The sequence below is a fragment of the Suncus etruscus genome, chromosome 10 (genome assembly GCF_024139225.1).
Source record: "Suncus etruscus isolate mSunEtr1 chromosome 10, mSunEtr1.pri.cur, whole genome shotgun sequence".
In the NCBI taxonomy this organism is placed as follows: Eukaryota; Metazoa; Chordata; class Mammalia; order Eulipotyphla; family Soricidae; genus Suncus; species Suncus etruscus.
This window is the reverse complement of record NC_064857.1, coordinates 35,841,955-36,119,454: the sequence shown is the minus strand read 5'-3', so window position 1 is coordinate 36,119,454 and position 277,500 is coordinate 35,841,955. Positions and strand designations below refer to the sequence as shown.

General features: G+C 48.5%; 11 protein-coding genes across 11 annotated transcripts in view; 7 read left to right on the top strand and 4 right to left on the bottom strand.

The window, feature by feature from the left end:
* NUP210L (nucleoporin 210 like) overlaps positions 1-14,841 on the top strand; it is a 124,672-nt gene extending 109,831 nt beyond the window's left edge. Inside the window, exons 34-40 of the mRNA XM_049781600.1 lie at positions 531-657; positions 1,564-1,710; positions 5,602-5,852; positions 8,049-8,253; positions 14,030-14,134; positions 14,513-14,587; positions 14,747-14,841. Of these exons, the coding sequence (XP_049637557.1) occupies positions 531-657; positions 1,564-1,710; positions 5,602-5,852; positions 8,049-8,253; positions 14,030-14,134; positions 14,513-14,587; positions 14,747-14,841 (1,005 nt within the window). The remainder of the gene's footprint in view (positions 1-530; positions 658-1,563; positions 1,711-5,601; positions 5,853-8,048; positions 8,254-14,029; positions 14,135-14,512; positions 14,588-14,746) is intronic.
* A 425-nt stretch (positions 14,842-15,266) lies between these two features.
* Positions 15,267-16,495, bottom strand: RPS27 (ribosomal protein S27). The gene is made up of 4 exons (XM_049781599.1): positions 16,462-16,495; positions 16,070-16,178; positions 15,679-15,789; positions 15,267-15,295 (listed from the first exon to the last, which is right to left on the bottom strand). The coding sequence occupies exons 1-4, from the start codon at positions 16,465-16,467 to the stop codon at positions 15,267-15,269; spliced, it is 255 nt and encodes an 84-aa protein (XP_049637556.1). The 5' UTR covers positions 16,468-16,495.
* Positions 16,496-26,090: 9,595 nt separating this feature from the next.
* RAB13 (RAB13, member RAS oncogene family) lies at positions 26,091-36,968 on the top strand. Its single transcript, XM_049782387.1, has 8 exons — positions 26,091-26,271; positions 27,544-27,604; positions 34,573-34,633; positions 35,454-35,531; positions 35,627-35,716; positions 36,013-36,078; positions 36,188-36,241; positions 36,567-36,968. Exons 1-8 carry the CDS (start codon positions 26,148-26,150, stop codon positions 36,639-36,641), a joined length of 609 nt encoding a protein of 202 aa, XP_049638344.1. The 5' UTR covers positions 26,091-26,147; the 3' UTR covers positions 36,642-36,968.
* Positions 36,969-44,210: 7,242 nt separating this feature from the next.
* JTB (jumping translocation breakpoint) lies at positions 44,211-47,359 on the top strand. Its single transcript, XM_049782355.1, has 6 exons — positions 44,211-44,277; positions 44,449-44,648; positions 44,776-44,813; positions 44,933-45,015; positions 46,461-46,540; positions 47,041-47,359. The coding sequence occupies exons 2-6, from the start codon at positions 44,566-44,568 to the stop codon at positions 47,195-47,197; spliced, it is 441 nt and encodes a 146-aa protein (XP_049638312.1). The 5' UTR covers positions 44,211-44,277; positions 44,449-44,565; the 3' UTR covers positions 47,198-47,359.
* Positions 47,360-47,592: 233 nt separating this feature from the next.
* On the bottom strand, positions 47,593-54,530 carry CREB3L4 (cAMP responsive element binding protein 3 like 4). The gene is made up of 10 exons (XM_049781598.1): positions 54,357-54,530; positions 53,905-54,151; positions 53,667-53,788; positions 49,678-49,770; positions 48,632-48,738; positions 48,458-48,526; positions 48,286-48,370; positions 48,065-48,161; positions 47,778-47,921; positions 47,593-47,627 (listed from the first exon to the last, which is right to left on the bottom strand). The coding sequence occupies exons 1-10, from the start codon at positions 54,528-54,530 to the stop codon at positions 47,593-47,595; spliced, it is 1,173 nt and encodes a 390-aa protein (XP_049637555.1).
* A 5,637-nt stretch (positions 54,531-60,167) lies between these two features.
* Positions 60,168-65,016, top strand: SLC39A1 (solute carrier family 39 member 1). Its single transcript, XM_049782286.1, has 4 exons — positions 60,168-60,421; positions 60,916-61,139; positions 62,383-62,513; positions 63,822-65,016. Exons 1-4 carry the CDS (start codon positions 60,237-60,239, stop codon positions 64,476-64,478), a joined length of 1,197 nt encoding a protein of 398 aa, XP_049638243.1. The 5' UTR covers positions 60,168-60,236; the 3' UTR covers positions 64,479-65,016.
* Positions 65,017-66,118: 1,102 nt separating this feature from the next.
* Positions 66,119-78,654, top strand: CRTC2 (CREB regulated transcription coactivator 2). Its single transcript, XM_049782382.1, has 14 exons — positions 66,119-66,302; positions 70,505-70,606; positions 70,680-70,796; positions 72,956-73,017; positions 73,649-73,717; positions 73,961-74,064; positions 74,164-74,193; positions 74,335-74,399; positions 74,485-74,534; positions 74,644-74,882; positions 75,259-75,668; positions 77,085-77,354; positions 77,744-77,930; positions 78,021-78,654. Exons 1-14 carry the CDS (start codon positions 66,156-66,158, stop codon positions 78,239-78,241), a joined length of 2,073 nt encoding a protein of 690 aa, XP_049638339.1. The 5' UTR covers positions 66,119-66,155; the 3' UTR covers positions 78,242-78,654.
* A 1,494-nt stretch (positions 78,655-80,148) lies between these two features.
* On the top strand, positions 80,149-93,402 carry DENND4B (DENN domain containing 4B). The gene is made up of 28 exons (XM_049782191.1): positions 80,149-80,425; positions 82,747-83,086; positions 83,720-83,972; positions 84,117-84,186; positions 84,566-84,735; positions 84,821-85,065; positions 85,354-85,420; positions 85,500-85,558; positions 85,677-85,821; positions 85,941-86,116; positions 86,215-86,315; positions 86,598-86,813; positions 87,189-87,334; positions 87,682-87,821; positions 87,913-88,039; positions 88,294-88,500; positions 88,676-88,804; positions 89,595-89,763; positions 89,968-90,135; positions 90,266-90,654; positions 90,752-90,874; positions 90,991-91,160; positions 91,249-91,390; positions 91,535-91,774; positions 91,924-92,041; positions 92,122-92,287; positions 92,370-92,434; positions 92,510-93,402. The coding sequence occupies exons 2-28, from the start codon at positions 82,770-82,772 to the stop codon at positions 92,653-92,655; spliced, it is 4,464 nt and encodes a 1,487-aa protein (XP_049638148.1). The 5' UTR covers positions 80,149-80,425; positions 82,747-82,769; the 3' UTR covers positions 92,656-93,402.
* Positions 93,403-99,377: 5,975 nt separating this feature from the next.
* Positions 99,378-202,842, top strand: GATAD2B (GATA zinc finger domain containing 2B). The gene is made up of 11 exons (XM_049782253.1): positions 99,378-99,487; positions 176,140-176,475; positions 187,622-187,751; positions 190,987-191,118; positions 191,808-191,939; positions 192,770-192,940; positions 194,511-194,826; positions 197,738-197,940; positions 199,878-199,988; positions 200,450-200,567; positions 201,159-202,842. The coding sequence occupies exons 2-11, from the start codon at positions 176,141-176,143 to the stop codon at positions 201,290-201,292; spliced, it is 1,782 nt and encodes a 593-aa protein (XP_049638210.1). The 5' UTR covers positions 99,378-99,487; position 176,140; the 3' UTR covers positions 201,293-202,842.
* A 17,706-nt stretch (positions 202,843-220,548) lies between these two features.
* On the bottom strand, positions 220,549-224,315 carry SLC27A3 (solute carrier family 27 member 3). Its single transcript, XM_049782277.1, has 10 exons — positions 223,733-224,315; positions 223,219-223,425; positions 222,830-222,988; positions 222,534-222,658; positions 222,136-222,330; positions 221,949-222,039; positions 221,666-221,864; positions 221,444-221,541; positions 221,223-221,353; positions 220,549-220,833 (listed from the first exon to the last, which is right to left on the bottom strand). Exons 1-10 carry the CDS (start codon positions 224,310-224,312, stop codon positions 220,657-220,659), a joined length of 1,962 nt encoding a protein of 653 aa, XP_049638234.1. The 5' UTR covers positions 224,313-224,315; the 3' UTR covers positions 220,549-220,656.
* Positions 224,316-225,825: 1,510 nt separating this feature from the next.
* Positions 225,826-266,417, bottom strand: INTS3 (integrator complex subunit 3). Its single transcript, XM_049782206.1, has 30 exons — positions 265,886-266,417; positions 256,848-256,931; positions 252,623-252,706; positions 247,465-247,578; positions 247,254-247,338; positions 244,973-245,039; positions 242,233-242,377; positions 241,375-241,504; positions 237,887-237,984; positions 235,886-236,077; positions 235,105-235,192; positions 234,807-234,886; positions 234,419-234,510; positions 233,892-233,998; positions 232,887-233,006; positions 232,467-232,596; positions 232,068-232,122; positions 231,823-231,926; positions 231,264-231,308; positions 230,969-231,088; positions 229,435-229,588; positions 228,754-228,822; positions 227,962-228,037; positions 227,727-227,840; positions 227,473-227,521; positions 226,752-226,919; positions 226,554-226,654; positions 226,371-226,443; positions 226,116-226,272; positions 225,826-226,040 (listed from the first exon to the last, which is right to left on the bottom strand). The coding sequence occupies exons 1-30, from the start codon at positions 266,015-266,017 to the stop codon at positions 225,963-225,965; spliced, it is 3,111 nt and encodes a 1,036-aa protein (XP_049638163.1). The 5' UTR covers positions 266,018-266,417; the 3' UTR covers positions 225,826-225,962.
* Between the last annotated feature and the right edge of the window lie 11,083 nt (positions 266,418-277,500).

Below are 277,500 nucleotides of genomic sequence, written 5' to 3'. Positions count from 1 at the left end.
GCATGGAGGTGGGGCATTTGCCTTGCATGCAGAAGGACGGTGATTCGAATCCTGGCATCTCATGTCTCCCCTGAGCCTGCAGAAGCGATTTCTGACCATTGAGCCAGGAGTATCCCTGAGGGCTGCTGGGTATGACCCAAAAACAGAAACAAACAAAAAAAAAAAAAGTGCCGGGGTCAAAGAGATAGCAAAGCTATAGGGCGTTTGCCTTGCAAGCAGCCGACCCAGGATGGACAGTGGTTTAAGTGCTGGCATCCCATGTGGTCTGCCGTGCCTGCCAGAAGCTTTTTCTGAGCAGAGCCAGGAGTAACCCTAAGCGCATCAAGGTGTGACCCAAAAACAAACAAACAAACAAATAAATAAATGTCATTTTCTTCTCCACAGTGAACAAATTTTGTGTTTCTCAACTGGGATCACTAGAAGGGCAACTTGCATTTGTGTGACATAGATGCATTTTGTTAAGTTCTGAGGTGGAAGGGGAGAAGCTTTCAAATAATATGGGTACACATTTTCTTTTGGTTTGATGACAGGTAGTGGTCAATGCAATATCAAGATTGACGTTCAGTTATGATCGCAAGACTTACCTCACCAATACCCCCAGTTCATCTGTGTTCAAGCTCTTCGTCACCACAAGCACAAATGGTGTCAATGTAAAAGGTCAGGAATCTCTAAGTCTGAGGGACCCCATGGTCCTTCAGTCACTTACCTCTTGGAATTCATAGTAATCCAAGTTCTGGTTCAAAATTTTACTACCTAATAGTTGAGAGCTATGAAACATCAGAAATTATGACTGAAGGGCCAGATCAATAACACAGCAGTAGGGTGTTTGCCTTGCATGCAGCTGACCTGAGTTCGATTCCTGGCATCCCATAGGATCCCTCTCAAGCCTGCCAGGGGCGACTTTTGAGCACAGAGCCAGGAGTAACCCCTGAGCACTGCTGGGTGTGACCCAAAACTCCTGGCTCTGTGCTCAGAAATCACTTATGGCAGACTCCAGGGACCATATCGGATGTCGGGGATCAAACCCAAGTCAGCCACATGCAAGACAAATGCCCTACCTGCTGTGCTATAGCTCTGGCCCCCCAAAATAGTCGTTTTGTGTATTTCTTTTTTTTTTTTTTTTTTTTGCATTTTGGGCCACACCCGTTTGACGCTCAGGGGTTACTCCAGGCTATGCGCTCAGAAGTCCCTCCTGGCTTGGGGGACCATATGGGACACCGGGGGATCAAACCTCGGTCCGTCCAAGGCTAGCGCAGGCAAGGCAGGCACCTTACCTCTAGCGCCACCGCCCGGCCCCGTTTTGTGTATTTTTAATAGCTAAATGATTTCTCTATCATCTGTCTTTTCTCCCTGTCGATAAAGGAAATCCTCCTATAGTTATTTACATGCGAACTGAGGCAAGGGTGATCATATTTAAATTCTTTCACCTTAATTCCAGCAGAATCAACAGAGCTGGATAAATCAGGGGAAACCTGACCCTTTTATTACTTAATACTAAACTGCTTCTGTCAGTCATTCTTTTTTTACAATTTATATAACAAAATAATTTTTTCTGCTTCTTAGGAACCTGTACCCCAAATCAAACCTCAGCCATTACAACACTACTTCCAGAGACACTCATGCTGTGCCATATACAGTTTAGTAACACTTTGCTAGATATTCCAGCAAGTAAAGTCTTTCACGTCCAGTCTGATTTCAGTATGGAGAAAGGTGGGTTCCACTGAATTAATCTGGTCTCTTTAAATTCGTATTTGTTTTTTGAGTGGTTTGTTGTTGTTGTTGGGGGGGGATTGCTTTTGAGAGCTGGGTCAACCTCAGAAATTCTCAGGGGTTACTCCTGGTTCTGCTGTCAGGAATTACTCTTGGCAGAGTCCAGGAAATCATATGGGGTGGTGGGGATCAAACCTGGGTCAATCATGTGCAAGGTGCCTTACCCACAGTTCTGTCTGACCAGAGTCCTGTATTCAGACTCCTGTACTATTGTCAGTCTCATTTGATTTTTTGTATTGAGGCCACCACCTGATGATGCTCAGGGGTTTCTCCTGCTTCTATGCTTTGGAATGATTGCCTACGGGGATTATTGCCCTGGCCTGTTACTCTCTTCTTGGGTTAAAATTATAGTGTGACTTCATTTGCTATACAGCTATGAAATCTTTCTCAATCTTTTTTCCCAATATATATATTGGTTTTTGGGTCACATCCAGCAGCGCTCAGGGTTACTTCTAGCTTTATACTCAGAAATCGCTCCTGGCAGGCTCAGGGGACCATATGGGATGCCGGTATTTGAACCACAGCCCTTTTGCATGCAAGGCAAATCTCCATGTTATCTCTCCGGGCCCTTTTTTTTTTTACTTATTTTTTATTTATTTATTTTTTGGTTTTTGGGTCACACTTGGGGTTACTCCTGGCTCTGCACTCAGAAATCACTCCTGGCAGGCTCGGGGGACCAAATGGGATGTGGGAATTCGAACTAGGATCAGTCCTGTATTGGCCCTGTGCAAAGCAAATGCCTTACCGCTGTGCTATCGCTCCAGCCCCTACTTTTCTTTTTCAATTCTTTCTTTGTGGTGATGGTAGAAGTTGAGCCACACCTGGTGGTGCTAAGGGGATTTTTCTTGCTCTGTACCCTGGCAGTGCTTGGGGTCTCTTAAGTAGTACAAGAGATTGAACCAGGTCAACAGGATGCAAGCAAGCACCTTAACCCCTCTACTATTTCTCTAGCCCTCAATACATGTTTTTTTGTTTTTTTTTGTTTTTTTTTTTTTGGTTTTTGGTTTTTGGGCCACACCCGTTTGACGCTCAGGGGTTACTCCTGGCTATGTGCTCAGAAATCGCCCCTGGCTTGGGGGGACCATATGGGACGCCGGGGGATCGAACCGCGGTCCTTCCTTGGCTAGCGCTTGCAAGGCAGACACCTTACCTCCAGCGCCACCTACCCGGCCCCCTCAATACATGTTTACTCCTGGTTCTCAGGGACCATTCCAGGTGGTACTCAGGGCACAATATGTGTATTCAAATTTTTGGTTGTGGGTTTTTGGGCCACATGTAGATAGAGAGTGCTCAATGAGCTAGCGCACAGGCTTTGCACATAGGAAGCCTGGTTAAATACCTCACACCACAGTCTCCAGAGCACTTCCAGGAGTGATCTGAAGCTCAGAGCCAGGAGTAGCCCCCAAACACCACCAGGTGTGGCTCAAAAGTACCTTCCCAGGGTCCAGAGCAATAGCATTTACCTTGCAAGCAGCGGATCTGGGACGAACCTGGGCGGGCATGGACCCCCCCCAAAAAAGTACCCTCCTAAAGTATGTGCAAGTGGACAAGAAATACAACCTTTGACAAGCACCGCAATCATAACATGTCACTCAGTGTGACCCCTGGCACGCACATATGTGAATATCACAGCTCAAGTGCAAATGTCAGCACCATGGCTGAAAAGAGTATGAGTACTACAGCCAGGAAATTTTTGACCTACAGGCATCACAGCATCAGCACCAAAGAGGAGGGAAAAAGTATAAATAATAAAAATACACAAACTATTAAAGTGGGGTTGGGTTGTTTTGTTTTGTTTTGGTTTTGGTGCCACACCCAGTGACGCTACACCCATTTGATGCTCAGGACTTACTTCTGGCTAAGCGCTCAGAAATCGCCCCTGGCTTGGAGGGACCATATGGGATGCTAGGGAATTGAACCAGTCCTTCCTTGGCTAGCGCTTGCAAGGCAGACACCTTACCTCTAGCGCCATCTTGCCAGCCCCTCACAAATTATCTTTACTGTGTCATCTATCACAGAATTTAGTTCAGCAGGGAGTTTTTTTGAATCCAGTCTCTCATATAATGAGTGGACACAATGTACAGGTGTGCAACTTCTGTTTCTTGTGAATACACAAAAACACAGCCATGTACAGTGCATCATCTGTACATATATTAACACATCAGATTATTATTCTGAGTGAAAAGAGTCAGAGAGGTGTAGACACAGAATAATCATTTGTGGCATTAAAAATAATAAATGGCAATATGGTAGTAATATCTAGAGAAAATAGGTATGAGTGACAGGAGGACTAGTCCATGATAGGAAGCTTGCCATAAAAAGTGGTGAGGCCCACAAAAAAAAAAAAAAAAAAAAAAAAAAAAAAAAACGGAAAAAAAGAGGCTGGAGAGATAGCATGGAGGTAAGGCGTTTGCCTTTCATGCAAGAGGTCATCGGTTCGAATCCCAGCGTCCCATATGGTCCCCCGTGCCTGCCAGGAGCAATTTCTGAGCATGGAGCCAGGAGTAACCCCTGAGCACTGCCGGGTGTGACCCAAAAACCACAAAAAAAAAAAAAAAAAAAAACGGAAAAAAAAAAAAAGTGGTGAGGGCCGGAGAGATAGCATGGAGATAAGGCGTTTGCCTTTCATGCAGGAGGTCATTGGTTCAAATCCCGGCGCCCCATATGGTCCCCTGTGCCTGCCAGGAGCAATTTCTGAGCCTGGAGCCAGGAATAACCCCTGAGCACTGCTGGGTGTGACCCAAAAACCAAAAAAAAAAAAAGTGGTGAGAAGGGGATTTGATAGAAGTGATAAAACCAGTTCCAAGGCTTGCCTTTCTATTGATTTCTTTCTATATTCCTTTGTCTGGCCTGTATTCTTTCTTAATAATTCCTGGTATGAGTAGCAGATAATGGTATTAAGAGCAGGCTCAGGTAGGCAGAGTGATAATACAGAGGGTAGAGCATTTGCCTTGCACATAGCTAAGCCAGGTTTGATTCTATATGGCCCCCTGAGCACCACCAAAAGTAATTCCTGAGCATTACTGGTATGGCCCCAAAACTTAAAAAACAAACTTTAGGGGCCTTTTCTTTTTGGATCACTCCAGGTTGTTTCAGGCTTCTTCTTTTTCTTTTTTTTTTTTGTTTTTTTGTTTTTGTTGTTTTTGGGCCACACCCAGCAGTGCTCAGGGGTTACTCCTGGCTGGCTGCTCAGAAATAGCTCCTGGCAGGCACAGGGGACCATGTGGGACACCGGGGATTCGAACCAACCACCTTTGGTCCTGGATGGGCTGCTTGCAAGGCAAACGCCGCTGTGCTATCTCTCCGGGCCCTTCTTTTTCTTTTTTTGCTTTTTGGGCCACACCCGGTGATGTTCAGGGGCCACTTCACTCCTGGCTATGCGCTCAGAAATCACTCCTGGCTTGGGGGACCATATGGGAAGCTGGGAGATCAAACCGCAGTCTGTCCTAGGTTAGCGCGTGCAAGGCAAACGCCCAACTGCTTGCACCATGCTCTGCCTCATCGGGCTTATTCTTGACACTAATCAGGAATGATTTACTAGTGGTGATGGGGGACCCTTATGGTACTGGGAATCAAAACCGGGTTGGCAATGTGCAAAGGCCTTTCCCACTGTCTTAGCTCTCTGATCCCTAGTTGATGGGTTCTTTTTGTTATTCTCATCTTTTTTTTGTTGTTGTTGTTATTCTCATCTTTATGGTCACTTGCAAACTAATGTTCAATACTAAAAACTAGTTCACATTTCTGAAATTTGCTTATTACCATTTTTCCTTCCTATACTAATCTTGTAGGTTGAATAGAGCTTCTGAAACTTGCTGTTTTTCTTTTCTTTAGGGGTTTATGTCTGCATAATCAAGGCTCGACCTCAGACAAAAGAGCTGCTCCAGGCCCTCAGTATTTCTGACACCTCAGTCTATGGGTGGGCGACTCTGGTCAGTGAACGTAGTAAGAATGGAATGCAAAGAATCCTCATTCCTTTCATCCCAGCCTTTTATCTCAACCAGTCAGAATTGATTCTTGGCCACAAAAAGGATATTGGGGAGCTAAAAATATTTGGAATGGACAGAGTTCTAGAAAAGCTAGAGGTATGTTGAGGAGTAAACCAAAACACAATTATCAGTTTTTAATTCCCAGACCAAGGTAACTGAAGTTACTCAAGTGACTTGCTTTAAAATTTACCATAAGAGGGCCAGAGAAATAGCATGGAGGTAAGGTGTTTGCCTTTCATGTGTAAGGATGGTAGTTTGAAACCCGGAATCCCATATGGTCCCCCAAGCCTGCCAGGAGCGATTTCTGAGCACAGAGCCAGGAGCAACCCCTGAGCGCTGCCGGGTGTGACCCAAAAACCCAAAAAAAAAAAAAAAAAATTTTTCTTTTTTGGTTTCTTGGGCCACACCCGGCAGCGCTCAGGGATTACTCCTGGCTCTGTGCTCAGAAATCACTCCTGACAGAGTTGGGGACTATATGGGATGCCGGGGATTGAACCTAGATCTGACCTGGGTCGGCCACATGCAAGGCAAACACCTTACTGCTACACTATCACTCCAGCCCAGAAAAATATTTTTTGTATCATACCTGGTGGTGCTTGGGGCAGAGAAATAAATGGGAGAGCCTCCCTCAGCTCAAAAGAAATTACTCTCAGGCAATGCTCAAAGAACTGTGTACCAAGGGTTTAATTCAAATCTTCCATATGCAATGCAGGAGTTTCAACCCTCTTAGCCCTCGATGGCGAACCGATGGCACGAGTGCCAGCGGTGGCACGCGAAGGCCTTGCAGCTGGCACGTGGGAAAGGGTCTGCAATTAAGATATGCGGCTCGGTGGGAGGCAAGTGTGCTGGTGTCTGCTTTGCAGCTCACCTGGCAACAGGGTCGGACTGGCCATTGGGAGGGCCGGGCATTGTGTGGTAGTTTGTGCACTCGGGCTCAAAAAGGTTAGCCATCATTGCCTAAGCCATCTCCTTATAGCACCAAAGAAAATCCTAAAAGAGTGAAGAAAATCTATCAGTGTTCTCAAACTCCATCAAGAACAATCCATGAGCACCTTATGGCCCAATCTCCCTCCCAAAATTATTAGACTTCATCATGTTTTGTTTGGTTGGTTTTTGGGCCAACCTAGTGGCACCCAGGGGCTACTCCTGACTCTGTGCTCAGAAGTCACTCCTGGAAGGCTCGGGGGACCAAATGGAACGCTGGGGATTGATCCTGGGTCTGTCCTGTGTTGGCAGTGTTCAAGGCAAATGCCCTACCACTGTGCTATCACTCCGGCCCCCTAGACTTCATGTTTGAATAATAGTCTGTGGTTTAAATCCTGTGACCAAACATTGTGAGGTTCTATTTTCTCAATCCAGGTCATAGTGCAAGGCCAAACACCTTCCCCACTGTACTCTCTGGCCTTTTTTTTTTTTTTTGGATTTTGGGTCACACCCGGCAGTGCTCAGGGGTTACTCCTGGCTCTATGCTCAGAAATCGCCCCTGGCAGGCACGGGGGACCATATGGGATGCCGGGATTCGAACCACTGTCCTTCTGCATGAAAGGCAAATGACTTACTTCCATGCTATCTCTCCGGCCCCAACTCTCTGGCTTTTTTAAAGCTTAGTCTCACAAGTCATTTTTATTCCTATTCTACAATACACCTTCATGTATTTATGACTTAAGGCAAATAACTGTCAGCTGACTATAGGATCAGTTGTCACTTTGAGTGCAATATGGGACAAGAGGGGCCTGAGCCTACCAGGAACAGTTTCTGAGAACAGAACCAGGAGTAAGAGTTTTTCTTTTTTTTTTTTTTTTTTTTTTTTTTTTTTGGTTTTTGGGCCACACCCTGTGACGCTCAGGGGTTACTCCTGGCTATGCGCTCAGAAGTTGCTCCTGGCTTCTTGGGGGACCATATGGGACGCCGGGGGATCGAACCGCGGTCCGTCCTAGGCTAGCGCAGGCAAGGCAGGCACCTTACCTCCAGCGCCACCGCCCGGCCCCAAGAGTTTTTCTTTTTTGGTTTGCAGGTCACACCCGGCGATGCTCAGGGGTTACTCCTGGCTCTGTGCTGAAATGCTCGTGGCAGGCTTGGGGGACCATATGGGATGCTGGGATTCGAATCACAATCCGTTCTGAATCTGCTGCATGCAAGGCAAATGCCTTACCACTGTGCTCTCTCTCTAGCCCCCAAGAGTAACTTTAGAACTGCCTGGTGTCGCCCTGCCCAAGAAAAAAAAAAAGATTGCAAGGCACTAGAACAACTGATTCTCTTTTCATAGACGTACCATTTTCTCTTTTCTCCCAGGTTTTCTCCAGTTCTCCCAACCTAGTGGTCTCTAGCCACCGGTACTTGTCTCTCATGCCTAACCTGGCTGTCTATACAGTGCGAGTGGTCAACTTCACTTCGATGCAGCAACTACTTGTTCCAGCTTTCATCAATGTTTCCTGTTTACTAACAAGCCAAAATGAGGCTGTGCAAGTGAGAGTGAAGAAAGAAAACCCTGATGCAGGTGAGCCTGGGAGTTACTTGTTTGTTTGAGGACCACACGCTGTGGTGCTCAGGGGTTACTCCTGGCTCTGAGCTCACAAATAGCTCCTGGCAGGCCAGCATGAGGGACCATATGGGATGCCAGGATTCAAACCACCGTCCGTCCTGGTTCGGCAACATGAAGGTAAATGCCCGACATCCATGTTATTGCTTCAGTCCTAGGAACTACTCTTTATTTTTTGTTTCTGAGCCACACTCAGCAGTGCTCAGGCCTTCCTTTTGATTCTACACTCAAAAATCCACTGCAATCTAATATAGTCCCTAGCAAAGTTCGAGGGACTATATTGGGAGTGCTGGGGACAGACCAAGGCAGTTGCCCAAACTACTGTACTCTCTGTCTAGCCCCTGGTAGCTGCCTTTTTACTAGAGCAAATAAGACAGTGTATTACAGGGCCAGAGAGATAGCATGGAGGTAGGGCGTTTGCCTTTCATGCAGGAGGTCATCGGTTCGAATCCCAGCGCCCCATATGGTCCCCCGTGCCTGCCAGGAGCAGTTTCTGAGCCTGGAGCCAGGAATAACCCCTGAGCACTGCCGGGTGTGACCCAAAATCCACAAAAAAAAAAAAAAAAAAAAAAGAAGACAGTGTATTACTCAGAATTCAGAATGAAAAACATTCAAATCCAAGACTGCTCGAAGTGAATACTGGTTTTCCAAACCTGCTTAACTTCAGATTCAGAGAACACAGCGGACATGATGCTGACCTTGTACGAGGCTGACCAGTTTGATCCTCAGCATCATATGGTCTCCCAAGCACTGACAGAAGTGATTCCTGAGCAGAGCCAGGAGCAAGCCCTTGGCACTGCCAAGTATGACCAAAAAATAAACATCCCCAAAAGAGGTCTGAAAACAGTTGTCCATTTAGACCACTTGCATGCAGGATTTGCAAGCAGGATGCCCAGGTTTCACCTGAACTCCACAGGATACAATTGGAGCAACCACCAATAAAAATAAAGTAAGGGGAGGGAGCAGAGTGATAACACAGCGATAGGGCTTTTGCCTTGCAAGTGGCCGATCCAGGAAGGACCTTGGTTCGATCCCCAGTGTCCCAAATGGTCCCCCAAGCCAGGAGCAATTTCTGAGTGCATAGCCAGAAGTAACCCCTGAGCATCACTGGGTGTAGCCCAAAAAAAATAAGGGTTAATACACTTAGGAAGCTGACAGACTCATACTAAATAACTGTTTTTTGGTTTGATTTTGGTCTACATTTAGCAGTGCTCTGGGCTTGCTCAGGGATCACGCCTGATAGGCATGGGGGACCATCTATAATGTGGGAGGAACCTGAGTTGTCCGTGTGCTCCATTTGATGGTAGTCCAAAGTGTCCGAAGGGGCCGGAGATAGTATAGCAAGCAGGTAAAGCATTTGCTTTGCCTGTGGCCAATCTGAGTTTAATCCCTGGTATCCTCTAAAGTCCCCTAAATACTCCCAGGTGTTAATTCCTTTTTTTTTGGGGGGGGGGTGGGTTTTTGGGTCACACGCAGTGGCACTCAAGGGTTCCTCCTAGTTCTGTGGTCAGAAATAGCTCCTATATGGGGACCATATAAGATGCCAGGATTTGAACCACCATATGTCCTGGATCAGCTCACAGTGCTATCTCTCTGGCCCCTAGGTGTGTTAATTCCTGAGTACAGAATCAGAAATAACCAGAGCACCTCATGGTGGGGGCCCCCAAAAGAAAAGCCATTCCCACCTCCTGTTATTTATATCCCCACTCCAAGGTAGTCCTGGCAGGGACAGACCTTATCAAATCCTATGAACTATCTCTCTCCAGCCTTAAGTTGTTTGTGAAGGTTAAGAAAGCCTTTAATTCAGGGGCCGGAAAGATAGCACAGCACAATGGTAGGGCATTTGCCTTGCACGCAGGACATGGTGGTTCGAATTCCAGCATCCAGTATGGTCTCCTGACCCTGCCAGGAGCGATTTGAGCATAGAGCCAAGAGAAACCCCTGAGCGCTGCCAGGTATGACCCAAAAACAACAAAAAATGTTTTTATACTTCTGTATTAAACATTGATATGCAGTCTTGTTTTTAAAAGTTTAAAGGTGCCAGAGCTATAATACAGAAATAGGGCACTTGGCCTTGCATAAACAACCCAGGTTCAATCCATAGCATCCCATAAGGTTTCCAAAGCCTGCCAGGAATGATCCCTGGGTAGACCTCAGTGTGACCCCACACAGACCACAAAAAAATTGGAAATTAGATTGTACATGGTCTATTTGAACTACAAAGAGTTCAACCCCAGCCTGTTCTGAGACAAGTTTTCAAATGAATTCATCTATCTCATCTCAAGGACCAAAGGACAAAAGTCAAAGTATCCATGCCCTAAGGGAAACTTCTTTATTTTCAGTTTCCTCTGAAACCTAGTATTTCTGAGTATAGAACACTATCAACACGATTGTCACCAACAAAATCTAGGTAGAATTTTCTATCAGACCTCAAAATTTTCACTTCAAATTTACAACTATCATCAGACCTGAGATTTTTAGTTACTAAAGCTTTGGGAGGGGAGGTTGGACTGTTTCTGGCTTAGTGCATAGGACTGACCATGGCATTGCCCAGGGGTTATGCAGGTAGAGATAGAACCAGAATCTACTCTGCAAAACACCTAGGGACCAGCAAGGTGGCACAGGGGTCTCAAACTCAATTTACCTGGGGGCCGCAGGAGGCAAAGTCGAGGTGATCCTTGAGTGCAAAGTCAGTAGTAAGCCTTGAACATTGGGGGGTGAGGACACAAAATGTTGTACCTGAGTTTGAGACCCTGTGAGGTAAGGACCGTGGTTCGATCCCCCCAAGCCAGGGGCAATTTCTGAGCGCTTAGCCAGGAGTAACTCCTGAGCATCAGACGGGTGTGGCCCGAAAAACAAAAACAAAAAACAACAGAAAAATAACACCTAACCTGCATTTTCTCCATTCTACAAGGCTTTTCACATTCTCCTGTGATTTTTTTTTTTTTTTGGTTTTTTAGGCCACACCTGGCGGTGCTCAGGGATTACTCCTGGCTATCTGCTCAGAAATAGCTCCTGGCAGGCACGGGACACCGGGATTCAAACCAACCACCTTTGGTCCTGGATCGGCTGCTTGCAAGGCAAACGCCGCTGTGCTATCTCTCCGGGCCCTCTCCTGTGATTTTTTTAATTGTCTTGTTAAATTTCACATAATTTAAGGACACTGAGTGAAAGGGAAAAGGAAAATTAACATTCTGAGATTTACTAAAGGTTCCACCCAAACTCCCATTCCATGAGACAAAAACTGAAGGCTAGAAATAGTTTGGGTGGGTTATCAAGAGATGACTGAAGGGGCCGGAGAGATAGCATGGAGGTAAACCAATAAACTTCGGGGGTGAGGCCTTCTTGTAATCGGGCCAAGGATTTTTTTTCCATTTTTCTCATAAATTTTCTGGGCCCATGCAAACATGGTGATTGCCACTGTCACACCTTTACTATTTATTTATTTATTTATTTATTTTTGGTTTTTGGGCCACACCCTGTGACGCTCAGGGGTTACTCCTGGCTATGCGCTCAGAAGTTGCTCCTGGCTTCTTGGGGGACCATATGGGACGCCGGGGGATCGAACCGCGGTCCGTCCTAGGCTAGCGCAGGCAAGGCAGGCACCTTACCTCCAGCGCCACCGCCCGGCCCTACTATTTATTTTTAACCCTTATCCTTTAAGAAAAAAATTTACTGAACTTAAAAATAACTAGTAGAATGCCTGTCTCGAATACTGGCAGGGGATGGGAAGGGGGAGGGGGGAATGTTACACTGGTAAAGGGGGGGTGTTCTGTTTGTGACTGTAACCCAAAATAAAAATATATTTAAAAAAATAAGGGGCCGGCAAGATGGCATGGAGGTAAGGCGTTTGCCTTCCATGCAGGACAGTGGTTCGAATCCCGGCATCCCATATGGTCCCCAGTGCCTGCCAGGGGCGATTTCTGAGCATAGAGCCAGGAGTAACCCCTGAGCGGTGCCCAGTGTAACCCAAAAACCAAAAGAAAAAAATTAAATTCTTGTTGGGTTTAAGAGAACTTTGTACTAGGATCCCAAGCTCTAGAGTGTAGCCTCAAAACAAAACATTACTGTTTGTAGGCCACACCCAGAAATGCTAGGGGATTCCAAGGCTTCAGTACAAGCTAGACATTAACAAATCGAATTAAGGTGCCTGCCTTGCCTGCGCTAGCCTTGGACAGACCGCGGTTCGATCCCCCGGTGTCCCATTTGGTCCCCCAAGAAGCCAGGAGCAACTTCTGAGCGAGCGCATAGCCAGGAGTAACCCCTGAGCGTCAACGGGTGTGGTCCAAAAACAAAAAAAAACAAAAACAAAAACAAAAAACAAACAAAAAAAAAATCGAATTAAAACAAAATCAATGCCAGGCCAGAGATAATACAACAGGTAGGGAACTTGTACACAGCGCCCACCTTGGCCTGATCCCCAGTATCCCATCTGATCTCCCAGCTCACCAGGAGTGATTCCTGAGCAGAGCCAAGCATAAACCTTGAGCACAGGTGGGTGTTGCCCAAAAGGCAATGCCAAAAACACTATCCATATAAAAACCAAACTTTATTGATCTTGAGAATAAGCCCTAGTTTAAGAAAAACTAGTTTAAAAAAAAAATCCCGGGCCCGGAGAGATAGCACAGCGGCGTTTGCCTTGCAAGCAGCCGATCCAGGACTAAAGGTGGTTGGTTCGAATCCCGGTGTCCCATATGGTCCCCTGTGCCTGCCAGGAGCTATTTCTGAGCAGACAGCCAGGAGTAACCCCTGAGCACCGCCAGGTGTGGCCCAAAAACCAAAAAAAAAAAAAAGTTTTAGATAATCATGCTATAAATTTGATGAAAGCAGCATGACACTTCAGGTTGAAGTGTAGAAAAAAAGTTAACACTTTATTTTAGAACAAATTTTAAATATCCTTTGGTGGGGCCAGAGAGATAGCATAGCATTGGGCATTTTCATTGCAAGCAGCCAATTCAGGATAGAATTTCGCATCCCATATGGCCCCCCCACCCTGCCAAGAGTAACCCAGAGCAAAAACCCAAAAACAAAACAAAAAAAAACACCTTTGGTAAGCTGAAACATTAACAGCTAAAGGGTCAAGAATTAGAATTGTTGGGCCCGGAAAGATAGCACAGCGGCGTTTGACTTGCAAGCAGCCGATCCAGGACCTAAGGTGGTTGGTTCAAATCCCGGGTGTCCCATATGGTCCCCTGTGCCTGCCAGGAGCTATTTCTGAGCAGACAGCCAGGAGTAACCCCTGAGCACCGCCAGGTGTGGCCCAAAAACCAAAACAAAAACAAAAAAAAAAAATTAGAATTGTTTTGATTTAAAAAAAAAAAAGGGCCCGGAGAGTTAGCGGCGTTTGCCTTGCAAGCAGCCGATCCAGGACCAAAGGTGGTTGGTTCAAATCCCGGTGTCCCATATGGTCCCCCCGTGCCTGCCAGGAGCTATTTCTGAGCAGACAGCCAGGAGTAAACCCTGAGCAACGCCGGGTGTGACCCAAAAACCAAAAAAAAAAAAAAAAAAAAAAAAAAGAATTGTTTTGATTTGGAAATAGGAACAAGTCAAAATAACTCATCCCTTACACTGATCAAGAAAAAATATCCTAAAGGGCTGGGACTTGAATGAAAAATATCCTAAAGGGCTGGGACTTGAATGATTCTTCTGTCAGTCATTTTCATAGCCAGGCCACAAGTTTATTTAAATATAACTGTTCTGGAATTAACATTCTTTCATTCTGGCCAACATATAGATCCGTGTGGAGAGTCGGGTGTCCTCCAGCACTTCATAGGCTCTTACCAGGTCCTCCTCTTTACCCTCTTTGCGGTGTTGGCATCAACAGCTTTCATCTTTCTAGGTAAGTTCTTATATTCATATTCATCACGGTAGACTTTTGACTTGGAAACTGCCTCCATTTTATTTCACAAACTAAATGAGGATGAAAATTAGCCATTTATCACATCTAATTTGTGACAATTGAGACTAACTTAGCTGTCCTAGCCATCTAGTTCAACAAACTGGCCTATACACCACCACTCGGCAACCACACACCAGTTATCTACAGCTGCATTTCTTTTAGCCAGAATTAGAAAAACCTCAAAATAGAGTTCATAGCTTTAATCATATATAACTCAAAGCATTACTACTTTCTTTTATAGTGGTACTGATATCTAATGTCAGCATTACTTTTTATCCATCTTATGCTTTGGTAACTTTTCCCTTATTCTCTCTTCAGCATATAATGCTCTCCTAAACAGGATACAAACCGCTCCAGTCGTCTACGTACCATCTCTAGGGCATCCACACAGAGGTAAAGAACCACCTCTACAGACCAGCACAGACCAGGCCAGGAATGGAACTCTTGATAATAGAGCTTGCTTTGCATGTATAAAGCCCCGGGTTCAACCTCCAACACCAAACCCAAGAACCCTTGATTTTATTTTTCCACTTATCTTACCCTTACTTCTAGGTTCTTATACCACACCTCCCCGACCTTTTGTGAACCCACAAACCCCAGGAGCTCAGAACCGATTTCCACATTGGCTATGGAGTACAAGGCACTAAGATCTCTGGGACCAGACTGGCACTTTCCAGCCTAGCAGCCTGCTATAACACCTGTAACATCAGCCTCCAAACAAGCTTTCCAAGAACTTCAAATAAAAGATGCTTAATTGTTTCTACTGAAGTGGTGTGATACTGGTTTTTAAATGGTCAGTTCTTAATTCAAAGAAAAGTGTTGAAAATGTTCCACTTATTGCAGCCCAGGTTATGAAGCACTGAAGATTATATTCACTATGTGGAGATGGATAAATGTCCCAAATGTGGAAGTACTCAATCACTTACTTGCCCCAAATGACACTAGTAGTCCAATCTTCTTGCCCCCGAATACTGGAGGCAGGAACTTCCTAGCAGTAAAATAAGACAATAAACAGCATGTATCCAAAATGTGTTTATTGGGACGGTTTCCCATTCATCTTGATTCAGGGAGTTTAGTGCTGCTTCCGTCTGAAGGAGCACCCTGAAAGAACAAATTTCAGAGATTAACTGACAGCCCCATTTATTTGCTCTATCCCAAACTCAAAGCATTATTATTTTATTTTATAGTGATAGTGCTCTTTTTCCTTTCTTCAGCATTTAATGCTCTCCTAAACAGGATACAGACAGTATCTCCCATTCCCCACAAAGTAAGCTGCAGCTTTGTATTTCTCAACCACTTTATCAATCACAGCCACCCCAGCTGTCACTAAGTACTTTGAAATCAAGTATTAGACTCCTCATAGAGGGAAACGGACTAGTAAACTAATGAACTTCCTAAGAGGGTCTAATAACATCGTTCAAGTTCCCTTTAGTTGTAAAAAAAAAAAAATCAAAACGGTAATGTTTGCTAGCTAGATCATTTACCTTCTGTAAGCCTTGCTTTTCCTCCTGTAGGCTGGCAGAGGACAGTAGAGCAGCCCACACACAAAACTACCGTCTGTGCATGGCTGAAGACGGTGGTGATCTTATAGCATCCTGCAACAAGAAAAAACAAAAACTTGCTGTTTTACAGGCCTGCCTGGGGCATCAGCAAAACACCAGCTGCTGCGTTAAACCGTCGGGGACGCTTTGGGTGGCAGCTGAGATCACTCGCTAAGGCTGAACTAGGCATGACAACGTGCACATGGCTCAGACTACCGCCTCCAGGATGGACTGACTCGGGGTGCCCATTCCTGGGTCCTGGCATTCCCTGTCCCCGAAGCACAGATGCTGGTGTCCAGGGCACGTGTCATCAGGCCTGGAACCCCTCCCTCACCTGGGCATTTGACGTCCATGAAGTAGGAGTTGGGGCTCTGCACCAGCCGCTTCTTCTTGTGCTTCCGCTTCTCCTCCTCCGGAGAGGGGTGAAGGAGATCCTTGGCGAGCTAAGGGGCAAAAAATAAGAAAGCACTCAGATCCCATGGGACATGGGACCAGGGACAAGGCCTAAAACACGGGTTACACTGCGCATGCGCGGCCGGCCGCCATCTTGTTCCCGCTCCACGCCCGGGGCGGCGTGGGGCCTTCTCCGCGGGCTGAGAGACCCCGCGAGGCAAATGGCGGGGGTCAAAGCGACCCCTCACTTCGGGGTGCCCGACGCCGTCGCGACGCGGCATCAACAGGGCCCCGGGACGGGAGTTGTTGCAGAAACGGGGACCCGACACTCACAGGCATCTTCTCAAGGGGGAGGCCGTCACCGCCGGAAAAGAGCGAAAGCGGAAATCCTGCCGCTTATATAGGGGGTTGCTGGCGGAAGTGACGTCAGAACCTCTGGTTCGCCATATTTGGAAGGTCTTTGGCGGGGCGCGTCGTCACCACGGGAACTGCCATTTGCAGAAGGTCTTGTAAATTGCTCTCACTTGCCCTGATCAGGCCTTCAGGAGGTCCTTTGATCTCTGTCAAGGTTATTTTTTAATTTATTTATTTATTTTCTCTGAAAATAATATGAATATATTATATTATGATTATATATTATATTGATTATATTACATTATAATACATATATATGATATATATATATGAATAATATAATAAGATGAAGCAAGACAGGGAAGGACCTCCCCCTCCCCATGGCACTCAGTTCTTTGGGATGTAACAAAAAGTTCTTGGGATATAATAAAACCAAGAAGCAGAACTTGAAGAAGTTATTCTTGTAACTTCCTTTTTTTTTTTTTTTTTTTTTTTTTTTTTTTTGGTTTTTGGGTCACACCCTGCAGCATTCAGAGGTTACTCCTGGCTCTATGCTCAGAAATCGCTCCTGACAGGCTCGGGGGACCATATGGGATGCCGGGATTCTAACCACCGTCCTTCTGCATGAAAGGCAAACGCCCTACTTTTATACTATCTCTCAGGCCCAATTCTTGTAACTTCTTAATTCCAAGCTTAGTGCCCTACACCTTATGAATACTGAAACTTAAGCCTTTGGAAGAGAAGCTCCAGCAGGAACAAAAGAGCAGAAAAGGAATATCAAAGAAGATCATTTACTATCCTTAATTAACCCTTCTCCCAGAGACCCAGACAATCACCTTAACAATAGAACTCTTGTCTAGGTTGAAAGTCCCTCAGTTGGCAGGTTGGGGAAACCCTATAAAAGACAATTTACAACAAAGGAGGTGCTCCTGTGTAATGCCAACCACTGCATATAGTGACTTGATACACATTTTGGGGCCACATCTGGTGGTGCTTAGGGGTTACTCCTGGCTCTGGTCTTAAAAATTATTCTTGGCAGGCTCCGGGGACCATATGGGATGCCTGGAATCAAACCCAGTTTGACTGTATGTAGAGCAAATGCCCTACCCACTGTAGTACCACTTAGGTCCCCCCACATCTCCCCTCTTTAATTGGTTTAAATTTAAATTGATCCAAATTTCGGAGTTTGGTGCTTTTTCTCTAAGGTTCTCTCTACCTTTGAAGAAGTCCACACACTCTCTAGAGAGGGTTTACTTTACTCTGTCTTTGTCTCTATCTCTGTCTCTGTCTCTCTCTCTCTCTGTCTCTCTCTCTCTCTCATTCTCTCTCTCTTTTCCCTCCCCTTTCTCTGGAATTCTAATTGAAATCCTGTTTTTGGGGCCAGAGATAGCATGGAGGTAAGGCGTTTGCCTTTCATGCAGGAGGTCATCGTTTCGAATCCCGGCGTCCCATATGGTCCCCCGTGCTTGCCAGGAGCAATTTCTGAGCCTGGAGCCAGGAATAACCCCTGAGCACTGCCGGGTGTGACCAAAAACCACAAAAATAAAATAAAATCAAATCCTGTTTTTACTTCACTGCCCCTGAAATGCTTTTCCAAGAGAAAGACAAAGGACCGGAAAGGCTTGGGTAAGGTCTGGGACTGACTCTCCTTTCCTACAAAGATCAATTTCTTGCTCCACCCTGAGTCCCATGGCTGCCCAAGATATCAGATGGTGGGCATTAACTCCTACACAAGGGATCAAATGGACAGCAGTCTAGTGTGGCTGGCAATGTGGGACCTTGAGGAGAATTCTTTCCCTGCAAAAGTTTCTGACTCTGCTTTCCCTGTGAAAGTTTCTGCTTTTTGCTAAACTGTTTATTAGCTTCTGTACTCCCTTTGTTAGTTTGTATGTCTATAGGAATGTGGCCTTCAGATAAGAGTTGGAGATGCCAGGAGAACACTGGTCGGGACCAGGTGGCCGGTACATCTCTTGTGGGTGTAGGATGGGAGAGATAGGAAAAAGGGGACATTTAAGTCAATGTCTATGACCATGGAATCAGGCTGTCTGAATTTTAACATTAAGCGGGACGCAATGAAATAGAAGATGTATTCTTTGAAATGTGGCAGGTGCCAATAGGAAAGTAACTGGATGGATCTAGATTGATGCTGTACATCTATATAACCTGAGCGGAATGGTATCTTGGGATCCTTGATGGGAAGCCTGCTGTCAGGTGGAAGTCTTGGACCCTTAGCTAGCTAAGCAAATAAACCATTTCTGCATTTTACATTCTCATATCTTTGTCTGGGCTTACCGACCACTCACTCTCTCTTTTTTTTTTGGGGGGGTGTCACACCCAGCAGCACTCAGGAGTTACTCCTGGCTCTATGCTCAGAAATTGCTCCTGGCAGGCTCGAGGGGACCATATGGGATACCGGGATTCGAACCACCGTCCTTCTGCATGCAAGGCAAATGACCTACCTCCATACTATCTCTCCTGCTCCTCTCTCTCTCTCTCTCTCTCTCTCTCTCTCTCTCTCTCTCTCTCTCTCTCTCTCTCTCTCTCTCTCTCTCTTTCTCTTGAATCCATGCCTAATAGCAAGACTTGAGATCCATGTCATGTAGGGGTTCATCATCTCATATTTTATTGGTTCTACTCCCTGGGTAGTACAAATGAAGAGAGAAAGGAATAGATTCCCTTCTCAAAGCTATGTCCTGTTTCTTTCCCACTTCCAATAAGTCACCAGGGGACACCATCCTCTCACCACTGGCATTAGGGCTACATACAGTGATGCTCCGGGGATACTTCTGACTCTGCATCCAAGAATCACTCCTGGGGAACCATATGGAATGCCAGGGATCAAACCCAGGTTAACCACATGAAAGACAAGTAAGTGTCTTGGGGCCAGAGTGGTGGTGCAAGCCGTAGGGCGTTTGCCTTGCACGCGGTAACCTAGGACGGACAAGTGTCTTACCCATTGTACAATCACTCTGACGTCTTGTTTGCTTTTTTTAATACTCTCCCTGCCCCCACTTCCTTCTGTTGTGATGCTCTAGGTCTGCGGTCCTACCCGGCTGTGGTGCTTACAGGCAGGGGTAAAGGCGGGGGAGGTATCACACCAGATTGTGGCCTTGGCAGATCCAGCCTAAAGGCTCAACAAGGTGGATGTGCAATAATCTTATTTACTGAGTGGGGAGTGTAGGGCCACATCCGGTAGTGCTGGAGAACCATGAGATCTTGTTTACAGGTGACCCTTGACCCCTTTCCTCTCCCTCCTTCCTTCATCCTGTGTTCACAGCATCTGCTCTCTAGAGGTTGCAGGTCTGGCCCTGGCACTAACACAGCTTTCTAGTTTCTAGTTGCAGAGCTGGGAGGAATGAGTGATTGCACGATTCACTTTGTGCTATTCACACACACTGGTAATAGGATAAACTGTAGAGCTGCCAGGGCAGTGCTCAGTACATAAGGAATTTCGGAGCTGAATCCAAGAGTATGCTTGCATGGACAGTGATCCAAACCTCTGGTGCTCAAGCGACAGGCCAATGCCAAAGCCGCGGGTAGGTGCAAACAGGTTGTTAAACAAGGCTGCTCTAAGACATTGTGGTAGTTCACCAGCCTTCATATTTTCATTTTTCAGTTGAAAAAAATTGGGAGTGGCAGAGTGATAGTACAATAGATAAGGGCACTTGCCTTGCATATGACCAATTCAAGTTCAATCTCGCAACATTCCATATGGCCCCCTGAGCACTGCCAGGAGTAATTCCTGAGGGTGGAGCCAGGAGTAACCCCTGAGCATTGCCAGGTATGGCCAAGGTTTGGTTCAAGTTCAGCCATCTTGGGGCTGGAGAGATAGAACAGCAATAGGGCATTTACCTTGCACGTGGCAGACCCAGAACGGACCTGGGTTCAATTCCTGGTGTCCCATATGGTCCCCTGAGCCTGCCAGTAGCGATTTCTGAGTGCAGAGCCGGAAGTAACCCCTGGGCATCACTGGGTGTGGCCCGAAAACAAAAGAAAATAAAAAGTTCAGTTATCTTTATGAGTTCTCTAAACCATAATAAAAATAGAAGGTAGTCACTAGGGTAATAATATAGCAGATAGACACTTGCCTTGCATGGCCAACCAGAGTTCAATAGCAAACACCATATATGGTCCCCTGAGCATAGCCAAGAATGATTCCTACGTGTAGAGTGAGTAGTAAACCCTGTGCCCTGCGTATAACCCCCTAAAAAGAACCTAGGACCAGGATGATGTACAGGACTGAAGACCCTCCCTCATCCCAGCTCTGTTACACAATCTGATAAACATAGGCAAGTATGGGTCTGGAGGCCTCCAGTCCCACCAGAGGACCCTTGGGATTCCTAGCATCAGAGGGCCAGAATAGCATTACATTTGCACGCCCTACCACTGGCCTGGCTGGCACAGTATCATAGGATTGGGTCCCCGAGTCCCCTGAGTGTTATTTGAGAACACTCACCCCTCTCCCAACAACAACAATAAAATTATGTTATGCTTTGTTGGGACCTAAGAGGAAGTGTTGAAAAAACAGCAGAAAGATTAAAATTACTATTTTGGGGGGCTGGAGTAACAGTGCAGGGGTAGGGCATTTGCCTTGGTTGATCCAGGATGGACCGATGGTTTGATCCCCCAGTGTCTCATATGGTTCCCCAAGCCAGAAGCAATTTCTGAGCACAGAGCCAAGAGTAACCCCTGAATGTCACTGGGTATGGCCCCAAAACAAACAAACAAACAAACAAAAACACTATTTAGGGCTGGAGAGATAACACAGAGGGTAGGACGTTTGCCATGCATGTGGCCGAGCTGGGTTTTGTGTGTGTGTGTGTGTGTGTGTGTGTGTGTGTGTGTGTGTGTGTGTGTGTGTATTTTTTTGCCATGTATGCAACTGGCCTGGTTTGATCCCCAGCATCCCATATGGTTCCCCAAGCCTTCAAGGAGCAATTTCTGAGTGAAGAGCTAGGAGTAACCCCTGGGTGCCACTAGGTATGGCCCCAAAATGAGAGAGAGCAAGAGAGGGAGCTCACTTGCCCCAGCTGTTTTTGCTCTGTCCTGCTGCTCTGCAAGTATCCTATTTCCTCTTGCACTCTAGAAGCATAGTTGGAATAGAATAATCATTAGCCTGGGGCCTGTTCTTTATCTTTTTTCAGCAGAGGGAAACATCCTTGGTTCTGAATGCCTCAGACGTATGGTGTGTGTGTGTGTGTGTGTATGTGTGTGTGTGTGTGTGTGTGTGTGTGTGTGTGTGTGTGCGTACGTTACCCTTGCTAGCTGACAGGCACATACACACACACACACACACACACACACACACACACATAATTTTGGTTTTTGGTTTTTGGGTCACACCTGGCAGCACTCAGGGGCTACTCCTGGCTCTATGCTCAGAAATCGCCCCAGGCAGGCTCAGGGGACCTTATGGGACACTGGGATTCAAACCACCATCCTTCTGCATGCAAGACAAATGCCTTACCACTGTCCTATCTCTCGGGCCCCAGGCATAGATATTATAATCCCTATAATATCTCTAGGACCTTATATAGTATTAATTATGTTTTTTTCTTCTGATTACTTGGCAACGATTTCCTTGCAATTGATACTATTTATCATCCACATTTTATGTATTAGGAAAGTGATGCTCTGAGAAAAATTAATTAGCAAAAAAACTACTAAGCTGTTTTCCAAAAAGAACTATGCTAATTTTTTGGAGGGGGGACACATTTAACTATGCTCAGGGTTAACTCCTGACTCTGTGCTTACGAATCACACCTGAAATAGCTCTACTCCCTGTGCTATCTTTTTGGCCTTCATGCTAATGTGTTTTCCTATATCTTTCTCACATTGTAATTAGTACTATCTTTCTTTTTTTTTTTTTTTTTTTTTTTTTTTTTTTTTTTTTTTGGTTTTTGGGTCACACCTGGCAGTGCTCAGGGGTTATTCCTGGCTCCAGGCTCAGAAATTGCTCCTGGCAGGCACAGGGGACCATATGGGGCGCCGGGATTCGAACCGATGACCTCCTGCATGAAAGGCAAACGCCTTACCTCCATGCTATCTCTCCGGCCCCTAGTACTATCTTTCTATGATGTATAATCTTTTCTTATTTGTTTGGGCCACATCTGATGGTACTCGGGTTTCTCCTGACTCGGCACCCAGATCGCTCCTGGCAGGCTCAGGGGACCATATGGGATGTCAGGGATCACACCTGTGTCCATCCAGGGTTGGCAGTGTGCAAGGCAAACGCCTTACTGCTGTGCTATCACCCCGGCCCCACTGTGCTCTGGTTCCATCTTCCTATGATTTATAACCTTGGCAAAGAATGAGAAGAAAGAAAAATAAAGACAACACATCATTTCCCATAGTGACCAAAGATTCAGAATGTCCATTGTGTTATAAAGGAGTCAAGAAGATGATTCAAATGACATCAGGGTCCCCATTAATTTCATCGGAAAGGATGGAGAGGTGAATGCTTGATTGTAGTGTTTGTGTGTGACCTTCACTGGTATAAATAATCCTGAGACATGACAGCTACTGTTGGCTCTGTGTTAGGTATTGTTGGGGGACCATGTGGTACATGGGATTAAATAGGGGTAACCCACATTCAAAGAAAGTGTCTTAATCCCTGTATTATCTCCATCCTCCAAGTCCCAGCATATAAATCTTTAAATACAGAGTTGATAAGATACATGTGTAATTTATTCTCATGTGTTAGTAAGAACTGGTTCCAGTTACAATGTGTATATATATATATATATATATATGTATATATTTGGTTTTTGGGTCACACCCGGCAGTGCTCAGGGGTTACGCCTGGCTCCAGGCTCAGAAATCGCTCCTGGCAGACTTGGGGGACATATGGGATGCCAGGATTCGAACCAATGACCTTCTGCATGAAAGACAAATGCCTTTCCTCGATGCTATCTTTACGGCCCCCCAGTTACAATATTTATGGACCAGAAAAACCTCTAAGGAAATGGCTGGAGGAGCCAGAGAGATAGCATGGCGGTAAGGCATTTGTCTTACATGCAGAAGGTCATTGGTTCAAATTCCAGCATCCCATATGGTTCCCTGAGCCTGCCAGAAGTGATTTCTGAGCATGGAGCCAGGAGTAACCCCTGAGTGCTGCCAGGCGTGACCCAAAAATCAAAAAACAATACAAAAACAAAAACAAAAAAAAGAAGTGGCTGAAGAGATATAATACAGAGGATTGGGCATATGCATGGCTGACTTTGGTTGATCTCTGGCCTCCCATATGGTTCCCTGAGCATTGCCAGGAATAACTCCTAAGTATTGACACGGTGTGACCCCAAAAATAAAACACAACAATAGTAATAACAACAACAAAAAAAAAACTCCCTTACAGAAAGAAGTAAGAAAGTGTGAGTCCGATGGGATAGTAGGTAAGGTGCTTGCTTTGTACATGCTACCTTGGTTTGATCCCTGGCACCCCATACAGTCCCCCAGAACTGCCAAGAGTGATCCCAAAGTACGGAGCTAGGAGTAAGTCCTGAGCACTACTACCTGTGGTCCTCAATAAAACAAAACATTGGGCCTGGAGAGATAGCACAGCAGTGTTTGCCTTGCAAGCAGCCAATCCAGGACCGAAGGTGGTTGGTTCGAATCCCTGTGTCCCATATGGTCCCCCGTGCCTGCCAGGAGCTATTTCTCAGCAGACAGCGAGGAGTATCCACTGAGCACCGCCGGGTGTGGCCCAAAAACAAACCAAAAAAAAAAAAAACCCATCAAAAAGCCCCAAAAAGTGTCATCTTTTGCTGAAATATGAAAAACTGTTAACTGGGGGGCATGGAGGCTAGGCGTTTGCCTTCCATGCAGAAGGACAGTGGTTTGAACCCCAGCATCCCATATGGTCCCCTGAGCCTGCCGGGGGCGATTTCTGAGCGTAGAGCCAGGAGTAACCCCTGAGCAAAAGCCGGGTGTGACCCCCTCAAAAAAAAAAAAAAAAAAGAAAAAAGAAAAAGAAAAACTGTTAACCAAGCAGCTTCTTGCTGGTGGGAGGAACATTCCAGGCTGAAGAAAGTTTGATAAGTTCAAAACCCAAGGCCAGGCCTAGCTTGCCATAATTGAGGAGGAAGCGTTATTGCCCAAGTTTTGAGAGTTGAGGGTACCATCAATGTGGTTCTCAGAAACAGTAGGTACACCAGTGTAAAACAGATTAGAGGTGGAAGCAAGGAATTCCGTTGAGGGGGCAAACAGCCAGGACCAAGGATGTGGTTCAAGCATAAAGCACAAGCTTTGGGCCCGGAGAGATAGCAGAGCGGCGTTTGCCTTGCAAGCAGCCGATCCAGGACCAAAGGTGGTTGGTTCGAATCCCGGTGTCCCATATGGTCCCCCGTGCCTGCCAGGAGCTATTTCTGAGCAGACAGCCAGGAGTAACCCCTGAGCACTGCCAGGTGTGGCCCAAAAACCAAAAAAAATAAAAATAAAAATAAAGCACACGCTTTGCTGGGCAAATGCCTCAGCGCTGGCAAATAAAAACAATGAAAAGGAAAAACAGGATTTTTCTTTTCTTTTCTTTTCTTTTCTTCTTTTTAATCAGCACAATCCCTGAAAATTGAAGAGCTGGTTTGGCCAGTGAAGAGAAATAAAGAAAGCTTAAGGTTTCCAATGCAAGTGGAGACGTAGGGGGAGGAGAGAATGGATATGAGAAAGTGAAGCCGCTGTTGTGTTCTAGGAAGGGACAAAAATGAAGGAACAGGGGGCCTGGAGTGATGACATAAGCGGTAGGGCATCTGCCTTGCACGCGCTAACCTAGGATGAACCTGGGTTCGATTCCCCGGCGTCCCATATGATTCCCCAAGCCAGAAGCAATTTCTGAATGCATAGCCAGGAGTCACCCCTGAGTGTCACCGGTTGTGGCCCACCCCCCAAAAAAGAAAGCAAAAAGGAAATAAAGGGACAGGAACTGTCCTAGATAGAGCAGAGCATTGCAACGCAGTCGCTTAATCCAAGGCCGACTCTGCACTCCCACGAGCAAGATAAGCTTCCACAGCGCTTCCTCCCACGCCGGAGCTCCGGGGAAGACCAAGGCCACGCGTGCAAGGGCCGCCCCAAGCCTGGAGGCTCCTGGGGACGATCCAGGCCTCCTCCGGGAGAGCGGACGAGTCCCGGGATGTGTCGCGTCATCCCGCGCTCTGACGCCAGGGGGCGCGCACGACCCACTCGGCGGCATCCAACGGCCCGCGTGGGGCTCCAAGTTGGAAAAACCACGTCCCGGGGCCAGAGCGGTGGTGCAAGCAGGAGGGCGTCTGCCTTGCATGCAGCTAAACTAGGATGGACGTGGGTTCGATCCCCGCCGGTGTCCCATTGGGTCCCCCCCTCCACAAGCCAGGAGCGATTTCTGAACTCAGAGCTAGGATAACCCCTGAGTGTGGCCCCAAAACAAAGCAAAATAAAAACAATAACCAAAAAAATCTCCTGCCCCCCCCCCGGACTTGGCAGGGCTGGCTGAGTTCCATCTCCACCCACACCCTGCAAGTCAGGTCCTTCCCTGGGCTGTCTGTCCCAGCCTGGACAGCAAGCGGTCGGCCTGGAAGCCGGGGGGCGGGCCGGGGGTGGGGCGCAGGCCGGCCGCCGCCTCTTCCCGGAGCCCGCGGAGAGGCAGGAAAAGTCCTTCCTGGCCCGCCTCCCCTCCCCCGGCTCCCCCAGACTCCGCCATGGCCAAAGCCTACGACCACCTCTTCAAGCTGCTGCTCATCGGGGACTCGGGCGTGGGCAAGACGTGTCTGATCATCCGCTTTGCAGAGGACAACTTCAACAGTACTTACATCTCCACCATAGGTGAGCCCCCCACTTTGCCCTAAGAGTCCCGGAGCCACTGGCCCCACTTTTCAGCCCACCCTAGGAGAGTGACTTCCAAAGCCCAGCGTTGAATTCCTATCCCAGACCCATTCCAGAATCCATGGGTGTCTAGGTTGGTACTCAGGTCTCCAATATGATCCCTGCAGTCCCCAAAATAACCCCATGCAGATCCCCTCCTGGCTTATCTCCTCTGATCCCCCCTCATAGGTTTCCCCATCCTCTCTACGCCTTTCCCTTGTCCTGCCTCCCTCCAAGCCTCCCAGCATCTGTCTCTAGCTTTTCTTGCCCTTCTCTTCCCAAGAAGTTCAGCCACCCCTACACCCCCACTTCTAAACCTCTCCAGCTCCGCTTTCTGACTTCTCAACAGGGAATGAGGGACGGGAGCAGAGTGGCCTGGTCTGCTGGAGCTGCCCAAGGCGCTGGCCATCGCTGCAGGCAGCCTAAGGGGAGGTGGGAGTGAGGGGGACTTTTGGGGTCTCTGAGTCAGCCTGGTGAGTCAGTAAGCTGGGGAGGTGCCCAGACTTCCACTAGAAGCATTGTCTCCCCTCCTCCCCACTCATCCCTTTTCCTCTCCTCTGATCTAGGAAGTAGGACCAGGAGCGTCTCAGACATTCCTGGTTGCAAGGACAAAGGAAAATGCCCTTTTCCTGAACGCAGGGTCGGGAGGGATCTCAGTTTTGCCTCATACATACGTGCCTGGTGCCCAGCCTGATAGCTCTACTCTCAGAGGCTTCTGTCAGTCCAATCCTGCAGTAGTCCTCAAACTTTTTAAACAGGGGGCCAGTTCACTGTCCCTCAGACCGCTGGAGGGCCTGGTTATAGTAAAAACAAAAATTGTGAACAAATTCCTATGCATACTGCATATGTCTTATTTTGAAGTAAAGAAACAAAACGGGAACTAATACAATATCTGGCCCGGTAGTTTGAGGACCACTGTATCTACAGGGCCAGAGAGTGGGTGGAGGGAGTGCAAAGAAAAAGGGTACCTGACAGCAGGAGGCAAAATTGGCATCACTCTGCCTTCCTGCCCCTCCAAGGAGAGGGGTCTAAGTGGAAACAGAGACAAGTAATCGGAGGAAAAGTAAAGTGCTTTTACACCTGGCCAACACCGCCCAGTGCCTACCCAAGGCCAACCCCAATGCCTCCCCTGAAGAGTTTCTGTCACTGCTGCTGAGCCGGTTTGTGCTTCTTCTCTGCACACTTTCACACACATACTTGCTTCAACCTCAACAAACACACTTCTCCCCCTAGGAATTGATTTCAAGATCCGCACTGTGGATATAGAGGGAAAGAAGATCAAACTGCAAGTCTGGTGAGTGAATTCGGCCCTAACCAAATTGCCTTGTGTACCTCTGCTAGTTCCTTTTTTATGGAGGGAGGACACACCTGGCAGTGCTCAGGGCTTACTCCTGACTCTGCACTCAGGAATCACTTCTGGGGAGAGGGCTCTGGGGATCATATGGGATGCTAGGGATCGAACATCAATCAGCTGTGTGGAAGGCAAGCGCTCTACCTGCTGTACTAACACTCCAGCTCTGTTAATGCCTATCATTGTGTTTTGCTTCATTTTAGCTTTTGCCTTATCCTTCCCTCACTCCCTTCCTTTTTTCTCCTTCCTTCCTTCCTTCCTTCCTTCCTTCCTTCCTTCCTTCCTTCCTTCCTTCCTTCCTTCCTTCCTTCCTTCCTTCCTTCTTCCTTCCTTCCTCCCTCCCTTCCTCCCTTCCTTCTCTCCTTTCTCTCCTTTCTCCTTCCTTCCTTCCCATTTCCCATTTTCCCCCCCTTTCTCTTTCCTTCCTCCTTCTTTCCCTCCAACCGGGGTCCCATACCTGGCAATGCTCAAAGGCTAATCCTGGCTCTGTGCTGGACCTTTCTCATTGATTCTCCAGAAAACCCGTGCTTCAGTCTAGGGCTCAAGCATGCCAGTTTATGTTCTAGGCCAGTGGTCGGCAACCTTTTTTTTTTTTCAAATTTTTTGGCCAAATCTCGCCAAAACCACGATTGAAATTTATTTTGAGAGCCACACAGGGCACGCACTGACAGAGGCTAGGAGCAGAGTCCTGACTCCTGGAGCGGCCGCCTGGCACACAGAAGAGCCAAATTAAAAGTGTGAAGAGCCAGGCCTGTAGAGATAGTAGTTCAGGGTGGAACCCGCTTCCGCCAGCACCCAACCCCCAGTAGAATCTCTCCTGCCCTTCCTCTCTGCTTATTGGTAACTCTGTTGCTTCTTTTGGTTCCAGAGTGTCCCCTAAATTTGACAAGTGTTTACAGTCTCTTAACAATTGAATAGCAAAGAATTAAGACTTATTTGGGGAGGGCAGGTGGGAGTATGTTTAAATCACACCCAGTCATGCTCAGGAATCCTCCTGACTTGGTGCTTATGGATCAGTCCTAGTAGTGATCTGTGTCCTTGTGAGTGCTAGGAATTTTTTTTTGAGGGGGTCACACCCAGCAGTGCTCAGGGGTTACTCCTGGCTTTAGGCTCAGAAATCGCTCCTGGCAGGCTCTGGAGACCATATGGGATGCCGGGATTCGAACCACCATCATTCTGTATCAAGGCAAACGCCTTACCTCCATGTTATCTCTTCGGCCCTGGTGCTAGGAATTTAACGTGGACTTTTTGCATGTAAAGCCTGTATTTTAGCCCTTGAACTATCTCTGATCCTGCAGAGTTAAAGATTTGTGCTTAGGGCCTGGAGAGATAGCACAGCGGTGTTTGCCTTGCAAGCAGCCGATCCAGGACCAAAGGTGGTTGGTTCGAATCCCGGTGTCCCATATGGTCCCCCATGCCTGCCAGGAGCTATTTCTGAGCAGACAGCCAGGAGTAACCCCTGAGCACCGCCGGGTGTGGCCCCAAAACAAAAAACAAAAAACAAAAAGATTTGTGCTTAAGGAGCCAGAGTGATAGCACAGTGGTATGGTGTTTGCCTTGCACAAGGCTGACCCAGGATGAACCTCGGTTCGATCCTCTTCGTCCCATATGGTCCACCGAGCCAGGAGCAATTTCTGAGTGCATAGCCAGGAGAATCCCTGAGCGTCATCAGGTGTGGCCCCCAAAACAAAAAGCAAACAAAAAAAATCTAGGGGCCAGAGAGATAGCACAGCAGTAGGGCATTTGCCTTGCATGCGACTGACCCAGAATGGATCTAGGTTCAATTCAAAAAGAACACCAAGAATTAACTAAATCTGGGGGCGGGAGTATGTAGTACAGAGGTAGAGTGGTAGAGTGTTGCCATACATACAGCTGACCTAAGATCTATCTACCTGGGTTCGATCCCCCAGCATCCCATATGGTCCCCTGAGCCTGTCAGGAATTCTTTTTTTTTTCTTTTTTTGGTTTTTGGGCCACACCCGGCATTGCTCAGGGCAGGCACGGAGGACCATATGGGACACCGGGATTCGAACCAACCACCTTTGGTTCTGGTTCGGCTGCTTGCAAGGCAAACGCAGCTGTGCTATCTCTCCGGGCCCAGGAATTATTTCTGAGAGCAGAGCCAGGAGTAACCCCTGAGCACTCCCAGGTGTGCCCCCACCCCCCAAAAAAAGAACAAAATCTTGGAGCCAAAGAGATAGTACAGCGTGTAAGGTATTTGCCTTGCAAGTGGCTGACCCAGGTTCAATCTCCATCATCCCATATGGTCCCCCCAAACAGGAGTGATTCCTGAGAGCAGAGCCAAGAGTAATCCCTGAGCAATCCCTGGCTTGTGGTCCACAAACCAAGGCAAAAAAAAAAAAAAATGGATTAAGGGGCTGGAAAAATAGCACAGCAGTAGGGTGTTTGCCTTGGCCAACCCAGAAGATGATGGTTCTTTTTTTTTTTTGGGGGGGGGGGCCCACAACCCGGTGGTGCTCAGGTGTTACTCCTGGCTGTCTGTTCAGAAATAGCTCCTGGCAGGCTCGAACCAACCACCTTTGGTCCTGGATTGGCTGTTTGCAAGGCAAACGCCACTGTGCTATCTCTCTGGGCCCGGAGATGATGGTTCTACTCCTGGCATCCCATATTGGTCCCCCAAGCCTGTCACCACTGGATGTGACCGAAAACAAATAAAAAAAGAATTAAGTCTAGGGACCCGAAAGATAGCACTGTGGAGTGGGGCAGAGTGATATCACAGCAGTATGGCATTTGCCTTGCACATAGTCAACTCAGTTCGATCCCCAGCATCCCATATGGTCCCCGAGCCTTCCAGGAGTAATTTTATGTTTTTGTTTTTTGGGGTCACACTCAGCGGCACTCAGGGGTTACTCCTGTCTCTGTGCTCAGAAGTCACTCCTGGCAGTTACAGGGATCACATGGGATGCGGAGAATTGAACCACTGTTAGTCCTGGATTAGCTGCATGCAAGGCAAATGCCCTACGGGTGTGCTATTTCTCTGGCCCAAGAAGTAATTTCTTTTTTGGGGGAAGGGGGTCTCACCCGGCAGCGCTCAGGGGTTCCTCCTGGCTCTATGCTCAGAAATCACTCCTGGCAGACTAAGGGAACCATATGGAATGCCGGGATTCGAACCACCGTCCTTCTGCATGCAGGGCAAACGCCCTACCTCCAGCTAACTCTTCGGCCCCCCCAAGGAATAATTTCTAAGTGAAGAGCCGGGGTGACCCTTGAGTATCTCTGGGCGTGGCCTCAAAAAAAAAAAACAAAAAACGAAAAAGATAGCATGGTGAATAGGGTTCCTGCCTTGCATGGTTATGCTACAGGTCCAAAAAGAATGAAGTCTAATGGGCTAGAGAGATACTACAGCAAGCAAGGCTCTGTTTGCACATGGCCAACCTGGGTTTGCTCCCCAGCACCCCACATGGCCCTCTAATTACCTTCAGAAGGAGTGATTCCCGGGCATGGAGCCGTGAATGGGCCCTGAGCACCACCAGGTGTAAAAATCAAGTCTCCAAGTCTATCTCTGAATTATTGAAATTCTGCAGGGCCAAGTGTAGAGGTTCGGTTTGATCATTCTGGAAAGCTGGAGCCCTAAAGGAGTGGCAGTGTGAGGAGGCTTCTCAGAGACATTTATATTGCCTGGAGAAAATGTAGACTGTGGCTAGAATTCTTGCTGTTAAGTACCTGCCATGAAGCCTTCATAGCCTCTCCAAATTTATTTTCTTGTTTCTAAAATAGAAACATTAGTGGGGCTGGAGATACAGGACCCCACGTTCAGGACTTGTCTTGCATTCAGCTGGTCTGGATTCAATCCCAGGACCCTCTGTGGTCCCCTGAGCCACACCAGGAGTGATCTCTGAACAGAATGTCAGGAGTAAGCCCAGAGCACAGCGTGGTGTAGCCCCCAAACCAAAACCAATTAAACAAACAAACACAAAATAGGAATATCAAAATAAGGGCCAGAGTGATAGCACAGGTATGGCACTTGCCTTGCACATAGCTGACCCAGATTTGATCCCCGTCATCCCAAGCCCACCAGGAGTAATTTGTGAGTACAGAATTAGGAGTAACCTATGAGCATTGCCCAGTGTAGCCATAAAACAAACAAGCAACAACAACAACAAAGAATTTTTTTTGGTTTTTGGGCCACCCGCTGTGACGCTCAGAGGTTATTCCTGGCTCTGCGCTCACAAATTGCTCCTGGCCAGGGGAACCATTTAGGACACCAGGGGATTGAACCACAGTCCATTCTAGGTTAGCGCGTGCAAGGCAGATGCCCTACCGCCTGCACCACTACTCCAGCCTCAACAAAAAGGAATATTGAAACTCATAAAATAGATCAGGTAAGGCCCGGGAAGGTGGCGCTAGAGGTAAGGTGTCTGCCTTACAAGCGCTAGCCAAGGAACGGACCGCGGTTCAATCCCCCGGCGTCCCATATGGTCCCCCCAAGCCAGGGGCGATTTCTGAGCGCATAGCCAGGAGTAACCCCTGAGCGTCAAACGGGTGTGGCCCAAAAAAAAAAATAGATCAGGTAAAATGATGGCTGTAAGATGTTGTAAGCTGAAGAAAAGATAGTGAGTGAGGTTCTTACTGTGCAAACAACTGACCCAGTTTTGATTCCCAGCCCCAGATAATCCCCCAAGGACTGCCAGGAGTGATCCTCTAAGTGTAAAGACACGAGTAAACCTTGGGCACTGCCAGGTGTGATCCAAAACCAGCCCCACAAAATATATATTTGCCGGGCTGGTGAGGTGCTAGAGGTAAGGTGTCTGCCTTGCAAGCACTAGCCAAGGAATGATGACTTATAAATGTTATAATGTTATATGTATATATGTATATATGTTATATGTATTATATTATGTATTATGTTATAATGACATATGTTATATATACTTGTGCTATATTTAAACAAAAAACAGATGGGCCAAAAAAAATAATTGGGGCCGGGAAGGTGGCGCTAGAGGTAAGGTGTCTGCCTTGCAAGCGCTAGCCACGGAAGGACCGAGGTTCGATCCCCCGGCGTCCCATATGGTCCCCCCAAGCCAAAAGCGATTTCTTTTTTTTTTTTTTTTGGTTTTTGGGCCACACCCTGTGACGCTCAGGGGTTACTCCTGGCTATGCGCTCAGAAGTTGCTCCTGGCTTCTTGGGGGACTATATGGGACGCCGGGGGATCGAACCGCGGTCCGTCCTAGGCTAGCGCAGGCAAGGCAGGCACCTTACCTCCAGCGCCACCGCCCGGCCCCCAAAAGCGATTTCTGAGCACATAGCCAGGAGTAACTCCTGAGTGTCAAACGGGTGTGGCCCAAAAAAAAAACAAAAAACAGATGTATGGCCCCCAAAAACAAACAAACAAAAGATATATGCACAATTCTTGGTGCAGAATAACCATGTAGTTAATAAAAGAGAGCTATTTCTTCCTACATTATCTCTCAATTTTTTTTTTATTTTTGGGCCACACCCAGCGGTGCTCAGGGGTTACTCCTGGCTGTCTGCTCAGAAATAGCTCCTGGCAGGCACGGGGGACCATATGGGACACCGGGATTCAAACCAACCACCTTTGGTCCTGGATCAGCTGCTTGCAAGGCAAACGCCGCTGTGCTATCTCTCCGGGCCCTCAATTTTTTTTTGTGTGTGGTTTTTGGGTCACACCCGGCAGTGCTCAGGGGTTATTCCTGGCTCCAGGCTCAGAAATTGCTCCTGGCAGGCACGGGAGGCCATATGGGACACCGGGATTCAAACCTATGACCTCTGCATGAAAGGCAAACGCCTTACCTTTATGCTATTTCTCCGGCCCCATCTCTCAATATTTTTAAATATTTTTTTGGTAGGGGCCACATCCAGTAATGTTCGGGGTTACACCTGTCTCTGCACTCAGGGATCACTCTTGGCGATCTCTGGGGACCATATGGGTGACAGAGCTCAAACCCTGGTTGGTTTTGTGCAAGGCAAACACCCTCCCTGCTGTACTATTGCTTCAACTCCCTGACGCAGTACTTTTTTTTTTCTTTTTGGTTTTTGGGCTACACCCGGCAGTGCTCAGGGGTTACTCCTGGCCGTCTGCTCAGAAATAGCTCCTGGCAGGCACGGGGGACCACATGGGACACCGGGATTCGAACCAACCACCTTTGGTCCTGGATCGGCTGCTTGCAAGGCAAATGCCGCTGTGCTATCTCTCCGGGCCCCTGACTCAGTACTAACCCCAAGGTCTTTCATCCTTTCCCCCTTTACCACTGTTGATTACATTTCTCTTAGCTCCACCCTTGCAGAGGCTGACTTCCTCCTATTTACGTGTCTGTGTGCAGGGAGAAGGGATTATTTTTGGAAAGCTCTTTCTTCAATTCACGGAGCTGTACTCAGAGCATACTCCTGACTCTGTGCTCAGGGATCATTTCTGGCTGGACTTGGGGGACCGTTTGACATGCCAGTGATCAAACCTGGCCCTGCCTTATGCAAGGCAGGCACACACTCTACCTGTTATACTATGGCTCCAGCTCCCACCCCCTAAAATGTCTATCAGGGCCAGAGCAATATCACAGCAGGTAGGTCATTGCCTTGTATGCAGCTGACCCAGGTTCAGTCTCCAACATCGCATGAGGTCCTCCAAGCCTGCAGAATTAGGAGTATCCCCTGAGCACCACCAGATGTAGCCCCAATATAAAAATGGAAAACAAGGGGCCAGAGAGATAGCACAGTGGTAGGGCGTTTGCCATGCATGCAGCCGACCTAGGATGGATGGCAGTTTGAATCCTGGCATCCCATATGGTCCCCTGTGCCTGCCGGGAGCAATCCCCTACACACAGAGCGATTTCTGAGTGCAGAGCCAGGAGTAAACCCTGAATGCCAATGGGTTTGACCTATAAACCAAAAAAAAAGGGAAAACAAAACGAAACAAAATGTTCTGTCTCTTCAGGGACACAGCTGGCCAAGAACGATTCAAGACAATAACTACTGCCTATTATCGAGGAGCCATGGTACGGAGTATGGGTTTGGACTCGGGCTAAGGAGATAAGGCAGTAGAACGTTGGTTTATGGGTACCAGGACTCGGGAAATGAGGGTTCGACTGGAGGGTTGCAGAGAGCCCCTCAGCTTAGTGATTGCCAGAAGGTAGACCTTGTAGAGTTCCTTAGAAGGTAGAGGGGAGGGGCCGGAGAGATAGCATGGAGGTAAGGCGTTTGCCTTTCATGCAGAAGGTCAAGGTCATTGGTTCGAATCCTGGCATCCCATATGGTCCCCCGTGCCTGCCAGGAGCAATTTCTGAGCCTGGAGCCAGGAATAACCCCTGAGCACTGCCGAGTGTGACCCAAAAACCACAAAAAAAAAAAAAAAAAAAAGGTAGAGGGGAGCCAGACAAAAAGAAACATGATTCAGGGCTAGAGAGATAGCATGGAGGTAGGGCGTTTGCTTTCATGCAGAAGGATAGTGGTTCGAATCCCGACATCCCATATGGTCCCCCGAGCCTGTCAGGAGCAATTCCCTGAGTGCTGCTGAGTGTGACCCAAAACCACACACACACACACACACACACACACACACACACACACACAAAGGAAACATGATTCAGGGATCGGAGCAGTGGTGCAAGCGGTAGGGCATCTGCCTTGCATGCCCTAACCTAGGACAGACTGCAGTTTGATCTGCCAGAGTCCCATATGGTCCCCCAAGCCAGGAGTGATTTCTGAGCGCATAGTCAGGAGTAACACCTGAGCATCATTGGATGTGGGTCCCCCCCCAAAAAAAAAAAAAAAGAAATATGATTCAAGACTGTGTCCCTAAATCCCACCATCCTCCAGGGCATCATCCTCGTATATGACATCACAGACGAGAAATCCTTTGAGAATATTCAGAACTGGATGAAGAGCATCAAAGAGGTGAAGACACACACACCCTGAAAAGAGGGGGGGTGGGGCAGGGCCTGGAGGATGAGCAGGACCAAGGGTCACTTCTCTTATTTTTCTGCCTCTAGAATGCATCAGCTGGAGTGGAGCGTCTCTTGTTGGGGAACAAGTGTGACATGGAAGGCAAGAGGAAGGTGCAGAAGGAGAAGGCTGATAAGGTGCGGGCAGACTGAGTAGCACCCTAGAGCTGGGCTACAGGGTTTGAGAGGGTTAGGACATAGAAAGTCCTTGAGTCAGGACGGAGTGAGAGCACAGCAGTGAGGGATTGCCCTACATGCAGCCAACCCGGAAGAAACCCAGGTTCGATCCCCGGCATCCCATATGGTCCCCCGAACCTGCCAGAAGCGATTTCTGAGCACAGAGCCAGGAATAACCCCTGAGCACCTCCAGATGTGGCCCAAAACCCAAAACAAAGCCCTTGAGCCAACTTTGCTTCCTCCACCCTCCCCTACAGTTGGCTCAGGAGTACGGAATTCGTTTTTTCGAGACAAGTGCCAAGTCCAGTATGAACGTGGATGAGGTGAGCAGTCCCTGCCCCACCACAATGGTGCCTGAAAGAGAGAGGGGCCTTCTCTGCATTCCTTCTAATCTGTATTCTAACCTGTATTTCTTCCCCTTTCCCTTACCAGGCCTTTAGATCTCTGGCCCGGGACATCCTGCTTAAATCTGTCAGCCGGCGGTCGGTGAGTGCCTTTTACGGTTCCCAGTCTGTGTGAGTGGACTGAGGGGCAGAATGCTGAGGTGTCTTGGGGCCGGAGAGATAGCATGGAGGTAAGGCGTTTGCCTTTCATGCAGAAGGTCATTGGTTCAAATCCTGGCATCCCATGTGGTCCCCCGAGCCTGCCTGAGCATGGAGCCAGGAGTAACCCCTGAGCACTGCCTGTGTGACCCAAAAACCAAAAACAAACAAAAAAAAAGAATGCTGGGGTATCTTCTGAGGATGAGTCCCCTCAGTTTATAGCCTCACACACCCATACCTCTTTCTCACCTCTGTTCTTCTTCCTCCAGGGAAATAACAAATCTTCCAACACTGAGCTGAAAACTTGTGACAGGAAGAACAGCAGCAAGTGTTCCATGGTTTGATGGCCTCTGTGCGCCTCCTGACCCCAAATCTGGAGACTTGACCTGAGGGAGGCTGGAGAACCAAGGACTGGGACAGGGGACAAGGAGTGTTGGGTGTGGTGGTGTGTAGATGGAGAAAAGGTGGGGAAATGCAGAGAAAGGAAAGATAAAAAGAAGGGAAGGAAGGAGGGGAGAGAGGAAATCAGGAGGAAAGGAAAGAGAATGTGAAAAGGGAGGTGAGAAGGTGGTTGGGAAAGAGAAGAGAGAAAGGGCAGATGGTCCCTGGCCTCATGCCTGCCCTGGGTTTCCAGGACAAATGTAAATGTAAATAAATCATTGATTTATTCTGTTACTGGGTCAGATTTTTGGGTCTCAGGGTTTGGGTCCATATTGTCATTGTCATGGTCTTTCTCAGTTGCTATCATATGCACTAGGGTCCTACTTCTAGGTGATTTTCCCTTATCTTTGGGATTCTTTGTCAACACCCCCTTTCTTGTCTTTTTTTGCTTTTTTGGGCCACACCTGGTGATGCTCAGGGGTTACTCCTGGCTAGGCGCTCAGAAATCGCTCCCAGCTTGGGGGACTATATGGGCCACCGGGGGATCGAACTACAATCTGTCCTAGGTTAGCATGTGCAAGGCAAATGCCCTACCACTTGTGCCACCGCTCCATCCCCATAACAGCCCCTTTCTTGCCTCGCAAAGTGGTTAGTGCGCCTAAATCTGGCTGGATTCCTGCAACTGTCTAATACTACGACTGTCATGCCTATCACGTGAATTGAAGAATGTCTCTCCCACAGTGAGAACGTGGGAGTCTGGGCTTCCTCTTTCCTCTGTAGGCCTTGGAGGACCCTCCCAGACAAATGAGCTACTATACAAGGACAGGCCTGGCCCCAGAGAGCTAACAGCTTGGCCCTTCCCTGATCTCTGCAGGCTGCAGGCTGCTTACAGCCTTCCAGCAATCCTTTAACAGTGCTGATGTACCTACTTTTTTTTATTTTTTTATTTTTGGGCCACACCCAGTGATGCTCAGGGGTTACTCCTGGCTATGCACTCAGAAATCTCTCCTGGCTTGGGGTACCAGATGGGACGCCGGGGGATCTACCCACCGTCTGTCCTAGGTCAGACTGTGCAAGGCAAACGCCCTACCGCTTGTGCCACCACTCCAGCCCCTGATTAACCTACTTTTTGGGGACCATACTTGGTCAGCTGTGTACAAGGCAAGTGCCTTACCTATTGTATTCTCTCTCCCACCTCAGTTACAATTTTATAAGATGAGAAAAATTATAGGTAAGGATATAGAAAAAATTCATCTGCTCATCCATATTTGAGCATTTACCCTGTACCAGCCACATGATTCCTTAATTTAATCTTCGCATGGAGGGGCTGGAGAGATGGTGCAGTGGGTAAGGCACTTGCTTGCATGTAGCCAATCATATTTGATCCCTGGAATCCCATACTGTCACCCTTGTTTCACCAGGAGAGATTCCTGAGCAGAGCAAGGAGAAAGCCTGGAGCACTGCAGAATATGGCAACAAAATAAAGCAACAGCAAATATATATATGTATATGTATATGTATATATATAATAAAATTCTCAGACGGTAGTTATAACAAGAAGACAAACATATCTGGACAAAAACAGCTCCTTTCTACCAAATAATAAGAAAAGGAGGACCAGGGCAGTGGCGCAAGCGGTAAGGCATCTGACTTGCGCACGCTAGCCTAGGATGGATCGCAGTTCCATCTCCCTAAGTCCCATATGGTCCCCCAAGCCAGGAGCGATTTTTGAGTGCATAGCCAGGAGTAACCCCTGAGCATCACCAGGTATGGCCCAAAAACCGAAAAGAAAAAAAAAAGAAGAAGAAGAAGAAGAAGAAGAAGAAGAAGAAGGAGGAGGAGGAGGAGGAGGAGGAGGAGGAAGAAAGAAGAAGAAGAAGAAGAAGAAGAAGAAGAAGAAGAAGAAGAAGAAGAAGAAGGAAGAAGAAGAGGAAGAGGTAGAGGAAGAGGAAGAAGAAGAGGAAGAAGAAGAAGAAGAAGAAGGAAGAAGAAGGGGCCGGGCGGTGGCGCTAAAGGTAAGGTGCCTGCCTTACCTGCGCTAGCCTAGGACGGACCTCGGTTCGATCCCCCGGCGTCCCATATGGTCCCCCAAGAAGCCAGGAGCAACTTCTGAGCGCATAGCCAGGAGTAACCCCTGAGCGTCACAGGGTGTGGCCCAAAAACCAAAAAAAAAAAAAAAAAAAAAAAAAAAAAAAAAAAAAAAAAGGAAAAGAAGAAGAAAGAAGAAGAAGAAGAAGAAGAAGAAGAAGAAGAAGAAGAAGAAGAAGAAGAAGAAGAAGAAGAAGAAGAAGAAGAAGAAGAAGAAGAAGAAGAAGAAGAAGAAGAAGAAGAAGAAGAAGAAAGAAGAGAAGAAGAAGAAGAAGAAGAAGAAGAAGACCGAGGACCAGAGCAATAGCATGGCAGGTAGGACATTTGCCCACCATGTGGCCGACCCCAGGTTCTATCCCCAGCATCCCACATGGTCCCCCAAGCCTGCCAGGAGTGATTTCTGAGCACAGAGCCAGCAATAACCCTTGAACACCACTGGATGTGGCCCCAAAAACTAAAAAAAAAAGAAAGAAAGAAAACCACTGTCACACAGAAGCACCACAAGAACAGACTTGCCATAAAGCCTCTAGATATATCACAGCTCACTTCACCCGAACGCAGTATGTTCTGTCCTGTTTAAGATTGCTTAAAAGTCTTTTTGGAGCAAAAACAGGAAAGCTGCAGTGATACTACAGAGGGTAGGATACAGCCAACTCAGGTTTGATTCCTGGCACTTCATATGGTCCCCTGAGTCCTGCCAACAGTGATCTCTGAGTGCCACTGGTGAGGCACAAGACAACAATAAATAAATAAATAAATAAACAAATAAATAAATAAATGTCCTGACTTACAGGATATTTGAAGTTCATCTTCCTATCTCCATTGTCTAAGGCTGTTCTCGTTGCCCGAAGCAACTATATATTTTATGATGTTGGCGTTTAGGGGCCTGAGAGCATACCTTCTGGAGCTCAGGGCCACTCCCAGTAGTGCTAGGGGCTGAGTTGCAAGTGGTATTGGGGACCTAGCACAAGACCTCACATATGCTCTACAACTAAGCGACAGTCCCCCAACATCAGCACTGATTATTTTTCCTGCACTTTGCTCATCTCTTTTTTTTTTTTTCTGGTTTTTGGGTCACACCCGGCAGCGCTTAGGGGTTACTCCTGGCTCTGCACTCAGAAATCGCTCCTGGCAGGCTCGGGGGACCATATGGGATGCCAGGATTCAAACCACCATCCTTCTGCATGAAAGGCAAACGCCCTACCTCCATGCTATCTCTCCAGCCCCGCTTATCTCACTTTCATTGCTAGGATTATAGCAATAGCCAGGAGTCACATATGCCTGACTCTGATACTGCAACCTGATGTTAAATTGATGTCAAGAACAACAGCTGGGCCCAGAGAGATAGCACAGCGGCGTTTGCCTTGCAAGCAGCTGATCCAGGACCAAAGGTGGTTGGTTCGAATCCCGGTGTCCCATATGGTCCTCCGTGCCTGCCAGGAGCTATTTCTGAGCAGACAGCCAGGAGTAACCCCTGAGCACTGCCGGGTGTGACCCAAAAACTAAAAAAAAAAAAAAAAAAGAACAACAGCTGGGGGTGGGATGACAGGTTCGATCCCCAACATCCCATATGGTCCCATATGGTCCAAGCCTGCCATGAGTGATTTCTGAGCACAGAGCCAGGAGTCACTCCTGAGTGCCACGGCATGTGCCCCTCCTCCAAAAAGTGTCAGATAATGAAAAGGTTCTTATTTTAAAGATATTGGGCAAGGGGTGGAGATGGCTCTTGCCTTGCACGCATCCAATGATCTGGTTTGATCCTCAACATACCATATGATTCCCTAAGACTGCGAAGAGTAATTCCTGAGCGCAAAGTCAGGGGTAACTCCTGATCATCGCCAGATGTAGCCCCCCCCCAAAAAAAAAGGTATTGGGTGAGAGGACTAAAGCAATAGAACAGCAAGAAGAGCTCTTGTGTGTGATTGACCCACGTTCGATCCTTGGTGTTCCATATGGTCTCCCAAACATGACCAAAAATAATTCCTGAGTGCAGAGCCAGAAGCAACCTCTGAGGATTGCTGAAAATGGCCCAAACCAAAATCAGCCAAACAAAAAACAAGAGAAAAATAAAAAATATTGCTTGGGGCCGGAAAGATAGCACAGCGGTAGGGCTTTTGCCTTGCACGCAGCCGACCCAGGACAGACAGTGGTTCGAATCCCGGCATCCCATATGGTTTCCTGAGCCTGCCAGGAGCGATTTCTGAGTGTAGAGCCAGGAGTAATCCCTGAATGCAGCTGGGTTTGACCTAAAAAGCCAAAAATAAAAAATATTGGGCAGGGGGCACAGAGTGAAGAGACAGTGCAGGGGTAAAGATACTTGACTTCAACCCAGCCCACCCTATTCAACTCCCCTCAATTTATATAATCCCCTGAACTCTGCCATGAGTGATTATGAATGAAGGGCTGGGAGTAAACCCTAAGTACTGCTGGGTGTGGCCCAAAACCAAATAAACAAATAATTATGGGACCAGGAAGATAGTACAAAGGTTAAGATGTTTTCCGGTCACATGGTCAACCCAGATTTGAATCCTCAGAGCACAGCTTGTGAGCCTCTGAGCACCATCAGGCTAAGTCCATGAGCACAGAGCTATGTGTTGCTCCTGAGAACCACCAGGTATGACCCCAAAATATAACAACAAAATTATAGAGATGGGTCAGAGAGATGGTACAAGGGCTAAAGCACTTGTCTTGTATGCAGTTGACCCTGGTTCAAATCCTTGGCACCATGTAGAGTCCCCTGAGGACTCACTTTTTTTTTTTTTTTTTTGTCTTTGGTTTTTGGGCCACACCTGGTGATGCTCAGAGGTTACTCCTGGCTATGTGCTCAGAAGTCGCTCCTGGCTTGGGGGATGATATGGGACACCCGGGGATCGAACTGCCATCTGTCCTAGGTTAGCACGTTCAAGGCAAGCACCCTATGGTTTGAGACACGGCTCTGGCCCCCAGGACTCATTCTTGAACACAGAAATAAGTCCCTAAGCACTGCCAGGTATGGCCAGTCAAAAAAAACTTTCTTGGGACTGGAGCAATAGCAAGAGGGTAGGACATTAGCCTTGCATGTGGTATATCCTGGTTTGATACCTGGCATCCCATATGATTCCCCCGAGTCCCACCAGAAATAATTTCTGAGAACAGAGTCAGAGTAACCCCTGAACATCACTGAGTGTGGCCCAAAAAACCAAAACCAAAGGTACCTTATTGGAGCCGAAGTGACAGTACAGAGGATAAGGATTTTTGCCTTGCATGCAGCCAACCAAGGTTCAATTCCCAGAATTTTATATAGTCCTCCAAGCCTGCTAGGAGTAATCTCTGAGCATTTCAAGGTGTCACATTAAAAGAAAAACTTGGGGGCCCGGAGAGTTAGCACAGCGGTGTTTGCCTTGCAAGCAGCTGATCCAGGACCAAAGGTGATTGGTTCGAATCCCGGTGTCCCATATGGTCCCCCGTGCCTGCCAGGAGCTATTTCTGAGCAGACAGCCAGGAGTAACCCCTGAGCACCGCCGGGTGTGGCCCAAAAACCAAAAAAAAAAAAAAAAGAAAAGAAAAACTTGGGGGCCTGGAGAGATAGTGCAGCAGTGTTTGCCTTGCAAGCAGCTGATCCAGGACCAAAGGTGGTTGGTTTGAATCCTGGTGTCCCATATGGTCCCCCGTGCCTGCCAGGAGCTATTTCTGAACAGACAGCCAGGAGTAACCCCTGAGCACCACCGGGTGTGACCCAAAAAAACAAAAAAAAAAAAACAAAAAAAAAAAAAAAAAAAGAAAAAGAAAAAGAAAAACTTGGGGCCGGAGCGATAGCACAGTGGTAATTTGCCTTGCATGCGGTTGGGTTGATCCAGATTGGACCTCAGTTGATCCCAGGCATCCCATATGTGTTTGCCTTGCATGCAGAGCCAGAAGTAACCCCTGTGTGTCACTGGACGTGGCCCAAAAAGCAAAAACACTAGAAAGAAAGAAAGAAAGAAAGAAAGAAAGAAAGAAAAAGAAGTAAAAAAGAAAGAAAGAAAGAAAGAAAGAAAGAAGAAAGAGAAGAAAGAAAGAAAAGAAAGAAAAAAGAAAGAAAAAGAAAGAAAAGAAAGAAAAGAAAGAAAGAAAGAAGTTAGGAAGGAAGGAAGGAAGGAAGGAGGAAAGAAAGAGAAAGAAAGAAAGAAAGATAAAGAAAGAGAAGAAAGAAAGAAAGAGAAGAAAGAAAGAAAGAAAGAAAGAAAGAAAGAAAGAAAGAAGAAAGAAAAGAAAGAAAGAAGAAAGAAGAAAGAAAGAAAGAAAAGAAGAAAGAAAGAAAAGAGAAAGAAAGAAAGAAAGAAAGAAAGAAAGAAAGAAAGAAAGAAAGAAGAAAGAAAGAAAGAAAAAGAAAGAAAGAAGAAAGGAAGAAAGAAAGAAAGAAAGAAAAAGAAAGAAAGAAGGAAAGAAAGAAAGAGAAAAAAACAAAGAAAGAAAGAAAAAGAAAGAAAGAAATGAAATGAAAAAAGAAAGAAGAAAGAAAGAAAGAAAGAAAGAAAGAAAGAAAGAAAGAAAAAGAAAGAAAGAAATAGAGAAAGAAAGAAAGAAAGAAAGAAAGAAAGAAAGAAAGAAAGAAAGAAAGAAGGAAGAAAGAAAGAAAGTGGGGCCGGGAAGGTGGCGCTAGAGATAAGGTGTCTGCCTTGTAAGCGCTAGCCAAGGAACGGACCGTGGTTCGATCCCCCGGCATCCCATATGGTTCCCCCAAGCCAGGGGCAATTTCTGAGCGCTTAGCCAGGAGTATCCCCTGAGCGTCAAACGGGTGTGGCCCAAAAACCAAAAAAAAAAAAAGAAAAAAGAAAGAAAAAAGAAAGGAAGGAAGGAAGGAAGGAAGGAAGGAAGGAAGGAAGGAAGGAAGGAAGGAAGGAAGGAAGGAAGGAAGCAAGCAAGACAGGAAGAAAGGAAGAAAGAGACACGAAGAAAGAAAAAGAACGGAAGGAAACAGACAGGAAGACAAAAGACAGAAAAAGAAAGGAAGAAAGAAAAAGAATAGAAAGAGACAGAGACAGACAGACAGACAGACAGACAGGAAGGAAGGAAGGAAGGAAGGAAGGAAGGAAGGAAGGAAGGAAGGAAGGAAGGAAGGAAGGAAGGAAGGAAGGAAGGAAGGAAGGAAGAAAGGAAGAAAGAAAAAGGAAGAAAGAAAAAGAAAGGAAGGAAAGAGAAAGGAAGAGAAAAGAAAGAAAAAGAAAGGAAGAAAGAAAAAGAATAGAAAGAGACAGAGACAGACAGACAGACAGACAGACAGACAGACAGACAGACAGACAGACAGACAGACAGACAGACAGACAGACAGACTACCAAGACCACAATGCCACGGGGCACACTAGTTTCCTTCCAAAAGACTACAAAGACCATGATGCCACGGGCCACGCCGTTCCCGAAATAGACTACCAAGACCACAATGCAACGGGGCACGCCGGTTTCCTAAGACTGCTGCGCGGACCGCTGAGGACGGGACCAGAGACCATAAGCCCCGTCCCGGAAGTCGGGCCGTTCCCAGAATCCTCCGCGGGGGTAAGATGGCGGCGCCTAGGACGGAGGCAAAAGGGAGAGGGTTGGGCCCTGCTTCCCAAGGCCCCCCAAATAAGAGTTCTCGGTACCCCCGCAGCACACATATCTGGGTGTCTTCACTTTGAGCCTTTGCACTCACCAAGTAACCCCCTGTCTTTTGCAACCGTGATGCAGAGACCCAGGAGGGCGTCGGAGTGAGCGCACGGTGCCTCTGTCCTCTGCCGGGTCCGCGCAGCCTGACAGTCTCTGTCTCCCTCCCTCCTTCCCGCTGGGGTCGACCCTGAGCGCCCCATGCCTGTGGGCTCGGGGAGGCATGGCCTCCCCCCGGGCTGCCACCTCTGCTGGCTCCTCTGCGCTGCCACCTTAACGCTCAGGTGAGGCGGGGGGACCCGGGGAGGCCGGTGGGATGTGCTGTCCTCGCCCCCCTACCCCCGGGAGCACCCGCAAGTTCCCGCCCCCTGACGTGCAACTGTGCCCTCTCCCCTTCTTTCTCTGCCACAGTCACGCAGAGGCTCCTGGGGGCGTGGAGAAGCTGTCAGGTAGGTGCTCTGCGGGGCCGCCTCCCCATCCATCTCCGTCTGCCCCTGTGCGGGATGTGGGGTGATGGTGTCCTCAGTAGAGGCTTGTTGACACGTCTGTCTTTTCCGTCCCCACGCAGTGAGCACCGCTGACCTGCCCTGCTGGCTGGTGGAAGAGTTTGTGTTGACTGAAGAATGCTCGCCGTGTTCGAGTTTCCAGGCTGTGAGTGTTTCCTCACGTTTTTTTTTTTTTGTTTGTTTGTTTGTTTTGGGGGGTGCTTCTGAGACCCTGCAAATGGAACTGGGGCCCGCAGCATGCAAGGCGACAAAGCACCACCTTTCCCCTCTCTGTCCGTTGTCCTTTCGCTTTTCTTTTCTTTTTTTTTTTTTTTTTTTTTTGGTTTTTGGGCCACACCCGTTTGACGCTCAGGGGTTACTCCTGGCTATGAGCTCAGAAATCGCCCCTGGCTTGGGGAGACCATATGGGACGCCGGGGGATCGAACCGCAGTCTGTCCTACGCTAGCGCTTGTAAGGCAGACACCTTACCTCTAGCGCCACCTTCCCGGCCCCTCGCTTTTCTCTAATTCTCACACTATTCATTTGTTGTTTTCAGTCTCTATACATATCCAAATTTGAACTTGTCTGCCCCTTGAATATGTGCCTTCACACACTCTTCCCCCTCTCACCCCCCCCCCAGTAAATGTTAGAATTTGTCTAATTAGCACATTCTACCTGTTCTAGTCACTTTCTCTTTCCTGGTGGTACTCAAGGATTACTCCTGGTAGAATTTAGGATGTAGACTATGCCCAAGGCCACTACTTTGCCTGCTGTGCTATCCTTCTCCCCCTTAATGTTCTCTTTCAATCTTGGTCCTTGGATCTCATAAATGATAATCTCTGAAATGTTCTAGCACAGATTCCTATTCCTGTGTTCACCACCTCACCAGTCACAGGATAAGTCTTTGTTGGTTCTCTGTGTGCCATGGCACACAGCCCCTGCTCCTTGGAATCTTGATTTTTCATCTCTTGCCTTTTCTTTTTTCTTTTTTTTTTTTTTGTTTTTGGACCACACCCGGTGACGCCCAGGAGTTACTCTTGGCTATGCGTTCAGAAATTGCTCCTGGGTTGAGGGGCCATATTGGATGCTGTGGCTCGAACCAAGGTCTGTCCTGGATCAGCCACATGTGAGATAAACGTCCTACCACTGTGCTATCGTTCTGGCCCTTCTCTTGCCTTTTCTTTTTTTTTTTTTTTTTTGTGGTTTTTGGGTCACACCCGGCAGTGCTCAGGGATTATTCCTGGCTCCAGGCTCAGAAATTGTTCCTGGCAGGCACGGGGGACCATATGGGACGCCGGGATTCGAACCGATGACCTCCTGCATGAAAGGCAAACGCCTTACCTCCATGCTATCTCTCCGGCCCCGCCTTTTCTTTTTTTAATTTTTTTTTTTTTTTTTTTTAGTTTTTGGGTCACACCCGGCGGTGCTCAGGGGTTACTCATGGCTGTCTGCTCAGAAATAGCTCCTGTCTGGCACGGAGGACCATATGGGACACCGGGATTCAAACCAACCACCTTTGGTCCTGGATTGGCTGCTTGCAAGGCAAACGCCGCTGTGCTATCTCTCCGGGCCCTCTCTTGCCTTTTCTAACATTGTTTTTATCCTGGCAGAAAACCACTCCTGAGTGTGGTGCCACAGGGTATGTGGAAAAAGTCACGTGCAGCTCCTCTAAGAAGAATGAGTTCAAAAGGTAAGTGCCTGTTTGTCTTATCAAAAGCACCTTGATCATTGCTGTGCTGCTAGAATTTGAGGTTAATAGTTCCACTTCTTCCTTTTGATTTGAAGGGAGAGAGGAAGGAATTTGGAACCAAGTTGCTTAAACTCCTTAGTATAATATGGCTAACTCACTTTTTCTATCAGTGAAGCTAGTTACTACCAGCTTGCTTTTCTCACCAGAAGATGAACTGAACAGTGCATTTTATTGGTACCTGGATATTTGAAGGTTGACTCTGGTTTCCTCTTTCCCTTGCTATAGATCTTGATTAGGTTCAAGTAGGAGAGTGATAGAAGAAAAGCATTTTGGTCTTCCTTGGGAATGACTAGGGCTTTTGGGATATACCAGAGGTGCTCAGTAGTCAGTCTTAGCTCTGTGCTGAGGGGAATATTGCTGGGGATTGAACTGGGGACAGCTGCATGCAAAGCCAACATCTTAATCCTTGTGCTTTCATAACTGTTTATTTCTGTCCTCAGTTGCCGTTCAGCTTTGATGGAACGACACTTATTCTGGAAATTCGAGGGGATTGTTGTGGGTGTGGCATTGGTCTTTGCTTGCCTTGTTATTGTTCGTCAACGACAACTGGATCAGAAGGCGCTGGAAAAGGTCCGGAAGCAGATCGAGTCCATATAGCTACCTTCGACCTCTTATTAGGGGTATTACAGACCCTTATACCATGAAATGGACAGGCAGGTGCCCAGGGCTCTTGGTGCCCAGGGCTCTTGGTGCCTCAGAATAATACTCCCTCTCTTACCCTCCTAGACCACTGTTAAACAGAATAAAATGAAAATAGTTTCTGTCCTCCTGTATTTTGCTTCGAGACAGGAAGTTATGGGGGCAAAAAGGGAAAAGGTGAATAGCCAGTTTAAATCCCAGTTAACCCAGTACTTATCTTCTTCCTTTCTACTATTTATAATTCTGGGATTCAATTTAGCAAAAAACAATTTTATTTCTCAGCTAAAATTTATTTCCCTCAACCCTCTCCTCAAAGAAATAAAATGCAAATAACAAGTATTTGCAGTATTGGCTCACACAAGCCGATCACGTCTCAGAGTATGGACATCTGGGGGGACCTGAGGAGACTTAGACCCCTAAGATATTAGAATCGTGAGTGTGAGTTGGGTGCCTTGATTTCGAGCTATACTGGAGGGGCCAGCTCACATCTCATCAGCATGTTGTGCTCCTCTGCCCTGTCTATGGGGCCTTGCCTGACGTCTCCCCTGGCCCACATCTGGCTCTGTCTTTGTAGAATCATATGCACCCTTGAGCCCCGGTGGCCCCACCAGTCTGGACTCCATTCCTGGGGCATCCACACTTTCTGCCACGTCCTTGTGAGTCAGGATAGTTCTGGAAATCACTGAGGCAAAGAAACAAAGGCCAGGAGTGGAGACCTTTGGGTTAGAGAGCCTAGACAAAGCAGGACCTTCTACCCCCTCCAGACTCCCTGGAGGTCAACCCTCCACTTACTCGCTTGAAAATAGAATCCTCTGCCTGGCTTACCTCCATGAGGCTGGTAATCCTTAGCACCAGCTTCTGGGAGAGCCCGAAAGGGGCTGAAACTGGGTAGGATGATGAGAGCCAGGGAAAAAAGAAGGATCTAGGAGGAAGCGAATGGGTTCTGGGTCATAAGGACAATAAAGAGAGGGAGCAGAGGACAGAGTGGAGGGAAGCACGTAGGATCCCAGGGCTGGGATGGAAGGCAGGGCTTAGGCATTTGATACCAGAACACAAGTGCTAGTCTGAGCAGCCTTGCTGGAGGTCTGAGCAATGAGCAGCTGCAGCTGGTGGAGCTGAGTCAGCAGGGAACTGGGAGAGAGGAAGGAAACCTCTGAAGAATCAGAATTGTCCCTGAACTAAAGCACCCTCCCTACAGTACCCCCTACTTTGACTCACACATTGCGTCGCTCCAGCTCCTGGACTTTTTTCTGTAGTTCCTGGTTCTGTGCAGAACAGGCAGCCACTCTAGGGACAGTGTACAAGGTGGACACAGGTTCAGTCCCTGTGCAGCTCTAGCTCCCTTGTCCCTGAGGGAAGGAACTGAGGCTTGGGACGGAAGTCCAGACAGACCTGCTCTCCAGGCCATCGATGTACTCCTTCTTCCGCCGCCGGCTGTCCTGAGCTGACTGCTTGTTACGGATTTTCCTCCTCACCTTCTTGAGGACCCTCTCTTCTGCCTGGGGACACACGTGAAGCAGTCTGGCTTTGAATTCCCATAGTTCTTGCCTTTCCAGGGATTGTGCTTTCTGGGATCGGAATGCTGTTTGGTGTTTGTTTTGGGGGGCCACACTGGCAGTGCTCAAAGTCTTATTTCTTTCTTTTTTTTTTTTTTGGGGGGGGGGGCCACACCTGGCATTGCTCGGGTTACTCCTGGCTATCTGCTCAGAAATAGCTCCTGGCAGGCACAGGGGACCATATGGGACACCGGGATTCAAACCAACCACCTTTGGTCCTGGATTGGCTGCTTGCAAGGCAAACGCCACTGTACTATCTCTCCGGGCCCCTTATTTCTTTATTTTTTCTTTTTCTTTTTCTTTTCTTTTTTTTTTTTTTAAAGAAACATTTTTATTACCAGGAGGGATATTTTTTTTTTTTTTTTGTGGTTTTTGGGTCACACCCAGCAGTGCTCAGGGGTTACTCCTGGCTCCATGCTCAGAAATTGCTCCTGGCAGGCACGGGGGACCATATGGGACGCTGGGATTTGAACTGATGACCTCTTGCATGAAAGGCAAATGCCTTACCTCCATGCTATCTCTCCAGCCCCTCTTTTTTTTTTTTGGTTTTTGGGGCCACACCTGTTTGATGGTCAGGGGTTACTCCTGGCTAAGTGCTCAGAAATTGCCCCTGGCTTGGGGGGACCATATGGGTTGCCGGGGGGTCGAACCAAGGTCTTTCCTTGGCTAGCACTTGCAAGGCAGACACCTTACCTCTAGCGCCACTTCACCGGCCCCTCAAAGTCTTATTTCTAGCTCTCTTTGGGATCACTCCATAGGCTCAGGGGAGCATATGATGTGTTTGGGGATTGAACCTGGGTCAGCCGTGTGCAAGGCAGTGTCCTACCTGCTGTACTATCACTCAGGGCCCTAGGGTAGGGATGCTTTTCGGGGTTCTGTTACCTTGGTGAGGGGCAGGTGAGAAGGCAAACAAACCCCTTCCTGTCCCAGAAGCCGCTTCTCTTCCTCGGTCAAGAACAGCGTTTGATGAGGCAACTGAAGGTACAAAGTGAAGAGGCTTGTCACAGCACTTCCTGCACCTGGGCTTCCCAGCCCCGTTCCCCAATGATCAGCTGAAGACAGAAGGGCAGGAACCTTGACTCGGGCTCTCGAGCAAGCCAACAGGATTTCTGGAGACTAAAGAATAAAGTGCCAGCGAGATAGTGCAGAGCTTAAGGCACCTGCCTTGTATGTGGCTATGGCCATGCAGTGGTTCACATCCTAGCACCATACACAGTCCTTTGAGCACCACAGGATATACCTCACATCCCCCCAAAGCAGAAAAATAGAGGGCTTTTATGTTCTTTGCCAGAACTTAGGATCTAGGGCATCCTGAGCAAGCCTGGGAGGGCCCATTCCAAGCCACATCTTTCTTAACTTGTAGGATATTTAAAGAGACTGCTGGTGATATTATGAAAATAAAGATTCATTTAATCTTAGAAAATTGTTTTGGGGCTAGAGCAATAGCACAGTAGATAGGGTGTTCGCCTTGCACATGGCTGACCAGGGACCAACCCAGGTTTGATCCTTGGCATCCAGATGGTTCCCCGAGCCTTCCAGGAGCAATTTCTGATTGCAGAGCCAGGAGTAACCCTTGAGTACCGCTGGGTTTGCCCCACCACCCCAAAACAAAACAAAACAAAGTTGTTTTTGCAGAGACCAGAATGATAGTACAGCGGGTAGAGTGCTTGCCTTACACAAACCTCAGTTTGATCCCTGGCATTTCACAAAGTCCCTCTGAGCCACATCCCCAGCCAGTGTTGCTCAACCTTATAGTTAGTAAATGATTCACTTTCTACCATTAGCTTCCATTTGACCATAGGTGTTATCCAGTACACTGGTCACCACACGAAATTCCTCGGGGCAGTGACCTCTGCTACATCAAACTCCACTTTTCATCCTGAATCTCTGTCCCCTCAGGCATAGAATTCTCACGATTTCTGGGGCCTGGAGAGATAGCACAGCCACGTTTGCCTTGCAAGCAGCCGATCCGGGACCAAAGGTGGTTGGTTCGAATCCGGTGTCCCATAGGGTCCCCTGTGCCTGCCAGGAGCTATTTCTGAGCAGGCAGCCAGGAGTAACCCCCCCATGCCTGCCAGGAGCTATTTCTGAGCAGGCAGCCAGGAGTAACCCCTGAGCACCGCCGGGTGTGACCCAAAAACAAAAAGCAAAAAAAAAAAAAAAGAATTCTCCCTATTTCTGAATGAAGATTTTCTTTTTCCTTTTTCTTTTTTGAGAGGAAACCACATCTGACTGTGCACTGGGCTTAATCCTGGCTCTGCGCGTAGGGGTCACATCTGATGGAGCTTGGAACCAGATGTGGTGCCAGGTATCAAATTTGGGTTGGCCAGGTGCAAGGCAAGCACCTGCCCACTGTACTATCTCTGTGATCCTACCCTTTTCTTTTTGGTTTTTGGGCCACATCTGGCTGCTCAGGCGTTCTGCCCGGTTCTGCCAGAAACTCCTGGCAGGCTTGGGGATATGGGATGATGCTGGGGATCAAACTGTGTTCACTTCGTCCAAAGCAAATGCCCTATCTGCTTCTGCTGTGTTATCACTCCAGTCCTCTACCTACCTTTTTTTTTTTTTTTTTTTTTTTGGTCACACAGAGCAGTGCTCAGGGGTTACTCCTGGCTCTAAGCTCAGAAATAGCTCCTGGAAGGCTCGGGGGACCATATAGTATGCTGGGATTAGAACACCATTCTTCTGCATGCAAGGCAAATGCCCTACCTCCATGCTATCTCTCCGGCCCCTACCTACCTTTTTTTTGGGGGGGGGGTTGGGCCACACCCATTTGACGCTCAGGGTTTACTCCTGGCTATGTGCTCAGAAATCGCCCCTGGCTTGGGGGGACCATATGGGATGCTGGGGGATCAAACTGCGGTCTGTCCTACGCTAGCACTTGCAAGGCAGACACCTTACCTTTAGCGCCACCTTCCCAGCCCCTACCTACCTTTTCTTTTTTTTTTTTTTTTTTTTTTTTTTTGGTTTTTGGGCCACACCCGGTGACGCTCAGGGGTTACTCCTGGCTATGCGCTCAGAAGTCGCTCCTGGCTTGGGGGACCATATGGGACGCCGGGGGATCGAACTGCGGTCCGTCTCCTAGGCTAGCGCAGGTAAGGCAGGCACCTTACCTCCAGCGCCACCGCCCGGCCCTACCTTTTCTTTTATTGGTGGGGGCACACCCGGCGTTGCTCAGGGGTTACTCTGGCTGTCTGCTCAGAAATAGCTCCTGGCAGGCACGGGGGACCATATGGGACCCGGGATTTAAACCAACCACCTTTGGTCCTGGATCAGCTGCTTGCAAGGCAAACACCGCTGTGCTATCTCTCTGGGCCCCTATCTACCTTTTCTTTTTTTTTTTTTTTTTTTTTTTTTTGGTTTTTGGGCCACACCCGGTAACGCTCAGGGGTTACTCCTGGCTATGCGCTCAGAAGTCGCTCCTGGCTTGGGGGACCATATGGGACGCCGGGGGATCGAACCGCAGTCCGTCTCCTAGGCTAGCGCAGGTAAGGCAGGCACCTTACCTCCAGCGCCACCGCCCGGCCCCTATCTACCTTTTCTTGATGTCCATTTTTCTCTAACTATTGGTGAAACTATTACAGGGGTATTCCTCTTGATCTAGCAATTAAAATCTGAGAATAAGGCCTGGGCTAGGGGTTGTTTAAAAAATAAAAGTGGTGCCAAAGAGCTGGTGAAGAGGTAAGATACTTGCCTTGAAAGCAGCTGACCTAGGTTTGAGCTCTGTACCACATGGTCCTCCCAGCCCTGCCAGAAATGATTCATGAGCATAGTAAGGTATGATCCCAAAAGAACAACCAAGACACCCCACTGATGCTTTAGCACTTTTTTGTTGTTGTTTTTGGGCTACACCTGGTGATACTCGGGTTACTCATGGCTCTGTGCTCAGAAATCACTCCTGGCTTGGACCATATAGGACACTGGGGGATTGAACCACAGTCCATCCTAAGTCAGCCGTGTGCAAGGCAAACACCTTACTGCTGTGCCACCACTCGGCCCCATGATGCTCTAGCACTTCTGTGTTTGGGTCACAACTGGTATTATTCAGGACTTTTGTTTTTGTGCTCTGGGATTACGCCTTATGGACTTGGGGGACCATATGAAATGCAGGGTATCAAACCCATGTCAGCTGTATGCAAGGCAAACACCCTACCTACTGCCATCTCTCTGGCTCTTTCCAGTTCTCCGTGCACTTTTTTGGGGGGAACACTCAGGGGTTACCCTGGCTCTGTGCTCATAAATTGCTTTTGGCAGGCTCAGGGGACCATATGGGATGCCAGGAGTCGAACCCAGGTCTGTTTCAGGTCAGCCACATGCAAGGCAAAAGCCCTACCACTGTTCTCTCACTCTGGCATCCCCATGCACTTTTGATGCACAGACAGGTTTGGAAGCACTATATTAAAAAAAATTTTTTTCCAACTTTGGACCAACTGTCATTGTTTATTGTTGAGGTGTTTAGGGGCTACTCTGAACATGAGTCCTGGGGCAGCTTAAAAGGTGCATGTGTCACCATGCAGTCAAGGATGGAACCCAGGACCACACAGGTAAAACTGAGCTATAGAAAGCCACATCCCAGGGCTTTCCCTGTAAATCTCTAGTTGAAGCCAGAACCAGAAGCCAATCTTATCTTGGAATCTTGAGCTTAAGGGCTTTGTCTGATGCAGAACCCAAGTACAGTGGGTAGGGTGCTATTGCCTTGTATGTAACCGACCCAGTTTGAATCCCGGCAACATATAGGGTATCCTGAGCCCTGCTAGGAGTTAGCCTTGAGGACCACCAGGTAGGCCTTTCCCCATAAAAAAAAAAAAAAAAAAAAAAAGCAAAATGCTGATGTTTTAGAACTGCACAGCTCCAAGTAAGGCAGGACTTACCAGGACAGCAGGCGGTACAGGGACAACGGTGCTTGCTGTGGGCAGGATGTGGGCATGAGCATCCAGAGACAACTGAAGGGCTGTGCAGGTGTCTGGGACCGGGAACACTGGGCTCCATCCATCTGAGGGCACACAGGGTGTCCCCTTGACAGCTGGGGCCTGGGGAGTAGCACAGCTTGGGGAAGGGTCAAGACTGGACCTGAAGAGCCACCAGCTCTTTCCTAAGAAGAGCACTGACCTAGTTGGATGGAGAGGAGCCCTACGGCAGGCACCACTTCCTCCTGCATCCTCTCCAGGGCCCCTGCCTCATAGACAACCTCATAGAGGGCAGGGGATCCTGGAGCCAGGGCAGCAGGGGGACTGTCTGTGTGGCCGGGGTCCTCAGAGGTGCCGCTGTCACTGCCAGGAGAAGCTTCGGAGCAGTATACCTCATTTGGGTCAATAAAAAACTTCAGAAGATCATCAGGCTCACTCTCTTGAAGGTCCTACAGGAAGAGAGTGTGTGTGTGTGTGCAGGGAAGATGGCCATTTTTCCTATCAGCCAGCAGACCCTTTGCACATCCTTTTTTGTAGAGCTGCAGGTACTCAAGGTGTACTGGGAGGCTCAGGCTTCAGGCTTCCCTGCCCAAGTGGAGGCTGCATCCTCCCAGGCAATCTCAAGCCATCCCACCAAATGATCGTTACACTCACAAAGTGAAGGTCCCCACTGGACACCCAGCCTTGCAGACCCTGTTCATGAAGCCTTGTTGCTGGGGGCTCAGGAGGTGTCCCATGGAGTCCCAGCTCTAGGAAGTTTCCTGGAGAGAAAGCATCTTCTGGAGGCTCCAGCCATACGTCCAACAGGTCAGGGGCACCCAAGTTCATCCTGAGAAACAAGTGCCATCATGGATGGTGGTGGTATTGAGGAAGAGTTGCAGAAGGAGAATGCCTGACCCACCACCAGCACTATTCAGCTGTTTCTGGGCTCCTCCAGTTTCTGCTTTCACATCCCCCATTCCTCACCTGAGGGTGCCCTCTCTCACCTGTCACCCTGATGATCGATCAGTCTATCTTCCAGTCTTATCCTTACGATCAGACCTATGATTCCTCCTGGCTCTTACCTGTTGTGTAGAATCTAGTCCTGCCTAGCCAGCCTGGCCCAAACACTACACCTTTTCTTCCCTCCAGGATCTGCATCCTGGACCTGCCCTGCCAAACCCCGCCCCGGCCTTACCCCTGGAAAATGGGTTGCACCCAGTTGAAAGCCACGTAGGGGTGCCACATGTGGGAGGACCAGGCTCTGGGTTTGTGCTTCTACAAACCAGACTCAGCTAACAAACAGTAGACCTGCCCTCTCTGTCTCAGTTTCTCTTAACACCTGCAACTCTTACTGTGGACGCTTCAGGGTGAATCCTTAAGGGAGAAGAAAGAGTTGGGACTTAAACATAGGAAACTGGAATGCCTGAACTCTGGACATCCATTTCGTTTTTCTTTTGGTGCTCCAGCCCCTGGTGCTCAAGGACTAGTTCCAGGGCTAATTCCGGGCCGTGCTTGGAGCAAAACCAAAGGATCAAAACCAAGTTCTAGCATGAAAAACAGGTACTTGTTCCAGCCCTTACAGCTACCTACCTCTTCAGCCTGGGTTTCAGTTTTTGTTTTGTTGCAAATTTATTTTGTGGTGGGGGATAAAACTGCCAACTCCAGGGTTGGATGGGGGCATCGATCTTATAAACGGGAAACCATGGCAGGGATGAGCATAGGCCGACGAAAAGAACATTGTCTAAAACAAGCAACGGGTCCCTTCCCCCGCTCCAGTCTGCGTGCGCTCTTGCAGCAGTTGAATCTAGAAGCAGAGCTGGGTGAGGAATTTGAGGGACAGGGAAAGGAGCCAATGGGATTACCTGCTCGAGGAAAGTTGCTCCATGATTGGCTAGAGTGGAATGTCAATAAATTAGGCTGACCAATGAGGCTGGGGTCTTTTATTCGTCGGGCGGTGACATCTTGGGGCTCTAACGGAAGGACACACAGGCCTGGGGAATGCAGAGGTTTAAAAATCATTTAGTGACCAGAACTCAACTATTAACATTTTTAACTCTCACGGTAGTTTCATAAAAAAAAAAATCATTAAAAGGTTGGAGTAATAGCACCGTGGGCAGGATATTTTGCCATGCACACTGACAACCCAGGTCCTAGGTTCCATCCCAGGAGTGATTTCTTAGCTCTGCTGAGTGTGGCCAAAACAAAACAAACAAAATCACTTTGGTTTAGTTGGGGAGTTTTGTCTTATTGTGTATAGTTGCAACATCACTGTTGTGTCCTACATTTGTAAAGTATACTAAGGGTTTTCACAAATGGGCTGGAGTGAGAGCACAGCAGTAGGAACTAGTTCAATTTTTGGTATCCCATATGGTCCCCTGAGCACTCCCAGGAAAGATCCCTGAGTTCAGAGCCTTGAGTAACCCTTGAGTAAGACCTTGAGTAACCCTAACGTGTAGCAAAATAAAATCTTCATAAATAGTTCTCTCACATAATTCATAATAGATCTTAAATAAATGGAAGAGAGGGTTTACTAACTTTACCGATAGGAAATAGAAACACAAGACAGGAAAGCAGAAAAAAAATACTCAGATGTTTTGCCTTGTTTTGGGGGGGGGGGCTGGGACACACCTGGTGTTGTTAAGGGCTAACTCCTAGCTCTGGTCTGGAGTCATTCATGGTGACACTTAGGGGATCATATGAGTTGGTGGGGGTTAAACCCAAGTTAGCTGTGTGCAAAGTAAATGCCCTAACTCCTGTACTATTTCTTTAGCCCCATTTTTGTTATTGTTTAATTTGGGAGCTACACCAGGCGGTGCTCAGGGGCTACTCCTGGCTTGACTTCTTGATTATGGATGTTTGGGAAACCACATGGGTCAGGGATAGAGCCCTGGACTCCTGCATGAAAGACATATGCATCCGCCCTTTTTCTATTTGTTTGTTTTTGGACCATACCCAGGTATGCTCAGGGTTTACTTCTGGCTCTGACTGAACTCAGGGATCATTGCTGGCAGGTTTCTGGGAACTATATGAGATGTCATGGATTGAACTCAAGTCAGCTCTGTGCAAGGGAAGCACCTTATCTGCTGTACTATCTTTCCAGTCCCCACATCAGCCCTTTGAACCATCTTGGCAAATCCTTTAAATGGCATTCTGCTTATGAAAACTTTTTTGTTATTTGTTTTGGCCACACCCAGCTATACTCAGGGCTTACTCCTGACTTCTTACTCAGGGAGCACTTCTGGAGTTACTTAGGGAACCATACGGAGTGCAAGGGATCAAACCTGGTTTGACTGTGTACAAAGCAAGTACCCTGTTTATGGTATCACTCTGCTAATGAAGACTTGAGTGTACAAAGGGTAAAAAACAGGAATAGGAGTTGATAGCCATGCAACTATTTTATGAGCAGATATTGGCATATTACCTATTTCTCATAACAACTCACAAGTGAGAAGTTTCTCAAGATAACTCTGTGACTAATATAAACAGGGTTTGGATACTTGGACCATATATTCTTCATATTATACTAAACTTCCTGTTGGGACTTTCTCGGACTTCCCAGATCATCTCCCTCCATTGTGTTCAGCTTGTGAAGAGACCAAGCAAGCTTCCTAGAAGGCTGCTTAATTAGAAGAAAAGTAGAGCTAATCTTGCTTAGATATTTGCTCGAGCAACAGTACTAAAGGGTTTTCTCGCAGGCAGCATGGTAGACATTGATCAAATGGAAAATTAAAAAAAAAAATCTGCTTTCCCGGAGAGATAGCACAGCGGCGTTTGCCTTGCAAGCAGCCGATTTAGGACCTAAGGTGGTTGGTTCGAATCCTGGCATCCCATATGGTCCCCCGTGCCTGCCAGGAGCTATTTCTGAGCAGATAGCCAGGAGTAACCCCTGAGCACCACCGGGTGTGACCTAAAAACCAAAAAAAAAAAAAAAAAAAATCTGCTTCCACTGCTGTTAAATCGAAAAGAAATTCTGGTACCATCTAGCTAGTTAACTTCTTTTTTCCTTTTTCCTATCTAGTGTCTGATGGGAAAATGACCTGTCTAAGATCACACATTATTTTAAGGTAGGGAGTTGTAGAAATAATGCAGTGGGTAAGGTGCTATCCTTGTACACTATCAATCCCCTGGTCAAACTCTTCTCTCTTTGAGGCTAGTAGACTGTGCCAGGATTCAAACCACTGTCCTTCTGCAGCAAGGCAAATGCCCTACCTCCATGCTATCTCTCCAGCCCCAATAAAGGATTTTCAGAAGAAGGAAACATGAAGGTCCTGAGCTGAACCCCAATGTCTTCAAAGAGTAGGGAACAACGTGCTAGCAGCCTGGAAGAAAAGGAGGAAGGGAAAGGAATCAAAAGACTGGAGGGGGGACCTGGTGCTACACTGAGCAAGGCAGGACGTTTCAGCCACCTGAGCTGCATCCTGGCACTTTTATCTGTCTATTAGGAGCAGGGAGAGACTTCAATGAAGGCAGCTAGGGCCATGACTGTCTAAAAAGAGTGTTTTTCAAGAAATGTCCTTTCTGCTCTTCATCCTTCCCAGTTCTGCCTGGTATTTCCCTTTTCTTGTCAGGGTATTTCCCTTTTTTTTTTTTTTTTTTTTTTTTTTGTGGTTTTTGGGTTACACCCAGAAGTGCTCAGGGTTTTTTCCTGGTTCCGTGCTCAGAAATTACTCTTGGCAGGCACGGGGGACCATGTGGGATACCGGGATTCGAACCGATGACCTTCTGCATGAAAGGTAAACGCCTTACCTCCATGCTATCTCTCCGGCCCCGGTATTTCCCTTTTTTTTTTTTTTTTTTGGTTTTTGGGCCACACCCGGTAATGCTCAGGGGTTACTCCTGGCTATGTGCTCAGAAGTTGCTCCTGGCTTGGGGGACCATATGGGACACCGGGGGATCGAACCGCGGTCCGTCGAAGGCTAGTGCAGGCAAGGCAGGCACCTTACCTTTAGCGCCACCGCCCGGCCCGGTATTTCCCTTTTTTATCCTTCTTGGAAAGGCAAGCAAGGCAGTGACCCTAAGGGTTGGAATGTTTACCCCACCAAGGTATATATGAAATGGGGAAGGCCCTTGCCTTGCAAATCTGGATCCACAGAAATCTATAACCTTGCCAGGAGTGATCCCTGAACACCACCAGGTGTGACACAGAAACAACCCCCATTCCTGAAAAAGAATCTTAGAGTCCACCAACAGGATAAGAAAATTTTGGCCCACGGGCTGGAAAGATAGCACAGCTGTAGGGCATTTGCTTTGCTTGCTGCCAACCTGGGAAGGACCAGGTTCGATTCCCAGCATCCTATATGGTCTCCCAGCCTGCCAGGGGCGATTTCTGAGTGCAGTGCCAGGAGAGACCCCTGAGCACCGCTGGGTGTGGCCCAAAAATCAATCAATTACTCAATCAATAAATAAATAAAGTTAAAAAAAAAAAAGAAAGAAAAATGTGGCCCAAGACAGAATAGGGAATAGGGCCCCTGTCTTGCAGTAGCTTCCCAGCGTCCCCGGATCTCATAAAGGTATCCCGAGCACCACCAGGAGCCAGTAATCATCCATGAGCATTGCATCGCTAAAAATAAAAACAAAACAAAAACCAAGAACAAGCAGTTTTAGAGAAATGGAGTGGTAAGCTTTGGGTATGCTGGGTGGGATGAGATTTCATTGCCAGTCCCACACACGTGGTTTCTAGCTTTCTTTAAAACAAAACAAAAAAACTCCAAGTAATCAAAACTTCGGCTCTACAACTGGTGCAGGCCCTGCAGAACCGCACATCAAAGCCCCTTGATCTCTCTATTTTTGGGGTAGGAGAGTATTTTTATTATTTATTTGTATTTGTATTATTTATATTTGTTCCCTCTTTTTGGTGCTGACGCTGTGATGCCAGTAGGTCAAGAATTTCCTGGCTTCAGCCATGGTGCTGACATTTCATTTTCACTTGAGCTGTGGTATTCACATATGTGCGTGCCAGGGGTCACACTGAATCATACATGTTATGATTATGGTGCTTGCCAAAAGTTGTATTTCCTGTCCACTTGCACATATTTAGGAGGGTGCTTTTTTCTCTTTTTTTTTTTTTTTTTTTTCGGTTTTTGGGTCACACCCGGCAGGACTCAGGGGTTCCTCCTGGCTCTACGCTCAGAAATCGCTCCTGGCAGGCTCGGGGGACCATATGGGATGCCGGGACTCGAACCACCGTCCTTTTGCATGCAAGGCCCAGACCTCAAGCATCCGTCCAGAGTGCCTCGCAAAAAAGGCCCTTCCCGAGCGCTGAGCGGGTCCTCTCTGTCTCCGCCCCCGGCGGGTCCGATTGCTCCTTGCTCACGTCACTCACGAGCAAGCCCCGCCTCCGAAGCTTTGTCATTGGTCGCTGGCGTGATTGACGTAACGGCGGCGGGGGGCGGGAATTCCCGCGCGGCGGCCGGAAGCGCGCGGATGCGGGGGGTTTCTGGCGCCCCGGACGGTGAGTGCGGGAGCGGGGCTCAATCCGGGGCCTCCGCCGAGGGTGCTCTGGAGGCGGAGTCCGCGTCCACGCCTCCTCTGCTGCTTCCCGGCACCCTGGCGATGCCGGGGCCCGCCTCCCGGAGCCCGAGTGCAGACTCCGCCCTGGGTCGTGGAGTCCTGCACGCCCCCACAGTGACCCCCGGCCCTTTTCAGACGCCTCCTCTCCTCTCCGGCCCTCCAACGCTATCGCTGTCCGAAGCGGCCACTCTTGCTTTTGGGGGGCTGGTACTAAGCGGGGACCACCGGTAGGAGAGGGATCCTGGTTCCTGGGGTATTCCCAAAGCGACCCACCCCTTCTCCCAGCACCCCCAGGGCCACCCCTGCCTTCTCTCTGCTTCCTGGGGTATCCCCAAAAGCCACCCACCCCTTCTCTCACCATCCCCAGGGCAACCCCTGCCTTCCCTCTGGCTCCTGGGGTATCCCCGAAGCCTCTCACCCCTTCTCCCAGCACCCCCAAGACCATCCCTGCCTTCCCTCCACTCTCCTTAGTGGTTGGCAGGCCTGTTGAAAGGGTGCTGGAACTTTGGGGGAGCCCCTTAGCAGCCCCTGGAAGGGTCTCAGCATGGGTGGAGGAGGAGGAGGAACAACCCAGGAGCTGGCGGATGAGTCACCAGGGCTGGGGCAGGGGGCAGGGGCAGGGGCAGGCCTGAGAGTGGCCTCTGCTCGCCACTCACTTCCCCACTTGCAGCTGGTCTCCCCTCCTGTGACCATCCCTTTCTCTTGCTATTCTCTCTAATAGGCCTGAGAGTCCCGGAGCTACCACCGCCACCAACGCTATGGGGCCTTGGGGAGAGCCCGAGCTCCTGGTGTGGCGCCCCGAGACCGCAGCCTCCGAGCCCCCCCTGCCAGTGGGGCTGGAGGTGAAACTGGGCGCCCTGGTGCTGCTGCTGCTGCTTACTCTAGTCTGCAGCCTGGTGCCCATCTGCGTGCTGCGCCGTGCTGGGATCCAGCCTGGAACTTCAGGTACAGCTCCAGGCTCTCCTGCTCTCCTTCTCTACCCCCACCCCCAGGGTGGGGTAAGTGCTTTCTCTCTTTTCCTGGGGCCTTGGGCTTGAGCAGTGGAAGGTGACCTGGGGCTGGACAGATAACAAAGGTTGAAAGCTCTTGCTCAGTTTTCAGTTCGAGGCACTGTTTTGAGTTCCAGTATCCCCAGATGTGGCCCCAAATCCCCCACCTTCCCCCAAAAAGGGACAACTTGCTCTTTCAAGCTCTTGTTCTGTCTTAGAACATGTATTTTCTCTTTCTCTCCCATCACATTTTTCTAAGTAAAATTTCATTCAAGAAATACTGCATGTGGTCATTCGGGTTTGATCCCTGGCACCATATCTGAAAACAATCAGGAGTTATTCTTTTTTTTTTTTTTTTTTTGGTTTTTGGGCCACACCCATTTGACGCTCAGGGGTTACTCCTGGCTATGCGCTCAGAAGTCGCTCCTGGCTTGGGGGACCATATGGGACGCCGGGGGATCGAACCGCGGTTCATCCTAGGCTAGTGCAGGCAAGGCAGGCACCTTACCTCCAGCGCCACCGCCCGGCCCCAGGAGTTATTCTTTAGTACAGTCAGGAGAAACTCCTGAGCATCACTTTTTTGGGTGGTGACCCCTTCCCCCCAAAAAACCTCAAAACAAACAAAAAAAACCTCCCCGAACTATCTTCTTTAGAAGGAACAATATGGGAGCTGGAACGATAGCACAGCGGTAGAGCGTTTGTCTTGCACTCGCTGACCTGGATCGAACTTGGACTCAAGTTCGATCCCCAGTATCTCATATCATGATAAGAGTGTGAGCACAGAGCCAGAAGTAACCCCTGAGCACTGCAGGTATGGCCCAAAACAAACAAAAATGAAGGAACAATATGTGTAATTCTTTAACAGTTGCCTTTGGTTTTTGGGGTCACATCTGACTGTTTGCTTGGGATCACTAAGTTGAGATTTTGGGTCCTTAGGAGGGGTTCCTGTTTTTTTTTTTTTTTGGGGGGGGGGCGTTTTGGTCACACCCAGCAGCGCTCAGGGGTTACTCCTAGCTCTATGCTCAGAAATCGCTCCTGGCTCGGGGACCATATGGAATGCCAGGATTCGAACCATCGTACTTCTGCATGCAAGGCAAACGCCCTATCTGCATGCTAGGCAAGTCTTCGGCCCCCAATTTTTTTGGGGGGGAGGGTTCTTGTTCTTATTCCCATTGTGCTTCCTCCCTTCCCCCTCACAGCTTCCCGACAAAGAGCCCTCAGCCTGGTCAGCTGCTTTGCTGGGGGCGTCTTTTTGGCTACCTGTCTCCTCGACTTGCTGCCTGACTACCTGGCCGCCATAGATGACGCCCTGGCGGCCCTGCACGTGACAGTGAGTGTAGCTCAGCTGTTTGTGTGACCCTGTACTTGGGAAGGGATTTCTTAGTGCAGAATTGTGGCTGTGTCATTCCAGGATTGCATGCAAGGCTCCTGGGATTGTCTCCAGTAGAGTTCTTGGTTACAGAACGTAACCTTGTGTGTTTTACTCCCAATGCTGGTCTCTTTGACCAGCACCGGGTATGTGGGTTTCTCTGTTCCAAACTCCAGGAAGCTAACAGTACCCCGAGAATCAGCTTCAGGAGCTGGAGTGATTGTACAGTGGATAGGGCATTTGCCTTGCATGTGGTCGACTCAGGTTCAGTTCTTGGCACCATGAGCATACCAGGAGTGATCCCTGAGCACCACCAGGTGTGGCCCAAAGGAGCAAAAAGAAAACAGTCATTTCAAGGGCTACTGTTCAGACTTTGCATGCAGGAGGCCAGGATTTGAGCTTCAGCATCACATAGTTTCCCCAGAACTCTATTGGCAACAACCCCTTCCTTGCCACAACAACATGTTAGGAGCAGCCACTGAGCACTGCTGAGTGTGGCGCCCAATACAAAGCAAAAAAGAATCGGGGCCAGAGCGATGGCACAGCAGTAGGGCATTCACCTTGTACGTGGCTGACCCAGGACTGTCTGCAGTTCGATCCCCCAGCTTCTATAGACTCCTGCAAATTTTGAAGGGTAAGGGACCAGTTCCCAAGACCTAGCCGGACTTACCAAAGGGTTGGATTGCCCAAAGTAGTGGGCTGTGGGCAGTCAAGGCTACGACAGGGGAATGTCTCATAGGAAAAACTGAGACTTTCCCTGGTCTCTTCTGTATTTGTGTTCTGGAGATGGAGGAAATGACTTGGAAGAAACCTTCCACATAGCTGTGGCTGACCTGTGAGCACAGCATGACCCATGAGAGCATGTGGCTCCTGGGGGTGTGTGGGGTGCGGGCATGGATATGAGCCAGTGCATCACCCTTCGTAGTACACATATGAAGCTGTGCCTGGCTCTGTCACTGACTCTCAGCAGGGCTCGGTTTGATTGCTCTCCCCAAAAAGTACCTGCTAATGTCTGGAGAAGCTTTCAGTCATCACGGTTTAGGCTGGGAGAATGTTGTATCTGTTCCTGACATCTAAGAGCTAGAGGCTGGCAGTACCGCCTCCAGCATCCACAAACAGCCAGAAGTGTCACTGAGCTACCGTGGTGTACATGAAGCACCGATGGATGATGCCGTAATGGTGTGACTCTGGGTCATTGTATGTGTTTTTATGTGACCCAGAACATCTGTGTCACTCTGACCTCACGGAACTTGACTCCTCTGCCCACAGCTCCAGTTTCCCTTGCAAGAGTTCATCCTGGCCATGGGCTTCTTCTTGGTGCTGGTGATGGAACAGATCACGCTGGCTTACAAGGAGCAGTCGGGACCCCCGCCTAGAGAGGAGACCAGGGCTCTATTGGGATCAACAAACGGTGGCCCTCAGCACTGGCACGATGGATCTGGGCTCCCGCAGGCCGATTGCGTCCCAGCTTCTCCTTCAGCACTGCGTGCCTGTGTACTGGTCTTCTCACTGGCACTGCACTCGGTATTTGAGGGGCTGGCCGTGGGGCTGCAGCGAGACCGGGCGAGGGCTCTGGAGTTGTGCTTGGCCTTGCTGCTCCATAAGGGCATCCTGGCCGTCAGCCTGTCCCTGCGGCTGCTGCAGAGCCGCTTGCGAGCTCAGGTGGTGGCTGGCTGTGGGCTCCTCTTCTCGTGTATGACACCTCTGGGCATTGGGCTGGGCACGGCTCTGGCACAGTCGGCGGGTCCACTGCACCAGCTGGCCCAGTCTGTCCTGGAGGGCATGGCGGCGGGCACTTTCCTCTACATCACTTTCCTGGAAATCCTGCCCCAGGAGTTGGCCACTCCTGAGCAAAGGATCCTCAAGGTGATTCTGCTCCTAGCAGGCTTTGCACTGCTCACAGGCCTGCTCTTCATCCAAATCTAGGGGAGCCTGAGAGGGACTGGGGAGAGGGATCTTGTGTGTTAACCCCTCCACCATCCAGTCTATGGGGGAGCAGTGCATTGTGGGAAAGGACAACACTGAGGGCCAGCGCTCTCAGGGAGGTGAGGAGAGAGCCTCTGGGATTATCTAACCAGTGAGAGGGGAAGTAACCAGACAGTAATCTGGCTCCATAGCCAAGAGACAAGGAGCCATCAAATCACTGGGCATGATCAGGCATGGTAGTATGATGAAGTCACTCATGGACTGCCAGAATCACATCATACACTACACACAGGACGGATTGACTGGGGCGGCTTGAGATTGGGTGCTCAGCAGCTGTGGGATAAAGGCCTTAATCCATTTCAGCCCTCTGTGCTGCAGTGACAGCTCCTCCCCTGTCCCTTTCCTTGGCCCTTGCTTTCATGTCTACTCCCTTTCCATCCTCCCAGAGATGTTGTCAGATAGCCCTTTGTGCCAGCTTTGCTACCTTCTCTGGGTTCTCTCTTTAAAGTGCCAAATAAGTAACCTTTCTCAAAGCACAGTGAGGGCACTGAGCCCTGCCCACCTCTCAGTAGAGGGGGACTGCTTGCTCTTCATTCTGGTCCCAGAACCTGGCCAGGGTAGAGGTGTGGGCTGGGCTGGTTAGCAGGGCTGCCAGCTTCTAGCACACTGCTGCACCCTAGGATGAGGGAAACATGGACATGTCCCATGCGAGGTGATTAAATGCTAAGCTGCCAAAAATTTTTATACTAGAACTGTTCCAGGGGGCAGCACCCAGGGTTATTTTGTGGGCGGGAGGGCTGTGCACAGGGCCATATTCTTTAGAATCTATTTTACTAACTGACTTGTTTTGGGACGTTACCCAAATAAAAGATGTTTCTATATGTCGGTGGAGTCTGATTTGTTTGTCCTTGTAAAGGGGTTCAAGCTACTTTAGTTTCCCTGTTGCACACGTTTGTTTTTGTGTTTGGTGATTCTCCGGGATCATTCCTGGCAGTGCTGAGGCACTAAATGTGCCAGGGTTTGACACTGTTGGCCGCTGTACAAGGCAAGCAAGCACCTTACTCTCTGCCCACCTCTGGGACCGGTGAGATTGTTTTTTGAATTACACCTGGCCTGCAAATGAGTCTGCAAACGGATCAATTCCTTGGAGGCGCCATGGGCCCATCCTGTGGTGCCAGAGATCAAACCGGGTAGGGCCTCGTGCAAGGCAAACGCCGTGCCTTCACGCTGTACTTGTTGCTCCAGGCCCGGTTTTGCCTTTTGCCTCTTCCTTCCCTCCTCCCCGTCGTCTCCACCCCTTCCCTTCCCTTTCCACGCCTTTTTGCTTTCTTCCTCTCTTCCTCTCCATGAATAGGCCGGGGCGTCCATCTAGAACTACATTTCCCAGGTGGCCTCGCGCGGGGCGGAGCGTCTCCGGGCGCCGCGGAGGCTGCCGGGAAGTGTAGTCCATTTCCTCTCGGCGCCGCGCGTCCGTGGGCGGGCAGGGGGCGCGTAAACAAACTACAGCTCCCGGCGTGCCCCGCGCGCCGCGGGTCAGGGCTAGGCTGGGGCCGGGGGTTCGAGGTTGCTCGCCGGAGGAGGCGACGGCTGCGGCGGCGGCGGCTGGTGCAGCGCCGGGCCGGGGCCCGCGGCGGAGGCCGTGGTTGGATCCGGCGAGGCGGGGGCCGAGGGGCGAAGATGGCGGCGTCCGGCGCGAACGGGCCCGGCTCGGCGGCCACGTCCAACCCGCGCAAGTTCAGCGAGAAGATCGCGCTGCAGAAGCAGCGGCAGGCCGAGGAGACGGCGGCCTTCGAGGAGGTGATGATGGACATCGGCTCCACCCGGGTGAGCGAGTGAGCGCGAGCGCGCGGTCGGGCCCGGGACGGCGACGGGGAGGCCGAGCGGCCCGGGCGCGGGGATGCGGGGCGCAGAAGACGGAGACGCCGAGCCCGCCCGCGGGGCGCGCCGCTGCATCCCGGGGGGCGCGCGCGGGCCAGGAAGTCCCCGCCGCTTCGCTGGCCTCGCTTTGCTGCCTCGCCTCGCCTCGCCTCGCCTCGCCTCGCCGGGTTTCCTCCCTCCCGATCGGCGGCCCGAGCCTCGCTTGCTCGCCGTTTCCTGGCAGCCCAGCGAGTGACGCCCGGCGCCCGGGCCCAGTGGCCGGCCGAACGAGAGGAAAGGGCGAGGGGGAATGGGGACAGGGCAAGGGGACGCTTCATCCCCCCCCCCCCACACACACAGCCCCGGCAGGCAGCCTGGCGGGCGACCACCCTCGCCCGGTGTCAGTGGTGGGCGCCATCCATCCGGGCAGGGCAGCAGCTCCTGGCCCCACCCAGTTCGGGGCACGTCTTCTTCCACCTGGCTGGGGAGGTGCTGCAGTGACCCCATGAGGTATTCCAGTGACCCCCCAGTGAAGTATTCCAGTGACCCCCGCGAGGTGCTACAATGACCCCTGGTGAGGTACTACAGGGACCCCAGTGAGGTATTCCAGTGACCCCCCCAGTGAGGTACTCCAGTGACCCCCCCTAGTGAAGTATTCCAGTGATCCCCCACTAAAGTATTCCAGTGACCCCCATGAGGTATTCCAGTGACCCCCCAGTGAGGTACTACAGCAATCCCTGGTGAGGTATTCTAGTGATCCTCTGAGGTACTGCAGTGGCCCCAGTGAGGTACTCCAGGGACCCTGGTAAGGTACTCCATTGAGCCCCCAGTGACGTTCTCCAGTGACCCCTGTGAGGTACAGCAGTGAGCCCCCATGAGGAGGTATTCCAGTGACTCGTGCTGAGGTATTGCAGTGATGCCCGCATGAGGTACTCTAGTGACCCACAGTGAGGTACTATGTTGACCCAGGTGAGGTCCTGAACTAACCCGTGTTCTTATTCATTCTACTGTGTCAGTATTCTACTGACATCTAGGTGAGGTACTATGGTGATACAGGTGAGATACCATATGACCCAGGTGAAGTACTGGAGTGACCCGAGTGAGGCAATTTAGCACTGTGGTGACCTTGGGTGAGGTACTGTAACGATGCCAGGTGAGACACTGTAGTGATCACAGCAAGGTACTTTAGTTTCCTCTGGTAAGGTGACCAAGTGAAATGTTTTCATGACCCCAAGAGAGGTACTTTAGTGACTTCCAGCTGAGGTATTGTTGTGACACCCACCCCCCAGTGAGATACTGGGGTGAAGTACTGTAGTGATCAGCTGAGATATTGTGTTACCCAGAGGGGGGAGTTGTAGTGACCCTAGTGAGATTATGCAGTGACCCTGTATGAGGTACTGTGGGGCCCAGGTAAGGTATTGTGGTGATCCTAAGTGAGTTACTGTAGTGACCTTGTTGAGGTGTTATAGTGACCTGAGTGCAGTATTTTAGTGACTCCCTGGCAAGTGACTGAATGACCCTGAATGAAGTAATTTTGTGACCCCCCCATTAAGATACTTTAGCGGGGGCCGGAGAGATAGCATGGAGGGTAGGGTGTTTGCCTTGCATGCAGAAGGTCGGTGGTTCAAATCCTAGCATCCCATATGGTCCCCTGAGCCTGTCAGGAGCAATTTCTGAGCGTAGAGCCAGGAATGGCCCCTGAGTGCTGCCGGGTGTGACCCAAAAACCAAAATAAATAAATAAATAAATAAATAAATATAATAAATAAATATAATAAAATAAAAATAAAAAGATCCTTTAGTGATCCCGGGTGGGATATTATAGTGACCCCCAAGTGAAGTACAATAGTGATTGACTGGTTGAAAGATTAGTCACCCAAGGTGAGATACTATTGTGACCCGAGTGTGGGACTGTAGTGACCCTCTCCAGCGTGAAGAACCAGGAGACTTGGCAGGAGGTCAGTCTCGGATTGCAAAGCTCAGTCTTGCCTGTGGATCCTTCTCTCCACTTGCCAGGTTCCAGTTGTGTTTGTGCATCTCCCTCACTTTTTCTGATCTTTGTGTGTGCATTTGTGTGGCCCCCTTAAATCTCCAGACTGGAGACCATGAGTAGATGTGTGTGCCTGGTAGCTGTTTTTCTTTTGGTTTTGCTTTTGGGCCACACAGCTTTGTGCTCAGAAATCACACCTGGCAGGCTCAGAGACCAAGTGGGGGTGCTGGGGATCAAATGTAGTGGGCCATGTACAAAGCAAACTACTGTGCTATTGCTCTGGCCCCCAGTACCTGGTAGTTTCGTATGTGTGCAACAGTTTACCATGTGTGTGCGCTCGTGTGTGTGTTTTCCATCTGAGTCTCCAGGGAGCATGCATCCTAGTACGGATTCAAAACAGGGAGAGGTGGGTACTAAGTCTTGTGTGTCACCATTTGAATAGAGGAGCATAGTACAGCTCTTGAGAGCTTGTTTAGAGGTTCTAGCAGGGGAGCACAATTACTCGTATACCCTCCACCGAAGAATGGCCCATCTCTATTTGGGGAAGGCCATCCTCTTTGACCTAACGCGCAGCTTCAGAAGGGACGCACATGGAGCAGTGAGGGAGGAAGGAGACATCCACCTAGCCAGCCAGATCAGATGAATCAACCCTGGCAATCAGTGGGGTGACAGATGTTGCAGCCAGATCGCCCTCACATCCTATAGTGCAGCTCTTGATTGACTCCTGTGCAAGCTTTGGATCCTGTTGGGATAGAATCAAGAGGGCAGATAGTAAGTCAGTGGCTGGGGAGAATATGAGGCCCTATGTGCAAACAAAGCTAAGATTCATATCTGTGAGGACTCCTTTACTGATGATGATCTATCTATTGATGATATCTACTGACACATTGGAGGCATACAGGGACAGAGTAATACCCCTGAGTCAGAGCATGGAGAGAGACCCAGGCTCTTGTTACTGGACCAGCTGGAAGGTCATTGTGGCAGTGGGGGCCGGGACCTGTCCTTCTAAGTGGCAGGATTGTCGTGTGTTTGAGTAGCTACTCTGAAGGGATTCAGAACCCTGAAGCTCCCAACCTGGAACTAACTTGGAATAGAGGTCAGTTCTGGTATTGACCATGCACAATGTGTTTTGACCCCACAAACTCTTACAATTCACCCCACTTCCACTTGGACCTTTTACATTTGGGCTGGAGGGTTAGAAGTCAGAGCTTAACTTTATGTCCAGGAGAGCTGAAATGAACCAGGATAGAAAGGACTGTGGAGCCTCCCTCAGGGCCAGAGATCGCTCCTGAAGTGGGGTGAGCCAGCCAGATGGCTCCAGTCCAGGTTGGGGGTCTGTTGCTCCAGGGCTATAGTACTACAAGGAGCTCAGGTAGAAGCGTAGCCCCAATTTGAGCATTGTCTATTCTGGCTAGGAGGCCTTGGTGCCTCGGGGTTCTTCTCCTTCAGGGGTACAGGTCCTGTATGGTTTTGCAGATGCTGGGCTGTGGCAGTGCCCAGAGAGACACACACCTTCTGCACTGGGTAGGGAAAAGGTGCTCCTGTAGTTTGTGCTCTGGCCTTCCATAAGACCTGGATGGGCTGGCAGAGCGGAGGGGCCTTCCCTGTGCTCTTCTCCGGGAGCAGCCCATGTGACTAGCCTGGGGGCTCCTGGAACCCCTCAGGGACTCTGCTTAGCCTGTTGCCAACTGGGACAGGCCCGGCTTGGAAGGTGCTGCCAGGCCCTGATGTTCCCTCTGATGGCTCCGAGTCTTGGGACCTTTCCCAGCACTGCGTTTCTCTTGGCTGTTCTTTTTTTTTTTTTTTTTTTTTTTACCTTACTGTTCTCTCTCTCTCCCTCTCCCTCTCCCTCCCTCTCTCTGACTCTCTCTGACTCTCTCTCTCTCTCTCTCTCTCTCTTTCTCTCCCTCTCTTCCTTCTCCCCTCTCTCCCCCTCCCTCCCTTCTCATTCCCCTTCCCCATCTTGCCCTGTCTTCTCTCTCTTCTCTGTTTCCTGGCATATCCCCTTTCCACCTTCTCTCTGTATTGTTCCCCTTTTTTCGCTGCATCTCTCTCTGGCACATATCTCTAAAACAGAATTAGTTGTCACCTGCCCAGGAGATAAGGATGGCAGGTACAACAACAGGCACAGGAACAGTGCTTGGGACCCTCCCTGACATTCCATCTGTCGCATGTCTCAGTTACAGGCCCAGAAGCTACGCCTGGCGTATACCCGGAACTCCCACTATGGGGGTTCCCTGCCCAATGTCAACCAGATTGGCTGTGGCCTGACTGAGCTCCAGGTGAGTGAGGGTACCACTGTGGGCACAGGAGGGTGAGGCAACTTCTCTTGCTGATGCCACTCTCTTTCTCCAGGGCCCCCTTCACTCCCCTTTGGACTCATCTCGGAGTACTCGGCACCACGGGCTGGTTGAACGTGTGCAGCGGGACCCTCGAAGAATGGTGTCCCCCCTCCGCCGCTATCCCCGCCACATATCCTTCTGGCGGCTAGAACGCCTACAAGCAGGCAGTGTGGCAGGCTCAAGGAAGAAAGGGACTTTGGGTCTTGTTTGGTTCTGCTTGTCTCTTGGAGCTGTCACTTTCCCAGGCTCTCTGCCAAGGGACTGGTGGGCCCACGTGTCATTTCTGTCTCCAGTGACAGGAGCTGCTCTTCTGAGGCTTTGTCCCTGTCTCTGTCTGCCACTGTCAGTCCTTCCTTCAACTTGCTCTGTGCTGCCAGGAGTGTTGTGCTCTGCTTTGTCCCCTCGGAGGGGAGCTTTTCCTCCTATTCACTTGACTCCTCCCCTTTTAATTCTAAGATTTCAATATCAGACACCCCCCAGTCCTGACTCCCTTGGGTCCTGCCCAGGTATCACTTACATCTCTCCAGCTCCACTAGGCTTGATTGTCTTCTTCTCTTCCATTCTCTGAGGAAAAGGCTGTTTGTTTGTTTCCCTTGTTCGTTTATTTGTTTTGTTTTGGGGCCATACCTGGCTATGTTTAAGGTTTCCTGGCTCTGTACTCAGGAATCATTCCTGGCACTGCTCAGGGAACCAACCATATGTGGGGATGCTGGGGATTGAACTCGGATTGGACTTGTGCAGGGCAAATGCCTTACCTGCTTTGCGGTTTCTAGTCCCCCGTTTGTTTCTTTTATTTTTGGTTTTGGTTTTAGACCATATTGGGTTTGCTCAGGGTTTACTCCTGACTGTATTTAGGGATCAACCCCAGTGGTGTTCAGGAGATCCTCTGGGATCGGACCTTAGTTGACCAGGTCCAAGGTAAGCATCTTCCCCACTGTCTCTTCTCAAACAGCCCTGGCTGTTTGTTTTTATTTTATTTACTTTTTGGGTTTAATCTAGCAGTGCTCAGGGGTCTTTCATTGGCTCCACTCGGGAATTACTCCTGGTGGTGCTCAGGTACCACATGGGATGCCGCAGACCGAACCTGAGTTGGCCACATGCAAGACAAGCATCCTACCTGTTGTACTGTCGCTCTGGCCTCACTGCTGTCTGTCTGTCTGTCTGTCTATCTATCTTCTTTCTATATCTATCTATCTATCTATCTATCTATCTATCTATCTATCTATCTATCTATCTATCTATCATCTATCTATCATCTATCTATCTATCTTTGGGCCACACTCGGTAGTGCTTGGGTGTCCTGGCTCTGCACTCAGAAATCACTCCTGGCAGGCTCGGGAAACCATATGGAATACATAAGGATCGAACCTGGGTCGGCTTCATGCAATGGAAACGCCCTATCTGCTGTGCTATCACTCTAACCTAACTGTTCCCTTTTTTGTTTTGTTTTTGTTTTTTTGTTTTTGGGTCACACCTGCAACTCTCAGGGATTACTCCTGGCTCTATGCTCAGAAATCACTCCTAGCAGGCTCAGGAGACCATATGGGATGCCAGAATTCAAACCACCGTCCTTCTTTATGCAAGGCAAATGCCCTACTGCTGTGCTATCTCCAGCCCCCACTGTTAGCTTTTTTTGGTTTTTGGGCCACACCAGGGGTTTCTCCTGGCTATGCGCTCAGAAGTTGCTCCTGGCTTAGGGGACCATATGGGACACAGGGGGATCGAACCGCGGTCCGTCCAAGGCTAGCGCTGGCAAGGCAGGCAGGCACCTTACCTCTAGCGCCACCACCCGGCCCCATACACTGTTAGCTTTTTTTTTTTTGGATTTTGGGCCACACCCAGCAGTGCTCAGGGGTTACTCCTGGCTGTCTGCTCAGAAATAGCTCCTGGCAGGCTCGGGGGACCATATGGGACACCGGGATTTGAACCAACCACCTTTGGTCCTAGATCGGCTGCTTGCAAGGCAAACACCGCTGTGCTATCTCTCCGGGCCCCACTGTTAGCTTTTTAAGACAATTCATCAGTTGCATTTATTTCCTCCTGGGTGGGCATGTGAGGCAGTGGCTTCGTAATGATTCTATGGATGATTCCAGGTTTGGGCACAGTGGTGCCTGGTTCTCAGGGAACTGTTAGGTGATCTATAATGAGCTCAGTGCTTAGGGACCCATGTGTATAGGGATAGAACTTGGGGCCTTGCTCTTGCCAGGCCTGCACTCCAGCACTGGGAACTGCCTCCTCTTCCTTCTGTCATCCCTCATTCCTTTTCCCTTAACTGGTGTTTTTGCTTACGTGGACAGCTCCCCCTACAGCCCTGCCTATTTATCTCCACCCCCGGACTCCAGCTGGCGGAGGTGAGTGTGGCAAGCAGGTGGCCCTTCTGCCAGTTCTTGGTTGTGGTGGTGGCTGGGGTGGAGCTGAGGAAAATCTCAGCAGTACCTGCTTCCATCACTGCAGAGCTGGAAAGGCTGAGGGCATTCGAGGAGATGGGTCAGAGTCTAGTTTTGGACATGTTGACATGGCAGCTGAGCTTCCCAGCCCAGCCAGGGCAGGACCAGTGGTCGCTGTGACTAGTGTGTGCCTGGGGTTGGGGGGGAGTGGAGGGGAGAAGGGGAGTGCTGCAAGTGCAAGTGACTGCATGGCTGCCTCCTGTGTAGAGTTTAAGCAAGATGGCACATCCGCCCTCTCAGATTCTTGCATGTTTCCTTCTGTTCGTCCCTTTCCAAGACTCACATTTTAGCTTGTCCTAGCAAAGAGCAATGGAGGATTTCCAGCTTTCTCAGATTATTGAGGGGAGGAACATGTTTATGGGTCACAAGACAATAGAACCAGAAGGGCAGAGACAGGTTTCTGGGTGCCTCACCTCCGTCACCTCTGTCCTGGCTGCCTCTCATCTGTCTGTTCACTTTCATGCTTCCTGCCTTGTTTACTTCTCCCCTTCCTCCTTGTGACTTTTTTTTTTCTTTTTTTCTTTTTTTCTCTTAGGACGATGCCATGGGGTAATTTCCCTGCAGAGAAGGGACAGTTGTTTCGCCTGCCATCTGCACTTAACAGGTGATGGTTCTACCTTCGTAGCGCCATGTGTTTCCATGGGGACTCAGGGCTCAGGACCAGAGAATTAATTTAGGGCCTCGTCACCATTTAGGACATACTACAATTTAGGGCCTACTATTTCAGTTCTCCCAGGCCCCTAGTTATATCTCTTCTGTAGTTTCTGGCATAGTCTCTGTGTGCTGAAGGAGACTAGGAGACTAGAAAGACTATCACTGGTACCAGCTTATTTCTCTCCCCTCACAGGACAAGTTCTGATTCTGCCCTTCACACGAGTGTGATGAACCCCAGCCCTCAGGACACCTATCCCAGTCCCGCTCCTTCCAGTGTCCTGCCTGGCCGCCGTGCAGGTAAGCGGCATGGGTAGCGGAGTGGGGCGGCCTTAGTGGTTTGCTCTTTGATTTTGCCAGACAACTTGTGCTGAGCTCACCTGGCTACATCCTTTGCAGGTTTTCTGGATGGGGAAATGGATTCCAAAGGTATGTGGCTCTCATTCATTCTTAGCCGCTGAGTCCTCAGGAAACTCTGCCTTGGGGTTAGGATTTTGTGGGAAGTCAGGGAAGAGACCCCTGACTCTCTGGCTGCCCCTCTGAGTCTTACCCCAGTATTTCTCTTTCAAGTCCCTCCCATTGAGCAGAACTTGCTAGATGATAAGCACTTGTTGAAGCCATGGGATGCTAAGAAGGTAAGTGTGTCTCCCTCCTTGCCCTGGGCCTGGTTCTCTGGGTCTCAGGTGCCTTATTTTAACTTCCACATTCTTGGCTCCCCAGCTCTCCTCATCTTCCTCCCGCCCTCGTTCCTGTGAAGTCCCTGGAATTAAGTAAGTACCTCAAGGAGAGTGGTTGGCAGGCAGGGACTCCCAGGAAATGTGGGACTGACCTCTCCTCGGCCCATTGGCCCCCTTTGATAGCCTTCTTTTCCTTTCCTAGCATCTTTCCATCCCCTAACCAGCCTGCCACCGTACCTGTCCTCCCACCTGCCATGAACACGGGAGGATCCCTCCCTGACCTCACCAACCTGCACTTTCCACCGCCTCTGCCTGTCCCCCTGGACCCCGAGGAGACGGCCTACCCCAGCTTGAGTGGGGGCAGCAGCACTTCGAACTTAACCCATACCATGACTCACCTGGGCATTAGCGGAAACCTGGGCCTGGGCTATGATGCACCAGGTGAGTGGCTGGCGTGGCCGGGTGTTCTGGGGACTGCTTAGCCAGTATCCCTTAAAGGGGATAAAGGGTGGGAGGCACAGGTACCGGCATCCTCTGACTGTCCATACCAGCCACCACCCGTCCCCACTCTTCCACACCCCTTCCCCCCAGACGCCATCGCTGAAGTCTCTGCTTGGGAAAATGTGTAGTGTGGCTCTTCTGAGAAGAAGCTAGAGCTGAGCCCTCCATAGGTAGCAGTGCTGTCCCTGTCAGGAACAGAGTAGGGAGTTCAATCACCATTGCCGCCACCACGGTCCCATTGCTGCTGCCTCTCTGGCCAGAGGCCCAGTTCCCCTCAGTAATGTGGGCCTCTCTGGTTTCTTGTCTGTGCCTGCAGGACCTCACTCACCTCTCAGCCACCCGTCCTTGCAGCCCTCCCTAAGCAACCCCAATTTGCAGGCATCACTGCGCAGCCCCCAGCCCCAGCTACAGGGCTCCCACAGTCATCCCTCGCTGCCTGCCTCCTCCTTGGCCCGCCACGCCTTGCCCGCTGCCTCCCTAGGTCACCCCTCACTCAGTGCCCCCGCCCTCTCCTCCTCCTCCTCCTGCTCCTCCACTTCCCCTCCCAGCTTGGGCGCCCCCCCATACTCTGCCTCCACCCCTGGGGCCTCCCCCCGCCACCACCGCCGCGTGCCCCTCAGTCCCCTGAGTTTGCCCGCGGGCCCAGCCGATGCCAGAAGGTCCCAGCAGCAGCTGCCCAAACAGTTCTCGCCAACAATGTCACCCACCTTGTCTTCCATCACTCAGGTACGCGTGCTGCCCACCTTGTGTGTCTCCCTCTCCCTTCTTCCCACCCCGGTGATTCCCCCTCACTGTTCCCTCCTGTGCTCCGTGTCCCATTGTCTTCTCCATTCCTCTCGGTGCCACGTGCCCTCCATCGAGCTTCGCTTCTCTTAGCTCAGGGGAACGAACAGGTCTGCTAAAACTCTGTGTCGCTTTTCATCACAGCAAGGGCCGAGGGGCATCTCTCTCGGCTGAGCCCACTGAAGCTCCATAGATGGCAATTTACGTGGCTCCTGTCCCTCTCACCTGTCTCTCTCCCAGGCCTCCATCCTGGCAGATGGAGATCCATCAGATCCATCAGCTCACCTCTTTCTCTCGTAGATGATAGCCAGAGACCAGACCCTTCCTTACACAGGTCACACAGCAGAATAAGAATTGTTCCTTTATTTATTTATTTATGTTTGGTTTTTGGGTCACACCCGGGAGCGCTCAGGGGTTCCTCCTGGCTCTATGCTCAGAAATCACTCCTGGCAGGCTCAGGGAACCATATGGGATGCCGGTATTTGAACCACCAACCTTCTGCATGAAAGGCAAAAACGCCTTACCTCCATGCTATCTCTCCAGCCCCAGGAATTCTTTTGACTTGAACCAGAAATGCTTCATGTAGGGCCTTCCCTTAGCTCTTCCATTTCTCTTTCTTTCACTTTTGCTCTCTGTTCGCCTTCTTTAAACCTTATTCTTCTATTCCCATTCCTTGGCCCAACTTTCCCCTCCCTCCCTCCCTCCCTCCTTCCCTCGCTCCCTCCCTCCCTCCCTCCCTCCCTCCCTCCCTCCCTCTCTCTCTCTCTCTCTCTCTCTCTCTCTCTCCTCTCTCTCTCTCTCCTCTCTCTCCTCTCTCTCCTCTCTCTCCTCTCTCCTCCCCGCCCTACTCTGACTCATCTCTCTGTTCCACCTTTGACAGGTGCCTCTGTTGTAGGAAAGAGGTCAACAAGTACTCTACTCTTGGGACACACTGAACTTAATACCCCCACTTTCTGCCTTTTTTCAACTCTTTTTCCCTATATCCCGGGGTTCTCTGAGGCTTTAGAACAACAATTTCAAGGTCACTGCAAGAGTTCTCACCACAGAGGTGGTTTACAGGCTCTACTAACTGACAGCAGTTACAGTGTGGAGGAATAGGAATAGTTCCCTTGTGGAGTGGGTCAGGAGGCTCCTTGCTTGGGGCTGGATGTAGCTCTGCCAAAGAGCATTTAACTGTGGAAGTCTAAAAGTTAAGTCTCTGGAGCATTCTAAAGCCTAACTCAGTTTCACTTTGCTGCACTATTTGAGTGAAAGCATCAACCCAAGGTTGCCTGTGGGAACATTGTCAGGTTTGTGTTGCAATGGTGGTGGGGAAACACTGAGGGGTAAAGGCCCCTCTCCTCCTTATTTTTTCCTCAGGGCGTCCCCCTGGACACCAGTAAACTGCCCACGGACCAGCGGTTGCCTCCATACTCATACAGCCCCCCCAGTCTAGTTCTGCCTACCCAGCCCCCAACTCCCAAGCCTCTCCCACAGCCTGGGCTGTCATCTCAGGCCTGCTCGGGGCAACCCTCTGGCGGACAACCCCAAGGCAGACCCTCCCACTTTGGGACCCTGTGTGCCGCCGGCTCCAGTGGGCATGGGCAGCAGCTGTACCATCGGCCCTTGAATGACTTTGGCCTGGGTCATGTAAGTATCTGCATCCTAGGTGCCGAAGAAGCTGGGGCCTGAGAGGACTGCTGCTGCGCTTACGTTGGGAAATCAGGGTGCTAGCTACCCCTCTTCCCGCCAACACCTGGAGACAGGGGTTCCTCTCCCTGCCTCTCACCTGCTCCCACCCTCTTCTCAGCTCTCCCCAACAGCTTGCTCTTGGGTGCTCGCTGCTCTCTCCAGCCCTCTCCCCACACATAGTGCTCTGTCCCCGTAAGTACTGTGCCCAGACCCGCCGGGCTGTTCTCTGCTTCTGTTGCACTGTCAGCATCTGTTCCTGGGGTGAGGCATGTGACAGTGGGTCAGGCTGGGCCGGGTAGGAACACTGCCTAGAAACACATAACTTCAGAGTTTGTCTGTGCCCGTAGCTGGAGCACTTCAACCTAGAGAGCTCGTCAGCCAGCCTGGTGCTGGACCCCTCTGGCTTTTCCGAAGGAACCGGGTTTTTAGGGGGCGAGGGGCCAATGAGTGGCCCCCAGGACCCCCAGGCCCTCAACCACCAGAACTTGACCCACTGTTCCCGCCATGGCTCAGGGCCGAACATCACTCTCACAGGTAAAGAGATGCATGGTGCAGCAGGGCATCAAGGGTTGTGGGGGTATCTCCAGGGTCTGGAGTCCTCACCCATCTCTCTCATCTGCCCAGGCAATGCCTCCCCAGGTTTCTCTAAGGAAATTGCCGCAGCTCTGGCTGGAGTTCCTGGCTTTGAGGTGTCAGCAACTGGACTGGAGCTGGGGCTGGGGCTGGAAGAGGAGCTACGCATGGAGCCTCTGGGCCTAGAGGGGCTGAACATGCTGAGTGACCCGTGCGCCCTCCTCCCCGACCCTGCTGTGGAGGACTCGTTTCGCAGTGACCGACTACAGTGAGGGGCCTTGTCATGGTTCTTGGCCTATCCCGATCACTGTTCTCTCTCCCTTCCCTCGGCCAGTAGACTCAGCTCTGCCTTGGTCCTCTTTTTTTGACATGATCGAAGGATCCCAAAAGCAAGGAAGGGCTACTTTATTCAAGTCACCCCAGGATTCAGCACGAGGGTTGGGCCTGGGGGGACTAAAGGAAGGGCCCAAAGCACTTGTAACTTTGAAATGTCTGTCTGAGGTCAGAGCCTGTTGGGAATGCATGGGCCGAGGGGAGCCCTGAGCTGGGCTTGTTCAGATGCCAGGGGTGGCAGTGCCAGCCCCTCTTCTCCGCTCGTTCCCCTTACAGTGGTGAAGTGAGCCAGAGTGGATGTTATTTTTTATTAAATATATTATATGTTAATAAAAAAATAATCAAATCTTGGTGTAGTTGTCTGCTATTTGGGACCTGATGGAGCAATTGTTTTTTTCTGTTTTGTTTTGGGCTATACCTGGTGGTGCTCAGGGGTCATACCAGTGGTACTCAGGGTTACTTGGGATTCCAGAAACTGAACTCGGATTGGCTGCGTGCAAGGAACATGTCCTACCCACTGCACTATCACTCTGGGCCCCTGATGGGGGAATTTTTAAGGTAATGACTCATCTGCTGAGCTGCTTTTTTGGGTGGGGTTCAAACTAGGAGCCTCATATACATAAAGCTAACAACCCAGCTTAATTGTACCACTGTATTTTGTTTTGGGGCCACACCTAATGGTGCTCACAGCTCACTTGGGGTGTGTGCTCGGAGCACTTCTGGTGGGACTAAGGACCATGTGTTGTAGTGCTGGGAATCGAACACAGGTTGGCCATGTGCAAGGCAAGCACTCTCTCCACTATACTCTCTCCCGGCTCACCATATTTATGGAGTGGCTCCAGCCGCAGTTGTTCTGGGTTTGTGCTCAGCACCACGCCTGGTTGTAGACCGGAGAGCAGCAGCAGGCCTCACCTCATGTGCCCTCCCCGATCAGTGCCAGCTGCAGCATCAGAGCCCTGGCCAGACTGGCTGCTCTTCATCGCCCTGAGACCTGGCAGTGAGTGTATGCATGTGAGGAGGCAGCTGTTGGCTGAATCTATTGGCAGCTGTTTCCAGAAGAAAGGCCCTGCTCCCGTACCTTGCCTCGGTGCTAAGGCTCTCACGAGGATTGGGCCACTCTGAAGCCACGTAGGACGCTGATTGATTCAGTCTCACTGGTCCTAGAAGTCAGGCAAGGAGTCTGTGTACAGCCAGCCTCATGCTCCAGAGGTCTTTGATGGGGAAGCACGGTGGTCTCATCTCTGTCATCCTGCCAGGAAGCTTGACCTGTTTGTCTACTCTCCTGGACCTCACTCGTGCCACCGAAGATGACGTGTGTGTGTGTGTGTGTGTGTGTGTGTCTGTGTGTCTGTGTGTGTGTGCCAACCTTACTTTTCTCGCGCAGATGCCAACCTTTGTTAACTCTTCGGTACCCACAAGTCAGAACTGAGTTGTGGGCCCTTCTCTCTCCCACACCCTGCAGTCTTCTCTCTTCCTCTTTTTTTCCAAAAACAAAACAAAACAAAAAAAAACCCCTCAAGTTTCTGGAAAGAGAACTGAAAACTTTAAAATTGCCGTAGAGACACCCCCCACCCCAGCACCCACGCGAGGCCAGGGTCACCGGAGCCTGGCAGGAGGGGAGGGAGGGCAGCCAGCAAGCCCACCTGGTAGAACCGTAGAACCGGAACCGAGCATCCTTTAGCCAACGAGGGCCTCTTCCCTCTTCCCTGCGGGGCAGACACCGAGGCCCACGCGTGTTCGCGTCCAGCCACGCCACGCGTGGGTGGGTGGGTGGGTGGCCTGAGGGTGCAGGGGGCCCTCCCAGCCGCCAGAGGTCGCGCTGCAGGCGGCCCAGATGCGGGGAACCAGCGCCTCCAGGGTCACGGCCGCCGACCGAGCGACCAAGCGAGCGAGCAAGCGGGGAGCACGGCCAGCGCGGGGTGCAGAGTGCAGAGCCCCCCGGGCCGATCGCACCGCACCGCACGCACGACCCGAGCGAGTGGCGCAGCAGCACCGGCCCCGCGTGGCGTGGCGCAGCTGGGCCCATCGCCAGCATCTCCAGCGCCTGCCCGAGTCGGGAGCGCCATGGCCGGGCCCGGGTAGCCCCTGAGCCCCCCAAAAAGCTCAGCCCAGCCGGCCGGCAGGTAGGGGCTGCGGAGGCCGGGCGGGCATCCCCGGGTTGGAAGCCGCTGCACTTCTTTCTGCTCCCTGTCCCTCTCTTCCCCCCACCCCACCCCACTCCCGGGAAGTGAAAGTGAACCCCAAAACTTGCCTTGGCCAGTGGGAGAGCTGTGCCCACCCACCCTCTGCGTGCGAGCACCCCCTGGGGATGGAGGGCAACGTGGTGGTGCCCACCCGCGCGAGCAGAGAGGGGCCAATCGGGTCGGGTTGGGTTAGGCGCAGGTGTCAAGGGTGAGAGTGGGGGGGGTCTCCCGCAGCACCCCAACTCTACCCACTCCTGGGCTCTGTCTTCAAGCCTCACCCCAGGGCCACAGGACTGTGTTCCCCGAGCTAAATCCGGAGGCTGACACCGCTGACTCCCTCCTGGCTTCACCTCCAGACCTGGAGGCTAAATTTAGCAGGAGTTTGTGTGTTGCGTGTGTGTGAACACAGCTCTGACTTATTTATTTATTTTTCATTTGTTTATTTTTGGTTTTTGGGCCACACCTGGCGGCGGCGCTCAGGGGGGGTTTACTTCTGGCTCTGTGCTCAGAAATTGCTCCTGGCAGGCTGGGGGGGGGGGGACTGTATGGGATGCCAGGAATCAAACCCAGGTGTGTCCTGCATCGGCTGCATGCAAGACAAACACCCTATCGCTGTACTATCTCTCCGACCCCTGACTTTATTATTTTTTGGGATAGGAGTGAGCACACCCCTCTGGACTCAGGGCTTACTCGTGGCTCTGTGCTCAGGGACGGCCCCTGACATGGCTCAGGAGATATTATGGGGTGCTAGGAATGCACCCAGTTCAGCCATTTCAGCAACGTGCAAAGGCAAAGACCTTAACCCACCTGATCGGACTTCTTCAAGTCTCCTCTTCTCTGGGGAACCGTTAAAGAGGAGTGAGCGAGCATCTTCTAGCCATTAGGGCCTCTTCCCCTCTTGGCTTTGATAGAGCTTGGATCCTACTTCGTTAGCACCATCAGCTATGTCCTCCAGCTGTCCCCACATCCACCAGTGGGCCCCCCCCCACAGCTGGCCACCCTCGACCCACACACCCCTGGGCTGACTTCCGCCAGCGGCAGCTTCCCCTCCTGTTCCAGGAAGTCCTCTCCCTTCCCTTCTGAGGCACCCTAGCCTCCAGCCTCTCGCTGTGCTGTGCTTCGTCCCCACCAAGCTCTTCCCCCAGCTCTGACTGGGGTCTCTTCGCAGGGGTTGGGCCATGGAGGAAGGTGAGAATTTAGTTGCTCCAAGTCTGTCAAACTTTCCAACTCGGAATCGAGGAGGGGACATGGGGACACCCGGCTGTCTCCCCATTTTGCTGGGACATCTTAGGAGCCCGGAGGTTGTAGGAGGAGGCAACTAGTTTTTGGTTTGTTTTCATTAGGCAATAGTGGGGGATCTAATCCATGAGATGCAAGACAGGTGGTCGCTGAGCCACTGCCCGGGCCTTTTTTTTTGTTTTTTGTTAAACTGGATTTGTGAGGTTGTGTGAGAGAAAAGGGTTTTTTGGTTTTGTTTTTTCGGTTTTTTTTTTTGGTTTCGTTTTTTTTTTTTTTTTTGGGCCACACCCAATGGTGCTTCAGGAAATTCCCAAAGCATGTATGTTTGCAGGTCCCCCAGCCTGGGGAAAGAATTTCTGAGTTTGGTGAAAAAACAAAAGTAGGTTTTTTGTTTTTTTTTAAACCTATGAGCACCCCAGGAGAGCCTCTTTAACATAAACCGTCTCACATGTTTTCTGGGATGTCTTGGCTGAAGATAAGGGCAGGAGACCCACTAACCGACACTGGGGTTAATGAACTATTGTGGCTGGGGTGTAGTTGTGGCTTTCTTGGGGCAGGTGGGGTGGGGTGGGTGATCTTGTCCTCACTCTATAGGTCACAAGTGAGGACACAGGGACACTGGGAGGCATGTCCAACCATATGGTGTGTATATGAGGGGGTGGTTGTCTCTGAACTCTAAGGCAGTAGTAGGCCTGGTGAGGTCACACACCAGTGGGTTCAGGGTTTCTGGGGTCCTCAGTGGGCTTTGCCTGGGAAGGACCAGTAAAGTGAGGGATACAGGGGGCCAGAGAAATAGCATGGAGTTAGGGCGTTTGCCTTGCATGCAGAAGTTCAGTGGTTTGACCCCTGGCATCCCATATGGTCCCCTGAGCCTGCCAGGAACGATTTCTGAGCATAGAACCAGGAGTAACCCCTGAGTGCTGCTGGGTGTGACCCCCCAAAAAAAAGAAAAGTGAGGGGTACAGGAGCAAGTCCAGCCTATGTGTCCCTTTGGCTTCCTTGTTTCCTTTTGCCCCTTCCAGATGCAGTGAGCGAGGGGGGGGCCATGGCGGAGGAGCGGCCCCCCCGGCTGGTGGATTACTTTGTGATCGCTGGGCTTGCAAGTGATGGTGCACCTATCCCCGAGGAGACCTGGCTGCCTGAGCCCGGGGGGCCGCTGCGCCCACCACGGCCTGCTGAGCCTATTACGGATGTGGCAGTCGTGGCCAGGGCATTGGGCGAGGAGGTGCCCCAGGGCTACACATGCATCCAGACGTCGGCCGGGGGCCACCCCTTGGAGCTCAGTGCAGGGCTCCTGGGGGGGACTCAGCCTGTCATCTGCTACCGCAGGGGCCGGGACAAGCCCCCCCTTGTGGAGCTGGGGTGTGTGCCCCTCTCCCATGCTGGTCTAGGGAAGGGGGGATAAGGCAGAAAGAGGCTGGAGAATGGGATCAGGGTGGTTGGAGCCTGAGGAAAGGGCCACAGGGAACCCTTACAGATGGGGGTACATTTATTTACCTGAGTTGCTGCCGCCAGCTGTGTGACCTGGGGTGGTTTGTGGAGTCCCACTAGGGAGGTGAAAATTTAGCAAGTTGATGCCCAAGACAATTAGTCAATTAGTGCAATGTCAGGAGGGGAGCCCCGGCAGTCTTGAGAGGTGTCCTTAATAAAGAAGTAGTGATGGGCCCGGAGAGATAGTACAGAGGGTGTTTGCCTTGCAAGCAGCCAATCCAGGACCAAAGGTGGTTGGTTCGAATCCTGGTGTCCCATATGGTCCCCCGTGCCTGCCAGGAGCTATTTCTGAGCAGACAGCCAGGAGTAACCCCTGAGCACCGCCGGGTGTGACCCAAAAACCAAAAAAAAAATAAAATAAAATAAAGAAGTAGTGCTATGAGTGCATGAGACAGCCTCTGACCCTGGAAGGCAGTGTCCAGTAGGAATGGACAGGGAGTGTGGGCAGGCCAGTGGTCTTTGGCCCGTCAGGCTATGACACCTGGCTCTGCTCCCTGTGCCCAGGGTGTTGTATGATGGAAAGGAGCGTCCCAAGCCTGGCTTCCAAGTGCTGGACACGACACCCTACAGTCACTCGGCCAACCTAGCCCCACCAGGGCCTGGGCATCCCCGCACCTACCTCACCTACCGGCGGGCAGCAGAAGGGGCAGGTTTGCATGCCCTGGGCATCACTGACCTCTGCCTTGTGCTGCCCAGCAAGGGTGAGGGTACCCCTCACACCTACTGCCGCCTGCCTCGAAATCTCAACCCTGGCATGGTGAGTGAGGTCCGGGGTACTGAAGCATCCTGGGACTCTGGCCTCTGACAGGGGGTGGTGGGCCCAAAAGGTGACTGCCCTGCGGAGACCCCAGGAAGCTTTGCAAGCTACACACCTGCTTGTCTCTTGCCATTCTTGGGACAGTGGGGCCCTGCCGTGTACCTGTGCTACAAGGTGGGCCTAGCCAAGGCCAACACTCTGGTGTACGAGGCAGGTGAGTAATCCCTCAGCGTCTTGCTTTGGGCCTTCCTTACCCCTCTGCTCTGGTCTTTCTCTTAGATTGGGGGAAACCACACTCATTGGTGCTCAGGGCTTACTCCTGGTTCTGCACTAAGGAATCACTCCTGGTGGGCTTGGGGGACCCTTTGAGATGCCAGAGATCAAGCCTGGGTTAGGTTCATGCAAGGCCAAGGCCCTCCCTACCTGCTGGGCTAGTGCTACGACCTTTTTACTCAGGTGTCTCTTGGCTGGCACCACGCCCAATCCCCAAAATTAAATCCACTCTTACCACCTGGCCCTATTGGGCTTCCCTGGTTCCTTGGCATCTGATGGATCCTTCACCCATGGGGCATCCCCTCTCTGCTGGGGTGCAGAGCTACTGGGCCGCTACCCGGAAGAGGACAATGAGACATTCCCGCTGCCTGAGTCGGTGCCAGTCTTCTGCCTGCCCATGGGTGCCACCATTGAGTGCTGGCCTGCCCACACCAAGTACCCTGTTCCCGTCTTTTCCACCTTTGTGCTTACGGGTGCCGCTGGTGATAAGGTGTGTGTGGTGGTGTTGGTGGTGTTGTTGGGGTGTGGGAGGCAGGCCTGCTGGGCCTCCGTCTGACTAACTGCTGTTCCTGCAGGTATATGGAGCCGCCCTGCAGTTCTATGAGGCTTTCTCCCGGTCCCGGCTGTCAGAGCGGCAGGCGCGGGCCCTGGGCCTGCTGAGCGCAGTAGAGCGGGCACGACCCCTGGAGGGTCGGGCGGTTCGCTGTCGCCGTGCCATCGCGGTACTGTCCCGCTGGCCTGCCTTCCCTGCCTTCCGGGCCTTCCTCACCTTCCTCTACCGCTACTCGGTGTCGGGCCCCCACCGCCTGCCCTTGGAAGCGTGAGCACTGCTGGGGAGGTGTGGGTGGGAGAGCTCAGGGTGTTGGGGGGGTGGGTGGTGCCACCTGCTGGGGTGGGGTGAGGATGGGACAGGTGTCAGGAACACATAGTGGGGCCTGTCTGAGCGGGTAGGGCCCAGTTCTTTTCCCCTTCGTTTTGAGTGCTGGTGTGGCCTGTACTGGCCCCAGGAGTGTGCAGAGAGGGATTAGGCCTTGCTGAAAGGGTGCAGCTAAGCACTAGATGGGTGAGCAGGGCGGCCTCTGATGGGCCCTTCTCCCTGCCTCTTCAGGCACATCTCCCATTTCATCCACAACGTGCCCTTCCCCTCCCCACAGAGACCTCGCATCTTGGTGCAGGTGAGTAGGAGCAGCAGTGGGTGAGGGTGCCACAGCAGGGTCAGTCTTCCTTGTCCCTATCATGCTCTTTGCCTCCTAGATGTCTCCCTACGACAACCTGCTCCTTTGCCAGCCCGTGTCCTCACCCTTGCCCCTCAGGTACGTAGGTACCAAGGTTGGGTGGGTGGTGGGATCATAAGCAAGTGCATGAGAAACCTGGCAGGGGCTGTGTGTGGGAGGGGTCAGGGCCTGATCCTTACCCTGGTGTTGCCTCCAGCGGCGCCAGCTTCTTGCAACTGCTGCAGAGCCTAGGCCCGGAGCTGGCCATCACGCTGTTGCTGGCTGTGCTCACGGAGCACAAACTCCTGGTGCATTCTCTGCGGCCTGATCTTCTCACCAGCGTGTGCGAGGCTCTGGTGTCTGTGAGTGCCCCGCAGGGCTTCCCAGCTGTGTTCCCAGTGTCCCTGCCTCTATCAGGGCAGAGCCCCCAGCACTCCCACCCTTGCCCCCCTGCCCACCAACCTTTCCTCCTGTGCTGCAGATGATCTTCCCACTGCACTGGCAATGCCCTTACATCCCGCTGTGCCCACTGGTGCTGGCTGATGTGCTGAACGCCCCAGTGCCCTTCATTGTAGGCATCCACTCCAGTTACTTCGATCTACACGACCCGCCGGCTGACGTCATCTGTGTCGACCTCGACACCAACACAATCTTCCAGTAAGAGGATCAGGCCTCTGGGAACTGTCTTGGTATGGTGATGAGGGAACAAAAGTCCCATTGACCTTTCTCCCTCCCTCACCCCATTGGCCTGACAGGACTGAGGAGAAGAAGCTCCTCTCGCCGCGGACCCTGCCTCGCCGGCCCTATAAGGTGCTGCTGGCCACGCTGAGCAACCTGTACCAGCAGCTGGATCAGAGTGAGCCCTTGGTGGGGGTGACTGGGAGGCCGCAAAGGGCCCCTGAACTTAAGCATTGGATGGAAAAGTAGGTGGGACTGGAGGTTAGAGGCAGCGAGGGAAATGCTGGTGGTTGCAACGTAGGCCCCGGGGCAGGCAACCCTCAGTACCGTTCAGTTCACGGAGCTGAGTTTGCTTGGAGGAGGCCTGGAGCTGTTTCTCCAGCTAGTTCCTATTCAGCATCTGTGGGAGCTGGACTGAGGCGGGGCCAGACCTGACAGTGAGTCCTGCCCTGGCCCTCAGCCTACACCGGACCTGAGGAGGAAGCCTCCCTGGAGTTCTTGCTCACTGACTATGAGGCTGTGTGCGGTCGTCGGGCCCGGCTGGAGCGTGAGGTTCAGGGAGCCTTCCTGCGCTTCATGGCCTGTCTGCTCAAAGGCTACCGGGCCTTCCTGCGTCCGCTCACCCAGGCACCCTCCGAGGGGTCTCGTGACGTCGACAACCTCTTTATCCTGCAGGGTAAGGGGCAGGTGGTCGAGGGAGACTGGGAATTGTTTATCCCTCCCCTCAACTGACCCCATAGAATGAAGTTTCTCCTGGAAGAAGGGAAGGGGGGACCTGGTCCATGGGTCCTGGCCTACTAGGCCTACTAGGGTCCTGGTCTTGGGCAGGCATAGTGACACACAATGGGCAAGGCTCCCTCTAGCTGAAGGAGGATCCCCCCACCCCCGTCTGGATAGTGGTGCCATGGGCTACGTTGCTGTGGAGCCCAGCTGGTCATTGGCTTCAGAGGTAGATGTGCCATTAGGGTGGTGAGCCAGGAAAGGGGGTCAGGAGGCTTTGGTGGTAAGGGAAGTCCCTGGAACCTGCCCCTACCCCTCTCACCCCATTCAGACTTCCTCAAGTCCCGGGAGCGCTCCAGCCACAAGCTGTACTCGCAGCTGCTACGCACACAGATGTTCTCACAGTTCATTGAGGAGTGCTCCTTTGGCTCTACGCGCCATGCTGCCCTTGAGTTCTTCGACTCCTGTGTGGACAAGGTGGGGTTTATGGCCTTCTCTGCATGCCTCTCACCCCTGCACAGGACCACTAGAGCTACGACTCACTGGCCCCTCTGCACAGGGTTGGTATCCCTGGATATCTGTGGCACCCTGTCCTGGTAGCCTTGCATACTGCTCCTGTCACACCTGGGTCTCACCCACATCACATCCCTGTCATACTAGTCTCCCATCACACTGGCCTCCTGTTATACCCATCATATTGTTCTCTTGTCACCGTCTGGCCTTCCCTTCCCCCTGAGCCCCCACTCCTTGGTTGTGGCTATAAGTCTAGAATGAGCCACCCTGGGCCGGGTTGGCTCCCATCTGCCATTCTGGTTCTCACCCAGGTGCACCCAGAGCAGGAGAAGCCGGAAGCTGCTCCTCTGGTGGAGTTGGAGGAACTGTCGGGAAATGAACTAACCGTCTTTATCACGCCCCCTGAGGAACCCACAGTGCCTGAGGGCAGCGATGCTGCCCCCCAGTACTGGTAAGTGCTTCACAGCCTCTCACATTCCATGCTCCTCGGGCAAGGGGGTCCCCAATGCGTGCCTATATGCATGCGGATGTCTCACCTCTAGCTATGACGGCTTCCCTGAGCTGAAGGCTGAGCTGTTCGAGTCTCCCCAGGAGCAGACAGGGGCCCTGCCTGTGCCTGGCCCATCCCGAAGTGCCCCCAGCAGCCCGGCCCCCCGCCGCACCAAGCAGGTAACCTGGACAGGAAAGGGGCTCCAAGACTCACCTGGCCCGTGGTGCAGTGGGCGAGGGGTACTGTTCTATTCCTCCATCTTGACACATCAAGTCTGGGTACTTGATGTCCGAGTTGTCTGGCACAGACAAACACACTCATGCACGTCAGTGCCCACCATCTCTTAGGAGACCCTGCGGCCCTTCCTCACTCTCCCCACTACCCAATCGGGCCCTTTGCTTCTCACTCATGCAGTGTCTCTTGCCTTGCCCAGGAGATGAAGGTGGCACAGCGAATGGCGCAGAAGTCGGCAGCGAAGCCAGAGATGTGGGCCCACTGTCTGCTGGGCCACTGCTACGGTCTGTGGTTCCTGTGTCTGCCGGCCTTTGTGCGGGCGTCACCCTCCCGCGTGAGGGCCCTGCACACGGCCTACCATGTGCTCCGCGCGGTGGAGAGCCGTAAGGTGGTGCTGCCGGATGAGGTGGGTGCCCTGCTCAGTTTTGGGGGGCTGGAGAGGGTGCCTGGGCAGGGAGTGAGGGTGGGTGGTCTCAGCTGGGAAGCTGGAATATCATGCTCGAACCCTGTGGCCAGCAGGGAGGCCACAGGGTACCAGGAGCCCAGGGCAGACTGCCCCTCACCTGGTGCCTCCCACCCAGGTGTGTTACCGAGTGCTGATGCAGCTGTGTTCACACTACGGGCAGCCGGTGCTGTCAGTGCGGGTCATGCTAGAGATGCGGCAGGCGGGCATTGTGCCCAACACCATCACCTATGGCTACTACAACAAGGTACTGAATGGGTGGCAGAGGCCAGTACCTGATATCTGTAACAGGGTTGGGTCCTGTGACTGTCCCTCTCACCATGGCCTTCGAGAGAATCCTCAGACTTAGCAGCCTCAATGATTATTGAGAGCCTCCACTGGGCACTGGATTAAACACTAGTTTCTGTTTGTGGGCCACACCTGGGTTTGCTCAAGAATTACTCCTGGCTCTGCACTCAGGGGCCACTCCTGGTGGGACTTGGGACCATAGATAGTCTTGTTGCCTGACCTGAATGCTGAATGCTTGCTGCATGCAAGGCCAGCTCCCTACCCACTGTACTATCTCTCCAGCCCCCAGGGACAGAATCTTTCCATGTATGGTTATTTGTTGAAGTTTGGCAGTAGCAACTGGTAGTTCTTGGGTAGCCATGCGGTGTTGCCTGCCTGTGAAGCTCTCCTCTGGTCATCAAATATATTACACACTGCTGCCTTGCCCCTTAGGGGACTGAATCTTGGCATTTGAGCACAGGCACAGGGATGCCTCTGTGTGCAGGCCCTGAGCTAGGATATGGAGCTGCCTCCGCAGTTCTACACGAGGACATAGAGGACTCCAGATAGTGAGATGATTTATTTTAGGCCATGGGGTATATAGGTAGTGGAGCCCGGGTACAAATTGCTGGATCCTGGCACAGACAGCCAGTGTCCACTCCCCTTTTGGGCCCTTGGTCTGCTGAGCCCTAACAGGACCATGTGGAGAGCAGAGGATCAGGGCCAGGATGGATGGAGGTGGGTGCATTGACAGGGACTGTGCTTGGCAGGCTGTATTGGAAAGTAAGTGGCCGTCCGGGACCCCAGGTAGCCGCCTACACTGGGCCAAGCTCCGGAACGTGGTCCTGGGGGCTGCCCAGTTCCGACAGCCCTTGAGGGAGAGGCGGCAGCGACAGCAGCAACAGGCAAAGGCAAAAGCAGCTGCAGGTTCCCAGAAAGGTGAGAAGGGAGAGGTGAGATTGGGGGTGCAGGATGTTTAGTGGTGGGCCTTGGGCATGTCGGGTGGGTGGGGAACAGCACTGGCTCGCAGGGAGAGAACTGTACGCCCACCCCAGGAGAGCCCCCCAAACCAGGTCCATGCAAGGACCTGCTTTGGGGGAAGACACCTCCCCAGCCAACTGCCTTCCTGCCCCCACCCCTTAGGGCCCCGTCAGGAGCGTCCCTCCCCTTCCCGCCCCCTCCAGCGCCAGACCACATGGGCCGGGCGAAGCTTCAAGGACCCAGCCTCACCCACTGGACGCCTGGTGAAGAGCGGCAGTCTGGGCAGTGCCCGGGGGGTGCAGCCCACTGTGGAGGCTGGCATGGCCCAGAGTGAGTATCCCCATCGGGCTTCTCACCATGCCTGTGGGAGATTGTGCCTGCAAGGTGGGCATCACAGGGCAGAGCCCTCCCACACAGCCAGGTCGCACTGTTGACGTCCCAACTGTCTTATGCCCCACAGTGATCGAGGCCTTAGGGGTCCTGGAACCCCGAGAGTCACCAGTACCCTGGCGTGACAGCAGTCTCTCGGACCTTAGCCTGGCGGGGGAAGAGCCCATCCCCAGAGGCAGTCCTAGTGGTTCCGGCTCGGTCCTTAGTGCCCAGTCAACTGAGGCGCTAGAGGGGCCGAGTGGCCGAATATCCAAGGCTGCAGGGCGTCAGGATGAAGCCAGCACCCCCAGAAGAAGCCTGGGGGCCCGCATCCAGCAGCTGCTCACTCCATCCCGCCGCTCCCCTGCCTCTCGGGTCACCCCTGTTGAGCTGACCCCTGACCTGCCACCCCCAACCTGGCGTAGTCCCATGGACAGCCTCTTGCGGCCCCGGGAGCGCCCCGGTTCCACTGCGTCCGAGGTAGCTGCAGGGTGCAGGAGGGGCAGGTGCCTGGGAGAGCAGGCGGGGAGCCCGGGGAGAGGGTGATCTGCTGACTCTGCTGTCCCTGTGTTGGCAGAGCTCTGCCTCTCTGGGCAGTGAGTGGGACCTCTCAGAGTCTTCCCTCAGCAGCCTAAGCCTCCGCCGTTCCTCAGAGCGCCTCAGCGACACCCCTGGGTCCTTGCAGCCCCCCTCCCTGGAAGTGAGGAGCCTTCCCAACCCCTGCTGTGCTGGCCTGTGGGCTCGACTCCCTGGGCTGGGTGGGGACAGTGGCAGAGCCGAAGGCCAAGCAGGGTCCTGGGGGGTCTCCTGGCCCAGATATTGCTGTCCAGCTGCTCCCTGTGTTGTGCCTGCGACTCGCTGGTGTATGACGAGGAGATCATGGCCGGCTGGGCACCCGATGACTCCAACCTCAACACCACCTGCCCCTTCTGCTCCCGCCCTTTTGTGCCCCTACTCAGCGTGCAGACCCTCGACTCCCGACCCAGGTGCAGGGCAGGGTGAAGTGGGGCAGTGAGGGTGGCACTAAAGGCGCTGCAGGGTGGTCGGCCTGATCTTACTTACTTTTCTCCACAGTGCCCCCCACCCCCAGCCCGCCTCCATGGGTACCAGCAGCAGCAAAGATGCGCCTGTTCCCGGTGGCCCAGGCCCTGTGCTCAGTGACCGGAGGCTTTGCCTCGCCCTGGACGAGCCCCAACTCTGTAATGGGCATATGGGGGTAAGACCCAGTGGCCTGAGAAGGGGCAAAGGGTCAAGCTTGGGTGAGGGTTGGTTTTGGTACAGCAGCAGCAAGATGGGTGCTGGGGCAAGAATACCCAGAAATGGGTGGACATGATGGCTCAGGTCCCCCTCTTTCTGACAGGGGACCCCGCCCAGACGGGTCGAGGGTGGGTCCTGGGCATACCTGAGCCCCCTGGTGCTGCGGAAGGAGCTGGAGTCCTTGGTGGAGAATGAGGGCAGTGAGGTTCTGGCAATGCCAGAACTGCCTATTACCCACCCCATCATCTTCTGGAACCTTCTGTGGTACTTCCAGCGGCTGCGTCTGCCCAACATCCTGCCCTGCCTTGTGCTGGCATCCTGTGATGGGTTCCCAGCCCCCCAGGTTAGCCCCTTCTGGCCCTCCCAGCTTTGCCTGGTCCCACACCTGTGTCCCGACATCCCTCTATCACTAGAGTCATTGCCTGTCCCTACTGGTCTCTTGAGCCAACTTTCTGTCTCATGAGCCAAGTATCTCCTCTGGGCTCCCTGCAGGCCTCAGTTCCCTGGTTGACCCCAGATCCTGCCTCTGTGCGGGTACGGCTGCTGTGGGATGTCCTGAGCCCAGATCCCAATAGCTGCCCGCCTCTCTACGTGCTCTGGAGGACACACAGTAAGTGGGGATAGCGGCTGGGGGTGTGTGTGCCCCATGCACTGAGGTTGTCAACCCAATCTGCCTCTCCTCTTGTGTAGGTCAGATCCCACAGCGGGTGGTGTGGCCGGGCCCCGTGCCTGAGTCTCTCAACCTGGCTCTGCTCGAGTCTGTGCTGCGCCACGTGGGGCTCAACGAGGTACACAAGGCAGTGGGGCTCCTACTGGAAACCCTGGGGACCCCACCCACTGGCCTACACCTACAGAGGTATGACTTCCTTGGTGGTGTCCAGCTAGTCCTCAGTCTGACCCTCAGCCCTATTCTTATATGCCTCTTGCCTTCACACTAGGGGCATCTACCGTGAAATTCTGTTCCTGACGATGGCAGCTCTGGGCAAGGACCATGTAGACATAGGTGAGGGGACTACTAGAGGGTTGGGGCAACTCTGGTCGTTGGAATCTCACAGACTGACCCTCACCCTCTGCCCAGGGGCCTTCGACAAGAAGTATAAGTCCGCCTTCAACAAGCTGGCCAGCAGCATGGGCAAAGAGGAGCTTCGGCAGCGCCGAGCACAGATGCCCACTCCTAAGGCCATCGATTGCCGGAAATGCTTTGGAGCCCTTCTAGAATGCTAAGGACCCCTAGGCCACCTCCTCCTGCTTGGGGCAGGAAGATGATGAAGAGAGAAGGGGATCATGAGAACAAGCCTCCCAGTTCCTGTGGGGGCACAGGGACTTGCTGGGAAGCATGCTCGGCCAGGAAGTAGGCGCTAAGGGGGACTCGGTCCTAATGTCACCGCAAGTCACGTCAGGATTCCTTGAGCCCCACCCTTCTCTGTTTGCTTGTGCTGATGCTGGACCAGGGGGAGCTGGCATAGCTTTGTGCCTCCCCCACCCATTGCCGAGATCCCCGCTCCAGGGTTCCTGCAGATCTGCACTGCCCTGATCATTTTCTAAGTTTTTGTTTTAAAAAACAACTGGAAAGATACAGAGCTACTGAGCCTTTGCCCTGAATGGAGGGGGTGGAGGGAGGACATTATTTGCCACCAAAGACGAGCCCCTCTTCCCTGGCAGCGCTGAAGGAGCACCGGGCCCTCCATGCCTTCCTTAGTGTATGTATTATATATTTTAAGTTATTTATTCTGGAGCCACACCCTTTGCTTACAGATGGTGAGAAAAGCAGGGATTTGTGGGGCACCAGGTGGCTTTATAGCACCTTGAAAGGCAGGAGGGGAAATAGAGCCCTGAGCTCCCCTGAGGCTGAGTTGGTGCCCCAGAGTCCTGAACCAACGACCAGGTGCCACCAACCTGGGCTCTTACTTGTGCAATAAGGGTTTGCAAAATTTTGTTGTATGTAAATAGAGTAAATGCTGCTTCTGTCTTTTTCCTGATGTCTCCTGTTCCCTGGGTCTGGGCAAGAAGGGGGGGTATCCACGTGCCATCCCTTCAGACACACCCTACTTCTCCAGACCAGTTGGCTATGAGTCCCCGGGAGCTCAGAGGGCAGGAGAGGGGTGAATCCGGTGCTGGCCACAGTGGTGCCAGTCTGTGTGGCACTTCCGGCCCTCCCACACAATCACCCCCTTGTCCCTCAACTGTACCCCACACAAAGGCTCCATTCTCCGGGGGCCCTGAGCTCATCATGGCTCTTCTTTCTCCTGTCTCCCCCCACACCCTCAGCTTTTCCAGCACCTCATGGCTGCTGAGCCTCCCCGGGAGGGGGTGTGGGTGGCCCCAGCAATCATATTGGAGCCTCCCTAACCGGGTTATGGCAGGCAGCTCTGCCCTCCCGGGGATGCGAATCGGGGTCTCAGCTTGCTGAGTGTGCGCATTCGGGAGAGGAGGGCACAGTTTTCAGATCTCCTTAGCACACTCGGGGTTCTCCCTTTCTGCCCTGTGTAATGAGATCAACACAGGAAGCAACTCCTAATAGAGCTGTAAAACCAATTACCAGAGGGAATCAGCCACCAAAACAGAAATGCCTAGGGGAAAGAGGGCAGGAGTGCCAGGAGGAAGGGACTGAGACAATCTTCGGGGAAGTTTGGTGTTGGAGGCCAGTGCTGGAGAGAGAGGTTCTGGTCAGTTCTGGGCCTTGTGACGTAGAGAACCCTTCCTGTTGAGTTCTCTGCACAGCAGAACCTATTCCCAGGGGTTTGTTTTCAGTTTTTGTGCAGGAGGGAAGCAGAGAGCTCAGGACATCAGGTTTGGCAAGAGACTAGGAGCTGCCTTCTCCAGAGGGGACCTCTTCTGGCACAAAGGCTACAGTGGACCCTCACCATTCCCATATGCCAAAATGCTAGGAATAGAACCTGGGTCAGCCAGATATGAGCAAGGCAAGTGCCTTTCCCTATACTATAACTTGAGAGACCTCCTTTTTGAAAGCATACATTTCCTTTTTTATTTTATTTTTTTATATTTTGGTTTTTGGGCCACACCCGACGTTGCTCAGGGGTGACTCCTGGCTGTCTGCTCAGAAATAGCTTCTGACAGGCACGGGGGACCATATGGGACACCGGTATTCGAACCAACCACCTTTGGTCCTGGATCGGCTGCTTGCAAGGCAAACGCCTCTGTGCTATCTCTCCGGGCCCACATACATTTCTTTTGAGGACTGTATGTCCTGCCACTCACTGAACTATTAGAATTGAAATTTTAGGGTTCAATTTCTGCCTCCATACAACAATCTTCTTGGGTGCCTCCCCATTTCCAACTTCAAGCACTAACACTAAATGGGTGAAATCACGTGGGCTGTAGCAATAGTACAGTGGGAAGGGCTCATGCCTTGCTTGTGGTCAACCTGAGTTTGATCCCCGACATCCCATATAGTACTCTGATGATTCCAGGAGTGATTCCTGAGTGCAAAGCTAGGTGTAAGCCCTGAGTACTGTGCATTCCAAAAACAAAACACACACACAAAATTAAAAAAATTTGGGGCTGTAGAGATAGTACAGCGGTAGGGCATTTGCCTTGCACGCAGGACAAACGGTGGTTTGAATCCTGGCATCCCATATGGTCCCCTGAGCCTGCCAGGAGTGATTTCTGACCATAGAGCCAGGAGTAACCCCTTAGCACGGCGAGTATGACCCAAAAACAAACAACAAAACAAAACAAAACAAAAAAAGAAATCACTCCTGGCAGGCTCTGGGGACCATATGGGATGCCAGGATTTGAACCACCATCCTTCTGCATGCAAGGCAAACACCCTACCTCCGTGCTATCTCTCCAGCCTCAAGAGTAGAACAAATTTTTATTTTATTTTTTTTTTATTTTTTGTGGTTTTTGGGTCACACCCGGCAGTGCTCAGAGGTTATTCCTGGCTCCAGGCTCAGAAATTGCTCCTGGCAGGCACGGGGGACCATATGGGACGCCGGGATTCGAACCGATGACCTCCTGCATGAAAGGCAAACGCCTTACCTCCTTGCTCTCTCTCCAGCCCCAAGAGTAGAAGAAATTTTATATTTACTTAGTGGGGTTATTTTGGGGGGAAATGAGAGGGGATCACAGTGATGCTCAAAACTTCTAGTTCTGTGCTCAGGGATCACGCCTGGCATGATATGTAGTGATGGGGATGAAACCTGAGTTTCATAAGGGATGAAACCCTTACCTACTGTATTATCTTTATAGCCCCTGGGGTATAATAATCTTAGTTTATTTTTTTACGGGGGCACACCTGGCGGTGCTCAGGGGTTACTCCTGGCTCTGCACTCCTTATGGCTGGAGCGATAGCACAGCAATAGATGTTTGCTTTGCACACGGCCAACACAGGACAGACCCCCGTTAGAATCCCAGCATCCTGTATGCCCCACCCTCCTGCCAGAAGCAACTTCTTTAATTTTGGGGGTGGGGTGGGTTTGGATCACACTCAGCAGCGCTCAGGGGTTCCTCCTGGCTCTATGCTCAGAAATTGCTCCTGGCAGGCTCGGGGGACCATATGGGATGCCTGGATTTGAACCACCATCCTTCTGCATGCAAGGCAAACGCCCTATCTCCATGCTCTCTCTCCGGCCCCCTCCAGGAACAATTTCTGAGTGACCCAAAAACCAAAAAAAAAAAAAAAAAAAAGGAAGATTGAGGTAAATAATAAGTACCCAAATCATATATGTAAATGCTTTATGTATATGTAATATATATGCTCAGTCAGAGCCAAGATCTGAGCCATCTATTCTGACATCATAGACTATCTCCTTTACTTTTGGGGGCAGGGTGGGGCACACATCTGGCGGTGCTCAGGGCTTACCCCAGGCTTGGATTCAAGAGAGCAGTCTTGGTGAGTGCTCTATATGGAGACCAGTAAGAGTTCTGGGGATGGGGCCGGGCGGTGGCGCTGGAGGTAAGGTGCCTGCCTTGCCTGCGCTAGCCTAGGACGGACCGCGGTTCGATCCCCCGGTGCCCCATATGGTCCCCCAAGAAGCCAGGAGCAACTTCTGAGCGCATAGCCAGGAGTAACCCCTGAGCGTCACAGGGTGTGGCCCAAAAACAAAAAAAAAAAAAAAAAAAAGAGTTCTGGGGATCAAGCTAGGTGGGCCTTTTGCAAGGCAAGAACTTTATCCTCTGTACTGTTACTTTGGTCCTTTCAGAGATCATTTCACCTGGATACAGCTAGAACTGAATAGAAGCAATTTTCTTCTTTTTTTGGGGGGAGGGGTTTGGGCCACACATGGTGGTGCTCAGAAGTTACTCCACAGGCTTGGGGGCTACATGGGATGCTGGGGATCGAACCCGGGTCAGCCGTGTGCACTGCAAACGCCCTACCCACTGTGCTATCGCTTTGCCCCCTAGCAATTTTCTTCTTTGCTTTTTCACCTGGAGGTGCTCAGGGGTCACTCCTGTCGGGGCTCTGAACATGTGATGTTAGAAAGGGGATAGGATAAGGGTTGGCCTGCAAGGCCAGGGCCTCACCCACCGCTTATCTCTCCTGTTGTTGTTTTTATCCACATAAATAACTGGGACATGCCTCGTGTGTGTGTGTGTGTGTGTGTGTGTGTGTGTGTGTGTGTGCGTACACACACACACACACACACACACACGTCACCTATCTTTATATGGTCATGTTTCATTTCTTCTTCTCCTCCCCCTGTCCCCAACTGTACCCAGCACTGTTCAGCATATTTCTAGCTTTGTGCTCAGGGATTACTCCCAGTGATACCCAGTTCTTTCTGGTCCTCCCGATTGTTTTTTTGTTGGGTATTTTTTTTTTTTTTTTTTGGTTTTTCGGCCACACCCGTTTGATGTTCAGGGGTTACTCCTGGCTAAGCGCTCAGAAATTGCCCCTGGCTTGGGGGGGCCATATGGGACACCGGGGGATCAAACCGTGGTCCTTCCTTGGCTAGTGCTTGCAAGGCAGACAGCTTACCTCTAGAGCTACCTTGCCGGCCCCGGGTATTTATTTATTTTGGTTTTGGGGTCACACCTAGCAGCCCTCAGGGGTTACTCCTGGCTCTATGCTCAGATATTGCTCCTGCAGGCTTGGGGGACCATATGGGATGTCGGGATTCAAACCACTGTCCTCTGAATGCAAGGCAAATGCCCTACCTCTGCTATCTCTCTGGCCCCTGTTGGTTTGTTTTTGTTTTTGGGCCCCACCCCGAGGCGATCAGGGATTACTCCTGGCTCCTGGCAGGCTGGGGGGGGGCACCCTATAGGATGCCAGGGTTCGAACCTGGGTCCATTCCAGTTGGGCCGTGTGCAAGGCAAACGCCCTACCCCAGTGTGTGATCACTCCAGCCCCCCTGAATCGCTTCTAAACGATCAAGAATACATCTCTTGTTCACAGTTATTTCCTGGCACAAAACTATCCCTTGTCAGTCAATCGATGAACTGTAGGGTTCTGGACAAGAAGTCCCCTTAGAAACCTCTGCAAGGGGCCGGGCGGTGGCGCTAGAGGTAAGGTGCCTGCCTTGCCTGCGCTAGCCTTGGACGGACCGCGGTTCGATCCCCCGGTGTCCCATATGGTCCCCCAAGCCAGGAGCAACTTCTGAGCGCGTAGCCAGGAGTAACCCCTGAGCGTTACTGGGTGTGGCCCAAAAACCAAAAAAAAAAAAAAAAAAAAAAAAGAAACCTCTGCAAGAGTAACGTGTCCATCTCCCCCCCTCGCCTTTATCATTTGCTTGGACTCTCCTTCCCTCAAACCTCCATCTCTCTAAAAAGGGGGGGGGGGTCTGGAGAGATAGCATGGAGGCAAGGCATTTGCCTTGCATGCACAAGGTCGGTGGTTTGAATCCCGGAATCCCATATGATCCCCTGAGCCTGCCAGGAGCGATTTCTGAGTGCAGTCAGGAGTAACCCCTGAGAGGTGCTGGGTGTGACCCCCAAGCCAAAAAATAAAAAAAAATAATAAAACAGGACCAAGGGGGCCTGGAGCGGTGGTGCAAGCGGTAGGGTGTCTGCCTTGCACATGGTTAACTTAGGGTGGACCTGGGTTCGATCCCCTGCGTCCTATATGGGCCCCCCCAAGGCAGTCAGGAGCAATATCTGAGTACAGAGCCAGGAGCACCTCCGAAATGGAGACAGCACCCTAAGTCGAACTATATACAAAAGTCTCTTCCCCAGGTCTCTGGCCTGGAGGAGACAGACCACACCCCAAAGACATGGGCTGGGCCTAAGGTGCTCGAATGGAGTTGTATCACGAAATTCCTGCTTTCGGTCGCGAGGTCCCTAGAGAGAGGGCTAAAGATGGGGGACTTTGAGGGGTCCTGGAGGTAGGCTGCCTTGGGGGGAAAGCCCAAACCCAAATGTCTCTGTGTGAGGCAAAAGTGGGAAGGAAGAGCCTGAAGCCAAAAAAAAAAAGAAAAGAAAAAAAAATTTTTGACCCCCGACACTTAATGCGCCGCCGAGGACCCGGATGTGTCTGTCTGTGGGGGACTGGCGGAGGTACCCAGGAACGCGCCCCCGCTCCAAAGACCATCCCCCTTCTCCGCTCCGGATTGGCCCTTCCACACGTCCATCATCCCGCCTCGCAGCCAATCAGCCGTCAAGGGTGGGGTAGAGCTCTCGGCACGGCGCCTCTGATTGGCCGGGACACAAACGAGTGGGCGGAGACGCCGGCTCGGGCCGACCAATGGGCGTCGTGGCGTGGGGAGGGGGCGGGGCCCGGGCGCTTGGCAGCTGCCCAATCAGCGTCCTTGTTTGTGTGGTGCCGCCGCTGCCGCCGCCGCCGGTGCAGCCGCCGCCGTCGCCGCCGCCGCCGCCGCCGCCGCCGCTCGGCCCCCCCGGTCGCCGCTACCGCAGTGTGTCCGCTCGGCTCGCCCGCCCGCTTCCGGCCCGCCGTCAGTGTGGAGGGGGGCGCGCAGAGCCCAACGGGGGCCCCGGCGCGCGCTCGCTCGCCGCTTCTGGTTTCGAACGCCTCCGCCGCCAACCGCCCGCCCGCCCGCCTCAGCCTGAGGAGGCCGGGCTGAAGCTCGTCGGGGAAGGGAACGGCGCGCGCGTCCGCCACAGCCGGCTGAGGCGACGAGGGGAGCTCGAGGCCTAGGTAGGTCGCGCGCGTCGCCTGAGGCGCGACTGAGGGCGCGAGGCCGAGCGCGGTGGGGGAGGGGCAAGGTGGAGCGCGAGGGGTGGGGGAGGGGCAGCGCCGCCGAGCCGACGCCCGCCTCCCCCGCCCGCGCGCCCCCGCCGCCGCCTGCGTCCCCCTCCCCCACCCGGCCTCGCGCGCCCCCGCCCCGCACCTCTTCCCCCCGCCCGCGCGCGCACGCGCACTGCGCCCCGCGCCCCTGGGCTGAAATTCACATCGGCCTCGCGGGCCCAGGCGCGGGGAGACCGAGGAAGGGTCTGTCCGTCCGTCCTTCCTCTCCCTTCGCCTGCTCTCCTCGCCTCCTGCGCTGCTGCTCTCACTCTTGGCGCCCGCCCGCCCGCCCGCCATGCTCCCCCCCCACCCCCCGGCGGTGCCCTCTCGGGGTACGGTGGGTGGGTGGGTGGCTGGGTGGGACTCGTTCCGAGCCAACGAGTACAACAAGCTCCTGCCTTCCCTTCCCAGTAGAAATGGGATCTGGTTCTGGAGCACCCAAGCGCCTCTTTATTTTATTTTATTTTATTATATTATTTCATTTTATTTTTTTAGGCCGGCCTGTTCGCAGTTCTCAGTCGCCACGAAAGCATCCTCTCAATCGCCTGCCTGGAGCAGGCCTGCTGTCTGGCTCTGCTCTGCAGGCACCCCCCCCCCCTCCGGGGTGCATGCACCTCGGGCAAGGGGGGACTCGAAGGTTTCTTGGGGAGCGGGAATTTGCTCGCTTCTCCGCCTGCCTTCCCACATCAGATCCGACCCGGTACTTTAGTTTTTTTCTCCACCCGGCCTATATATATATATACGTGCGGTACCCGGGCTTGAGATTGTCCACCCCACCCCATCCCACCCCCGGCTGCAAGTTGGGTTGTGTCTGGCTTTGGGCGTGGGCACCTCAGCTTGAACTTCCCTTCCCTAAGCTCTCTAGAGCTTGCTTGGCTCAGGGCTCACACTCCGCCCGAGGGGTCGCACCGAAGTGGCTCCATGGCTTCTTGGCTCCTCGTCGAGCCTTTCTTTTCTTTTTCTTTTCTTCACTGTCTTGGGCAGAAGCAAGTTGGCTTCCTTTTGCTTGTTCAAAGTGCTCCTGAATTGAGGATTTTGTGTTCCGGTGAAGGACCTGGGTGTTGGTGAAACATCATGCTTCTGAGTTAAAAGTATGAGAGTAAGTGCTCATACTCAGGCCCTGCCTGTAGAGAGATTGGGACTTTTTAATTTTTGGTAGCATCTGTAGTGAAAACATGCACCTAGAAAAATTGGACTTCTTTCTAAAAGCTTGTATTTTGAATAGTTCATACCAGCATGTGATATAAAAATAGGAAGAAATCTATTCCACCCCCTCCTCGGTTTCTCGAACCATGAGTGTCCCTTCCAGTGCAGAGGACTTTGTTGTGTGTGGGAGGGGTGCTGGGTGCCACAGCCTTACACACGCACTTGAGGGCCACATGTCCGGTGCAGAGAAATCTTGGTAGCAGTGCTTTATGTTGTGGGAGATGGATCTGTTTAGCCTAAACTCTTCTTTGTAGTCTGATAACCACTTTCTTTTTATATTTTTATTGCTGGAGCAATCTTGATCAAGTATTGGCCTAGAATAGCTTTCTTATTGGAAGAAGGTATTTCTGGAGGATCTAACTATTGAGGCTTTCTTTGGCTGTACTCAGAATGCACTGAGGAGGGAAGGCCTGTATTTGTTGGAAATAAAGCTTTTGTTGGTTGGTTTCCTGGCAGTATTCAGTTTGTTTGGAAATGGATTGGATTAATAGTAGTTTTTTTCCTTAGACTTTTAATTTTTAAACAGATATGTTACAGAAATAACTTTTTTGAGGGGGCCAACCCCCACCCCCCCCCCTCCCCCGCAACCTCCATCCCCGGTGCTCAGCTCAATGCTCGCTTCTAATGATCACTCTGGAGGGCTCAGGATTATAATGTGTGTTGGGATCGAACTCAGGTTGGCTGTGTGGGCAAAGCAAACGCCCTATTTGCTGTACTCTTATCTTTGGCCCATAAATAATTCATAGTTGCACTGATCTGGCTGGTATGTAGGGCTGTCTCTTCTGTTTTTAGAGGAATAGACTTAAAGAAATGAAGTAGAGAGGTGTTAATCAGCAGTAATCAGGAGGCTGCACCTGTAGGCCAAATGACCCAGTTTGAGAAGGGAGGGAGAATATTGGACTTCTTGGTTTGGTTTTGGACCATACTATACCTCTGGATCAGTATTGGGAGAATCATACGTTAGGAGTCAAACCTGGGGATCCTGGATGCAAAATTTGCTCTCCTTTGTCTTATCTCTCCAGCCCAAAGGCTTATGAACTTTTCCTCTTGCCTATTCTTGATAGAATTTTTTTTTTTTAATGAGGTGAGAGTGATTTGTAGTTGATAGCTGCATCTTTTTGTTTTTCCTTAGGCCTCTTAAACACAAGAGCTTAAAAAAATTAAGCAAAAACTATGCGGCTGCTCTTGACACAAATTTTTAGCAAAATATTTCAATTTTCATGCAAATTGCATTAAGATTTATGCAATCTGAAAAAAAATGGTTCAGCAGTATCTTTTTTTCCAGGGTTTTGGGGGAGGTTGGTCACACCTGGCTGTGCTCAGCGCTCGATTACTTCTGGCAGTGTTTAGGGGACTGGTATGCAGTACTAGAAATGGAACCCTGGTCTGCAGATGCAAGACAAGCGCTTGCCTGCTGTCCTATCTCTCCAGCCCCAGCATCCATCTTTATGACGTTGTGGTTTGTCTGCTGTGTGTGATGTCTGATAATTTGCGTTGAGAGTCAGTCCAGGATTGGGTCTAAAAAGAAACTGCGTTCGAGGAACAGTGTTGCCCTGGTTCCCTGATCAGCCCTTCAAATCTAAGTTCTAGCAATTAACTTTTACTGCTATGTTAAGAGTAAGGCCACAAGGTACTACTTGGGGAGGGAGATAAGAGGAATTTATTCTAAATCTCATAGTCTTAACTATGTCTTAACGTAGTCTGAACATTCAAAAGCCTGTTTACATACCTAAACATGCTCCCATTCCCCCTTACAATTTTCTTGCTGACTGCATCAGGCCAGCCCTCCAGGTTAGAGAGCAGCAGCAAGGGATCACTCCTGATGATGCTCAGGGGACCACCTAGGGTCCTGGGATCTAAACCAGGTAGGTCTCATGCAAAGCAAATGCTCTATCTGCTGTCTTAGCACTCCTGCCTTCTGGATTCATTTTAGCTTTAAGTATTATCTTGTATGTAAGCCAGACTTACTGTTTGAGTTTACTGATTCTTTTCCTTACTTCCTCTTCCAAGCTGGGTACATGTGTGGGGAATCAGCAGCATATACTATGCTAATTTCTAGACCCTGGGATATATTCCATGCTAGTCATACCATTGGGAGTCATGTTGACAAGTAACCCCTCTGCAGTTAATTCAGTCGTTTGTGTTGTTTGGCTCATTGAGAAAAGCCAAATCAGCTCTGGCTGATTAAAACAAGTGTTGGAGGGGCCGGAGAGATAGCATGGAGGTAAGGCGTTTGCCTTTCATGCAGAAGGACAGAGGTTGGAATCCCGGCATCCCATATGGTCCCCCGAGCCTGCCAGGAGCGATTTCTGATCGTGGAGCTAGGAGTAATCCCAGAGCGATGCCGGGTGTGACCCCAAAACCAAAACCAAACAAAAAAACAACTGTTGGAGAAATCCTAAGATTTCTATAACCGGGGGTGGGCTGCCTGGAGAGATAGCACAGCGGTAGAGCATTTGCCTTGCACGCAGCTGACCCAGGACAGGTGGTGATTCGAATCCCGGCACCTCATATGGTTCCCCCCCCCCATCCTGTCAGCGGGGGTTCCTCCTGGCTTTATGCTTAGAAATCACCCCTGGCAACAGGCACGGAGACCGTATATGGGATGCCGGATTCGAACCACTGTCCTGCTTGGAAGGCCGAAGCCTTATTCCAGGCTATCTCTCCAGCCCCCAGGAATGATTTCTGAGCACAGAGCCAGGAATAACCCCTGAGTGTTGTTGGGTGTGACCCAAAAACAAAACAAAACAAAATTTTCTATAACTGGCATTGAGGGACTTCCTTTTCCAGACCTTTTCCAGTACTTAAAATCTGCATCTTACATCTCAGGCACTTTCTGAGGCAGTTTGGAAGGGGGGTGTGGAGTGGGGTAGGCACACCCACGTTGACTATAAATCTAGTTCTGGTATAAAACTGTTCACCTCTTATTGGGAAAAAGTCCAATTTATTCAGATAGTGCTATGCAGAGTTGCTATGTTGCCGAATTCTACAACAGAAATTCAGTTTCTGTTTTTTCAATATGGTGGTGCCTTTTTTGGGGAGGTGGGGTTACACCCGGCTGTGCTCAGGGGGTATGGTGGTGCTTCTGTAAGCCATGTTGTTTGTTTATTCTTAGTAATTCCTTTGAAATGGTTTCTAAATGTAGTAGGCTTGGATTTTGTAAGTTCCAGACTTATGAACTGAGAGCCTCCCATCTTTGCCTCTGAAGAGCAGTCTTATTCCATCTTTGACTTTTCTCTCAAAGATATATGAAATAGGGGGCCGGAGAGTTACCACAGCGGTAGGGGGTTTGCCTTGTACATGGCCAATCAGGACTGACAGTGGTTTGGTCTTCGGCATCCCATATGGTCCCCGAGCCTGCCAGGAGCAATTTCTGAGCACAGAGCCAAGTATAACCCCTAAGTGCTGCCCTGTGTGACCCAGAATCAGACAAAACAAAACGAAAACATGAAATAGAGGCCAGAATGGTGGCGCAGCGGTAGGGCGTTTGCCTTGCACGTGTCAACCGCGGTTCGATCCCCTTGGCATCCCATCTGGTCCCCCAAGCCAGGAGTAACCCCTGAGCATCACTGGGTTGGACCAAAAAGTAAAACCCAAAAAAACAAACCATGAAATATTCCTGAAGCTGGAACGATAGTACAGTGAGAAGGCATTGCCTTGTATGAGCTACCTGGGTTTGACCCCTGGTATCCCCATCCTGTCAGGAGTAATTACTGAGCACAGAGCCAGAAGAGACTCATAAGCACTTCTGGGTGTGTCCACTCCTCAAAAAAAAGATATATATGGGGCCGGAGAGATAGCACGGAGGTAAGGCATTTGCCGTTCATGCAGAGGGTCATTGGTTTGAATCCCGGCATCCCATATGGTCCCCCGTGCCTGCCAGGAGCAATTTCTGAGCATGGAGCCAGGAGTAACTCCTGAGCACTGCCGGGTGTGACCCAAAAACCACACACACACACACACACACACACACACACACACACACACACACACTATATATATATATATGTGTGTGTGAAATACTTTTTATTTTTTGCCACACCCAGCGGTGCTCAGGGGTTACTCCTGGCTCTGTGCTTTCGCTCCTGGCAGGCTCAGGGAACCATATGGGTTGCTAGGGATTGAACCCGGCTCTGTCCTGGGTTGCTGTGTGCAAGGCAAATGCCCTACCATTGTGCTATCTCTCAGGCCCCTGAAATATATATAAAACATTAGTTCATCAACCAGGAAAGAAGTGATCCATGGTCATTATAGGTTTATCCTTCATGCTGTATTTCTTTTTTTTTTTTTTTTGGTTTTTGGGCCACACCCAGCAGTGCTCAGGGGTTACTCCTGGCTGTCTGCTCAGAAATAGCTCCTGGCAGGCACGGGGGACCATATGGGACACTGGGATTCGAACCAACCACTGTAGGTCCTGGATCGGCTGCTTGCAAGGCAAACACCGCTGTGCTATCTCTCCGGGCCCTATGCTGTTATTTCTTAGATCATTCTTTATCCACAGTGATCCTGAGCAGTGCTACTTTTTTTGTGGGGGAGCATAGGAATTGAACCTGGGCCCACTGCATACAATGCAAATGCCCTACCTACTTTGCTATTACTCCGTCTCCAGTAATGTGACTTTTTTTCATCCTGAGAATTGGATGGTAAATTTGGTTTTGTTTTTGTCATAGGTGGTGCTTAGGAATTACTCCTGGTTCTGTGCTCAGGGTTCACAGCTGGCAGGGCTGGGGGAATTTTATGAGATGCCAGAGTTTGAACCCAGATCAGCTGAATTCAAGGCAGGCACCGCACCTGACCCCAGGGGCGGGTGACGGGTGGGTGGTCAGTTTGGGAAATGGTAATTGGAAATGTTTGGTGTCTCCCTCAGAATTATTTTATCTTTAGGGATGGGAGAGATAGTACAGTGGTAGGACACTTGCCTCGGTAAGCCCTGAGCATCGCAGAGTATGGCTCCTGCTCCCCTCAAAAATGCTTGAATCTTTAGTCATTACTTAAAATTGCCATTCACTGTCAAGAAATTATCTAGAGTTCTGAGTTATAGTATTAAAAGCAACAGAACAAAAAGAACACAGTTTTATTGCTTCTCAGGTAACTTGAAATGATCAAATCCCCAGGCCTCAAAGCATCATAGTAATTTCAGAAACCATTTTGATAATACATGAATTTAATGTTAAAATTGGAACTGGTAGTCTCTTCAGGAATATAGTAGTGCTTCTATTGTCTTGAACTATTCTTTTTGTTTTCACATGTAAGCCTTTTAAAAAATAATTCAGGGGCCCGGAGAGATAGCACAGCGGCGTTTGCCTTGCAAGCAGCCGATCCAGGACCAAAGGTGGTTGGTTCAAATCCCGGTGTCCCATATGGTCCCCCGTGCCTGCCAGGAGCTATTTCTGAGCAGACAGCCAGGAGTAACCCCTGAGCAACGCCGGGTGTGGCCCAAAAAACAAAAAAAAAACAAAATAAAAAATAATTCAGGTGGGCTGGAGAGATGGTATAGTGGTTAGGGGGTATACAAGGCAAGTGGCACAAGTGGGTTCAGTGTCTAGCATGCCATCTGGTCCCCTGAGCCCCATCAGGGGTCAATGAGCCAGGAGTAAGCCCTGAAAACTGATGGGTGTGGCCCAAAGCAAAACAACCAAAAGAATTTAGGTTACTTTTGCTTGAACCTGGAAAACCATGCTGTTTATGGGGCTGGAGTGATAGCACAGTGGTAAGTGTTTGCCATACATGCATGCGGCCAACCTGGGATGGACCCAGGTTCGATCCCGGGCATCCTATATGGTTCCCTGAGCCTGCCAGCGATTTCTGAGCACAAAACTAGGAATAACCCCTGAGCACTTCGTGGTGTGGCTCAAAAACCAAAAAAAAAACAAAAAACAAAAAAACCTTGTTTATGGACCAGAGAGTTAATACAGCAGGTGGTTTCTTACCTTATACAACCCGGGTTCTGTAGCCTGGCAATCTGTATAGTCGGTCCCCTGAGTACTACCAGGAGTGACTCTTTTTTTTTTTTTTTTTTTTTTGGTATTTCAGGCCACACCTGTTAGATGCTCAGGGGTTACTTCTGGCTGCTCGCTCAGAAATTGCCCCTGGCTTGGGGGGACCATATGGGACGCCGGGGGATCGAACCGTGGTCCTTTCCTTGGCTAGCGCTTGCAAGGCAGAACACCTTGCCTCTAGCACCACCTCACCGGCCCCAGGAGTGACTCTTGAGCACAGACACAGGAGTAAATCCTAAGCAGTACCAGGAGTAGCTCAAACACAAAACCACCACCAAAACCTCTTCCTGATTAAAGCTTTCTGGATCTTTATCTCATTTGTGCCTGGAGGTAAGGAATGGAAGGTATAATGTCACAAAATATAGGCTGATAGGTTGGGATTTAGATTAAATGTCAGGATTAATAAATTCCCATTATGTTTTTCTTTCCCATTATATTCTTTTTGGTGAGAGAATTGAACCTAGATCTTCACACATACAAGATAAGTATTCTGAGTCAGAGAGATTGCACAGCGGTAGGGCATTTGCCTTGCACGCAGCTGCACACAGCTGATCTAGGACAGACGGTGGTTGGAATCCCTGCATCCCATCTGGTCACCAGAGCCTGCCAGGAGCGACTTCTGAGCGCAGAGCCAGGAGTAACCCCTCAGCACTGCCATGTGTGACCCCAAAACAAGTATTCTACCACTGATTACATCTACTGATGGTTTTGAGGGTTCTAGAAATATTAACTGGGGACCAGAGAAATAGTATAGCGTATAAAGTACTTATTTTCAGCAGAGTCGGGAATAGCCCTCAAGCACCACTATGGTGTGACCCAAATTCCCTTCTCTTCCCCAAAATGTTTTTTGTTTGATTGTTTTTTGTTTTTTTGGGTCACATCTGGCAGTGGTCAGGGGTTACTCCTGACTCTGCTCAGAAATCGCTCCTGGCAGGCTTGGGGGACCATACGGGATGTTGGGGATCGAATCTGGGTCTGTCTGGTGTTGGCCTGGTGCAAGGCAAACACCCTACGGCTATTGTGCTATTGCTCTGTCCCCTCCTAAAAGTTATCTTAGGGGGAAAAATGTAATTTAACTGGAAATTTTGTGACTTTTAACCTAGAATATATTTATAAAGTTAACTTTTTTTTTTTTTTTTTTTTTTTTGGCCACACCTAGCAGTGCTCAAGGGGTTACTTCTGGCTCTGTGTTCAGAGGTCATTTCTGGCTTGGGAATCCATAGGGGTTGTTGGGGATTGAACCCAGGTCAGCCACGTGCAAGACAAATGCCTTATCCTCTGTGCTATCTGTCATTCTGGCCCCAAAAGTTAACTTTTTTTTGGGGGGTTTGGGTCACACCCAGAAGCGCTCTGGGGTTATTCCTGTTTCTGTGCTCAGAAGTCGCTCCTGGCAGGCTTGGGGGCCATATGGGATGTCAGGATTCGAATCGTGGTCTGTCCTGTGTTGGCCTCGAGCAAGGCAAACACCTTACTGCTATGCTATTGCTTTGGCCCCCAAAAGTTAACTTTTTGAGGGTACTTAAATTCAGACTTAAAAAAATTAACTTCCTGGGAGGGAGGAAGAAGACGAAGAAATAGACTGTAAGTGGACAGACTGGAAATAATAGAACACGGGTATAGAGTTTGGAATTCCTGGATCAAATTCCAGTTCTGTTATTTATGAGCTATATGACTTTGTATAAGGCTCCTCAATTTTTGTGTGTACGTGTGTGTGACCACACTCACCATTCTCATGGATTTTTTGGATCTGCTCAGGAATTATTCCTGCCAGGCTTGGGGAATCATGGGATGCCAGGAATCGTACCTTGATCAGCCTCCTGCAAGGCAGACATCCTCCAGTTTTACTAAAGCTCCAGCCCCAGGGCTCCTAGTTTATTTATTTATTTATTTATTTATTTTGCTCCTAGTTTTTTAATCTCCTCTACCTTTAATAACATCCAGTTTTAAAGTAATAACCTATTAGGTCTTCCATGATCTCTCTTCCTTTTCTTTTGATCCTCTACTCTATTTCAATCACTGTTGACTTGTTTCTTAAATGTCACTCCCTTTGTAGTTTATAGTTTAGTTTTGTTTCTGTGGTTTTCTATTTGTTTTAGTGCCACATCTAGCAATGCTCAGTGATTACTCCTGGTTCTACACTTAGTTGTCATTGTCCACAGTGTTCAGTGGTCCTTTTGGAAGGCCTGAGATCAAACCTAGGTTGACCACATGCAAGGCAAGCACATTACTCAATATACTATATCTCGGTTTCCTCCCTGTGCCCCCTTGCTCCCGTTTCTTTTTTGCTCCTTACACTTAGCCTTGCTCCCCTTATTCCTGGCTCTGTACTCAAGGATCACTCCTGGAGGGCTCTGGGGATCATATGGGGATAGAATCCTGGTTAACTGCAAGGTGAGATCCATACCCCTTATTCTATCTTTCTGGCCTTTTTTTTTTTTTGGTTTTTGGGTCACACCCAGCGGTGCTCAGGGGTTACTCCTGGCTGTCTGCTCAGAAATAGCTCCTGGAGGGGCTGGAGAGATAGCATGGAGGTAAGGCGTTTGCCTTTCATGCAGGAGGTCATCGGTTCGAATCCCGGCGCCCCATATGGTCCCCTGTGCCTGCCAGGAGCAATTTCTGAGCCTGGAGCCAGAAATAACCCCTGAGCACTGCCGGGTGTGACCCAAAAATCACAAAAAAAAAAAAAAAAAAAAAAAAAAAGAAATAGCTCCTGGCAGGCACAGGGGACCGTAAGGGACACCGGGATTCGAACCAACCACCTTTGGTCCTGGATCGGCTGCTTGCAAGGCAAATGCCGCTGTGCTATCTCTCCGGGCCCTGTGGCCTTTTTTGCTCCAGGATTACTCTGGCTGTGCTCAGGTCACCTGTGGTGCTATGGTGCTGGGGCTCAAACCCAAGTCAGCTGCAAGACAAATGCCCTAACACTTGTGCTATCTCTCTGGCCCCATGTCACACTCTTGTAACTGAGACTTTACACTTTTCTTCAAAGGGAAATATAGCTACTATTTTCCCAGAGATAATGCAGACAATTGATTTCTGTACCTTCCCATTTGCTTAAATGTTGTCTGTTTTTGGGATAAGGTAAAAATAGTCTTTTCTTTTTTTTTATTTTTTTGGAGGGTGGGGTGGCCCAGGTTTGGGTGGAGAGTGGTATGAAGTTTGCAAAGTAGTTGCTATAATTTTCTTTTTTTTTTTTTTCTTTTTTTTTCTTTTGGTTTTTGGGCCACACCCATCGGTGCTCAGGGGTTACTCCTGGCTATCTGCTCAGAAATAGCTCCTGGCAGGCACGGGGGACCATATGGGACACCAGGATTTGAACCAACCACCTTAGGTCCTGGATCAGCTGCTTGCAAGGCAAATGCCGCTGTGCTCTCTGGCCCCACTATAATTTTCTATACTGTTCAGCTTCCTTTATTCCTCCCTTCCCTACCTTTGTCCAGCATCCCAGACTACTCAGACCGCTGGGCAACTCCTGATGATACTTGGCTCAGCAGGTCCAATAGAGTACTACTTAGGTCCACTAGTGATAGGGATGACCAGGACCACCTTAGAGGTGCTCAGGAAAAATCAAAGGTCATCAAAGACCTGGTAGTATCAGGTCTATTTCTAGGGCTGCTACTAGTGGTAATTGGGAGACTGTGATGTGCCAGGAGTGAACCTGGGGCTTGTGCATGCCAGGCATGTGCTTTAGACTATTGGACTATTTTCCCTGCCCCTCCTACTTTTTATTTATTTATTCATTTATTTTGCTTTTTGGGCCACATTCAATGGTGCTCAGAGCTTTGTAGGCCTCTGCAATTTAGGTGAGCTGTATACAGTTGACTATATAGAAAATTGTGTGAGGTTTTCTTTGTTCATTTTGCATATTTGGGTCACATCCAGAGGTGCTCAGGGGTTACTCCTGACTCTGCCTTCAGAAGTCACTCCTTGGAGGCCGGTGCAGTGGCACTAGAGGTAAGGTGTCTGCCTTGCCAGCGCTAGCCCAGGAACGTACTGCGGTGTTCCATATGGTCCCCCAAGCCAGGAGCGACGCCTTCTGAGCTCATAACCAGGAGTAACCCCTGAGTGTGGCCCAAAATCCGAAAAAAAAAAAAAAAAAAAAAAAAAAGTACTTCTTGCAAGGTCGGGGGGCGGGAGACACCATATGGGATGCTGGGATATCCATCCTAGGTTGACCATGTGCAAGACACCCTACCCACTGTTCTATCACGATGGCCCCTACATGGTGGTTTGTTTTGTTTTGTTTTGATTTTTGGGCCACAGCTGGCAGCACTCAGGAGTTACTACAGGCTCTGTGCTTAGATATCCCTCCTGGCAGTCTCCAGAACATATGGGATGCCTGGAATCTAACCTGGGTCAGCTGCATGCAAGACAAACTCCCTAAAGAAAAAGACAAACTCCCTACCCAGTGTTATTGCTCAGGCCCCAGGGATCGCTTCTGAGCACAGGGCCTCTGTGCCTCACTTGGGTATGGCCACCCTTTCTTCTACTTGCAAAAAAAAATATTTTGTGAACTTTCAAGCGTTATACAAATAAAGATGATAAAATTACTGTTTTCCATTAAATTATGAATATTGAAGAAAATTCTACATATGTATTCACATTTAAAAACCTTAAAAGAAATGGAATCACCATAAATTACAGAGTTAACAAAGTTATTCATGATTGAGTTTTAAGCATTTGATGCTCCCACATCAATCTCTTTAAAAAAAAATCTAAAAAAAAACCTTCAGGGCCAGAGAGATAGCATGGAGGTAAGGTGTTTGCCTTGAATACAGAAGGTCAGTGGTTCAAATCCCGGCATCCTATATGGTCCCCTGAGCCTGCCAGGAATGATTTCTGAGCGTAGAGCCAGGAGTAGTCCCTGAGCACTGCCAGGTGTGACCTAAAAAGCAAAAGCCAAAAAAACAAAAAACAAAAAAAACAAAAACTATTTTTTTTTTTTTTTTTTTTTGTGGTTTTTGGGTCACACCCGGCAGTGCTCAGGGGTTATTCCTGGCTCCATGCTCAGAAATTGCTCCTGGCTGGCACGGGGGACCATATGGGACGCTGGGATTCGAACCGATGACCTCCTGCATGAAAGGCAAATGCCTTACCTCCATGCTATCTCTCCAGCCCCCCAAAAGCTATTTTTTAATTGATTGATGGATTGATATTAAGTTAGTTGCGTGCAAGGCAAACGCCCTATCGCTGTGCCACCACTCCGGCCCCACAGTTGGCCAGCTATTGCTGGGAGTACCTGACATGGTATTGCAGAGGAGATTAATAAAAACAAAAGTATGAATAGTTATGAAAAAAATTATGGTAGATCTTAAACAGGCCCCATTTGTTATATTCTGGAGACAATATAGAGATGGGTCTGTTTTTGCCATTTATCATCTCTGTGACCTTGGTTGAGTCACTTGAAGTCTCTAAGCACTAATTTCCTCAATTTAGAGCAGGGGTCTCAAACTCAATTTACCTGGGGGCCGCAGGAGGCAAAGTCAGGGTGATCCTTGAGTGCAAAGTCAGTAGTAAGCCTTGAACATTGGGGGGTATGACCCAAACAACTAAAACAAAACAAAACAAAAAAAGATTCCTCTAGGGCAGGGCCACAAAATGTACGGAGGGCCGTTTGTGGCCCGTTTGAGACCCCTGATTTAGAGGGAATAACTTTTATCTGTTCCATTAAATTTCTGTTTCATTCAGTAGATTATACATGCTTTGTAAACAGAAACACTGTATATTTGTTACTTTCTGTTCTTTGGTTTTGTTTTTTGGGGTCATCTGGCTTGTGTGTGGTGTGTACTTGTATAACTCAGAGGGGTTGCTCCCAGCAGTGTTTGGGGAGACCATGCTGTGCCAGGGGGATCAAACCTGGTGGTGCTTAGGGGTTACTCCTGGCAGGCTCGTGAGACCTTATGGGATGCTGGAGACTGAGCCTGGTTGGCTGCCTGGAAGGTAAACATCCTTCCTGCTGTGTAATGCTCCAGCCTTACTGTTTTAGTTTTTAGAGTAATACTGAGGGAGCTATTGCAGTGTTGTATTTTTTGTTTTATTGGTTACACTCGATTGCTCAGAACTTACTTCTGGTTCTGCACTGAGGAATTACTCCTGACAGGCTCAAGAGATTATATGAGGTGTTGGGGATTGAACCCTGGTTGGCTGTATGCAAGGCACATGTTCTACCTGGTATACTATTGCTTTGATGATAAGATTGCTGTTTTTCTATAGACGAGGAAACTAATTCCTAGGAAGGTTGTCATTTTGCCAGTCTCTCACAGATGAGAAATGTTGAATCCAGTTTTATTTTCCTCAAAGTTCTTACCATCTTCTCTCTCTTTGTTTTGTTTTGTTTTCTTTTGGGGGGCCACATACTGCAGCACATGGGTTACTCCTGGCTCTGTTCAGAAATCACTCCTAGCAGGTTTGGAGGACCATATTAGATGCTGGGGATTGAATCTGGGTCAGCCACGGATCTAACCTGGGTTAGTTGTGTGCACCAGACCATGGTGCTTGGTCCAAGTTCTTACATTCTTTACTGTTCTGTAAGTTTACTCAAAACAGGGTTTTGGGGGGCCAGAGCAGTAGTGCAGTGTAAGAGTGTTTTCCTTGCATGTGGACTGCGGTTTGATCCCCCAGCATTCCATATGGTCCCCCAAGCCAGGAGCGATTTCTGAGCGCATAGCCAGGAGTGGCCCCTGAGTGTCACTGGATGTGGCTCCCTCCCCCCCCCCCCAAAAAACAACAGAAAAAGAGGGTTTTTGGTTTATTACCTTGATACTGGGGGGTTGAGTCTGGATCGCTTGTGTGCAAATGGACTTTAGTCCATTAAGATTTTTTTTTTATTGGTTTTTGGGTCATACCTGGCAGCGCGCTCAGGGGTTACTCCTGGCTCCATGCTCAGAAATCGTTCCTGGCAGGCTTGGGGGGACCATATGGGACTATATGGGATGCTGGGACTTGAATCACCGTCCTTCTGCATGCAAGGCAAATGCCCTACCTCCACGCTCTCTCTCTGGCTCCTCCATTAAGATTTTTTTGGAGCGGCGTTTGCCTTGCAAGCAGCCGATCCAGGACCAAAGGTGGTTGGTTCGAATCCCGGTGTCCCATATGGTCCCCCGTGCCTGCCAGGAGCTATTTCTGAGCAGACAGCCAGGAGTCACCCCTGAGCATCGCCAGGTGTGGCCCAAAAACCAAAAAAAAAAAAAAAAAGAAACCATATGGGGAGGGGCCGGCGTGGTGGTGCTAGAGGTAAGGTGTCTGCCTTGTCAGTGCTAGCCTAGGATGGACCTCGGTTCGATCTCCTGGTGTCCCATGTGGTCCCCCAAGCCAGGAGCGACTCTGAGCGCATAGCCAGGAGTAACCCCTGTGGCCCAAAACCAAAAAAAAAGACCATATGGGGGGCCTGGAGAGATAGCACAGCGGTGTTTGCTTTGCAAGTAGCCATCCAGGACCTAAAGTGGTTGGTTCTAATCCTGGTGTCCTATATGGTCCCCCGTGCCTGCCAGGAGCTATTTCTGAGCAGACAGCCAGGAGTCACCCCTGAGCATCGCCGGGTGTGGCCCAAAAACCAAAAAGAAAAAAAAGAAAAAAAAAAAAAAGAAACCATATGGGGCGCTCAGGATTCAACCCTGCTTAGGCACATTCATGTGAACACCTTATCCACTATACTCTCCCCAACTGGGCCCATTTAGAAACCTGGTCCAGAAAGGAATTTTCTTTTGGTATGATAGAGATAAAAAGGCAGGTTTTCACTTCCTTCCTTTATTACTTTTTGCTTGCATGTAGAAAGAATTGGGATCAGATCCTGGACCTCACACAGGCAAGGCAAGTGCTCTAACTATTCCCTCCAGAGTGCTTTGTAAACCTTTGAGGCTGCTTCTGTGTCCTTTCTTGCAGGGGATCTCAAATAGCAGAGCTATCAGCATTTCCTCACTTCTTGTGGGTGGCAGCATTAGAAATTGATCTTGTGCTTGTTGGGTAAGCTGTCGAAGCTGTGCTCTGTCTTCTAGGCACTGTTCACCTGAATTCATAAACGGGGGCTGTCAAGGCTTTCTTGCCACATATAGTGGCTTTTGACCTTCAACTAATGTTTGCAAGGCAGGTCCTGAGCTTTTATTCCAGGCTCCCTATATCATTTTATTTACTTTTGGATTTTTGGGCCACAACTGGCAGTGCTCAAGGCTCTTACTCGGTTTTGAGCTCAGGGATCACTCTTGGCGGGCTTGGGAAACAATATAGGATGCCAGAGATTGAACATTACTTAAACATTACATTAAATAAAGAGTATTTATCCCTGAATCTCAACCCCCCACCCCCATGGTACAGGTTATGTTTTGGTGCTCATCTCCTACCTCACACATATGAAGCAGATACTTTGATGATAAACTACTTTCTAGCTGTAAATGTCTTTGTTTTTCCTCTCTTTTTGTTTTCACCCATTTGGTGGTGCTGGGGATGACAGCAGGGCTGCCACCATTAAACAGCAGAATTGCAAGGCTCATGTGCATCTTAATGGGAGCCAGGGATTTTTACACATTATTATACATTTCCAAGCTTGCATGGCAGGAGCCACTACTACTACTACTCTATTTCTCCTGAGGCTGAAATGTAAACCTACTCCTGGTGCTGTGCTTGGGGTTTGTTCCAGGTGGTACTGAGGACCAAGTTTAGTGTCATTGATTGAACCCAAGTTGACAGGATGCAAGGCAAGCATCCTACCTGCAGTACCATCTAGTTGGGCCATTAAAGGTAAGTATAAAGTGGGATCAGAGCAATAATACAACAGATAGAGCACTTGTTTTACATGTGGCTGACCCAGGTTCGATTCCTGGCATCCCATATGGATCCTTGAGCATAGCCAAGAGTAATTCCTGAGTGTAGAGACCTGAACATTACCCAGTGTGACAAAAAAAAAAAAAAAAAGGTATCATAACGGTTGTATTTTTATTTATTTTTATTTTTTTAATATAATTTTTATTTTGATCATAGTGGCTTACATATTGTTGACAATATTATTTTAGGTACATATTTACATAAAATCAGGGGGGATTCCCATCACCAAATTGTCCTTTCTACACATCCATTTTTGTCCTCCCTCCCATTTCCTCTTCCCTCACCCCCAGGGTGGCTAGAATATGTGGCCCCCTCTGTATCTGACCTACTACTTAGTAGTCTTGCACCTGTTTGGTCTTGATGTCTCCCTTATTTCCCCCTCTAACTGGAGGCAGGACTAGCTAGTTCAAGATGCATGGTTTTGTTTGTGTATTTTTATTTTATTTTTAAACTTTATTTACTGATTGATTAGTTGGTTTTGGGGCCACACCCAGAGGCGTTCAGGAGTCACTCTTGGTTTCTGCACTCAGAAATTGCCTCTGGCAGGCTGGAGGACCATATGAGATGCCGGGAATCAAACCGGGTCCCTTCTGGGTTGGCTGCATGCAAGGCAAACACCCTACCGCTGTGCTGTCTCTCCAGCCCCAAAGGCTGTATTTTAACCTGTTTTCTTTCTCATTTCCCTCTCCTGGTTCTTGTATTTTGGTTGAGGGCATACTTGGTGGTGTTCAGGACTTTCTCCTGGCTCTACACTCAGGGATCACACCTAGTGTTGCTCAAGACCATATGGGTATAAGATCAAATCTGGGTTGGCTGCATGCAAGGCTGTTACTCTTTTCAATATACTGTCAATCTGGATCACTCTTTTCTTTTCTTTTCTTTTCTTTTTTTTTTTTTTGGTTTTTGGGTCACACCCGGCAACGCTCAGCGGTCACTCCTGGCTCTTTGCTCAGAAATTGCCCCTGGCAGGCACTGGGGACCATATGGGATGCCGGGATTCGAACCACTGTCCTGCATGCAAGGCAAATGCCTTACCTCCATGCTATCTCGCCGGTCCCACTGTTTTCATTTTTATTCTGCAGTAATTGGGGGATTGTACTTGCCAGAAGTTATACATTTGTGATGTGGTTATCATAAAATCATACATTTTGATTTTAGTGACCAGGTTTTCATATAGAAGTGCTTCCTCTGGAGCTGGAGAGATGGCACAACTGTAGGGTGTTTGTCTTGCATGCAGAAGGACGGTGGTTCGAATCCCAGCATCCCATATGGTCCCCTGAGCCTGCCAGGGGCGATTTCTGTTTTTTGTTTCTTTGCTTTGATTTGTTTTGGATCACATCCAGCAGTGCTCAGAGATTACTCCTGTCTCTACACTCAGAAATAGCTCCCAGCAGGCTCCAGGGACCTTATGGGATGCCGGATTTGGATTCCTACAATCACTGTCCTTCTGCATGAAAGGCAAACGCCTAACCTCCATGCTATCTCTCTGGCCCAGGGGGCGATTTCTGAGCATGAGTGCTGCCAGGTAAGAAAAAAAAAGTGCTTCCTTTGTCACAGTCAGTTTGTGAGGTTGTGCTAGGTATTGGCTCTAGTAATCTCATTTCCTGCAAGGCAGGAGGTATTCTGCCATTGGATTTTGACAGACCCCTCATTTTAACACTTTGGAGGGTTAGACCAGCATTGCTCAGGAACTGTCCTTGTTCTGTTCTCAGGATTGGTCCTGGCCACAGGGAGTGTATGAAGTGCTGGTGATTTGAACCAGATACAGGGTGGTGATCAAGACAAGCTCTTAATCTTTGTACTATATATATATATATATATTTATATATATATATATATTACAAATATATATATATTACAAATATATATATATATATATATTTTTTTTTTTAACATTTATTTTTGGGCCAAGGGGTTACTCCTGGTTCTGTGCTCAGAAATCGCTCCTGGCAAGCTTAGGGGATCATGTGGGATGCTGCGAATTGAACCTGGGTCCATCCTGGGTCGGCCTTGTGCAAAGCAAACACCCTACGGCTATGCTGTCACTCTGGCCCCTTTAATATTTTAAAGTATTCAATTCAGTGGCATTAATTACATTCACATGGTTGTGCAGGCATCATTACTATTCATCTCCAACGTATTTTTCCTTCCCAGAATTTATTACTTGTGGTGATGAGGGTGGTGGGGGTTTGGACCACTCTCAGCCATGCTCTCTGGCTAGATACTATGGCTTTGTGCTTGCTTGGTCTCTCCCATTGTTGCTCAGGGGACATGCAGTGCCAGTGATTTGTAGTTAGGGGTTTGCAAAGCAGACTCCTAAACCTTGATACTTTATCTCTGGTCTATCTTTACAAACTAAATTGTGTCCTTTTTTTTTTTTTTTTTTTTTTTCGCTTTTTGGGCTACACCCGGTCCTGGTGACACTTGGGTTACTTCTGGCTCTGAGTTCAGAAATTGCTTCTGGCTTGGAAGACCATATAGGATGTGGGGGATTGAACTGCAGTCCGTCCTAGGTTAGCATGTACAAGTCAGTCCTTCTCCCTAACCTGCTATCCCTTCTTTTTGTTTCATGGTTTTTGGCCACTCACCACAGTGTTTAGGACTTACTCCTGGTTCTGCACTCGGAAATACTCCTGGGGCTGTGGGGGAACCATATAGGATGCCTGGGTTTGAACCCAGGTTTGCCGCGTGCAAGGCAAGCACCCTACCTCTGCTACCTGCTCTGGTGTATAACATGTCATCCTTGCTCAAGGATTATGTCATCACTGTATTCAAATTTTGTATGTGATGCTGAAATGACAGTTTTCTCTCACGTGTGTGTGTGTGTGTATGAGAGAGAGAGTGAGGAGGGAGAGAGAGGGGGAGGGAAAGAGAAGGGGGAGGGAAGGAAGAGAGAGAAGAGAGAGGAGAGAAGAGAGAAAAAAATCAAGAGAAATTGTTGGGCCAGAGTGATAGCACAGAGAGTGTTTGTCTTGCAGGTGGCCAACCTCTGGCAAACCCCGGTTCAATTCCTGGCATCCCATATGATCCTTCATGCCTGCCAGGAGTGATTTCTGTGTACAGAGCCAGAAGTAACCCCTGAGCACTGCCGGGTGTGACCCAAAAACCCAAAAAGGAAAACATAAAGAAATTGTTGCCAAATAAAATGTCATGCAGCTCTCCCTGTATGTTTTTTTCTAAGAATTTAATAATTCTAGAGCATACTTTTACTTTTTTATTCTTCCTTTTCTTTTCTTTTTTTTTTTTTTTTTTTTTTTTGTTTTTGTTTTTGGTTTTTGGGCCACACCCGACAGTGCTCAGGGGTGACTCCTGGCTGTCTGCTCAGAAATAGCTCCTGGCAGGCACGGGGGACCATATGGGACACTGGGATTCGAACCAACCACCTTTGGTCCTGGATCGGCTGCTTGCAAGGCAAACGCCACTGTGCTATCTCTCCGGGCCCTATTCTTCCTTTTCTTAATTTTTTAGCTACACCCAGTGATGGTCAGGGATTACTCCTGGCTTTGCAGTCAGTAATTACTCCTGGAGGTGCTGGGACACCATATGGGATGCCAGGGATAGAACCTGGGTCAACCAAGTGAAGATAAAGCACCTTACTCACTGTACTATCACTCTAGCCTCTTGTTTTTATTTAATTTTGGGCCATACCATCTGTGCTTAGAAATTATTCCAGGCTTTGAGCTCAGGGATCATTCCTATCATGTTCGGGACCAGATAGGGTGCCAGGGCTTGAACCCAGGTCTGCTGTGTCCAGTAAGGCAAGCACCCTACCTGCTGTAATATTGGTCTGGCCTCCTACCACCTTTTGTTAAAGTACAGTCAAACTATTGTGCCAATCTCCTGAAACACTTTTGATTAATTACTGTAGCTTTGTAGTAAGTTTTGAAATCAAGACGTGTGTGTGTGTGTGTGTGTGTGTGTGTGTGTGTGTGTGTGTCTTCTGACTAGTATTTGCTTTCGAATTGTTTTTATTCTTGGATGAGAGAATTTAGTATAGGGGTAAGGGCTTGCTTTATATGTGACCTTACCTGGATCAATTCTAGGCACTGCATTTGGTTCCTTTGAATACTGCCAGAGGTTACTCCTGGTTCTCTGAGTAGGAGTAACCCTGAGCTTTTGTTTTGTTTTTGTTTTTGGGTCACACCCAGCAGTGCTTAGGAGTTACTCTTAGTTCTGTGCTCAGAAGTCACTTCTGAGAGGATCGGGACCATATGGGATGCCAGGATTAGAACCGGGTTCCGTCCTGTGTTGGCCCTGTGCAAAGCAAATGTCTTACTGCTGTGCTGTCATTGCTCTAGCCCCAACCCTGAGCTTTTGTAGGTGTGGTTCCCCATTCCTAAGAATAAAGGCTATTTTGGGTCCAAATCCAGAAGTGCTTAGGGCATACTCTACACTAAGGGGTCACTTCTGACAGTGCCTAGGGGAATCATGTGGTTCAGGGAATCAAACCTGTGTAGACATTGTGTAGGGTAAGCATACTACCAGCAGTACTATTGCTCCAGCCCCAAACTCTGTTTTGTTTTGCTTTTGTTTGTGGGTCACATCTGGCAGTGCTCTAGGTTTACTCCTGGTTGTGCATTCAGAGATAACTCCTGGCTGGGACTTATGGTGTGCCAGGGATCAAACCTGTGTTAGCCACTTGAAAGATAAATGCCCTTCCCACTTATACTATTGCTCTGGCCTCTTTTTTTTTTTTTTTCTTTTTTTTTCAGTATAGTTTTGAGCCTGGGTTGGTCAGCTCAGAGGCTGGAGCACATTAAACTTGGTATGCATAGGTTCCTAAATATGATAAATTTGATCCCTGGCACTGCATGTTCTCTCTGACTGAGCACTACTTAATATAACTCTGGTGACATAAAGAACTACTGGGAAGGCCCCGTTCCACAAAAATAAAGATCATTTTTATTGTGGCCGAAGAGATGATACCACAGGTCTGTGCTTGCCTTGACTTTGGTTTACTTGGTTTTATATCTCTGGTCCCCTTAGCCTGCCAGCAGTATGCCTTGAGTACTGCTATATGTGGTCCCACCCAAAAATATTATTTTTACCAAAATGGATCCCTAGAGAGACCATATAAATGTTATGCCTTGCACAGCTTTTTTTAAAATTTTGTTTTTGGGCCACATCCAATGCTGCTCAGTGGTTACTCTTGGATCGCTCCTGGCAGGCTTGGGGGACCATATCGGATGCTCAGAATTTAACTTGGTCTGTCCTGGGTCAGCCACGTGCAAGGCAAACGCCCTACCGCTATGCTATCTCTCCAGGCCCACAGTATCAGGGTTGTGCATAAAATAATCCAAATCAGGGGCCGGCGAGGTGGCGCTAGAGGTAAGGTACCTGCCTTGCAAGCGCTAGCCAAGGAAAGATCGCGACTGCGGTTCGATCCCCCTCAAGCCAGGGGCAATTTCTGAGCGCTTAGCCAGGAGTAACCCCTGAGCATCAAACGGGTGTGGCCCGAAAACAAACAAACAAAAAAAAATCCAAATCAGGTTGAGAGTGAAACACCTATAGTCTGGTAGTCTTCTGCCTCATCTCTCAACCAAACTGCCAGCCAGAACTGCCATTTTTATTGAGTAGAGAGATCACCCCTGGGTGGGGCAGTAAAGATAGTGTAAGGACAGATAGCTCTGGCTAACCTGAGCCAGTCCCACCCAGGTTTATAAGTAAGTCTCTGTTTTGGGGTAAATCCAAGTTGTAAGCAAACATACAAAAGAACCAGGGATGATCTTTGTTTTAGGTAAAATAAGGTGTAACCCTATGCACCAAGCTAGGAGTAGCTCCCAGCACTACTAGGTATAGCTCAGAAACTTGTTATTCTCAAAAAACTAGAAATTGAGCTCCAATATGATCTAGCAATACTACTCCTAGGGATATATACCAGGAACCCAAAATTACTATGCAGAACAGCCCTCTGCATTCATGTGTTCATTGCCACACTACAATAGCCAGAATCTGGAAACAACCCAATGTTGAAGAACAAACGGGTGGCTAAAGAAACTGGTACATCTATACAACGGAATACTATTCAGCTGTTAGGAAAAATAAAGTCAAGAAATTTGCTTATACATGAATGGATATGGAGATTATTATGCTGAGTGAAATGAGTCAGAGGGAAAGAGATAGATATAGAATAATTCCACTCTTTTGTAGGATATAAGAAAAATAAAACAGGCCCGGAGAGATAGCACAGCGGCGTTTGCCTTGCAAGCAGCCGATCCAGGACCTAAGGTGGTTGGTTCGAATCATATGGTTCGACCATATGGTGTCTCATATGGTCCCCCGTGCCTGCCAGGAGCTATTTCTGAGCAGACAGCCAGGAGTAACCCCTGAGCATCGCTGGGTGTGGCCCAAAAAGCAAAAAACAAACAAACAAAAAAAAAACAACAAAAAAAACATGGATGGATATGGAGATTATTATGCTGATTGAAATGAGTCAGAGGGAAAGAGATAGATGTAGAATAATTCCACTCTTTTGTAGGATATAAGAAAAATAAAAGATAGTATGGTAATATCCAGAGAGAATAGAGTGAGGACCAGGAGAACCAGTTCATAGTACGAACTTGCCACAAAGAGTAGTAAATGCAGTTAGGTCCATTATGGCAATCAGTGATAGTTGGAACTGATCACTTGGGGGAAAATCGGGGTTTAAAAGGGGATAAAGTAATATATATGGGAGGGAGGGAAGGAGGAGGGGGGGAAGGGGAGGAAGAAAGGAAGGAAGGGAGGGAGGGAAAGAAAGAGAAGGAAGGAAGGAGGGAGGGAGGGAGAAAAGGAAGGAAGGAAGAAGGAAGGAAGGAAAAGAAATGCTTGTCCCAGAGGTAGGCGGGGACAGTGGATGGGAGGGAAACTCCTGAGTGGTGGGAAATGTGCAGTGGTGAAGGGTCAGTCTCCTACATTCTATGACTGAAACTCAACCAGGAGCAATTTTGTAACAAAACTTTAAAAAGCACATTAAAATCAGGAGAGTTGAAGTCATGAAATTTTCCTATACGTGGATGTTGATGGAATCTATTATCCTGAGTGAAATAAGTCAGAAGGAGAGAGGTAGACATGGAATAGTCTCACTTATTTCTGGGGTTTAAGAAAAATTAAGGACATTATTGTAATAATGCCAGAGACAATAGAGATGAGGGCTGGAAGGACTGGCTCACGATATGAAGCTCACCACAAAGAGTAGTGGTGCAGTTAGGGAAATAACTACACCAACAACTAGCATGACAGTCTTAATGAGTGAGAGAAGTAGAATGCCTCTCTCAAATACAGGTAAGGGTTAGGAAGGAGGGGGGGCATTGGTGGTGGGAATGTTGCACTGGTGAAGGGAGGGTGTTCTGTTTATGACTGAAATCCAACTACAGCCATGCTTGTAATCATGGTGCTTAAAGATTATACAACAATAAGCAAAAAAAAAAAAGGCACAATAAAAATTTTGTTACTATTTGTGTTTATATTTGGGCCACACTGGAAATGCTTAAGGGGTCCTTCTGGTTCTGTGTTCAGAAATTACTCCCGGCAGGCTCGGGGGACCATATGGGACGATGCTGGGGAATCGAACCTGGATCTTGGATATGCCACATGCAAGGCAAATGTCCTACCTGCTGTACTGTCTGTGGCTCTGGACCCACTTCTGTTATTCTTGTGGTATTCTGTGGTGTGTCCCATTTGTTGTAGTGTGCCAGGGTTGCACTTTTGGTTGTGATGTACCAAGATTTTCCTCCATTGGGGCCGGAGAGATAGCATGGAGGTAAGGCATTTGCCTTTCATGCAGGAGGTCATCGGTTCGAATCCCGGCGTCCCATATGGTCCCCTGTGCCTGCCAGGAGCAATTTCTGAGCCTGGAGCCAGGAATAACCCCTGAGCATTGCCGGGTGTGACCCAAAAACCACCACCAAAAAAAAAAAAAGATTTTCCTCCATTAAGATCCTCTATTGAGGATCACACTCAGTGGTGTGAACTTTGGGTTTCCCCTTGTAAGGCAGGTGGTATGCCATGAGTCACATTTCTGTGACCTAGTTCAAAAGTGGTGGTGGTGTTTTTTCTTAGCAGTCATACCCGTAGTCATATCCATAGCTCAGGGGCTACTTCCACTTCTAAGCCTAGAGGTTGCTCTTAAAGATTCTTGAAAGAGGCCAGAGGGTGTTTGCCTTGCATGCAGTTGACCAGGGTTTGATCCCTGGCATCTCATATCATTCCCGAGCACAGAAATCACTGCAATAATCCTTGAGCGCCACTGGAAGTGATGCCCCCTATAAAAAGTTCTTGGGGGACTGGAGCGGTAAGGCGTCTGCCTTGCCGGCGCTAGCCTAGGATGGACCGTGGTTCGATCCCCCGGCATCCCATATGGTCCCCCAAGCTAGGAGCGATTTCTGAGCATCTAGCCAGGAGTAGCCCCTGAGCGTCACCAGGTGTGGCTCCAAAAAACAAAAAAGAACAAAAAAAAGTTTTTGGGACTATGAAATGCCTATGAAATTCGGATTAAACCCAAATTTCTCATATGCAAACCTCATTGGTTTCAGGTGCTGATCTTGGTTGTACTCAGGGTATACCTTCAGTAGTGCTGGGGGAATCAAACCTAGGGCCTCACACTTGCAAGACAAGTACTTTGATATTGAGCTGCATCTCTGGCCTGTGGTTCAAGTTTTTTTTTTTTTTTTTGGGGGGGGGCCACACCCAGTGGTGCTCAGGGGTTACTCCTGGCTGTCTGCTCAGAAATAGCTCCTGGCAGGCACGGGGGACCATATGGGACACCGGAATTCGAACCAACCACCTTAGGTCCTTGATCGGCTGCTTGCAAGGCAAGCGCCGCTGTGCTAGCTGTGCTGTCTCTCCGGGCCCAGGTTTTTTTTTTTTAAACTTTATTGATTGATTGGTCTTTGGGCCACACCCAGTGGTGCTCAGGGGCCACTCCTGACTGCACTCAGAAATCACCCCTGGCAGGCTGGGGTCCCATATAGGATGTCAGGAATCCAACCGTGTCCCTTCTGGATTGGCTGCATGTGAGGCAAATGCCCTACTGCTGTGCTATCTCTCTGGCTCCTGGTTCAAGTTTTTAAAACATTGACAGTGGAGAGCTGGAGAGATAGCACAGCCATAGGGTGTTTGCCTTGCAAACAGCCCATCCAGGAGGGACAGTGGTTTGAATCCTGGCGTCCCATGTGGTCCCCATGTGCCTGCCAGGAGTAACCCCTGAGTGCCTCCAGGTGTGACACCAACCCCCCTCCCCCAAATATTTAAACAGTGGAAGTTTAATTTTGAAACTCATTGCTATTATGGAGGTAAGGCGTTTGCCTTTCATGCAGGAGGTCATCGGTTCGAATCCCGGCGTCCCATATGGTCCCCCGTGCCTGCCAGGAGCGATTTCTGAGCCTGGAGCCAGGAGTAACCCCTGAGCACTGCCGGGTGTGACCCAAAAACCACAAAAAAAAAAAACAAAAAAAAACAAAAACTCATTGCTATTATTCCTTTATTTATTGTCACTTAAAAAGTGTTTGGGGGAGGGCCACACCCGGTGGCGCTCAGGGGTTACTCCTGGCTCTGCTCAGAAATTGCTCCTGGCAGGCACGGGGGGACCATTTGGATCCTGGAATTTGAACTACTGTTGGTTCTGGGTCGCTGCTTGCAAGGCAAATGCCCTATCGCTGTGCTATCTCTCCAGCCCCTCTCTCCTGTTTTTTTTTTTTTTTTTTTTTAGCTTCATTTTGTTGAAGTTGTTGTTACCAAGGTTTGCAAACATCCTTACTGTGGTACTTGCCAAGGATTGCAAACCCTGAAAGGGTATAGTGCTTACTTGACTGGTCAGTGAGTTTGCATCCCCTTTATTTAAATTTTTTGGGGCCGCACCTGGCTGTGTTGAGGACTCACTCCTGGCAAGCTCTGGGGACCACTTGGGGTGCTAGGGATTGATTCTGAGTCGGCCACTTGCAAGACAAATGCTCCTACTTATGTACACCAGGATTTATACCTTTTATTGTACAGCTATGGAGTGATCAGAAAGTGCTTGCTTTTGTGTTTGGGCCACATCCAGTAATACTCAGGGATTATTACTGGCTCTACACTCAGGAATGTTATTACTCTTGGTGATTCTGGGAAACCATATGGGATGCAGGGGTTTAAACGCTGAGTGGTTGCATGTAAGGTGAATGCTCTTCCTGATGTACTATCTTTCTGGCACCTGATTGGAAGTTTCTTTTTTTCGGGGGGGGGGGGAACACCCGGAGATGCTCAGGGGCTATGTGTTCAGAAAGCACTCCTGGCTTGGGGGACCATATGGGATGCCAGGGATCGAACCTAGGTCCGTCCTGGGCAAGGCAAACACCATACCGCTGCGCCATCCCTCTAGCCCCTGGAAGTTCGTTAATATGGCATCCTTGTTAAATTCACTGTAGACTGACTAAAACTTTTTCTACATCAGCAGTGCCATACTGTTCGTAGGAATTGAAGATAAATATGACCAAATGTCTCAGATAGCTTAGATTTTCTTTCAGATTAGTTTTCTTGCTTAGTGAATCACTTACTTGTCTTTCTTCTCATTCGGTTTATCTGATTTTAGGATTAAGGTGATACAACAGCTTTGTTTTATTCAGAAAATTTAAATTTTGTTTAATTATCTCAGTAGATCTTTAATTGGTCCAGAGCAGCGTTATAAGCAGTGGTAGGTTACCCCACATACTTTCTTTTATGCCATTCTTAGGAGTAATATGAAGCAAACTTGAACTTGTTTCATAAATTAGTTAATGAATGACAGGAACTTCGGCTAATTTAAGGGTTTGTTATGTTTGTTTTACCATTTTCTGCTTTTGAGATGAGAAGAACATTAGGGAAACTCTTACTCATTGTTGGTGATGGTGTCTTGCTAAATTTCTATTTAGGAAATCTGTCATTTTACCTCTTAGGAGTAAAGTTTGTCATTTGAACCTGTTACCGTAATTTCTTTTTGGTTTTTGGGCCACTCTGTGGCTTTCAGGGGTTACTCCTGTTTCTGCACTCAGAAATCACTCCTGGCAGGCTCGGGTGACCATATGGGATGCCTGCTATCGAATCTGGGTTGTCCTGGGTTGGCTGTGTGCAAGGCAGATATAGTTTCAAAGTTCAGAATTACTAAGGTTTTCCTTTTTTTTTTTTTTTTTTTTTTTTTTTTTTTTGGTTTTTGGGCCACACCCAGTAACGCTCAGGGGTTACTCCTGGCTATGTGCTCAGAAGTTGCTCCTGGCTTGGGGGACCATATGGGACACCGGGGGATCGAACCGCGGTCCGTCCAAGGCTAGCGCAGGCAAGGCAGGCACCTTACCTTTAGCGCCACCGCCCGGCCCCCTAAGGTTTTCCTTTTGTTGATTTACAGATTTAGATCCACTGTTGATCTTTAGCTTGCTTATTACCTGACAACTGGTTTTTGAAATTGTAGGGAAAGAAACTAAAAGCCGACTGGAGGGGTAATATAGCTGGTAGGTCATTTGCCTTGCAAGTTGACAAGCTGGGTTTAATCTGTAGCATCCCATATGGTTCTCTGAATTCATTAGAAGTACTCCACCGGGTGTGACCCAAACCCTCCCAAAATAAATAAATAAATTAAATAAATAAATAAATAAATAAATAAATAAATAAGGCCAGAGTGATAGTACAGGAGTAGGACTCTTGCATGTGACCAAAGTTCAGTCTCCAGCACCCCATGTGTCAGGAGTGATTCCTGACTAGAGACTACTAGTAGTCTGAAACAGTGTCAAAAACCAAGTAATTCTTTTTTTTTTTTTTTTTTTGTTTTTGTTTTTGGGCCACACCCGGCGTTGCTCAGGGGTTACTCCTGGCTGTCTGCTCAGAAATAGCTCCTGGCAGGCACGGGGGGGGGGACCATATGGGACACCGGGATTCGAACCAACCACCTTTGGTTCTGGATTGGCTACTTGCAAGGCAAACGCCGCTGTGCTGTCTCTCCGGGCCCAAAAAAAAAACCAAGTAATTCTATTTGAGGTAACTGTCTTTTGTTCATTTTCTCCCCTAGGTAACGTAAACTCATTATGATCGTATCATATTACAAGAAATGACAAAATCAGATGATATGGCTGCTCATTTTTTCCTTTAAAAAGTTTTTTTTTAACAGATAGTATCTTAGTTTTCAAAGCCATAGCCACAGTATTTTATACTTAATAAGGTGATTTGCTCAACATTTTTTTTTAATGTTTGGATCACATCCAGTGCTAATAAGGTGGGGGATTACTTACATCTGGAACCCATCTTGGTAGTTTGTAGTGCTGGGAATTGAACCTGAAGTTCCTTCATGCAAAGCATTTGCTCCAGCCCTGCGCTTGGAATGCCTGGGATCAAACTCTCAAACTCAAATTAGTCTTGTGCAAAGTAAACTCTCTACCCATTGTAGGATCACTCTGGCCCTGGAGGCCGATTTTCTTTTTCTTCTTTTTTTTTTATCTCTTAGGACTTAATTCTGACTCTGTGCTCAGGAATCACTCTTATTGGTGCTTGGTGGACTTATGGAATGTTAGAAATAGCGACTGCTTGTACTAACGACCATCTCTTCATCATTATTTTATTTATTTTTTTTATTTTTATTTTTTTTTGGTTTTTGGGCCACACCCGGTGACGCTCAGGGTTTACTCCTGGCTATGCGCTCAGAAGTCGCTCCTGGCTTGGGGGACCATATGGGACACCGGGGGATCGAACCGCGGTCCTTCCAAGGCTAGCACAGGCAAGGCAGGCACCTTACCTCTAGCGCCACTGCCTGGCCCCATCATCATTATTTTATTTTAAATATCCTTTTTCCATCTTGTACACTCTACAGTACTGTGGTTTTGGGTGCTTTAATGTACCTACTTTACTAACTTTATGTTCTGTAATACATTGCAGTACTGTGTGTAAAGTACACAATCTATGCAAATTAAAACAAGTGAAAGTTTTTAGTTTGATCTTTCTCGTTATTTTACTTATTCAGAATACTGTATTGTCAAGTACTATGCGTATACTGTACTACTGTATACAGTACATGCAGTTCCTCACTTAAGGACCAATTCACTTAACCAAATGTAACTTGATCGTTAAGCGAGAAGTATCTGTAATTTGTAATTTTTAATTGTTTTTTGAGCCACACTAGATGTGCTCAGACTTTCTTTTAACTCTGTACTTGTGAATCTCCGACAGGGCCTGGGGAACCAGATGGGGTGCCAGGCATTAAACTCTGGTTGGTCACATGTGAAGAAATATCTCTACCTGTTGTACTGGCTCTGGCACCTTTTATTTATTTTAGTTTTGTTTTGTTTTGTTTTTGGGTCACACCTGGCAACGCTTGGGTTACTTTTGGGTCTGAGTTCAGAAGTCACTCCTGGCAGGCACGGGGGACCATATAGGATGCCAGAATTTGAACCACCGTCCATCCTGGATCAGCTGCGTGCAAAGCAAATGCCCTACCGCTGTGCTATTACAGCCCCCCCCCCCCTCTTTTTAATTTGGGCCACATTTGGTGGTGCTCAGGGGATACTACTAGCTCTGCACTCAGGAATCACTGCTAGTGGGCTCAGGGAGCCATATGGAATGCTGCAGATCGAACTTGACTTGTCAATATATAAGGCAAATACTAGCAGCTGAGCCCCCTCAGGTGTGGCCCAAATATTTGATGTATTTTTTACTGAAGTTCTTTGATGGTGATTATCTCAATATATGTATATGTTACTAGTCCCCACGTCCTTTTATTTTTAAAGTTTAATATTTTTTGGGGGGCCCACACCTGGCGTCGCTCAGGGGTTACTCCTGACTATCTGCTCAGAAATAGTTCCTGGCAGGCACCAGGGACCATATGGGACGCCGGGATTCGAACCAACAGCTCAGGTCCTGGGTCAGCTGCTTGTAAGGCAAACGCCACTGTGCTATCTCTCCAGCACCTAAAGTTTAATTTTTGACTAGTTACAGATACATAGATTGTGACAATCGCCATCAAAGAATTTCAGTTAAAAATATACCAAAACAAAACAAAACATCATGCTTTTGGGCCATACCAGGGGTGCTCAGGAGTTACTCCTGTTCTGCACTCAGTAATTACTCCTGGCTCTGCACTTGGAATGCCTGGGATCAAACTCTCAAACTTGAATTAGTCTTGTGCAAAGCAAACACTCTACCCATTGTACTATCACTCTAGCCCTGGAGGCAGATTTTCTTTTTCTTATCTGTGTGTTTGGCAGTCGGGGGTGGTGATGGTGGCTTATTTTGGGCCACACCTGGAATTGCTTAGGAAACCTGCTGGCAATTTGAACCAGGGCATGGCTTTTACAGGTGCTTTCAAATGAAGTGCCTGTCTCTTGTATTGTCTCTGATGTTTTATTTATATATATATATATTTTTTTTTGTTTGTTTGTTTTTGGGTCACATCCGGCAGCACTCAGGGGTTACTCCTGGCTTTATGCTCAGAAATCGCCCCTGGCAGGCACAGGGGACCATATGGGATGCCGGGATTTGAATCAACGTCCTTCTGCATGCAAGGCAAACGCCTTATCTCCATGCTCCGGCCCCCTGATGTTATTTTTTTTTTTACTTATTTATTTTTTTGTGGCTTTTGGGTCACACCCGGCAGTGCTCAGGGGTTTTTCCTGGCTCCGTGCTCAGAAATCGCTCCTGGGGGCCATATGGGACTCCGGGATTCGAACTGATGACCTTCTGCATGAATGGTAAACGCCTTACCTCCATGCTATCTCTCCGGCCCCGATGTTCTATTTCTTAATGTCTTTCTACAAATACAGTAGACATTTGTAAACTAAAAGTAATTTTTCTTTTTATTCTGGATAATTTGAAATAACCTTTTTTTTGGGGGGGGGACCACATCTGGCAGAACTTAGGCTTCTGGCACTGCACTCAGAAATGATTTCTGGCAGGGACCATCTTGAATGCTGGAGATCAAACTCAGGTAGGTTGTGTACAGTTTAAATGCTATACCTACTGTACCCACCTAAGTCACTTAAATTTTTTTGTTTTTTGTTTTTTGGCCACACCTGTTTGATGCTCAGGGGTTACTCCTGGCTAAGCGCTCAGAAATTGCCCCCGGCTTGGAGGGACTATATGGGATGCTGGGGTATCAAACCACGGTCCTTCCTTGGCTAGCGCTTGCAAGGCAGACACCTTACCTCTAGCGCCACCTCACTGGCCCTAAATTTTATTATCTTTTTGGAGTGATCAACTTTCATGTATCCTACACCATATTTAAAAATGTTAATATGTTTCTGTTCTTTGGTTTTTAGTTTTGGGGCCACACTTAGTCCACCTAGCTGGACTAAGGGCTTACTCCTGGCTCTCTGCTCAAGGATCACTCCTGTGGTGCTGGGGATTGAACTGGGTTAGCCATATGCAAGGCAGGTGCCCAACATGCAGTATTAACTCTTCTCCTTGTTGCTGTTCTTTATATTTAATTTTTGTTTTTAATATTTTTGTTGCTCAGAGCTTACTTTTGGCTCTGCCTTCAAGGATCACTCCTAAATGGGCTTAGGGTAATCATATATTGTGCCAAGGAGCAATCCTGGGTGGATTGCTTGCAAGGCAAGCACTTTACCTGCTATACACACCCAAAAGAGAAAAATTTATAAGGGGAGTGAGGAAATCAGTCGCACGCGTGCGTGTGTGTGTGTGTGCGTGTGTGTGTGTGTGTGTGTTGGGTCACACCCGGCAGCGCTCAGGGGTTCTCCTGGTTCTATGCTCAGAAATCGCTTGGGGCGACCATATGGGATGCTGGGATTGGAATCACCATCCTGTATGGAAGGCAAATGCCCTACCTCCATGCTATCTCTCTGGCCCCAGGAAATCAATCTTAATATTGACTTGGGAACTGTAGATTTGTGATTTTTAATTGGTAACTGTCTAACCATTAGTCAAGAAAATAGAGCTTTTATTAAAAGTACTGAAAAAATTAACTGCTGGTGTATAAAGCAGAATATGGACTAGGTTTTACATAGATGTGAGGCACATTTTATAAGGCCAATGAAAACAAGCCTGTCATGAAACAGCATTTAAATTAGGGAGCCACTGACAGCATCAGTACTATAAACCAAAAGTGTGCCCTGTTGTAGAGCAGACTGGAGGTGAAGGAACGTGAACACTGGTGAACGGATCAGTGTTGAAACATTATATGCCTGAAACTCAATCATGAATAATTTTGGTGGGGGCCACACCCAGCCATGCTCAGGTGTTACTCCGGCTCAGCACTCAGGAATTAATTCTGGTGTACTAAGGGAGCTACATGGGATGCTGGGATCAAACCTGGATCTGGGGGCCAGAGATATAGCATGGAGGTAAGGCATTTGCCTTGCATGCAGAAGGTCAGTGGTTCGAATCCTGGCATCCCATATGGTCCCCTGAGCCTGCCAGGAGTAATTTCTGAGCGTAGAGCCAGGAGTAACCCCTAAGTGCTGTCAGGTGTGACCCAAAAACCAAAAACAAACAAACAAACAAAAAAAAAAACAAACCTGGATCTGCCATGAGCAAGGTAAACTCCCTACCCAGTGTACTGTTACTCTAGCTTCTCATAAATAACTCAATTTCACAATGACTAAATTTTTTTTTTTTTGGGTTTTGGGCCACACCCAGCAATGCTCAGGGGTTACTCCTGGCTATCTGCTCAGAAATAGCTTCTGGCAGGCACGGGGGACCATATGGGACACCGGGATTCGAACCAACCACCTTTGGTCCTGGATCGGCTGCTTGTAAGGCAAACGCCGCTGTGCTATCTCTTCGGGCCCCACACAATGACGAAATTTAAGAAAAAAATAAGACAGTGGGGCCAGAGTGGTGGTCTGCCTTGCAAGCGCTAGCCTAGGATGGACCGCGGTTTGATCCCCTGACATCCCATATGGTCCCCAAGCCAGGAGTGATTTCTGAGTGTATAGCCAGGAATAACCACTGAGCGTCACCTGGTATGGCCCAAAACAAACAAACAAACAAAAAAATGACACTCATAGTAGTGGTGGTAAAAGTGAATAAACAAATTTGGGGGGCAGAAAGAAAGCAGATGTTGGCCACAACACTGGTTCAAGTCCTCAGTGCTATAAGTGACCCCATGAGCAGCACTGAGGTCACTTTTGAGCACAAAACCATGAATAACCCTTGAGCACTGTCAGGTGTGGCCCCAAAACAAATACATGAGGAAGAACTTTTTTTTTCTCCTACATCTTATATGTTTATTTCTGAGTTTACAGAAAATAAAGTTGTAGAGGCCATAACAACTTCTGCTGATTTCAGTATTGAATAAAAAAATTCCTTCACATGATATTCTCAAATGATTTAATCACTTTAAAGGGAATAAATTACGCCAATTATTTAACTGTTCATGTGGCAAAAAAGTCTCTGGAATCATCTTTTTGATGAGAGGGTAGTTTACTTTCCCAAAGGCCCTGGGGAATTCCATACCTAATTAGTTTGGTATTTAGTATCTTCTACAGGATTCTAATTCTTCTCTTTGAGACAAAATAAAAGTTAGTACAATCCTTCCCTGGCATGCAGCTGACCTGAGTTTGATCCCCTGCATTCATATGGTTCTCCAAGCTCTTGAGCACAGCCAGGACACTATTGGATATACTTTCCTTCTATTTTGCGAGGGAGCCACACCCAGCAGTGCTTGGGATATGCCTGGCTTTGCACTCAGGAATCATTCCTGGCGGTGCTCTGGGGACCATATGGGATGGTTGGGATCGGATTGGGTCAGCTGCATTCAAGGCAAGTTTTTTTTTTTATACTATTGCTTTGGCCCCCCCCCCCCCCCCAATTATTTTTTTTAACTCACACTTATTTCATTGTGCTAGCACTTGTGATCTTATTCTGGCTTTATGTTCAGGAGTCACTTAGGAGACCATATGGGATGCAAGGGATTGAACCCAGGTCAGCATGGTGCTATGCATGTTCTATCACTATATTGTGTCTTTATCTCTGACCTCTATTTAGAATTTTTTTGTGGGGGACACACAGGGTGGCGCTCAGGGGTTACTCCTGGCTCTTTTTTCAGAAATCGCTCCTGGCAGGCTTGGGGGACCATATAGGATGCCGGGATTCGAACCACCATTCGTCCTGAATCAGCTTTGTGCAAGGCAAACACCAGACCACTGTGCTATCTCTTCGGCACCCCCTGGTTAGAAAAATTTTTTAGAGCTTTCCCCTTAGAGCTTGAGGGAGCTAGCCATTGCATCCTTGCTGGTGATTTAATTCAGGGTCTTTTATTTATATATATATATATATATATATATATATATATATATATATATACACACACACACACACATATGCTTGGCATGTACTTTCCTACTAGAACTATCTACCTTTCTAGTCGACAAGTTATGTGACATTAAAAGCACAAAAACTACAATTTTAGCAGATATTTATAATATTAATTAAAATATATTATTTTCTTTGCCCGGGGGGGGGGGGTCACATCGGAAATGCTCAGGGGTTACTCCTGTCTCTGTGCTCAGAAATCACTCCTGGTAGGCACGGTGGACAATATGGAATGCCTGGATGCAAACCCACCATCTGTTCTGGGTTGGCTGTGTGCAAGGCAAATGCCCTACTGTTAGGCTATCTCACCGGCCCCCAAAATAAATAATTATCTAACGTTTTTTCTTTTTGATGATGTTTTGAAATCAAATGGTGCCAGGAATTAAACTGATGCCAGTGAGCCAGAGAGCACAGTGGTAGATCGAGCATTTGCCTTGCACACAGTCAATCTGGGACAGACCTAGATTCGGTTGCCGGCATCCCCTATGGTCCCCTGAGCCTGCCAGGAACGATTTCTTAGTGCAGAGCTAGGAGTAACCCCTGAGAACCGCTGGTTGTGTTCCCAAAACAACAAAACTTCGGATCACTTGAGAGGCAGATATTGGTAAACATACAGTACTGTGTTAACTGCTTTAATGTTGGATAATTAATGACTAATGATAACAGCAATAATTTAATAGTGTGTAGTATGTATGCGCCCGCTGGGGACCAAATGCCGGGCCTTTATGTGTGAAGTTTTTTTTTTTCCTTTGTTTTTGGTGTTGGTGGAAATAAAAACCTGGTTTATATTCTTTTAATTTTTTTTGTTTGTTTTTGGTTTTTGGGCCACACCCGTTTGACACTCAGAGGTTACTCCTGGCTATGCGCTCAGAAATCGCCCCTGGCTTGGGGGACCATATGGGACGCCGGGGATCGAACTGCGGTCCGTCCTATGCTAGTGCTTGCAAGGCAGACACCTTACCTCTAGTGCCACCTTCCTGGCCCATCTTTTAATTTTCTTTCTTTCTTTTTTTTTTTTTTTTTTTTTTTTTTTTTTGTGGTTTTTGGGTCACACCCGGCAGTGCTCAGGGGTTATTCCTGGCTCCGTGCTCAGAAATTGCTCCTGGCAGACATGGGGGACCATATGGGACACCGGGATTCGAAACGATGACCTCCTGCATGAAAGGCAAACGCCTTACCTCCATGCTATCTCTCTGGCCCCATCTTTTAATTTTTTTAAAACCTTTATTTTATCTATTTGTTTATTAAACTATAAATAGTTTATTTATTTTTGGTTTTGGGGTCACATCTGGCAGGCTCAGAGGACCATATGGGATGCCGGGGTCTGAACCACTGTCCTTCTGCATGCAAGGTAAATGCCCTACCTCCGTGCTATCTCTCTGGCCTTTAATTTGTGTGTGTGTGGGGGGGGCGGGGGTTCTGGTTGGTTTTTATGATATCTCGTGGTTCTCATGGTTTACTCCTGGCACTTTACTCATGGTCTAACCCAGGTTGGGTGCTTGCAAAATAAGCATATTACCTGTTGTGCTATCTCTTCTGCCCCTCTATGCCTTTTTTTTTTTTTTTTTTTTTTGGTTTTTGGGCCACACCCGTTTGACGCTCAGGGGTTACTCCTGGCTATGTGCTCAGAAATCGCCCCTGGCTTGGGTGGACCATATGGGACGCCGGGGGGATCGAACCGAGGTCCTTCCTTGGCTAGCGCTTGCAAGGCAGACACCTTACCTCCAGCGCCACCTACCCGGCCCCCCCTCTATGCCTTTTTAATTTTTAGATCTTATAGTTTAGGAAGTTAAGAGAAAGCTTAAGATTTTGGTATTTTATAAACAACTTAAGACCTTCTACCACTATATTCTATTATCTCTAGTCTTCTTTCCTCCTGTCTCCAAGTCTCCAAGTTTTGTATTCCAATATCAGGGATTTGTTACTCATTGTTCAATATTGTGTTTTTATTTTGTCTTTTTTTTTTTTTTTTTTTTTGGTGTTTGGTTTTTGGGTCATACCTGGCAGCGCTCAGGAGTAACTCCTGGCTCAACGCTCAGAAATCGTTCCTGGCAGGCTCGGGGGACTATATGGGATGCCGGGATTTGGGTAACTCCTAGCTCAATGGCTCAGAAATCGCTTGCTCCTAGCAAGCTCGGGGGACTATATGGGATGCCAGGATTCGAACCACCGTCCTTCTGCATGCAAGGCAAGTGCCCTACCTCCATGCTATCTCTCCGACCCCGTTCAATATTGTCTTATGTTCTTTTTTTTTTTTTTTTTTTTTTTTTTTTTTGGTTTTTGGGTCACGCCTGACAGCGATCAGGGGTCACTTCTGGCTCCACGCTCAGAAATCGCTCCTGGCAGGCTTGGGGGAACATATGGGATGCCAGGATTCGAACCACTGTCCTTCTGCATGCAAGCAGAAGCAAGCAAGCCTTACCTCCATGCTATCCTCTCATTGTCTTATGTTCTTACTTGCTCTTTTAATTTTTTAGCCTTCCATGTAGTGCTCATGCTTCTTGGGGGTTACTTTCTGTTAGTATTCAGCAGCTTGCTTAATGCTTAGGTTCATAGTGGTGGATGCCACCAGGACAATGCTAGTGCTGCTTACAGGCTATCCAAATTAAACTTACACATGCAAGGCACGCACCCTTGATCACTGGGCTATCTCCCTAGCCTCCCGTGTATGTATGCCATTCTTTTTACCTGCAGTGCTCAGGGCTTCTCATTCTAAGCTCAGAGATCACATCTAATGGGGTTTGGGGTGCTAGGAATTTAATCTCTGTTGGCTGTGTACAAGGCAAATACCCTATGATCTCTTCAACCCCTGTGTGAAAACTTTTTTGGTTTTTGGGCCACACCCGGCAGTGCTCACGGGTTGCTCCTGACTGTGTGCTCAGAAATAGCTCCTGGCAGGCACGGGGGACCATATGGGACACCGGGATTCGAACCAACCACCTTTGGTCATGGATTGGCTGCTTGCAAGGCAAACGCTGCTGTGCTATCTCTCCGGCCCCGTGAAATTATTTTTATTGAGTTATAGACCCAGCTTGCACTTTACTTAGACACTGATTTACATACAATATTGTTAATGTTTCAGGATCAAAAATTGCTACAACCTAACTGCCACCAGACTACCAGGATTTCTCTACCGCTGTCCCTATGTAACCAATTCCCCTCCCCCCCTATTTTGTGAAGTCAATCCTATAGGCAGATTCTGAAGGTCTGTTATCTGGCTTCTGTTTATTCTCTAATTGTGTTTCATTATGCTGCATGTAAAAGTGGTGTTGTTCAATATTTGTTGCTCTTTTGACTCGTTTCTTTCTTTTTTTGGGGGGGGGGTTGGTCCTCACCCGTTTGACACTCAGGGGTTACTCCTGGCTATGCGCTCAGAAATCGCCCCTGGCTTGGGGGGACCATATGGTGGGACGCCGGGGGATCAAAACGCGGTCCATCCTACGCTAGTGCTTGCAAGGCAGACACCTTACCTCTAGCACCACCTTACTGGCCCCTTGACTTGTTTCTTATTATGATGCGTTCCAATTCCATCCAAGTTGCCACGAATTGCAATATTTCATCTTTTATGAGGGATGGAGTACGCCCATTTTTGCTCAAGGGCAGCTACTCCTGGCTCTTTACTCAGATAAAACCTAGGCTTCCTATGTGCAACGCTTTAGCCTGTTGAACAATTTCTTATCTCTGGTCCCAATTAATATTTTCTTATAGCTGAGTGGTATTCAATTAAGAAATTATGACAGCTTCTTTATCCACCTATTATTGGGCACTTGGGTTGTTTCCAGTCTCATCTATTGTGAATAACCTGCAGTGAATATTGAATGCAACTATCTTTTCAAATGAATGCTCTTGATGGGGCCGGGCGGTGGCGCTAAAGGTAAGGTGCCTGCCTTGCCTGCGCTAACCTTGGACGGACCGCGGTTCGATCCCCCGGTGTCCCATATGGTCCCCCAAGCCAGGAGCAACTTCTGAGCACATAGCCAGGAGTAACCCCTGAGTGTTACTGGGTGTGGCCCAAAAACCAAAAAAAAAAAAAAAAAAAATGAATGCTCTTGGTAAATGCCAAGAAATGCAATTGCTGGGTCAGATGAAGCTCTTATTTAAAATTTTTTGCGAAGTCTCCATACTGTTTTCTATAGAATCTGGTAGCTGTTCCACCAATAGGGGCTTGGGTCTCTCTTTCTCTCTTTCTCTTTCTCTCTCTCTTTCTCTCTCTCTCTCTCTCTCTCTCTCTCTCTCTCTCTCTCTCTCTCTCTCTCTCTCTCTCTCTGTCTCTCTCTCTCTGTCTGTCTGTCTGTCTGTCTCTCTGTCTGTCTGTCTGTCTGTCTGTCTCTCTCTCTCTCCCCCCCTCTCTTCCTCTCTCCCTCTCCCTCTCCTCCCTCCCTCTCCCTCCCCCCCTCCCCCTCCCTCCCTCTCCCTCTCTCTCCCCCTCTCCCTTTTTAATGAGACTGGCTCTTTTTTTTTTTTTTTTTTTTGGGCCACACCGGCATTGCTGGGGGTTACTCCTAGCTGTCTGCTCAGAAACGGCTCCTGGCAGGCACGGGGGACCATATGGGACACGGGGATTCGAACCAACCACCTTTGGTCCTGGATGGGCGTTGCAAACACCGCTGTGCTATCTCTCCAGGCCCCATTTTTTCTGATGACCATTTTCACATGTTGTGAGGTGGTAACTCGTTGATACCTCATTGTCAGTTTGATTTGCAGTTTCTGAATGATAAGTAATGAACATTTCATACATCTGTTGGCCATCTGTATGTCATCTTGAAGTATCTGCTCACTTCCACTCCCTATTTTTTGATGGTATCTTGGACTTTTTTTTTTTTTTTGGTTTTTGGTTTTGGGGCCACACCCAGCGGTGCTCAGGGGTTACTTCTGGCTATCTGCTCAGAATAGCTCCTGGCAGGCACGGGGGACCTTATGGGACGCCGGAATTCGAACCAACCACCTTAGGTCCTGGGTCAGCTGCTTGCAAGGCAAACACCGATGTGTTAAAAACTGGTAAAAGTGCACCCATGGAACTAAAGACAGAATAAGAGGTTTTGGTGCTTGCCTTACATATGACTGGCCCCAGTTTTATCCCCAGAACTGCATATGATCCCATGCTCAGAGTCAGGAAGGAATAATCCCTGAGCACTACAGTGTGTGGCCCAGAGGCACCCCCTCCCTGTCACCTTCCTCCCAGCAAAGTATTTTATTTATTTATTTTAGGGAGAGGGGACATATGCTCCAGTGATGCTCAGAAGTTGCTCAAGGCTCTGTATTCAGGTCCCTGTGCTGTTTCGAAGCTATTCTTGATTGTGCTCAAGTGTGACACCTGGTGGTGCTCAGAGAGACTTGACTATTTATGGTGATTGGAGTAGAACCCAGGTCACAGCTGTCACAGCTGCATTCAAGGCAAGTGCTTTATCTCCTATACAGTCTCCTTAGTCCCAATCTTCCCTATCTTGATTGAATGTTGGACTAGCCAGTTTTAAATTTGTAGTTGAGAACCGAAGCTACAATAGAGTGTTAGCCTTGCATATAGTTCACTCAGATTTGATTTCTAGCATTGCATATTATTCCCCAAGCACTACCAGGTGTTATCTCTGAGTACGGAGCAAGCACAAAGCTCTGAGAATCACTGGCTATAGCCTAGAAATAAAATAAAAAAAGAAACAAATTCATAATTGAACTTGTATAAATGATTTAAGATAAAATTACTCTCTTGCCCTATTTTCATAGACATCAAATTTTGGTTTTTGTTTTTCTTTTGGGCCTCCCTGCTGTTGCTCAGGTTCATCAGGGCTATGCATGCTGCACTTATTAGGAGGCCATATGACGCTGGGAATTGAATTCATTCCCTATACGAAGCATGTGCCCCAGCCCTTTGAACTCTCACTTTTGCCCCTCAGATATTAAGTTTTATCTTGTAAAATTAATTTTTTTTTTTTTTGGTTTTTGGGTTAACACCCAGCGGTGCTCAGGGGTTACTCCTGGCTGTCTGCTCAGAAATAGCTCCTGGCAGGCACGGGGGACCATATGGGACACCGGGATTCAAACCAACCACCTTTGGTCCTGGATCGTCTGCTTGCAAGGCAAACACCGCTGTGCTATCTCTCCGGGCCCAAATTAATTTAAGAATTCACAAGTGACATAATGTGGTAAACAGTATAACATCATTTAATTTATTTAGCAGATAATAGAGTTTTCTTTGTCACTTGTAAATTCTTGAATGCCTTATGCTAGTGCTCAAAACTGTCTGTATCCATTTTTTAGGTCACTGTTTACTGAAAAAAATTTTTTTGTTTTGTTTTGGGGTCACACCCAGCAGTGCTCAGGGGTTACTCCTGGCTTTGTGCTCAGAAATCACTCCTGGCAAGGTACTGGGGACCATATGGGATGCCGGGAATCCAACCACCCACCATTTGTCCTCAGTCGGCAGTGTGCAAGGCAAATACCCTGCTACTGTGCTATTGCTCTGGCCCTAAGGGATCATTTGTAAAGGGACATGGGGACCTTGTGGGGTGCCAGGGATTGAACCCCATTGGTCATGTGCAAGGCAAAATATTTAAATTGTAAAGATATATAACATGGGCTTAAGCTACTTGTAAAGTATGGTTATAGCGTTATAACTTTGTTGTAAACTTTTCCTTTGTTTTGTATTAGTTGTGGGGTCAAATGCTCTGAGTATGTGACTTGATAGAGCTATTAGCTTCAAGAAAAAAATCTTGGGGCAGGGGCCGGAGAGATAGCATGGAGGTAGGGCAATTTGCCTTGCATGCAGAAGGACAGTGGTTTGAATTCTGGTATCACATATGGTCTCCTGAGCCTGCCAGGAGTGATTTCTTTTTTTTTTTGTTTGTTTTTTTGGGCCACACCCTGTGACGCTCAGGGGTTACTCCTGGCTATGCGCTCAGAAGTTGCTCCTGGCTTCTTGGGGGACCATATGGGATGCCGGGGGATCGAACCGCGGTCCGTCCTAGGCTAGCGCAGGCAAGGCAGGCACCTTACCTCCAGCGCCACCGCCCGGCCCCGCCAGGAGTGATTCCTGAGTGTAGAGCCAGGAGTGCCCCTGAGTACTGTCAGGTGTGACCCAAAAAACAAGAAATAAAAAAAAAAAAAAAAGAAAAAAATCTTGGGACCAGAGAGATAACACAGCCGTAGGTTATTTGTTTTTTTGGTTTTTTTTGTTTGTTTGTTTTTTTGTTTTTTTTCTTTGTTTTTTTTGTTTTTTTTTGTTTGTTTTTTTGTTTTTTTGTTTTTTGTTTTTTTGTTTTTTGGTTTTTGGGCCACACCCGGCGGTGCTCAGGGGTTACTCCTGGCTGTCTGCTCAGAAATAGCTCCTGGCAGGCACAGGAGACCATATGGGACACCGGGATTCGAACCAACCACCTTTGGTCCTGGATCGTCTGCTTGCAAGGCAAACGCCGATTTGCTATCATCTCCGGGCCCAGCGGTAGGCTATTTGCCTTGCAAGCAGCTGACCCAGGACGAAAGGTGGTTTGAATCCTGGCGATCTGAGCACTGAGCCAGGAGTAACCCTTGAGAGCTGCTGGGCGGGGCCCAAAAACCAAAAAGAAAAAAAAAACCTTAGGGTCAAGAGATAGTGCAGTGGTAGGATGCTTGCTTTGCATATAGCCAACTGGATTTGATACTCAGTACCACTTACAATAACCCAAGCCTACAAGGAGTGAAACCTGAACACAGAGCCAGGAGTAATCCCTGAGCATTGCTGAGTGTGACCCAAAAACCAAAAAAGAAAATTAAAAAAAAACTTTCTTAGCAGTATATCTTTAGTCTTGTAATTTGTGATGTGTTTAGGTTTTACTATTCATTATTTCCTTTCTTGGATATGCTCTTTGGAAACGAAACAGTTAAAGTCTCATGATTTGAGACTAGCTTTCATGAATGAAAGCAAAGTTTGGCACTAGGCCATAAAAATTGGGGTGGGGTAATTTGGATGGGCAGACTAACTGACTTTTGTACTAGAAATGACTTTTTAAAAATTAAAGATAATTCTATGTCCTGAGGTTATAAACCGGCTGCAACTGGTTTTTCTTCCCCCACACTCTTGCCCCCGCTAGGCATCATGGGTAAAAGTAAGCATCCCCTGTTTCTTTTGTTTAATATAACAGTACGCCATGTGATTGGCAGGGCAGTGCCCGCTTGGAGTCTGGGTTCGTGCAGATCTTTTAAGGGGGTGGCATGTATGAGGCTGGGGCTGCTCCTGTGCTTTGGTCTTGTGATAGAAAAGAAAAGGGGGACCTTACCCTATCCACGTCCCCTACCACCCCCAAAAAACCCCTAAACCTGTCTTTATTCCTTCTTTTCTTCCTTTTTCTGTTTCTCTCCCTCCCTTATCTCCAGCTTTCCTGGCAGCTAGAGGAGGGAGCAGAAAAATGTATACCTGTAAGTACATTTAACTGTCTTATTTCCCCTTCCATCTTTTTTTAAAAGCAGAAACTCAGAAAAATTCTGAGTTCTTTCTGAGTATGTTTATAAAAGCTGAGTTAAACGCTGCGGTTTCTGATGATATTAAAGTAATAAATACCATTGTTTTTAAAAAAAATGTGTTGCACAATATAATAGTTTCATACTAATTCCTTTTCATTTGGATTCTCAACCTTTCTGCTTCATTCATTTACTGTAACGATCACTAGCTTCTGGTTTTCTTCTAACCGAAGTGCTATAAAAGGAGCATTATACCAAGATTTTCTTTTTTAAATTTCTTTTGTCTATAGCAGTGATGGTTCTAGCTCTCTCTTCCCCTCACCACCCCTCCTTTTTCCATGTCAGCTCCAATCCTGCTCTGTGAATGGAGTCAACCAGCTGACTGAGTGCTGGCATCCTGCCAGGGGCTGCAAAGCAATGAGAATGTGCGCGCGCTCGTGTGTGTAAGTGTATACAGAACACAAAGGGAAAGGCCTGCAGTCTAGGAAATCACAGACTATTATATAAGGAAGTCTGCATCATCTCTGCTTAGATGGGCTGATGGACAGGGAAAAGGGAAAGACTGAAGGAGGAAAAATATCCTTTGATACATGTATAAACATTTTTTCCTTGCTATCTTTAAAAAAAGCAGATATTTGTGATAATATGAGAGAGTGCTTCACTAGCCAAGTGAAGTGTGTACAAGAGGAAGAGGAGAATGAGTAAATAGAATGCTACTGAGATTTAATGGATATCACTTACGTTTTTTCTTTCTTTGAAAGGTTTCTAATTCAAGATTGCCAAGGGGACAGGAATGGGGTGTCAAGAGGATGGCAGATAATAGAACAATAATATTTACTAGGTACTTTTTTTAGGTAAAATTTTTTCTTCTTCTTCTTCTTCTTTTTTTTTTTTTTTTTTTTTTTTTTTTGGTTTATTTAGTAGATTTTAAAATGTGGTCTTCTTCCCTGCCATCTGCTGTAGAGTTTAGAGTTGTACAAAAGGAAGGTCAAATAGCACATGGAAGGAAGGAAAAATTAGAGATCTAGAATTCCAGACATTGCAAGTGTTAGGATTTTGAGTTTCTTTTGGCATGTTTCCATCTTCATTGGTTTTTATTTAAATTCACCAGTTTATTTTCTTTATCTTTTTTTTTTTTTTTTTTTTTTTTGGTTTTTGGTTTTTGGGTCACACCCGGCAATGCTCAGGGATTACTCCTGGCTGTGTGCTCAGAAATAGCTCCTGGCAGGCACGGGGGACCATATGGGACACCGGGATTCGAACCAACCGCCTTTGGTCCTGGATCGGCTGCTTGCAAGGCAAACACCGCTGTGCTATCTCTCCGGGCCCCTATTTTCTTTATCTTATTTTTTAAATTTCTCTAAAAGTGAGAAAATTTATAAAAGAGGTTGTACTGGAGGGTCGGGGAGTTTAAAAAAATAGAAGATTGTACTATACGTGTGCTATGTGTATTTTTGCTTCTATCCAACCATTCAGATTAATGGTGAATATATATATATATATATATATATATATATGTATATATACACACATATAATGGATAGGAAAGTTTAGAATAGCAGGGAACTTTTGAGTTGGCTTAGCCAATATTTATTGCATTTCAGTCAAGGATTACTAATTTGGTCATTTGTACATACTATTAGAGTTTGAATTGTGTTCTTAACACATTGTCAAAAACAACAATTTCTGAACACACATATCTATCCACCACTATTTTGGGTTGAGGGTGGAGGTATTGGGCCACAATCATCGATGCTCAAGGATTATCCTCCACTCTGCACTCAGGAATTATTCCTGGTGGTTCTCTGAGGATTATCTAAGACGGCAGAATGTCAGGATCAAACCCAGGTCATCACTGGCAAATCCCCTACTCACTATACTATCTCTCCAACTTCATTACCACCTTGGTATGTGAATTAAATGTGTGAGAAGATGTATATGTACAGGATACCAGAAGAAATTGACTGGAGTGATGGAGTGTTGCTCCAGCCCCTTAACATCTATTCTAAAAATCTATTTGTTGCCTTCTTAAAAACTGATGAGTCTAGGGGCCAGAGAGATAGCACAATGGTAGGGCATTTGCCTTACAAGCGGGGGCAACCCAGGACCAAAGGTGGTTCGAATCCTGCATCCCATATGGTCCCCCCATGCCTGCCAGGAGCGATTTCTGAGCAGAGAACCAGGAGCAACCCCTGAGTGTTGCCGGGTGTGACCCAAAAACCAAAACAAAACAAAATGATGAGTCTCATATATCTTTTGCAGCCTTTTACTTTCAATATTGGGAGTAGATTAAAGGTAATAATCTAATGCTTAGGTAGCTATCAACAGGCATACTAGCACATTTTATTAATTTTTCTTTTAATTTTCTCAATTCTTTTTTGGGGGGTGTTAGGACCATACCTGGCGGCGCTTATGGGTTATTCCTAGCTTTGCCTTCAGAAGTCACTCCTGATAGGGGAACCATAATGGATGCTGGGAATAAAACCCAGGTTGGTTGTGGGTTGGTTGCTTGCAAGGCAAACGCCCTACTGCTGTGCTATTGTTCCAGCCCCAAATTTTTCTCAATTCTTTTTTTTTTTATTTTATTTATTTATTTTTTCTCAATTCTTATATAGGCCCTTCTTACTGTTTAGTAGTTGCTGACATAGTTTTGAAGGAAGTGTGAAATGTGCCTTTTGACTACCTCATCACTTTTATTCTGATGAAATGATTTTCAATATATATTTTAAACATTTTATTGGAACATTGTGATTTACAAAGTTCTTCATAGTTGGGTTTCAGACATACAATATATCAGGGCCAATCCCACCTCCAATGTTGACTCTGTCCATCAATGTTCCCAGAGTGCATCCCATGTCACCAACCCTGCTCCTAGCCTGCCATCTGTAACAGGTCTGTTTTGAGTCTCATGTTTTCATTGTTATTGACTTTAGCTTAGATATTTATTTCGGGGGACCCCCTCTATTTTTTCTGATTTTGGGCCACACCCAGCATTTCTCTGTTTACTCCTGGCTCAGTGCTCAGAAATAGCTTCTTGGCAGGCTTGGGGAACCACATGGGATGCCAGGAACCTAACCCAGGTCCTTCCTGGGTTGGCCACATGCAGGGCAAGCGCTCTGCTACTATGCTATCATTCTGGTCCCTAGTTCTGTCCTTTTTTTAACACTACCATGCACCTGAGACCACTTGGCGCCTAGCTGCCATTATTTCCTGTTTGTGTTTCTTCTCCACTCCAATCTCTTTTCTTTTTTTTGGGGGGGGGGCACACCCACCGGTGCTCAGAATTCGCTCCTGGCAGGCACGGTGGGTGGGTGGTGGAACTCATATGGGATGCTGGGATTTGAACCACCATTGGTCCTGGGTTGGCCGCTTGTAAGCCCTACTGCTGTGCTATCTCTCTGGCCCTATCACTCAATTTCTCTCCTTATGCTTGCTATACTCTGGGACCTGATGAAATGCCTTTTTTTTTGCTTTTGGTTTTTGGTTTTAGGGTCATACCTGACGGCACTTGGGTTACTCCTGGCTCTGCCCTCAGAAATCACTTCTGGTATGCACGGGGACCATATGAAATGCTTGGATTGGCTGCGTGTAAAGCAAATGTCCTACAGCTTCGACCCATGAAATGATTTTTTTTAATGGTTTTTAAAATGATGTTTGAAAAAAAGTGATGTTTGTATCAGAGAGGAACTCAAAGGGATGGAGTATATGTCTAGCATGTGGGCCCCTTAAGAGGCTCCTAGTTTTTTAAAACAGTGGTGATGGTTTGATACAGAATATCTTGCTTCACAAACAAAAAGAAATTACTGAGCCTGTCAGGAGTAATTTCTGAGCGCAGAGCCAGGAGTAATGCTTCAGTGTCCCAGGGTGTGCCCTCTCAAAAAAACAAACACAAAGATGTAAAGTAAAGTGGGGCCAGATAATATAACTGGGAGGGTGTTTGCCTTGCACACAGCCGACCCAGGCTTGACCCTGGGCATTCCATTTGGTCCATAGAGTATTGCCAGGAGTAATTCCTGAGTGTAGAGCCAAGAGTGCACCCCTGAACACCACCAGGTGTGGCCCCCCCTAAAATATTGTCAAGTGAAAACTTGTATGGTAAACTTTGATATAGAAGAAGCTGTAAGTGTAGGAAAAAAAGTGGTGTTTACTTTTTTTTTTTTTTTGGCTTTTGGGTCACACCCTGCAGCACTCAGGGGTGTGACTTCTGGCTCTACGCTCAGAAATCACTCCTGGCAGGCTCGGGGGACCATATGGGACCACCAACCTTCTGCATGCGAGGCAAACACCTTACCTCTATGCTATCTCTCCAGCCCCGTGTTTCCATTTTTATTAGAACTTTTATCTGAAGCAGCTTATATTAAGACCAAAAAAATGAGAGCTAGAACGATAGCACAGCTGTAGGGCTGTGCTTGCAGCCCTTGCATGCAGCCAACCCGGATGGACTCATGTTCAATCCCCGGCATCCCATATGGTCCCCCGAGCCTGCCAAGAGCAGTTACTTAGGGCCTGGAGAGATAGCACAGCGGCGTTTGCCTTGCAAGCAGCTGATCCAGGACCTAAGGTGGTTGGTTCAAATCCCGGTGTCCCATATGGTCCCCCGTGCCTGCCAGGAGCTATTTCTGAGCACACAGCCAGGAGTAACCCCTGAACACCGCCGGGTGTGGCCCCCCCAAAAATAAAAAGCAATTTCTGAGTGCAGAGCACAAGTAATCCCTGAGCACTGCTGGGTGTGGCCCAAAAAAAAAAACCAAAAAGAAGCAAAAAGACAAGCTAGTACAATATGATATAAGATTAACCTTCCAATAAATTCTCGAATCAGGCTTAGTCATTACAGACTGAGATCTTAGAAACATCACTTTTGTTTTCTCTTCATGAAAGGAGAACTATTTAAATTAAAGGTGTCCTTTAAAGGATTTTGATAATATTTAAGTACTTTAGTGTAGAGCGAAGCAAATATGTTTTTAGCAGCTAGTCAGTCTGTGACTACCATTTTTTTTTGTTTTGTTTTGTTTTTGGGTCACACCCTTCAGCGCTCAGAGATTACTCCTGGCAGGCTCGGGGTACAATATGGGATGCCGGGATTTGTCCTTCTGCATGCAAGGCAAATACCCTACCTCCATGCTATCTCTCTGGCTTTTTTTTAAATTTATATTGTGGTTAAAGGGAATCACAATTATTTCACAGAAATATTTAAGGCACTTAGTGACAATGAATGAGGGGCATTCCCACCCCTAGTGTTGTCTTCCCTCCACCCCTTTTCCCAGCATGCATCCCATATCTCTTCCTTTACCCACTATAATGCTAGTGTAACTGTTCCCCACTTGTACAGCTTGTTGTAAATTGGGTATCAATTCTGTTGTCATTGACTGTGGGTTTAGTGTTCAAGTGGGATCATTTTTTATTTCCAACAAATGCTCATTCGACTTTCTGGTTTTGGTACTATCCATTTTTCCCCATCAAATTGTGAGGCTGAATAAAATGATTCCAGTAATGTGGTTCTGTTGTGTCAATACCTTTTTATACTTTTGGCAGATCTCTTTGAGTTTGACTGGATTGTTTGACCTATATATCAGAATGATCTGGGTCAGGAGTTAGCAAATTAGATCTGCCATCTATGTTTATAAAGAAAAACTTTTTTTTTTGTTTGTTTTTTTGGGTCACACCCAGCAGCGCTCAGTGATTACTCCTGGCTCTACGCTCAGAAATCGCTCCTGGCTGGCAGGCTTGGGGGACCATATGAGGATGACGGGATTCGAGCCATCATCCTTCTGCATGCAAGGCAAATGCCTTACCTCCATGCTATCTCTCGGGCCCCTATAAAGAAATTTTGTTGGAAAATAGCCACACACCCCTTTTAGTTCCCCTTCAGTTTTTGGGTCACATTCAGCAGCGCTCAGGGATTAATGCAACACCCTACCTCCATGCTATCTCTTCGGCCTGCTACACTCCTTTCTGGTAGAGCGCACAAAGTCTAAAATACTATTTGTGCTGCTGGAAATAGCTCAAAGGGGTAGAACCCATGTCTGTCCTTAAGTTTCATTTCTGAAACCATATGTGCGCTCCCCTCCCCCACTACAACACCAAATGTTACTGCTGTGGTGGCTCCTAGTGCCTCTGGACCTGAACAGACCAGAGTACCAAACTGAAACTGCTAGATTCACACTGCCAGTGTGAATATTTCTGGGAATGGTTCCCAAACCTCCTCCCCCCAACTTGTGTGGTACTGCTAAAAAATTGTATATTTTCTATCTGGGTTTTTTGTTTGATTTTTTTTTGGGGGGAGGGGACCACACCCAGTGACTTTCAGGGATTACTCCTGACTATGCGCTCGGAAATCGCTCCTGGCTTGGGGGAAGCCGGGGATCGAACCTAGGTCCATTCTGGGTCAGTCGCATGCTAGGCAAACACCTTACTGCTTGCTGTGCTATCGCTTAGTATCTATCTGGGTTTTATAAAAAAAATTTTAAGACCCCCTAGCTTCTTCACCCCTGAGAAGGGGTCATGGAAGCACATTCTAGAAATCAAAAGGGAAATATTTTTTTTTGTTTGTTTGTTTTTTGGGCCACACCCGATGGTGCTCAGGGGTAACTCCTGGCTGTCTGCTCAGAAATAGCTTAGTTCCTGGCAGGCATGGGGGACCATATGGGACATCGGGATTCAAACCAACCACCTTTGGTCCTGGATCGGCTGCTTGCAAGGCAAACGCGGCTGTGCTATCTCTCGGGGCCCAAGGGGAAATAATTTTTTTTAAAAAAAGGGAAATAATTAAGCTAGATTTAAATGGACTAGGAGTAATACATCATTTTAGATTTTTTTTTGGAACAGGATTTTGTAGTCTGAAGAATACTATGAAGAGCATTATATTTGATAATACTATGATAAAGCTGATATGAATCAGTGCAGAAAAGTGCCATTCTTAGTACTGATTACTACTAGAAGGCATTAATTAGTATTAGAAGGTATTCTCAGGGCTGGAGATAAAACGCAGCTGTAGGGCGTTTGCCTTGCAAGCAAGCGGCCGATCCAGGACCAAAGTTGTTTCGAATCCCGGCATCCCTTTTTTTTTTTTTTTTTTTTTGTCACACCCAAGCAGTTACTCCTGGCTCTACACTCAGAAATTGCTACTGGCAGGCTCGGGGGACCATATGGGATGCTAGGATTCGAACCACCATCAGTCCTGGGTTGGCTGCTTGCAAGGCAAATGGCCTACTGCTGTGCTCTCTCTCCAGCCCCTGTTTTGTTTTCTTTTATTTTGGAACCGCTGCCAGCAGTGCTCAGAGGTTATTCCTGGCTCTACACTGTACTAACTCTCAAGCCCCAGATCAGTGGGTTTTATTGGTAAGGTTTCATACATTACATTTTAGCTAGTTAGTTTGAAACTATTATTGTTGTTGGTTTGGGAGCCATACCCTGTGGTGCTTAGGGCTAACTCCTGGTTTAAGAATCATTCCTAGTGATGACCAGGAAACATTGTGGTACTGGGAATCTAACATGTGTCTTGCCATATGTGAGGCAAGAACCTAAAGCCCTGTACTATCTCTGTCCTTGTATTTATTAATTGAAATCAAATATGAATTACACAGAATTAATAATTTGGGGTCTGGAGCAATAGTACAAAGGGTAGGATGTTTGCCCTGCATGTGGTTAATCTGGATTCAATCCCTGCTACCTCATATACTTCCCCAGAAGGAATTCCAACGTAGGAGTAAACCTTGAGCACACCAAATGTGATCCAATCCCCATTAAAAAAAAATAACCATTATTAACTATGTAATAAAATTACATAGTTTGTAAGCTTTATCAGTACATTCATAATGTGCTACCACCACTTAAATTCCAGAACTTTTCATCACCCTAAAAACAGTCATTGTTCTTTCTTCAGCTGACAGCTGCTACTCTGCTTTTTATCATAATGGATTTATTTATTCAGTGTTTTCTATATATGGAATAATAAAATGTGACATTTTGTGTTTAATTTTACTTAACAATGCTTTTGGGGGTTCAGTCGTAACATGTATCAGTATTTTATTCTTTTTTCAGCCCAAATAATATTTTAGGGCCCGGAGAGATAGCACAGCGGCGTTTGCCTTGCAAGCAGCCGATCCAAGACCAAAGGTGGTTAGTTCGAATCCCCGGTGTACCATATGGTCCCCCATGCCTGCCAGGAGCTATTTCTGAGCAGACAGCCAGGAGTAACCCCTGAGCAACGCCAGGTGTGGCCCCCCAAAAAAAACCAAAAAAAAATTTTTTTTAACATAACCATATTTTGCTTATCCATGTATTTGTTGATAAACATTTTAGTTTCCACCTTTTTGGCTATTCTGATTCTTGCTTCTTTTTTTTTTTTTTTTTTCATTTTGGGTTTTGGGTTACACCTGTTGGCACTCAGTGGCACACTCCTGGCTCTGTGCTCAGAAATTGCTTCTGGCAGGCCCAGAGGACCTTATGGGATGCCAGCTATTGAACCCTGTTCATCCTGGGTTGGCCACATGCAACGCAAATGTCCTCCCACTGTGCTATTGCTCCGATTCTTATTCTTGCTTTTGTGAACATCTGTGTACAGATTTTTGTATGCATAACTTTTCAAGTTTATACAGATTCTTACATACGGACAGAATTAGTGTATAATACAACACTTCCATTTTGCTTAATTCTCCTTCTCAGGGGAACTCTAAACCATTTTCCAGAGTTCTGTATCATTTAATATTTTGATTTTAACAGACCACTCTACTCTTTCTCAGCTTACTTACATTTTATCCCCAATAAATTTTTATTCTATCCATATTAGTGAGTTTTGTGAATTAGTGTCTTGCTATGGTTTTGATTTTTTTGATTGTTTGCTTTTGGGTCACACCCAGTGATGTTTGGGTTACTCCTGGCTATGTGCTCAGAAATTTCTCCTGGCTTGGGGACCATATGGGACGCCGGGGGATTGAACCGCAGTCTGTCCTGGGACAGCCACATTGCAAGGCAAACGCTCTACTGCTGCACCACAGCTCCAGCACCTGTGGTTCTGATTTGATTGTGTGTTGGGAGGAGTGTGGGAGCAGGTCTAGGAACCAAACATAGGGCCTCACATATGACAGACATACACTCCACTGCTGAACCACACCCCAGGTCTTGACATGGTTGCTTTAATGACTAAAGATGTTAAACATCTCATGTGTTCATATGGTATTTCATCTTTGGACAAGTAGCTATTCAAAAGCCTTAATTTATTGTTGGGCCATAGCAATAGTAGGACACTTGCCTTGCACAGGTCTGACCCAAGTTCGATCCTTGGCATCCCATATAGTCCCCTGAGTCTGCCAGGAGTAGCTTCTCAGTGCAGAGCCAGAAATTAACCACTGAGTACTGCCGGGTGTGGGTCAAAAACAAACGAAAAAGTATTATTCACAACAGACTGAATGTAGAGTCCAGCTATTAAAGAGATTTGTGGGAGTATAAAGTAATGCCAACAAATGAATCTTTTGGGGGAGAAAATATATATAAAGAATTGCCGCTAATATGGAATGTGGGCTTTATTTGTAATGAATTAATGTTTAAATTTTTGTTTTAGGTTTTTTTGTTTGTTTGTTTTTGGGTCACACCCAGCAATGTGTGACCTGACTCTGAACTCAGAAATCGCTCCTGGCAGGCCTGGTGGACCATATGGGATGATGGGATTTCAAATCAACTGCTTGCGAGGCAAATGTCCTACCATTGTGCTATCTCTTTGACCCCTGTTTTAGTTTCTTTTTTTATTGTTTTTGGGTCATGGTCAGCAGTGCTCAGGACTTACTCCTTGCTCAGGAATCACTTCTGGCAAGGCATAAAGGACCATATGCAGTCCTGGAGATCTAACCTGGTTGGTAATATAAGGCAAGTACCCTACCCTACTGTATTATCCCTTCATCCTTATTTTAATTTTCTAATATAATGACTACTATAGTAATAGCTTTTTTTTTTTGGATTTTGGGCCACACCCGGTGGTGCTCAGGGGTTACTCCTGGCTGTCTGCTCAGAAATAGCTCCTGGCAGGCACGGGGGTCCATATGGGACACCGGGATTCAAACCAACCACCTTTGGTCCTGGATCGGCTGCTTGTAAGGCAAACGCTGATTTGCTATCTCTCCGGGCCCCAGTAATAGCTTTTAAGTAATATATCCTGGGAGTCTGTAAATTTAGTCTTGAGACCAAAAAGCTTTGAGGATCATAAAGAATACACACACATACACACACACACACACACACACACACACACGATCATAAAGAATACACACACATATATACCCCAAAATGCAGTACCTCAGAAAGAACATATTTCTTTAACTGCCCAAGTTGATTTGTTATGTATGATAACACAGAAAATCATTCTTTTGTTTTATTTTGGGGCCACACTTCGTGGCACTCAGAGGCAACTCCTGGCTCTGCACTCAGAAATCACTTGGGGGACTATATGGGATATCGAGGATAGATCCCGGGTCGATGCATACAAGGCAAATGTCCTACCTGCTGTCCTATTGCTCCGGCCCCACCAAAACTCTTTTTTTCTTTTCTTTTTTGATTTTTGGGTCACACCCGGCAGCGCTCAGGGGTTACTCCTGGCTCTACCCTCAGAAATCGTCCCTGTCAGGCAGGGAGGACCAAATGGGATGCCAGGATTCTAACCACCGTCCTTCTGCATGGAAGGCAGACAGACGCCTTACCTCCAGGCTATCTCTCTGGCCCCAGAAACTCATTCTTATACACTAAAATTTTTCCTGATCCCTAGGAAAATAGTTTCATGCCTTATTGTGCATTATAATCACTTTTAAACATTTCCTAGTCTCTGTCCTGAGACTTTCTGATTCATAAACTTAGAATTTGGGTCTCGAGTTTGAATACACAGTGGTGACCCTGAGATAGTTCACTGATAGAGCACTTGCCTTGAAAACTTGAGGTCAAACATCTGGCACCAACTACTTACATGTGAAATGGAAGCCAGGTGGCCTTTTGTGATTCTGAGTGTTGAAATGTCCAGTGCATTATAGCCAAAATGTATGACCATTGCAGCCAAGTATTTGATATCTCCAGTCATCATAAAAAACAGTTTGTATAGCAACAAATTTTCAAGAGATTCTGAGGGATCAACTTGTATAGAGTATTGTCCTTCTCTGTAGGTTGAAATGGAGGAAGACCAGGGAAGGTTTTGACTATCTTTCAGAAACTCTTAGAAATAGGGCTGGAATGATAGCATAACGGTAGGGCATTTGCCTTGCACCTGGCCAACCCAGGATGGACTCGGATTCGATTCACGGAATCCTATATGGTCCTCTGAGTCTGCCAGGAGCAACTTCTGAGTGCAGAACCAAGAGTAACCCCCTGATACCTGCCAAGTGTGACCCCAAAACAAAATAATACTTAGGAAATAGTACTCATTACATCTTTTGTTGTATTGGTGAAGATTTAGCCTAAAAATTGGGATGTCTGCCTTGCAAGCGCTAGCGTAGGACGGACTGTGGTTCGATCCCCTGGCGTCCCATATGGTCCCCCCAAGCCAGGAGCGATTTCTGAACGCATAGCCAGGAGTAACCCCTGAGCGTCAAATGGGTGTGGCCCAAAAACAACAACAACAAAAAAATTGGCAAGGAAAGCTAGTGTAGTTGAATAACTATGTTACCAAACATTTTTGTTCAAAAGGAAAAGTTGATATTTTCTTATTTTCTTATTTCCTGACTTCCTTTTCTTGGGAAAGGAATAGCTGAGGGTCACACATAGCTGGCTTTGGTGCTTGTAAAGGGTGGGTTGTTCGTTTTTTTTTTTTTTTTTTTTTTTTTTTTGTTGTTTTTGTCTTGGGGTCACACCTGTCGGTGCTCAGGGGTTATTCCTGGCTCTGCACTCAAATCACTGCTGACAGGCACGGGGAACCATACAGGATGCCAGGAATTGAACCTGTGTTAGTCCAGTGTTGGCATCGTGCAAGGCAAGTGTCCTACCACTGTGCTATAGCTCCAGCCAGCCTGGTGCTTATAAACTTTTAGCTGTGGTGCTTGCCAGGGTACACATATCAGATACAGTGTTCACACATTGAACCACACTGCTCACTAGTGTTTGTACTCCTTTAGTTACGGTGCTTGTTTGTGCTTGCCAGGAATACATCTTTTTGGCTGTGGCACTTGTGTATCTTTTTCGTTAGTATCCTAATGAGTCACATCTCTGTATTGTGTACACAATCCTACTCTGATGCTAGAGATCTCAGCAGAGCTACGAGAATTTTACTAGGTGTAACACTAGAAACTTAAACTCATAGTAGACTATTGTACTATTCTATTCCCCTGGACCTAAGAATTGATACTTTTTTTGGGGGGGTTACAACTGATGTTGCTACGGGTTTTACACCAGCTTTGCACTCAGGGATCACTCCTGGCAAGTATTTGAGGGATAATATATAGTACTGAAGATTGAACCTGAGTTGGTTATGTGAAAGGTGAGCACCCTATACTACATCTCTGATCCCCTGAGAATTAATTCTGATAGCAGTGAGCAGCAGCATGAAGAAATAGATGGGGCCGGAGCAGTAGTACTGGGTAGCGTATGTGACTTGCACTCATCCAATCCGGGTTCCATTCCCAAGCCCTCCAGGTGTGATCCCTGAGTACAGAGCCAGGAGTAAACCCTCAGTACTACTGGATATGCGCTTCCTATCTCACCCCACCCTCAAAAAAGAAAAGAATCACCTTGAGTTGGAAAAATAGTACAAAGGTTAACTAAGGCACTTACTTCACATTTTGCTAATCCCAGTTTAGTCCCTGACAGAAGTTCCCCTGAACACCACTGGGTGTATTCCAAAACCCCTTTCCACAAAAAAGAAATATTGAAGTATGATTAATTAGGGAATATTTTGCACAGACAAAGAAGGAATTTAGAAGGCCAGAGCAGTGGCACAGGCAGTAGGGCATGTTTGCCTTGCACATGCTAACTTTGGACAGACGATGGTTGGATCTCCGTCATCCCATATGGTCCCCCAAGCCAGGAGCAATTTCTGAGTGCTTAGCCAGGAGTAAGCCCTGAACATCACCGGGTGTGGCCCAAAATAAAAACAAACAAACAAAAAAGACTGAAAAATGGTACTTTAGAAAACGGTAGAGTTTTCTTTTTTGGGGGGAAGTATAGTGTTAACTGCTTGGCATGATTGCATTAGGAAATCTTTAGTAGATTTTCATCAAGTTAGATTGCATCAGGTTAGGTTGGAGGCATGTGGAACAGGGCCATTGCTTTACAGAATTTGGAAATTCTGTTTGATTCCAGTTATGTGGGAGATAAATGTAATTTTATTCAACTCTGTTTTGCAAGTAGAGTGCAAAAGTGCAAAATACCGGAAACCATTGTTGTAAGACTTTTTTGTGTGATTGCGTTTATTCCTTTAAAATTAACTGGAGGGGCCTGAGCTATAGCACAGCGGTAGGGCATTTGCCTTGCACGCAGCTGACTCAGGACAGACCTCAACGTCCCATATGGTCCCCTGAGCCAGGAGCAGTTTCTGAGCGCAGAGGCAGGAGTAACCCCTGAGCGTCACCAGGTGTGGCCCCCAAAACAAACAAAAACAACAACAATAAAACCCTCACATAAAATTAACGGAGCCTGAGCTTATAATTAGGTGGGTAGGGTGCTTGCCTTACATGCAGTCAATCCAAGTTTAATCCCCAATATCCCATATGGTCCCTCTTGTCCCACTAAGAGTACTTTCTGAGCTCAGAACCAGGAGTAACCCCTGAGCACCTCAGGGTGTGGCCCCAAAATAAAAATAAGCATGGTGGTTTAAATCCTGGCATCTTATATGGTCAGGCCATAGCACTGATAAGTGTGGTCCAAAAACAACAGCAAAATACATTATAGTAAAAGATTAAGATGCTTGCCTTGGGGCCGGAGAGGTAGCATGGAGGTAGGTGTTAGCCTTGCACGCAGAAGGACGTGGTTCGAATCCCAGCATTCCATGTGGTCCCCTGAGCACTGCCGGGTGTGACCTAAAAAACAAAACCAAAATAAAAAAAAAAACAAACCACAAAGATGCTTGCTTGCATGCAACTGTTTATATATCCCTGCTGAACCCCCCCAGAACAACTGAAGTATGGCAAAAAAGCAAACAAAAATTACAGGGCTGGAGAGATAGTAGGGCATTTGCCTTGCATGCAGCTGACCCGAGATGGATCTAGGATTAACCCCCAGCATTCCATATGGTCCCCTGAGCGCCGCCGAGTGTGACCTCAAAACAAAACAAAATATGATTTAAAATTAAATGCAGGGTCTGGAGAGATAGCATGGAGGTAAGGCATTTGTCTTGCATACAGAAGGTCAGTAGTTCAAATCCCAGCATCCCATATGGGCCCTTGAGTGCTGCCGGCTGTGACCCAAAAACCAAAAAAAAAAAAAAAAATTTAAATGCAGTGGGTAGGGCGCTTCGCTTGACTTATGGCTGACCTGGGTTCATTTCAAACCAGGGGCATCTCATAGTCCCCTGAGCCTACCAGGAGTAATCCCTGAGCACTAACAGGTGTGGCCTCCAAAAACATTAGGGGTCCAGAGCAATAGTACAGCGGGTAGGGCATTTGCCTTGGCTGCGGTCGACCTAGGACTGACCCTGGTTTGATCCCCAGCATCCCATATCGTCCACCAACCCTTGCCACAAGCAGTGTCTGAGTATAGAGCCAGAAACTGGGTGTGGCCCAAAAACAAAAAAGAAAAAGAAAAAAAATACATGAACTCTATCATTGGAGATACTGGGCTTGTAAATCATGTGCTCCAGCCCTTTTAGCTGTTTTATTTCCCTGTTATCAAATAGGTGAGTCTTAAAGGCTATTACAAAAATGTGGTTTTATCTTCTCCACTGTGTTTATTGTTGAATAATTTCCACTGTGTTGATGTGACTGGAGGTAGCACATTCAGCTGTGTTGCTCTCTGAGTTATGTACTCTAGAGCTGTAGTGTTTGCACTTGTGCTCACCAAGAACCATACTGCTGAGGCATACAAATCAACCATTAGTTGGATTCAACACATGAACTTTAGTGGCTGAACTTACTCCCCAGAAATTGTACCCCTTTTGGAATGCTTAGATACACCTGACTGGAAGATCCACACAACTGGAGGATTGAAAACAGCAGAAGTGCCAGCATTGAATTTGGTGTTTGTAGGACACTGGGGATTTGAATTCTCAATTGGATGAATGTTTGCAAGACATTCTGAGTTACTGCTATTCTTCTCGATCCAGTTCCTATATTTTGAGATGGGGAAACTGCACCGGGCAGTGCTCCAGGGTTACTCCTGGCGCTGTGCTCAGGGATCACTCCTTGCCACGTTCAAGGGTCCATATGTGGTGGTGCTAAGGATTGAATCCGGGTCTACCACGTACAAGGTAGGGCCCAACAAGCTGTAAGATCTCTCCTGTGCACCATTGTTTATTTGTGCAATTCAGAAACTTTTTAGTTGGATGCAGTCCCATTTGGTTTTGCTTCTGTTTTCTTAGCCAATAGTATTGAATCATTGAACTATCCTATCCTTCTCAAGTTATTGTTATGAAGAACTCTACCTGTTTTCTTCTACCTATCTTACGATTTCAGGTCTAATATCAGGGTCTTGTATCTATTTCAAATTAGTGTGGTGTGAAATCACTATCAAGATGCAGGGCTGAAGAGGTAGCAAGCAGTAGGGTCTTTGCCCTGCACGCAGCCAACCCAGGACAGACTGTGTTTCGATTTCCAAAACCCCTGAGTCTGCCAGGAGTGATTTCTGAGTGCTGCTGGGTGTGACTCCCCCCCCCAAAAAAAAAATCCAGAAAACACAATAATTAGCAAGATGCATTGTTTTATATGATTAACCAGTTTTCTCAGCACTGTTTGTTCAAAAGACTTTTCTTGTGCCACTGTATTTTACTGGATATCTTTGTTATAGACAGATTGTCCATATATCTGAAAGCAAGTCATTTTTACTGTCAGGCTACTTTGGGGGGGGGGGGGGAGTTTGGATCACACCTGGCAGCGCTCAGGGGTTACTCCTGGCTTTGCTCAGAAATCACCCATGGCGCAGGCACAGGGGACCATGTGGGATGCCAGGTTTTGAACTGCTGTCTGTCCTGTGTTGGTTGCATGCCAGGCAAATGCCTTCACACTGTACTGTGCTATCGCTCCAGCCCGTCAGACTACTTCTTGAGGGCAAATGTTATCTCCAGATTTTTCAATCACTGTATTTGAAATTACTTTTATTTCTTTTTTATGTTTTTTTTTTTTTTTTTTTTTTTTTTTTTTTTTTTTTTTTTGGTTTTTGGGCCACACAGCGATGCTCAGGGGTTACTCCTGACTGTCTGCTCAGAAATAGCTCCTGGCAGGCACGGGGGACCATATGGGACACCGGGATTCGAACCAACCACCTTTGGTCCTGGATCGGCTGCTTGCAAGGCAAACACTGTGCTATCTCTCGGGCCCTACTTTTATTTCTTGTATTTGTATTACTTGAGTTACTTGTATCTTTCTTTCTTTCTTTCTTTCTTTCTTTCTTTCTTTCTTTCTTTCTTTCTTTCTTTCTTTCTTTCTTTCTTTCCTTCCTTCCTTCCTTTCTTCCTTCCTTCCTTCCTTCCTTCCTTCCTTCCTTCCTTCCTTCCTTCTTCCTTCCTTCCTTCCTTCCTTCCTTCCCTTCCTTCCTCCCTTCCTCCCTCCCTCCCTCCCTCCCTCCCTCCCTCCCCTCCCTCCCTCCCTCCCTCCCTCCCCCTCTCCCTCTCCCTCTCCCTCTCCCTCTCCCTCTCCCTCTCCCTCTCCCTCTCCCTCTCCCTCTCCCTCTCTCTCTCTCTCTCTCTCCCTCCCTCTCCCTCTCTCTCTCTCTCCCTCTCCCTCTTCCTCTCCCTCCCTTCCTTCCTTCTTTTTTTTGGGCCACAAGTGTGATGCTCAGGGGTTACTCCTGGCTAAGTGCTCAGAAGTTGCCCCTGGCTTGAGGGGACCATATGGGATGCCAGGGGATTGAACCTCTGTCCTTCCTTGGCTAGCGCTTGCAAGGCAGACACCTTACCTCTAGCGCCACCTCTTCGACCCCTACTTTTTTTTATTTATTTATTTTGGTTTTTGGGCCACACCCGGTGGTGCTCAAGGGTTACTCCTGGCTGTCTGCTTAGAAATAGCTCCTGGCAGTCATGGGGGACCATATGGGACACCGGGATTTGAACCAACCACCTTTGGTCCTGGATCGGCTGCTTGCAAGGCAAACACCGCTGTGCTATCTCTCTGGGCCCTATTTCTTTTTATATATATATGAATAGGACAATAAGGAGTCCAGATTGGTTATTTGGTGGGGTTTTTGTTTGTTTGTTTTTTATTTTTAGGGGCCACCCGGTGATGCTCAGGATTTATTCTGGGCTCTGCGTTCTCTGCGTTCAGAAATCGCTCCTGGCCCATATGATCCTGGGGATCATATGGGGTGCCAGAGATCAAACCTGCATTCGTCCTACTACTGTGCTATCACTTTGGTCCCTTATTTGTTTTCTTTTTGTTTGTTTGTTTGTTTTTTGTTCAGAAGCAATTATTAGGACTGTGGTAGCTATATAGATTGTCTCTTCAGATGAGGCCCTGTCATCTGTCTGTAAAAGAGTAATTTTTTTGTTTTGTTTTGTTCGGGGGCCACAACTTGTGATGTTCATGGGTTACTGCTGGTTCTTTACTCAGAAATTACTCCTGGTGGGAGCCGGAGGACCATATGAGATGTTGGGGATCAAATTTGGGTCAGCTGTACAGGGCTACTATACTATTGTTTTGAATGAACCCTGTAAAGAGTAATTTAATTCTCTATACTCCTAGTAAATAATACCAGGGTTTTTTTTTTGTGTGTGTTTTTTTTTTTGTGTGTGTGTGTGTTTTTTTTTTTTTTGCTAGTAAATAATACACTCCATAGTATTGGGAAGAAGATATTATAAGCACTAGAACTAATATTGCTCTTCAGTTGAATGTCACATACTAGCCATGTTCTTCTTGCATTACTTTTTTTTGTTTCTTCCTTTGGAGGGAAATCTATTCTGTTTTTTAAAAATATTTTTTGGGTCACACCTAGTGGTACTCAGGTTGTTCTTGGCTCTGTACTCAAGAAACAATTCTGACTGCTTGGGGGGGGTAAGTGGGGTGCTAGGGATGGAACCTGGTTCTGCTGCATGAGAGGCAAATGCCCTACCTGCTGTATGTCACTCCTATAATCTGTTCTGTATTTAATTGTTTTGTTTTGCTTTTGGGCCACACCTGTTGGCGCTCAGGGTTTACTCCTGGCTCTTTGCTCAGAAGTCGGTCCTGGGTGCCGGAGCGGTGGCACTAGAGGTAAGGCGTCTGCCTTGCAAGTGCTAGCTTAGGACAGACCTTGGTTCCATCCCCCAGTATAGTCCCCCAAGCCAGGAGCGACTTCTGGGCGCAGAGCCAGGAGTAACCCTTGAGCGTCAATGGGTGTGGCCACAAAACAAAACAAAACATGTCGCTCCTGGCAGGCTTGGGGGACCATATGGGATGCTGGACATTGAAACCAGGTCTGTCCTGGATCAACTGCATTCAAGACAAATGCCCTGCTGCTGTGCTTTCTCTGCAGCCCCTATATTTAATTTTTTAATTAAAAATGGAAGATGTTTAAATATATAGAAAAATATAAAAATAACTCATAATTCTCTTTTGTGGGGGGGGGCCACACCTGGCGGTGCTCAGGGGTTACCCCTGGCTGTCTGCTCAGAAATAGTTCCTGGCAGGCACGGGGCACCATATGGGACACTGGGATTCGAACCAACCACCTTTGGTCCTGGATCAGCTGCTTGCAAGGCAAACACCGCTGTGCTATCTCTCCGGGCCCAACCCATAATTCTTGAGTCAACAATGAACATTTTATTATATTTCCTTTATTAATAGTAGCACTTTTTTTTCTGAACAATAAAAATTGTACTTTAGGATCTGGAAAGAGTATAGCTGGTAAGGCTGCCTTACGTGGCAGCTATTTCAGGTTCGATCCCAGCACCCCATATTTTTCCCTGAGCCTGCCATTAGTAATCCTTGGGCAACATTGGATGTGGCCATAAAAGCAAAATCAAAAATACCTGTATTTTACCTCTTATGTCCTTATGATTACTATGTTAGGTACAATAATGCCCCTTTACCCAGGATGCCCACATTATAATGCCCACAACTTGTGAATGTGGAATATATTTAGTTTCTTGACAAAAGGGAATTAAAGATAATATAATTAATTGTGTTTAATTTAATCTGTTGACCTTACAATTGCATGCCATTTTAGATTACCCAATATAACCCAGAGTTTGCAAAATGTTAAAAGGCAGAAGTGTGTCAGAAATATGGCAGTAACATGAAATCAGAAAAAATGACCATGTCTGGGGCCGGGCGGTGGCGCTAAAGGTAAGGTGCCTGCCTTGCCTGCGCTATCCTTGGACGGACCGCGGTTCGATCCCCCGGTGTCCCATGTGGTCCCCCAAGCCAGGAGCAACTTCTGAGCACATAGCTAGGAGTAACCCCTGAGCGTTACTGGGTGTGGCCCAAAAACAAAAAAAAGAAAACAAAACAAAAAAAAATGACCATGAGCCGAGAGAAACAAATAACCTCTAGCTGGAAAAGGCAAGAATATAAATTCTTATCTAGAAAACGCCAGAAGTCTATAAGCCCTGCTGTTGCTTGGAATTTAGTCCAATGAGACCCATTTCTAGGTTATTGTTTAAGCTATTAGTTTATGGTGATCTGTTATAGTAGCCACAGAAAACTAATAATAATAATAATATTTATTTATTTATGAAGGATGAGTCACACCCATCTGTACTCAGGATTATTCCTAGCTCTGTACTCAGAGATTACTCCTGATTGGGCTGAGAGACTATATGGGATGCCAGGGGCTATATGCAAGATAAGCTCCCTACCCACTGTGTTCTCACTCCAGCTCCAGAACATGAATATGTTTTTAAAAAATAAGGGAAAAATGCAGGAGAGATAGCATGGAGGTAGGGCATTTGCCTTGCATGCAGAAGGATGGTGGTTCGAATTCCGGCGTCCCAAATGACCCCCGAGCCTGCCAGGAGTAACCCCTAAGCGCTGCCAGGTGTGACACCCCCCCCAAAAAATAAGGAAAGTTTTCTATTCAACCATAATGCCCATTTAAAAAAATACCATAGTAGCCCTCAGGGTAGTTTTGTTGGCTGGGGATTGAATTTATATATGTCAGGCATTTTTACTGACCACTTAAACTATTCCCCCACCTCTATAAATATTTCCTAATCTGGGGCTCAGAGAGAGAGTACAGTGTCTTATACGCTGTTGACCCAAATTCAGTCATCAGGGGCCAGCAAGGTGGCGCTAGAGGTAAGGTGTCTGCCTTGCAAGTGCTAGCCAAGGAAGGACCGTGGTTTCATCCCCCGGAGTCCCACATGGTCCCCCCAAGCCAGGGGCGATTTCTGAGCGCTAAGCTAGGAGTATCCAACCCCTGAGCATCAAACGGTGTGGCCCCCCAAAGAAAACAAAACAAAAATCAAACAAAAAAACAAACTCAGTCATCAGCATCTCATGTTCCCCACAGAAGTGGTCCCAGAGCACAGAGCCAGAGTAAGCCCTGACTGGTGTGACCCCGATTCCAAAAAATTAATAAAATAGGGCCAGGAGCGATGGTACGGTGGCCAGGCATTTCCTTGTATATGAGTTTAAGCCTCGGCATCCTCGAGCCTGCCAGGAGTGATTTCTGAGTGCAGAGCCAGGAATAATTGTTTTGGGATGGTGTGGCCCTAAAACAAAACAAATACAAATAAAATAGATGAATATCTCTTAATCTGAATCATTCTTTTTTTTTTTTCCCATCTTCCTAAATCACAAACTGGAGGGGGGGGTAGAGAACTGCTTCATATTATGTGTTGCTCCTAGCAGGACCACAAGGGGCCAGTGCTTAGTCTCTTGCCTGCAAAGAATATGCTTATTAACCCTTTGAGCTCTCTCTCAAACCTAACATACTTTATATATCAACTCTTGAAAAGAGACCAAATTGATGAATTTACCGCATGTTCTGCACTTTAGATAGCCTTGTCTTATTGTTTCTATGCTGTATTATTTAGCTTGTTTTTTTTTTTGAGTTCCTTTATTTCCTAGACATCATTGTATAAATTGTGTTTCTGATTAAAATTCTTTATAGTAGATTCTATGTGCTTCACACTGTTTCATATCAAGAGCCACATATCTTATTATCTCACTATTATCAGTGCCAAGTTTGATCCCTGGATTAAGGTGACAGCAAGATCACTCTAGTATTAGTTTTCTTTTTTTGCAGTTACTGTTTTTATTTGTGGGCCGTACACAGCTGTGCTTGGTTCTGTTTCCCACTTGGTGTTCATTGGGCTCACTCACATTAGAGCTTAAGATAACCATATGCTGCAGATTGAACTCAACCTCATGTATTCAGAGCATTCACTCAGCCTGTTGAACTCTCTTTGACCACCATTATTTTATTTAGTTTTGGGGCCATACCTAGTGATGCTCAGGGGTTACTTCTGCCTCTGCACTCAGAAATTTCTCCTGGCAGACTTGGGGGACCACATGGATGCCCTGGATCAAACCTGTGTCAACACCTACAAGGCAAACTTCCTACCTACTGTGCTATCACTCTGGCCATAGACAACCATTTTTGATTCTGAGTATGGCATATTAGATAATATTAAATTCACGGAGCCGGAGAGATAGCATGGAGGTAGGGCATTTGCCTTGCATGCAGAAGGACAGTGGTTCGAATCCTGGCATCCCATATGGTCCCCCAAGCCTGCCAGGAGCGAATTCTGAGCGTAGATCAAGGAGTAAACGCTTGAGTGATGCTGGGTGTGACCCAAAACCCAAAAAACAAAGATAACAAATTCTTTGCAGTTCCATTTTAAAATACCTGTTATTGTTGCATAAAATATAATATGATAAAAATTTGTTTAAACAAATTTATTTTCAGGATTGGAGAGATAGTTCAACAGATAGGATGCTTGTTCTGCTTGTGTCTGACTGATTTAGCTTCAAGCTTTGTGGCAACTCATAATCTCTGGAACCCTGCTTAAGAGTGATCCCTGAGTACAATGGGAGTACAGTAGAGCCAGGAGTAACCCCTGAGTACTGCCAGGTGTGACTCAAAAAAACAAAAGGCTTAGGGAACATGTAAAGAATGTCATCCTCTAAGTCAGGGAAATAAGAAATCTCTTGTCTCTGCTTGGGCTGACTAGGAATAGGTTGAAATAACTCCCGGAATGTTTAAGTATGGGCCTATTGATGGATTTACATTACTTTTATTTATTTATTGTTTTTTTTGGGCCACACCCGGTGATGCTCATTGGTTACTCCTGGCTATGCACTCAGAAATCATTCCTAGCTTGAGGAGCCAGATGGGACGCCAGGGATCAAACTGAGGTTCATCCTGGGTCAGCCGTGTATAAGGCAAACGCCCTACCACCGTGCTATTGCTCTGGCCCTGGATTTACATTAAATATTGATAGATTTGCAATGTTTAAATCATTGAATTTAGGTCTGGGGAGAGAACTGCTGAGTAGGGATTTTGCCTTGGCTAAGCCAGATTTGATTCTGACATCCTATATGGCCCCCAGACCCTGCCAGGAGTAAGGGACACAAGTAAGGAGCTTAAATTATGTATTATTTTTGGGGTTACCCAGTCCTACTCAGGGCTTATTCCTGCTTCTGAACTCAGAGGTCACTCCTGGCAGGACTAAGGATCATATGTGTGCTGGGACTGACCCCAGTTTGCTGTGTGCAAAGCAAATACCCTACTTGCCTCTGGCTCATATATTGTTAATTAGAATACTAATGTGGCTGATAAGGCTATATCTTAGGAATAAACTTTAGTCTCTTGTAGTGATGTCATTGTGTTAAGGAATGAAGTAGTTAAGTATTAACCAGCAGTAATTAGAGGACTGGACCTGTAGGATTTAAGAGGGACTTGGTTTGTTTTTGGTTCACACCCTGTACTGCTTTAAGGACTGCTTCTGGAGCGCTATCAGAGGATCATGTGGTGCTGGGAATCAAACCTGGTGGTCCTCCTGATTGCAACGCTTCATCTCCATCCCTTTGATTTATCTTCTACCTTGTGTTTACTCCATAGTATTTTTGTTTGTCTGTTTATTTTTGTGGTGCTCAGGGGTTACTCCTGACTCTGTTTGGAAATTACTCCTGGGGACCGGCGATGTGGCGCTAGAGGTAAGGTGTCTGCCTTGCAAGCGCTAGCCAAGGAAAGGACCATGGTTCAATCCCCCGGCGTAGCCAGGAATAACCCCTGAGCATCAAACGGGTGTGGCCCCCCCCCCCCAAAAAAAAAAGAAACTAAGAAATTACTCCTGGCAGCCTCAAGTGAAACATATGGGATGACAGGGATCCAATTCAGGTTGACTGCATGCTAGGCAAACATGTACTGGGCTACTACTTAGCCCCTTGATAACATTTTTTGATGAAGTGAGAGCGATTTGTAGTTAATAACAGCATTGTGGTGGTGGTGGTGGTGGTGGTGGTGGAGTTTTTATGGGGTGTGTTTATGGCTCTGTTCAGTGCTTAGTCCTGGCTCTGTGCTCAGGGCTAATGGAATTGAGTAGTACTGAAGATTGAATCTGGGTTGGTAGCATACAAGACAGGCACTTCCCTGCTGTACCATCTTTCTGGCCCTTGATTTAAATATTATTGTATACTGCCTATTAAATTATTCCCCAGCCTGAGAAATAAATAGGAGAAATTATTCAGGGGCCTGAGGTTAACCTAGTGGTAGAGCACTTGAGCGCTGCAAACTTGACAATGAAAGTTTGATCCCACTCACTGCAGTTGAAATCTCTGGTGCCTCATCAAATGTTCGGTCTCCAGCACATCACAGCCAAGTGTATGCTTGTACTATGATTAAGTGCACAACCCCAGTCATCTCAAAGATAGCAATGAAAGGAGGGGTTAGAAAAAAAATGTTATGGGTCTGGAGCAGTAGAGTGGATAAAGTTCTTGCCTTGCACACAACCCACATGGGTTTAAAATCCTGGCACCTCATATGGTTCCCTGAACACTGCCAGGAATAATTCCTGAGAGCAAATCCTGGAGTAGCCCCTCAGCACTACTATGTGGCTGCTAAAAAAAAAAAAAAAAAAACAAAATGATATTTTATATGTATTTATTCAACCCCTTTATGCTCCTGAAGCAATTGACAGAACAATAGAAAAAACACTTTGAAGGAACAGATCCATAATGCAAGCCATAGAGAGAATCTTAAGTGATTCCTACAGATGAAAGTTGCAGTAAAAAAAAATTTACCAAAATGACAGAAAAAGCCCAAGAAAAACAAGCCCTTTGCCATTGACAGTAGTACTAAATATGACTAGTAGCAGGAACCAAGTCTCAGATTAAAGTCCATAAAAATAAGTGTATTTAAAAATATCAAGTATAGGGCCAGAGAGATCATCTCAACTAGCTAAGTATTTACGTGCAGGAGGCCCAAGTTTGATCCTTAGGTACTGCATTTCCCCCCAAGCTCTGGCAGAAGTGGTCTCCAAGCTCCACCTGGTATGACTGCAAAACAGAAAATAAATTAGAAAAAAAGCTATTAGAGATGTTTCCTATATACCGTAATTTAACTTAAAAAAAAAAACAAAACAACAATAACTGTATGATGGTATAGGGGCTGGAGTGATAGCACAGTGGTAGGGCATTTGCCTTACACAAGGCTGACCCAGGACAGACCTGGGTTCAATCCTGGCGTCCCATTTGGTCCCCTGAGCCAGAAGTGATTTCTTTTTGTTGTTGTTTTTGTTTTTGTTTGTTTGTTTTTGTGTCACACCTGGCAGTGCTCAGGGATTACTCCTGGCTCTACCTCAGAAATTGCTGCTGGCAGGCTCGGGGGACCATATGGGATGCCGGGATTCGAACCACTGTCCTTCTGCAGGCAAGGCAAATGCCCTACTTCCATGCTGTCTCTCCGGCCCCAGGAGCAATTTCTGAGTGCATAGCCAGGAGTAACCTCTGAGCATCGCCGGGTATGGCCCCAAAACAAAAAACAAACAAACAAACAAACAAACAAACAAAATGTATGATGGTATAACATTCACATACCATGCTGTGATTCTTCAAATGTTTGGCAGAGACATTGATTTTCCATTTCACCAGTATTATCAACCTGGGAGTTATTTTTGCTTTTTGTTTTTGTTTGTTTGTTTTGGGGCCACACCCGGCAGCACTTGGGTTACCCCTTGCTCTGGGCTCAGAAATTACTCCTGGCAGGCTCAGGGATTCATATTGGATACTGGGGATCAAACCCAGGTTCGCTGCGAGCAGGGCAAATGCCCTTCCTACTGTGCTATTGCTCCTAAACGTAAATGTGTGCTATCGCTATCGCCCCTATTTTCAACTTTATGATGGACTTAATCAGGATCGAAGCTATTGTACAGAAATTTGAAGAAAGGCCAAAGAGGATCTAAATTTAATATCTAGAAATGTGGAATGTGGTCTTCCATTTGACACGTAATAGTGCATACTATAAGCCAGACACTGAAGTAAATAGAAATATCACCTGTTTCCCTCCTTGGAACAAGTACTAAGCTTCCTCTCGTCACTGGTACTGCTGGAAGACCCAGCATCCATGCTGACATGTGAACTCATTGGCCCAATACTATAAATCCTGGAATTCCTGGTGTGTTTGGCCACATGGGCTACTTACACCTCCAAATTTCTCAATACTTTTATTTCAGTAGAAGCACACCAAATTAGATGGGAAAGTAGAAACCAACTAAACTCAATAAACAAAACAACCCAGAATGTTCAGTTAGCAGCAAATAGCTTAGTAAAACTCAGACCTAATGACCCCTTTGTGAGATAAAACAATTTTCTTTTCTCTCCTCCTTTCCCCTCCGCTTGTTTTTTGGGCCACATACTGCAGCCTCAGAAATTGCTCCTGGCAGACTTGGGACCATATGGGATGTGGAGAATCGAACTTGGGTCCGGAGTAGAGTCGCATGCAAGGCAAATGTCCTGTGCCATCATTCCAGCCCAGAGATAAAACAATTTTCAAAAAAATTTTACTGAAGTATTTAATTTTTGGTTTTTGGGTCACACCCGGCAGCGCTCGGGGGATCATGGGATGCCGGGATTCGAACCACCATCCTTCTGCATGCAAGAAGAAGCAAGCAGGGGCCGGGAAGGTGGCGCTAGAGGTAAGGTGTCTGCCTTGCAAGCGCTAGTGTAGGACGGACCATGGTTCGATCCCCCGGCGTCCCATATGGTCCCCCCAAGCCAGGGGCGATTTCTGAGCTCATAGCCAGGAGTAACCCCTGAGCGTCAAATGGGTGTGGCCCAAAAACAAAAACAAAAACAAAAACAAAAACAAAAAAAAAAAAAGAAGCAAGCAAGCCTTACCTCCATGCTATCTCTCCAGCCCCTACTGAAAAACAAAACAAAACAAAAAAAGAAAATGAGCATTGTAAATGCTCTTTAAATCCATAGAGATATATATGAGATTATGAGTTTGGGAGTAAGGAAGTACAAGTAAAAGGTTCAAGAAAAGATAGACAGGCATCCCTACAGTTAAAAATTAGGAAGATGATAGTTCAGAGTTACATTGTATTGGATAAGTCACTTGTTTTACATGTGACCTGACCAGTTCGATCTCCAGTATCCCATATATAGTCCCTTGAGCCCACCAGGAGTGATCCCTGGTATGGCACACACAACCCTCTCCCCATTGAAGAAGATAAAGGCTGGAGCAAACAATAGTGGGCAGAATACTTCCCTTGCATATTACTTATCTGGGTTCAATTCCCAGCACCCCATGTAGTCTTTCCCCTAAGACTTTCAGAGTGATCCCTGAACACAACCATGTCCCAAAAAGCAAACAACAAAATATGAAAAAAAGTTGGGAAGATAAAGGCCAGAAATAGTACGGGATGAAAGTAACTATCATACAATGACTGTAGGTTTGTTTTTTTTTTTTTTTTTTTTGGTTTTTGGGCCACACCCGGCATTGCTCAGGGGTTACTCCTGGCTGTCTGCTCAGAAATAGCTCCTGGCAGGCATGGGGGACCATATGGGACACCGGGATTCGAACCAACCACCTTTGGTCCTGGATCGGCTGCTTGCAAGGCAAACAACGATGTGCTTTCTCTCTGGGCCCGACTGTAGTTTAATCCCTGGTGTTGCATATGGTCATCAGAACACTGTCAAGAGTAGCCCCTGAGTACTGCTGGGTGTGACACCCTCTCAGGGAGATAAATGTCAGGAAGATAACTGAATGGACCAGAATGCATGCTTTTCAGGGAAAAAGTCCAGGTTCAGTAACTGGTGAGAAACTGAACAGGTAGCACATGGTGATTTTGCAGTAGAGGATACTATGCAAGAAAATCAGTGGGCAAAATAGAATAAATGGGCTGGAGACTTCCACACAATCAACTGGGATTGATCAGAGTGAGTGTGTGTGTGTGTGTGTTGAAAGAGTATAAATAAAAAAAAAAGGAAGTGTGTGTGTCTGGCTTGATCCAGGTGTGTGTGTGTGTGTGTGTGTGTGTGTGTGTGTGTGTGTGTGTGTGTGTGTGTGTGTGTGTGTGTGTGTGTGTGTGTGTGTGTGTGTTGAAAGAGTATAAATCGGGGCCGGAGAGATAGCATGGAGGTAAGGCGTTTGCCTCTCATGCAAAAGGTCATCGGTTCGAATCTCGGCGTCCCATATGGTCCCCCGTGCTCGCCAGGAGCGACTTCTGAGCATGGAGCCAGGAGTAACTCCTGAGCACTGCCGGGTGAGACCTAAAAAACCAAAAAAAAAAAAAAAAAAAAAAAAAAAAGAAAGAGTATAAATCAAAGTGTGTGTGTATGCTCCTATGTGTGTTGAAAGAGCATAAACTAAAAAGGGGGGGTAATGTGAAGATTGTCCTAATGTTGAAAATATTACACTAACTTGGTATAAAAGAGGGGTGATTATCAATATCATCAGTGGCTGAATAAAATCAACTGGGATTTATTAAGGATGAGTAACTTGGGCTTGAGCGATAGTATGCAGCTGACCTGGCATCCCATATGGTCCCCCTAACATTGCCAAGAATGACCCCTGAGCGCAAGAACCAGGAGTAATTCCTGAGCACCACCAGGGGTGACCCAAAAAACAAAAACCAATAAAAGGAAAAAAGGATTAGTAACTTGAGTTCTATGGCACTCAAAAGAATCTTCAGAAGTGAGGTTATGGTTACCAATATATTGCTCAGGGCTTGCTGTACTGCAAACTGCTCCCAGGGATTCTTGTTCCTCAGGGGACCACATGTAGTTGTGCCAATCAGACCAGGGTTGACTGGATCCAGCTACTTGCAGGACATGGTGTATTGCCTTACAGGAGTATTATCTGTGGCTTGAGTATATATATAAGTAAGTGTGTGTGTGTGTGTGTGTGTGTGTATATATATATATATATATATATCTAGCAGTAGAATTGCTAATTGATATGATAACTATGTTTGAGAGGAACTGTCAGACTGTTAATAGTGATCATATATAATTTTACAACCAGTGTATGGAGATTCTGGGTTTTACATGCTCCTCAATGCTCTATTTTTTTTTTGTTTATTTTGTTTTTGTTTTGTTTTTCGGGCCACACCTGTTTGATGCTCAGGGGTTACTCCTGGCTAAGCATTCAGAAATTGCCCCTGGCTTGGGGGGACCATATGGGACGCTGGGGTCATTGGTTAGTGCTTGCAAGGCAGATACCTTACCTCTAGCGCCACCTCACCGGCCCCGCTCTATTTTTTTTTTTTAATTATGGCTGTCTTTCTGTAGTACTCAATTTTTTTTAAATATTATTTAAGTAACATGATCATAGTTGGGTTACAGTCACAAACAGAACACCCCCTTCGCCAGTGTAACATTCCCCTTTTCCCCCATCCCATCCCCTGCCTGTATTCAAGACAGGCATTCTACTACAGTTATTTGTTTTTAAGTTCAGTAAATTGTATTTTTTTTCCTTAAAGGATAAGAGTAAAAAAACATAGTAAAGGTGTGATAGTGGCAATCACCGTTGTTTGCATAGGTCCAGAAAAATACGGGGAAAACGGAAAAAAATCCTTGGCCTGATTACAAAAAGGCCTCACCCCAGAAGTTTAGTGGCATAAGACTGACTCTGGGTTCCAGGCATACCAGTCTGTCCAACCCAAGTCATTCTCCATGGTCCCGGTGAAACTTTTTCACACTTTAGCTATTGTTGGTATCAGATTCTTATATTTAAAGACTCTGGATTCTGTGCATTTCTTTCATCAATGTCAGGCTGATGTGGAGCATCCTCTAGTTTCAGCATACCATTAAATGCAGAGCGATCTGCCCTGCAAGCAGGCTGTTGCTAAGTCGCCTGGATGTTGAGAGCACTCTTTAGAGTAAGTCAGTGCCAAAGCAGTGGTAGGTCTTTCCTGGTAGAGGCTTGGATCCTGGTAACAATTGTGATTGTTTCCATAGATGGTATCAATTGTTCAGGTGTGTGTGGGCAATGCCCATTCTTCTGAGGCCTAAACCAAATCATTATGCCAATGTTCAGGTTATAAGGCCTAACTGCATTACCAAATTTGTGTTCCCATCTCTATTAGATAAGAACTTGTTTGCATATGTATTATTTTCCCATTTTAATGTGCCTATGCAAAAGAGAAGCAATGCCACAAGATATTGTTGGTGCATCTGGGGGCTGACGAATAAAGTCCAACATTCCCTGTAACTTGGTTCAAACATGAAATCTATATAGAAATACTCTTCTACCAGTATTGCTTATAAAACAGATCTCAAAGAGAGAAAATCAAACAATCAAATAACAAAACCAGTGGGCAAAATTGTCACTATATGAGGATATTTGAAAAGAGTTATGGATATTAAGGGAATACATCTGAGATATACAAAGGAGATATACGTGCCCCTTTTATGTTTTAGAGTCAAGAGGGAGGGTGTTGTTTCGAGACACCACTTTGGTTTGTGATTTGGACAAGCAAAGAACACATGGAGCCATGTCCTCCCCGTGTTGCCTGCTGAAGCTTCCAACTCCCAGAGAGATGTTTGCTTCCTAATTGCTGCAAGTAGGAAGTTCACCAGTCCCCTCCCAGCCCCTTGCAGGAATGAGGAAGCCTGGAGTCTCCTTTAAATTGCTCCTCACCGGAACCCACTTGCTGGACCCTGAGCAGGTGTCCAGGAATGACCAGGAGGAAGGAGAGAGAAGGCTGTGGGGGGCAGCCGAGACTGCATCTTCCACTTAGCTTGGCCAAAAAGCCTACAGCGTGGAGCCATGCCGTCCACAGGTTGCCTTCAGACTTCACCCAAAAAATTACTGTGAAAGATATGTAATCCAGGGGCCGGGCGGTGGCGCTGGAGGTAAGGTGCCTGCGCTAGCCTAGGACGATCACGGTTCGATCCCCCAGCGTCCCATATGGTCCCCCAAGAAGCCAGGAGCAACTTCTGAGCGCATAGCCAGGAGTAACCCCTGAGCATCACAGGGTGTGGCCCAAAAACCAAAAAAAAAAAAAAAATATGTAATCCACCTTGGCCAAAACAAAAATCATTAGTACAGAAAAAAGGTTAGATGTGGGGTAACAGGAGGTAGGAGTGAGGGAGTAATGGAATAAAAAGAGCTCCTGGGTGGGTTTCAGATTCCTGAAGCCAGAACCTATTGTGCTGCTATTCCCAAGTTGCTGTCTTGCACAGGCCTGTGGCCCAGGGGAAGCCCTGGAGTTCTGGAGGAAGGAGGTAGAGGGGTGCTAGGGTGACTCCATGCTGGCAGAACCTCCTGGCCCCCAGAAAGGAAAGAGCCCCCAGAAAGGAAAGAGATCCTTCAAGGGCTAGAAGGCCAGAAGCTCAAAGCCCCCACCGAAACCCTCCCTCTGGAGCCAGGAGGGAAATGGGGAAAGCCTAGGGTAACCAATAAGCTCCTCCAAGGGACCCACCTCGCTGGCTTGTGCAGGCCTGTGGCCCAGGGGAAACCCTGGAATTCCGAAGGAAGGAGGTAGAGGGGTTCTGGGGTGACCCATGTCCCACACCCCTTCCTAGGCCTGGTCAAAGAGACCTTTGGCATGGCGCAGGGCTGCCAAACCCCATGCTGGCAGAACCTCCCAGCCCCCAGGAAGGAAAAAGATCCTTTAAGGGCTGGAAGGCCGGAAGGTCAAAGCCCCCACCCAAACTCTCTCTGGTGTAGCTCTCATTTTTTTTTTTTTTTTTGGTTTTTGGTTTTTGGGTCACACCTGGCAGTGCTCAGGGGTTACTTCTGGCTGTCTGCTCAGAAATAGCTCCTGGCAGGCACGGGGGACCATATGGGACACCGGGATTCGAACCAACCACCTTAGGTCCTGGATCGGCTGCTTGCAAGGCAAACGCCTCTGTGCTATCTCTCCGGGCCCTCAAATATTTTTTTTTGTAAGAATTTATTCAAGAGACAAAATTGATTAACATATTGAGGTAAACTTGACATAACATAATGTAGTAACATAACATAACATATAATTAATATAATATACATGTAAGTCAAAGAACATTTCTGAATAAAACAATTTTTTGGATTATAATGACTTACATATCTTTCACAGTAGTATTTTAGGTACATATTAACATTGAATCGGGAATATCCATCACCATCAGTGTTGTCCTCCCTTCATCCCTGTTCCCAAGCATATATCCCTTTCTCCCTCCTTTATCCCCCAGAATGCTAGTTAACTAAAAGCATATATGTTAACAGTAATGTAAAAAAAAATTTTTTTTTTGTGCAGTTCCAGATATTTTTACTAGTGGTTTCTTAAAGGTTTAGAGTCAAAGGAGCACTGTAAAAACAATGTTAGAGTGGCAATTATCGTTTGCGTGGGCCTACCAAAGTATGGGGGTCATGGAAAGGAAAAGCTTTTGGCCTAAGTACAAGGAGACCTTACCCCTGAAGTTTCCTGATATAAGACCTTTTCTAGGCTCCAGGCAAACTAGTTTGTCCAATCCTGATCATTGTCTGTAGTGCCCATACAGTTATATTTTTCACAGTCTCTGTTGTTGGTATCCTGTTTCTGTATTGAAGGTCTTGGAATCTGTATATCCTACATTGAAGTCAGGATGGTGCGGAGCAGTGTCTAATTTCAACTCAGCATTAAAGGGCAATGCAGAAAGCCCTATCCAGTACGCAGGCCGTCGTTGTTGTTGTTTAAATCTTCTCAGTGTTAAGGGTCTTAAGACTCTTTTGAGTAAATCGATGTCAGAGCAGCAGTAGGGTCTTCCCTGGTAGGTAGCTCTCAATTTTTATAGCACTCTGTCCTTTATTATTTTTCAGCGAACCTTCCTTTCTGGCCTTGCTTATCTTGTTAACCTATTCTCTTCCTCTGAATATAACTATGTGACTCTAACACAACTTCAGGCAGGCACCCTATGACTGTAAGGAAAGTTAGCTTGCAAATAATGCAAATATGATGCATAGTAGAATATGAGATAGGAGCAAATTGATAGCTTTGTCTTCAAATCAAAATATTCTGAAGCTTTTTATTATTGTTTTCTACTGTTCTCAACTCAGTCAGTATTCAGGATCACTATATATATAGTATATAGTATAGCAAGGAGAAAGAAAGAAACTGAGTGGAAGAGGAAAAACACAAATATGAAAGGATGGGGCCAGGAGCCAAGCAGTCTCAGGTGCATTGTAGTGTTTAAAAAGAACAGAATATCCAAGCCAAGGGCAACCACATTTGAATCAGGAGACTCAAACTTTAACCATCTAAACTTAAAATAGGCCTGTTATACTGGCAGCCTGGGAGGTAGAGGGGGCTGGCATGAGATGCACTTGGGAAACATGGGTGGAGGGAGGTATACACTGGCCTGATTGTATGTCTGAAACCCAACTATGAAGGACTTTGTAAATAACAAAATTTAAATTCAACAAAATAAAATCTATAGATCCTGGACCAAAAGGCTGGAACCAGTCGTGTGACACCTCAAAATTTTAGTAGTGTCAGACCAGTAGAGAATCATAGCAATTTTGTTGGCTTTTTGTTTGTTTGGGGGGCCACACCCACCTGTGTTCAGGGCTTACTCCTGGCTCTTCATTCAAGAATTACTTCTGGTAGTTTTGGGCACCATATGGGATGCCAGGGTTAGAACATGTGTTTTCTGTTCGCACACACAAGGCACTATTTCTTTAGCCCCTGGATCACTGCAGTGATAATGGGAAAGTTGCATAGAAGACCATCAAGGTCAGAGAGCCCACAGAAGTCTCAGCTTCCTCCAACCACAGCTCAGAAAATCCTTAAACAATTATTCTAGTAACACCAGAGACAACAAGTATTATAAATCATGATCCTATAATGAAATACTAAAAGAAAAATGCTCTCTTCTCTCTGAGCTGTTTCCCAGGCCTACCTAAGAGATATAGGCTCTTAATGGGCCATCCAACTGATTGTGGCATTTTGTTCAGACATCGGTGTATAGAACAAAGACTTCTGTGGCTGTTTACTTCCCTGGTTAGATTGAATGGATAAATCTCCTTTAATATAAAGTTCTGGAAAGGGAATAAGTTTGTTACCTACATATACATGTATGTATATGTATTCTACATATACACCAATGTTTTTTTTTTTGTTTTTTTGTTTTTTTGTTGTTTTTTTTTTTTGGTTTTTGGGCCACACCCGGTGACGCTCAGGGGTTACTCCTGGCTATGCGTTCAGAAGTCGCTCCTGGCTTGGGGGACCCATATGGGACGCCGGGGGATCGAACCGCGGTCTGTCCTAGGCTAGCGCAGGCAAGGCAGGCACCTTATCTCGAGCGCCACCGCCCGGCCCCATACACCAATGTTTTTTATAATACCTTTGCCACCCCCAATCTGTTGCTCTTAAATTATGTGTAAGAGATTTGGTCTGATCTTATTTTTTTTTTTTTCTTCCCATAGGATGGATAGAATGACAGAAGATGCTCTTCGCTTGAATCTCCTAAAGCGGAGCTTGGACCCAGCAGATGAACGAGACGATGTTCTGGCCAAACGACTAAAAATGGAGGGACATGAAGCCATGGAACGTCTAAAAATGTTGGCACTGCTCAAACGGAAGGATTTAGCAAATCTAGAGGTGCCACATGAGTTACCTACCAAACAGGACGGCAGTGGTGTCAAGGGCTATGAAGAGAAACTCAATGGGAATCTCAGGCCTCATGGAGACAACAGGACTGCTGGAAGACCAGGCAAAGAAAACATCAATGATGAGCCTGTGGATATGAGTGCTCGACGAAGGTATGGTTTTGTTTAGCTGCCTCCAGGGGTAGTGGAAGCATAAACTAAACCTACGAAAATTAGATGAATTCAAAAAGTAGTGGTGTTTTTTATTCTAAGCATCTTAGAAAATGATATATGCGGGCCCGGAGAGATAGCACAGCGGCATTTGCCTTGCAAGCAGCCGACCCAGGACCTAAGGTGGTTGGTTCGAATCCCGGTGTCCCATATGGTCCCCCGTGCCTGCCAGGAGCTATTTCTGAGCAGACAGCCAGGAGTAACCCTGAGGACCGCCGGGTGTGGCCCAAAAAAAAAAAAAAAAGAAAATGATATATGCGTCAACTGATTTGATCATGGTTTTCCTCATTTCTTTTTTTTTCTTTCTTATTTAAATACTGGTTACAAAGTTATTTGTGATTTTTTTTTTTACCACAACGAAGTTGTTCAAGATTGAGTTTCATTCATACAATGTACAACATCCTTCACAAATGCACAATTCCCTCCACCAGTGACCCCAGATTCTCTCATGTCTTCTCCCCTGTCTGCCTCAGATTTGTGTTCTCTCTCCCCCTCCCTCCCTCTCCCTCTCTCCTCTCCCTCCCTCTCTCTCTCCTCTCCTTCCCTATCCCTCTCTCTCCCTCTCCCCCTCTCTCCTCCTCCCCCTCTCTGTCCCTCCCTCTGTCTCTCTCCCTCTCCCTCCCTCCCTCCCTCCCTCCCTCCCTCCCTCCCTCCCTCCCTCAGATCTGTGCTCTCTCACTCTTCCTCTTCCTCTCTCCTGCTCCCTCCTCCTCCCCGTCTGTGGTTTGTAATATTGTTATTGAAGGTGTATCATGTATATCACTTTATTTCCTTTCAGCACCCAGTTCTTGTCCAGTTATTGTCATAATGGTCCCTTCTCTGCCCTAACTACATTCCCCCACTATTTCTGGCAAGTTTCCCACCATGGATTGGTTCTCCTGGCCCTCATCTCTATTGTCTCTGGATATTATTACCATACTATCTATATATAAAAATATATATTTCAAAAATGAGTGTGATCGTTTTATGTCTGTTTCTGTCCTTCTGCCTTATTTCACGCAGCATAATACTCGCCATATTTATCCATGTGTAAGCAAATTTCATTATTTCATTTTCCTAACAGCTATGTAGTATTCCATTGTGTAGATGTACCAAATATTTTTTTATCCACTCATCTGTTCTCAGGCATTTGGGTTGTTTCCAGATTCTGATTATAGTAAATAGTGCTACAATGAATATAGGAATGCAGAGGGCTTTTCTACATTGTGTATTTGAGCTCGTAGGGTAGATTTCTAGGTAAGTTTTCTTATTTCTCCTTTTTTTGTTTGTTTGTTTTGGGGCCACACCAGGTGGTCCTCAAGCTTAACCTTACTTTGTGTTCAAAAATTATCCCTGGCAGCTTGGGGGACCATGTGAGATCCTGGAATCAAACCAGAGTCAGCCATGTGCAAGGCAAATGCCTACCTGCCTTGCTATCACTCCAGCCCCCGGATTTCCTCATTTCTAAATCAAATTTAGAAATTTGCTTAGAAATACAGAGAATCATAAGTTTTACCCTTAAGGTAAATTAGTTATGTTTGAATAATAGACTGTAGAGCTGATAAAACTCAGTTTTGGGGACTTGATAAATAGCACAGCAGTAGGGCATTTGCCTTGCATGTGGCCGACCTGGGAGGGACCCAATTCAATTACCAGTGTCCCATATGGGCTCCCAGCCTGCTAGGGGTGATTTCTGAGTACAGAATCAGTAACCCCTGAGCAGTGCTGGGTGTGACCCATAAACCACTCAATCAATAAAGTTTAAAAAAAAATTCTTGCTGGAGTGATAATAAAGCATGTAGGGTACCTCATTTGCTTGTGGTTGACTGAGGTTCAATCCCCTCATATAGTTTCCTGAGTACTGCTAGGATCCCTGAACACAGAACCAGAAATAAGTCCTGAGCACCGTTGAATGCTCAATCCCACCCATGTCCCCCCCAAAAAAAATTCTTAGACATTTTTTCTCTTCTTTATTTTTTTGGGGGGGTCCCCGACACCTGGCAGCACTCAGGTTATTCCTGGCTATATGCTCAGAAATCGCTCGGGGGACCATATGGGATGTCAGAATTCGAACCACCATCCTTCTGCATGCAAGGCAAACACCCTGCCTCCATACCATCTCTCCAGACCCCTCTTTTTTTTTTTTTTTTTTTTTTTTAATTGGCTTTTGGGCCACACCCAACCACGCTCAAGGGTTACTCCTGGCTCTGTGCTCAGAAGTCACTTCTGGCAGGCTTGGGGGACCTATGGGATGCGTGGAATCTAACCAAGGTCCATCCTGGATTGGCTGTGTGCAAGGAAAACTCCCTGCTGCTGTGCTATCTCTCCAGCCCCTCTTTTTTTTTTTTTTTTTTTTTGAGTTTTGGGGTATTGGGCCATACCTGGCAGCACTCAGGTTATTCCTGACTCTTCGTTAGTAATTACTCATGGCAGGCTGGGGATCATGTATGATTGAACTTGGGTCTGTTGCCTGCAAGGCAAACACCCTATTCACTGCGCTCTCTCTCTCTCTCTCTCTCTCTCTCTCTCTCTCTCTCTCTCTCTCTCTCTCTCTCTCTCTCTCTCTCTCTCTCTCTCTCTCTGTCTCTGTCTCTCTCTCTCTCTCTCTCTCTCTCTCTCTCTCTCTCTCTCTCTCTCTCTCACACTCACTGATGGGGGTGAAGGGCACTGTGAGCCACCCCCAACTGTCCTCAGGACTTATTCCTTGAAATTTCATTTCAATCATCTTGCAGTTTTAGAAGGGAAAATAGACCCAGGAGGGAGCTGGAGAGATAGCATGGAGGTAGGGCCTTTGCCTTGGACAGTGGTTCGAATCCCAGCATCCCATATGGTCCCCCAAGCCTGCCAAGAGCGATTTCTGAATGTAGAGCCAGAAGTAACCCCTGAGCACTGCCGGTTGTGTCAAAAACAAAACAAAATAGGCCCAGGAGTTAAGGGATTTGTTTATTATATTATAATTTATATATATTTATTATATTATAATTCTGTTTAATATGAGATAGATACTTAGAAGCCCAGCTTTTCTTGGGTCTTCATGTGTTCTTTAATTTCCAGTTCTTTTTTGTTTGTTTGATTTGTCTGTTTGAGGAACACATCTGACATTGCTCAGGGGTTACTCTGACTGCACTCAGAAATTACATTTTTTTTTTTTTCGGTTTTTGGTTTTTGGGTCACACCCGACAGCACTCGTGTTACTCCTGGCTCTGTGCTCAGAAATCGCCCCTGGCAGACACGGGGGAACCATATGGGATGCCGGGATTCAAGCCACCGTCCTTCTGCATGGAAGGCAAACGCCTTACCTCCATGTTATCTCGCCGGCCCCAAAAATTACTCTTGACAGTGCTTGAGGAACCATATGGAATGCTTGGGATTAAACTCAGATAGGCTAATTGTAAGGCATGTGGCCCTGCCATGCTATACTATCTCTCTGGCCCTTCATAGTTTATTTCTCTTTTATGTTTGTTTCTTTGGGCCACACCCATTTGACGCTCACCGTCACCAAGTGTGCCCCCTCCCCCCCAAAAAGAACATGAAATATTGAGGCAGAAGAGATAGTACAGTGGGTGGGAAACTTGACTTCCACTCAGCCAGTTTAGGTTTGATCCAATATATATGGTCCCTCAAGCCTACCAGGAGTAATCCCTGGGATCAAGGATAAGCTTTGAGGATAGCAGGATGTGGTTCCAAAAAACTAATAGTAATAAAATATTTTAAAATTTATGAATGTATCGGGCCCGGAGAGATAGCACAGCGGCGTTTGCCTTGCAAGCAGCCGATCCAGGACCAAAGGTGGTTGGTTCGAATCCTGGTGTCCCATATGGTCCCCCATATGGTCCCCCGTGCCTGCCAGGAGCTATTTCTGAGCAGACAGCCAGAAGTAACCCCTGGCCCAAAAACCAAAAAAAAAAAAAAAATTATGAATGTGTAAGAGCTAGAGAGAGATACACAGCGGTAGGGCATTTGCCTTGCACACAGCCTATCCAGAACAGTGATTCAAATCCTGGCATTTCATATGGTCTTCCAGGCCTGCCAGGAGCAATTTCTGAGCGTAGAGCCAAGAATAACCCTGGAGTGCCCCTGGTGTGACCCAAAAAACAAAACAAAAATTTATGAATATCTAGGAAAAATGCAAAATAATTTGTTCTGAAAAGTTAAAATAAAATACCCAGATTTAAAAAATAAAAGCAGGGGCCTGAGCTATAGCACAGTGGTAAGGTGTTTGCCTTGCATGTGGTTGACTCAGGACGGACCTGGGTTTGATCCCTGGCATCCCATATGTCCCATATGGTCCCCTGAGCCAGGAGTGATTTCTGAGTGCATAGCCAGTAGTAACCCCTGAACGTTACCGAGTGTGGCCCAAAAAAAAACAAAAACGAAAAAAAGGCAGGCAGTAAATTAAAGTGAATTGGACTTTTTTTCTCTACCTTTGCTAGTATGTTATTGATTATATTCAAGAATAAAAAAAATCGGGCCCGGAGAGATTAGCACAGCGGCGTTTGCCTTTAAAGCAGCCGATCCAGGACCAAAGGTGGTTGGTTCGAATCCCAGTGTCCCATATGGTCCCCCGTGCCTGCCAGGAGCTATTTCTGAGCAGACAGCCAGGAGTAACCCCTGAGCACTGCCGGGTGTGACCCAAAAACCAAAAAACCAAAAAACAAACAAACAAAAAAAAAGAATAAAAAAAAAATCAAGACAGGTGACTCAAAAAGATAGTATAGGTATTAAGACACTGGCCTTTTTTTTTTTTTTTAACTTGATTGATTGATTGGTTTCTGGGCCATAACCAGTGGTCCTCAGGGGTTACTCCTTTCTCTGCACTCAGAAATCTCCCCTGGGGACCGGAGAGATAGCATGGAGAAGGCGTTTGCCTTGCATACAGAAGGACAGTGGTTCAAATCTCGGCATCCCATATGGTCCCCTGTCAGGAGCAATTTTGAGCGTACAGCCAGGAGGAACCCCTGAGTGCTGCCGGGTATGACCCAAACCACCCCCACCCCACCCCCCCAAAAAAAAAAGAAGAAATCTCCCCTGGCAGGCTGGGGAAACATATGGTGTGCCGGCCAGCAGCTTCAGTTTATTCATGGTCTTGGAAAGGGTCTGCACCTGAAAAGGAAATGGATAGGAAAATGGGGACCACCAAGGATTCTGATTATGGCGTCAATTTATTTTTGAAATGCCATGACTTATATAGTTTTCACACAAAGGGAGGAGGAGACAATGCAAACATTTGTCAAGCATACATTTGTCATCATTTAGTTCAAAAGGTTTGGCATGTGCCTGTTAATTTAATACAAGTTTCCTGAGGAACATCCTATTATCACACCAAATGCTCTATCTATAGGTCTGAGTTTCCTGACCCAGAAGAGTGTGACCTTATGGTTCTTTTTTTTATTTTATTTTATTTTTTTTTTGGTTTTTGGGCCACACCCGGCGATGCTCAGGGGTTACTCCTAGCTGTCTACTCAGAAATAGCTCCTGGCAGGCACGAGGGACCATATGGGACACCGGGATTCGAACCAACCACGTTTGGTCATGGATCGGCTGCTTGCAAGGCAAACACCGCTGTGCTATCTCTCCGGGCCCGACCTGATGGTTCTTTTGATCTGCGTCAACTCATGGTCAGTTGGCACGTACACAATTCAACTAAAGGACAGGCCTGTTAGAAAATGGCAGTTTGCTACAAGATGGCTGTGCTTATGCCAAGACTATGAGGGAGAATCTGGCTTCCTACAATATGGGATACTGGGAATCGAATTGGGTCCCTCATAGCTTTGCAGCATGCAAGGCAAATGTCCTAGCACTGTGCTATCTCTTCGGCCCCCTAAGACACTGGTTTTACATGCAGCTGGCACTGGTTTGATCTTTTCTGGCACCATATGTTCCCTCTCTCCACCAGCACTGCCGAGAGTAAGTAAAGAACCAGGAGTAAGCACAGCACAGCTGGGTGTGACCATCCCTCGCACTAAAAGAACATTTAGGATTGTTCCCATGTACAACTTTATGTCATTCAGTTCCTAAATCTATATCCGTATCCATGTAAAGCAGTGACCTACCATCTACACTATCACTCCATGTTAAGTTATTTAATTGTTTTGGTTTTGGTCTTGGTTTTGGTTTTTGGGTCACACCCGGCAGCTCTCAGGGGTTACTCCTGGCTTTATGCTCAGAAATTGCTCCTGGCAGGCTTGGGACCATATGAGATGCCAGGATTCAAACCACATCCTTCTACATGCGAAGCAAATGCCCTACCTCCATGCTATCTCTCCAGCCCCAAGTTATTTAATTTTTGTTTCTTCGGTTGGTTTTGGAGCTGCACCTGGAGGTGTTGAGGGATCACTCTTGGCCCTGCACTCAGAAATTATTCCTGGCAGTGTTTGGGGGACCATACGGGATTCGGGGGATAGAACCTACATTGACTATGTATAAGATATACTTCCTACCTGCTGTTGTACTATCTCTCCAGTCCCTATTTTTAATTATTTTGGATGAAGAGAGAGTTGTAGCTTAGAGTGCATGTAAGAAGGTTGGGTTCAATCCCCTACAGCACAGGTTTTCTCAATCACAGCATGAAATGATTCTCCAGTACTGTAGGGTATGACCTAAACAAATATAAATGTGTTCAAATACTTAGACCTGACTATTACTCGAGAAACTCCCAATTCTTCAGGTCTTAGAGAAAGAAGGAAAGGCTTTTTTCTTCCTCTAGTGACCGCTTCTCTGATAATTCTATATTCCCAGTTCACTCTGACCAATTACTATAGAGTAATTCAAGTAAATTTAATAGTTCCAAAGATTCTCACTCTATCCCTGATTCTATTTTTTCAGATAAATTTGGGATTTTGTTGTTGTTTTGTTTTTGAGCTACACCCAGCCTGTCCAAGCAATTTCTGAGCATAGGGCCAAGAGTAAACCCCATGCCAGGTGTGACCCAAAAACCAAAGAAAGAAAAGAAAGAAATAGCTCCTGCCAGGCATGGAGAACCATATGGGATGCCGGAATTCGAACCACCATCCATCCTGGTTAGGCTGTGTGCAAGGCAAACACCCTACTGCTATGCTATCTCTCCAGCCCCTCTATCTCTTTTTTTGTCTTGCATTGTTTCAGTGAATTGGGGCCTTTTACTGGTGACTTTGAGCTTGGGATTATATGAGGTATGAGGTATTGAACCTAGGTCAGCTGTGTATAAGACAAGCATCTAACCAGCTGTACTATATAGCTCTGACCTGAAACATTTATAACTAAACTAAAGTATGTAGGGTCTTAGGAAATAGCTTTTAATTAAGTTATAAAAGTGAGGGGCCGGAGAGATAGCACAGCAGTAGGGCATTTGCCTTGCATGTAGAAGGACAGTGGTTCGAATCCCGGCATCCCATATGGTACCTCAGCCTGCGGGGGACGGGGGGTAATTCTGAGCATAGAACCAGGATTAGCCCCTGTGTGTTGCCGGGTGTGACCCAAAAACAAAACAATAAAGATATAAAAGTGATAGCACAGGTGCCGGAGAGATAGCACAGTGAGTATGACGTTTGCCTTGCATCTTCGACCAGGGTTCAATCCTTGGCATCCCATATGGTCCCCCAAGCCTCCTGCCAGCTACAATTTCAGAGTGCAGAACCAGTGCAGACCCCGAGCACCGCTGAGTGTGACCCACGACCCCCTCCCCCAAAATTGATAGTATAGTATAGTGGATAAGGCTTTGACTTAAATGAGGCCAACCCAGGTTCGATCTTGAGTATCCCATATACTTCTGGGAGTGATTTCTCTGAACATAGAGCCAGGAGTAATCCCGGAGCTGTGCTGGGTATAAACCAAAAACTTAAAAAAAAAAAAAAAGTTGGCCAGAGTAATAGCACAGTGGGTGATCTGGGTTGGATCCCTGGCAACCCCGAATCCCCCAAACCTACCAAGAGTAATTTAAATTTTTTTTTTTTTTGTGGTTTTTGGGTCACACCCGGCAGTGCTCAGGGATTATTCCTGGCTCCATGCTCAGAAATTGCTCCTGGCAGGCACGGGGGACCATATGGGACACCGGGATTCTAACCGATGACCTTCTGCATGAAAGGCAAAACGCCTTACCTCCATGCTATCTCTCCGGCCTCCAAGAGTAATTTTCTAAACACAGTCATCCTTAAGTGCCACAGTGTATGGCCTCTGCCCCCAAAAAAGTGAGTTGAAGGTACACGATCAATTTTAGATGAAAAAAAAAAAAAAAGAGTCCACAGTGCTGTGCTGCTTTTTTTTGTTTTATTATTTTGTTTTTGTTTTGGGGCCACATGGCAATGCTCAGATTATTCCTGGTTCTGCACTCAGGAATTACTCCTCATAGTGCTGGGGAACCATATGGGGTGCTGAGAATTGAACCCCTATCAGCCATGTGCAAGGCAAGTACCCTACCCACTGCACTCCAGTCTCTCCACAGTGGTTCTTACCCCAGCAGTGTGTGTTCTTTCATCTTAGAAAAACAAGAATGGGGCCCGGAGAGAGCACAGTGGTGTTTGCCTTGCAAGCAGCCGATCCAGGACCAAAGGTGGTTGGTTCGAATCCCGGTGTCCCATATAGTTCCCCGTGCCTGCCAGGAGCTATTTCTGAGCAGGCAGCCAGGAGTAACCCCTTAGCAACGCCGGGTGTGGCCCAAAAACAAAAACAAAAAAACAAGGATGATGCTTTAAGGCTAGCTTTAGAAAGATCTGATATCATGCAGGGGTCTTCAAACTACGGCCTGCGGGCCACATATTGTGTTTATTCCCATTTTGTTTCTTCACTTCTAAATAAGATATATGCATGGGCCCGGAGAGATAGCACAGCGGCGTTTGCCTTGCAAGCAGCTGATCCAGGACCAAAGGTGGTTGGTTCAAATCCCGGTGTCCCATATGGTCCCCCGTGCCTGCCAGGAGCTATTTCTGAGCAGACAGCCAGGAGTAACCCCTGAGCACCGCTGGGTGTGGCCCCAAAAAAAAAATAAAAAGATATATGCAGTGTGCATAGAAATTTGTTCATAATTTTTTGTTTTTACTATAATCTGGCCCTCCAACAGTCTGAAGGACAGTGAACTGGCCCCCTGTTTAAAAGTTTGAGGACCCCTGGTAGAGAGACCAGAGGTAGTACAGCAAGCAGGCTCTTGCCCTATACCTGGGTTGACTCAGGTTTGATCCCTTGAACCTCATCTATGTTTCCTTGAGGAGTGATTCCTGAGTGCAGAGCCCATTGTAAGTCCTGAGCACCACTGGGTGTGGCCCAAACCCTCTCTCCCTCCAAAAAAAGAGTTAGGAACATGAGTCATTTCTGTGGAAGATTCATAGTTCAGAATCATTTCTAGCTACATTTTTTATCTTTTGAAGGAGGATACAAATAGATCAGAAGTCTATAGACATTATACTTTGGTACAGTACTTTTGCTCTAGCCTCCACTTTTTTTTTTTTTGACTTTTGGGTCATGCCTGGAGGTGTGCTCCAGTTACTGCTGGTTCTGGCAGTAACTGGTTCTGGCAGGCTCAGGTATCCCATATGGGATACCAGGGAATGAACTTGGGCCAGCCACGTGCAAGGCAATTGCCCTACTCGCTGTGCTATCCCTCCAGCCCTATCCCCTGCTTTTGCTGCTTTCTGTCTTCCTTTATAAACCAATACTTAATCTTATGAGAAAACCTAAAGGAGATTGGTGTAGGAGAAACACTTAGAATTTGATTCAGATCATTGTGCTATCTATGAACATGCTTTCTCATTTCTATGGATGGTTATATGATATCTTGGCATTCTCTAAGAAATTTTAAAAAGGAAAAGTATTTTTGTTCATTTCAGTCACACCTGGCCATGCCTAGGACTTACTCCAGACTCTGCACTCAAGAAATCACTCCTAGTTATTTTGGGGACTATATGGTGTGCCAGGGATAGAACCTAGGTCAGGGCCCAGAGAGATAGCACAGCGGCGTTTGCCTTGCAAGCAGCCGATCCAGGACCAAAGGTGGTTGGTTCGAATCCCGGTGTCCCATATGGTCCCCCGTGCCTGCTAGGAGCTATTCTGAGCAGACAGCCAGGAGTAACCCCTGAGCACCACTGGGTGTGACCCAAAAACCAAAAAAAAAAAAAGACAAGTGCCTTACCTGCTGTGCTCTCTCTAGCTACTTTTGCGTAGGTGTTATCATTTTCATCTTAACTTTTTTTAATCATCAACTTTTCTTTGTTTTGGGGGGAGGGGTATTTTTTTTTTTTTTGGGCCCATACTGGTCTGTTCTCGAGGGTTGCTCCTGGCTCTGCACTCAGGAATTACTCCTGGCAGTGATCCTCGACCAAATGGGATGTTGGAGTTTGAACTCAGGTCAGCCATGTAAATAGCTGTGCTATTGCTCCTGCCCAGCTTTTTTTTTTTTTTTTTAAATGTTTATTTACTTTTGGTTTGGGGCCAGATTTGGCCATACTTAGTGGTTAAAGCTGCCTGTACAATCAGGAACTACACAGATTGGCCATGTGCAAGGTAACTGTACTAGCTCTAGAACCCCACAAACTTTTTATTTTGGGGCCGGAGAGATAGTATGGAGGTAGCGCGTTTGCCTTTCATGCAGAAGGACTGTGGTTCAAATCCCGCATCCCACATGGTCCCCGGAGCCTGCCAGGAGCGATTTTGACAGGTTTTTGCCATTCCCAGAGATGCTTGGGGTCACCAGGACCAAACCTGATATTGCCCATGGTGGGGCCATACTGTTTCAGGGTTTGAACTTATGACCCAGTATAAAGCTTGACGTGCTCTACTCCTTAAATTATTTCCTGGTGTGTTTTATTTCCTGGGATTTGAGTCTCTTTCTTTTGTTGGGTGAATTGGGACAGGCCTAAGTTTCCATTTCCATAGATTTCTGGTTTTGTTGTAGATAAGTTTCTTTTTTTTTCTTTTTGATTTTTGGCTCACCCCCGGCAGCGCTCAGGGGTCACTCCAGGCTTTACACTCAGAGCTCTACAGGCTCAGGGGATCATATGGGATGCCGGATTCCATCACCGTCAGTCCTGGATCGGCTGTATACAAGGCAAATACCCTATCACTGTGCTCTTTCCGGCCCAATAAGTTTTCTTAACATTTTTCTCTGAATCTTCCCCATTGAAAAATATTTTTTTTTTTACAGTGAACCAGATCGAGGAAGGCTAACTCCCTCCCCAGACATCATTGTTTTATCTGACAATGAGGCTTCCAGTCCCCGTTCCAGCTCCCGAATGGAAGAAAGACTCAAAGCAGCCAACTTAGAGATGTTTAAGGTAAAAAAAGAAGTAATTTCCTTACTATCTTGTTTTTCTTTAATCACAGTTCTTTTTTTATAGCTTGCATTTTAGATTAAAAAAATAACTACCAGGGGCCGGACAGATAGCATGGAGGTAAGGTGTTTGCCTTTCATGCAGAAGGTCATCGGTTCAAATCCCGCCATCCCATATGGTCCCCCGAGCCTGCCAGGAGTGATTTCTGAGCGTAAAGCCAGGAGTAACCCCTGAGCACTGCCGGGTATGACCCAAAAACAAAAAAAGAAATAACTACCATGGGGCCGGAGAGATGGCAAGGAGTTAGAGCGTTTGCCTTGCATGCAGAAGGACGGTGATTCAAATCCCGGCATCCCATATGGTCCCCCAAGCCTGCCAGGAGCGATTTCTGAGCCATGAAACAGGAGTAACCTCTGAGCACTGCTGGGTGTGGCCCAAAAACAAAAAAAAAAACTGCCCATTGATGAAAATGGCTTTGTGAGCATTCTTTTGTTTGGTTTGGTTTAGTTTTGGGGGCACACCCATTTGATGCTCAGGGGTTACTCCTGGCTATGCGCTCAGAAATCGCCCCTGGCTTGGGGGGACCATATGGGACACCAGGGGATCAAACCTCGGTCTGTCCTACGCTAGCTAGCGCTTTCAAGGCAGACACCTTTTTTTTTTTTTTTTTTTTTTTTTTTTTTTTGGTTTTTGGGCCACACCTGGTGACGCTCAGGGGTTACTCCTGGCTATGCGCTCAGAAGTTGCTCCTGGCTTGGGGGGACCATATGGGACGCCAGGGGATCGAACCGTGGTCTGTCCTAGGCTAGCTCAGGTAAGGCAGGCACCTTACCTTTAGCGCCACCGCCCGGCCCCAAGGCAGACACCTTACCTCTAGTGCCACCTTCCTGGCCCCTGTGAGCTTTTTTTTTTTTTTTTTTTTTTTTGGGTTTTTTTGGGCCACACCCAGCGGTGCTCAGGGATTACTCCTGGCTGTCTGCTCAGAAATAGCTCCTGGCAGGCACGGGGACCATATGGGACACCGGGATTCAAACCAACCACCTTTGGTCCTGGATTGGCTGCTTGCAAGGCAAACACTGCTGTGCTATCTCTCCAGGCCCAGAGCATTTTTTTAATTCTAGGTTTTATTGAGGCACCACAATTTATAATGCTATTTATGATAGAATTTTATGTATGCAATATTGCAACATCCCATTCACCACCAGTGTCCTCTTCCTTCTACTGATCACCCTTGGGCCTGTCCCATTATTCTCCTTGGTAAACTCAGATATGTAGATCCACCTTTGGCCATTTGTATATTTATTACATTTTTTTGAATTTCACATTATGAAAGAAACCATTTTGTACTCATCCTTTTTCTGGACTCACTTTACTCACCCAATATACCCAGAATACCCTCTAGCTTTTTTTTTTTTTTTTTTTTTTTTAAATCACATTACATGGACTTTCCTTCTGTTCCTTATATCCCATACTATTTGTCTGATTCTCATATATCACAACCTCTGAATTCATTAACCTGTTTTTGGACATTTCCAGAACTTGGCTATAGTGAATAATGCTTCAGTATGTTAAACCCTTGGTAGATACCAAGAAGTGAAATTACTGGGTCAGATCTTGTTTTTTGTTTTTGTTTTTTTGTTTTTGTTTTTCGGGCCACACCCGCCTGATGCTCAGGGCTTACTCCTGGCTAAGCACTCAGAAATTGCCCCTGGCTTGGGGGGACCATATGGGACACGGGGCCAGGGGATTGAACCGTGGTCGCGATCTTTTCTTGGCTAGCACTTGCAAGGTAGACACCTTACCTCTAGTGCTACCTCGCCGGTCCCCTGGGTCAGATCTTAATTGAGAAGTCTTCATGGGGTTTTTGTTGTTGTTTTGGGGATTTTTTTTTTTTTTTTTTTTTGGATTTGGAACCATACCTGGTAGCACTTAGGGGTTACTCCTGCCTTCTGCACTCAGAAATCACTAGTGGCAGGCCCAGGGGACTATATGGAACGCTGGTGATTAATCCTGGGTCAGTCGCATGCAAGGCAAAAACACCCTGTCTGCTGTGCTATCATTTTGGCCCGTTCGTTTTTGAATGGTACTCCTGCTCTATGCTCATATTGCTTTTTTGGTAGATTCAGGGGACCATATGGGGTGATGGGAACAAACTTGGATTGGGTGTATTCAAGGTAAATACCCTACCCACTGTATTATCACTCCAGCCCCTCCATGCTGTTTTCTATACATGCATGGACCAGTTAACTTTCCCACCAACAGTAGTTCAGTGGATAAGCAGATGAGAGTTCCTTTTTCTACATATCCCACTAGCACTGATGGGTTTTTTGTTTGTTTGTTTGGTTTTTGATTTTTGGGTCACACCTGGCAGCACTCAGGGATTACTCCTGGCTCTACGCTCAGAAATCACTCCTGGCCGGCTTGGGGGACCATATGGGATGCCGGAATTCGAGCCACCATCCTTCTCCATGCAAGGCAAATGCCCTACCTCCATGCTATCTCTCCGGCCTTTTTTTTTTTTTGGCTTTGTTAGCCTTATCCAACAAGACAAAGCTTACTTCTGCTTACAGCTCTGTGCTCAGTGGTGGTGCTTGGGGGGACATCTGTACTATTAGGGGTTTTCAAGTGGCCAAAGTTGGAAAAAAAAGGTGAGAGGCCAGAGTGATAACATAGTGCATAGGGCATTTTGCTTTGCACGTGGCCAACCCGGGTTCTATCCCTGGCATCCCATATGGTTCTCTGAGTGCTGTTAGGTGTGGCCTCTAAACACTCCCCCACAAAATAAAGGAAAGAAAGTGGGGGTGTCTAGGCCATGGGCTATCTAATCCCACAGAACGTTGAATATTGTAGTCCTGTCCAGGTACGTGAAGGGATAGATATGTATGATTTCCACCAGCTGCCTATTCATGACCCATCGCCCTGTATTGTATGCCTTATGAAAGATCTTAGGAGTCTCCAAATGGCCCTTGGGCCACATCCAGCAGTCTTAGGGTTCTATGCTCACTGTTTTTAGGGGACCAAGTTTGGTGCTGGGATTTAATCTAGGTCATCCATAATAATCAGCAAGCACCTTACCTACTGTGCCTTGCCTAAATCCCAGACTTTGCCAGGCCTCAAGTATTAAAATCTCCATTGCTATGCTTGCTTCTTGTGAAAGATGATTTCCAACCTAAAGATCTTGCAGGAAAGGGACTTTAAGTACCTGCACCTATGATTGATGATCTTCATCTTAACCTAGGGGAAAGGCATTGAGGAACGGCAACAGCTCATTAAGCAGCTGAGAGATGAGCTTCGATTGGAAGAAGCCCGACTGGTGCTGTTAAAGAAACTGAGACAGAGTCAGTTACAGAAAGAGAACGTGGTCCAGAAGGTAAGGGACAACCCTAGAGGTAAGGGACTAGGGGGAAGGATAGAAAAACTGATTGAAGAATGTGCTGTCGCAAGTATTGATGCCAGAGAGGTGTAATTATGTTGCTTATTTTTGTATGGTTCCAGTGTTTTAAGTCTCTAAAAGTTTGTTTGTTTGTTTGTTTGTTTTTAATAGGGCTCATTCCAGGAGTACAGGCCTTTCTGGTCTCAGTGCTGGCATCTGATGATGGCAGTGCTTCTTACTTGAGCCCAATAGTGCTCAGGACCTGTGATGTTAGTGAGAGGACATGCTAGGCATGTCCTGTGCCACTTAGGCTTTCTCCTGTTTCTGTGATTTTTTTTTTTAAGGCTTAGGTTTTAAGAAAGCTTTTAGCTCTTGATAGATAGGTACTTAAATTGACGAGAAATTTTAGGTATTGAAGTATACTAGCTTGCTTTCTTCTAGTTTGTTTTGGTTTTTAGAACCATACCCATTGGTGCTTAGGGATATTCAAGCTCTGTACTTGAATCACTCTAGCCCTATACTAGATTGTGTTGAACACCAGTTCCAGCACCAGTGTGACCAATGTTCTACCATGTCCACTAGTGTTCCTGTTTCTCACCTACCACCCCAGCCAGCTCCCTTCTTTATATTTATATTACATTTCTTTCTTAGCATTTCCCATCCTCAGTTTCTGGTCTCTCTTCCAGACTCCAGTTGTACAGAATGCAGCATCTATTGTTCAACCCTCTCCTGCCCATGTGGGTCAACAAGGCTTATCCAAGCTTCCCTCCCGGCCTGGGGCTCAAGGAGTTGAACCTCAGAATTTGAGAACATTACAGGTAATGTCACTTTATAATAGGATGCTCTGATTATCATGTCTCTATTCTGAGCTTTTTTTTAAAAAGATTTTTAAAAACCTGGTAATTGTAAGTTTTATACTCTAGATAGTGTTATTATTTTATAGCATAGTTCAGACTACAGTAGAAGGATAAATAAATGTCATCTTTCCACTATAGTTGCTCTTTTCTTTTCTTTTTCTTTTTTTCTTTTTTTTTTTTTTTTTTTTTTTTTTTGTCATTTTTGGGTCACACCCGGCAGTGCTCAGGGGTTTTCCTGGCTCCATGCTCAGAAATTGCTCCTGGCAGGCACGGGGGACCATATGGGACGCTGGGATTTGAACTGATGACCTTCTGCATGAAAGGCAAATGCCTTACCTCCATGCTATCTCTCCGGCCCCTATAGTTGCTCTTTTCTAAGGGAGTTTTCCTTCTTAGCTCTTTTTCTGTATAGAGTTAGAGAGCTTATACAACAAAAGTTTGGGAAGCTTAGCCACTACTACTCAAAATTTACAGTGATGATAAATTTAGAAAGTCTAACCTTGTGTCTATTTCCACTCGCCAGTGTTTTCTCTTTAGCTTTTTTTTTTTTTTTTTTTTTTTGTGATTTTTGGGTCACACCCGGCAGTGCTCAGGGGTTATTCCTGGCTCCAGGCTCAGAAATTGCTCCTGGCAGGCACGGGGGACCATATGGGACGCCGGGATTCGAACCGATGACCTCCTGCATGAAAGGCAAACGCTTTACCTCCATGCTATCTCTCCGGCCCCTTCTCTTTAGCTTTTTTGGGGACATTTTACCACCTTAGATGACTTCTACTCTTCTTCCCTTCTAGGGTCACAGTGTAATTCGTTCAGCAACCAACACCACCCTTCCACATATGCTGATGTCTCAGCGTGTCATCGCACCAAACCCAGCCCAGCTACAGGGTCAGCGGGGCCCCCCTAAGCCTGGCCTTGTTCGCACCACAACACCAAGTATGAATCCTGCCATCAATTACCAACCGGTAAGAGAAACATAGTGTAGATACAGAGAAATTCTTCACTTGCTTTTCCTATTGAAAGCATCATCACTTCAGGAGCTGGAGAAAAGAAAAGCACAAGCTGGCATGCTCAGCGCCCAGGGTTCAGTCCATGGCATTACACAATTTCCTGATCACCAGTTATGTGTAGCCTTGATGGCCACAGTACTATTGGCTCACTTCCTCCTCCCAAAAAATGAAGGGCCAGAATGATAGCATGACATATAGGACATTTTCCTTGCACACCTACATTCTGTATTATCCCCTGAGCATCACTAGCTAGGGTCCCCCAGAAAAAGAAGAAAAAGGAAGAAATGGACCATAGAATTTTTTGTTTGTTTTTTTTGGGTCACACCTGGCAGCGCTCAGTGGTTACTCTTGGCTCTCTGCTCAGAAACCAGTCCTGGCAGGCTCGGGCTCGGGGGACCATATGGGATGCCAGGATTTGAACCACTGTTGGTCCTGGATCTGTCACTTACAAGGCAAATGCCCTACTGTTGTGCTATCTCTCGGGCCCCAAAAATGGATCATAGATTTTAACTTTGATGACATAGAGGAAACTCTAGAACAACCAGAGTAATTTGGGTGGAGCTAAAAATAATTGTAGCCTTGGGGTCTGAGTACAATGGATAGGATGTTTGCCTTGTACAGAACTAACCTGGGTTTTCCATATGGTTCTTAAAGCAACAGCAGGAGAGATCCCTGAGCATCATCAAGTGTGACCCTAAAACAACAAGAAATTTGAAACAGTTGCAGATTGGAGAGGTTATACAATGGAACAACAATAAACCATTTGTGGGGTTTTTTTTTTTTTTTTTTTGGTTTTTGGGTCACACCAGGTGACGTTCAGGGGCTACTCCTGGCTATGTGCTCATAATTACCCCTGGCTTGAGGGACCAGATGGGACACTGGGGATCGAACCATGATCTGTCCTACGTTAACCGCGTGCAAGGCAAACATCCTACCCACTTGTGTCACCGCTCTGGCTGCAACAATAAATAATTCAATAAACTCTATTCTGTCAAGAAAGAGGTAGAGGGGATGGAGAGATAGCATGGAGGTAAGGCCTTAGCCTTTCATGCAGAAGGACTGGTTCGAATCCTGGCATCTCATATGATCCCCTTTGCCTACCAAGGGTGATTTCTGAGCATAGAGCCAGGAGTAACTAACCCCTGAGCACTGATGGGTGTGACCCAAAAACCAGAAAAAAGAAAAAGGTTGAGGGGCCGGATCAGTCTTCTTTCCTGTGTGCCAGAGTTGTTTGTTTCTTTTTTTTGTTTTGTTTTGTTTTTTTGGGTCACACCCGTCATCCCTCAGGGTTACTCCTGGCTCTGCGCTCAGAAATCAGTCTTGGGGGACCATACGTGATGCCGGAATTTAAACCACCGTCCATCCTGGATCGGCTGCCGCTGTGCAGAAGTTGTAGAGCTCTACTCCTTTTCTGAGTTTTGGAAGCTAGGTAGTTCATACTAGAATCAGATGGCATTTCTCTGCCAGGAAAGAAAGAGTTGGTCCTTTCTCCCATGTAACCATCATGTGGTTTTCTCTGTTTCAGCAATCAAGTTCTTCTGTTCCCTGTCAGCGCACGACATCCTCTGCCATCTATATGAACCTTGCCTCCCATATCCAGCCAGGAAACGTGAACAGAGTGTCCTCACCACTTCCTAGCCCTAGTGCCATGACTGATGCTGCTAACTCACAGGCTGCAGCTAAACTGGCTCTTCGCAAACAGCTGGAAAAGACACTCCTGGAGATTCCACCCCCTAAACCACCGGCTCCTTTGCTTCACTTTCTGCCTAGTGCAGCCAATAGTGAGTTCATCTACATGGTAGGCTTGGAAGAAGTTGTACAGAGTGTCATCGACAGCCAAGGTAAAGCTCTTTGTTCGTCACTGTTTAAGTTTGTCAAGATAATTAACATGGACAAAGACTCATGGTGAACTCTGTAGTTTTTTGGTTTTGTTTTTGGCATTTTTTGGGCCATACCCAGCAGTGCTCAGGCCTTACTCATAGCTTTGCTCTCAGGGATCATGCCTGAAAGGGTTTGGAAGACTGTATGTGATGACAAGGATTGAACTCAAGTCATCCACATACAAGGCAAAACTCCTACCCTCTACCCTCTCCATCCCAGGAGCATTTACCTTTCTTGTTATTGTTTGTTTTTGAGCTACATCCAGCAGTGTTCAGTGATTACTCCTGACTGCTCAGGAATTACTCCTGGCAATGCTCAGTGGATCATATGGGGTGCCGGGGATAGAACCTGATTTGGCTTTAGGGAAAGTGAGTGCCCTACCTGCCATACTGTCTGTCCAACTCTATCTCCCATTTGTTTTGGTTTTGGTTTTTTTTTGGTGGTGGTGGTGGTGTTTTTTTGTTTATTTTGTATTGTTTATTTTTTATTTTGATTTTGGTTTTTAGATTATACCCAGCTGCACTCAGGTTACTCCTGGGTCTATGCTCAGAAATCGCTCCTGGCAGACTTGGGTGATCAAATGGGGCTTGGGGGACCATATGGGATGCCAGGATTCAAACCACCGTCCTTCTGCATGCAAATCAAATACCCTACCCCATGCTATCTCTGTCCCCTCCCATTTGTTTTTGTTTAGTGATAATAAGGGATGGGAAGAGGCTTTTGGGGAGCTATATATCAGAAAATGTTTTTGTTTATATCTTAAAACTTACTGTCTGGGGCCATAGCTATAGCATAGCAGTCAGCATTTGCCTTGCACGCAGCTGACCCAGGACGGACCTGGGTTTGATCCCCAGTGTCCCATATGGTCCTCCAGCCTGGAGGGATTTCTGAGCACATAGCCAGTAATAACCCCTGAGCATTATTTGGGTGTAGTCCAAAAAAACAAAACAAAGACTTAATGTTTTTATTATGTATTTTGCATATCTTGTATATTTTCTTTTCTTTTTATCTTGTATGTTTTCTATAATGTTTTGTTCTTTTAAATGATGCCACCTGGGGCCAGAGCATTAGCACAGCAGTAGGCCATTTGCCTTGCATGTGGCCAACACAGAACAGACCTGGGTTCAATTCTTGGCATCCCTTTTGGTCCCTGGAGCCTGCCAGGAGTATTTCTGAGCACAGGGCCAGAGTAACCACTAAGAGCCATTGGGTGTGCCCCCCCCCCAAAAAAAAAAAAAAAAAAAAAGCACAGTGTCACCTAACCTTTACTCTATCCTAATTTGATAACTAGAACACACTTGGGGATCGTCAGGAGGATGCATTTGGTCCGTACTTGGCTATGCTTAGAGCTTATTCCTGGCTTCATGATCAGGGATCAGTTCTGATGGATTTGGGGTGCCATCTGTGGTGCCAGGGAACAAACCTGGTTAGCCACATACAAGGCAAGCACATAATATCTCTCTGTCCCCAGCCTATAAAATATTAATGACAATAGTCTTTACTAAATAGAGGATGTTATAACTGAATTCCTCAACATGGTCTTTGGAGAACACTTGACAAACTAAGAAGGACACATTTATTTTTATTTTTTTTGGTTTTTGGGCCACACCCAGCAGTGCTCAGGGGTTACTCCTGGCTGTCTGCTCAGAAATAGCTCCTGGCAGGCACGGGGGACCATATGGGACACCGGGATTTGAACCAACCACCTTCGGTCCTGGATCGACTGCTTGCAAGGCAAACACCACTGTGCTATCTTTCCGGGCCCAGAAGGACACATTTTGGCTATAAACATTAAAAGTGAATTTAGTGATAACTAAAATTGTGAAGTAGACGACAGAGATAAAATACAATCTTAGGTAAAGAGATGCTAAAAAAATGGCTGAGTCGGAGTTCTTTTTTTTTTTTGGGGGGGGGGTTTTGGGCCACACCCGTTTGACGCTCAGGGGTTACTCCTGGCTATGTGCTCAGAAATCGCCCCTGGCTTGGGGGGACCATATGGGACGCCGGGGGATCGAACCGCGGTCCTTCCTTGGCTAGCGCTTGCAAGGCAGACACCTTACCTCCAGCGCCACCTACCCGGCCCCAAAATCTTTTTCGTTTGTTTGTTTTTTTGGTTTTTTTTTTTTTTTTTTTTTGGTTTTTTGGGCCACACCCGTTTTACGCTCAGGGGTTACTCCTAGCTATGTGCTCAGAAATCGCCCCTGGCTTGGGGGGACCATATGGGACGCCGGGGGATTGAACCGAGGTCCGTTCCTTGGCTAGCGCTTGTAAGGCAGACACCTTACCTCTAGCGCCACCTTCCCGGCCCCTGAGTCGGAGTTCTTTGACTTCAAGTGAACATATTATTTTTCTCAGTGAAATAGAAAATCAGAAGTGTGTACTTGTCTCAACTTTTTCATTCAGAATCTAGTTTCTTAGATTTAGTTTACTCATATATAAATAAGGATGATAAACTCCTGGAATAAAAGATTCACTTGCAGGCTGGAGAGAGAGAGTACAGTGGGTAGGATATATTTACCTTAACAAGTGGCCAAACCAGGTTTAATCCCCCAACATTCTATGCCGCAAGTACCACCAAAGGTGATTCCTGAATGCAGAGCCCTGAAAATAGTCAGATTTGGCCTCTCTACCTCAAAAGTAAACAAAAGATTCTCTTGCTAGGTTCAGGGAGATAGCTGCAAGAGTTGGAATGCAGGCTTTGCATCTAGAAACCCCAGGTTTGATCCCTGGACTGCTTGGTTCTCTGAACACTTGGGGAGTGGGTCACTGCCTCCTTACCACCAAGAAAGAGATTCACTTGATTTGATGAAGAGATGGACAAACTAGGTAGGAAATATGAAACCACTAATTTCTCTTTTTGTTGGTACCTAGGTAAAAGCTGTGCCTCACTCCTGCGGGTCGAACCCTTTGTTTGTGCCCAGTGCCGCACAGATTTTACCCCTCACTGGAAGCAGGAGAAGAGTGGTAAGATTCTTTGTGAGCAGTGCATGACCTCCAACCAGAAGAAGGCTCTAAAGGCTGAACACACCAACCGGCTGAAAAATGCTTTTGTGAAAGCCCTACAGCAGGAACAGGTAAGACTTCTTGACTTTTCCCCAGCAACCTTCTGAGGTTGGTTTTCCCAGAAAGAGGAGTTTTCTAGTTTAGAATATTTTCTTTGGTACTCACAATACTGTGACTTAGTCTTTGGATCTAGATTATAAGAAACCTAGAGACCTTGGTTTCTCATTCATTCCTTCACATTTTATTTTGACTTTCCAATTAGGTAAGAATGGGGACTAGAGCAGTAACACAGTGGTAGGGCATTTACCTAGCACACCATTGACCTGGGATGGACCCAAGTTCTATCATTGACCCGGGATGGACCCAAGTTCAGATGGTCCCTGAGCCTGCCGGGAGTGATTTCTTTTTTTTTTTTTTTTTTTTTGGTTTTTGGTTTTTGGGTTGCACTCGGCAGCACTAAGCAGTTACTCCTGGCTCTGTGTTCAGAAATTCGTAGGAATGATTTTTTTTTTTTTTTAAATTTTTGGGCCACACCCGGTAATGCTCAGGGGTTACTCCTGGCTATGTGCTCAGAAGTTGCTCCTGGCTTGGGGGACCATATGGGACACCGGGGGATCGAACCGCGGTCCATCCAAGGCTAGCACAGGCAAGGCAGGCACCTTACCTTTAGCGCCACTGCCCGGCCCAGGAATGATTTCTGAAAGCAGAACCAGGAGTAACCCCTGAGTGCTGCCGGGTGTGGCCCAAAAACAATCAAACCCAAAAAAGCCAGTTGGATAAGGGCATAGTAACATTTATTGACTGACTTTGAGGAAAAGGACAGATGACTTGAGACTTGTCTTTCTCTAATTGTCTTTAAGAAAGCCCGGGCCCGGAGAGATAGCACAGCGGTGTTTGCCTTGCAAGCAACCGATTCAGGACCAAAGGTGGTTGGTTCGAATCCCGGTGTTCCATATGGTCCCCCATGCCTGCCAGGAGCTATTTCTGAGCAGACAGCCAGGAGTAACCCCTGAGCACGGCCGGGTGTGGCCCAAAAACCAAAAAAAAAGAAAGCCCCCTATTTTTTGTTTGTTTGTTTTTTGGACCACACCCATTTGATGCTCAGGGGTTACTCCTGGCTAAGCGCTTAGAAATTGCCCCTGGCTTGGGGGACCATATGGGACGCGCACGGTGGGTGGGGGGGATCGAACCGCAGTCCTTCCTTGGCTAGCACTTGCGAGGTAGACACCTTACCTCTAGCGCCACCTCGCCAGCCCCAAGCCCTCTATTCTTGCCTTCTTTTTTTTTCTCAATGGACTTTAGTCAGGGGTTATTTCAAGAATTCTCTGAGAGAAATAGGTGTAGCCCATACATGACATAAAGAAAGAACTAAAATTATAAAGTATTTTATAAAGTATTTCAGTAAACCCCTGAGCACCATTGGGGTAGCCCTGTGTTCCTAACATAGCAGTGCCCTAGTAGACCCACATCTTAGGCCATACAGCCAGTTCCCTTGGCCGAGTATTGTTGGGAGTGGCCCTCGGTTCCTGATTATTGGCTGGGAGGCCCACATGTTCAAAAGAATATCCCAATAAAGATGGGTGGTGCTCGAATATGTGAATATCTCCTATAGAATTGAGAAGATCTTATGTTAGGAAACTCAGCTATTTTCCTCTGTTCTTTTTCCTTCTCACCCATCAGATTTTTGGGTGGCATCATGTACCTTCTGGATGATGGAAAAACATGAGACAAATAAAGTCTTAGTTTTATCCACATCTTAGGCTTAATCCACATCAGTTAACTCATCACTACCTCCAGAACTCTACAGCCAACTTACAAGAACCAGCACTCCTGGAGAGAGGAGTGTCTCCTTCTACTCAGATCTTTTGTGCCCATCCCACCCAGTTATTTTATCTATTCTATATCTTGCCAACTTACAGGCAACATTAAACATAAGTTTTCTGGGTTTTCTGGTAAGGACTTTAGATGGTGCCCTACCCATATTGACCTAACGACTTCCCACACATAGGAAATTGAACAGCGATTGCAGCAGCAAGCAGCCCTCTCTCCCACTACGGCTCCAGCCGTGTCCAGTGTCAGTAAACAAGAGACCATAATGAGACATCACACGCTTCGACAGGTGAGAATTGGGCTGAGGGATGGAGGAAAGTTGTGCTGCTTCTTTTAAAGGGGTACTTTCAGCTCTGGGATCATGCATATACAGGCTTAACTTCTCTACTTTCTATGGCCTGCAGCAGATAAAAATGTTATGAAGGTTTGTCAGCTATCCTAACTTATCCTTGTCTGCTAGAACTTATTCTCCGTTCTCTACTCCTCTTTTTTTTTTTTTTGGGGGGGGGGGGTTGGGCCACACCTGGCAGTGCTCAGAGGTCACTCCTGGCTGTCTGCTCAGAAATAGCTCCTGGCAGGCACGGGGGACCATATGGGACACCGGGATTCGAACCAACCACCTTAGGTCCTGGATCGGCTGCTTGCAAGGCAAACGCTGCTGTGCTATTTCTCTGGGCCCTATCTTTATGTCCCCCTTAAACCTTCAAGTGTGGCAGGGTTCCAGACAACTATGTCTCCTTACTGTTGCAGGCTCCACAACCCCAGAGCGGCCTACAGCGTGGTATACCCACATCTGCCCGTTCCATGCTTTCCAACTTTGCACAGGCACCCCAGCTGTCTGTGCCAGGTGGTCTTCTTGGTATGCCAGGTAAGAAGGGTTGATGATGAGAATCATTCTCAGAGCTCAGCTAGTTAGTACAGTTCTGTAGCAACCCTCTCATTTTCCTCTCTCCAACAAAATTTCCTTTATTATTTCTTTACTAAGAAAACGTTTGTGATTTTTATGTCCTATTACAGACGCAGTACACCCATGTTTGAGTGGTGATGGAAATGACCTAGCCCCTGCCATTATAAACTTCATATATACTGTGTCCTTGGAGGGCTGTTTTCTGGGCCAAAACAGCAGAGCCAGCTCAAATTTGAAAGATGTATCAATGCTTTTCCATAGTCATCCCCCAAATCAGATCAGATTCTGTCAGAATATCCTACCCCTCTGTCTTAATCATTTTTCTCTGTCGTATACCATCAGGATGTGTTCATTCTTGATATAACTAAAATCCTACTCAAACTCCTTCTGTAAAGATCGGTAGTAGTGGGTAATTGTCACTAAAACAAAGCGGGGTCTGAACAGCTACAGCAACAGCAATGTCTATAATGTTTCTTCTTCTCTGCAGCCCAGTGTAGAGCCAGACTATGGTGTTTCTTATTCTGATACATGTCCTTTTGTTTCCTGATCTAGGCGTCAACATCGCATACTTGAACACTGGCATCGGAGGACACAAAGCCCCCAGTTTGGCAGACCGGCAGCGGGAATACCTTTTAGACATGATCCCTCCCCGGTCTATATCGCAGTCCATCAGTGGACAGAAATAACGCCTGTTCCACTTGTACTGCCCCAACCTTGAATCCTTTGCCCCTTTCCTATTGCCCCCAACTTCCGTCGCATGCAGTGCCTGTACTGGTGCCTACCATACACGGAAAACAAAACAGAAAACAGAAGACAAAAGTAGAGATCAACAAGCAAACATGCCCTATCCCTCAACTCCCCTTTATTCACACTGCTGCCATCTGTTTTCCTGCCACTGTCATCTCTCTTCGGTTCTCTTTAACAGTGAGGTGCGTCTCCGCCTCTGAGAGAGGTCAGAATGAGGTCCTGAGGAGAAACCTAAGCCCTTTGACATGTGTTTCTGAAGTTTGTTTTTATGCTATGATTATTATTATTTCTAATGTTGTGTGTCCTGCCTTTGTTCAGTGAACGGTTAAACCTTTTTTATTTTCCCCCACTTTTTTTTTAAGTACTTTTTTAAAAAACACAAATGACATTTAGCTAAAGATAAGAGCACTGCAGTAGGATCCCCAGCTGCCAAGTATATATGTCTGGGAGGTAGGGGCAGAAGTTATGAATGCACTTAACCTGAAATGAGGGAGAGCTGGTGACCTCGAGCAAAGACCAGTGCTCAGTTGTGGGTGTTTCTGGCCTAAGGCCTTGGGGAGGCTGTGTTGAGTATTAAGGTTAGGCTCTAAGAGAAAAGAGCCTGGAAGGAGAAGCTTTAAAATGTAATGGCCCTGGAATTGACTCCTGGTGCAGGGAGAGAGTGGGCCATGATGATGAGCCAAGGAGGACAGAGATAGAGCCCTGGCCTTCTGTGGGCTGGGGACAGGGACTAAGATTGGTTCCCCATCGCTGTGCAAACATACAGTCCGTTCCAGGCCAGCTACCCCAGATTATTTCATATTTTCTCTGTAACAAAGTCTCTGCTATCCCCAAGGTTTTTTTTGTTTATTTTTTTCCTTCCTAACCTGTCTCCTTAACCAAGCCTCATCTGCAATAAAGTGGAATAGCTGCTTTTAGCTGGAGTTTGCTAGGTGTCCTTTAAGTTTGGAATGGCGAGGAGGAAGTGAAATGACAAAAGAAGAAACAGATTTAGGAAATAAGAAAGGACTTTCCTGCCGGCAGAAGAGATTTCATGTGTCTTTCCCTTCACCCTCTGAGTGCTGGGAGGTAAGGGTGAGACACCTAACAGGTCACAGTCCACCCTGCCCCTGCTGCACGAAATGCAGAATCAGCTACTCGGAGCCAAATCATAGGTCAGAGCCGTCTTTGGGCCTCTACTGTAAAGATAGCTGTTGTCTTCCCCCACAGAAGTCTCTTAATTTGCTCTTTGTTTTTTATTTTTTTGTTTTTGTTTTGCGCTACTAATGTAGAGAATGAATTGAATTGTGCAATGTTGCTATTCTGGGGTTGGGAGATGAGCATCCTGTCACCCCACACCCTGGTGAAAGGAGAGAGAGGAGACCAGGCTGCCATGGAGGTAAGGGAGGTCTTGAATTCTAGGGTCCTGCCCACCTGCCTCTGCAGCTCCAGGTGCTGCCAGCATGTAGGAAGGGGTGCTCTGGGCAGAGGCTGAGGAGTTGGAACATTTTTGCCTTTGAAAGCCACCTGGGGAGCTTCTCCTTTATTTTTTAAAAGAAATTTAAAGAATTTTTTAAGGTAAGAAGGCACTTTTAAAATGAACACACACAAAAACTGCACATCTTCCCCTAAAGTCTGGGAGTGTGGGCTGGGAGGAGGGGCTGGACCCGGACTCCGACTCCTCAGTCTGGCTTCCACTCCCCGTACTCCAGAGCTGCTGTGGGTGATGGATTATACTGGCCCTACGGGCCTTCCTGGCTTTTTTCTTCTCCTTCCCCCACATTCATTGAGCACTTAATAAAGTAACAGAGATGCAGCCTGTTCTGGGCTCTCCAGTGACTGAATGATCTGGAAGCTAGATACTAAAAGGTAGTGATGGGGTCATTTGGAGTATTTTTCTGGAGAATGTGGTACCCCTGACTATAAGTGACGGGAGAGGGAGGGGGGGGTAATGGAACTGGGTCTGGGATTATTTTAAAACTATATATATAAATATATATTAAAGATATATTCTTACATCTTCTTTTGCCCTTGTGCTTTGAAAGCACTGGATAAATGGTTTGGTTTTGCTTTTCTCTCTTCCACAAAAATGGAAGTGAGTTTTATCTCTCTTTTTTTAGTATTTTCCCTACAAGTCCTGCCTAGTGGCATGTCTGTTTAGCCTCTTACTTCCCCAATGATGAAGTGCCATTTCTGTTACGTCTCCCTCTCCCCCAGCTCAGAGGTGCTCAGAGGTACAAGGTGCCCAAGTTTGTCAGTTGAGATTAAAGTAAGGAACAGAAAATGTGCAATACCGTCTGGCTGGGGCTGTCCCTGCCCTTGAGCTGTGTCCCCTCCCTGGAGCCCAGCAACCTTTAGTGGGTTTTGGAAGTAAGATGCAAGAAAAGATGAGGAATGATGGGAAGGAAAGCTTCAGACTTGAGTGCCTGCCAAGGTGCTGAGGCGATGGGGGGTCGTGGGATCTTCCCTGTTTTTACCCCTCAGGGTCAATCACATAGAAGCTGCTTGCTGGCTAGTATAGCTCCGTGACCCTCTGCTCAATCATTGTAGTCTGATTTTTTTTTTTTTTTTTTTTACCTTCCTCCTCATTGTCATACCTTTCCTAGGGATAGCAATGGGGTAAGGTTTCCCTGATCATGGTAAGGTATTAGCCTTCCATCTCCTACCTACCCTCCCTTTCTTCATCTATTTGTATTCCTCGTTTCTCTGCTTTTTTTTTTTTTTTTTTTTTTTTTCGGGCCACACCTGTTTGATGCTTGGTTTACTCCTGGCTAAGCACTCAGAAATTGCCCCTGGCTTGGGCGGACCATATGGGACACCGGGGGATCGAACTGTGGTCCTGATCCTTGGCTAGCGCTTGCAAGGCAGACACCTTACCTCTAGCGCCACCTCGCCAGCCCCGTTTCTCTGCTTTTTCATCATGAATTACCTTGTTTTCCTCCAAGTCTGTTGGCTACCCATCCCCGAGTCTTGGGCCCCATAGACACTAACCTCTCTGCCCTAAAGATAGGAGGAAAGAACCTCTGTTCAGAGGGTTCCCTTTTAGATCTGGCTTGCTGATGCTCAGGGTGATGCTAAAGTCCCACCAATTTTGCCTGGCTTCCTCCTTGCCCAACGACCCTCAGAGTAGTGACAGTTCCTGGACACTGACTTGTCCCCTTGCATTCCGAAACAAGTGGGAGTAGTTATGGCTTGGGTGAAGCTGGGGACAGAGGTCCTTATTTGTCAGGTTTTTCTTTTTTTGTTTGTTTGTTTTTGTCATTTGACCATAGCATCTGGACTTCATCCCTAGAATAAATATTTTTCCACATTTTGGATGTATGTATGGTAGACAATTTTTTTAAGACACAGAGATAAATGTTTTCCTGCTTTGGTTACCTTTCCTTTCCCATTTAAAAGGAATTAGCTATAGAACTGCTTTGTAAAGATGCTTCTTGATATTTTACTTTTGTTCCTTTTCCCCAACAACTCCTTTTTTCCCCACTTCTCCAGAAGGCATAACCTCCACCCCACCCCACCCCACCCCAGTCCTACGCTCCCTTTTCCTCCAAGACCTTCATTAGCTTATGATATTTGCTGCCGAGATGTTATAACAAGGACTCATTCGTGTATATAAGCTATTTCTTGATCCATTTAAAAGGAATTGTACATTGTGTAGAAAAAAAAACTGAAAAGAGAAAAAAAAGCCCTAGCCATGGATATTGTGAAACTGTGTTATGTCATTTTGTAATGTGCCCGTTTGTGTATGATCCGTGCAAAAGGGTTTCTGGGGAAGGGGCGGGGGTTGGGAGGCAGGGCTGTGGAGGGTGGGGAGGAGAGTGGGCCGGGCCCAGCACACAGACTGGCAGCTGCTCCAACTCCCATCCCTCCTTAGAGATGCCACCGCCCCCACCATCCACCCCTAATTTGTGCCTTGCCTCCCCACCCTGGAGTCGTCCCTCCGGGTCACCAGCACTGCCTTGGCAGAGCCCACCCCCTCTCCTAACCTGCCCGCCCTCCCTACCCCCCAGCATTAGGTTGATACTGTGGGGAAGTGCTGGGAGTTGGGAGGTAGCCGAGGAACGGGGCACTTCCCGGGGGCATTGAAACCAAGTATTATGAATTGTAATTGTATTTGCACTGTTTTTTTTCCCTCTGATTGCATCAGCATATATACAATATACCTATATAACAAATTCAGTGTCAAGCTTTCTTATGCAAGGGATGTTCCCCACCCCACCCCCAAAGAAGAACCTAGTTTTATAGTCTCTGAGGGTGTATTGTCAGAGATTGAGAGAAAGTGAGGGTCTTCACAGGCCTCTGAGATCGGCTTGCCCAGAGAGCCCTATCCATCTGCACACTGTTACAAGCTTTCCAGAGTGGCAAGAAAGCAAAGGCCCTACACGTAGCAGGGTAGGGTCTGGTCCCTTGCCTGGCTTTTCTGTCAACTGGCTGTGACCATCAGTGGTTTATTTTCTGGGTCTGTTTTGTTTTTTGGGTTTTTTTTGCTTTTGTTAAGTAAGGGGGTGATAATCTGGCCATGAATTAAAATTTCTAGTCTACGCTTTCTCCCCCGCCTGCAGAACAGAACGATTTGAGGTGAGGAAAGCACTGGGCGAGAAAACCAGGAAGGACACCAGAGACTTTTGGTTCTGTGTGTGGCAGTGCCCTTGGACAGCTGCCAGGCCACAGCAGGGGGTGCCTAGGACATCAGTTTCCCCAGGCCTCTTGTCCTTCGAGGACAGGGTCTGGGTCTCAAACCCCACCTCGAAAATCACCAAGGACCCTTCAAGGTAGTTGACCAGTGAATGCCCCAGCTCAGTGGTACAAGTCCTTAGACTTGGTGAGCTATAGGATACAGAACTCTCCCACCTTGGTGATAAAACGGGAGCTCACTTATGATCTGCATCTTGTGTCCATCCCTCAAATCTCATCTAACCCCCTGAAGGCAGCTGACTCGCAGTCTTATTTGCTTCGGGGACCCCATTTCCCTGCAGCCTTGGCTGAGCACTCCCACACTAGGTTCTTGGCTGGGAAAGCCTTGGGAGGACACAAGAGGAGGGGTGAGGCCCAGGTGCAGGTGGAAGGGTAAAGGGGTGGGGGGGGCACAGGGCAGTGGGATGGGGAATGGCCTCTGAACGGGGTGGGTGGGAGGGGAACAAGACCCTTTTGCACAATTCTCTTTAAGTTTCCTTTTTTTTAAATTCATTCTAATTTTCTGCATTGTGTTTGGGAAATAAAATGAAAAAAATAAAAACTAAGACCAATAGAAACTGGTTTTCAAAAAAGGCAAATACACTCCCATCTGTTTCAGATGCTGCTGAGCACTTCAGCAGTGACAGATTCAAATAATAAGCTAATTTTTGGAGAAAGGATTAAAAGAAAAAAAAACTTTGTAATATTTATCACTTGCAAGCTATGTTTAATAAAGAAAGGAATGGTTTCTAAACTTCCCTGTGGCTGTGCTTTAGTCATGATGGGGGTTGGGTGGTGGTAGTTTGTTGGGAGAATTTCGACTTCTTTCCCAGTCTCGGACTCCCATCCATTCAAACCCTTTTCTTCAGTGTCGTCGTTGAAAGTCTTCACTGAGTCTGTCTTCTTGTTCTCCATCCCACGCTACCCCACTTTACCTGGTACTGCCTCTGGCATCCCATATGGTCCCTGTGCTTTCCAGCAGTGATTTCTGAGTGCAGAACAAAGTGTAACCCCTGAGCACTGCCAGGTGTGACCTTGCATGTAGAAGGATGATGGTTCTAATCCCGGCATTTCATATGGTCCCCCGAGCCTGCCAGGAGTACCCTGAGCACTACCGGGTGTGGCCCCAAAACTGCAAAATCATAGGCTGGGGCCGGAGAGATAGCACAGCGGTAAGGAGTTTGCCTTAGATGCAGAACGATGTTCCTGGCATCCCATATGGTCCCCCGAGCCTACCAGGAGCAATTTCTGAGCATAAAGCCAGCAGTAACCCCTGAGCGCTGTTGGGGACCCAGAAACCAAAACAAAACAAACAAAAAAAAAAAACATAGGCTGGTCTTAGTCACATTGTTTCCCCCATCCCACCCCGTCCTGTGTTTTTGGCACCATCCCCAGAAGCACTGGGCACCGTGAATTAGCAGAGATGGGCCTGGGCCATTAAGTGCTTTAGCTGTTTCCCCAGCTTTGTGAGAGCTCCTGCCCCTGAGCCGGACTCCTCCATGATTTCAGCCCAGATTAACTTCCATTTGCTTTCATTTCCACCAAAGCTTTAGACCAGGCCCACCCCGAGGGAAGAGAATCAAGAATCTGGAGTTGGGACTGTTCTAAACCCCACATTGCTTACTCCAGCTGCTGCTGCCCCTCATGGAGAACAAGTAGGGAGAGGCAGAACCCAGCCTTGCTTGACTCTTGTCATTGGTACTAGCATCTGTAAGAGCAGGGAAGAAACCATGTTTGGGATCCCCCAAGCCTTCCCCCAGGACCTCTCCTACTCTTTAACACAATATTGAATAGCCACAAATAGGCTAGTTGAGGGAGGGGCATGAGTTAAGTTTGGGTTGTGCTGAGTTAAATGAAGACTCAGGTACTATAGGCTGAAAGGGAGGAAGGGAAAATATGTATTCTGGATACCTGGAAGCGGAAAGAAGTGTGCGGTGCCCCATTGCCTCTACTCATTTCACAAGGGATTCAAAGCTGCCAAAACCAACTCAAACTACTTTCAAAAGTAGAAATGGGGGTGGGGATGGGGGGGGAGCGGTGGCACAGGGTGTAAGGCCTTTGCGTGCTAACTTAGGACGGACTGCAGTTCGATTCCCCGGCACCCCATATGGTTCCCCAAGCCAGGGTCGATTTCTGAGTGTATAGCCAGGAGTAACCCCTGTGGACCAGAAACACAAAAAAAGTAGAAATCAGGGCCCAAGTGAGAGGACATGAGGTAGAACACAGCCAACCTGGTTGATCCACAGCATCCCATATGGTCCCCCAAGTCCTCCTGAACATCCCTACGTTAACTCCAAGACATAAAAATAGAAATGAGTGGGGAAGAGGAGTGCCTCCAGAAGACAGCCAGGGCTTTGAAATGGGAAGGGGCAATAATTATTTAGTTGTTTGCTGAAGCTCTTGTGACCCAGATGCCCAGGATTTAAATCGTGTGGAAACAAGGGGGAAAGGAACTCAGCACCCTTATGCCCACCTGCCAGCTCATACCAGGAAGGCAAGTCTTTCTAAGTTCAGGCAGCAGGAGTTGAGATTTCCAATTGGGGGCACTGGGGTCTCTAGTTGTGAGGAAAAGGCCAGGACAGAGCCTCTTGCCCTGCATCCCCCTTGTGGAGATCTTAAAGCTGTAGTAATTACCTTTGGGTCAGTTAAAATGAACAGGGGCTGGAGCTAAGGCATCTTCTGCCTTGCTGGTGCTCGCCTAGGATGAGCTGCGATTCGATCTCCAGCGCCCCATATGGTCTCCAAGCCGAAGTAACCCCAGGGTATAACAGGGTGTGGCCCAAAACAAAACTGGATCACATGGATATCTTGGATGATGATCTGAGGCATGAGTGTGAGGGTTGGGGGTCACATTCCCAGCTAAACTGAGATCAATGGGGAGCGGGGGGGGGAGTGAGTATAACCTCCCTGCTTTTTGTGGGAAGAATGGAAAGCACACCCTCTTCTCTCCTGGTCAGGCCTCCCCTCCCCAGATCTACCCTGACTCGGGATAACAGGAACAGGTGAGGTAGATTCTTTGGGGGAAGGACTGGCATCTGGCTTGGAGTCTATTGGACACCTAATGGAAGGGAAACAGTTTTGGGGCCTGCATCTTGGCCAGGCTCCCCCAGCCCAGGGTTCTCCACATGATGAGGGCAAGGGCAAGGAATGGTGCTTTTTGTTGTTTGATTTTTCGACCATATCTGGTAGCTCTCAGGGGTTACTCCTGGCTCTCTGCTCAGAAATCACTCCTGGAAGTCTCAGGGACCATATGGGATGCCAGAGATTGAATCCACAGAGCCCTTCCCTGCCTCTGTCTACACTCTTGCTGAGTGGATCAGCCTAGGATAGACTCTCTCCTGCAGTCTGCAGGCCTGCAGACTCACTATTTTCTGCCCAATGAGCCATCCCAGCCCTTTCCAGTGTGTGCTGCCCAGGAGGAGCCAGGAGACAAATGAGGAGGGCATGCTGACCCCTGGAGAGACACCACCCCAAAGTAGCAACTGCAACCAAGTGTGGACAGTGCCAGCTGTCGGGCCCACAACTGGGATGCAGCTCAGCCCCTGCTCCCTGAAGGCTGACAACAAATGGGTCCTGGGGTACATATCTGACCCCATTTCACCTGGACTGCACAGGGACACATCCTACAAAAAGGTCAGGTGGTCACTGCTGTCCCCATGGAGCTTGATATCAGAGAGTGCAGGCTCAACAAGGAGCACAGGGTGAGGGAAAGGCCTCAGCCCAGAGGCACACAAGCACACTGCCAGCTGGTTCCAGACACCAGTGGTTCAGAGTGGCCTATGACCATTTGCTCCAACACCACCATATCTGTCCAGTGCACCTTAAACCTCACTGAGGTTCTGGGCTCCTATAGCAGCTGTGAGGCCCACTGTGAGGGGGAAAAGAGCAGGCAGAAAGATAGATCAGGAAATAGTTGGGGCCAGAGAGATAGCACAGCGGTAGGGTGCTTGCCTTGCATGTGACCAACCCAGGATGGACAGTGGTTTGAATCCCATACGGCATCCCACATGGTCCCCCATGCCTGCCAGGGGCGATTTCTGAGCACAGAGCCAGGAGCAACCCCTGCGTACTGCCAGGTGTGACAAAAAAAAAAGGTGGGGGCGATGAGGTGGCACTAGAGGTAAGGTGTCTGCCTTGCAAGCGCTAGCCAAGGAAGGACCGCGGTTCGATCCCCCGGCGTCCCATATGATCCCCCCACGCCAGGGGCAATTTCTAGCCAGGAGTAACCCCTGACATCAAACGGGTGTGGCCCCCCCAAAAAAGGAAATAGTCCTCCCACACATATGGACTACTGTCTCTACAATGACAGTACCCCCAACCTGTCTTTTCTTCCTCTCCCCATAAAGCATTTCTTCTTTGCTCGTTTGTTTTTTTGTTTGAGGGCAACACAGTCTTCAGGACTTAATCCTTGGCATGTACTCTGTTTTTGTTTTTGGGCCACTCGGCAGTGCTCAGGGGTTACTCATAGCTCTGTGCTCAGAAATCACTCCAGGCAGGCTCAGGGAGCCATATGGGATGCTGGGGATTGAACCCGGGTCTGCCCCAAGTTCGCCGCATGCAAGGCAAACAAACGCCCTACCACTGTGCTATCATTCTGGCCTTGGCATGCACTCTGGTTCACTTCTGGTTGGATCAGGGAATACTGGAGATCAAACCGAGGTCTGTTGCATGCCAGGCAAGTGTCCTTTCTGAGTGCTATCATTCCAGCCCCTAAGCTCTCTCTTTTTACTGCTGATTCATGGGTCAAGGGGCCCTACCACACTGCACTATTGCTCCAGCCCCGGATTTATTGATTTTCTTTTAAACTTTTTTTTGGAGGGGGCGGAGCAATAGCACCACAAGGAGGGTATTTGCCTTGCATGCTACTGACCCAGGTTCAATCCCCAGCATCTCATATAGTCCCCTAATCCTCCTAGGAGTAATTTCTGAGCACAGAGCAAGGAGTAACCCCTGAGCACTGCTGGGTGAGGCCCAAAAATGAAATAAATAAATATACCTTTGTTTTGTTGTTTTCTGGGCCATACCCAAAAAAGTCTTTAGGCCTACCTATCAGTGCTCAGAGACCCTTTTGTGGTGCTTGGAATCAAACCCAAGTCAGTTACATTTAAGACAAGCCCCTTCCCGCTATCCTGTCTCCCTGCTCAATGTGTCTTGTGTCATACTTGTCTTTGTGATGACAGCTCCATTGGGAGGCAAAGCTTTTATTTCCAGCAGCCTGAATATATATGAAAACCTAGCGTCAGAAAGGTGAAGTGACTTGTCTAGTTGGCGAAATGGGCAAAAATAGCTCTTGGAAGCTCAGACAGCTGACCTACTGACCACATGCTTCTCCAAACTTGAGAAGCTCCTTGGGTTCTGGAATACTCAGACTCTACTGCCCACCCACATCTTGGTTTGGGGCTTCAGAACATTGATCAACAGCTCCTGGCCCTGGAGATGTGTCCTCTGAACCGGCTTCCTCCTAACACTCTGGAAGTCCCCTGGGCATTCCCAGCCTTCCTCTCAGCAGCCGCACAGACTGGGCCTGTTAAGAGTTGGGCCAGTAGCCACAATGCATCATGGAATCAAGCATGACGCTTGCCCTGCCCTCTGGCCCCAGAAGCTTGCCTGGAACAAGAAGTGGGGAGAGGGACCGGAGAGATAGCCTGGAGATAGGGCATTTGCCTTGCATGCAGAATGATGGTGATTCGAATTCCGGCTTCCTATATGGTCACCCGAGCCTGCCAGGTGTGACCCAAAAGCCAAAAAAAAAAAAAAAAGTGGGTAGCCTGAACTACCTCCTTCAGGGAGAAGCCCCTGGTGGTCAGCATTGCTTTGAGTTTTTTGGTGTTTTGTTTGTTTGTTTTGTTTTGTTTTTGTTTCTTGGATCACACCCAGTGACACTCAGGGATTACTTCTGGCTATGAGCTCAGAAATTACTCTTGGCTTGGGGGACCATATGGACGCCAGGGGATTGAACAAGGTCCATTCTAGGTTAGCTAGAGTGTGGAAGGCAAATGCCCTACCGCTTGTGCCACCGCTCCGGACCTAGAGTTTTAAAGTCAGCTCCAGACCAGAGACACAAAGGCTCCTGCTTCCCCCCCTCAGCTTCCATTTTAAAGTTCCAGAGCCTTTGTGAACTGTACTCCCAGATGTTTTTAAAGTCTGAGCATGCTGAGGCATCTCTTAAGGTTCACTGGCTTCCTTAGACACTGGAGCCCCCTAGTGGCTACTCAAGCATAACTTGACTCCCCACAGACATCTCTGATCTGCAGCCGACAGAGCTTTTTATTTTTTTTATTTATTTATTTATTTATTTATTTATTTATTTATTTATTTATTTATTTATTTATTTATTTTTATTTTTGGGTCACATCCATCAGCGCTCAGGGGTTACTCTGTCTCTGCCCCTCAGAAATCGCTCCTGGCAGGCTTGGGGGACCATATGGGATGTCAGGATTCGAACCATCTTTCTGCATGCAAGGCAAACACCCTACCCCCATGCTGTCTCTCTGGCCCCATTCTTGTTTTTTTGTTTGTTTTGGTTTTTAGGTCACACCCAGCAGTGCTCAGGGGTTACTCCTGGCTCTGCATTCAGAAATCGCTCCTGGCAGGCTTGGGGGACCATATGGGATGCCGGGATTCGAACCACCATCCTTCTGCATGCAAGGTGAATGCCTTACCTCCATGCTATCTCTCCAGCCCCGTTTTGATCTTTGTAACTTTTTTGACTTATTTTTTATTTTGCTTTGTTTGTTTTTGGTTTCTGGGGCCATACCCAGCGGCACTCAAAGGTTACTCCTGGCTCTGCACTCAGGAATTGCTCCTGGCAGGCATGGGGGACCATATGGGATGCTAGAAATCAAACCTGATTCATCCCGGGTTGGCCACAGGCAAGACAAATGCCCTACCACTGTGCTATCCCTCTGGCCTCTTATTCTTTATTTGGAGATCACAGTCAGCATTATCAGAGGTTACTCTTGGCTCTGTACTCAGGAATCAATTCTGGCGCTGTTCAAGAGATCATATGGGGGGCCGGGCGGTGGCGTTAGAGGTAAGGTGTCTGCCTTGCCTGCGCTAGCCTAGGACGGACCTCGGTTCGATCCCCCGGCATCCCATATGGTCCCCCAAGCCAGGAGCAACTTCTGAGCGCATAGCCAGGAATAACTCCTGAGCATCACCGGGTGTGGCCCAAAAAAAAAAAAAGAGATCATATGGGATTGAACCCAGGGATTGTGCCAGGCAAGTGCCTTACCCTCTGTATTATCACTCTGAATTCAATTATGTTTTTGTTTGTTTAATACTGTGACCACACTCAGGATGGAAGGTGTCACTCCTGGAGATGTTTGTTCCCTGCAGTGAGGAACCTGAGCCTGGGTCTCATATCTGCAAGGCCTGTTCTGTCCTTTGAACTTTCTTTCAGCCTCTAGGAATCAACTCTTTGGGGACGGGGGTGTCTCCCAAGCTGCACTGGAAGCCAGGGACACTCCTGTTGACATTCAGCCAGCTATGTGGCCAGCTGGGTCAGTGATGGACCTGACCATGCAAATGCTATGGTGTTAGGGGTCACCAGGGCCACACCCCACATTGCTCTAGAGCCATGTATTGCTGGGGTTGACACTGGGCCTCCCCATGCCAGGCACATGCTAGAACTTCTGCTCTAGAGATTGGTCCCAAGTACAGGGTGACAATTGGGGTGACAGCTAATCCCTGAGCTTAGGGTATCGATCAATGGTACTGAGTTGAAGGCCTGGTCCCCTAGAAAGGAACAGGAAGGGGCCAGCAGGAGCTGGTCTTCCTCCTCACAGGAAGAAGCCTGCAGGTTCTCTGTGCCCACCATGGCCTACTGTGGTGCAGGGACACTTAGCCCTTCCCTTCTCTCCTACCCCTCACTGGTGGTCTCTGCCTGACTGTTCTCTGAACTGTGGTCTAGCTGTTGCCTCCCCTGGGCTCACCAGGCCAGGACTGAGTGTGGGGGAGATGAAGAGTTGTCCCCCTGCCTGACACAGTCATTCTGGGGCTACATTTTCTTTTCCAGGGACTTACAGGAGATCAGGCTTCCTCCAGGCTGAATAATGCCATTCTTCCTTTTCTTTTCTTTTCTTTTCTTTTTTTTTTTTTTTTTTTGGCCACACCTGGCAGTGCTCAAAAGTTACTCTTGGCTCTGCACTCAAAATTTATTTCTAGGGGCCGGAGAGACAACACAGAGGTAGGGCATTTGCCTTGCATGCAGCCAAACAGGATGGACCGTGGTTCGAATCCTGGCATCCCATATAGTCCCCCAAGCCTGCCAGGAGCAATTTCTGAGCGCAGAGCCAGGAAGAACCCCTGAGAAGGAACCACTGGGTGTGACCCAAAAACAAAAAAACAAAACAACAAAACAAAACAAAAAAAACATTTATTGAATGTTACTCCTGGCTATCTACTCAGAAATCGCCCCTGGCAGGCACAGGGGACCACTTGGGACGCCAGGATTCGAACCAACCACCTTAGGTCCTGGATTGGCTGCTTGCTAGGCAAACAGCGCTGTGCTATCTCTCCGGCCCCTTATTGAATGTTTATTCCCTGCACTGCGTGTGATTCTCCAAAGCCCAGTCAGGAGTGATCCCTGAGCCCAGAGCTAGGAGTAAGTTCTGAGCACTAATGGGCGTGGCAGAGAGAGAGAGAGAGAGAGAGAGACAGAGACAGAGACAGACAGAGACAGAGAGACACAGAGAGAGAGACAGAGAGACAGACAGAAAGAGAGAGATCAAGAAAGTGAAAATTTGGGCCCGGAAAGATAGCACAGCGGCCTTGCAAGCAGCCGATCCAGGACCAAAGGTGGTTGGTTCGAATCCCGGTGTCCCATATGGTCCCCCGTGCCTGCCAGGAGCTATTTCTGAGCAGACAGCCAGGAGTAAGCCCTGAGCACCGCCGGGTGTGGCCCAAAAACCAAAAAAGAAAAAAAAAAGTGAAAATTTAACCCACAGAATTACGAATTACGAAGGGGGGGTGTCAGAATGATAGCCTAGTGGTAGGGTGTTTGCCTTGCAGGTGGTCAACCAAGTTGAATTCCCAGCATCCCCTATGGTCCCCCAAGCCTGCCAGGAGCAATTTCTGAGCACAGAGCCAGGAGTAACCCCTGAGCACCTTTGGGTGTGACCCCAAAACAATACAAAACAGAGCAAAAAAAAAAAAAAAAAGAATTATGGAAGGGTTAGGGATGATGACATAGTGAGACCTTAAGTGCCTGAAGCCTTGGGCTTGATTTCTGGTTCCAACAATAATAATACCACCACTGGGTGTGACTCCTTGAGCAAAAAGAAAAAAGAAAACAGGAGAGAAAATACAAACATAATGCATGTCTCTGAGTGGTATTTGAACTCAGAATATATGTATATATGCACATATGTATGTATATTTATACTGTTTTGTGATTTTTGGTTTTATTTTTCCATTTGGGCCAGACCCCAATAGAAAATAGTATCACTCCTGGTGGAGCTCAAATCCCAATCAGCCACGCGCAAGGTAAGTGCATTAACCCTTGTTCTGTGTCACCAGCCTCCACTCATGTTTTTGCTGTTGCAGCTTTGAGAACACGGCAACCAAGCATGCCATCTCCCGTGGTTGCAAAAGCGATGGTGATAACAAAAAAGAGAAGGGTGTGCTTCAATCCCTAACACTACACCAGCCCCCCAACACTACTGAGAGTTGCAAATAAATAAATAAAGTAAAAAAGTAAAATAATAACAAGGGAAGAATTTAAATAACCTCCTTACACTTTAAAAGGGTGATATGGAAAAAAAAAAAAGGGTGATATGGGGGCTGGAGTGACAATGTAACAGGTAAGGTCTTTGCTCTTAAATAAAGGATGACTTCTCTGATATATTAATTTATATCTCAATGGAAATATTTTTCTCCCCAATTTTGCTGTCCGCAGGTCAGCTGCATGGATCCGGAGCAGTAGTGGGACTCCATGCAGTTTGAGTACAGCGGTTGGTTGCCTGGCATGCGGCATGCGGCTGCGTTTCCATCCTTGGCATCCTGAACACCAAGTACTGCCAGGAGTAATTCCTGAGTGAAGAATCAAGTAATCTCTGAACATCGTGTTGTTTTTTGGGGTGTGGCCCCAAATCAAAAACAAGACAAAGATCCTAGAGGCCCAAACTGCAGACCTGCATCTGGGCCTGCTGCCCACCCCCATCTTGCAGGAAAGTGGAGGAGAGTGAGGCCCTGCGGGAGCCAAGTGTGCAGGCTACAACCTGGGTCAGTGGGGGGCAGTTTGCAGATGGTCTCCACCCAGTGAAGGCAGAGGTGTTCTGCCCAGTACAGGAAGTTTGCTCCATGTTCAGGGCTCCCATCACTCTTGGCCTTCCCAACTTCCTCCCTGTAGAGAGAAAGAACCATGCCTCTTTAGGGAGCAGGAAGGCAGCTTCCTTTTTTGGGAGGGGGGGGGTGTTTAGCTCATACCTGGCGGCACTCAGGAGTTACTCCTGGCTCTGTGCTCAGAAATCGCTCCTGGCAGGCTCAGGGGAACCATATGGGATGCCAGGGATCGAACCTGGGTTGGTCTTGGGTTGGCCATGTGCAAGGCAAATTCCCTACCACTGTTCTATCGCTCCTGCCTAAGGAAGGCAGTTTCTGCTTTTGCACTGTCACAGAGTCCAGGCTTGGCAGGATCTGTCATTTCTCGGTTCTGCTTTGGTGGAGTACCAGACAATATTCCTAGCAAACTAAAACACTGAAACAGGGCCTGTATAATTTTCACAAGTCATGAAGCATTCTTTGTTGTGTGTGTGTGTGTGTGTGTGTGTGTGTGTGTGGTGTGTTTTGTTTGGGGGCCAAACCCAACCATGCTTAGGGCTTACTCCTGGCTCTACACTCAGGAATCATGAAGCATTCTTTGGTGTGTGTGTGTGTGTGTGTGTGTCTGTGTGTGTGTGTGTGTCTGTGTGTGTGGTGTGTTTTGTTTGGGGGCCAAACCCAACCATGCTTAGGGCTTACTCCTGGTGTGTGTGTGTGTGTGTCTGTGTCTGTGTGTGTCTGTGTGTGTGTGGTGTGTTTTGTTTGGGGGCCAAACCCAACCATGCTTAGGGCTTACTCCTGGCTCTACACTCAGGAATCACTTCCATCTGGGCTAGAGGTGTCTATAGAGGATGCTAGAGATTAAACTCCTGTCAGCCTTGTGCAAGACAAATACACTCAGTAATGACTTCTAGTGGTACTTAGGGGTGTCGAGGATCAACCCAAGTTGGCCAAGTGCAAGGCAAGTGCCCTACCCTCTGTACTATCACTCCAGCCCTTTATTATTTTTGAAATCTTGTGTATTATGGCCTAACTTCTTTCTAGTTTTTTATTTTTTGGGAGGGGCACACCTGGTGACACTCACACTCCTGGCTACACGCTCAGAAATCGTTCCTGCCTTGGGGGACCATATGGGATGCCAGGAATTGAACCGAGGTCCATCCTGGATCAGCCACCTGCAAGGCAAACGCATTACTGCTGTGCTATTGTTCAGCCCCATTATGGCCAAACTCAACACCTCATGGAAGCAGCCCAGCAAGGCTCTGCTATATTAAACAGCCTAGATTCAAGAAGCATTAAAGGGACTTGAAGACAAGAACTAAGACAAGGGCCGGAAAGATAACACAAGTAGGGTGTTTGCCTTGCACACAGCCCAACCAGGATGGACAGTGGTTCAAATCCCGGTATCCCATATCATATCCCAGGAGCAATTTCTGAGCAGAGAGCCAGGTAGTAGCCCCTGAGCACTACTGGGTATGACCCAAAAATGAACAAACAAACAAACAAACAAAAACTAAGACAAGATTGTGGCATGAGGGCCCGGAGAGACAGCACAGCGGTGTTTGCCTTGCAAGCAGCCGATCCAGGACCAAAGGTGGTTGGTTCGAATCTCGGTGTCCCATATGGTCCCCCGTGCCTGCCAGGAGCTATTTCTGAGCAGACAGCCAGGAGTTACCCCTGAGCATCGCTGGGTGTGGCCCAAAAACCAAAAAAAAAAAAAAAAAAAAAAAAAAGATTGTGGCATGAGTTTTGGTGGGAAACCAGCCCTGTGCCAGAAGGCAGTAAAGGAAATGCCGTCTCCCCCAGGCAGATCCTAACCATGGTCTCTTCCAGGATTGAGCAACAGGGGAATAACAGGAGCATACCTGGTTGCCAGGGGTGGGGCCGACTTTAAGAAAGGAGGATTTGATGGAGGGGCCCACGTCAGTGGTAGGGTTGTTGTTGGGTATGGGAAGGGCTCACAGCTCAAAAAGGACAGATGAGCCAGAGAGATAGTACCAGTCAGTGCATGCAAGGTAAGCAAGCTCCTTCCCCATCGTCCTATCTCTCTGGCTCCTGGAGTCTCCTTATTTCAAGCCTTTTTTTTTTTTTTTGGGGGGGGGGTTGGCACTCAGGGGTTACTCTTGGCTCTTCATTCAGAAATCGCTCCTGGCAGGCACAGGGGACCATATGGGATGGGATGCCGGGATTCGAACCACTGTCCATCCTGGATCAGCTACTTGCAAGGCAAACGCCCTACTGCTGTGCTATCTCTCAGACCCTCAAGCTTTATTTTTATTTTTTTGGTTTGGGGTCCCAATCTAGCTGTGCTCAGGGATCACTTCTGGAAGATTCAGGGGACAAGTCAGTAGTGTGAAAGGCAAGTCCTTTGCCATTGCTCTGACCCTCAAGTTTTATGTGGTGGTGGTGGTGGGGGGAGCACCTACATCTGATGGTGCTAATGGGCTACTCCTGGCTCTTGGGCATGGCTGCCAGCAGTGCTGGTGGGGGAGAGACCATGTGGTGTTGGGGATAGAACCCAGGGGGTTCCTACATGCAGTCTGTGCTCAACCCATTGAGCCCTCTCTTCAGTCCCCACTTTCAGCTTTTGTTTTGTTTCGTTTTTTGCTGGCACTCAGGGGTTACTCCTGGCTATTCAGAAATCGCTCCTGGCAGACTCTGGGGACCATATGGGATATGCTGGGAATCGACTTGGCTACATTCCAGATTGGCTGCAGGCAAACACCCTACCACTCTGCTATCTCTCTGGTCCCATCTCTCTCTCTCTCTCTCACTTGAGGGTCAGGAGAGTCTTCCTCTTGGTTCCTCCAGATGTCCTGTCACCTTGGACTCTGTCACTCTCCCCAGAACCTTAGGAGTCCTAGTCTGCCTGCTGCTTCTGGAAAGATCTTTACTTTTAGATTTGGGGGGGGGGGGTTGAGACACACCCAGCTGTGCTCAGAGCTTACTCCTGGCTCTGTACTCAGAGATCACTCCTGCAGGGCTCAGGGGACCAGATGGAGTGCTGGGAATCAAACCCAGATCAGCTACATGCAAACCGAGTGCTTTACCTGCTGTACTATCTCTCTGGCTCACCAGGAAGATCTGTTGAAAGTTAGAATGATCTTCTGTGTGTTTCTGGAGCTACAACAAAGGATATGATTTTTGGTACATCACATGTACCATGTGATCCACAAAACAAAACAAAACAAAACAAAAAACACAGAGGGAGAAGGGGAAATGCAGTGAAAGCTATTCTGAAAAACAAATAGGCAGGGCACTTGCCTGACATGTAGCTGACTCAAATCAGCTGAGTTCAAGTTTTGTTTCGTTTTGTTTTGTTTTTTGGTCACACCTGGCAGTGCTCAGGGGTTGGTTACTCCTGGCTCTATGCTCAGAAATTGCTCCTGGCAGGCTCAGGGGACCATATGGGATGATGGGATTCGAACCACCGACCTTCTGCATGAAAGGCAAACACCTTACCTCCATGCTATCTCTCTGGCCCATGTTTTTGTTTTTTTTTTGTGTCACACCTGGCAGTGCTCAGGGGTTGCTCCTGGCTCTCTGCTCAGAAATCACTCCGAGCAGGCGCGGGGGACCATATGGGATGCTGGAATTCGAACCACTGTCCTTCTGCATGCAAGGCAAATGCCTTACCTCCATACTATCTCTCCAGCCCCCTGAGTTCAGGTTTTGCATATGGGATAAAGCTCCCTGGAGGGACCATAGGATTCCCATGCCCCACCATGGCTGGGAAGCACTTTCTTCCATACCAGGTGTGGTCCCAGCTAAGATTAGGACCATCTGAGTTGAGGGGCCCAGTCCCCAATGACAGCTAATCAGACAGTTGAGGAAGAACGGAAGCTAGAAACATGTTTTCCCCAGACACAACTTCCTTACCTCCATGCTATCTCCCCTTTTTTCTTTTGGTTTTTGGGTCACACCGGTGACCCTCATGGGTTACTCCTAGCTATGCACTCAGAAATCGCTCCTGGCTTGGGGGACCAGATGGGACGCTGGGGGATCGAACCGCAGTCCATCCTAGGTCTGTGTGTACAAGGCAAATGCCCTACCGCTATGCCACCGTTCCAGCTCAATGGAGATATTCCTCTTGACCTAACTTCACCCACATCTGCGGAGACAGGTGCACCCCAGCTCCTGGACCGTTCTCAGTGGGTCCCTGGAGTGAGGAGGGCACAAGGATCATTCAGAGGCTCAGTTGGGAGGTGTCCATGGTTCAAGGCCCCACAGACGAGCTGATGGTTCCAAGTGTGGGTCAGAGAGCTGAGCTGATCCCCCCATTTTATTAGAAAAAAATAATGACAAAGGCAGTGTAGGAAAGGCCGCTCCCTGCGGCCCACGCTCCCCTCGGCCCACGCTCCCCAACACCCCAATGGGCCTGTGGTGATTAGATGCGCAGGTGCCCGGCCAGGAGGTCTCGGTGCCGGGCAGCTGTGAGTGGCAGGTAGGCAGCTTCGGCCATGTCTAGCACGTACAGGGGCTCCGACAGGGTGCTCGGGTCAAAGCCCTCCTCTGCCAGCCGCACCTTCTGCTGCTTGAAGGTCTCTGTTGTGGCCAGAGACTCCTGAGGACAGGAGAGGAGCCTCTGAGCAGTGGCCTACCCCATGCCCCATCACCCCTGAATTCTTTTTTTGGTTTTTGGGCCACACCTGGTGACGCTCAGTGTTATACTCCTTGCTATGTGCTTAGAAATCGCTCCTGGCTTAGGGGACCATATGGGATGCCAGGGCATCAAACCGTGGTCCATCTTACATTAGCGCATTCAAGGCAAATGCCCTACTGCTTGTGCCACTGCTCTGGCCCCTCACCCCTCAATTCCAAGGGCAGGCCTGGGGTTTCTGTTCAGGAGAAGAATACAGGGAAGAGAAGGAGCCAGGCCCAGGAAAGGGGTGCAGGGGATAAGGATGGGGCCCCATGGTGTACACACCTGAGGACTGGGGAGTGGCTGCTTACCTGAAGCCTCAAGAACCTGGGTCGGGCGTACGGTGGCAAATTCTCAGACACGTGGCTGAAGAGCCTGGCAAGGTCCAGGCCAAGTGGAGGGCGCAGCACCAGGGCTGCCATCCCGGCCCGGCCTTCATGCCCTGGGAGATGGGATGCATGTCAGTAAGCAGCTGTGAAGCCGCCTTCACCTGAGGATGCCAGCCCTGCCTGCCCCAGCCCTGCCCAGGCACCTGGCACGCGGACACCGTAGACATTCACCTCCTGTAGAAAGTCCAGGGCCTCCAGGACCCCTGCCACCTCGGTGGTGGCCACATTTTCCCCCTTCCACCTGCGGCGAGCAAGGTGGGCTTTTAGGATGGAGGAGAGCAAGTGAGGTGGGGCAGCGAAGCATGTTGTGGGGGCTGGAGACAGAAGGGGCTGGAGAGGCTGGGATGGGCCAGGGGTTGGGGTACCTGAAAGTGTCTCCAGTGCGGTCATGGAAGCTCAGGAAACCGTATTTGTCACAGACCAGCAGGTCCCCGGTGTTGAAGAACTTGTCCCCAGGCCGGAAGACGTTCTGCAGCACCTTGTCCTGGGTCAGTTGGGGGCCTCCAGCGTAGCCCAGGAATGGCGATTGCTGGTTCACAGGGGCCACCAACAGCCCGGGCTCCCCTGGTAGAGTCAGGGTAAAGTGAGGCTGCCCCAGACCCCCACATCCATGCATGCTCAGTACCCCACCTCACACTTAACACCCACCTGCACGGGTGGCCATACAGTGACCCTGGGCATTCCGGACTGGCTGCCCTGTGGCGCTGTCATAGCGGATCAAAGCGAAGGGGAAGACAAGCTGTGGTGGGAAACCCGGGGAGGGTCACTGCAACTGCAGGGGTCCCCCATCCTGCCAGGGGCCCCCCATCCTGCCAGGGGCTCCGCCACTTCCCACCTTGTAAATCCAAGAGGCCCGGCCCACGGCGCCACATTGCCCCGTGTAGTTGAAGGTGGCCACATTGCCCTCGGTGAGGCCATAGGTCTCGAACACCTGCAGAGGCCCAAAGCGCCGCACGAAGCGCTCCCAGGTGTCTGGCCGCAGCCCGCTGCCCACTGCCAGCCGGACCTGGTGTCCACGCTCAGCCGGGCTCTGCAGGGGACAGACAGGGCTTCAGGGGAGCTTTGCCCCGACTCCCTTCTGCTGCCTACTCCTTGGGGTCTACCCGATCCCTGACACCCGCCTGTTTCTTGGTTCCCATTCACCATCCACCCATGGGTGCATGAGGGGCTGCCTGTCTCTGCATTGGGCCCCCCCACCAGGCCCTGCTCTGGCACCAGCATCTCCCCACATACCGGTGGCTGGTTGACAAGGTAGCGGCACAGCTCCCCGATGTACTGGAGCACCGTGACCCCGTGTTGCTGGCAGTCCTCCCAGAACTGGCCCGCTGAGAACTTGGTTTTGAGCACTACCGTGGCACCTTTAGTAGTGGGGTGGGAAGGGGGTTAAGGTGATTGGGGAACTCTCCCCAAACTCCAGCCCTCAGAAGGGCACCTGGAGGGACCCTGGTGCTCTCCCACCACCCTGACAGGCGCCCCCACCCCCCTCAGCAATGCTGCAGGTCCGAGGGGAGGGGGTGTGAAACACTGACCAATGCCCAGGCAGCCCACGATGCCCAGCAGCGAGCCAGACATGTGGTAGAGCGGCAGGGCCAGGTAGATGATGTCCTCCTGGCTGGCACCACAGAGCTGGTAGAAAGCCTGGCACTGCAGCACCTTCAGGTGACTGATGCGGGCAGCCTTGGGGAGGCCTTGGGGGGCAGGGGTGAGAGGGGAGAGAGTGGTTGGGGAATCCCCATACACCGCTCCCCACATTCCAGAAAGGCAGAGAAAGGGGTTGAGATGATGAACCCCATTCTCCCCTGCCCGCCCTCCCTTCCTCCCTCCCAGAAAGGCAGACAGAGGGGCTGCTGGGCTCAGTTCCCCGGGAGGTAGGGGTGGCTGTCCCTGCCACTGTCGGGGGACCCAAGGCCCTCCACACCTGTGGTGCCCGAGGTGAAGATGTACAGGCACGTGTCCATCATGTTCCGTGGGGCTGACAGGTATCCGGGCACAGGCTTGTCCTCTTCCCTCTCGGCCTCGGCCAGCAGGTCGGAGAAGCCAGCGGGAGTTGGGGGCCCTGCCACCCACAGGTGGAGCCCCAGAGCTCTCAGGGCTGGCAGGTCAGGCTCTAGGGACTCCAAGAACTCTGGGGGACAGGGGAAAGCCCCATCAAGGCTAGTCCTCACCCAGCTCCAGTCCACTCCCACCACACTGTCCAATGCACAGCTCTCTGGGTGGTGGTGGTGGTGGTGGTGGTCAGAGGCCCGCCCGGCCACGCCCACCCAGATAACCCGCCCCGGACCACGCCCACTCAGATGGCCCCGCCCCAGGACCCCGCCCGTCTAGGTGACGCCGCCCCAGACAGTACCACTTAGATGGCCCCGCCCACCCAGACAGCCCCGCCCCTCAGCACGGCCCCACCGGTGGCCTCCGCCCGCGGGCGCCGCTCTCACCTGGCGCCAGCACCAGCGCGCGCGCGCCGCAGCTCCGCAGACAGTGCAGCAGGGGGGCGCGGCGCAGAGCGCTGGGCACAAAGGCGGCGCGCAGCCCGGCCTTCGCCAGCCCGAACCAGAGCCACAGGAACTCGGGGCTGGAGGGCAGCAGCAGGGCCACCGTGGCCCCCGGGGTCAGCGGGGCGGCGCCGGCCCCCTCGGCCCCGTCCCGCGCCGCGTCGCCCCCGGGCCCCGCGTGCCAGCCTCGCGCGCGCAGGAAGGCTCGCGCCGCCCGGTTGCTCCGGCGCTCGGCCTCGGCGTAGCTGAAGCGCCGCGCGCCGTGGCGAAGGAAGGTGTGCGCGGGCCGCCGGCGCGCCAGCTCCTCCAGGCGCCAGGCCAGGCTGCAGCCCCCCTGGGGGCTCCGGGGGTCGGCCTTGGCCGCCGCCAGCACCCGCGCGCGCAGGGCCCTCTTGCAGCGCAGGGCGCGCACGGCGAAGGCCAGGTCGGCCGCCAGCCAGCGAAGCCGCGGCCACACGGGCGGCCTCCGGAGCAGCAGCAGCAGCGGCAGCAGCAGCAGCGGCAGCAGCAGGAGGGCGGCCATGGAGCCCGCGTTGCCCGCCCGCCCGGGGACTCTGGGGCGTCGGTGAGGGCTCAGCCTCGCCTGCCCGGGAGCGCGCTCGCTGGCACACGCCCCTCCCCAGCCTGCTCCCCACGCCCCGGCCCCGCCCTGGCCTCCCGCCCACCTCCCCCGGCCCGGGGGCTCGCCCCGCTGGGCTTGGCTTGGCTTTCGGGGCTTTCTTTGCAAGCGCGGGAGCAGTGCCCGCGGGGCTGCACGGAGTCTCAGCCGGCCAGAGGGCCGCTCGCTCGCTCGCCACCCCCCAAGTGCCACTGCGCTCCCCTGTCCACAGGCAGGCCCGAGTGAGTCGCTGGGTGTTCCTTGCAAGTCCCAGCAGGAGCACCCTAGGAAGACGCCCGCCCTCGCTCTCTCCCACGCCGGCTGGCTGCTCCCGCAGCAGCATCCGCAGCCCGGGAGAAGTAGAGGAAAGGTGACTGACTGCCGGGCTGCCAGGCCAGATGCCCGGAGGGGGAAGAGCACCACATGGCAGCCCCTGGCGTCGTGCTTTAGTCGGAGAGGGCAAGCGGTGGAGGCACTGGGAGAGGCAGGGAGACATTGGTAGGCCGCTGCTCCTCTCCCAAGCGCCCCCCAACCTCCCTTCTCTAGGGGAACAGTAGTGCTAAACCTTTTCCCCACTGGCTGACAGACACATGGCCTGGATGGGGGCCAGCAGGGTGTGAGGCACCTCCCAGCCCAGGCAGAAACCGTCCTCGGGCACATCTGGCCAGCTTTGCCTTGAAAGACTGGTGCGGCGCTGGGCAAAGGCCCCTGGCAAGACGCGATGAGACAGTCCTGGTCAGGGGAGCCAGCAAGCAAAAAGAAGGGTGCCTGCCAGAGACGATCTCTGCTCCAGGGTCACCAGGATGAGCAGGAGGGGGCACTGGGGAGGAGGCAGGCACGCAAGGCATGCGAGTGCGGTCCTAAGGAAGGGTGCTGAGTAAATTGACTTTTGACCTTCCTCACACAGGATAAGGGGCCAGTGACTCCAACACCAGAGTTTCTGGCGGTTTTATTATCATTTAGAAACAACTTTTAAAACGCGATTATCTCTGCAAAAAAAAATTCAAATCACACACTCCCCCCAAAAAAAACACCCCAAAACTGAACCAAATGGGGCCATCTGACAGTTCTGTGGCACGTGTGTGTTCCCCCAGGGCTTGGCCTCAGCCTAAGCAACACAAGTTCCAACGGACCACGGCCCCCTGTCGGTGCAGGACACTGTACCACAGTGCTCTGGGGCCAGGGCCAAGTCCCTGCCGCTGTCCCGTGTGGGAGTGAAGGCCGTGTGGAGGAGTAAGGGGCGCACACTGCGAGTCCTTGGCACAGCCTCGGGCCAGCTGCCCTGCAACTCTTGTGGAAAGCGTCCCAGTGCTGGAGGATGCAGAGAGGTGTCTCTTCCCAGGACCATAGCGCCTGCGGGGCAGCTCCTGGGAGGCTGGGTGGAGAGGGGCAGGTCCTCCGGGTGCGCAGAGTGGGGGCACGCGAGCAGGAGGCTCCTTTTCCCTCCTGTGGGCCAGGCAACAGCCAGGCGAGCGAGCCATTTCCAAGACCTCCACCTGGTACCCACCCACCTCGGACTCCACAGGCTCCTGTGGAGGGAGGCAGTGCTGGGAGTGACACCAAGCCCTGGGCGTCTCAGTCACTGTCAGAGCCCACAGCTGAGGAGCCCTTCCGTTTCCGCTTGGTGGGCTTTGGCTTCGTGTCCTCCTCCTCCTGGAAGAGATGGGGGCAAGGGGGTTGGGGGCTGGCAGCAGAGGTGGTGCCGCCCACATGGGGCCGGGGGCTCACCGAGGCGCTGCTGGAGCCCGACTCTTCCTCTGCGTTGGGGGGCTGTGCTGCGTTTTTACGGCTCCGAGGGCTGGAGAGCGCCGCTTTCCGGCGGCTTTTGGGAGGTTTGCTGGAGGAGTCCTCGTATTCCTCAGCCAGGGAGAAGAGGTCGCTAAACCTGGGCGACAAACAGGGCCAGGCTCAGCTCCCACCAGGCAGGTCTCAACAGCTAGTTCGCTGCAGGCCCTGCCCGGGCACACCTCGTGCCTCACTCACTTCATCTTGTGGGCTTCGTCACAGCTTGCCTGGACATGCTGCAAGGCCTGAAGAATCGGAGTTTGGCTGAAAACTAGAGGGGCAGAGGGGAGCCAGGTTGGGAGGCCAGAGAAATGGTGGGGCAGGGGCCAGGGCCTCCCCACACCCCACAGCTGGGAAGCACCCAGGGTGGCGGACGCATACAGTTCTGCTTGGTGTTGGTCAGGTTGAGTCGCAGGTTGTCCAAATGCTCGAGGATCTGTTCCAGGGTGAGCTGGGCCAGCTTGCTGCTGGAGCTCCGCAGGCTGCGGGGAATGAGGCAGCGTGAGCCCAAAGCCCACTCTGTGGTGTCTCCCTGAGCATCCCCGCCCCCTGGTCCAGCTCGGTGGGGCCCAGGCCCACCTCTGTCTCTTGCGAGGGAGGCTGTTATTCTTGATGAGCAGCGACTTGATGTGCTCGGCCAGCAGCTCGTCGTGCTTCATGCACCAGTGGCGCAGGATGCTGGTGGTGAACTGGTCGTCGGGGTGGCAGGCCCGGCTCAGGACCATCTTCACCATCTCCTCACTGGGCCTGGGAGGGAGAAGGCACGGGGCAGCTCTCACACTTGTGCACCTGAAGACGCAGGTCCCCTCTCCCCAGATATTCGCTGGCTCTACACCCACACCTCCCCTCCTCTGTCCAGTTCCACACTCAGAAGGAGGGAGCTCTCTGTGTGGTGTAGGTGAGAGTCCACCCAGCCACCCCTCTGGTGGTCAAAAAATGGGGCAGGAAGGCATAGGCGGAGCAGAAGCCGCCCTGCCCTGTCCTCCTCACTTAGCCATCTGACTTGGCCACACCGAACTACCAGGCAAGAGGAAGTAAAGGAGGGAAGTGGGAGAAGGGCTGGCTTCGCATTGTGCATGTATGGCCCCTTCCTCAATGCTTGCGACATGCATGGTCAGCCTGGGGGCTCTGAGAGGACACAGACACTGGGGTCTGAGGCAGTGATGTCTGGTCCGGGCTGCAGAGAAAGTAGGGCCCAGGGGTGTATCTGCGTCTTTCTGGGGGCTGGGTTGGGGCAGCACATTGTAGACTCCAATCCTGGGGACAGCCAGTCACAGGCATGGAAAAGAATGGGACTCACTTCTCTCTCCGCAGCTGCAGCAGCAGGCAGGACAGTGCCTCCGGGTGCTCTGGAGGAAGAATAGAGGTCACTCAAGGTAACAGCTAGTCCATAGGTGCTTCCAGTGAGAAACTAGGTGTTTCCCTGGCCCCCAACCAGAGCTACCAGAACAGGGGTCAGGTTGGAGAACAGGCCCTATTCCACTGCCCCCAGAGGGGCAGAGCCCTTAGGCCTGGTTTGTCTCAGTGGTTTCTCACCACCCACAACCCTCTCACCCTTGTATTTGAGATGCTGTAGGATGGGGATGATGGTCTCCAGGGGGATGTTGTGGGCCAGGAAGAGCTGCCAGGCACAGTATTGCTCAAATGTCTCCCAGTCCAGGCTCTGGACTGCAAGAGAAGAAACAGTCCTTTTGCTTTCTCCTAATTATACTCAGCTCTGAGCATGTGGGGTGGGGGGGAAGGGCATCACACCCCATTGTCAGCCCCTGATCCAGCTCTGCTCACTCACTGAGGATGTTGAGGACCGAGTCTTTCCGGAACATGACCAGGTTGCCCATCATCACATGGCAGACGAGTTCCTGGAGCTGAGGAGGAGGGAGAGAACCATCAGCACTGACAAAGGTCACAAAGGTCAGAGGCCAGATGGCATGGAGACAGGCTAGAAAGGGAGAATCAGAGAAGTGAAAGCTCTATTCAAAGGGAAGGGGACAAGCACTTGGGTGTGGCCCTGCTGGCCCCACAACAGGAGGAGCGGTGACTGAAGGAAGAGAAGAAGAAATGGCTCATCTAAGCACTGGGGTTTCAGGAGGGCAAGGGCAGTGAGAGACGAGTAAGCACAGGTCAGCCTGGCTCATGCCTGGGCTCACAGTTGTTCTGTACAGCAACCCTCAGGCTCTGTCAGAGTAAGGCTGGGAGTATAAAGGTGGGCCAGAGTCCCTGGGGGCACTAAGAAAGGAGGCCCAGCTTACACAGAAGTCCTTGGGAGCAGGAGACTAGGGACTAAAGAGGCCCAAGGAGGGGGTCGGAGAGATAGCATGGAGGTAGTGCGTTTGCCTTGCATGCAGAAGGTCGGTGGTTCAAATCCCGGCATCCCATATGGTCCCCCAAGCCTGCCAGGAGTGATTTCTGAGAATAGAGCCGGGAGGAACCTCTGAGCGCTGCCGGGTGTGACCCAAAAACCAAAAAAATAAAAATAAATAAAGAGGCCCAAGGAAGCACACTGGTGCCTGCAGATGGGTCAGTGAGCAGGCAACACATGGAGTCCTCTCTGACCACACAGGCACAGCCCAGCTCTGCTCACCTGCGCAGAGTCAATGACGGCCACGATCATGTTCAGCAGCTCCCCGCTCCGCAAGGTCTCATCTGGGAACTGGAGAGGAGAGAAACGCACACAGGAGATGATACAACGGGGAGCAGAGAGGGCCTGGGTGAGTCAGACACAGGGTCCTGCCACACCCTCAAAGAGCAAGCAGATGAAGAAGGTGGGACTGCCGGAGAGGAACCTGAATCCCTCAGCCTCAGGCCCTTGGTCCTTCCCTGTGACACCACCTTACTGGCAGGATCCCCACTTTTCACCCAGGGCCATAGGGAGCCCAGTGGTCTGCTCTGTGGGAGACCATGGAAGCCACACAGGGTATGCATTAGTGTGCAGGGGTGCAAGGGTATATGCAGGACCCATCCTCTGGACTCTGCCATACCCCCTTCCTCCTCTTCGCACAGTTAGCCTTCCCGACTCTGGCTAAGGGGCACTCAGAAGTCCCAATTCCCAAGAACTTTACCCAGAGATGAAATGCTGGGACAGCACTGCATCCAGGGGTCTGAAGTTGGGATAAAGGATAAAGGCCCAGCTCCCACCACAGACCAGCACAGGGTCAGGCCTTGACAGTGGTCCCTACACTCGGTGAAGAGGGTGCAAGGAGGGGACATCCATTTGGATGGTGAGCCAGAAAGTAGAAAGAAGGGTCAGGGTGGAATGCCCCACCTCAGTGTAGATGGAGGGCGTGAGGTGGCACAGCAGGCGCACGTCATCCTCCTGACAGGCCTTCATGTCCATCATGAGGCAGGTGTGCAGGTCACCCAGCTGTGTGGCCTGAGCGAAGGACTCATACAGGTTCATCTTCCCAGCAGCGGCTTTGCTGCAGAAGCAGTTGGACCGAGTCAGCGGCCAGTCTCAGGGGCCCGCAGCCCCTCGGATGCCTGGGTCTGTGGTGTCCCAACCCCACTTCCACTTCTCCCAGTGTTCATCAAGAACCCAACACCTTGTGAGTGTCAGGAGACCTTCCCACATCCTAGAACTACAGAGGGAGGGTGGCCGCCCCAGGTACACCCTCAGCACCGAGAGTTCCATGGGGGTATGGCCTCACTGTCAGAACTGAAACCCAAAGACTGAGAACAAAGCACCAGGACACAGTAGCAAGGTGACGAACGGGATGAAAATGGAAGTCAGACTTCACCAAAACTGAACTTTTGTAGGCAGGAGAGACAGGATGAGGGAAAAGGCGCTTGCCTTATTATACATGGCCAATCTGAATTCCACTCCTGGCACCATAAGGTCCCCTGAGCCCTGGCAAGAATGATCCCTGAGCTCAGACCCAGAAGTAAGCCACAAGTACCACCAGGTATGACCCAAAAACCGAAGCCCAAACAAAACAAAAACCCAAATAATTTGTACATAAGAGGTCTGCCTGGATTCAGTTCCCGGCACTACCTGGTCCCCTGAGCACTTCCAGGAATGATCCTTGAGTGCAGAGCCAGGTTTGGCCAAAAGAAAAAAAAAATGGGTGGGGTGGGGAAAAATGGGTGAAGAAACAGAGGCTGTGGTGCCCCCACAGGGAGGTGTCACTGTATGACATTAAGAAAAGTGGCACTGGGGCCTGGAGAAATAGCACAGCGGTGCTTGCCTTGCAAGCAGCTGATCTAGAACCTAAGGTGGTTGGTTCGAATCCAGGTGTCCCATATGGTCCCCCATGCCTGCCAGGAGCTATTTCTGAGCAGACAGCCAGGAGTAACCCCTTAAAAAAAAGAAAAGAAAAAAGAAAAGTGGCACTGACAGCCCACATGGGCATAGTCAGAAACATGTGCATTGCTGAATTGCTTACTGTCAGGTCGTGGCTGACAGGTGACAGGGTTGCTTTCTGGGGGGATGCAGGGCTCTAATCGAGTGCAGCTATCTTTGAGTAGATGAGGATCATACCCTTGGACAGGGGAGATTTTTAGAAATACACAGTGCCTTGGGCCCAGAGAGATAGCACAGCGGCGATTGCCTTGCAAGCACCCGATCCAGGACCAAAGGTGGTTGGTTCGAACCCCAGTGTCCCATATGGTCCCCTGTGCCTGCCAGGAGCTATTTCTGAGCAGACAGCCAGGAGTAACCCCTGAGCATCGCCGGGTGTGACCCAAAAACCAAAAAAAAAAAAAAAAAGAAAAGAAAAAAAAAAAAAAGAAATACACAGTGCCTAGAGGCCCAAATTGGCACCCAGTGGGGGCAGGGGGTGAGGGCATGCGTGCAGACTCACCTGGCCCTCAGGTAATAGAGCAGGTGATAGCCGATCTTGGGCTGCTTCTGATAGAGCTCGGAGAGGAGGTCCAGAAGCAAGGAGAAGCTGCTATTGTCCTCCTGCATCTGGCACAGGTTTCTGGGGTTGGGGAGTACAGGCCATTGAGCTGGCTGGCAATGCCCCCTGCGGACATCCTCCACCTGATCAGTTAGCCCCCAGACCTCCAATCCCAACCAGAGAGCCCCAGATCGCCAGGCAGAAGTGTGTGTGTGTGAATGCAATGGGCGGTAGGTGAACTGAGATTCCAGCTTACCTGAATATCAAGTAGAGAGGCTTCCCCACAGACTCTTCCAGTGACCTACAAGAAGGATAAATTTAAAAAAAAGAAAAAAAAGTAGGGCAACGTGAGAGTCCATGTAAGGGTCAGGCCCTTTCTGATCCCAAGGGAAATGTTCTGCTGTCCCAGAGGGTCAGCCACAGAGAAATCAGGCTCCCGGCCATGGCTACACCATCTCCTGTTACGAATGAAGGCTGCTGGGCCACAGAGATGGTTCGACAGCTGAGCACAGGCCTTGGATGCAGGCCTGAGAGCCCCCCAAAAAGCCAGAAGTTGGCCCTGACCACTGCCAGGTGTTGCCCCAACAACTCCCACCCCTTCAAATAAAAATTTTGTTCCAGGGGAGTCCCAGCAGGGCTACCCCCCTCCCCCAACTACCTGCCAGAGCTGAGGGCACTGAGGGACAGGCAGAAGGGAGGGCCTGGCCCCACTCAGTCTGGAGTAGGCAGGCCGTAAGCACTTGACACATAGACATAAGGAAACAGTCCACTTCCCAGCATGGCTCCCTGTGGTGGAGGCAAAAGGGGAGCCTTACTCCTCTGTGACCTCCTCAGGCAGCACCTCCCCCCGGAAATGGGCCTTGAAGAGCTCCTGGAGGCAAGAGGCGAGGACGGACAGCTGCTCCGAGTCAAAGTCTTCCTGGTAATAGACAACAGGGATCATAGTCGGTGGCGTGGTCCCTTGAGACAGGTGTTTGGAAAGTCCTGCCTTATGGGAACCAGCAGAGGGGAGGTGGGAAATGAGGGGGCTCTGACTGTGTAGGCCAAGCTACCTCCTCACCTCCAGTACTTGGTCCACGATTTCCTGCATGACCTCACACTGGGCCTCGGTATCGCTGTAGATTAGGAAGGAGAGAGACACTAAGGGACACACACCAGTGACAGCTCAGGACAGTGGCCTCGACTTTCCCATGAACATGAACAAAGGTTCCCTGGATTGTGTGTGGCTGTTCCCCCATGTGGCTTGGGAGCAGGAAGTGGTACTCTGGGATGAGACCCAAAGATCACAGAAGATCCCAATTATGGGGGCTTTACTTAGAACCTTAGGACAGAAACTAGGATACAGTGCTGCAGACCCCCATAAGCAGCTCCCCTGCCCTCCCTATGCCTGGGCCCAGACAAGCCCCCCACGGAGTGACGGTGAGGTGGAAAGTGGTGCAGTACCTTGAGCTGCACCCACCTGCCCTTCTGCAGCTGTAGCACTTTGTCCCTGAGGGACTCATCCAGCTGGTCTAGGTATGGGGTAATGTCCACAGGCTCTTCCACCACAGTCTCCTTAATTGGGTGGAAGCGAAACTCACGCTTCTTTCCTAAGGGTAAGGAGATGAATCGGGCACTGGCCACCCAACCGTGTGCCTGCATCCCCATGTGCTCCATGCTTGCCACTCTGGGTAGCTGAGTGGCTCAGGCTGTACCCTCAGAGGAGAGCCAGGCAGCTTCCCTCCTCAGCCCGACTCCCTGGACCACAACATCACACACAGGCCACACCAGAGTCTGTTCCAGAAACTAAGGACAGGGGCAATGTGTGGAGAGGGAGTGAAGCCACTGAGACTCTGCTCCTATCCCTCACCCTCCTAGGAGTGACACAACCCAGAGCTACCTTTGCTGTTGAGATCTTCCTCATCATCGCTGAAGGCAGCCTCTGCGTTGTCATAGCAATTCTCATCCTTGTCCGACATATGGTTGTCCATTTCCATAGATACTGGCTCTTCAATTTTGACTGGGGAAGAAGACAGAGAAGGTATATGAGCCCTCATGTCTCCACTGCACCCCCTGCTTCTGAGAAGAGGTGACTGGAAAGCAAGTACAAGAATGATCTCCTGCCTGAGACCAGCTCCTGAAACCTTACTGCACCTGTGACCGCTTCTGCCTGCGAATGGCCTGTGAGTCGGCAGTGACAGTGACTACCCGGGGCACCGCTGGCTTCCAATATTCCCACTGGGAAGTACTGACCATCACTGAGGGATAGAGTGCAGCTCTACAGGGGAGACGCTGGAACATGAAGTACAGGAAAAACAAATTCTCTACACTCAGGTAAGGATCGATGAGCACTGGGGACAGGGGTCTAAGGTCCTCAAGGCGCTTTAATTCAAACCAGGTGGAAAAGTGCCTTATCTGCAGGTTTTTTGTTTTTTTTTTTTTTGGTTTTTGGGCCACACCCATTTGACGCTCAGGGGTTACTCCTGGCTACGAGCTCAGAAATCACCCCTGGCTTGGGGAAACCATATGGGACGCTGGGGGATCAAACTGCGATCCGTCCTACGCTAGCGCTTGCAAGGCAGACATCTTACCTCTAGCGCCACCTTCCCGGCCCCCTTATCTGCAATTTTTGCCCCTCAAGGAGACAGTGACATCAAAAGACAGAGACAGTGTCATGTAGGTCAAGAAGAGGGAGCAAAATGTGAGAGGCAACATGACCCCGACCCTTCGTGGAGGCCACAGCTATCATCACTACAAGAGATGGACAAAGTCCAAGCTGGATTAGCCGCCCATGAGAATTCGGACACTCAGGGAGCAGGAAACCAAGGACAGCCAGGGAGATCGAATGTGGGGGAGACCAGGAGACAAAACCAGGTGGAGCAAGGGACGTGTCAAGGGTTCATACCTTCCACAGGTGGGGACGGCGAACTGCAGAATTCAGGAAACTTCTCCCTCAGCATTGCCCGAAGCTCCTTATCCAGTTTAGGGTTATCAAATAGGGGAGCCAAATGTCTAACAGGGAACACGAGAGGAGGTTCATGTCACTGCTCCTCATCTTTTTTCTATTTTAATTTCTTTTGTCTTTTGGGTCATATACCCTGGCTCTGTACTCAGGAGTTACTTCTAGGAACCACATAGGAATTGAACCCTGGTCAGCCATGGGCAAGGTAAATGCCCCACCCACTGGACTAATGCTTTGGCCCTCTGGTCCTCACTTCTAACTGAAAACACAGGCCATGTGCCCCACCAGACCCTGGGTGGCCCTGGAAGTGCTGCAATACAGCCAGAGGAAATTCTGCTGCTCTTTAGGAGGACTTAGGCCAGCAGTGGGAGGGGAGCAATTCTGGACAGGCTTTGTGCCGAGGGCTCCCTGGATCCACCCACCCCGGACAAGGGGAGAGCAGAGCCCACCCTGGCCTAGGATGTTCTTACGCCAAGACCCGCTTCTCCACAATGTGGTTGAGCGAAGAGAAGACGCCCTGCCGCACATGGCTCTCCAGTGGGGGGTAGAAGTTGGGGATGATCTGGAAAGGAGACCATGAGGGGTTGAGCATAGGCCCTCCTCCTGCCCCTCTCCTGCTGTGCCCAGCTCCACACTAGGGAACCTGGTAGCAGGCAGAGCACGGAAGAGCTGTGCTCAGGGGAAAGGCTCACTGGAGCTAGCTGCTCCCTGGGAAAGATGTGCATCCCTAGGCTGAGAGGCTGTGGAAGAGAGTAGTCTTCATGGACCTGGGGACAAGGGCTGCCTCCACTTATGGAGCCACACCCAAAGGACTCTGGGAGAAGGCAGGGCTAGGAAAGGTGTGGATGTGGCACAGACCCGGCACATGAAGTCCAGCAGGGTGGCGGTGATGGCCGGGTGTGGCTTCATGGAGTGATGCATGACCAGGATAGCCGGCTCTGGGGAGGAAGAGGAAAGACCCTGTCAGAATCTCATGGAACTGACCACCAGCTCTCTGTGTCCCTGGATTCAGTTCAGGGGAGAGAGGCAGGTCAGAGAAAACAAGAGGAGGGACCATGTTTGCTCTACCAGAATCAAGAAGGCTCTGGGGCACAGAGGGTAAGAGTGAGTCCTAGTGTGGGGAGAAGATGACAAAACCACCTGATGGATCACACACCTATGTTCATGATGCTGTCCTTGTCAGGGCTGAAGAAGAGCCAGTCATAGAACAGAGCCAGCTTGGCGTTGGATGCAGCGACATTAGACTGCAAAGAGAGGCGATGACAGGGCTGGTGCCAGGGGCCAGCAGAGTGCATGGCTGTACCCTCGGGTCCCCCAGAGATAAGTGCAACACAGGGCAAAGGACCCTAAATCTATGTTGATGTTGGTATGAGGGCCTAGGGGAGTCCACATGGATTTCAAAATCTCAGAGGTTGCATGTGCCCCTGCTCCCTGCTAGAGGACAGCTGGGGCTGAACACCTCTGACCCCTATGCTGGGCGACAGGCTCAAGTCTGAGGGAGAGGCCCTAGTTACAGCCAAATCAGCACATTCCGAGGCTCTGTCCACTGGGGAGGGACTCAGTAAGAAGTCAGAGGGCAGTTGGATGCCGGAGCACAATTTCCCAGCAGGCAAACCAGGGAAAACATGAGTAAGGAAGGAAACTGCTCCACAGTAGACTCGTGGCTCTTGGAGAAAGGAAGTTCCCAAAGCCAATGCCAAAGGCTGAGCCATTAGGAGTCCAGGGAACACCCCTTCCAAATCTCGGAAGGGAACAATGCAGGGACTAGCATAGGAACACATAGGGAGCACATGGAAAACAGGGAAGTCTTGGAGGTGTATGTTTGGAACTGGCAGCAGAACGGCACAGCACTGCAAACCTGGCCCAGCCCAACCCGGATGACAACTACAAGAGTCAGTGACACTAGGGACATGTCCACCAGTTGGTTAGCTGCTCACCGTGCACGTGGTCAGGAGCCAGCCGATAATGGCCCACCGGGGCAAGATGTCAGAACTCAGCACTTCATTGGAAGGGTGTACCACCCCACAGATATAGCGGATGAGGTCACAGCGCAGAGACTGACTGTCTGGGGTTGACAGGTACTGGCGCTGAAACCAGTCCTGGTATCGCTTCTGCTGACCGAAGCGTACCTGATGAAGGATGAATTAGAAAGAGAAAATTGGAGGGTTTCAGTCATATCCCAAGAGGCAGCATTTACTTTCCCTCCTCGGGAAGACTTCCTGAATCAAACATTAGACCTTTGGGCCAGAGTCAGTTCAATGTACTAAGCATAATATTCATGTGCTAAATAATAATTTATTATAGATTCCATCTCTGACACCAGAGGGTCTCTAGGTACCAGCAGGAGAGAAACCAAAGCACCAAAGCACAGGGTCAGCCCCTAAACACCTTTGGCCATGACAACACCCCTACCCCTAAGAAAACAAAAAAAACAAATCTAACTTTTCTGAGTTAAAAGCAAACAAAACATGGGGCCAGAGAGATAGCATGGAGGTAAGGCGTTTGCCTTTCGTGCAGAAGGACGGTGGTTCAAATCCGGCCATCCCATATGGCTCCCCAAGCCTGCCAGGGGCAATTTCTGAGCCTGGAGCCAGGAGTGGCCCCTGAGTGCTGCCGAGCGTGACCCAAAAAAACCAAAAAAAAAAAAAAAAAAAAAGCAAACAAAACAAAACACAAAACTTGGGCCAGAGAGAAAGAGAGAGAGAATAAAAGCTAAGGCATTTGCCTAGCATAAAACTTTGGCCATGTCCCTGACTCAAATCTAGCACAAATTGTCCCCACCAGGAGTATTCTCTAAGCGCTGCCAGGTATGGCCCAAACATAAACCAAAAAATGCTCTAGAGCCCAGAGAGTGAACACAGGGGTTAAGACACCAGCCTTGGGGCCAGCAAAGTGGCGCTAGAGGTAAGGTGTCTGCCTTGTAAGCGCTAGCCAAGGAAGGACCACGGTTCGATCCCCCAGCGGTTCGATCCCCCAGCGTCCCATATGGTCCTCCCAAGCCAGGGGCAATTCCTGAGCGCTTAGCCAGGAGTAACCCCTGAGCATCAAACGGGTGTGGCCCAAAAAAACAAAAACAAAAAAACAAAACAAAAAAAAAGACACCAGCCTTGCAAGTGCTAACCAGTTAGAATCCCGTTCAATTTCCTAAGCACCACCAGGGGTCACTCCTGAGCAAAGAGCCTGGAATAGTTCTTGAGAACTGTTGGGTGTGGTCCAACCATCCCCTCCAAAAAACAACAAAAAAACCCAGCATCACATCTCCATCCAGCTAATGTGGGTGAGCCACACACAGAAAAGAGCTAATGTCTAGCTCCTCACTCCTGGACTGTTCCTGACTCTCTAGTCAGGAGTTTATTCTTGGGACTGGAATGATAGTACAGCCTTAGGACACTTGCCTTGCACATAGCCAATGTGGGTTTGATCCCAGGCATTCCATATGGTCCCCTGAACCAGCCAGGAGTACATGACAGACCTGAACTCCAATATAACATAGGGTCCCCCATGTCCTGCCAGAATGATTCTTTGAGCACAGAGCCAGAAGTAAGTCAGAAGTAAGTGGAACACCCCCCCCCCCAACAAAAACAACAACAAACAAACAAGAATTTCTCACTCAAGATTCTTGGAAAGAGGGAGTTTCAGGGAGATGCATGTCTGACACATTCCCCAAGCAATTCTGCCAGAATTCAACCAGGCTTGGAGATCAAGTACACAGCTCCCTTCACACTCCCTTTATAAATTGTACTCACTGAGTGACTATTTATCTGCAGCCATCACTGGTTTATTTATTGGCTGTCTCAGAAAGACCAAAAGGGTGGCTTGGAGAGGCCTCATTTTCACCAGCATCGCAGCCTCAGCCCTACAGCTGCTCACAGGAGTTGCAGGTCCGAGGTAGCTGCCCACCCAAAGCTTGATACCTCTCCGTTGCTGCAGCTGCTTACCCGGGATGTCATGAAGAGGAGCTTCGTCTCCATATCTGGGGTTAGACGACATGCTAGAAATTTCCGGGATGTTCTTGACTGGAGAAGCTGAAGGATACCTACACCAAATATGGAAAGGGAGAAAAAGAACAGGGTTGAAACAATAGTACAGTGCATAGGGTATTTGCCTTTTACACACAGCTAGCCTGGGTTTGATCCCCATCACAACATATGGTTCCCCCAAGCCCTGCCAGAAGTGATCGATCCCTGAGTCCGGAGCAGGGACTAGGCTCTGAGCAGCACCCAGTGCAGCCCTCTGTGGCCCCCTTCAAAGAAAAGTGAAGAGTCTAAGAACCAGGACAGAGTTAAAGAGCTTGGCTTACTTAATCTCCAGCACCACACATGATCCCAGGTTCTTACGGGAGTGATCCCTGAGTGCAACCAGCTGTGACTCCCCAACCCCCTCTCCCAACCCCAAAACAACAACAAAAATAAAGAGTAAGAGGGGTGAGAAACCCGTTTTTAGTCTTACGGGAAAGTTTTAAGACAAGACCAAGGGCCACAAACATGACTTCAGGTGGAGCACATTCCTTACAGTTCACTAAGGTTTAGTTCTAGGTTTGACGCTTGGCATCACACATAACCAGGAAGTCAAGCACAAGAGCAATCAGGGCTCCCAACTATCTATCACCTGCTCTCCTCTGCTCCAACCACCCACCATCAATTCTCTATGTCTCCTGGCCTTTCCAGAGTCCCCTACTAACATTCTTCAACTGGCAACAAGTGGAAAATTTAGAGGGCTCACTGCCATGTTAACACAACAGCTAACTCCATAGACCACACTAGTCTTGGATGAGATGCCAGCCAAGCTATTAAAATGCATGGGTACACCAGTCTTGTGACTGAAAAATCTGAAGCAACTTTAAGAGAGAAGTGTGCCAGGTCTGTTTTCCTGGCAAGCTGTACCCACATCCCACATTCACTGCCAGGCCAATGGCCCAACCTCCCTACTCCGCCACTAATCTCTGCAGACACTGAACACGGCCCAACCTCCCTACTCCGCCACTAATCTCTGCAAACACTGAAAACACACACACACACACACACTTCCTACAGGTACTCTGTTTTGGCGGCTAGAAACTTTGGGGTCTTCTTGGAGTGAGGGTAGTAGCTACCTCTCCCTACCCCTCTCTATTTCCAGAAGCCCTGGCAGCTTTCTTTCCCCAGACACATTCCACAGTCCCTGCCATGGAAGCCCATCATCCCAGACCTTGGAATTCCTGGAGCACGCAGCCACATATGCAGCCACACAATACATCCAAATTCCTAATTTGGAGGAACACACCAAATGAGGTGTGAAAGTAACATAAAAGCCACCGAAGCGTGGGGCTGAAGCAATGGTGCAGTGGTAGGGCATTTGCCTTGCACGCGGCTGACCCAGGGCAAACAATGGTTCAATTCTCTGGCATCCCATATGGTCCCACAAGCCAGGAGAGATTTCTGAGCACAGAGCCAGGAGTAACCCTTGAGCGTCACCAGGTGTGGCCCTCCCGCCCCCAAAAAAAGCCACCTAATTCAATGAACAAAACAACACAAGAGCCGGAGTGGTAGCACAGTAGTAGGTCGTTTGCCTTGCACGTGGCTAACCCAGGACGGTTGCAGGCATCCCATATGGTCCCCAGAGCCAAGAGCAATTTCTGAGCACAGGGTCAGGAGAAACCCCTGACTGCTACCGGGTGTGACCCCCCCCAGAAAGCAACAATCCCAACACAGAATGTTCAACTAACAACAAACAGTTTAGTAAACCTTAATGACCCCATTGTGAGATATAAAAAATTTCAGAAAATTTGGGGCCAAAGAGATAAGCATGGAGGTAAGATGTTTGCCTTGCATGCAGAAGGATGGTGATTCAAAACCTGGCATCCCACATGGTCCCTGAGCCTGCCAGGAGCGATTTCTGAGCATAGAACCAGGAGTAACTACTGAGCGCTGCTAGGTGTGACCCAAAAACAAAAACAAAACAATTTTTCAGAAAATTTTTTACTAAATATTTTTTCAATAATTCCATCATCATTTTGTTGTAACAAGCAATATATAGTCAATTATTTTGTTTACCAAGGTGTTAGGCTCAGAGGTTGGTGGAGAACTGGAGACAGACAACAGTGGAGGAAATGTTACACTGGTGGAGGGATTAGTGCTGGAACATTGAAGGCCAGAAACAACGATCGATCAATCAATCGATCGATCGATAGATAGAGATAGATATGTATATAGTATATAGTATATATATAGTATATACATATCTATCTATCATCTATCTATCTATCTATCTATCTATCTATCTATCTATCTATCTATCTATCTATCTATCTATCTATCTATCTATCTACCTACCTACCTACCTACCTATTGGTTATATTGGTTTTTGGGTCACACTCGGCAGTGCACAGGGGTTACACCTGGCTCTACACTCAGAAATCGCTCCTGGCAGGCTCAGGGGACCATATGGGATGCAGGGATTCGAACCACCGTCCTTTTGCATGCAAGGCAAACATCTTACCTCCATGCTATCTCTCCAGCCCCAGAAACAACTATATTATGAAAAACTTTGTAAACCAGTGTTTAAATAAACTTAATAAAAAATTTAAAAAGTCAGAAGGCAAGTATGGGGGCCCGAGCCTCTCCTCTTGCTCTTGCCCATCTCATCTCTAGGTCCTGGGTGCTATTGTGGCATAAGCTCGAACTCTGGAGTCAGGCAGACCCAAATCCAAATCCTGCCTTGGACACTCATTAGCTGTGTGGCCTTAGGCAAATCTTCCTCCCAAACTCCTGTTGTTCCTTTGCAAATAATGTAAGTAAAATATCCTTTCTCACTGTAAGGTTCTGAGGAGTCAACATGTTAGCAGACACCTACCACAGACTCAGCGTGAGGCAGAGTGGGGCCTCTGTTCCCTTCACTTTTTTTTTTTTTGTTCCCTTCACTTTTACTCCCCAGCTTCTACGTGACCATCCTCACAAGGTCTGTGTGCACGTGGTGCTGCAGTAAGAAGAGCAAAGCACAGTCACCCTCTCAGGCCAGAAGGAGGCCCCTGGGAGGGGCAAGAACAGTGGGAAGGAACCCTGCAGGGAGGAAATAGTGACTCCCTCTCCACAGAGGGCTGTGGAATGTCCCCTAGCCTCAGTGGGTCCTTGGACTTCTCCAGGGAGAAAGCCTTCCCTCACAAGGTGAATTCCAGCCCTCCTCTTCCAGCCAACCTTGGCTCCACTGTTCCATTGGCCATCAGCTCACCTCTGTCAGGAAAGGAGGTTTACTGCCTGCTGGGTGAGGCTACCTGGCCTTCATATCCAGCCACCCGAGGCACGGTACCTGGTGGAGTCTGGCCCATCTCAGCTGTCACTGGCAGTGTCTGGCCCATCTCAGCCCCCTGTGGCAGCAGAAGCCTCACTTCTCCCTGCCCACCCTTGTCCAGATTGCCTGCCCACCTATGGAGCCAGCTGTGCCTGCTCACCTGTGAACTGTGGGCTCAAGGCCTGAGGGTTGTGAATGATATCTTTCCACAGCAGCTCAAATTCTGGGATCCGGGCAACGTTCTGGAGCAGCCTGACAAGGTCCCGGCCAATCATCAAACATTCCATGAACTAGATTGGGGTGTAGGTAGGGGAGACAGGAAAGAGAATGAAGACATGGATTGTTTACCTGCTAGATGGAAGGCAAAGGGATAGCTGTATCGGGCGCTGGAAGAGACTATGATTCCTGGGACCAGGGCTTGACGCCAAGCTGTGCAGAGGAGGATTGGTTGGAAGCTGACATCTATTCTCCAGCATGCGATGAACTGCTGCAGGCCTGCTGGCCTTGACAGCAACCAAGACCCTTTTCCTCCCAGAACTGCCAACCCAGGCAAGGGAATGAAGAGTCTATGAGGGTCAGATTGGCAAGCTGAATCCCAGCTACCTTTTGCCAGCTTAGCTGGCTCCACAGACTACTGTGGTAAAAAAGGGCTTTCTCCCAGCCCATATGGTCCACCAAGCACAGCCAGGAGTAATTCCTGGGTACAGAGCCAGGAGAAATTCCTGGACATCACAGGGCGTGGCCCAAATACAAAAACAGACAAATGAAAACAAAAAACCTAGAGCACTGTTCTAGGACTTCTCTCTCTTGGCAGCTCTAAGGTAGACAATTAACAATACTCTTGACCACAGAAACGCTCCATTAGACCAGGGGGTGCGTGGGTACCGTAACAGGAGCACACAGGACAATGTATCATAGCTGAGGGATCCTGGCAACAGCCCAGCACATAGCACCTTACTTGCCCTTTTTGACTCAGTTCACCCACAAAGTCTGTGCAGGGGTCCCATTTCATCCTCACCCGCTCCCGAAGCAGGGAGATGCAAAAGTCCACCTCCTTCTGCCGCAGGGCCTGGAGCTGAGCGGTGCCGTGGTGGTCGACGATAAGGCGGAGGTAAGTATAGATGGTCATGGCAATGAGGATGCTGCTCTTCAGCACCCACTCCCTGCAGAGGAAGAGGAACAGTGGCACTGGGGTGCCCCCATACCTGCTCCCCTCCTATTTACCCCACTCTTGCCTCCGGCACACCAGTCCTGCCTGATGCCCAGCATCTGAAGAAGTTCTTAGGGCGCTGACTGTTCAGTCCTGCTGTCGTCAGTCACATACTGTGGCACCCCAGAAAGTGTCTCTACTACAGAGCTGCTTGGCTTCTAACAGCATTGGCCTGCTGGTGGCCAGGTTAGAACACAGCACTGCCTTATAAGAGTCCCAAGTTCAAAGGCGGTTCCCATCAGAGCAAGCCCTACACACTACCAGGGCTCCAAAATAAGAAATAAATACTAGGGCCGGAGAGATAGCATGGAGGTAAGGCGTTTGCCTTGCATGCAGAAGGACGGTGGTTCGAATCCCGGCATCCCATATGGTCCCCCAAGCCTGCCAGGAGCAATTTCTGAGTGTAGAGCCAGGAGAAACCCTGAGCACTGCCGGGTGTGACCCCCCCACCAAAACAAAACAAAACGAAAGGAATAATTACTAGAATAAGAGAGAAATCTGGCCACTGGTTTATCCAAACATTTACTCTTTTGTGCCCAGTACTGTGTGATCCGAGGGACAAAAATTAGCCAAAGCTTCTCCTGAGCTCAGACTTTTGGCAGGTGAGAATTTTATCACTGAACAACTCAGGCATGAGTTCAAGACTTTTGGGAAAAATATTAGGTCAGCGGTCCTCGGTAAGCTGTCTTTAAAACAAGGCTGAAGAAGCTGGGGGACCACCACACTCCCTTTACTTCGGAAGCTTTGTGAGTCCTTGCAGCTGGCCTCAGCCCTTTAGAACAATGTCACCTGCCTTAACTAGAAAAAAACAACACACGAAAACAACCAAAACCAGCGTGATTTCAGATGTCAGAGTCCATTTCCCTTGTCTCCCAGGGACAAGCACTAATGAAGAATTGTGTGCTCCTCATTGTATGTAAAAGGGGTAGAAAAGAAAGATGGGGGGTGGAGGTGTGTGTGTGTCCAGAACCAAAGACTCCAAGTGTCCAAATCAATCAGGACTGCTTCTTGCTACCAGGCAAAATGCCAGTGAGCCCATGGTGTCCCTGCAGGGAAGCGGGAGGCAGGGGAAGAACAGGGAGAATCTAATTAACCCAACCAGGCCACACACTGACTCCGGAAAGTGCGGACGCAACTAATGAGACTGTGGCCTTTCCTGTCACTGAGCAGGCTCCCTTCCCCCACCTGCTGCTTTTTAATGACACAGCCGAGAAACACTGGAAGGGTGGAGGGTAGACAGGGACAGCTTGATCCTTCCAGGCACTCTGGTGGCACAAGCTGTAGGCTTCTGAGGGTGACAGGAGGGAAGGTGGGGCTCTTGTCTGATCCATGGAGACTATGGACTGGTGTTGCTCAAAGAAAGGGCAGCTGGCTCTGAGGAGGCGGCGGCAGAAGGCAAGTAAAAAAGGCTGCTGAGGAAGCAGAAGAGGGGGCCGGGCGGTGGCGCTAAAGGTAAGGTGCCTGCTTTGCCTGCGCTAGCCTTGGATGGACCGCAGTTCGATCCCCCCGGTGTCCCATATGGTCCCCCGAGCCAGGAGCAACTTCTGAGCGCATAGCCAGGAGTAACCCCTGAGCGTTACTGGGTGTGGCCCAAAAAACCAAAAAAAAAAAAAAAAAAAAAAAAAAAAAAAAAAAAAGGAAGCAGAAGAGGGTAAGGTATCCAAATAGTAAGCTAGGCCAATGGTGGAGGAAAAGAGTAAAGAAAAAGGACTCCAGAGACAGAAAGGCTGGGAGGGAGAGAGCCCTAGCCAGTGGCAGCATAGCCCTGCAAGGCCAGTTCAAAGCACCAGGTGGCGCTGCCTACACACCTGGCACTGCTCACTCAGCAGGAACAGGGCACCCTGGAGGAACTTCAACACCCTCACTCCTGCCACAAGTGAGGCGCCTTGACCAGAGACAGATTCATAAACCAGACAACAGGAAGACAGAGGCCGCAGGGTAGAGAGGAAAGGTTCATGCCCAAACAAGTGCGGATGTGGAACAGGGATCTAATTCCTAGTCCTTTTCTTTGAGAGGAAGGGAAAGAACCAGTCAGAAAACTCAGCATAGCCTCCAACCCCAGCTGGCTCCTGAGCAGTTGTTAGCTCTCTCTACCACGGGGCCTTGGAGCTAGAGCTGCAAACTCCAGCAGGAGGCTGGAGTCACTCATGAAGGGAACCGGGTTAGATGGAGAGGCTCGGAAGGCAGAAAGGGGTACCAAGCCAGGACAGGGTGGTTGGCTGGCCTCACTCTGCTGAGCTCATTCGGTCCCCACCTCCCACTAAAGATAAACATTCCAAAGAGGTCTGGATCAAAAATAAACCCTTATCAGATGGAACCAGTTTTTCCTGGGCTCTGAGATATTTTAGCAAAGACCTTCTTTCCCACTCCTGCACTCCTTAGGTCACACATACCAGGACAACGATTGCTTCACTTGCTTTCCCCATCCCATCATGTTCCCTAGAAGTTAAGGTATCAGGGGGTGTGGGGGATACCTCCATGGCCTTCCCACAGTGTTCTACCCCACAAGTCCCCCCATGGCCAGGATCTGGCTCACGCCATGCCCTACCTCTGCTCCGTCAGGATATCCAGAACACTCTCTGCCAGCCAGATATTTTTCGCTGTAATATCCCCACCTAATTTCAAAGGGAAAAAAAAAAAAAAAACAACAAGAGGATCAGAACATCTCTGATCAGGACTCAGATCCTCAGGCCACAAATACAATACCCATTTTTACCCACCCCACTGCTCATCCAGTGAGCCCATCACCAATTCTGAGTGTTGGAGAAACAGGAAAAACAGATGGAAAAAAAATAGTCCTGTGCTGTGTTAAGGGGTGTGTGTGCTGTGTTAAGGTGTGTGTGTGTGTGTCTGTGTGTGTGTGTAAGGGGTGTATGTGTGTGTAAGGGGTGTGTGTGTGCTGTGTTAAGGGGTGTGTGTGTGTTTGTGTGTGTGTCCTGTGCTGTGTTAAGGGGTGTGTGTGCTGTGTTAAGGGGTGTGTGTGTGTGCGTGCGTGCTTGGGAGACCATGTGGAATGAAAAAAAATAGTCCTGTGCTGTGTTAAGGGTGTGTGTGTGTGTGTGTGTGCGCGCACGCGCGCGTGCTTGGGAGACCATATGGAATGCCGTGGATTAAAACTAGGGTCAGCCGCAAGCAAGACAAGTGTACTCCCCCTGTGCTCTTTCCAGCCCTGAAATGGAGTGCTAAGGGAAGAAGGCAGGAAAAGCACACGTGTGGGAATTGGGAGACAGTGGTGCTTTCCCTGAACACAGCTGACCTGGGCCTGAACCCCAACACTGCATATGGTTCAGGAGTGATCCCTGAGTACCTTTTCGTAAGATCCAATAAACAATAAAGAAAAATGTCATGGGTAGAGGATGACATCTCAGACAGGGTCTAAGTAGTGGTGGCTTCCCAGAGCCCAGTGCCTGGGAGTACCAAATTCCACAGACTCCTAACAGGATAAGGGTTTCTGTGTCTAAGGACCCCATGGCTTGCTATGGAACTTCCAAGGCAGCATGAATGTAAGGCAATGCCTGGCTCACATCTCAAGAGGAAAATGCATGCTAGGAGAAAAGATAAAGGTAGGCAGCACAGAGCTGTGCCCAGTTTCAAATTTAAAAATTCAAAGTTCAGGGACCAGAACGATGGCGCAGCAGTAAGATGTTTGCCTTGCACATGGCTGACCCAGGATAGACTGTAGTTCAATCTCCTGGCATTCCAAATGATCCCCCAAGCCAGGAGCAATTTCTGAGCGCACAGCCAGGAATAACCCTTGAGTGTTACCGGGTGTGGCCCTAAAAATAAAAATTCAAAGTTCACACATCCCTTGGATAAAGGTTTACAACAAACATCAAAACAAGAATATGAGGATTTGTATAAAATCTCAAAGAAGAGGCTTAGAGTTCCACTGGCCAAGTACCAGCTTTGCATAAGGCAGGTCCTGGTTCAAGGCCAGGCACAGCACAAGGGTCAGCCCCAACCACCTCCTCCAGGTGTAACCCACAACCCTCCACCCCCGAAAAAAAAAAACACCAAAAGGGTCAGAGAGATAGCATAGCAGTAGGGAGTTTGCCTTGCACGCAGCCGATCCAGGATGGACGGTGGTTCGAATCCCAGCATCCCATATGGTCCCCCATGCCTGCCAGGAGTGATTTCTGAGCACAGGGCCAGGGTTAACCCGAATGCTGCAGAGTGTGACCCCCAAAAACAAAACTTAAAGCAGCAGCAAAGCCCAATGGGTAATGCAGACACAGGCATGGTCATTTAAAAACAAATTCATGTGATCCTCGGAGTGAAAGAAGAGTGGACCGGCCTCTCCGATATTCAGTGGCTCAGGTAAGTGTCTCCAGCAACACAATGAAGATACTCGCAGCTCCCGTCAGGGCTTACTTGGTAACACAGTTCATCCCCCAGACTGGCCACCATCAGGTGTCACCATCACAAGGGAGCAGGGGCTTGAAGACACGGGTAGGAACCAGGAAGAGACCTGGGCTTCTAAAAGAATCATATGACAGGAACTGATGATTTGCCCTTATCTTCCTCACCATTCTTTCCAGATCCTTCCTGGGTCAATATGCCCTATGGCCCAGGGGAAAAACTGGTTGAAATAGGCCAATAACTCTAGGCTGAGCCCTGAGTGTGGCAGGCAGGAAGAAAAGGCAAGTCTTAAGAGTCTCACTAAGCCCTTGGGACTCCCATTTTCTCCTGCAACTAATGTGGCTAGAGGACATGTGCACCAGAAGAAAGAAGAAAACAACCCAGGAACGAAGTCTCTTGCTCACATAAGCCCTCACTTCTACCCAAACTGAGCTCTGGTCCCACTTGTTAGCGCTCTCAGTCAGACTCACCAGCAATCTGCTTCATAAATGTCATGCAAACACCATCGGCTCCCAGAACCCCACTCTTCACCAGCTCCCGCACCAACCACACCAGCTGAAGGGAACAGAAAGACAGATGATGGGAGAGACAAAGAGCCTGGTGGGGAGGCTGACACAGCAGCCACCCCACCGTAGCCTCTGCAGTGTCTGAACTGGATCATGTTTGTCTTTGTGTTCCTACCTGAGTCCGGCAGGTATCCTGTAACTTCAAGTACTTCTCCATGAGTATCTGGTTGATTTTGTTCAGGACAATATTCATGCCATCACGACTCACCAGAGCCAAGTCCCGGTAACACTGTGGGAAAGGAAGCTCATGAGCAGCTGGGAAGCTGAGGGCCAACTCCATGAAGACCTCAGAAGCCCCACTCACCCCAGCAGTTCATTTCAGTCCCACTGGGTCCCCAGGGGAGCTGGTCTGTTCTGGTATCCTCCCACAGGCACCTCCATGCTGTAGCACCCAGGCCTAGCCACATAAGATGAAGCGACTGAGTCACTCTAAAGAGGAAGAAGCAAAGGCTCAAGTTCTGCCCCATCCTCTGGCTCCCTGCTTCAGGAGGGCCGCTGCTGCTTGATGCCACACTGAGCAGAACCAGGTGGCAGCTGTCTGCTTTTCATCTGTTAGGAAAAGGTCATGGCAGAATGTGTTCGTTTGAAGAGGCCAGAAATGTTCCCAAAGAGGTTTTAGGACTGGTACTGCCCCAGCCAGATGAGGCAAAAGGGCTGTGAGAACTAGTGACAATGGAGTCAGGACCAAACTACATTTCATCAATTTTTTTTTCTTTTCATTTTGTTTTTGGGCCATACCTGGCAGTTACTCCAGGGGTTACTCCTGATTCTGCTATCAGGAAATTACTCCTGGCAGGCTCAGGGAACCATATGGGATGCCAGATACCCAATCCAAGTCAGTCACAGTCAAGGCTAGCGCCTTACCTGCTGTCCTGTCCTATCACTCCAGCCTACTCTCTTCCCTCACTTCTTTCTACATAAGATCCAATAAAAACTATTTCATTACATGTGCTGATCAGGTTCAATATCCAGCATCCCATGTGGTTGGTTCCTCAAGCCTGCCAGGAGGGATTCCTGAGAGTAGAGTCAGGAATAATTCCTGAGCAGTGTGGCAAAAAACAAAACAAACCAAACCCAAAACTATTTTGCTTCACACACACACACAAAAAAAAAAAAAAAAAAAAAAAAATTGAAGAAAGAGATGAGAAATTCTCATTCTAATTCCAGCTAGGGTGAGGACTGGGGCTCCAAATTATAAACAAGGGAACAAGACAGAGATAAGGGGACCCAGTAAACAGCTGCCAAACTGCTGCTGGTGAATGCTGGAGCTGCTCCTGAGGCATGAGTCACCATGTAGGGACAAGATGTGGGGAGGCAGAGGAAAACCTGCATTGGGCTGAGCATTGACAATGTTGATCAGAAATCACTGACTGGCCAGGCTGGAGCAGAGGCCGGGAAATGGGAATCACATGTGACCTCCAAGCAGGGCAGAACTCTGGGAGCTCAGGAGCTGCAGACAGTAGGTCTGTCTGTCTGTAACTGGGGCCTCTCCAACCTTAGTGACATCCAGCACACAGGCCTAGTGCTGCAAGTTTTCCCACTGCCAAAGGAGGTGTGCACTGACTGGGCAAGAGAAGGAGAAGCAGAATCCACAAGGAGAGGAAAGGTGGCAAGAGGGTATGGCAGACATGTGAGGCTGTGACAAGCTGCTCTATTTTCAGCTCTCCTAGGCTCTCTCTGACCAATTGTTTCTAAAACTAAGAGAAGGGCCTAGACTAAAACTGCCAACTATCCGAAGTCCCTTCTTTTCTCCTAGTCCCTCTGCTGACAACTACAGCCTGCACAGAGCAAAGCTTCAGCTTAACCAGCTTAGCCCCCTCTACTTCCTCACCACAGGCCCCATCAGGCCTGTTCTATTGACTCAGTTCAGGTATCAGACAAGACAGAAACCCTAAAAAGAGAATCTACTGGAATAGCTGATGAGAAGACAGATGCAGCAAAGAAGGTATGAATGGAACAGGGCGCACTTGTGCAGAGGTCCGTCTGTGACCACCCCCCACAGCAGCTTCTCTCCCCTCACCTCTCTCCTTATCCTTGCCTGAGAGGGAAGGACTCAGCAAACACATCCCTTCTCTCTGGGCCCACTCCCACCTCGAGGCCTGTGAAGATGCCAGAGCAACCCAATCTCTACTCAAGCCAGGGTTTCTGCTTCAGAAGAGGAATCAGACCCAAACAGACCCTTAGAAACTTTCCCTTTGCTTCAAACTGGAGTCACCAGATCTCTCCAATATCCCAGAGCTGCATTTTTGCTCTAGAAAAGCATTTCACGAGATCATCCCCCTTCTAGGGAGAAGGGTCAAAGAAGCAGGAAGAAAGCACCGACTCCTCCCCACTGGGAACGGGGCGTGGTCTTTCACTCAGGAAGAATTCTAGACTCCCCGAAGCCTGCAATCAAGTCCTCATGTCCTTCCATGTCCTTACCTGTACCCACTTTATCTGGATGTGTCTGACTAAAAAGCAGGGAATCTGTTTGGAATACACCTTCAACTAGCAAACAACAGTGCAGCTGTTAACCAGCCCAGAGGTCCAAGGAAAGGGCCTGAGCCTGAGCTGTCGACCTGCCTACTCTAGATGAGCCCATTCATGATGCAATGAACATTTATAATGCAGAGTGTGGGGACCTCTCATGCCATCAAGAGCCAGAGACAGCCCACACCACTGTGCCCTTCACTGATTTTATTGATTTATTAATTTTATTGATTTTATTGATTTACCCATGCCTAGCCAATTGGATCTCAACCAAAACAAGCAAATTAAAAAAGACAGCAGGCAAGACAACTGCAGCACTGAGATGACTGCATGAGATTTGATTTATTTGTAAAAATCTATGCAAGAAAAAACAAACCTTATTTTGGTGGTGGTGGATTGACCATACCTGGCAGTGCTTAGGACTTACATACTCCTGACTCTTTGTTTTTTTTTTTTTTTAGGGCAGTCATACCTGGCAACGCTCAGGGGTTACTCCTGGCTCTATGCTCAGAAATCACTCCTGGCAGTGCTTTGGGGACCATATGGGGTGCCAGGGATAGAACACAGGTTGGCTGCATTCAAGGAAAACTGTCCTACTCACTGTACTATCCCTTTGGGCCAGAGGAAATAAAGGACCAATTCAATCCCTTATCACTACCTCTGCCACAATTAAGTTGAGGAACCAGAGAGAGAAGAAGGGCTAAGACATTTATTTGCCTTGGAGAGGTTCTGATAGTACAGTAGGTAAGTGCTTATCTTGTACACACAAACCTGGGCTCGATTCGTGGTACCCTATAAGATCCCCTACGCTCCATTAGGAGTGATCCCTGAGTGCAGAGTCAGATGTAAGCCCTGAACACCAGCAGGTATGACCCAAAAAAGAGTCAACAGGTCCTATGAAGGCTCGAGATACAGAGCATGCCTGTTCACCTCCACACTCCCTCTGTGCAGGGAAAGGCCAATGAGAAGTGAATCTTCCCCACTACCAGTCCTTTTCTGCCCGTGTCAGATGGGGAGTTAGTGCTAGAAAGCAGACAAGTACTTGTAGGACATCTGTCAAGGCTCAAAGGACACAGAATTGGTGGGATGGAGAAGTCTGCAACAGCAAAAACTACCACTTTATGAAGTGGGGGTAAACAAAACCCAAAGAGAGCCTCCTGTACTCTTCCTCAGTTTGAAGAAAAGACCTGCTGAAACCCTCTCAAATAAAGGATACTTTTTTTATGGTCAATCAATTTTTAATACTTTGAGAAATTTCTTTAAAAAATAAATAAAATCGGGCCCGGAGAGATAGCTCAGCGGCGTTTGCCTTGCAAGCAGCCGATCCAGGACCAAACGTGGTTGGTTCGAATCCCGGTGTCCCATATGGTCCCCCGTGCCTGCCAGGAGCTATTTCTGAGCAGACAGCCAGGAGCAACCTCTGAGCACCGCCGGGTGTGGCCCAAAAGCCAAATAAATAAATAAATAAATAAATAAATAAATAAATAAAATCAGGGCCCGTGAGGTGGCACTAGAGGTAAGGTGTCTGCCTTGCAAGCGCTAACCAAGGAAGGACCGCGGTTCGATCCCTTGGTGTCCCATATGGTCTCCCCAAGTCAGGGGCAATTTCTGAGTGCTTAGCCAGGAGTAACCCCCGAGCATCAAATGGGTGTGGCCCGAAAAACCAAAAAAATAAATCTTTAATAGGATCACCATGAGATACACAATCGCAAAGTTGTCCATGATTGAGGTTTGTTTGTTTGTTTGTTTTTTAGGGCAGTCACACCTGGCAACGCTCAGGGGTTACTCCTGGCTCTATGCTCAGAAATCACTCCTGGCAGGCTCAGGGGACCATATGGATGCCAGGATTCGAACCACCGACCTTCTGCATGCAAGGCAAACGCCTTACCTCTATGCTATCTCTCCACGACATTGCCCCCGTGATTGAGTTTTAGTCATCCAATGTCCAACATCCATCATTTCACCAGTGTACATTCTCCACCACCAGTGTCCCCATTTCCCTCCCACCCTCCCCCCTTCCTGCCTCTAGAGCAATCATTCTCCCTTCTTCCTTTCTCTTCTCTTTCTCTCTCTCCAAAGGAGACTTTCCTGCCTGTGAACCCCAGTTTCCCCAGGACACCTGACTCAGTGGGTGAACCTGTTTTTCTCATGGTGGTGCTTTCCTTCCTGCATCAATAACCTAATTTCAGTTATCTAATTCAGGCCCCCCTGGCAGTTGTATTGAGCCTTTGTGTTCTCTCTCTCTCTGTCTCTGTCTCTGTCTCTGTCTCTCTCTCTCTCTCTCTCTGTCTCTCTCTCTCTCTCTCTCTCTCTCTCTCTCTCTCTCTCATAGTTGGCTAAATCCCAACTGTTCACCTATAATCTATAATTTATATAGATTATATAGATGACCTATAAATCTAAAATGTAGTATTCCTGTACTCTCATAACTTCTTTTCCTTACATGACTTCAAGCTGCATAATTCTGACAGAGAAAGAGCATCACCAACTTACTAGTAGCTAGAAGGGAGCGGATATTTCTTTTTTAGTTAGAAAACAAGATGAATCAGATACCAAAAGATCAGGTATTTGGGGCCAGAGTGAGTAGAGCTCTGGCCTTGCACACAGCCGACCCAAGTTTGATCCCTGACATCCCATATGGTCTCCTGAGCCCACCAGGAATGATTTCTGAGCGCAGAGTCAAGATGCAGCCCCTGAGCACATTCGGTATGGTCCAAAAGACCAAAAAATTGGGTGCTACCCAGAGACCCCAAAACCCAGTGCTGTAGACCATATCTGAGAAATCTGAGAAGGGGCTGACTTACCTTCTGAGCCTGAGCAGGTTCAGTGAGGACCAGGGTGAAGAGACCCAGGCAAACTTCTTCGTGCTGAGGTGGACCTTTGCACACCTAAACACAAGGAGGGGAAGTGCATAAATAAGTTACTGGGGCCCCTGTAGAGGAGAGTCCTGTAAAACTTGACATCCTTTTGTCCTTTTATTGTGGGGGAGGGCACACCCAGTGGTGCTCAGGGGTTACACTTGGCCCTGAGCTCAGAAGTCACTCCTGGCAGGCTCGGGACCATATAAGATGCTGGGGCTTGAAACTGGGTCCATCCGGGTCAGCAGTGTGCAAAGCAAACACCCTACTGCTGTGCTATCACCCCAGCCCCTGATGGTGTCCTTGATCTAAAAGCACTAGGCATCTGGTTCAGGAGAGATGGAGGGAAAAGATGAAGCCTTTCACTTTCTCTAATGCTGGACACAAACAAGGGCAGAAAACAGTGTTTCAAAAGGAGAAAAGGAAAACTCCCACCACCTTCCTCAACCCTCATCATCTGCGGCAGAGTGAAGTGACCAGTCCACCTGCCAAGTCGAGACCTAAGTGGGCCACACAGCCCCTCATCTGAAAGGTGGAGACACAACAGGAATATATTCAACTATAAATACCGTATATACTCAAGTATATAATTTGTGCCAAAAAACCTGAACTTGGCTTATACTCGGGTCATATATAAGCACCGAATCAAATGCACGTAGTCTCCAGTCCTCTTCTGCTGTCTGCTGAAGGGGACGTGCTTCAACTCAGGCCACAAGTCACAGCTGAGCTGAAGAGGTAGGCAGTTGAACTGAATTGTACTGGATGCCACTGAAGTACTTAACACACAATATTCTGCGCTTTGTATGAGACTGACAGCAAGGATGATGTGAATTCAGTGATGATGCTGATACCCTCACATCAGATACAGCTGAAGCTGTTTGGACATACAGATGAGGAGGAAGAATCCAGTTTTTAAGGATTTTAACCTTTGTCATTTAGCTTGATTACGCTACAGTTTTCAGCACTTTATTTACTTAAAGTTTTAAAGTTATTGTTGCTAGTTTAGTTTTTCTTTAACAATAAATATTGAAAAACACTTAATCTTTTGATTCCTCAATTATTCTAATTGTTTTGGGTATGTATTTTTATTTTTGAAATTTACCAGTGGCTGCTGTATTTTCACCTGGGCTTATACTCAAGTCACTAAGTTTTCCCAGTTTTTAGGTAAAATTGGGGGGGGGGGTTTGGCTTATACTTGAGTATATACAGTAAGTGGCTGCCTGAATAGCCACTGTGTGCATGGATAAATTTAACACCTTTCCATGTTCTCTTTAAAATCCCTGGAGCTTGGAGCCAGAGTGATAGCACAGTGGTAGGGTGTTTGCCTTGTACAAAGACAGGTCTGGATTTGATTCCCAGCATCCCACATATTGCCAGGAGCAGAGCCAAGAGTAATCCCTGAACGCCGCTGGGTGTGCCCCCCCCAAAATAAAAATAGAAGTAAATAAAATCAGGGCCGGAGAGGTGGCGCTAGAGGTAAGGTGTCTGCCTTGCAAGTGCTAGCGTAGGACGGACTGCAGTTCGATCCCCCTGCGTCCCATATGGTCCCCCCAAGCCAGGAGCGATTTCTGAGCGCGTAGCCAGGAGTAACCCCTGAGCGTCAAACGGGTGTGGCCCAAAAACAAAAACTAAAACTAAAAAGTAAATAAAATCCCTGAAGCCAGAAACAAAATATAGAGGTTAAGGTATTTATTTGCCCTGAGTGTGGTAGGCCTAGTTTGAGAGCCAGCACCATGTGGTCCCAAACACCAAGAATGGAGGGATCTCCAGCACCTCTACAGGATCTCTCAATAATCGTTTGAGAGGGGACAGAGCAGTGGCACAAGCGGTAAGGCATTTGTCTTGCCCGCGCTAGTCTAGGACAAACCTCGGTTTGATCCCCCAGCGTCCCATATGGTCCCCAAGCCAGGAACTATTTCTGAGCGCATAGCCGGGAGTAACCCCTGAGCTTCACCGGGTATGACTCAAAAAAAAAGAATCCTTTGGGAGATCACAAAATTAATAAAATCCTTCCAGTGTGAGTCAGAAGGTGGCTCAGGCTCTCTGTGTACTTCCCATGCTGGAGACCCAGGCTCACCCCGGCATGCTAGGAGCAAGGAGCAGGGAGCTGGTTAGCCACTGGCTAAACCTGGGTGTAGGGTGTAGTACACATACCAATAAATAATTGAAATCCTCTCAGCGTGGGCCAAATGATGGCTCAGAGGACTGGAGGAAGAGCTCTGCTCGCTGGGGCTCTGGATTCAATGCTTGGCACAGCACTGGTCCCCTGAGCAACATTGGGTGTGGGTCTAAAACTAGAAACTTTGTGTGAAATAGTCTGCAAAGAAAAAAAATATAGGGGCCAAAGCGATAGCATGGAGGTAGGGCATTTGCCTTGCATGCAGAAGAATGTTAGTTCGAATCCCGACATCCCATAGGTCCCCCAAGCCTGCCAGGAGTGATTTCTGAGCAGAGAGCCAGGAGTAACCCCTGAGTGCTGCCGGGTGTAAAAACCCCCACCCCCCAAAAAAAGAAAAAAATAAATAAAACTGATATTCTGGAGCTGGAGTAATAGAATAAGGCCTAGGACCTAGGACCCAGGTTTCAATTCCTGGCATCCATATGGTCCCCCTGAACTATGTCAGGAGCAATTTCTGAGCAAAGAGACAAAAGTAATCTGAGTGCCACTGGGTGTGGCCCAAACAGGGGTGAGTGGGGTGGGGGTGGGGTGGGAGGTGGGGGTGGGAACCTGTGATATTCTCTCTTTTGGGGGGGAGGCAGCAGTGATATTCAGGTCATACCTAGCAGTACTCGGGTTCTCCTAAGTCTGTGCTTAGGGACCACTCTAAACAGTGCCAGGTATCATACTGAAACTGGTCACATGCACCTTAACCCCTGTGTATCTCTTTAATTTTTGTTTTTGTTTTGTTTTGACACCTAAGCAATGTGGAGAGGGTCTGAGGATCCCTTTAGCTGAGACTTTTTTTTTCTTTTTTCTTTTGGGTCACACCTGGCAGCACTCAGGGGTTACTCCTGGCTCTACGCTCAGAAATAGCTCCTGGCAGGCTCAGGGGACCATATAGGATGCCGGGATTGGAACCACCATCCTTCTGCATGCATGGCAAATGCCTTACCTCCATGCTATCTCTCCGGCTTCCCTTTAGCTGAGTTTCAATCAGCTGAGTCAGTGGCTCAATAACTGGGCCTACAGATGCTATGCTGTTCAGCCCTTTGGTATTGGGAGTAGGGGGTGTTTCCCAAGGCTGTACCCTGCCTGCAACATGCTCAGGGGAGAGACCATGTAGTGCTGGAGACTTAACAGAGTTCAACAGCATGCAAGATAAGTGCCTTAATCTCTGGACTATCTAGCCAGTCCCGAGTTAGTTACTTCTTAAATTGTTTTTAAAGACAAGCCAAGGGGCTGGAGCAATAGCACAGCGGTAGGGCATTTGCCTTGCACGTGGCCAACCCTGGATTCAATCCCTGGCATCCCTTAAGGTTCCCAGAGCCTGCCAGGAGTGATTTCTGAGCATAAAGCCTGGAGTAACCCCTGAGCACTGCCAGGTATGGCCCCAAAACAAACAAAAATAAATAAATCAAATAAAGACAAGCCAAAAGATGAACTCCCACAGAGAAAATGCGAAGAAGCTAAGAAGCCTGATTTAGGATTAAAAAGCATGAAGCTCAGTCCCCTAATACTTGGGTCACTTAAATCTTTCTACCTTTTTTTTTTAAACTTTATTTATTTATAGACTGATTGATTGTTGGGCTACACCCAGTGGTGCTCAGGGGTTACTTCTGGCTCTGCACTCAGAAACCACCCCTGGCAGACTGGGGGACCATATGGGTGCCAGGAATTGAACCAGGTCCCTCCTGGGTTGGCTGCATACAAAGAAAATCCCCTACATCTATGCTATTTCTCCGGCCCCAAAATCTTTCTAGTTTTTAACAAATCTGAGATTTTTCAAAAAAGCAGAATGGAGGCCAGATAGAAAGTACAGTGAGTAAGGCACTTGCTTTGCAAGCAACCAACTAGGGTTCAGTCTCTAGTATCCCATATGGTCACCTAAGCACTACCACCAGGTGTGATTCCTGAGTGCAGAGCGAGGAGTAACCTGAGCATTGCCAGCTATGACCCCCACACAAAAATAATTAAAAAAAAAAAGGACCACGGGGGAAAGGTGATACTCACATAAGCGTTCAGGGCATCGTTAGCCTCTCTCTCGGAGACACCCACAGTCATCGATGTCACAATGCTCATACACCTCTCCAACCGCTGTGGAAAGAACAGAGTCATTGCGTCACACCACTACACTATCAAGTACTTCTGAACCCCAAAACGTTTATTTCTGGAAGAGTGAACCTCGTCCTCTCTCAACCTACAGTTTACATGAGTGTGATACACCTGGCAAAATCCATCCTGTGTTTAAACCCTGCTGACCCAACAGGACCCCTTTACCCCTCAAAATTAAAATTTAGAACATGGATAACATAGTGGGTAACCTGATTTTTTAACTACGAAGGGAAAGAGCTGGGAGGGGAGGACCCAGGCATTAAAAGAGACTTAAGTCTGCAGTCCTTGGGATTAGAGAAATAGTAAGTGGGTAGGTGTTTGCCTTGCATTCGGTCAACCTAGGTTCAATCCCTAGCATCCCATCTGGTTCCTCTAGCCCACAAGGAGAGATTCCTGAGCAGAGAGCCAGCAGTAAATCCTGAAGAGCATCGATGTTGCCCAAAAAAAAGAAAAAAACAACAAAACTACTCTGGCTTACAAAGGAATGCAAAAGGAATGTGGAGCAATCACTGATTTAGGTAAATACCGTCAATGGATGCTAAAACCTTAGGTGAAACATCAGAGGAGGAGATTCACAGAGATTTACAATGCTAGTTACACAAGGACAATCATTAACTGCAGGAAGCCATGGCATAGATTTCTCTGACCAAACAATCCAAGTAAATATCCAATCATCAGAGGAACATGAGACACTAATGTGTCTCTGATACAATGCACCAAAAAGGTGGCCCACTTCAATGGCTTTCTTGCCAAAAAACAAATTATATTAGTCTAATCACAAAGAAATTCCAGACAATCCTAAACTGAGAGATAATCTGTAAAGTAACCAACTTGTCAAAAGTTCTGTGGGCACAAGAGATAGACAAGGAACATGTTCCAAATGAAAGAAGTAAAGAGACAGTACATCTTGGAGCAAGGTGGGATATTGGATGCTATTGAGGACAATATTAGAACTAGGCAAAATCTGAATACAGAAAGTGGAGACAGATCCACCCTCAGCCAAAGTCACTCTGGTTTCAGAGGCCAACTCACATACAGCACAGTCATTGCTCCCATTCGCAGCTTAGTCACTGCTGAGGACTGTTCCCAAGAACTGATACTCAGTATTGAAGGGTCATGAATTGCTCTAACTGCTCTTGAATCTTTTAACTATTTGGACCAGGGGACTAGAGCAATAGTACACTGATAGTATGCTTGTCTTGCACATGGCAGAATCAGTTTCCATTACCAGCACCTCATATGGTTCCCTTGAGCACTGCCAGCAGGAGTGATCTCTAAGCATAGAGCTCTTAGCACCTCCAAGTGTGGTCCAAAACCCCAAAATAAAACCCCAAAAATACATGGGCCCAGGAGCTAGTGCACATGCTTGGCTGCAGGAAGCCCAGATTTGATTCTGGCACTGCAGGATCCCCTAAGCTAGGAGAAGCCCATGAGCACTGCTAGAGATGGTCCAAAAACCAAAGATTGTCTTAGGATTGTTCCTCACCTCCCAATGATGATTCTGGAAAAGGGAAGCAAAGACAGGGAACTCGCTTGTACCTGATCCTAGGGATCATCACAAAACTACTCCACTGCAAACCAGTTCTGCGGAAGCACAGGCAGCAATTTACAGATGGGGACAAAGAGAAGATGAAGGGAAAAGACAGCAGTATCCTCCTGTGATCACCCTGTGGTCACAAACTACTTGCATCCTATGATACAGATCCCTAGGAGAGCACAGGTGAAAATCACATCAGTAGGGGCCCACAGCATGAGACTAGGAGGTGGAAAGGACCCACAGGAAGGAAACAGTCAATGTTGAAAATGTTGAGAAATACTACTAGGGTAAAGAGTTACAAAGAATCAAGGCCAGGCGGTCCCATACACAAACTTTCTTTAGAGGAAGTTAGGGCCATACCTGGCAGTGCTCAGGGTACATATATGGTGACAAGGATCAAACCTGGTTTGACCATGGACAAGGCAAGTGACCCACCTGCTATACTATCTCTGGCCCAAGTCAAAGAACTTTAACCCTGAAGAGACTTCATGGGTTAGAACACAGTCTCTGAGTGCAGGAAGCCTGGGTCCCATCCTCAGTACTTCAGGGATCCGGAGCACTGAGCCAGGATTACTCCTGGACACTATCAAGTACAGCCTCTAAACTGAGCAGTAGCTAAACAGAAATAAAACTAGATAAGCTCGGGCTGGAGAGATAGCACAGCAGCGTTTGCCTTGCAAGCAGCTGATTCAGGACCAAAAGTGGTTGGTTCGAATCCCGGTGTCCCATATGGTCCCCCGTGCCTGCCAGAAGCTATTTCTGAGCAGACAGCCAGGAGTCACCCCTGAGCATCGCTGGGTGTGGCCCAAAAACAAACAAAAACAAAAACCTAGATAAACTCAGGGCAGCAGAGATTACATGTGGCCATCTCAGGTTTGATCCCTGAAACCCCAAAGGCTTTCCCCGAGGCCACCAGGCATAAACCCTGAGTGTAGAACCAAGTGTAAGCTCCAGTAAGGTCTATAGACCTTACAACCTCAGCTAATATCAAGTGAGAATGGCTTAGCCTGAATGGGCAGCACCCATAGACATGTGACCAAGCTAAAGTCAAACACATGGGTCTGAGCATCCCTGTACCACTCCTCCTCTCCCTGACAAGCTCCTGCAGGACAAGGGACAGATGTAGGCTGGACTTGCTCTTTCTTTTTTTGGTTTTTGGAATACACCCAGCAGCATTCAGGGTTACTCCTGGTTCTATGCTCAGAAATCACTCCTGGCTGCTTCGGGGACCATATGGAATGCTGGGATTCAAACCACCTTCCTTCTACATGCAAGGCATACCTCCATGCTATCTCTCCGGCAACAGAACTTGCTCTTTCTGATTGCTATTTGGGCCCGGATGGATAGCACAGCGGTGTTTGCCTTGCAAGCAGCCGATCCAGGACCAAAGGTGGTTGGTTCGAATCCCGGTGTCCCATATGGTCCCCCGTGCCTGCCAGGAGCTATTTCTGAGCAGACAGCCAGGAGTAACCCCTGAGCACCGCTGGGTATGGCCAAAAAAAAAAAAGAAAAGAAAGAAAAAGTCATCTAATGGGGCGGGAGAGGTGGCACTAGAGATAAGGTGTCTGCTTTGCAAGCACTAGCCAAGGAAGGACCGGGGACCGCAATTGCAGTTCGATCTTCCGGCGTCCCATATGGTCCCCCCAAGCCAGGGGCGATTTCTGAGCACTTAGCCAGGAGTCACCCCTGAGCATCAAACCGGTGTGGCCAAAAAAAAAAAACAAAAAAACAAAAAAACAAAAAAAAAAGAAAAAGTCATCCAAGACTGGACATCAATTCTGGTACAGACCCCAGACCCTGCTACCTCCTTGCAGAACTGCAGGCCAGGTGTGGAAAGAACCTTAGCACCTTCCACACTCAAACATCTCAGGCATCAGGCTCCCCTTCCAAGAAGCACCTCAGAGACCAGAGTCAATTCTATGAGTCACTGCTCAATAAAGTGGGAGCAGAGCAAAGGGAGATAGATGGAGCAGAGGCTGCAGTGTATACTTAGTATGTGGGAGGGAACTTTGATCCCTGATGCTGTGTGAACCAAAACAACAACAACAACAAAATAGTCTCTCAGGTTACAGGTATGCAGCAGAGGTTTTTAAAAATGGCCTTTTACAGGGGCCTGAGCGATAGCACGGCGGCAGAGCATTTGCCTTGCAAGTGGCCAACACAGGACAAACACTGGTTCAAATCCCTGCATCCCATATGGTACCCTGAGCCTGCCAGGGGCGATTTCTGAGCACAAAGCCAGGAGTGGCACAAAAACAACAAAAATAAACCCAGCCTTTTAGGCAAAGCAATAGTATAGCAAGTATGGCATATCCCTTGCACACAGCTAATTTGGTTTCAGTCCCCAGTATGCCATATAATCATAGATCTCTCCTGTAGTAACCCCTGACATCAGTGCCAGAAGCCCAGAACACACTGAGTATGGCCCCCAAACAAACAATGAGCAGAGTTACAAGGGTGTGCCTGAGAGCAGTATCAAAGAGGTGACTGAATGGAAGAATTAGATAGTTTACAATGCAGAAAATTTAAATAGTTCAGCGGGTAAGGCACTTGCTTTGCATGTGGCCAATCTAGATTCAATCCCTGGTGCTCCATAGCACCCCCACCCCAATTCCCCAAGAGTGATTACTGAGTGCAGTCAGGGGTAAGCCCTAAGCACTGCAGGGTGTGGCCCCCAAAAAAATTAATTTAAAAGAAACACACTGCTCTTCCTGAACAACAGAAACCACATTTTCAAAGAGGGGCAGACTCTAATTACAAATGGTGCTAATTACAAAGCATTCAGGTAAATCGCAGCCCCTCAGAGAGGGCCACGGGAAGTAGGATCCCTGAAATCAAGTATCTGAACCTCACTTTCCTCCATTGAGACTGGTATATAATGTTGCCAATGATTATTGGCAGCAGTCATGTCCACAACAGCACCACAGAGAGCTAAGTAAATATTTACCACCTCCTGGAACTCCAATATTCATTTCTCCAGTACTAAAACGCCCTGAAAGCAGCAGCAGCAGCAGCAGCACAGGAGTAAGGTGGAGGTGGGGAGCCCTTAGTGGGTAGCTGAAGCCAGAGGGATGGACCTGGCTGACCAGTCTTCTTCCCTCAGCCAGATGGAAAGACACTGGTGAAAAGAACAGACTCCAAGGGGCCAGAGAGAGAGAACAGGAGTTAAGCAAGCCTTGCATGTGCCCCACCCTGATTCAATCTGGCTTCATCTCTGGCACCTCATGGGAACAGCCTCCAGCCCTGCCAGGTATAAGACAGGCTTCCTCCAAGCCCCCACCCCCACCCCCACAGAGCATACTCCTCCCTTAGGAGAAGCCAGTGGCTTTAAAGAACTGAATTTCAGGGAGGGGCACACTGAGTACCATGTAGGTAAATGCCCTACCTCCAGTACTCTTTCTGGCTCCAGAACTAAAAATCCCAACTACACTGAACGAGACAGGTTCCAAATATTCCACAGCTAAGACTCCCTTCTATGTGAAAGGAAGGATTTAAGGGTATCAAATCCAATGGTTTGATTCAAACCCATTGGAAAATCTTCACAAAGAGGTTATGTACTTGGAGAAAACCTGGGACATCCCTATACTGAGTAAACCCTAATCTCAGCTTTCTGGGGTAAGGACAGGGTGGCCCACACCTGATGGTGCTTAGGGCTTACTCCTGGCTGTGCTCAGAGATCACTCCTGATGGGGATGGGGGATCCGATGGAGCAACAAGGATGGTACTTAGCCATATGCCCATTCACGGTTTAAGAGGATGTTCTAGGGGATGGAGTGATAGCACAACGGTAGGGCATTTGCCTTGCATGCGGCTAACACAGGAAGGACCCCAGTTCAAACTTGGCATCCCATATGGTCCCCTGAGCCTGCCAGGAGCGATTTCTGAGTACAGAGCTAGGAGTAACCCCTGAGTAAACCCTGCCAGGTGTGGGCCAAAAACAAACAAACAAAACAAAAGAAAAAACAGTACAGTGGGAGAGAGAGGGGAGAGGAGAGAGAACTGTCCTGACATCAGACCAAGTCATGCTGAGAGAGAAAACTGTCCTGACATCAGACCAAGTCATATTGAGAGAGAGAGAGAGAAAGAGAGAGAGAGAGAGAGAGAGAGAGAGAGAGAGAGAGAGAGAGAGAGAGAGAGAGAGAGAACTGTCCTGACATCAGACCAGAAGCAGAGATGGAGAGCTGCCTATTCCTAGCACTTTCAATCTCTAGCCCCATGTTTATCTCTTCCCAGAGTGGGGATAGAGAAGGGCAAGAATCCTCAATTCTAGGGTGGGAGTGGTGGCTCAAGCAGTAGGCGTTTGCCTTGCACACACTAACCTAGGACAGACCGCGGTTAGATCTCCCAGCATCCCATATGGTTCTCCAAGCCAGGAGCGATTTCTGAGTGCATGGCCAGGAATAACTGACTGAGTGTCACCGGGTATGGCCCAATAAACCAAAAAAATAAAGAATCCCCTATTCCAAGAACAGATCAGGGCTAAGGGAAAGCAAGGCTACCTCAAACGTTCCTAGAAGAGGGTCCCAATCCTTACCTGGCAGGCTTCTCAGACCTTTGTTTTGAAGTCACACCTGGCTGTATTAAAGGATTGCTCTGGTCAGATTCCAGGGACCATATGGGATGCCATGAATTGAAATGTTCAAGGCAAGAGCCCTACCAGCTGTACTCTCTCTGGTTCCTTGAACCTTCCTCCTTCCTGGTGTGTCAGTGGTACAGCGAAATGGGGTTGCTCCAAAAGTTAGAGCCTAGGTACCCCATGCCATTTCCTGATCAGCTTCAGCCCATTGAGCCTATACGGTCATGAGCTGGTGCCACGCCCCCAAGCAACAGGCTAGCCTGTGCAGGAGAGAAACCCAGCCTAAACAAGCAGGGTCAGTCTGTCAATGCCAGGTTTGAGAACTGATGTTTGTGTGGCAGTGAGCACTAGGAGTGGGGAGAGAGGAAGAAGCTTTAGGTTAAGCCAAATTAGAAGCACTCTGGTCTACGAAAATAATAGCCACAGGGTTAAAGGGAGACAAGACTGCTGAAAAATTCAGAGAGACGAAGGACAAAGGGCAGTAGAGAAAAGGAGACAGGAACAAACTGGATATCTCTGCAGCACGAAAGATGTCAAGGAAATGGGGCCCTACCCTCCCCCCTTCCCAGAAAACAGTTGAAAGTTCACTCTCAGATGGGCCTAAAAAAAAGAGAAAAATGCCTCACCAGGCAAATGTGACACTGCTTAAGGGAACAGGCAGTGTCTCTGAGATTCAAGGGCTGACAGGGGGAGCCCTGGAGCAGGCAGGTGGGGAACAAAGGGAATCCAGACAAGTCCAGGGGTCTCTTCTGCTCCTCTACTGCATGTGGGGGGATGTCAAAGGCAGGTCTAGAGCCCCCATCCCCATGCTTTGATAATGCGACATGTCTAAAAAGATGAGAGGTTCTAATTTCGAAACAAACCTAAAGTCATCTGAATGTTCTGTGGATGAACTGGATTTTGTTTTCTTTGATTGAATCAAGGATCATTCCTAATATGACTCAGGGGATCCTATGCAGTGCTGGGGATAGAACACTGGTGGAGCCCGTGCACACAAGGGTAGGCACTGGCTGTTATCTCTCAGACCCTGGGATACTGTTTTCATTTATTCATTTTGCAGAAGGGATGGATCCCAGGCTCACACAGGCAAAGCAAACACTCTCCTCCTGAGCTACATCCCCACCTTGCATCTTTTTGAGAAACATAATTTATGCTCATCATTTCTTTTTGAAGCTGGCAAAAAAAAAAAAAAAAAGGCCAACTTCCAGGCACACAAATGTACCTAGAATAATGGGGGGAAGCACACTGGAAAGCCAGTATGGGAAAAGACATCAGTGGATTGAAGATCCGCTGTCACCCAGCCACCTCTGGGTTCTACAGTGCCCTTTTCTCTATGTCTGTGCCAGCATCTGCTGTCTGCAATGGTTTCCACCCACCAGTCTGCCTGCCTGCCTGCCTACCCTCTTTGTATCAGATGAGAAGCCAGGACAAGGTGAGAAACAGGCAAGTACTGAGAGAATGGCAACCAGTTGCTTTACTCGGGCTGGGGGGTACCAAGCCGAGTGCATCAGGTAGGTGTCACACACAAGGCTCAGTTATTAAGCTCCAGTTGTGGGTCAGTTGTGGGTCGAGAGAGGTCCTCGATGTCGCCCTGAGCAGTGCAGAAAGAAAGTGACCCACGTTCAACTCTGGGCTGTCTGAAACAAGGCAAGGAGGGCCAACAACCAATCTGCTCAAGTTCCCACTGGGGGCTGGAGGAGGCAGGTGCCCACAGGGTCAGTGTGTGTCCTCTTTCTGGGTGCTGATACCTGCAAGCCTAAGACAGCCCCAGGCCCTGCCCACCCCACTGCAATTGGCGCTGAAGCTACCTAACTGCTCACTTACTCACCTTTGAGGAGCCTTCACACCCTTGAAATACCTCTTTCACCCAAGGGCGACTCATCTGCATCTACGCAGAGTGGGGTCTATCTCCCAGCAACCCACAGACACCTCCCAACCATTCATACCCAGGGCTTTCCTGATGGGGGTGTGGTTGGATGGAGATGGTCATGGCCCAAGCATGAAACAGCGGAGGGAGGTCTAAATCCAGACTTGGAGGGGCTGGATCCCAGAGTGTCCCCCAGGGCTTTTCTGACAAGGGGAAAGGATGGATGGAGGTGGTCATGACCCAGGCGTGAAACAGGGAAGGGAAGTCTAAAGGCAGACTGGGGGAGTGGGGGGGAGGACTGGATTCCAGAATGTGCCCTTGGGCTTTTCTGACAAGTGGAGTGGATGGATGGAGGTGGGCATGATCCAGGCATGAAACAGGGGAGGGAGGTCTAAAGCCAGACCTGGGGGGGGGTTTTGGATCCCAGGACTTTTTATGACAAGGGGAATGGATGGACAGAGGTGGGCATGGTCCAAGCATGAAACAGGGGAAAGAGGTCTAAAGCCAGACCTGGGGGGACTAGATCCCAGCGTGTGCCCCAGGGCTTTTCTGACAAAGGAGAGGGAATGAATGGAGGTGGGCATGGCCCATGCATGAAACAGGGGAGGGAAGTCTAAAGCCAGACCTGGGGCGGGGGGGGGGGGGGGGGGGGCAGATCCCCAGGGTTTTTTTTGACAAGGGATAGAGATGAGCTTGGCCCAAGCGTGAAACAGGAAAAAGAGGTCTAAAGCCAGACTTGGGGGGCTGGATCCCAGAGTGTGCCCAGGGCTTTTCTGACAAGGGGAGTGAATGGAGGTCTAAAGCCAGACCTGGGGGGCTGGATCCCAGAGTGCGCCCCAACTTTCCCTGCTGCTGCTGCTGGGGGTGTGGAGTACCACCTGTCAGAAGGTGCAAAAAGTGGGGGTTGCAGTGGAGAGGTGTGTGTTTATGCCCGACCCCCCCAAAAAAAAACCTACCTCCTCTAACTCATCCTTGGCATCCAAACTGGTGGCAAGGAGCAGCCTTCCCCCTCCTGGGGTTCCCGTGCCCGCTCCTCCTGCACCTGCCGCCGCTCCCGCTGTTGCCCCCTTCCCCTTCTGCAGCTCCATTGCTTTGCACCCCGAAAAGCCAGAGAGAGGCCTGGCAGCACCAGGAGTTGAGGGGAGACAACAAGCCCAGGCCTCGCAGGAGCAGAAAGGGGGTGCACCCTCTTTGGCTTCTGACCCTGGAGCAACAGGGAGCACCCCACTTTTCTGGCTTCAGAGAAGAGGAAAGGGGAGTCGCGCTCTTCCAGGCGGGCGCCCCAAGCCCTGAGGCGCGAGGTTTCTCCTCAGGATCCGGCCCTGGAGGAAGAGGAGGAGGAGGAAGGGGAGGCTCAGTCGGCGCTACGGGAGGACACGGACGACCACACGGAGGCGGCCATCGTGCAAGGGTTTGCGGGGCTGAGCAGGCTGCGGGCCACGGCGGGGGAAGGGGCGAAGAAGCAGCGCGCGGAGGTGCCGAGCCGGAAGTGAGCAGTCAGCGCCTCGGGTTCTCCGCCAATAGCGGCTTCCGCGGTGGCGCCCGAGTCTCCACGGAGTGGGAGGCTCTCAGGAACCAATAGGATCGCGCAGAAGGGGTTTTCGGCTTTGATGGACAGCCTGAATAGCCAATCACGCTTGTATGGGCTTCTCTGGGGGCGGGACTAGAAGGCAGGAGGAAGGGGGAGTGTGAGGGGAAACAGGAAGAAGAGGTGTTGCGCCTGCGCGAGCATCCCGACGCGCACGCGCTCTGGTGGCTCTCCGCCTCCTGCGTCTCAGAGCCTCAGAGCTCCTGCTAGATGAGCTCAGGTGGCTGCTGGATGGATGGATGGAGCTCGGTTGGTGGCTTTTCTCAGCGCCCTTATCTTTTTTTAAATTAATATCTTTATTTAAACACCTTGATTGCAAATATGATTGTAGTTGGGTTTCAGTAATGTAAAGAACACCCCCCCTTCACCAGTGCAACATTCCCACCACCAATGTCCCAAATTTCCCTCCTCCCCATCTCAGCGCTCTTTGAGAGACTCCAAATTTAGCCACCAAACTCACAAAGCATGGCGGGAGAGGAAAGCCCCAAAACTTTTAAGCATATTTCGGGGCAAATGCAGTCAAATGGTTAGAGTCATTTTGAGACCCAAGATTAGCAGAACTCAGAAAATAAATTATTATTATTATTATTATTATTATTATTATTATTATTTTGGGTTTTGGGGTCACATCCTGCAGTGCTCAGTTGTTACTTCTGCTCTGTGCTCAGAAATTGCTCCTGGCAGGCTCAGTGGGCCCATATGGGATGTCGGGATTCGAACCCCCATCCATCCTGGGTAGGCTGCGTGCAAGGCACGCAAGTCCCTACTGTTGTGCTATCCAGACCCAGAAAAGAAATTCTAACAACCCTCTCCTGGAAACAAAATCACTAGAGTTACACCCAATCTAGGCCAGCAAAAAATTCTAACAACCCTCTCCTGGAAACTAAGTCACTAGACTTGTGCCCCATCTAGGCCAGCAAAACATTCTCTAAAGGATGAAACCATATTCACCTTTGAGTTTTTTGGGGTTTTTTTTTTCCCCAGTACCTTAAGATGATACAGATTCCAGAGGGCATTGTATTCTAACCCTAGTATGGAGACAAAGGGTATGTCAACTTCAAGGGGGTGGTGTGAACGGAGTGTGTTCAGTCTGGGGGCCACACTGTGGCTGTGCTTGCTGCGTTCAAAATATGTATTATAACAGCCCAATGAGCTCTCTTCTAAGCTGGTGGCCTCTGTTTTGTGCTGGGGAGCCTTCTGTGCCACCAAACTCTCCAGTTGCGATTACTTGTTTTAGGCCCTGCAATTATTTGTTTTAGGGCCACACTGGTTGTCTTCAGGATTTATTCCTGCCTCTGTGGTACAGATGCTGATGGACTGGAGTGTCAGCAGCCTTTGAGGCATTATCTTTTATCTCTCTGGGTCTACATGTTAGCTCTGGACTCAATATCCAACCCACAAAGACCAGCAGAAATGGCAGTAATGCAATGAACAAGGTAGTTTATTCAACTAAACACATACCTCTTGAAAGTGGCAACCATGGGCCTGGAGAGATAGCACAGCGGCGTTTGCCTTGCAAGCAGCCGATCCAGGACCAAAGGTGGTTGGTTCGAATCCCGGTGTCCCATATGGTCCCCCGTGCCTGCCAGGCGCTATTTCTGAGCAGACAGACAGGAGTAACCCCTGAGCACCGCCGGGTGTGGCCCAAAAACCAAAAAAAAAAAGAAAAAGAAAGTGGCAACCACAAAGGGACTTGCAAGCCCTTTCTATAGGGTTGCTGGGGCTTCAAGCTATAGATTCTTAGTACATGTTGCATCAGTTTAAACCTGATTGGCTGAAGTAGTAGTGGAAGGGCTCTGGTGCCCACAGACCTTCAGGTGCAGTTAGATACAGTTTGTCTTCCACAGGTCCCCTAGATATTGCCAGTTTATCTAGCTGTCCTAGTATGTGTCCTTGAAGTTCCTAAAACTGGTAGTTCTGGGCCTAGTTCCTTCTGCCAATATCTGAGGCCTTTCCTGGTTATGTCTATAGCATAGCTAGGTTACAGAAGCTGAACAAGCAGTTAATTCTAAACCAAACTTAGTCCTAGAATGTTATATTCTAACATTCTCCCTTTCTAGTACATGTGTTCAATCCTGACCTCATACAGTTGCTTCACTTAGAGACTGGTACTGCTGCCTTAAGACCAGCAGTTGAACTGTATTGATTCTGTCTTTAACAAAACTTACTAGTTTGTTCAAGATGCAAGAACCAAGTGTTAAAATCAAGATGGAGCTCAGAGGCCCCATCATGGATGAGAGGAGAGTTGTCAAGCATAGGGAAGCATCATGAGGAAGCATTGAACCAAGACTTGAACCATGACTCCTGCTGTTCACACTCTTGGTTTTTTTTTTTTTAGCCAGACCTTTCCTAAACTTTGCTTAAGATTCCTTAATCACCCCCTCATAATCAGCCTAGAAACAGCATTCCTTACCTACAGTGGTGCAGAGCCCTCCCTGTAAAGGAAAAACAAGGTCTAGTCCCCTCCTGTAATTTGATCTTGGGGCTTTCCTACTTCCAGGTTACTTTCCTAACATTCCCATATTCTGCAGAGAAAGCTCACCTCTCCCCCACACTTCTGAGAACTCCCTTCTAGACAAACATAAAATGAGAATGCTCTCAGGACAGCTTCCCTATGCTGGGACCCGATCCATGGGGATGCAAATAATACTCACTTCTTTTTAATCTTTATTATTTTTATTTTGGGGAGTTTTTTGGGGGGGCTTTGTTACTCTCCTTCCCCAATTTCCCGTTTTGCTCACTTTGAGAGGCAAACCTGCTCATATCTGGGAGGGGTCTTTGGCTTCCTGTTTTGCTCACCAGGAGGATAGAGGGAGAGATTCAGGGGGAGGATGGAGAGAGGTTTTCAGCAAGAAAGGTGGCTGGTAGAGACAGCTTTGAATACAGGGCTACTTATGGAGCAGGCTTAAAAGGTTAAAAGTTTAGGAGCCAGACAGGGCCGGAGAAATAGCATGGAGGTAAGGCGTTTGCCTTTCATGCAGGAGGTCATTGGTTCGAATCCTAGCGTCCCATATGGTCCCCGGTGCCTGCCAGGAGCAATTTATGGAGCCAGGAATAACTGCCAGGTGTGACCCAAAAACCACAAAAAAAAAAAAAAAAAAAAAAAAAAAAAGTTTAGGAGCGAAACATGGTGACTAGGGGCTGAATAAAGTTGATATCTCCTGAAATTTGACTGTCTGTGGATCATTTCCTTGCCAACACCCTGAGACCACTGGGGCTAGAGGGGGTTGCAGGTGCTTGGCCCAGGCGAGCAGGGAAAGGCCTCACAATCCATCTCTCCCTCCATCCCACCATCAAGGACTTTATAATTAATGTTTTTCAACAGGGCTATACTTGGCTACGCTCAGGTTACTCCTGGCTCTGTTCTCAGAAATCACATCTGGCTCTGGGGATCTTATGGCATGCTGGGGATTGAACCCGAATCCATTCTGGGTCAGCTGTGTGCAAGGCAAAACCACTACCACTGTGTTACCACTCCCCCCCCCCCCACACACACACACACCACCACCACCACCACTTCTTTTCTTAACACTTATACCTCTGTAGAAGGAGACCTTGTGGAGCACAATCAAAAACCCTAAATAAAACACACAAGTCAAAGTTTAGGGGAGGAATCCCCGGGGTGACAGTCTTACCCAGAAACCCTCCATTCACAGCCTGAGTAAGAGTTCAGGTATAGTCCACAAGAAATCAGGTGTTTATTCTTGCCGATTGTCACATAGTCCTGGCTATCAGCAGGAGCATCAGGATGATTTGCATTCAGTCCTGGTCCTGAGAGCTCAGTTAGCCAAATCTGTAGGGAGTCCTTTTCATCAAGGTTGTGAGTCTCCACTGAAGAGGAGAAAAGAAGTTCCTGTGTCTTTTTCAATCCTGCAACTTAAATAACTTGGTGTGGAGAGAACAACATAGGGTCCTAGAATACAGTAGCCCCGAAAGGGCTGTAAGGATCGTTGCCTTTTCTTCTGAGAGAAGGACTGAGAGAAATGCCTCCCATACCTGGTGCTAATTCCTTTACCCTTAACATTACCAGAAAAGCCACAATCTTTACTCCTTCTTTCTTTCCACCACCCATTCCCTTTTAGTTTCTGGTTCAGTCTTTACCTAGAGATTTCACCTACTTAGAAATCATTAAAGGGGAGTGTGGGCAAAGGTCCTTCTGCAAATTCTTCAGGCTGGCAAGGGACTGTAGCTAACAACAATAATTTGCAACAATTTCTATCCAATTTTTCATTCTTTATTTTTTGTTTTGTTTTTGGGCCACACCCAGCATTGCTCAGGGGTTACTCCTGGCTGTCTGCTCAAAAATAGCTCCTGGCAGGCATGGGGGACCATATGGGACACCGGGATTTGAACCAATCACCTTTGGTCCTGGATCGGCTGCTTGCAAGGCAAACGCTGCTGTGCTATCTCTCCAGACCCTCATTCTTTATTTTTGCGTTTTTGGGTCACACCCAGCAGCGCTCAGGGGTCACTCCTGGCTCTACGCTCAAAAATTGCTCCTGGCAGGCTCGGGGGATCATATGGGATGCTGGGATTCGAACCCCGTCCTTCTGCATGCAAGGCAAACACCCTACTGCTGTGCTATTTCTCCAGCCCTAATTCTTCCTTCTTAGAAACCTCTAAAGCAGTGTTTTTCAACCTTTTGGGGCAAAGTCACACTTCTTTCATGAAAAAAAAAAATCACGAGGCACACCACCATTAGAAAATGTTAAAAAATAAATTAACTCTGGGGGCTGGAGAGATAGCATGGAGATAAGGCATTTGCCTTTCATGCAGAAGGACGATGGTTCAAATCCCGGCATCCCATATGGTCCCTGTGCCTGCCAGGGGCGATTCCTGAGCATAGAGCCAGGAGTAAACCCCTGAGCGCTGCCTGGTGTGACCCAAAAACAAAAACAAAAACAAAAACAAAAAAAAAGAAAATGTTAAAAAAAATTAACTCTGCCTATATTGACTATAAAGTAATTCTCTTGAATAGGAATCAAATAAACACAAAGAAATTATTTTATAATTACTTTATTACGAAATAATCTAATGATGGGTCTATTTGTGAGCCAAGGCTGCATGTTATGGATGAAATTAGAATTTTTCCCACAACACACCAGACAATATCTCATGGCACACTAGTGTGCCGCATACAGTGGTTGAAAAAATGCTGCTCTAAAATTGGGGCCTACAGCATTAGGGCGTTTGCCTTGCAAGCAACAAACCCAGGTCCAAGAGTGGTTCGAATCTCTGCATCCCATGCTTGCCTGGAGTGATTTCTGAGCTGAGAGCCAGGAGTAAGCCCTGAGCACTGCTGGGAGTAACCACCACCCCTCACAAAAAAATCTCTAAAGTTAGAGAAAGTTCCTCTAGTTGAAATTTAAAATGGCCCAATTCTTTTACTCATTAGCATACAGACTAGAGTTCCCTAGGTTGCCTAAGGGGAAAGGACAGTAATTTCCTTAATCAATAGGATCAATTACTATGGCTCATTTGGTTTGAGTTTTAAAACAGCCACTTTTTCTTTTCTGATAGTCTGTAACAAAGACTCAATAAATGTCCAAAGCTGAGGAATACCTGAGAAGTGGTTGATAAAACAAAGAGAATGCTTAAACTTGGGCTTACTTAGCCTCTTCTCTGGGAAATTTTAACTCCTTCAGGCCTGAGTTTCCAAAGTCTCTCAATACCTAATGTCTTTTTTTGGGGGGGGTAGGGGTCACACTCGGCGGTGTTCAGGCATTACTCTTGGCTCAGCGCTCAGAAATCACTCTTGGCTCGGTGGACCATATGGGATGCAGGGGATTAAACCCACATCCATTTTGGGTCAGCCATGACCCAAATGCCCTACCACTGTGCTACCACTCTGGCCTCTCACCAATGTCTTTTTTTTTTTTTTTTTTGGTTTTTCGTTTTTGGTTTTTGGGTACACCCGGCAGTGCTCAGGGATTACTCCTGGTTCTACGCTCAGAAATCACTTCTGGGACCGGAGAGATAGCATGGAGGTAAGGCATTTGCCTTGCATGCAGAAGCTCGGTGGTTCAAATCCCGGCATCACATATGGTCCCCCATGCCTGCCAGGGGCAATTTCTGAGTGTAGAGCCAGGAATAACTCCTGAGAGCTGCTGGGTGTGACCCAAAAACCAAAAATAAAAAAAGAAAAGAAAAGAAATCGCTCCTGGCAGGCTCATGGGACATGAGAACTCAGGATTCGACCACCATCCTTCTGCATGCAAGGCAAATGCCTTATCTCCATGCTATCTCTCCGTCCCTCTGCCCAATGTCTTAATAGTTCCTTTATACCACCAGAGCATCCCTTTACTGGTCTCATTAGAAAAATTGATCTTGGGCCCGGAGAGATAGCACAGTGGTGTTTGCCTTGCAAGCAGCCGATCCAGGACCTAAGGTGGTTGGTTCGAATCCCGGTGTCCCATATGGTCCCCTGTGCATGCCAGGAGCTATTTCTGAGCAGACAGACAGGAGTAACCCCTGAGCACCGCCGGGTGTGGCCCAAAAACAAAACAAAACAAAAAAAAAAAAAGAAAAATTGATCTTGGCGTGGAGAGATAGCATGGATGTAAGTAAGGCATTTGCCTTGCATACAGAAGGACAGCAGCTCAAATCCTGGCATCCCATATGGTCTCCCAAGCCTGCCAGGAATGATTTCTGAGCATAGAGCCAGGAGTAACCCCTGAGCGCTGCTGGGTGTGACCCCCCCACCCAAAAAAAAATTGACCTCATCTAACTTCTCTTCAGCTCTTCTCCAACTAACTTCCACTGTTGGAAGGGGCTAGACTGGTGCCCCACCCTCAGCCCTTATTCACCACCTGCTTCATCCAATCCAGACTTCCTGGCTCCACACAGGCCCTCCTACTGCCAGCATTCTCATGAAAAGATTCACAAAAATGCACAAGCATAGAAAGAGGAGAAGGGGTGTAGACTCATGCTTTTCCGTTGGGGTATGTGGCTACAGCACAGAAGTGGGCTGCAGAGTTGGTGCCTGTGCCTGGCAGTTCTTCTACCTACACCCTGAGCTTGCTCAGCAACTCAATTCACATCCTCTCTTCACCATGCACATACAGATCATCTCAATTGATTCTCCTCTCCCCTCATCTAAGAAGGGCAGGAAAGCAGCATAAGATTGATTGAAAACACCAGACTTTCTCCAGGACAAATTTAAGTCCTGATGGCTGTCTGCGAATTGTTCTGTATTCATGACCCCTCCCTGCTGCCCTGGCCTGTCTGCCTTTAGGAGAGTAAATAATACCAGACTTGCAAATCAAGCTATAGAAACACACACACAAGGCTCACACAATACACATCTCACACAATACACAATTTGCTGAACTCAAACCAAATTCTACCAACCCCAAAGGGGTAGCATTCTTCCTAGAAATTCTCTAAACAGTGGTACAAAGAAAATTTAACATGTCAGACACGGGGCCGGAGAGATAGCATGGAGGTAAGACATTTGCTTTTCCTGCAGAAGGACAGTGGTTTGAAAGTCCGCGTCCCATATGGTCCCCTGTGCCTGCCAGGGGCGATTTCTGAGCATGGAGCCAGGAGTAACCCCTGAGCACTGCCAGGTATGACCCAAAAACAAACAAACAAACAAACAAAACATGTTAGACATAAAGGCAGAGAGACACAGAGTGTGTCCCCGACACAAAGACAGACAGATACACATGGACAGAATAAGACAGATGGGCCGGGTAGGTGGCGCTGGAGGTAAGGTGTCTGCCTTGCAAGCGCTAGCCAAGGAAGGACCGCGGTTCGATCCCCCGGCGTCCCATATGGTCCCCCCAAGCCAGGGGCGATTTCTGAGCACATAGCCAGGAGTAACCCCTGAGCGTCAAACGGGTGTGGCCCAAAAACCAAAAAAAAAAAAAAAACAAAAACAGAATAAGACAGATACAGATAAGTCAAGAGTACTGACTCCAGAATTCCTGTCAGGGGTTTCAGGTCCTCTTCCTCTGCAGTTCACCCAGCCAAATGCCATGGACTGCCAAAGGGATCCCAAAGGGGACTTGGGATGTCTCCCAAAATCCCCAACTGGTTCCACCTGTGTCCTTTGCTGACACTCTCCAGAAATAAGGCCTTATATAGAAATACACTGAGATGTACACCACAGATTTATCAGATTTTCTCAAGTTTTTCCTCTCCATTGTTCTATTGTTCTTTCATCTCTGTGTCAGGTATCCTGGACGAGCCCCCAAATGTTAACTCTGGACTCAATATAAAACCCACAAAGACAGGCAGAAATGGCAGTATTCAATTACTAGCATGCTAAGGCCACACCTCTTGTAAGTGGCAACCAAAAAAAGACTTGCAAGCCCTTTTTATAGGGTTTCTGGGGCTTCAAGCTAGGGGTAAACTATAGGTTTTTAGTACATGTTGCATCAGCCAGGTTTAAACTGGCTGGCTGAAGTAGTAGAGGAAGTTTATCATCTGCAGGTCCCTGGGTGTTGTCAGTTTATCTACCTGTCCTGGTTCGTGCCCTTGAAGTTCCTGGAACTGACTGTTCTGGGCCTACCCTGGCCACATTTCTGAGGCCTGTCCTGGCTGTGGTTATGTCAATAGTATAGCTAGGTTACAGAAGCTGAACAAGTAGTTAATTCTAAACCAAACTTAATTCTAAACTTATATTCTTGTTTATTTATTTATTTTTGTTTATTTTATTTTTTTTGGTTTTTGGGCCACACCCGGTGACGCTCAGGGGTTACTCCTGGCTATGTGCTCAGAAGTTGCTCCTGGCTTGGGGGACCATATGGGACACCGGGGGATTGAACCTCGGTCCGTCCAAGGCTAGCGCAGGCAAGGCAGGCACCTTACCTTTAGCGCCACCGCCCGGCCCCTAAACTTATATTCTAACATACATAGACTTTTGCATGACGGGGGTGACCCTTACAGTTAGTGCTCACTCATTTCTTGATATATTTATTAGATCTTTCGTAAGGAGCCAAAGAGTTAGTCCATGGGTAGGGCTCTTGCCTTGCACCCAGCTAAACATGTTCAATTCTTTTTTTTTTTTTTTTTTTGGTTTTTGGGCCACACCCGGCGGTGCTCAGGGGTGACTCCTGGCTGTCTGCTCAGAAATAGCTCCTGGCAGGTACGGGGGACCATATGGGACACCGGGATTCGAACCAACCACCTTTGGTCCTGGATCAGCTGCTTGCAAGGCAAATGCTGCTGTGCTATCTCTCCAGGCCCAACATGTTCAATTCTTAGCACCACATTGACTTCCCTGAACACTTCTGGGTGTATTAAAAAAAAAAAAGGAGTGTCAATCTAAATATTTGGGTGACAAAAAGTGGTTGGCTCACTCCTGGCTCTATTCAGGCTAAATTCTGGTCAGACCAAGGAGAACATAATGGTGCCAGAAAACAAAAGGTGGGGCTGGAGAGATAGCACAGAGGTAAGGCATTTGCCTTGCATGCAGAAGGACAGTGGTTCGAGTCCCAGCATCCCATATGGTCCCCTGACCCTGGCAGGGGCGATTTCTGAGCGTAGAGCCAGGAGTAGACCCTGAACACTGCCGGGTGTGACCCCTCCCCGCCAAAAAAAGAAAAAGAAAACAAGAGGTTTCAAAAGAGGTCCTTGGACAATTAATACAAATGTGAAATAAGACCCTCCAAACAGATGCCATTTCAGTAACAGTTCATATAGCAATGGTCCTCAAACTACAGCCCGCGGGCCACATATTGTATTTATTCCCATTTTGTTTCTTCACTTCTAAATAAGATATATGCAGTGTGCATAGAAATTTGTTCATAATTTTTATAATTTTTTTTTGGTTTTTGGGCCACACCCGGCATTGCTCAGGGGTTACTCCTGGCTGTCTGCTCAGAAAAAGCTCCTGGCAGGCACGGGGGACCATATGGGACACTGGGATTCGAACCAACCACCTTAGGTTCTGGATCGACTGCTTGCAAGGCAAACACCGCTGTGCTGTCTCTCCGGGCCCAATTTTTATAATTTTTATATAATTTTTATAATTTTTACTATAATCTGGCCCTCCAACAGTCTGAAGGACAGTAAACTGGCCCCCTGTTTAAAAAGTTTGAGGACCCCTAAATAGAGCAATACTTTTTATTCTGAAATGTCTATTTTTAGTTTCTGTTGACACATAACTCATGTCTCATTAATGAAAGAGCAAATATTAGAATATACAAGTTGTAGCTTAGCAAAAAAATTTTTTTAACTTAGCAAAAATTCTACCTACTTTCAGATAAAATATAATAAGGGACAATAATAATAAAGTCCAATATAATCTTCCAAATTCCTTTACTGTTTGAGTGTAAGCACTTAGCCTGCAGCCGAGGGACAGAAAATTGTTTTTTTTTTTTTTGTTTAATTTTTGGGCCACAACTGGTGATACTCAGGGGTTACTCCTGGCTATGCACTCAGAAATCACTCCTGGCTTGGGGGACCATATGGTATGCCTGGGGGATAGAAACATGGTCTATCCTGGTTCAGCCATGTGGCAAGGCAAACACCCTACTGCTGTACCATCATTCCGACCCAGAAATTTGTTTTTTTTTTTGTTTGTTTGTTTGTTTGTTTGTTTTTTGGGGGGGGGTCACACCCGGCAGTGCTCAGGGGTTATTCCTGGCTCCAGGCTCAGAAATTGCTCCTGGCAGGCACGGGGGACCATATGGGATGCTGGGATTTGAACCGATGACCTCCTGCATGAAAGGCAAACGTCTTACCTCCATGCTATCTCTCCAGCCCCTGTTTTTTGTTTTTTTTAACTTGGCTGTTTCTTAGTCACTTGGCAAGAGAAGTTTAGGCAAGTGAATACTTTTTTTTTTTTTTTTTTTTTTTGGTTTTTTTTTTGGGCCACACCCGGTGACGCTCAGGGGTTACTCCTGGCTATGTGCTCAGAAGTCGCTCCTGGCTTGGGGGACCATATGGGACGCCGGGGGATCGAACCGCGGTCCTGTCCAAGGCTAGCGCAGGTAAGGCAGGCACCTTACCTCTTGCGCCACCGCCCGGCCCCAA

What these genes read in the sequence shown, in the direction of transcription:
- RPS27 (XM_049781599.1), bottom strand. An exon ending in CATGGACGTCAAATGCCCAG is followed by an intron (nt 15,790 to 16,069) that starts GTGAGGGAGGGG and finishes TTCTTGTTGCAG; the next exon opens with GATGCTATAAGATCACCACC. An exon ending in AAAAGCAAGGCTTACAGAAG is followed by an intron (nt 15,296 to 15,678) that starts GTAAATGATCTA and finishes TTGTTCTTTCAG; the next exon opens with GGTGCTCCTTCAGACGGAAG.
- RAB13 (XM_049782387.1), top strand. Translation starts at nt 26,148, where the DNA reads ATGGCCAAAGCCTACGACCACCTCTTCAAGCTGCTGCTCATCGGGGAC. An exon ending in TACTTACATCTCCACCATAG is followed by an intron (nt 26,272 to 27,543) that starts GTGAGCCCCCCA and finishes TTCTCCCCCTAG; the next exon opens with GAATTGATTTCAAGATCCGC. An exon ending in AATCTGTCAGCCGGCGGTCG is followed by an intron (nt 36,242 to 36,566) that starts GTGAGTGCCTTT and finishes TTCTTCCTCCAG; the next exon opens with GGAAATAACAAATCTTCCAA.
- JTB (XM_049782355.1), top strand. Translation starts at nt 44,566, where the DNA reads ATGCCTGTGGGCTCGGGGAGGCATGGCCTCCCCCCGGGCTGCCACCTC. An exon ending in GCTGCCACCTTAACGCTCAG is followed by an intron (nt 44,649 to 44,775) that starts GTGAGGCGGGGG and finishes TCTCTGCCACAG; the next exon opens with TCACGCAGAGGCTCCTGGGG. An exon ending in AAGAAGAATGAGTTCAAAAG is followed by an intron (nt 46,541 to 47,040) that starts GTAAGTGCCTGT and finishes TTCTGTCCTCAG; the next exon opens with TTGCCGTTCAGCTTTGATGG.
- CREB3L4 (XM_049781598.1), bottom strand. Translation starts at nt 54,530, where the DNA reads ATGAACTTGGGTGCCCCTGACCTGTTGGACGTATGGCTGGAGCCTCCA. An exon ending in CTGTACCGCCTGCTGTCCTG is followed by an intron (nt 49,771 to 53,666) that starts GTAAGTCCTGCC and finishes TTGTACCTTCAG; the next exon opens with TTGCCTCATCAAACGCTGTT. An exon ending in GAGCTGGAGCGACGCAATGT is followed by an intron (nt 48,371 to 48,457) that starts GTGAGTCAAAGT and finishes CCTCTCTCCCAG; the next exon opens with TTCCCTGCTGACTCAGCTCC.
- SLC39A1 (XM_049782286.1), top strand. Translation starts at nt 60,237, where the DNA reads ATGCCGGGGCCCGCCTCCCGGAGCCCGAGTGCAGACTCCGCCCTGGGT. An exon ending in GTACTAAGCGGGGACCACCG is followed by an intron (nt 60,422 to 60,915) that starts GTAGGAGAGGGA and finishes TCTCTCTAATAG; the next exon opens with GCCTGAGAGTCCCGGAGCTA. An exon ending in GATCCAGCCTGGAACTTCAG is followed by an intron (nt 61,140 to 62,382) that starts GTACAGCTCCAG and finishes TCCCCCTCACAG; the next exon opens with CTTCCCGACAAAGAGCCCTC.
- CRTC2 (XM_049782382.1), top strand. Translation starts at nt 66,156, where the DNA reads ATGGCGGCGTCCGGCGCGAACGGGCCCGGCTCGGCGGCCACGTCCAAC. An exon ending in CTGCCATCTGCACTTAACAG is followed by an intron (nt 73,718 to 73,960) that starts GTGATGGTTCTA and finishes CTCCCCTCACAG; the next exon opens with GACAAGTTCTGATTCTGCCC. An exon ending in AGCCATGGGATGCTAAGAAG is followed by an intron (nt 74,400 to 74,484) that starts GTAAGTGTGTCT and finishes TTGGCTCCCCAG; the next exon opens with CTCTCCTCATCTTCCTCCCG.
- DENND4B (XM_049782191.1), top strand. Translation starts at nt 82,770, where the DNA reads ATGGCGGAGGAGCGGCCCCCCCGGCTGGTGGATTACTTTGTGATCGCT. An exon ending in CGGGTGCCGCTGGTGATAAG is followed by an intron (nt 84,736 to 84,820) that starts GTGTGTGTGGTG and finishes CTGTTCCTGCAG; the next exon opens with GTATATGGAGCCGCCCTGCA. An exon ending in GACACCAACACAATCTTCCA is followed by an intron (nt 86,117 to 86,214) that starts GTAAGAGGATCA and finishes TTGGCCTGACAG; the next exon opens with GACTGAGGAGAAGAAGCTCC.
- GATAD2B (XM_049782253.1), top strand. Translation starts at nt 176,141, where the DNA reads ATGGATAGAATGACAGAAGATGCTCTTCGCTTGAATCTCCTAAAGCGG. An exon ending in GATATGAGTGCTCGACGAAG is followed by an intron (nt 176,476 to 187,621) that starts GTATGGTTTTGT and finishes TTTTTTTTACAG; the next exon opens with TGAACCAGATCGAGGAAGGC. An exon ending in GACATCACACGCTTCGACAG is followed by an intron (nt 199,989 to 200,449) that starts GTGAGAATTGGG and finishes TTACTGTTGCAG; the next exon opens with GCTCCACAACCCCAGAGCGG.
- SLC27A3 (XM_049782277.1), bottom strand. Translation starts at nt 224,312, where the DNA reads ATGGCCGCCCTCCTGCTGCTGCCGCTGCTGCTGCTGCCGCTGCTGCTG. An exon ending in CGCACTGGAGACACTTTCAG is followed by an intron (nt 221,542 to 221,665) that starts GTACCCCAACCC and finishes TGCTCGCCGCAG; the next exon opens with GTGGAAGGGGGAAAATGTGG. An exon ending in CCAGGTTCTTGAGGCTTCAG is followed by an intron (nt 220,834 to 221,222) that starts GTAAGCAGCCAC and finishes TCCTGTCCTCAG; the next exon opens with GAGTCTCTGGCCACAACAGA.
- INTS3 (XM_049782206.1), bottom strand. Translation starts at nt 266,017, where the DNA reads ATGGAGCTGCAGAAGGGGAAGGGGGCAACAGCGGGAGCGGCGGCAGGT. An exon ending in GTGGAGAAGCGGGTCTTGGC is followed by an intron (nt 233,999 to 234,418) that starts GTAAGAACATCC and finishes GTTCCCTGTTAG; the next exon opens with ACATTTGGCTCCCCTATTTG. An exon ending in GGAAGATCTCAACAGCAAAG is followed by an intron (nt 232,597 to 232,886) that starts GTAGCTCTGGGT and finishes CCTTACCCTTAG; the next exon opens with GAAAGAAGCGTGAGTTTCGC.